This window comes from Giraffa tippelskirchi, chromosome 4 (assembly GCF_054371585.1).
Source record: "Giraffa tippelskirchi isolate mGirTip1 chromosome 4, T2T-mGirTip1v1.2.pri, whole genome shotgun sequence".
Classification (NCBI taxonomy): Eukaryota; Metazoa; Chordata; class Mammalia; order Artiodactyla; family Giraffidae; genus Giraffa; species Giraffa tippelskirchi.
The window spans coordinates 5,754,982-6,040,519 of NC_137278.1; the positions used below are offsets into that span (position 1 = coordinate 5,754,982).

Here is a 285,538-nt window from a genome sequence, read left to right on the forward strand (position 1 = left end):
AGGCTGCCGGCAAATCCACTCTGGATCCCAGTTTTGACTCAGCTGTTGGTGCCATTTGACATAGACTGGGTGTTGGATAATTGTAATCAGGTTGGGTGCTGGGTAGATAAAATAAAACAATAGCAGGAACCTCAGAGAGAGGGCCTGCAGCTGCCCAGCACCAGGCTCAGAGCTTGCCAGACCCATCTCCATGTATTCTCAGCACCCCTGGCAGGCAGCTGTGGTGGGTTGTTGTTTTTTTTTTAATATCCATTCCTTTCTTAGGGCAAACTTAATTCCCCTCCCCCTGAGTGTGGACTGACCATAGGTGCTCTCTTCTGATGAACAGAATGTGGAGGAAATGATGGAGTATGACTTCTAACTGTAGATCATAAAACGCACTGTAGCTTCCCTTGCTCTCTCTGACCCGCTCCTATGGGGGGCCATACTGTAAGGATGCTCATCTCCCTCCTGAGAGGGCCAAATGGCGAGGAGAAACTGAGGCCTCCCGCCAAGCAGCCACGTGCGCTCTTCATCTTGGAAGTGGATCCTCCAGCCCCAGTCAAACCTTCAGATGATGCAGCTCTGTCAGCATCTTCTCTGCTTCCTCCAGAGGGGGCCCTGAGCAAGAACCACACAGCCCAGCTGCTCCTGAAGTCCTGACCCCATACGCTGTGTGAGATGATAAATGTTCGTTGTTTCAAGCTGCTAGGTTTGGGGGTAATTTGTAATGGCACAATTGATAACCAATACAATAGGCATTTTTGTTTCCTGGTTTGTTCAGACCAGAAAAGTGAGCTCCAAGGTGTCCTGGCAGGGACCTGGCTTAAGCAAACGTGCCCTGGCTGGAGCACTTGTCTCAGAAAGAAAAGCACTTGTCAGGTGCATGGTGGAGATGGGACCAGGGGTGGCTCTGGGGCTCTGGTTGCAGAACTGAGGGGGTCCCTTCCTTCCTGTCCCCCAGTGGTGGGGAGCTGCCCTGTGGGCATAGCAGCTGGCCATGGGCTCCAGAATGGGGAAGCTGCTTCAAAAGGAGCTGCTAGGCAACCAGCAGTGGATCCAGGCAGGCCAGGCATCTTGTTTGTTTGTTCATTCATTCAGTGATAACCAAGCCCCTACTGTGTGCTAGGAGCAACCACAGTCCCTCCATTAAGACCCTCCCCTCTCCCATCCTTTCTAGGAAAAAGCTGACTCACTGAGAGCCTCTGCCCTCCTCAGCAGGGATACAAGACAGGACCCGGGATGTCAGGCTGGAGGTCAGGGGCAGATCTGGGCACGCGGGGGCCAGGTGGAAGGAGGCCAAGGCTGGACACTTCCTGATGATGCTTGGCTCAAGACAGTGTGGGAAAGAAGGCGAGAGATTCCAGAAGCAAGGCCGGAGCAGGGCAATGGGGATGAAGAGTCTTAAAGACAGTCCGGTCCTTTGACCCTGTAATTCTCTTCCTGGAAATCCACCCTAAGGAAGTAATTAGCAAGGCCGACAGCAGTGGGGGGTGGTGGGAGGCTGTTAGCTGCGCGTTGTTTACAACAACTGGAAAATAGAGATAAACGTCCAAAAATGAGGCAGGCTTGTAAACGCCACGTCCCCTTCCCACCCCAACTCTGGAGTCCAATGACTCGGATGTAAATCTCCAGTCTACAGTGGTGACCTCTCTGTGGCTCCGCTCCCTTTTCTGTCAATGCGGAGAACAACGGGACTGAGCTATGGGAACCTGTAAGGGTCTGATGAATCAGCACTCGGAGCAGGCTAAGCTCAGCTCCTGGCGCAGAGATCCCCTCCTGTACATATTAGCTAATAGCTTCGTGGCGGTGATGTTGCTTAGTCACTAAGTCCTGTCCGACTCTTTGTGACCCCCATGGACTGTAGCCTGTTAGGCTCCTCTGTCCGTGGGATTTCCCAGGCAAGAACACTGGAGTGGGTTGCCATTTCTTCTCCAGCGGATCTTCCTGACCCAGGGATGGGACCCGCGTCTCTTATGTCTTCTGCGTTGCCAGGTGGCACTGTGCCACCTGGGAAGTTCTGACACAAGCCTAACTCTAAAAGTGAGTTCTGGAATCATGAAGAACATGGGACAATTCTCACAAACAGTTTACGCGAAGCTATGTATCACAGGCCCTCCATCTGATAAAACACGATGTGTGCCAGAAATAACCTTCTCCACTGCCGCCTGGGGCCCTCCTCTGGGTCAAGGGTGAGACCTGGTCACCGGGGCACAGATGCTCGGCCACTTGCATTGGCGCATTGATCGTGGTCCCTGTCTGGTGCACAGTAGCAGTAAGCGGAGTGTAGTTAGGCTAGAATTTGCTGAATGACCGTGAGAAGGAACGGAGATACGCATGAAGCTTATACACAGCATACCTGGTTGACTTACGTGGGCTTTCCCAGAAGCAGAGACATAAATACAAGCGGTTTGTTTGGAGGTAATCCCGGGAAGCACTGCCAGGGGAGGAGGAGGGTGAGATGAGGGGGAGGCAGACAGCGCGGGGCGGGGGGTGTGTGTCAGATCGCACAGCAGCATCTGGGGCACCAGCCCCGGGGGACTCTGGGAAATGGGGCAGACCATGCGCTCAACAAACAGCGAGGGGGCTGGGCATTTACTCCTCACTCTCCTGACTCCACTCTGTCATTGGCCAAGGGCTGCCCTTGGGGGAGAAGGTACAGCACATTCTGGAACCAAGAGTACCCACATGGACAGAGATCCAGCAGTGCCCGCTGCACTGATATCTGGTAAATATTGAATAAATGCTACTGATATTTTCCCATCTCAGCCCCACCGGCCTGCCCAGAAAAGCAGTGCCAAGATCCTCTCCCGTCTGTGTTATGTATCGGTACATACAGATAGACTCCCAAGACTGCTGTTTCCATAGCCCATAATCTCCACAAAAGCTTAGGAAAAAGACTGGAAGGAAGAACCCCCAAATGGTAATCAGAGTTCTGCCTGGACATGGTAAACTAGGTGATTTTTACAACTGGAAAAACTGATGAGATTGAAGACAGAAACACAGATGGGACAGATGGCATTAACTGTGAATCTAACCCCGAAAGCTCCTGTCTGAGTTTTCCCATCCCTGGGCTCCTCACGGTCACCCCTGCCACAGTCTGTCCCATCTATGTTTCTCAGCCAATGCTCAGCGGGTCTGGTGTTGGGTGCGCAGGGCTTCCAGATGGGTCTCCAGAAGGGGACACGGATGGTACGGGAACCACGACTCTTGGATGGTACGGGAACCACGACTCTTGAGCCCTGGGCTCTGGCGGAGGGTGGGCCAATCCCTGCTGGGATTTTCTGACCCAGAGGAGCTCCCTGGAGCCTGTCTGCCTGCCGGGCTTTCTCTGTCTGGCCTCACCTGTCACTCAGGTGAGACTTGGAGCAGAGGCGACCTGGAACCTCCCACTCCAAGGCCTTGAGATCCAGGAAGGCAGGGAGTCAGAACCCAGCAGAAAGCCAGGGCCACACCCTCAGTGACGGAGCAGACTGAGGACATATCCACCCACGGTGAAGGAGCAGGAGTTTAACAAGGAAATATGTCCGCCAGGAGTGTATGGCCAGAGCCTTGTTCTCGTGGAGATTTGGGTTTTTGTTTTGTTTTGGCCATGCCATGCAGCATGTGGGATCTTATTTCCATGACCAGGGATCAAACCCGTGCCCCCCGCAGTAGAAACGTGGAGTCTTAAGAACTGAACCACCAGGAAGTCCAATCTGGGCTTTGAATTTTATTTTCCCCCTCATGTTGCTAATGGGAGTAGCAAATGCTACAACCACGTTATGAAGCAATTGGACCACTGTTTCAGGAGGCACGGCTTTCAGCCCTTGATGCTGCTGGGTGCCCAGCAGTGCGGCTAGAGAGAGCAGGGAGGGGCAGACTGGGAAATTGAATGATGATTGACAGGTGCTTCCACACGCTGACACGTTTCTGAGGTTTGAGCAAGACATCAACTTCAGAACACAGATGACAGCCAAGCTGCCCTCCCGACTACGGCCACAAGACAGACCCTCAGCTGGGTGTGATGGGAGAGGGCACCCTGATGGGCAGAGTGGCACCAGCAGGCAGGCCACCCCCCCATCCCAAGGCCCTAATGAATGGGACAAAGCAGGTGGGGCAGGCCTGCAGGGGAGGTGGTCAGGAAATGTCTGCAGAATGACTGAGGCAGCAAGTGATGGGGCTTCGAGCACCCACATGAGAGCCACCATCAGCCGTGTGGCACTCACAGGCACACTGGGAGGAAACCAGGTGAAAGTCACAGGGCACCTGCCCACCCCAGACACTGCTAGTGGGGTGTCAGGGTGTGCAGCCATGTTGGAAAGCAACTTGGCTGTTTTGTATAAAGTTAAACTTACTCCCACCCTATCACCCAACGATTCCAAGGACTGTGTACATGTGTGCACCAGCACGGGCGTACAAATGTTCACAGCAATGCTGGGCTTGACAGCCCCGCATGGAAACAGCCCAAACGTCCATCACCAGCAAAGTGGTTAAGCCAATTATGCAGAACCATAAATAAAATACTATTGCAGTAAAAAGGAACAAACGACTGAAATACACAACATGGACGCATCTCTTCTTCAGCCTAACACTGAGGGAAGGAAGTCAGATCCAAAGGAACACACACCATGTGGTTCCCCTGCATGAAATTTAAGAAAAGGCAGAAGGAAGCTGTGGTGATAGAAGTCAGAGCAGTGGATTCCTCTGTGATGGGGGAGGGGCAGGGCAGAACTTCCCAGGGTGACAGAAATGACAGGAGCGATGGCTGAAATTCACCAAACTTTACGCTGAAGATCTGGGCATTCTGGGACTTCCCTGGTGTCCAGCGGGTAAGACGTCTCTTTCCAATGCAGGAGGTATGGGTTCAATCCCTGGTGGGGGAGCTAGGATTCCTACCTGCCTTGTGGCCAAGAAACCAAAACATAAAACAGAAGCAATATTGTAACAAATTCCATAAAGACTTTAAAAATGGTTCACATCAAAAAAAATCTTAAAAAAAGATCTGTGCGTTTTATCATACATAAATTAGAATTTACTTTTTTTTTAGTTAAAAAAAGTGAATAAGCGTGAGAGAAGAAGGGACTGTTTTTATTAATATGGCAGACTAGACACCTACGTGGTGGCTCAGTCGGTAAAGAAACCAACCGCGATGCAGGAGTCCCAGGTTCAATCCTTGGGTCAGGAAGATCCCCGGGAGAAGGAAATGGCAACCTGCTCCAGTGTGCTTGTCTGGAGAATCCTACAGACACAGGAGCCTGGCGGGCTACAGTCCGTGGGGTCGCAGAGAGTCAGACACGACTTAGTGACTAAACCACCACCACAGACACCTACAACAACAACAACAACAACAAAAGCCTGCAAAAGTTGGATATGATATCACAAATATTCTTTTAAATGTGTAGTTAGACTGAAAAATAAAGTAGGAATCAACAGGGGCCAGAAAACAAAAAGAACCAGGGGCCAGGGAACCTGCGTAGAGACTGGCAGACTAGGACTAGGGAAGGACCAGGAAAAAGTTTCCACTTTGGCTTAACAAACACAGGTCTGTTTTCATGAGGATTTGGGGTCTGAATTCATTCTACATGCACGGTAAGAACTTAAAGTAGCTCTGAGTTTGAAGCACCTTCAGTTGTCTAGTGGAAACAAAAGCCATTCCTCCAGGCAAGGACAAATTCTAAGCTCAGAATATTGTGGATTCCCCAAGATAAAGTTCTGACCAAGTTGGAACTCGCAATCCAAAATTACAAAATGCACAGGGAAGCAGTCACCACGAGTGAGGGTCGGCAGACACAACGACCAACAGGATTAGCACTGCAGAGACTTGAGATGGTGAACCCAGTTTCTTACAGCACACAGAACAGGAAATAAGCAGAAAAGTAGGCATGCCATCTTTGAAGGTTTGGCCACTTGTAGGTTGGGATGTGGCCACTGGTTGCAAGATTTTTTGTTTTCTACACCTAGTTTCCTTCCTTCAACAACAAACATCGGGAACCTGAGGGTTAGCCACATAGGGGTCCCCAAGTTCTAAAGGGGTGGGTACTGGGACCAGAATGCGGAGGTCGAATTGAAGCTGTGATGTTTATCAGATGTATAGCCTTGAGCAAGGTACCTGAACTTCACATGCTTCAGCTGTTCCTTTAACTGTGAAGTAGCATAAGAAATGCTAGCAGTCTGCCTCTTAGGTTCTTGCCAGGGTTTCTGTGAGGAAATTCAAGTCACCGACATGGTGCATAGCGGGCATTCAATAAAACAGAACCTATCCTGATTCCTCCATAACGAAAGCTTAAGTCACCTGCCGGCTGGATTTCTTGCTTGGCCTGAATTCTGGACCACCACCGTAGCACCCCTCCTGTCCTCTGCCATAGCCCACCCTTCACTGTGCCTTGCGCTGACCTCGGTGGGAGCGGGGCCCACTCCCTTCATTTCTCCCAAGCCTTGCCAACACAGGTTATTGAGCAGAGCAGACTCTTAATCAAAGACTGGGGGATAACAGAGTGGCTTTCCTGTATCACAGGTCGGAAACCACAAACATCCCATTCGCACTCACATCAGCGCTGGGGTTCCCAGGCCCCCACGTGGCTGGGTGGGCTTCAGCCTCTCCCTCTCTGGTTCCCTCTGTCTCCCTTCCCCTCCTCCACATCCCCTCTCCTTCCAGCTGCTTCTGCCAAAACCACATTTCTCCCTGAGTTTCTTGCCTCCCCCATCCCCGCCCCCGCTCCGTCTCCAGGTCCTGCCCTCCCCTCCCGGATGAAGCTTGAGCCTCAGTTTTTCACATGCAAGTAGTCCATCGGGATGTTTTGCTGAATAAAAAGCCAGAATTCTGCCTCCAGCTTTAAAAATACCAGCGTTCCCTCTCTGCTCCGTATTTCCAGAGCACTGATCATGTCTCAGCGGACCTGGGGAAAGGGCTGGGGACACCGGGACCCACGGGGAGGTCCCATCTCGCCCGCCTGGCCTGAGTTATCCCCCTTCTGGGTTCCAGCCTCAGCCTCGGCCGGGGTTTCCCTGGTGCCCTCCGACAGACAGGCGGCAGAGGTGGCCACACACAGCATCCCAGGGGACTCGAGGCGCAGACCCACCCACTCATGCACAGCGCATCAATGTCAAAAGCTCACACGCTCACACACGCACCGTTCACTCCATGCTAATTCCTGCCTTTGATCGCGGCCTCTAGTCTGTCATCACCACTCAGTGTTGACAAAGCAAAAATAAAAAATAAAACGAAAGAAATCTGCCCTGTCATTTGGACTCCCCCACCCCACCCCTGCTGGGCTTGGCAGCCCCCACCCCCGCCCCCGCCTTTGTATTATGGGTTTATGTCAAGGTATGTTGGATTCTAAATTAAATGTCAGCCCACTGTACATTTCTGGCTCCAGCCGCAGAAAATGAAGAGCTAGCGCTGGAGACCATCCAGTTGTTCCGCTCCCCGTGCCTAACCGTGAGGGGTGACAGGCCCATTGTATCACCGCACGGTAGCTTTCCATGCCACGGGAAGCCAAGATAAATTTATTTTTAATGATAAATGTGACTGTCAGAGTGAAGTTGAGACAGCTTTACGGTGAGAGTCAAGCGCCCTCGGCAGCGTGGGGCAGAGGCTGGGTAGACAAAGGCCAGAGGTCCCAACCTCCCGGCCAGCCGGTCCCCGGGGCCCCATGAGACAAAGCATATTCAACATTCAGCCCATGTGCGCTGAGCTCCTGCCACAGGCCGGCTTCGTAGTGCTGGGCTCAGGCCCAGCGCTGGCCGAGGAAGAGGACAGAGGCGAGGAAGAAAGGGAGATGCACTCCAGCAGTGCAGAGACCTCGGTTCACACTCTGGCTCCGTCAGTTGCTGTGTGATCTTGGCTGAGTGACTTAACCTCTCTGAACTTCAGTCGGCTCTTCTATGAAATGGGCATATCAATAACATCCACGGGCTTTTGTGCAGAACCACATGAAATAAGATCTATTGCTAATGAACGGTACACAGCACATGAAAAATGCTTTCTGAATGGTAGCTATTATTTATATCATTTTTGCTAATAGCACTTTTACCCAAGTTATGTAACTTACCTTTGGGAGTCAATTTTGTCATCTGTGAAACAAGGATAACAATAGCTCTCACTTTTGAGGGTGGCTAGGAGGATGCTGTGTGCCCCGTGCAGGACTGAGCATAGAAATGAGAGGCAACGGATTCTAGCCAGTCGGACAGCAGTAACCCTGAACGTTGTCACCCGGCGTCTCTGGCCACGCTCGTCTCCTTGATGAGGAGGCTCTCTTCCTTTCCATCCCTCTCAGGCTGGCAGCCTCACAGCCTGCACTGTACCCCCTCCCTGCAAAGAAAGGGGGTACCATGCATCAGGACCCCACAGCCATCCCCTCCTTCACAGCATGGTGGGCACCTGGCCAAGGACATCTGATGACCTACAAGTGACATGTCCTGGCTCCAGAAGATGAGCAGGATGAATCAGAGCCCTTCTCTTGGGAATTTAAACTAAAAATCCCCCACAAGGAGTTTCTGTTGGTGCAGCCATCACGTCTAGGTGGCCAAAGGCAGGAAAGACAGGAACTCGGGGAATCAGTGAACCAGAGGGAGAAGGGTGAGGGGAAGTGTAGGCAGTGGGCGGGGTCCCGGAGCAGCCTGGGGGTCCTGGGTTCCAGCTTCCCTGAGGTCCTGGCTGGAGTGTCTTGTCTCAGGCCGGCTGCAAAGCCCTGGTCCAGCCCTGATTCCGCTGAGCACACCTGAGCTCCTCTCTGGGGCTCTGTGGACACCACCTGTGCCCAAAGGAAATTGGAGGGGCACTGTCCCCTCTGTGGGCTCAGCTGAGCTTTTGCTCACATAGATCTGGAGCTCACGAACAGAGGGCGGACCCTCCTCTCTCCCAGACAGGGCGGCTTGTAAGGCGCTGAGCAAACGCCGAGGGGCTCCTTCTTCTGGGCGGGCTCTTCTTCTCGGGGGGCTGAGCAGGGGCCAGCATCACAGTGAGGGTGATGGGTGAACACCACTCCCACACACGCACTCACCACACCCCCGCGGGCAGGAAAGTGAGGAATCTGAGGCCCAGCGTGTGAGACAGGCTGACAGCAAATGGTGCCAGGAGCAGCCGCTAGGTGGCCCCCGCTCACCTGTCCTAGCGCCCTTCTGCAGGCCTGGTTGGTACCTGCCTGTGCCGGGGCGACTGTTACTTTCCATCCTCTGCCTTCGCCTTGCGGCTTCGCTGTCTGGGATGCCTTGTCCCCAACATTCCAGGTGTCTCTACCTTCACAGCCAATCACCCCACCCCCTCCTCCAGGATGTCTTCCCTGCCCATCCAGAGCAGATACCCCCAAAACTGTGCTGGCCCTTAGCACCCTCTCCACTCAGAATCTCAGCTCAGGGTCCCCGAGAAGGGTGACCTTCTGTCTGTACATAGACATCTCTGGAGTTTACCTCCCCTCCCCAAACCAGACTCACAGGTTTACAGTCCCCGCCTCATGTCTACAAACCTCACAAGTCCCCATTTAGAAGGGGGAGATTTCTTGTTCAATGAGGAGACTGAGGTTTGGAGAAGACAGGGAATCTGCTCAAGGTCACAGTGGGAAAGTCTGAAGCCTCATCCCATCAGGTGTTTTAATGCAGAACTTCCCGAGAGCCCTCTGAAGAGGGTGCTGTCGGCCCTTTAGCAACCGTGGGGAAACCGAGGCTCAGAGGCACAGCTGCCTGCCCCAGGCCACTCGGCCACCACACCCCTCTCTGCAAGCCTGATGGCCCCCCCTGCCAATCCATTTAACCTGCAGGAAAGGCCTCAAGTGAGAGATGTCATCGAGAAAGAGCCCAGGGACCAGGACTCCAACCCAGGTCCCTGACTCCCAGTCGATGCTGGGGGACCCAAACTCCCAGGTGGCCCGGCTGCCTTCCTTGGGCCTGGAGGGTGGGCTGCAGGTGAGGCTGGCAGACGGGCCTAGGGGGTGGCCTGCAGGTGAGGCTGGCAGACAGCCCTGGCAGGTTGGGAACCCACCTTCTGTGGGTGAGTGACAGTCCACTCAGATGCCAGGGGCAGCGAGTGCCCCCCAACCCCAACTTTCCAGGGCCCTCACCCTCAGGCAGTCTGCTGCACCCGTGAGGGCCCAGGGAGAGGGACGAATACGGGGCGACAGACTGGGAGCCGGTGGGAGAGAGACGAAGACTGTGCCAGGGAACAGCCTGGCGGGCCAAGGCGCCCCGGGAGCCCGAACACAGCTCTGGGGAGAAGCGTGGGGAAGGGAACGCGAGAGCCTATTCTGAAGCTGGGGGAGCCGAAGATGGGGGGGCACTGCAGAGAGGGGCGGGGGAGGGGCAGTCGGTCAGGCTCTGACGGCGGCCCGGGGGAGGGGGCGGCCGGCCGGGAGCGCGGCGTCGGTCGTGTGGGCGCCTCCCGGTTAGGAGTCACAATAGCAGCTCGTTAACAGCTCAGATTAAGGACTTTTGTCAATTACCTCTGAAGGCTGCACCGGGCGTATTAAATGCTTTTTAAAGTGCTGCCGGTGGGAGGGGGCGACTAAGAAGCCCCCTCCCGGCACAAATCCTTCCTCTCCCGGGCAGAGGAGGAGGCGGGGGCCGAGGCAGCGCTGGGCGCGCCCGGGGAATGCGGGCGATCGGCCGCGAGCGCGGGCAGAGCGCGGAGCGGCTCGCACGCGACATCCCGGGCCGCCTAGGCTGGAAGGCGTGGGGCTGGCTCTCAGTCCGCGAGCACCAGACGCAGACCTACCGGCTCTGGCCGAGAAGCCCCCAGGGCAGGCCTCGCGGGTCGGGGTCGGGAGCGGGCGGTCCCTGGTGACCAGAGACTCCGGGCCTGGGCGCACTTGCCCCGGGACCCGGACCTAGATCTCGGACACCCGCAGGGGGCGCCCTTCGGCTGGCCCCCACCCCCGGGCCCCGCTGGGTCTCAGGGTGAGCCCCTGCGCCTTGAGGGGGCCGGGAGGAGCGCGGCGCCGCTCCCCGGAGACGCCCGAAGACCCCTCGGGGGCGCCCCCGGGGCTTGCCCGGCGCCGCGCTCCCCGCGCACGGTGAGTTGGCGCGGGTCCGGCCCGGGAGGAAGTTTGCGAGGAGGCGGCCCCCGGGGTTCTCAAGCCCCTCCGGGGCCGACGAGGGGAGGGCTGCCTGCCGCTCTTTGCTGTCCTCCCGGGCTGGCCCCGGGGGTCTAGGCCGGACCGCCTCTTCTCTATTAATTAGCCTTTGGGGAGGTGGAGTTTCACCATCGCCGTCCGCGGTGTGTATCAGAGGGAGAGCGGGGGAGCAATAAAAGGCAAAGAGAGTCCGAGACAAAAAAGACACGGAGATTGAGAAGGAGGGAGGGAGGAGGGAGGAGCGCGCAGGGGAGGCGCGGGAGCCGGGAGCGGGGACGGCGCGCAGCGCGAGCGGCGGGCGAGCGGCGGGCGGCCGGCGGCTCTCGCGCTCCCGCTCCCGCTGTCGCCCGCACACACCCGCGCACACGCTGGCACGCACACACACACACGCACACACACACACTCGCACACCCGCCCGCTGGCCCGGGCTGTTCCGGTGCGGGGCACCGAGGCGGGAAGCCGGCGAACAGAGCGAACCCGCGCCCACCTCGGCGCCTTTGCGCTCCGCAGCGGCGCGCCTCGCCCGGCGTCCCCGCCAGCAGTCCTGCCGGAAGATGGTCAATGACCGGTGGAAGACCATGGGCGGCGCTTCCCAACTTGAGGACCGGCCGCGCGACAAGCCGCAGGTACGCGCAGGCCCGGGGCGTGGGTATACGGGGGCCCCGCGCGGTGGGCGAGGCGGTGGTGGCTCTCGCCAGCGGGCTGGGCACCCGGGCTGGAGTTTGGGGCGTACCCTCCGTGAGGCTCGACAGGCCCGAGTTGGGGCGGGCACCCTCCTCGGCTCCAGAGGAGACGCTTGAACTTGGGGCTCGGGCTGCAGATGGGGGCGGCACCTCTGTAGGAGCCCCCTTGCTCCTCCAACGGACTCAGGTGCACGCCTGCGCAGAGAAAGTAAGGGACCCATAGAGTTTACAGTGTCACCAGCCCTTGAGTGCGAACCTCTGTTTCCTCATCCCTACAACGGGCATCTGAACCACTAAGTATTCCACCCTGGGCACCACCCCGTGCCAGGCGCCTGGTATGTGACCTCCTCCCCCTCATCTCCTCTGAATCCTCACACTTTAGCCAGCCTACCCCCACCCCATCCAGCAGATGATCAATAAATATTTGCCTCTTGTAAGAACACTGGATGTTGGGATTCTCCAGCTTTAAGACAAGGGAAGCAGGATTCAGAGAGAGTTGCTTCTGCCCCAGGCCTTGTGGCTCTGCTGGGATTTGAACGCCGGGTCCTTGGGCTCCAGGTCTGTTCATCCCACGCTTTGTGCCGCCTCTTCAGGGGGCCGTGGAGGATGCCCAGGGCTGTGCACTGGAATTGGGGATGAGGACAGAGCTCCAGGGCTGGCCGGAGAGGGGGCTGGGGATGGGAAGCCGAGTGGAGGGCAGCCCCGGGGCCGCCCCAGGCTGGGCTGCCAAGGGACTGGGGCAGGCAGGCGAGATGCCGAGGTCTGCTAGCCAAGGAGAGGAAATAATGGAGCTGCCCGTTTTAAATTTCAAATTTCTCCCAGACAGATGTCATTGGGGAAGGAACAGTTCTTGTTTGCAGAGGCAGGAGGAGGGTGGCAGGGGCGGGCCTTGGCGGGCCCCCTCACTCTCTCGGGAGCGGCAGCCTGAGCGTTGTCTGGAGCCGCATGCCTCCACACTTTGCAAAGCCCTTTCCCAACAGTCTGCACAACCTTGCTGTCGGCAGCAGCCTGGGTGGGGAGGCAGGGGTGCACGTGCCCTTGTCACAGGAGGATGGTGGCACAGAGAAGTCGAGGCATGCACACAAGTTACACAGCATGTTAGCGGGAGAGCAAAGTTTCAAAGCCAGGTCTGACTCCATGCCTCTCCCAATGCCTCCTGGCCCATTCTCTTTTCCTGTGAGCCCCCTTACAGGTTGCCAACAAGCAAATGACACCAGACTGCCCATTTCCAAATATTTGCTGCCTCTTCGTCCCCCAAACACACACACATGCACAGTTCACTCAGGGAAACCCTACATATACTTCAAAACCTACTCAGATGCCACCTCCTTCAGGAAGCCCTCCCTGATGCCTGATGCCCAGTGGGCTCTGCCTTGATTCCCAGCAGCATTTAGCCTGTGCCACTCAGCTGTCTTTGTCTCTCTGCCTTGTTCCCCAGCCTTGGTCCCTCCTCTAGCAGGAGCTCCCTTTGGACACATGCTTCTTTTGGGCCCCCATCCTGGGGTCTCCCCCTGGGTCCAGGCTCCTGTCTTTCCATGCAGTTCAGGCTGGGAGTTGAGGGATTTTTGCTGAATTGAACTGCCTGAAGCCCGGCCAGGAGGAGCTGGGAGAGCAGCGAGTGCTGATGTGTCTCAAGGGGAAGTGGCTTCTGGGAGATCTATTTGAAATGTGGCTTTAAGGCCTCCTGGGTCAGCCCTGGCCTCTCTGCTGCTTCGTGGGGTTTATATCCCAACTGCCACCAGGCCAGAGCCCAGCTGTCTGCCCCTTGGCATCAGAGGCTGCCGAGAGCTTGTGGTCCCAGCGGCCTAGGCCAATATCAAACACCACCTTCTCACTCCACCCCTTTGATGATCCAACATGTAGACAGGCTGTCCCATTGCCAGCTCCAGGCTTGTCTGAAGCTTCAGGTAAGAGGCAAGCCCTTTCCTGTGCCCACCATCAAAAGAGGAACTCAAGGGAACCCTGGTTCCCTTGGGCCTGGCCTTCTTGCCTCCATTGCTTCTAGTTTCATCTCAACCACTGACATGCTTTGTGACTGGGTAAGTTACGTCCCCTCTCTAAGTCTGGGTTTTACCATCTGTAAAATGGGAACAGCAATCACTGCTTCTTCCTCACTTCACAATGACTTAACAAGAGCTGAGTGAAATACTGGTGTGCTTTGCAAACTGTAAAGTGCTGTACCCCCTCGAGGAAGGTGGTTCTCAGAGTGGCCTGACCCCTTTGCCAGGCTGTCAATGTCCTGATCACCCCTTTGTCCACCAGGGAAAGCAATATGACCACCCAGTTCCCTCCAGAAGATTCTGACTGAGGTACTCTAACGGAGCACTTCCTCCAGAAAAGGTGCCAAAGCCATACTCTGAGTGCCAGCGGTGCTCATCTGCATATCTTCTCATTTCTTAGTCAAACCACTCTGGGAGTTTGGCAGCAGGAATGATCAACCCATTAAACAGATGAGGAAACTGAGGCTGAGAGTTGCAGCCAGGAATTGAACTTTGGTGGCCGATGAGCCTTGCTGGGAAGACTAAGGGAAGAGAGGCTGGCTGCCCTTGGCTCTGCCCGCTCCAGCACATTATGTAATTCCCGAGGAGAGGGCTTTGGTACCTGGTACGTGGTCCCCAGGGCACACACCGTACCCACTGCCATTGAAGGGCCTATATCCAAGTGTTGCTGTTTCTGCGGACAGCCTCGGGCTGGCTGTGTCCTGGGCCTTTCCAGCCTCAGCTCCTCATTTGCCAAGTGACCTTGGACAAGGTGTCGACTTCATTAGAGCTTCACTTCTCCCCCTGCAAAACCAAGGGGCTCTCACACCCTTAGGGCAGCAGGTGATGGTGGAATATTTGCCAGGAGTTTGGAGTTGCTCAGATAAAAGGACCCAGAAATAGCCACGATTCTCCTAATCTTCTAGTGTAGGGCAGAAAGTCACCCTGTATCTCCTCTTGTTGGAGGAGGGGGCTCATTTCTGAGCAGTCACAAGTCAAACCATCCCACAGGGAGGTCAACCTCTGAACCATCCCAGGCAGTGTCTCTTGATATTTTCAAAACTTTGAAAAATATTCCAGACAGGGAGTACAATTCTCATTGGGAAGTTCTTCTTGATGTCTAACCTAAACCCTGCTGCATTTAATTCACTCAGTGACTATTTATAGAGTCGCTCCCTCCTCTAGGAGAGACAGCTGTAAACCTGTGCCTCGGGAACTTAGAGTCTCTTGGGAGGAACACACTCGCATCATGGGATTAGGAGAAACCACGATGGGCACTATAAAGAAAACAATGCACACCTCTGTCCTCATTGCCTGGGCTTTGGGTGGAGGCCACTGTGTCTGGGTTGGAAGGAGGCTGAAGAGAACAGGGACTGCCAAGGACTTCCTTCTCCTTCTGTTTCCTGGGCCCCTCGCCATGGAGCTCAGCCCCTAGCCCAGCCGTGTGGCTGTGATGAGGAGGTCGGAGGCCAGGAGAGGCTGGGGTGGCAGGGCACAGACCACTTCCCCAGAGAGGTGGCATTTAAGCTGGACAACATCTGTCAGATCTGTGACACCAGTGTGTGTTGGGGGAAATGACTGAGGCCAGGCCGCTGGAGGGGGTGTCCCAGGTGATGCTAGTGGTAAAGAGCACATCTGCCAATGCAGGAGACTTAAGAGATGCAGGTTCGATCCCTGGATGGGGAAGATCCCCTGGAGGAGGGCATGGCAACCCACTGCAGCGTTCTTGCCTGGAGAATCCCATGGACAGAGGAGCCTGGCGGGATACGGTCCATAAGGTCGCAAAGAGTTGGACATGACTGAAGCGACTTGGCACACAGGCAGGCAGGCAGCTGGAGAGAACTGGGCAGGAGTGAGGGGGAGGGGGCAATAGCGGAAGCTGGGGGTGGGGTGGGACCTGCTCCTGAGGCCTCCGTAGCCCCACAGTGGTCTGAGCGGAGCGTCCTGAGCTTTTTGTCATCAGGAGGGTGCTAGGCCGCTGGGTGGGGTATTGGTTGGTGGGGCTGGGAGGAAGTGGGGAGGCTAACAGGGAGATGGTTGCGGTGATTTTAAAGCAGATGATAGGGTTTGGACCAGATCAGGGCTGGGGGCCATGGGGACAGAGGGGCCCTGGGGATTTGAGGAGGTAAGAGTGGACGCAGCCAGGTGCTGGCTGGGGGTGGGGGGGAGGGAGGGGAGCCCAGGGAGGTCCCCGGTTTTGGAGGGGGCTGGCGAGACTGATATCATCCCTGGGTGGAGATCTCAGGAGGGCTCAGGTTTGAGGCGGAACGAGCCTGGTTTATGGGTTAGTGGGCTAGAGGCCTGGAGATCTGGGGGGTGGGTAGGGTGAGCAAGACCCTCACAAGACACAGCAAGAGACCCTCCTCATCGGAAATGGACTCAGAGCTGAGTGCTCTCTAGGGGGGGTGACAGCGCTGGGGGCTCGGCTTCTCCGGGAGGGGTGGACGCAGGCAGTTCCCAGACCCTTCTCTTTGTCCCTAGGACACCTCTGGCCAGTCTCCTGGGGACTTCCTGGTGGCCTGAGGCTTCAGATGGCCTTCAGCGTGGGTCGTGTTCAGAGGCCCCCGGCAAGACAGGGAGCTCTTCCCCCCGGGGTCATAGAGTGAGCCAGCGAGCCCTCTTCCTAAATCTTTGGGACTGCCCCCCACAGAATTTTGAGCAGAACAACCACCTCTGCTTTTTTTTAAGGGGTCTCTGGGATCCTCCTTCTGCTGGGGCCAGAGCGTCAGAGCCCAGCCCAGGTCAGGTGCTGTGTGCCTGGCCGGAGGAGCAGATATGTGTTCCTGGGGAGAGAGGAGGAAGACGCCCCCAGTGACTTCAGGCTGGGCAGGGGCTGGGTTGCCCCGCTCACCACGATCCATGAGCCCAGGTGCAGCTCTGAGTCTGCCAGGCTCAGACCACACTGTCACACCTTGGTTTTCCCAACGCAGACCCACACAGTGTGTTTCTGGGGCTGGGGTGCTCCTAGGAGATGGGGGCCTGGGAGCAGCTTGCACCTGGATCTCACCTTGCCTGGCCTCCCCCTGGGGGAGATTTGCTTCTTCCCACTTTGGTATAAGGAGTGTAGTCTCAGCCTACTCATGGGACCACGACCCAGCTCCCTTAAAAAAACAGGGAAAGGGACTTCCCTGGTGGCCCGGTGGTGGCCCCCTGCACACCCCAGTGCAGGGGCACAGTTTCAATCCCTGGTTGGGGAACTAAGATCTCACATGCTGCACAGTATGGCCTTAAAAAAAAACAAAACAAGGAAGAAGTCGGGTGCGGTACAGGCGGAGCACTGTAGCTGTGAGCCCTTTCTTCCAGAGCCCTCTTAGTCTCAGCCAGAATCCTGTGGCCATCCCTGGAGGCTGGGGACTCGGAGGAGGCAGTCGGGCACATGCCGCCCCTCTAATGAGGCAGCTCCAGGGCTTTCTCCTCCCACCTCCCCTGGCATGAGCCCACCGTGTCCTCCCCTGGCTGGGGCTTCCTGGGCCGCCTTGGACCGGGGGCCAGCACCAGGGGTCATGCAGGGGACGAAGCCACATCCCTCCAGCCGGGAGCTCGCACAGGTGTTTAGGGCCAGCAGCAGGTCTCAGACCCTGGGGTTCGTCGGATGCCCCCCGCCCCCTGCCTGGGATGCCTTCCCGATCTACAGGCTCCTTGCCCCTGGGAGGTGGGGACCCCAGGCATGCACCACTCTGCCCCAGCCAAGGGCTGATGAGTAAACGCCAGCCCCCCGCACGCCCCACTGGGCTGCTCGCACCTGAAGCCCCCCTTATGGTCTCGGATAGATTTCTTTGCAAGGCACGTAAACTGCAGCCTATAAAAGCGAACAGCATTTCATGTTTAAGGTGATCTCTGAAGACTGATACTCCTCTGCTGAGTGGCCAGTTTCATCTCCAGGCTCCGGCGTCCCCCTGCCTCTCGGGGGACCCCCTGCAGCCTTCTCCAGCACCTCCCCTCCTCTGCGCCCTCAGCCTTCCCGCCAGGGACCAAGGGCCTGGGTGGAAGCAGATGCCCAAGAGGACTGTGGTCCTGGGGACGCAGACGGGGGACATGGCTGGCCGTTCTGCCTCCCCAGCTGGGGACCTTAACACTTTCCTGTGGAGGACATTGCGCAGAGCTGCTCGGGGCAAGGTGTCTCTCGATGGAGTCCGGGAGGGGACTGACAGGGACTCACTGGCTGACACAGGGCTTTGTCTCAAACCCTGGCCAGACTTCTCACAAGGCAGGACTGCGGTCAGATGGCTCAGCAACAGCCTCACAAACGGGCGATGGGTTTGAACCCAGTCACCCGGGCCTGGGTTCAAATGCTCCTGTGACCTTGGGCAAGGCTCTTCTCTCTTTGAGCCTCAGTTTTCCCATCTGCAAAGTGTAACCAACCACAGCAAGGGGATGTTTGGAGGTTTCAGTGGTGGGAACACAGAATAAACTCAAGTAATAGCAGTGACTGCGATGCCCACCCCCATGGATCCTGATGACTTGTGGCAGGGTTGGGCAGCCTGGAGGCAGCCTTCATTCTGTGCCAGGCCATCCTGGGTGGGCACAGGGTTCAGCGTGGAGGTCATGATCCTCTGCCCTGCCACGCACCATGGGTCCCAAGGCCTTCACCTCCTCCCACGCCAACAAGGTCATGGAGAAATGACCTAGCCCATCTGCCCTGCCCTCCATTCATCCAACAACGAGCCACTCTGTGCCTTTGGGGGGAGGATGGGGCTCACGGTTTAGAGCAGGTTTCCTAGACCTGGGCTCTGCCGGTCCCAGAATTCTAGCTTCCCTTGTATCCACAGCTTTCATCAAGTCTCCAAGGGGGTCCATGCCCCCAAAGAGGGTAAGGGTCATAGTCCATGGGGCATGAGGTCCCTACGGGCAGGGCTGGCATGACTGTCCACTGCTACCCCTCAGGGACTGGCTTGGACCCTGGCTCCAGGGGAGCACCAGGGAATACTGAATGGATGTTTGAGTGAATGAATGCAGTCAAAGGTGTATTGACTGTATTTGTTAGGGCCACCGTGGGGGGAGCAAGAGCTGTGGGAACAGTGAGGAGGAGCCTCACTCAAACTGGGAGGAGGGTTGAGGAAACAGTCTAGGAAGGCTTCCTGGAGGAAGTGACATCTAGCTGAGCCCTGAAGAAAGAGAATTTAGCTGTGGAAGAGAAGCAGGTGGGCTGATGCATCGGGCTGAGGGAGCAGCCTATGTAGAGCTGGCAGAGGGGAGCTGATGTGTTCAGGTCTGGCTAGAGTAAATCATGCCACTGTGTGGAGTCCCAGCATGTCTGGGCAGCTTTGGGGAGAGGTGGGGTAGAATGTTGAGTCCCATCACTGCAGTGACAGACTAAGGAACCCTCTTCCTCATCTCTCCAACAACACAGACCCCTGACCCCCTCCTCCTCTGGTGCCAAATAGGAGATTCAGGAGTTACTTGTAGAATTTGAATTTAGGGAAAAGTAGCTATTTGTTCTACCATATTTTCTCATAGAAAAACACAGTATATAAGAGGCTGTTTTGTTGTTTTTTTTTTAATTTGGCTGCACCCTGCTGCACATGAGATCTTAGTTCCCTGACCAGAGATAGAACCTGCGCCCCCAGCAGTGGAAGCATGGAGTCTTAACCACTGGACCACCAGGGACATCTCTAGAGGCTATTTTATGCATCACCAAGAAAGAAAGTTGTCAATTACAATTGTAAGATGCTCCCAAATGTCAGAGATGTTAAGATATGGAGACAAAAAAAAAAAAGCAGAGAAGGGACATTCTAGCATCAATGACACAGAAATAGCACTTTGGGTAGAAAATAAAAAACCCGACACCTCCAGATGCTCTGTACACATTGATCATGAGATAATAAAAGCCACTAATATTTATTGCGCAAACACAGCGTGCCAGGCATGGCTCCAAGTGCTTTAATATACTAACTCATTTAAAGATGCCTCTTGGATTCAGAAAGTTGAAAATGTGGGGAAAATTCAGTGGTTGGACATGCCTAGCCCCAGGAGGAGGCGGGAGGCGGGGGGTCCAGTCCGAGCCCAGCTTCTCATCTGCGGGATGACTGGGGGCAAGCCCCTGGCCCTCTCTGCACCTCAGTGACCCCGTGTGTCAAAGGCTGAGTGATCGCTCTGCAGGCTTCCCTTGGGCCGTGAGGGATGCGGGCCAGTGAGTCTGGATTTGTGCTCCATGCCTCCTTTAATTACAAGCTGCACTGGGTCCAGGGGGTAGAAGGCGTGCTTTGTGAAGAGGGGGAGGAAGGAAGGGGAGGCAGGAGAGGAAAGTGGGGAGGGGAGGTGCTCGGGAGGCCACCCCCGGCCTGGGGACTCGTGGCAGCCTCGTGGGCCTGCAGTGGCTTCAGGACGCAGGGTGAGGGTGCTCTGGGTTGAAAAGACCTTCAGTGACAGGAGCCCATGACCCCAAGGCATCCATTCCGCTGAGACAGCGTGACGATTTGTAGCATCGCTGTGTCACCATCGCAGCTCGCTCTTCCTGAGTCTGCATGGCATCGGGCGCCTGCCTATGGGGCGGCAGATGAGGACACCGAGGCTCAGGGAGCCGAAGATCCTCACTCAAGGTCACCCTGTAGGAAATGGCAGCTTGGGGACCTGAGCCTGGTCAGTCTGGCTGCAGAGTGGGAGTCCACCTCCCACCCGCCCTTACCAGACCTGGGAGGGCTCCACGTGGGGCGGTGTGCCCGCCCGGGGCAGAGGCAGCGAGGGAGAAGGGACTGTCCCTCCATCTCCCGGCTCTCTGCCCTGGTTCCTCTTGTCGCCGTCCCCATCTCTGTCTCCCCTCTGGGGCTCTGTTTCTCCATGACTCCCCTCCCTCGTCCCCGCGGTGGGGACCCTCTGAGCCTCGTCCAGGCTTCACAAAAGCCAGAGGGCCCTGTCCGAGGGCTTCCCGGGTGGAGCCGGAGGCCCGGGTCTGCCCCTGACGCTGTTCCTTCTCTCTCCTCGTCTGTCCCTCTGTCTGTCTCTGTGTCCGTGTGCCCCGGGCTGGCCCACAGCGGCCGAGCTGCGGCTACTTGTTGTGTACCGTGCTGCTGTCCCTCGCCGTGCTGCTGGCCGTGGCGGTCACTGGCGCAGTGCTCCTCCTGAACCATGCCCACGTGCCCGGCACGGCGCCTCCGCCCATCGTCAGCACCGGACCGGCCGGGGCCAACAGCGCCCTGGTCACCGTGGACAGGGCCGACAGCTCACGCCTCAGCATCCTCATTGACCCACGGTGCCCTGACCTCGCCGACGGCTTCGCCCGCCTGGAGGGCGCCCAGGCTTCCGTGCTGCAGGCGCTGAACCAGCGCCAGGCCGAGCCGCGGCTGCCGGGTGAACAGGAGCAGGAGCTGCTGGACACGCTGGCGGACCAGCTCCCTCGGCTGCTCGCCCGGGCCTCGGAGCTGCAGGCTGAGTGTGCCGGGCTGCGGAAGGGGCACGGCGCCCTGGGCCAGGGGCTCAGTGCCCTGCAAAGCGAGCAAGGCCGCCTCATCCAGGTAAGGGCGGGGGTCTGCACCTCCCTCGGGGTCTTGGCAGGGGTGGGTGGGGTGGCTGCCACTGCCTGCTGGCCCTGATGAGTGCCTGGAGCCCACGGTGCCACTCCGTCCCCGAGTGCTCCAGGGCCAGGGGCTGTTGTGATTCCCGTCTACGGACAAGCAGATGAGGTTCAGAGAGGTGAGAGTCTCACCCAAGGTCACACAGCTCGTGCGGCCGTCCTGGTGACCTGGGGGTTAGTGTAGCCTCCATGGCATGCAGTAGTCCGCTCATCAGTCAGATCCATCCATTGAGTCAAATCTAGGCCTGGAGGGGCTTCCCAGGCGCTCCCGTGCAGGTGGACACAGGAGAGGCAGGACGTGGCCTCCATCAGGCTAATAGAAGTTCAAGGTCACATGGTGCTCAGTGGCAAGCCCCACCCCAACCCCTGGCTGTGCCATGTGGCCAGAGAGAGCTGCACCCCCTCCGCCAGGTCCCCCCATTTGCTGCCATTTGATGCCCACAGCTTTCCAGGGAAGGGGGGAACCAACTGAAGAGCTCAACCAGACCCTTAGTCTGTCCCCAACACCTCCGCCCCATCCGGCCCCACCAGAGCCCAGCCAGGTAGGTCCCAGCAAGCATCTGGTGGATCTGGGTGAAGGGTTTCTAACACTGACCATGCCTGCAGCACCAGCAAGAATTTTCCTCCTCGTAGAATCAGGATTCAGGATCAGGTCACTGGCCCTCTCCCGTTTTCCGGAAGAGAAAACTAAGGCCCTGAGCGGGGCAGTGATTTGTCCGGGGTACAGTGGCCAGGTCTCCCCAGGTGGTGCTAGTGGTAAAGAACCCGCCTGCCAGTGCAGGAGATATAAGAGACACAGGTTTGATCTCTGGGTCAGGACGATTCCCTGGAGGAGGGCATGGCAACTCATGCCCGTATTCTTGCCTGGAGAATCCCCTGGGCAGAGGAGCCTGGCGGGCTACAGTCCATAGGGTCACAAAGAGTCAGACATGACTGAAGCAACTCAGCACATGCGCGTGCACAGTGGCCAGGTCGGGCCTGGCATCTGGCCTCTGGAGCACCACCCAGCCTCCAGCCCTGTACCCTGTCTGCTGCCCTCCCACGCCCATGACTTAGGTCCTTAGGGACTGGGAGTCGAGCCCCCCCACTGCCATGGGTCCAGCCCCTTCTGGACACGTGAAATAGCCAGGCATTTGGTCACTCACCAGCTCAAAAGTGACGGGCCTTTTCCCTCCCCCGAAGACTGCAGCTGGAGAAATTACAGTCCTCATCATCCTGTCTGGGTGACTGATGGGAAGGCGGCCTCCCCATCCTGGGGGGGTGTTCAGCTGCCCTCCTGCTGCCCCTCCATCTGCAGCATCCCCACCCCTCATCCTCAGGGCTCGGGGAGACCTCTAGACTTTCTGGGGCATCTGGGCACCTCAGCCCGCTCTCCCCGTGGCTCGGCCCTGGACAGCCTGGCCCACCTGCAAACGCTCACCTTCAGGGCAGGGGCGGAGGACTGGGTGGGAGCCCTGGGCCTCCCACCCGCTCACCTGCACGGAGGCCTAGAGCCGTCCCGGGAAAACTAATGGCTCTTCTGGGGCCCAGCACTGCCTCGGCTCACCTGATATATTCACTTCTCACAAGAATGTTTAATTTGACTCATTTCCCACAGACTCAAGGTGATTTCAGAGACCATGTGTCTTGCAGAGCCGTGTTACCATAGCTCCTAGTTCCCCTTCTACGAGCTTCCCAGACCCTCCGCTGTTAGCCTGGACCTGGGTTTCTCAGAGCAATGCCCACGGCACTCCCTGTCAGAGTGACCAGAGCTGCTCGTTAAAAGACATGTCCCTGGACCTCACCCCCAAACCCCCGGGTCCCAGCAGGTCAACGAACACCTGGGTGACTCCTGTGCACTGATGTACAGATGTCTAAGACTCACTGGCCCGGGAGCAGCAGAGCTGAGTGGTCCTGCCCTCACAGTTTGAGTCAGTAGAGTCAAGGCTTCACCGAGGACCAGCTGTGCGTCCATGAGCCCCTCCAGTGCCCTCCCTGGGTGGGGCACTGCCCTCCTCACCAGTAACATGGAGCTAGCACAGTCTATGCCCAGTAGGATGCTGGCACTCATAGCTGTACTGGGCTCAGCAGGCATGTGGCACGTGAGAGATGTTGTCTACACATCCCCACTTCTTTTATTATGATGGTAGAAACTTTGTAAACTGAAGTTTCAGCCCATGGGGAGCCACCACTGAAAATCTTTTTTTCGGTCCACACTATGTGTAATAAGCACTTTGCAGCACAATAGCCCCAGCAGGTGGTGAAGTGAGACTGAAAGTGAAAGTCGCTCAGTTGTGTCTGACTCTTTGCAACTCCATGGACTATATAGAGTCCGTGGAATTCTCCAGGCCAAAAGACTGAAGTGGGCAGCCTTTCCCTTCTTCAGAGGATCTTCCCAACCCAGGGATCGAACCCAGGTCTCCCGCATTGCAGGCAGATTCTTTACCAACTGAGCCACAAGGGAAGCCCAGGAAGTGGAGGGAATCATTACCCCCATTCTACGGAGCGGCAGACTGAGGTTCAGCATGGCAAAGTGCCTTGTTTAACAACTGAGAAGTGCTGGAAGCAGCAGCTCTGATTCCTCTGCCTCTGAAAGTCGCCAAGTCCTTTTGAATGCAGCTGTGCAGCTCAGCGAGCAGGGACTTTCCCCATTAATTCGGGGCATGTTTATATGTACATTTTCAACTTTAATCATTTGCTGGTTTAAACTGAAGTCTTCCTTGCCCGTTAGCAAGAGCCGGCCATGCCTGAGTTTCTCGAGTGTGTCTGCCTAGTCACAGAAGGATGGGCAGTATAGATTCGACTGAACCGAACCGGTGGGCTTGGTGATCTTTCCTGCTCACATCCCGCAGGGCCGCCCCCTGCCCCTGCTCCCTGGGGCTGCCTGCATCCTGCTGCAGGGCTCCTCCAATGGGGCTTGTCTCCAGGACACTGCAATAAAACCCTGGGAGAGAGCTGCCACCCCGCCTCAATGCTCTCTCCACCCGTCTGGGTGCCCCTTCCTCGGGCCTGAGCCCCCACTGAATCACCTGCTCAGCAGAGGGGAAACTGACAAGGAAACTAAAAGCTTTGTCGGGCCCCTGCTCCCGGACAAGCTGAGAATCATATTTTGTGAACTGCCGGCACTGTATATTTCCATTTCCCTTCCTCGAACGAGCTATTATCTGGCCAGTGACAGATTCGGTGTGTAAAGACCCAGCAAGCTGCATGCTCGCTGGCTGGCTGCGGTCTGCTCGTGACCCTGCCTCCCTCCTCCTGGAGCCCTGGGGTGTGGAGGTGACAGACCGCAGACCCCTCAGGCAGCAGGCACAACCAAGAGACCCCAGGTGGAATAGAGCTGCACTAACTGAGCCCCAAACCTCTGGACTGCGATCGTAGTGAGAACGGTACAGATCGAGAAAGCACACTGAATACGTGCTGTCGTGAACCTTCCCCCTCCCTAGAAAACAGGGCCCACCGGGGTGGTTCGCGGGGAGGAGAGTAATGTGAAAGGGGTTTGGTTACCCTTCCAGGGTTATTTGAAAGTGATTAGAGGAGGGGCCTGAGCCAAAACCCAGAATCAACACCAGAGCCTGGGTCCAAATCACGGCCCGGCCTGCCCCCACCTTAGGCTCCCTGCACGATGGTGCAGCCCTGGGTTCCTTTCCTGTCAGTCAGCCCACGGGTCATGGCCTGAGTGTGTCCTCCACAGGGACTTCCCCTTCTGGGCCTCAGTTTCCCCGTCTGTAACAAGGGGACGACACCTCAAGCCCTTCCACCTGGCAATGCTATAGGGTCAGGTGAAGGGGTGGACATCAGAGAGCCCTGGAAAGTCAAAGCTGGGTTCTCATGGGGATACGTGGGGGGGTGCAGGCCTCCAGGGTCCCACCTGTGGAGTGCAGACCCAGCACCCCTGCTTTGCAGCCTTGCTGGGCGATGAGAAGAGATGTTGGGTAAGAGTGTCTTGTAATCTGGAAGGTGCCTCATGAATTCCTGTACTGAGGCAGGCACCCAGGTGCTGAGTGCTGAGTCCCTGCTGGGGGCCCCATACTGTGCTGCTGTGACTGGTCCCCGAGGCACCTGGGCCAGGAAGGCTAGGTTAGCCCCGTCTCAAGGCTGGGTTAATCACTCACCTGCAGCCATGTAACTGGCAAGGGGTGAGTTGGGGTTTGAACAGCAGGGTCTCCTTGAGTCAGCTCAGCTGGGCTGAAGGCACGGAAATGGATGAAGGACAGGGCCTGCGGGCAGCAGCCGCACAGGGGTCTCCTCCCACCTGAGCCCCCGTCCTTTGCGCACCGGGGCTGAGACCGCTGTGGGTGGAGGCCAGAGTAAGTCAGGGGCTCGCACCAGGAGCGTGCCTCCACCTTGAGGACTAGTGTGTGTGCACCAGAACCTTTGCCACCCCGATGCTCCACTCTCCCGGGGCTTCAACCACCCGAAGCTCCACCCACACAGTGCCACACCCACCCGGAGCTCCTCCCACCCGGAGCTCCTCCCACCCGGAGCTCCACCCACCTAGTGCTCCACCCACCTAGCGCTCCACCCACTTAGTGCTCCACCCACCCGGAGCCCCACCCACCTCTGTGCCCCACAGCTTCTCTCTGAGAGCCAAGGCCACATGGCTCACCTGGTGAACTCGGTCAGCGATGTCCTGGACGCCCTGCAGAGGGACCGGGGGCTGGGCCGACCCCACATCAAGGCTGACCTTCAGAGGGCACCTGCCAGGGGATCGCGGCCCCGCAGCTGCGCCAACGGTGAGTGGGGTGGTGACTGCCTTCCTGGGATGACCTGGGTGCCCAGGTTCATTCCCACAATGTTCCCCACCTGCCCCACTGACAAGGCTACACCGCTTCTGTGTGCCGAGGACTTCCGGCTGCCGGGCAGCACTGAGCACCCTACCTATACCCTCCTGTTGACCCCTCTCCCAGCCCGATGAGGTGGAGCTCACTGCACCCATTTTTCCAGATGAGGAAAGTGAGGCTCAGAGAGGCTGCTCACTCACCACATCCACCCAGGGAGAGGCAGAGCCACAGTCTGCCCCCAAGGCCAGTGCTCTGGAGCCCACCTGACATTGCTGGACAGACCAGTCAGAGACCCAGGGACACAGGAGGGTGGGGAGCAACATGGGTGTGGGGCCCAAGGCCCTGAAGGCCTTCTCTGTCTCAGGCTCTCGGCCACGCGACTGTCTGGACGTCCTCCTGAGCGGACAGCAGGAGGACGGCATTTATTCCGTCTTCCCCACACACGACCCCGCCGGCTTCCAGGTCTACTGTGACATGCGCACAGACGGAGGTGGCTGGACGGTGAGTCTCCCCGGGGTGTGCAGCCGGCTGGGCCAGGCCCTGCCTCCTCTGGGCCCCGCAGATGGTCCAGGCAGACGCTGGGGTGACCCAAGAGGCCGTGCACGTGAGCCAGGGTGCTCTGCCTGGCCCTGCCCAGGGGCTCGCCAGCCCTCACAAACCTGCCAATAATCTCACCAAAGCCTGCACAGGGCAAGTGGGGGTGGTGCGCTGATATGTGGGGGCCACTTGGGAGCAGGTGTCAGATCCCGATGTCTCAGTGGAGTCGCCTTCCACTCCCTGAGCCTGGAGCCCCCAACCCCACCCTGGGCAGTGGTTCTGGAGGGGTGGGGGGTGCTGAGGTTGGGTCCTGGGACGATCGGCTGCTAATGTGAGTTCAAGGGCGGACGTTTTCAGTTATCCAGTAGATGGTGCGTGTGCAGGAGACACAAGGGGCAGCACAGCTGCTGTGAGCAGAGACCCCCAGGGTCTCCTGGCGAGGAGCCATCACCATCTCCTTGCACCTCCTGGTTCCTGCCCGAGTGGGAAGTGGGAGCAATGGAAAGGCAAGGGTGAGAGCTGCAGGTGGCCCGAGACCTCCCCGGGGCCAAGAGAAGGAGGAAGTGGCGTGGCGTGGCAGAGGCCCTGGCTTGAAGACCTGGAGGTCTCCTGATTGGCCAGCGGAGAAGCCCCTGCTACAGCAGGGTCGGCACACAGGTCTTCCCAGGTCTGCAACGCAAGTCCTCAACTCTGCCTTCACAGGGGGAATGTAGCCACAAAACTAAAATGCCTGGGAGGGTGGGTGCATGGTGGCATACAAGGGTGAGGGCAGCGGGGTCGGCCAAACGGAGCAGGAGGCGAGATGGGGAGGCCCAAGCGAGGCGGGCATGCAGAGCCCAAGCAGATGCTCTCAGAGGGCAGAGCTGCCATCAGGAGCTGGTGTGAGAGCCGCTGAGAGCCCCCCAAGGACCCTGAGACAGACATTCCTCTAAACGTCCCTACAAGCTCCGGAGAAGGGAGCGTTTAAATGCACTGGACTCACATCCGAGCCTAAAAGCACTTTTGTTTTCCTATCTCGGAGCATCTGAGTTATGGCCTCCGCCTCTGGGGCCCCCTTGGCGGGCAGAGTAGCTCTGATACACCAGCCAGAGCCCAGAAATCAGAGTTAAGGGTTAGGACAGGCTTAATGAAAGACCAGGATGCTGGCCCAGACCATGCATCTTCCACTCGGGTGGAGTGGAAGCCAATCTCCTGGGAAGTCAATCAGGGTTGGGGCCGGGAGGTGAGTAATTCCTCGGGCCTGGGCTTTGGGGGCGATTAGAGGGGAGTCGATGAGGTGCACCAGCCTGCCCAGCCCTCCCACCCAGACATCTGGATCAGCTGGCCTGGAAGAAAGGCCATTCTCAGCAAAGAAGTGCTAGCGAGGCCCACAGACGTTAATATCCATTTGGGCTTCCGTCAAAAGCAATCTTTTCCCGGATACCTCTGGGCGTCTGTCAGGATCACCTCCCTGCCACACGGAATCTCTCGGAAACTCAATTGCTTTTTGGGAGGGAGCCGGCTGCCGGTTTGCTGGACCCCAATACCATCCATCCTCATTTAGGCTCCATGTCCAAACTGCCGGGCCTCGAGTGCCAACATGGGGGACAAGGCACCTGGGGCCAGACATGCCAACTGGAGTCTGCTTCCCAGAGAGCCGAGACTGCAAGAGGATGGCACTCAGCGTCCCTGCCTGCCTAGGGGCACTTTACAGTTTATATACCGTGGCCCTGCTGGCACTGCTCCAGCCCTCCTTCAACCCCTGGAGACCCACAGGGCAGCCTCAGAGAGGGCAAGAGATTTGTTCAAGGTCATCCAGGTGGTGCTAGTGGTAAAGAATCTGCCTGCCAATGCAGGAGACATAAGAGATGCAGGTTTGTCAATCCCTGGGTCGGGAAGATCCCCTAGAGGAGGGCATGGCAACCCACTCTAGTATTCCTGCCTGGAGAATCCCATGGACAGAGGAGCCTGGCTGGCCACAGTCCATAGTGTCACAAAGAGTCAGACACGACTGAAGTGACTCAGCACGCACGCACCTGGCAAATAAGCAGCCCAGCCTCATGCAAGTTCGTGGACCCAACTACCACACGGTGTCACTTGTCAGTTTACGGCTCAACCATGGGGTGCCAACCACGGGCCAGAGGACTCCACAGCAAGGTGCCAGCCTGGCAGGGAGCTAGACAAGTCAGCCAACCTGTGTGGGGGCTGCAGGGCTAGGGGTCCAGGGGGACCCCAGAGGAGAGCCCCCTCACCCCGCCCGGGGCGGCCAGAGAGTCTCCTGGACTGGGAGCTTGGGGCGCTGGGGGATGAGGTGAGAACAGTGTTCCAGGCAAAGGGAACACGTGCGGGGGTGCCAGGGAGGGGGCAGGGCTTGTTCTGGGACCTTGGTGGCTCCATTCTGCTGGCGTATTGCTCAGGGGGCCGGGGACCGGTGGGGAGGCAGGCAGGGCCTGCGTAACATGGTTTTGCAGATGCTATAGGAGTTGGGCTTTCTCCTGGGGGCACGGTGGGCTCTTGGGAGGGAGTAACCCAGAGACATGGGGCCAAGGTGGAGAGTGTGCGAGCAGCTCAGGAGCGGAGGTTCCAGGGGCCTTGAACCCTTGCAGAGGGCGTGGGAGTCGCCATGTGGGAATGAGGTCAGGGGACAGAGGGACACAGGCCTCAAGGTGGCCTCTCTGCTGATGTGGCCACTGGCCCTGGTGGAGCCCCAGCCCCTCTCCACACTCACCATTGACCACAGTGACCCGGGCCACACGGGGTCAAGTTGATCAGCTAGGCCACTGCTGAACATCCACGTGCACCCCACCCACACCTGCCCTGCAAAAGGAGGAGGAAGGCAGGATGGAAAGTCTGCCCCCTGCTCACCTGTGACCCTGGGCAAGGGGCCCAGCTTGGTTGCCGGGTCATTTGGGAGTCCTTCCAGGGCTCCCCCTCGTGCTCCCTTTTTGCACCTGTCACAGGTGCGGCTGAGCAGTCACCACCTGTCCAGGTGTTGTCCGTCTGTGTCCCCACTAGGCTAGAGCTCTGCAGGGCGGCCGCTGGTCACCTGGTGGCCCCCATAGCTCAGGGGTCCACACGGTGCTTGCACACCATCTGTGCTCCTAAGTACTTGCTGGATGGGTAACCGTTGGCATCTTCTGGCGGCATAACTTCCCCTCTTGGAACCTCACTTTTCTCATCTGTTAAATGGGAATAAAGTAATGCTCTTCATGGCGGGGGGGGGGGCGCATCAGAATCCCCCACAGGCTGCTCCCTCGTGGGGCAGAGGCAGAGGAAGGGGGAGGGGCGCCAAGTGTCCTTGCCGAGCCTTAGGGATTCCCCTGAGAACAGAGGAATGGGCTCTACCCTGTAGGATCTTATGGTCAAACAGTGTTTTGGTTTTTTTTATTATTTTTTACTTTTTTGGCCGCACCCCACAGCACGTGGGATCTTAATTCTCCAACCAGGGATTGAACCCACGCCCCCTGCATTGGAAGGCAGAGTCGTCACCACGGTATCGCTGGGGGAATCCCAAGTGGTGTGTTTAAAGAGGAGGAAGATTTGTTAAAAAGAGAAACCAAATTTCCTCATTTGGAAGGGTGATGCGTGGGACGAAGCAGCCATTTCCAGCTCATCCCCGGGGCCCTGAGAGGCCCTCTGGGGGCATCCCCTTCCTTGTCTGGCCAGTGGGGTGGCCCTTGTGTGTTACGTGGCCATCTTTCAGGGCCTGGGGAACAGGGTGACCAGGCCCAGGGCCCGGTTCAGGTTTTGTGGTTGGAAGGAGGGTCCAGCCGGCATCCGTAGACTGGGTCCCCCACTGTCCTGCCCTTCAGCCCCGGGGGCACAGCCTTGCCCCCACCAGGGGTGCTTCAGCAGAGCTGCCAGCCGGCCTGATTGCCAAGCCCTCATTTTTGCATAATCACCAGTCGAGGTCACAGAAATCAGGTCCAGTTCAGCGTCTCCTACTGCGAGGACCTGCAATAGGACTGACTCTGCTCTGCGTCCGTCACTCAGATCCACGGTGCCTCCAGCTTTTCCCCGGCCCCACCAGCTGAGTGCCCGAGCCTGCATTCTCTGCCAGGCATTTTACTGCCATGCACGGTCAGCCGGCTCAGACGGGCCTCTAATTGGCTCCACTTCGAGAGCAAACCTCCCCTCCCACCGTGTCCATTCCCTCCCTACCTGCGCTCCCCAGGCTGAGGAAAATCCTTCTCTTACTGGGAAGACATCAAAGGAGCTGAACCCCTGAACAGAGCCCAGCCCAGCAGGGGATCAGGCTCAGGAGAGATGAAAGCTCCTAGCCTCAGCCAGGATGCAGGTGATGGGGGGGCTGTGGGACACACTGGGGGCGCCAAGTAGCAGGACTTGGGGGTCCACTAGGGTGCGGTCTCCTCCCTGTCTCCCAGGGGCTGTGGGGGCAAGAGGAGACCTGCCGTGACATCAGTGGCTGTCGCCTGGGTCCCCAGTGTTCTGGGGGAGTCCTCTGAGCATACGTTAATAACCACCACGTCCGCTGCTGACCGCACCCCTCTGGTCCATGAGTGATCCGCTGGGAGCGGTTTGGATTTTTCAAACTTTGAACATAGATAGGGCTGGAGGGGGGGCGGTGCACGTGGAGCTCAGCCCGGCGCCTCAGCATCTGATAAATGGCAGCCCCGAGCGCTGTTTGCCTGGAGCCGACAGCCTCCGCCTGCCAAGCCTGGGAAACATGGCGGGGCGCCAGACCCAGGGGTACCATTTGCAGTCACAGACAAGGAGTGGGCCCACTTCCTTCTGGGCTTTGGCGGCTGGTTCTGAAGGAGAGGGAGGTTAGACATACAGTGCCCCTCCCCCACCCCACCGGGCTCGCACCTACCTTTTCCTGCGTGGCATTGTCACTGTGACCCTCCAGGGCTGATGAAGGGGTTGCTGACAGGGCCTTCGAAAATATATATATTTAGTTATTTGTCTGCCCAGGTCTTAGTTGTGGCCTGTGGGATCTTGAGTCATGCCATGAGGGATCTAGTTCCCTGACACAGGGATCAAACCCGGGCCCCCTGCTTGGGGAGCTCGGAGTCTTAGCCACTGGGCCATTGGGGAAGTCCCTGATGGGGCCTTTTTTACAGAGAGGGGAACTAAGGCTCGGAAAGGGTCCTGTGACTTGTCTGAGGTCACACCACCCATGAGAGGCACGGCCAGGATTTGAACTCAGTTCGGCCTTATTCCAGCAATTGTGCTCTTGCTAGCAAGCCCAGGCGCTGGGGGCTGCTGCCCAGAGGTGTCCAGAAAGGACTGGAGGAGCAACTGCCTCCTGGGAAAGCCGGCAGAGCATCCCCAGGGGCCGGCTTTGAAGGGCTGCGTTTGTTCCACGTCTAAGTTCTTTGTTCTTTAGAGACAAGAATCCGCCTCTGCCATAGCCTGCCACCCCTCCTCCCGGAACCGCCTGCTCAGGAGGCCTGGGAAGGCTGGTGGAGCACAACCAACACAGTTCTGCCTGTAATTGGTTTCCGCAGCAGCTTCATCAGAGTTGAGGAAAAATCTCAGATGCTGCCTCATGGGGACCCTTCTATGGCGGCAGAGACCCCCCCGCCCACCATCACCACCTCATGGCATTTGAACACACCCTGTGCCTGTCTCTTGTACCTCAGCTCCTCTGACCACCTGCTAAGACCCTGCTCAATCTGCAGTTCACCTGAACATCTCCTCCTCCAGGAAGCCCTCTAGGACCCCACCCTCCCAACCATCCCAGCAGTTGGCTCATCCTCCTCTGAGCTCCGGACAAATATAACAACAAGTGTTACCCTTACGGAATGCTGTGTTATCAACCAGCTCATTTAACCATGTCACCATATGCTGGTGGGTTGGAGCTGTTATAATTCCCATTTTACAGATGAGAAAACTGAGGCACGAGGATCAGACAAACACCTCAGATTTGGAACTGCTCTGCCCTGAGGCTGCTGGCTTGTGCATCCATCTCTCCTGGGGCCGTGAGCTCTCTGAGGGTCAGAGTCCCCCACTAGTTCAGGCACACCACACGGGGTCTGCAGCAGCAACCCTGCCATTTTGCAGAAGAGAGACTCAGATAGTCGCACTGCCCTCGGCTGGAGCCTAGACAAAACTTGAATCTCCTGGGTGCCAGCCCAGTGCGTTTCCTGGGACCCGCTCAGCTCAGCTATGATAGGGGAGAGACAGGGGACTCACAGGCCTGGGGGGGCAGTGTCCACCCCCTTAGCCATGGGGCCCCACTGGGCCCCCCCGGGCCCCCCTCAGTCCCCCTCAGTTTTTGTGTACTGTCAGTCTCCCTACTTCAGGTTTCAGTGGGCCCCTGCCTTGAGGCACTCCTACTCTGCAGAGGTCACCCCACCTCTCCAAACCACAGTCTTCTCATCTGTCAAATGGGAGCATGAACCCCTCCCTCCTGGGTTGTAGTGGGGAGGACTGAGACCGTCCTCGAAGGCACTGGGGTGACCACAGAGTCAGGCCCCGACTCGCAGGAAATCTCTGCACTCTTGGCAGCGTGGCTAACGAGATCAGCCGGGGCCCATCGGAGAAGAGGCCCAGAGGACACTGAACCTGCGGAGCGCGAGACGGGCCCTAGGAGCCTGTCTGACAAACAGGGGACAGTCGGCCGCTCTGCTGCTCCCCCCACCCCCTCCCGCCGCCCAAATGCAGTGGCTCCTTCCTTTGAAACCTCCGGGCACCATCTGCAGGACCATGTGGGCCCAGCGCTCCCTTGGCAGAGCCTCCCCGAGCGGCACTTGGAAGACGCCGGGCGGCAGGCGGCTGGCTTCTGAGAATCCGCACCAAAAAAACACGCCCGTCTGTCTTCCCACTCGTGGCATCTGCCCAAGAGGCCGCGGAAGCGTTTCTCCATCAATCACTTTGCAGCCGGAACCCGAGGGAGAGGCCCCAAGAGCTGGGCCAGTGGATATTTTAGCTCTAAAACTAAGTTTGTTTCCCCACCTTTCCCCTACCTTTTTTGCCTAATTGGAGACTCCTGTTCCATGGGCGGGACGGAGGAGGGGGAGGTAGTTGCCTCAATCCTTTACTTGCCTCCCCCTTTTCTTCATTTGGCTGTGCCAGGTCTTACTTGAAGCACGTGGGACCTTTTAGTTGCAGCACGGGGGATCTAGTTCCCTGACCAGGAATTGAACCTGGGCCCGCTGCATTGGGAACACTGAGTCTTAGCCACTGGACCACCAGGGAAGTTCCAAGAGGTCATTTATTTTTCCTGCTACACTGAGCAGCCTGTGGGATCTTAGTTCCCTGACCAGGGATTGAACCCAGGCCTTTGGCAGTGAAAGCATGGAGTCTTAACCACTAGACCACCAGGGAAGTCCCTTGCTTCCTTCTTTGTATCTTCTTGTCTGGCTGATCCTTGCTCTGTAATTGAAGGCCTTCTGGTGGGTGACATCTGGCCCTCCAGGGTCCCCAAAGCCCAGCTGGTTTCCAGAAATCTGAAGCCACGACTGCAGTTCACCCGGAAACCCGAGTTAGAGATAACACTCCTGGCACCCTGGGAGGACCTGCGGATGACCCGTGGCCTGTGCCCACCTGGAACGCATGGCAAGTTGTGGTCAGCTCAAGGGCAAGACCAGGGCTTCTGAGGTCCCAGCCAGTGCGAGGTGTGGTCGGTCACCCAGTGTCGGAGCTACGGGATCAGGACAGCCCATGGCAAAGTCTGGCACCTTCAAACTGCGGGTCGTGATCCATTGGCTGGTGGAGAAACCAATTTAATGGGTTGTGAGCAACATGGTTTGTTTTTTTTTTAATGAAATGGGGTGGAATAGAACAGAAGAACAGGGTGGAAAATATTAACGCCCATCCATCTGAAGGACAAGTACCGTTTCGGGAAGCTTTTGTTTCAGATACAAAGAGCTGTGAGTATGTGTGTCAGGATGTCAACCACATTTCCCTGGGTCACGGTCCAAGAGTCTAAAAGCCACTTCTTCGGAACTGCGGCATGGCTATGTCTCGGCCCTGGAAGGGGTTGGTCACGGTTTGTTACCACTCGGAAGAGTGCCCGTGTGGCAAACGATGCTCTGACCTCTGAGCTGCGGCAGACTGGAGCCATCTTGTCAAGATGTCTGCTGCTCTCAGCGACGGCAGGTGCTTCCCAGGTGGAAGAGAGAGGCCAGGAGGCCCCAGTGGCCTTGAATGTGTGCTCACCACCTCTGATCATTTGCCCCAGAGCCCCATCCGGGGCCCTGCCTGCTACTGGCACCCAGCCTGGAAAGGTAGCAGGAAAAGAGGGACAAAGACGGGGGGATGCTGAGAGATCAGCTCTTGGCCTGAGAGGCCTGGCAAGGACACAAGGGGGCAGGTTTGGGACGCCCCTGGTGGGTGGCAAATGAGCACGTGGACATGGGTGGTGAGACACGGACTTCTGGGTGTCCAGCACGGCCTCAGGCTATGGAGTGAGGGGTGAGTCAGACTGTCCACTCATAGACGCCTGACTTCTGGCCAGTGTCCGAGCTTCTGTCTCCTGGAATGAGGGGGCAGGGTAGGTCAGGGGACCCAGAACCGGGCTCCCGGGGTAGGGGTAAGGATGTGTGTGCACCGGAGGAGGAGAACTTAGCCTGAGCGTCGGCTGTGGTCACCTCTCAACCCAAGCCGGTCTGTCTGTCCCAGTGGCTAGGGTTCATGTCCTGCCCGTGAATGCAAGCATGACACCCCCACTTTCCACTTCATAATAGCAGGAACAGGAAAAACAACAGCGATGGCAATAATAATACCAGCCACTCTGTAATTTATTCCTCGCTGAGGTCTGGGAGGTGGGCTGAGTGGTGGGTGAGGCAAGCGTGGCCCCGGGGGCAGGAATGATGTTCCTGGGCCACATGTTGGGACATGTGGGGGCCAGGATGGTCCCTTCCTCCAGGGTCACCTGGATCCCCTCCCAGAAGCCAGCCCCTCTGGCCATCCACTACTCCTCTGATCTGCCCTACTTCCCACCTGGGTAGAGAATCCCCTCAACCAGGCCTCACCCCCGTGTTCCCCTGCCCCAAGGGCCCTGACTTGGATTCCGCAGCTGGTTCCTGACACAGACGTGCCCAGTGGGACATTTCGGGGAATAGACTTGGGACAGCCCCCTGGAACAACTCTGGAGGGGCATGCCCAAGTCTGGGAGAATGTGGCCCGGGGCCGGGGCCGGGGCTGGGAGAGAAGGGAGGAGGGGAGGCCCTGGTCACCCATGTCCTGGGGCTGTGGGTCTCCTCGACTGGTATGGGCTGCCCACTGCCCATGTGCCAGGCCCTGAGCTGACTGTCTGTGGGTGAAAGTGAAAGTGTTAGTCCCTCAGTCCTGTGCGACTCTTTGCAACCCCTTGGTCTGTCCATGGAATTCTCCAGGCAAGAATACAGGAGTGGGTTGTCATTCCCTTCTCCAGGGGATCTTCCCTGCCCAGGGATTGAACCCAGGTCTCCTGCACTGCAGGCAGATTTTTTCGTTTACCATCTGAGCTATCTACAGCCAATGGGCGGGGGTGTTGATGTCAAGATCCCCACTTTACAGATGAGGAAACTGAAGCTCAGAGAGGTGACGTCAATGGCTGGCACTCTAAGTGGCAGAACCTGAGCTCTAGAGCCCAGATTCGGAACCACTGTCCTCTCCGGCCGGCCCCCTCCCCGGCCCCTGCAGCCCTCACCCCCTAACACCCAGCCCTGCTCTTCCTGCAGAAACAGGCTCCGCTGTCCAAGGCCTTCTCCGGGGAGTGTCTGAGCTTCTGCCAGGATTAGGCCTTTCAAAGGGCGCGTGCTCAGGGTCCCAATCCGCAGCCATCAATACCGCTCTCCGCTCTCCGCTGGCTCTCTGATCTCCGAGCCTGATCGAATTTCCTTCTGCTCGCATCCCTTCTGAGGGCTATCACGTGTCAGGGCCAGGCCGAGTTGAAGGTAGCGAAGCAAAGGAAAAAGGTGTCGCCTCCCTCCCCTCCCACCACCTGACGTCAGAGCTGCCCGAGCGGCCACAGTGATGGACGGTGCCCCGTGGACAGACCTGGAGCTGTGGGCAGACGCCGTGCAGGGCGGTTCCAGGCGGCTGAAGTCGGGCTGCTTAGTAATGAATCGGGCGGCTCTGCTGGTGCCACGGCCAAACCTCTAACACCTCAGACGTGGGTGCAGATGGAGGCGGTGGGGGCGAGTGCTGCCTCTGCAAATGAGCAAGAAAAAGGCTTGTTAGACAGAAAGGCTTGGGGGCGGAGGGGGAGCGGGGGGTGGCGAGCGGGGGAACAGGATTGTCAGCGGATCCTGTAAATACTCAAGGCAGCTCTGGCCTGGACCAGCGTGCTACTTATTTCAAAGCAATTTAACCGATGGGATTCTGGACTCCCAAATCAAGAATGTTATTAAAATGAAGAACAGAGGCGACCTGTCGGCTGGCTGCGGACTCCTGGGGCTCCCCTGGGAGGTGGCCCGGGCTCTGCTTTCCCAGGGCCCCCTGCCGATCCCCTACCAAAGACTTTTTAATAGGATTGGGGAGATGTATGTGAATGTAGCAGGGGTGTATTGAGAGATCCAGTCAAGCCAGGGTGTGTGTGTGTGTGTGTGTTAAGTGAAGTGTCAGTTGCTCAGTCGTGTCCAACTCTGCAACCCCATAGACGGTAGCCCATCAGGCTCCTCTGTCCATGGGATTCTCCAGCCATCAGGCTCCTCTGTCCATGGGATTCTCCAGGCAAGAATACTGGAGTGGGTTGCTGTGCCCTCCTCCAGGGAATCTTCCTGACCCAGGGATTGAACCCAGGTCTCCTGCATTGCAGGCAGATGCTTTGTCATCTGAGCCACCAGGGACACCCTGTGTGTGTGTGTGTGTGTGTGTGTGTGTGTGTGTGTGTGTGTGTGTGTTATTGGGCTTTAAAAACTCAAGAATGGGTTTTTGTTCCGTTTTGTTTTGACCCAGGAAAAGGTACAGGGACCCTTGCTTACCCCCTTATTATTTGACCAGTGGGGAAACTGAGGTCCCCAGAGGGATAGGAGCAGTCCAGGGTCAAACAGCGAGTCATCAGAGTGGGTCTGGAAGTTCGGCTTTCTCCACTGCACCCCAGTGCACCCCGGTTCCTCCTTGAGCGGGCATTTCAGGGCCTGGGGGCGTTCAGTTAGTCCCCCTGCCTTGGAATACCATGAGCCTCCCAGGTCCAGGTCCCAGTGAGAGCTGTTGGGGGATATGAGGCTCAGCCCTGTGCTCCCCAAGTGGGCAGGTGAGGGACAGTGGGGGGCCGGAGGATGCATGTGGGGTCCTGGGAAGTCTGGGGCCAGCTCTCCATTCTCATCCGCTCTCAGGTGTTTCAGCGACGGGAGGATGGCTCCGTGAACTTCTTCCGAGGCTGGGAAGCATACCGTGAAGGCTTTGGCAAGCTCACGGGAGAGCACTGGCTAGGTGAGACCCCCACCCAATGCCTGGCCCGCCCTCTCCCTGTGCAATGCACGCTGTCACGCACGAGCCCCCTCCTCACATGGATGCCAGCCAGGTCTCTGTGACCTCTCCACGCCCAGGTCAGCTCCCAGGTTCTGCGTGGAAAGGGGACCTGTGCATCCAGTGGGAATGTGCTCTAGGAGCAGGAAGCCCAGGGTGGTGTGCTTGCCATGGGTGCATCCCTCGAGGATGTGTGCTTGTCCTGTTGGGGGCGCCCTGGGACCTGGTTGCTGTCCTGGGTCAGGCAGCTGTGGCCGATGCAGGTGCTGGAAGACCAGGACGACCCTCATGCTCCCCTTGCCCTTGAGGGTCAGCACCCACCCCCCAGAGCAGCACTGGTGCCCATGCCACTCCTGACATCTTAACTGAAATCTGTCGGCAGCCACTGAGTGCAGGAAAAGCATCTAAGTGGAGCCTTGACCAGCTCCTGGCAGGTAGGGAGCCTGGATGAGAATGTCAATGGGAGCCCAGTCCTCAACTGCCCTGTGATGTGCCCTGCCTCTGCTTTTCCACACTCCCCTGCCACCTTTTCATTGTTTTGTCTTTTCCTATTGAGTTATGAGAGCTCTTTATATATTAAGGTTATTGATTCTTTGTCAGATACCCCTGATACATAGTTACTCCCGTCACTTATCTTTCAGCCTCTTTTTTTTTTGTTGGTAACATTATTGCTTATTTCCTAGAAGTTTTAACTTTTTTTTATGTAGTTGATTCTGCTAGTCTTTTCCTTCATATCTTCTGAGTTTTAGGCCCTGTTTTCTCTCCCAGGGTCACAAAACTGTCTATTTTTAAAATGCCTTTTCAGTGTTAGGTGGTAGGTTCAGCTCTTTAATCCACCTGGGAGTTCACTGGGGTGACGATGGGGGTCTGAGTATGTTTCCGCGTCTTCCTCCTCATGCTCTGTGATCTGAACTCTGATGGATGATGGGGACGGAACTCCAATCACGCCAGGGGCCCAGGGAAGTGGGGGTTGTGAGCATCCTGGCAGATTGACAGGGACTGGAGAAAACCAGAGAGTAAAGATGAGGGAGGTGGAGGCAGGGGCAAGGGGGCCTTGAGGGGAGGAAGGGTAAAGAGGAGGGAGACCCCGGTCCCTCCTTCAGGACACCTTCCCTGGGGCCCCCTGTAAGCACTGGGATGGCTCATTAAGGAGTGAAACTCTGCTTATCCTGGCAGAGTGGTGTCCTAATGGGGGTACATGGGGCCCCCCTGGGGGTGGGGAAAGGAATCTTCCATCATCCCCACGGGGCTGGGCTCCCTCTTGCCCTATACCTGGATCAGATCATCTGTCCTGGGAAAGAACTAAATGAGCGCAGAGTCTGGGCGAGTCTGCCTGGTTTCAGCTCTGCCACTTAGCAGCTGTGTGACCTGGGCCAGTGACTTCACCTCTTGGCTCCTCATTCTCTTCTCTTACGAAGCACGGATAATACTCACAGCCATCTCACTGGATCACGACACGACAGCAGCAGCAAACACCTGGATCATGTGTGCAGTGGGCCAGGCGCTGTACTAAGAGCTGTACAGGGACCCTTTAATTAAATTGGACTCACTCGAATCCCCTGGCTTCATTAATCCACGTGAAGCGCTCATAGCAGCGCCTGGCATTTGTAAGTGCTGTCTGGGTGGTGGGGGCTTCTGTTGGCAGTGCCTACGGTCTGCCCTTTACCGCTTGGGAAGCCCTCTGGCCCTCACTCCACGGGCGTGCAGCCTGGGGCCCAGAGAAGGCCAGCAGCTTGCTATGAGGTTCCAGCCCAGGGAGACGAGGCCCCTGGGCTCTGGCAGCCGGGTCCTCGGTGATGGATGCTGGTGGAGGCAGGGAGGTTCTGGCTGTCCAGATGGCTTTCGCTCTTGTCATGGCTCCTTTCCCTCTGCCCTGGACCTGGACCGGAGTCTTCCCTCTGGGCTGGTTGGGGAGGAGCCCGCACAGCTCTCCCGCCCTGGGGGCATGCACATGCTGACCCACGCAGGAAAGGAAGGCAGGAGGGACAGGCTGAGGAAATGTCACTTGGTGCCGATAACTTGTAAGGCATTTAATTAAAAGCCCTCTTAATCAAGAAGTAATCAAACTGGCAGGGAAGCACCTTGAGTATGAGTTGAGGAGGGAGGTGGAAGGGGAAGGGGAGGGCCTGGCATGAGACCCCAGAGTGGGCACAGGAGAGCGCAGGAGGGGAGGGACTGTGGGTGAGGGAGCGGGAAGGAAGTAGGACAGGGTGTGCTGAGGAGTGTCCAGAGCCAGGCATGGTCTTCTGCCTCTCATCCACTAGGCCAGCGTTTATTGAGCACCTATTATGTGCTGGCCCACCTCAGATGCTGGGGTTCCACATTGAGCGGGACAGTCATGTTGATCGCATGGAGCTTCCACACTGGTGGAGGGGGGAGCCTGACATGAAAATAGGCAGCTGGAACCAGAATGATTAACACCAACAGAGGGCACCTGGGTTGGCAGAGGTCCTCCACCTCGATAGGAGGTCAGGCAGTCTTTCTGAGGAAGTGAGATCTGAAAATGAACAGAAAGTAACCAGGTGAGGGGGCTTCCTTGGTGGCTCAGTGGTAAAGAATCTACCTGCCAATGCAGGAAATGTGGGTTCGATCCTTGGGTCAGGAAGATCCCCTGCAGAAGGAAATGGCAACCCGCTCCAATATTCTTGCCTGGGAAATCCCATGGACAGAGGAGCCTGGTGGGCTACAGTCCATGGGGTCACAAAGAGTTGGACACAACTGAGCAACTAAAGAACAACAACAAAGCAGGTGAGGAGAGTAGGGAAAAGTGTCTCAGGCAGAGGGAACAGCATGTGCAAAGGCTGTCAGGCCAGGGAGTGCATGTGAGGACATATCCCGTCACCCGGAGCCCAGAGTGTCAGAGAAGATAAAGGCACCATCATCCCCAACTCAGAAGATTCTCCAGACTCCTCTTGACTCCTTCAGCCTTTTACCAGCCTTCAGCTTAAAACATTTGGAAAGCACAGCCTGATTTAAAGCAAACACAAAAAACACGAAACATGAAAAACCGTCGGTCCTGTTTCCTGCCAAACATAGCTCTGCAGGAAGAAGGAAGTAGCCCAGGGCTGAAAGTACACCCTTGGTGATCGTTGTTCCTTTCTGTCACCAACCACATCAGCTTAGTTCTCATCTCCCCTTGGTTCTCTCCAGGGAGGTCACTTCCTCAGCCCCCAACTTCTCCCATCATTCTCTCCTGTATTTCAGGGCTCAAGAGGATCCACGCCCTGACCACTCAGGCGGCCTACGAGCTACACGTGGACCTAGAGGACTTTGACAATGGCACAGCCTATGCCCACTACGGGAGCTTTGGCGTGGGGCTTTTCTCTGTTGACCCTGAGGAAGACGGATACCCGCTCACCGTGGCCGACTACTCGGGCACGGCAGGTAGGGGTCCAGGCTGTACTGGGGGTGGGGAAGGACAGGGGCAGCCCAGCCGCCTCCCCACCTGGAAGGACAAAGGAAGTCTTTCCAGGCCAGGGGTCAGCATCAAGGCTTCTCATCACCACCACCACCAAGTCCCCAGCTGGTCCTCATCCCAGCCACATGAAGTTCGCAGGGCCTCTCCCACAGAACCACCCATTTTGCAGATGAGCAAAGAGAGCCCAGAGCCAAGAATCAGGACATCTGGAGTTTGAGCTCTGCTGAGCCTCTCCATCGCCTCTGGGCTGGGTTTCTCCTCTCAGGTCCAAGGCAAGAAAGCCCGGAAAAGGGTGTGTGACAAAGCTTGGAGGAGGGAGAGGCTGCGGGGACAGCCGCCGGGACCATCAGGGCGGCGCTGGGGCTGCCTGTGGACACCAAAGGTGTGGGAAGGGGCAGGTGTGCGCGCGCTCACGTGTGTGCATCGTGCACGGGAAGCTGCGTACACGCACCTGTGCCCCACTGAACACACACCTGTGTGCACCTGCGCAGGGGACTCCCTCCTGAAGCACAGCGGCATGAAGTTCACCACCAAGGACCGCGACAGTGACCACTCGGAGAACAACTGTGCTGCCTTCTACCGCGGCGCCTGGTGGTACCGCAACTGCCACACGTCCAACCTCAACGGGCAGTACCTGCGCGGCGCACACGCCTCCTATGCCGACGGCGTCGAGTGGTCCTCTTGGACTGGCTGGCAGTACTCACTCAAGTTCTCCGAGATGAAGATCCGGCCAGTCCGTGAGGACCGCTAGATCCGCGCGCTCCGGCCCCGCCCCATCCCTTGCTGCCCCGCCTATAGCCCCGCCCCACCGCCAACCCCGCCCCGCCCATCGCCCCACCCCGCCACCCCCCCACCCGTCGCCCCACCCCAGTCGCCCCGCCCCCGCCGTCACCAAGCCCCTAGCCCCCCGCCCTCCGCTGTCACCACGCCCACCCACACTCCGCTCCTGTCCAGATGCCCGCCTGCCTGTGCATGACTGACCTGCTCTCGCCATGGAGTGGACCAGGCCAACCCCGACCCGAACCACCCCCTGAACGAGTGAGGCCACACTGTCCCCACCCCCAATTTGCCCCTGCTGATGGGGGCGGGGCAAATTTGACCACCCCAAATTCTGTCTGCCCCAACTTTAGCTTCATGGGCCACGTGTCTGCCTCGGCCTTGGTCAGGAGTCGGCCACGTGCTCCTGGCAGCCCTTCCACTTTGCCAGCCCAAACATCTGGAGTCATGGGCGGCGGAGGAGGGGCAGATGGCACCCCTGGAGCCCTTTTAGCAGACAGAAGGAAGGATCAGATATTTCTAGTCAGGTCTGAGGCCAGCCTCCTCTGACCCTCTAGACCCCTCCTCAGTTTCTCTGGTGCCTGGAGGTGCCCCTCTCTCCCAGAGACTGGGGAGTGGTGGTACTCAGGGCTGCCTGTGCCCACAGGCTAGGTGGCCACATCCCTCCATGTCCTGAGGCCAGGCCGGGGTGCAGCTGCCTTCAGGAACTCAGGTGACTGAGATCCATTCCCTGGAGCCCTCCCCACCCACCCGCCCCCCCAGACTCCCAGTGTCTCTCCAGGCCTGGGAGGCCCCGGTCCCCTTGGCTGCTCTGCCCATCCTCCTGCCTTCCAGGGGCAGCTGAAGTCTGGCCCCACCTCATCCTCCTGCCTGTGGGATGCACGGGACCCATGCTGGGCCAGTGAAGACCTCTTGATTTTCGGGGCATTGGCGGGGCTGTGCCACCCCCACCACCAATTTCCAAGCAGGGACTCTGGGATCCTAGGTCCTCCAAGGAGCAGGCTGGACAGAGAAGGCTGGAGCCAGAGGGTATGGTGGCTGGTACCTGGTCAGCCTGGACACGGCTGTCTCAGTGGGGAGGCCGCCCCCTGCTGCTGACTGTGGGTGTTGCCACCTTGGGTCAGGGGAAAGGGAGGGCGTCGTCACTGGGCAAGTGGGGGAGACTGAGGCACCTCCCAGGCACTCTGAGACCTTTCTCATCAAATTCTCTCAATGCTCAGTGCATTGTTACTGCTCCTCCGTAACAAGAACCGCAGGTTCCCCAAGCCAGCGGCCAGGAGGGGCAGAGCTGGGACTTCAGCCCATGACCCCCTGCTCAACCAGCCTTGGGATCCTGGTGTCAGAACCAAGCCCAGGGCTGTTTTGCCGAGTTTCCGCCTGTAGGGACCTGAGAGGGCCAGGAGGTCAGCCTGGAAAGCAGCCCAGAGAGTGGGCATCCCAGTGACCCCTCCTCAGGCAGGGGCTGGGAGGGATTCCTAACCAGGACACCTGGTTGTGGGATCCAGCCCTCCCTTCCCCTCCCACCAAGGTCTATGCTTCAATAATAATAAACCAGAGTTGGCCACAGGCAGCAGGAAAGGCCCTGAGGGCCTCTGATATGCCAGGTGACCTGGCCGGTCCCCTCCAGCTCCACCTGGTTGTTGGGGCGTTTGGCAAGGTTTTCCAGACAAGACCCAGTCCCTGCTCTCCTGGCCCTCAGCTGGAATCAGAGACAGCCAAGGAATCGGCGATGACAGCCCAGAGTCGCGGTGACAGGAGGGCTGGGCACGGTGTGCTGGAGATGTGTGTAAGATGACCACATGGGCCCCCTGCGGGCCCCTCCCCATCCTCTAGAAACCAAGAGAGCCAGCTTCCCCTGCCCCGGCCGCTGGGACCCCCCCCCGCCAGCCAAGGAGCAGAGGCCATGTGGAACCCTGCGTCCTCATCCTGGGGACCCCCCTTCCCCCTCCAGCTCCAGACCAGAGCCAGCTTCTGCTGCCAGCTTCGCAGTGCCAGCCACTGTTTAGAAAGCGCCAACCGCTTTCTGATCTGTCATCAAACACGCTCCTGGTGAGCGTGATGTTAATGGATTCACAGATGTGAGTGTGCGTCAGAAGGCTCGGGGGCGCTCATGCCAGGGCTTGGCCCGGGAACAGACGAGCCACAGCATGGGCCTGGTCAAGGGCCGGGCGAGGGTGGCTTTTAGGAGTGTCGGACCGACATGGAGACACTGGTTTCTTCCTGCTGGAGATCCCTGGCCCCATTCTGCAACCCAGGGTCTGGCATTCCTAGGGACACGGCCGCACCAAAAGCTGGCTGAATGGGCACACAGCCCGTCGTGGTGAGGACAGCCAAGGCCAGGGCACCCCCCTTCCTAAAGGGCACCCGTTCCCAGGGCCGGGAGGCTGAGGTGCGCAAGGCAGGCCTGGACCCCAGTGTGGAGGAGCCCACTGTGTGATTCCAGTGCCCGTGGCTGTCACCAGAGGTGGGAGTGACCACGGAAGGAAGGGGGTGCTGGGAGAGCCGGAGGGGGAGCGACAGCACGGCAGAGGCGGAGAGATGACGGATGCATGTGAAGGTCACCTGGGACCCACGGTCACTGCGCCCGAACGCTGACCCACCATCACGATGATGGAGTCGATGGCTTGACAGTGGGTTACCTGTGACCCAGCTGTACCACTTTGGCTGATCAACCCCCTCCTGATTTCCTTCCTTCTCCGATGAGGAGAGAAGCAAGCAGGGGAGGGGGACTCTCTCTACTGGGACCCTCAGGCAGGACATTTACCCTCCCAGCTTCTGAAAGTTCCTTTCCAAAGGCACAGGTATGTTTTATGGGATCAGCCTCAATCCTTGCCGCTCAGACTCTGGATCCATCTCTGAGATGCCACCCAGCCGGCCACCCCAGTCCCCGAGTCCAGAGGGTGGACGGGCCCTGGGTTTCCAGCCTGAAGGCCTCAGCGCGGTCAGCAGGAGATGAGCACAGAGCTGGGGGCCATTCTCAGATGGCATGTTCCCCCTGTAGCCGCATGTGAATAGCTTTTGTCACGTTTGTCTTGGAGCAGAAGTGAAAGACACACACCCCAGCACCCACCACCTCCCGGTCCCCCACGGCCATGTACCCTCATCCACGCAGACCTCTGGCCCAGAAGCTGAGAGCCCCGTCACCCAGGGCTCAGAGGATTCGTGAGGTCCATCGACAGGAACCACCAGTCGCATGCACTTCAGCAGAAGGGGAAGGAGATGGGGACGCCGTGTGTGCCGACGTTAGGGGACCGGAGACAGGGCTCTGACGTGGAGTTTGAGGACTGACATGCTCACGGGAGTGTGCAGGGATGTGCAGACAAGGACACGAGGCTTCGGTCCGACGGTGGCGCCTCCCCAGGGCCTGTTTCTGCATCTCTGAGAAGGGAGAGGGCTGTCCCCAAACCTCGAGTGCCCATGCAGCTGGCAGGACTCAGCAGACCCGGGGGAGCTGACGTTGGACTTTGGTGGGAATGGGGTTGGGCTCTGACCTGAGGCTGGTCATGTCGGCCTGCTGCCGTGCCCACAGGCTGCCTGACTGTCCACACGAGCGACAAAGCCCAGCCTGGGACGGGTGCTCGTGGGGCCCGTGTGCACTTGGCGTCGTGTGTGGTCCTGTCTCCAATAAAGTCTTGTGGTGACCGACTCGGGCCTCCGCCTCCCGCCTGCTCGGTGCCCCACAGGGTGGGTCAGACACCCCAGGGTGCCAGGACCGCCTCGTGCACACTCCCCAGCGTGGCTGTTTTGGCACGGGCAACCAACCCCTGTTCCCCCAGGAACCGCACGAGACCCCGGGCAGAGCCAACCCCACGCCTGGCCAGCAGCCTGGGCGTCTGGGCGGGAGAGGGGAGGCCTTCCCCCATCAAGAGCACACCTCCCGGGGCTGAGCCTGGGCCCATGTTTCCCATCACGGTCTTCAGGGGCGCAGTCGGTCTCAGTGGGTCTGTGCTGTGGCCGGGCTGCAGTCCTAAGGAATTCAGACTCTTCATTCAAAAAATCAGTCCCTGTGCTTAGGTGCTCAGTTGTGTCCAACTCTTTGCAACCCCGTGGACTGTCAGGCTCCTCTGTCTATGGGATTCTCCAGGCAACAATACTGGAGTGGGTTGCCATTTTTTCCTCCTGGGGATCTTCCCGATCCAGGGGTCAAACCCACATCTCCTGTGTCTCCTGCATTGGCAAGTGGATTCTTTACCACTTCCCTGGTGGCTCAGCTGGTAAGGAATCCGCCCGCAATGCGGGAGACCTGGGTTTGATCCCTGGGTTGGGAAGATCCGCTGGAGAAGGGATAAGCTACCCACTCCAGTATTCTTAGGCTTCCCTTGTAGCTCAGCTGGTAAAGAATCTGCCTGCAATGCGAGAGACCTGGGTTCAATCCCTGGGTTGGGAAGATCCCCTGCAGAAGGGAGCGGCTACCCACTCCAGTATTCTGGCCTGGAGAATTCCACGGACTGTATGGTTCTATGAGGTCGCAAAGAGTCAGACACAACTGAGCGATTTTCACTTTCACTTTCCCTGGTGGCTCACCTGGTAAAGAATCCACCTGCAATGCAGGAGACCAAGTTTTGATCCCTGGGTCAAGAAGACCCCTGGAGAAGGAAACAGCAACCCACTCCAATATTCTTGCCTGGAGAATTCCATGGGCAGAAGAGTCTGATGGGCTACAGTTCATGGAGTCGCAAAGACGCGACTGAGCAACTAACATAACACTTCTTTACCACTGAGCCACCGGGGAAGCCCCATTCAGAAAATCAGTCCCTAATGACTGTTTATTCATAAAACAAATTTGAAGCTTAGGGATATGGCAGTCCCCTGAGTTGCTGTAATGAAATCCAGTATTTATCGAGTGCCTGCATTGGGGACCTGGTGGGGGGCCAGGGGAAGTGAATGTGCCCAGTGTCCTGCCTCGGGCCAGCCTGCAAGGGGACCCCCAGCTCAGGCGTCCTCACTGCTGGCCTGTGTAGATGGAAGTTGAGGCCCAAGGCTCCCTGGACCGTCCTTAGCATTGGTCCCCTCCACAAAGTGTCCTCGCTGACAGCTCAGTATCAAGCCCACAGGGACGCCAGGGGGCGAGGCCCCTGAGCCAGGCCGCGGGAAGTCACCAAGGTGATCATGGCCGCCTTCTTTCCCATGGGCCACACCCACCCCCCCAGGGGGACCCCTCTTCTCCACCACCCAACCAAACTCCTCTGGCCCGGCTCACAGCACCATTTCGAGGTCCAGGGACTCAGGCACACAGAGGTTCTCGGAGCTGACAAGTGGTGTTGGCATTTTAGTCACAGTGAGCTTCTCTGGTGGCTCAGTTGGTAAAGAATCTGTCTGCAATGCAGGAGACACAGGTTCGATCCCTGGGTCAGGAAGATCCCCTGGAGGAGGAAATGGCAACCCACTCCAGTATTCCTGCCTGGAGAATTCCATGGACAGAGGAGCCTGGTTGGGGTACAGTTCATGGGGTCTCCAAGAGTCAGACATGACTGAGTGACTTAACCTACCCAGTGCAGAATCCGCATGGTAAGAGAGTCCCCAGGGCAGGGAGGGTTCAGCTGGCATGCCCGGGAGCTCTGAGGGGGATCAGCTGACCTGGGAGGCCCAGGCTTGTGAAGAGGGCATTGTCCGGGCTCTCCTGAATGCCAGCAGCCTCCACCCCGGCCACACCTGCATTGTCCCCTGTGGTTCACCCTCCCCTCCCCACAGTGTGGGCGCTGCTTGGGGCCCCTGTCAGGAGGAGGAGTTAGGAGGTTCAGGCAGTGACGAGACTTGCTGGAGGCCACGGCTGGCTTGTGGCTGAGCAGCGGGGAGCCCAGCCCTAGGGGCTCACGTGAGGCTGAAGGGCGGCAGGGGGAGGCGTCTGAGATCCGAGTCAGAGGCCTAGGCTCATCACAGCCAGGCTGTGTCACCGCGCAGGTTCCTGGCAGGTTCCACCAGGGAAAAGGCAGCCGGTCAGCTTGGACATCCCGGGACACAGCCCCGCCACTCTGTGGGGGCGGCTTCCCAGGGAGCCTGGTGGCCCTGGGACCCCCTCCCCCACAGCCTCCCGCGTTTACCTGGGGGTGCCAGGGAAAGCCTTTGCTTCTGGAAGCTGACCGTGACGGATCCCACCCGCTCTCCTACAAAGTGTCACAGTCACCCCCCACCTGGTACAGTTGTTACTCCCTCTTGCTCAGGAGTGGGGCTCGTTCCCTGGAGGAAGTCCGGAGATTTTGAGGAGCCTGGGAAGGGACTTGAAACCAATCTTTTGGGCCAGGTATCCTGGGGAGCTGCTGGCAAGCCCCTGGGGTTGGGATGTTTGGCACCAAATCTGACATCAGACTTGGTTCCAGGTGCCCCTACTCCAGGGCTGGGGTGGAGGACTCCTGATCGCCTCCCAGACTTGCCCCCTACCCCACCCACGCCCAACACTTGGGACCTTCTGTGGCCCCTTCTCAGAGCCCTGGGCCCCCTCGTCCTGAGAAGGAACCATGCCAGGGGCTGTTTTCACAGCAGAATTGTCTTGGACCCAGTGTGTTAACAGCCAGGTGGAACTTTCCTCCTAGGGGGCGGGGGGTGGCCTTCAGGGCTCGCCCCCACCTCTGCCGTCCCCAAGGAATTCCGCAGGGCACAGCTAGGGAACCAAACAGTTTCTCCTTTGACACCCATGGGAACTGAGGCACAGAGAGGGCCCACCGTGAGTCAGTGACCCCGCTGCAGGCTGCGCTCCGTCGTCAACCAGCACCCAGCATCACAACCAGACAGCACTCGCCAGAGAGACGAAAGGACACCACACCTCCCAGCTCACATGCACACGTTCACACACGTGTGCACAGGTGCACGCGCATACACACACCTGGCTCTGCACCTGTTCCAGTCGGCACATGGCATGCCCTCTGCCTGCGCCTGCCTGCAAAGTCCTCACCCTCACCAAGGAGGCCAAGCACACCCCTCCGAGGGGCCCGGAGGTAGCCCGCGCTGTCTGCCAGTTCTTGACCTCGTTCCTGCCTCAGACGGGGCTGGAGACAGGAGCTCCAGGACACGGCTCTGATTTCAGTGCCTCTGTCCCCCACCTCGTCACCATGAGGGGAGTAAAGACTCTAGCCCCTTCCTCAGGGCGCTGGGGGTGGCAAAGGGTCTTCAAGGCTGTCTGTTCCCATGTAGGGTGATTCCCACCCCTCTCCTTAGCACCTCGGTGGCTCAGTGGTAGAGAATCCACCTGCAATGCAGGAGCCCAAGAGACGCAGGTTCAATCCCTGGGTTGGGAAGACTCCCCTGGAGGAGGGTGTGGCAACCCACTCCAGTATTCTTGCCTGGAGAATCCCATGGACCCAGGAGCCTAGGGGGGTATGGTCCGTGGGGTCGCAAAGAGTCAGACACGACTGAAGCGACTGAACACTCATGCGCAACAGCACCTCATAGGCAAAGGCGATACAGGTCAGCTGGGTGAGGGCCCTGGAGCCAGAATCCGCTGTGCTCAGTCCTCAGTCTGGCCTGAACAGCCACCCCCAGAGAACCGCCGGGCGGCCGAAGCCTCACCAAGTTCCTGCTCCCCTCACCGCCTGGCGCGCTTTGGAAAATCTAGGCCGGGCGAGACACAGAGGCTGGGGCTGTACTGGGCACCTCCTGCTGGTCTCCCCAGACACTGGCGGTGGACAGGGGGAGGGGAGGGACGGGGAGGGAAGTTCATGGGTCTGTGGGCTGCTGGACGGGCCAGCGGGGGGCCCCCAGGAGAGCGCTTCCCCGTGCTGGGTGCTGGCCATGCCCCTTTGGCTGGTGCCTTGGGGAACACGCTGCCCAAGGGGCCCCGCACCCTGGCTTAGCCCGCAGCCCACCCCCTCCCCACCCTGTGCCCAGAGCAGGCCCCGGGGTGCTCAGCAATCACACATGGGGCAGGCGGAGGGGCGCACTGGATTTTGCAGTCAATAGTCATGGGGTGAGGGCCCTGAGGTGTGAGCAAGATGCCGAGGGACCAGAGTGGATCCCACAGGGACCTGTGTGCCCACGGCGCACCCCCTCCAGCCCTGTACCCCGCTGTGGGGAAGCGGTGCAGGTGACCACACGTGAAGGTCCCCACCCGGGCCTCCGAGCTCACAGGGGAAACTACCAGGGAGCGAGCGGCTGGGGAGTGACGAATGCCGGTGTCCTCCATGACCGTGACCTTCACCCGGGCCTGGACGAGCCCCACACTGGGCTCAGCCTCATCTCCTCGGCCTGCAGCAGAGAGGCAGACGAGGTTTGAGCACCTTCACTGGTCCGTCCTAACCCTGACCCCACGGAGCCGGGCAGTGGGGCCTGGTGGGACTGAGTCTCCCTGCAAAAAGGCACACTCTCCAGTGCTTTAGGGGTTGTGGACTTAAGGGAGGGGCTGGTCTCGCCCTCCTCCAAGCCCTCTCCCACTGCCCGGCTCAGCCTCCTGGCACTGATGCCCCTCGTAAGGCTTCGGAGCAGGTGACCTGCAGCACTGAACACAGCTCCTCGCCTCGCCCGTGGGACAGGCCGGGGCAGGCTCCAAGCCGTCTGACCTCCAGAGTCCCCCGGGGGCGGAGGTGCTGGCCTGGCAAGCAGACCTGACAAAGGCAGGACCTTTAGGGTTTCTCCGGGCCGGGTGGTACCCCAGGGCCATGCCTGTGACTCAGAGCGAACGAGGCACCCCGGCTCCTCCAAGCAAGGCTGCCTTTGAGCAAAGGGCGGCCCCGTCTGGCCTCTCATCAGACCACATCCTGTTTGTGCTGGGTCTTTTATCAACGCGGTCCACGCTGTCCCATCCTTCACCACCAGGTCCCCAATGGAATCCCAGGGTCAGGAATGTGCAGCAATCAAGAGCGCACAGTGCACGGACCCCCGAGGGGGGGGCGCTTATAAAAAGCAGGGAGCGCCCGTGAGCCGCACCTCTTGGACGAGAACCCAGAGCAGCTCTGCCCAGCCTGGCCCAGGTCCAGCCGCCCAACTGGGAGCAGACCCTCAGCACCGTGAGTATGGCCACTCCATCCCCGGCAGGGATCCCACTCAGGCCTCCTGCAGGTCGGGAGCTGGGCACGGGCGGTAGGAACCCTGGGGACCCACAGTGCTGGGAAGGCCCCGAGGGGTGGAGACCCGCACCTCATCTTGCCGCCTAGAGCAGGCAGATTGGCCACAGGTACTCTCCAGGGCCTGGCCCCTGGGCCACCCTCTTCTCCTGCCAAGTCCTGGATGTTGGGGCCTGGGCCCCAACTTGTGCTGGGGCCCAGTTTTTGGTGTGGAGTGTCCCAAGCTCCCACTGGATTCCTGAAGGGGTCCACGGCCCCCCCAAAGGGAAGGAGAGAAGGCGTTCCCCCCCTCCTTTGAGACCCAGAGGCCATTCCCAGGTGGACTCCTCCAGAGGCTGGAGTACCCCCTGGTCTCACAGCTGTCTGCCTCGCTTTCTGCGGGGAGGAAACCCCTTGAGAAAATCCCCCATCCCACCCAGACACTGATGGAGAGGCTTCCCCGAGGCAGGTAAGAGGTTGCTCCAGCCTCAGGAGATGAGAGAGGCGTAGGAGGGCTGGGTTTGGGAAGAGGAGGGGGACATGCTTTAAGTTTTTTTTTTTTTTAAAGCTTTTGGGCTGAGTACACTTTGAAATGTCTTCAAGGGAGCCATTTCTGGAAAGAGCTCTGGGAGGCCTGGGCTGTCTTCTCCAGAACCCGCTCCCTCTATTCCAGCCTCAGCTCTCCTCAGAGGACCAGCCAGCTCCCACTCACCATGGTTGTTACCAAAGAGGCTTCCTCTGCGAAGGAATGAGCAATTACTGCCAAGGCAGGGGCACTGGGGGGAAGCTCTATTTCTGCTTCGCATCCCCCAAGGGCCGCCGTGCACGGGGTAGAAGAGCGATTCTTGCGTCCAGCCCAATTAGACCCGGGCTTGCATCCTAGCTTTGTCACTTACAGAACTGAGATCTTGGGCCCGTCACCTGTTTGGCAATCCTGCCTCCTCTGTAAAAGGGAATAAGGGAGGCCCTCAAGGACAGTACCAGGTGGGGATGGTTAAATTGGCCCACAGGCCAAGAAGCCCCAGTGCCATTAGAATCGGGAACCCTAGAGCCGCTGCTTTCTAGCTGTGGGGCCTGGGCACAATCTCTTAGCCTTTCTGACAGTTCTCTTGCCTGAAAAAAACAAATGGGAATAACAGGGCTTCAAGTTAGGTTTACTGTGAAGATAAAGTACAACCGTGCAGGCAAAGGTTTACCTCACAGCCAGGTTACACAGTTGGAGAAGGAAATGGCAACCCACTCCAGTATCCTTGCCTGGAGAAGTCCATGGACAGAGGAGCCTGGCAGGCGACACAGTCCATGGGGTTGCAGTCGGACACGACTGAGCAACTATCAGTGTCACTCAGGTACACAGTTGGTGCTCAGCAGAGACTGGCGAGTGCTCCTCTCTGGGAGGACGTCTGAGTTAGGCCGGGCTGTCAGATCTGGTTCCTGCTTTCGGGAGCGACTGGCTTCCATGTCGCAGAGACATGAGCAAGCATCCCTGCTAAACAGCTTAACCAGACCCATTTATTATCGAGTTGAAAACGAAGACGGGTAGGTGCTATTAACTCTACCCCATGGCTCTGAGATGATATGGCCCAGGAGTCAATAATTATAATAAGGGAAGAATGAGCCCAAATTTGCTCAGCTCTCCCGGGGCCTCCTGTAAGCCATCCCAGCGGTAGCGGTATTAGTGTGCTAAGCTGCCAAGGCCGTCAAAAGATTGCAGGAGAGGGAGAACCAGCCTAATTGGCGCGGCTGGCTCCTGAACCTGCTAAGAAAATAAAGGCCTGGTCCCCCAACGTGGTGACACTTCCTCATGCTGCTTGCAGGCTAGGTTCAACCGAGCCGCCAGCTCACCCCTTTGACGGCGGCCCGGGAACCCAAGAAGCACGTAGACAGCTGTGCGTGGCCCCGGGGTGCAGCCTGTAACCCCTTCTCTCTCTCCTCTGGACCAGATGCGGAGCCTTTACTCCCTGCCCTACCTCCTGTTCCTGCCCCTGGGTGCCTGCTTCCCGGTGCTGGACACAGAGGAGCCCGTGGATGCTGTGGGGCGCACCGGACGTGAAATGAGCTGGGCGGACCTGGCGGGGGGACGCCCCTTCCCGTGGGGCTCCCCTGGGTGGCTGAGAGCCCCGCACCCATACGCCCTGCTCGTCACAGCCAAGGAGCTGCGGGCATCGGGCAGGGTGCGTGCCGGCTTCAAGCTGCGTCTTGGGAGGCAGGACGACAGCAGGGAGGCCGAGAAGGCGGGGGGCCCGTTGGGGACTCTGGCTGAGGAGCTCAACGGCTACAGCAGAAAGAAAGGGGGCTTCAGCTTCCGCTTTGGCCGGGGGTGAAGGGGCCAGCGCGTCCTGGGAAGGGCCCCTCTCCACCCGACCCCATCCCTGACGTTTCCACACGCTTCTCCTCTGGCCTCAAAGACCAAGACACTGAGAAGGTGTGGGTATCCTTATAAAGAATGACAATAGGAACCATAATAGCAGTAGGATTGGTTAGGTGGGTGCTTACTTTTGATTTCCAACTTTGCTGAAGCAAAAAACCCTGGATGGTGTCAAAAAGCAGCTCAAAAGACCAGAAAAGCAAGGGAACAACAGACGCCACTTCTGGCACCGCCCCCTGGCAGACTGCTGGAGGCCTGGAGCTGAGGGTGCCCTTGGACCACGAATCTGAACAGGCAGAGCTGGTCGTGCTGGCTCTGGCTTGAAGGCAGGGGGACTGAGTGATTCCGTGGGGTAACCGAAGTTTTGACAGTCTCTGCCAGGACGTCAGGGGTTGATATCTGAAGAGTGACTGTGAGTGAGCACATTCCACTGGGTACAGAGTGTGGTTCTGAAAGTTAACAATGGAAAAAAAAAAAAAAAAATCTTGTTCTCCATCCCATTAAGACAACATCCCTCTGGCAAGAAAACCTTGCTGCGATGCCGCTTGGAACCCGCGGCCCAGCCCCTCTGACAACTGTCCTTATCAGTGGCACAGCGTTTGTCAAGCCAAGAAGTCTCGTGGGAGGTGAATGAGGGAGGAGTACATTTTTTTTCTTTTGCTGCAGCAAGGTTGAGTGTCCAACGTTCAGAATGTGAATGTGTTGTTGTCTTTTGAAATAAAAGTTGCAGCGACTGCAAACTGTGACTGGAAGCCCGCCTGACTCTTGCCTGCAGGTCCTCTGTGCCCTGGGAACTTCGCTTCCCGAGTTGTGAGTTGCCTTGACTTTGGGGAGATGGGAATCGTGTCACCTGTACCCCACACACCTCCCCCGGCATCCCCTTAATTGGCAGTTGGTGAAATACCCGTGGTCAGAGGTACAGGAAAAGACACCCAGGGTGGTGCATTTTCCTCGTGCGCTAGACAGTTCTTGCCCTGGTTTTCTCCAAGCGAGAATTCTGAAAGCAACTGCCCTGCCCCAAGGGAAGCCCGCGCTGGGCAGCCCTGGGGCGAGGCGGAGCATCTCCTTCAAACGCAGCTTTGGTGAGTCCTGCATCCTAACCCTAGTCAGCTCCGGCAGTCTGATGCTCCTCACTCCCTGGCTGGCTTCAACTGCCGGGACCAGAACCTGTATCGATGTTGCCATGGCAACACCTCCCCTCCTCCCTTGTGAGCTGCGGCTTGCCCCTGTTCACAATTGAATAATTCTCCATTGAGCTGTCACAATTAATTGGTAGATTCTTATTAGCCTTTTTAGAACCACACTGGGCTGGGCCCAGCTTGGCACCTCAGAGCGTTTCACAGTGTTTTTCCCGTTCTATTAGAGACTTAGGTTTCCCAGTAGCAGCTCTCAATCCTCGACAGCCCGAAAAGTCACTTCATTAAGGGGTGACAGATCTGAGCCACAAAAAGCGGTGGGCTGACTGGGGAGCAGAAATCGGATGGTGGGGTGGGACGGGGACATGGGAGTCGGAGCTTCACCTTATGCTGAAGCGAGCTGCTCGGAGCACGTGTCCTGGGCTCAGGGCCGTGTTGACAGGGGCCGGCAGTGACGCGGAGTCTGGGAGGCACGGCATACCTTTTGGCCTCTGCCACTGGCGAGGGAGGGAGGATCCGGGAGGCCTCCTGCTAATGTGACAGGTTAATGGTGGGGGGTCTTTGTGAGTGAAAGAGATGAACACTCGGCCGTGAAGCCACAGAGGGAAAGCTCACCAAACAAGTCAAGGACAGCCCCGGTGTGGAGGCCGTACAACACGGGGTGGCCAGAGGAGGCAGGCGGGGGCCTAGGCTGGGCTCTCACCCCGGCGCGTGCTCACTTCCCCTCTGATGCGGGGAAGGCGAGGCAGCATCCTGGAGTAAGTACTCCAGCCCATAGCTTATTTACACACACAAAGGAGCCAGAGGATGTGCTCTGACAAACCAGGGGAAACACGACAGACCAAGGGCAGAGGGACGCCCTGCAGCAAGGTCCCCTGGCCCGTGCGCTCGGGCGGACTTCTACTCCCAGGACTAAAGGAGCCACCCCCGCAGTCACTAACGGTGAGAACTGAGAACCTGGAGGTCACCGAGGGGGGGGAGTCGCTCCCGCACGTGTTTACGCACACTGTGGGTATGCACCGGCTGGCTTTTAATTTAGGACTAGGTTAACCTCGATGGAGAAATCCCAGATGAAGGGGGGAGGGGTGAGGGGAGGGCCTTCAAACAGCGGATAACCTGTCATTAGGCTTTCATCATTAAACAGAAACCAACAACAAAGCTGTCCTCTACAGTTGCTTGTACATTCGAGTTCAATAAACCTGAAAATCAGAACAATCAAACTGCTACGGGCGTTGATCTGTTAAATCCACTCCCACTGCGTTTGGCTAACCTTCCTCTTTAACCTCCCCATACCTCTCTACCCCCCGCCTCTGTCATGGTTTGGGGGTCTCTCGTGCCATCCCCACACAGCCCTCCCTCCTTGGTGGAGAAGATTACTCCCCAGATTAGTGAAGGTGAGGCTCTTCAGAAAACATCTGCTTCGGAAGCTGGGCGATCTTGCTCCCCCCTCTAGCGGCCTGGCCGGCTCCACCTGGCTTGGCCGTGCTGTCCTCCGGCCCAGGCACCTGGGAGCTGATGCATTCGCTCATGTTATGCATTCAAGACACACAAAAAACCGCTCCATCTTAGTGTGTAGATCTCCAGGTATTTAGCTCTTAAAATGGACGGGGAATATTTGTCGCTATTTTCTTGCATGTTTGAAATATTCATAAAAATGTCCAAGAAAAAAAGAGGTTGGGGGCGGGGGCGATAGGAGACCATCAGGCAGCAGCTGCAGTAAGTGAGGCGTCCACTCGTCCAAGCAGTGCCCTGGTGCCAAAGATGCTGCAAGACACACGCCAGGGGAGACCCGGACCCAGACAGGGGGCTTTCACCATCCAGGCAGGGAGCCGGGGCCCTGGTCCAAGATGGGGGGCGGCCACGGAGGAGGGGTGGCACTGAGAGGGGACAGTCTTGTCCCACCTAACGTCTTCTGTACGAAGACGACACGTCAACACGGGCCCCCCAGAGCGCTCAGCTGAGGAGTGCTGTCTATAAAACACCCCCGACGCTGACAGGGCTGGGCGAGCGGTAGTTCTCACCTCCCCTTCCATGACAGAGAGGGGAGGCGAGCCTGGCCCCGGAGCCCCGATCCCTGCGGACTGTGCTGTGGCTACCTGGACTGTCGACAGATGAGGCTGGCACAGTAGGCGTTCAGCGTGCTGTGTGCCCTCGGGCCAGCTGCCGCCCATCTCTGCACCCAGCTTTCTCACCCATGAAATGAAGACGGTCCCAGGACCTCGCTCGTTAATTCTGAAAAAGGTATGAGGGTTTCCCGTGGTGACGTGGAGCGCATCCATAGAGCAGCTGAAAGCACTCCCCTGTGAGCTGTAATTCTAAGACAATGTTCACTGCAACCTAACACACATAGGGAATGCACCCCAATTCTCAGTGTGGTTGGATGAGTTTCCAGCCAGTGACACACCCATTAACTGGCAGGCACCACCCAGGTTACACACCCCGCGTCGCCCGCCCTTCTGACGTCTTCCACCGGACCACGTGCCCGTTTCAACATCACTGCGCTGGGTCTGGTGGCTGCCCAGCACCATGTACTGTGGAGTGGGGCGAGTCTGTCCCCTCCCACTCCAGTGCCTCCACATTCCACGGTGTGAACACACCACCCCTACCTATTCTGTTCTCCTCCTGATGATTGATTTCAGTTTGAGGATCTGAAAGGTTTTAACATTTTTGAGGCTGGAGGCTTATACATTTCAAGGTAACCATGTCAACAGCAGCCGCCCGCCTTCCGGGGCCTGCTGTTGAGTGCCCACTCCTTGGTTCTGGACCTCAAAGGCAGGACTCGAACCTTTGACCACTGTTGTGTGTGCACACAATATGTCTTCTGGGGGCTGGATCCAGTCCTCACTAGGTTCTCAAGGGGTTCTGTGACCTACGAAGTTCAGGACCACTGACCTAGAATGGTGAGACCCAAGTAAGCTTCTTCAGCTCGTATGACACTCATGGAAGATGCTCACTTTGGAGAAGTGCCTTCTGAGACCCCTGCCTCACGCCGGTACGGCTGCCAGGGTAAGTGGCGTGTACACGAGGCCTCATCCTGATCTCACCACATGGGAGTTGTGACTGGACAAGCTCTCTGCTGGGCGCTGGGAAGACGGAACAGCCCACCCTGTCTGTGAGGCTGCTGTGAGGAGTCCGGGACCCACGCACGCCTGACCCATGGGAAGCAGCCGTCAGCGGGCACTGTCACTGCAATCCCACGTCCTCTTTCAGACTTGAGAGCTGCCACTCAAAGTTAGAGCCTGCTCCCCATGGAAAAGCCCCCGACTCGGGAGCTCTGGTGTCCAGCAACGGCTCCACCAATGACCCACCCTGTGGCCTGGGCCCGTTTCTGCCTCCGTGAGATGAGGAGACCTGTTCCCTGGTGCCACCTGTGGCCACACCACTCGAGCACACACTGCGGGTCTCGCCAACCTCGTCCCTGGGCTGGCATCTCCACCGCCCCCACTGCGGAACAGCATAGCTCACTGCCCAGGTCGCTGGGAGAGAGGCTCCGCTGGACCGTGTCTTCACTGGGCTCTGGTGGACGGGACGTGCGTCCTCTTGACAGGCCTGCTGGCTTAATAAGTATCATTAGCAGGGGTGGCTACTCACTTCCCTGATGTCCACTTTCTGAGCCGTCAGCTGGCAGCTGGTGTCAAATGGAGATTGAGGACACGTCAGCACTCCCTCGGGAGGTCCCCGTGGGAGAGGTTGCTCCGAGGCCCTGGCCGGCGGCTCCATCCCCCACAGGCTGGCACACCCTGCTCACCTTCGTTCACAGAGAAATAAGACACCCAGTGCGCTGAACACAAGTGAGCGGACGGCGATTTGGGGACTGAGGACAGTGGCCGAAAGTGAGTTCAAATGCAGAGAGAAAAAAAAAGCCCGTGAGGAGGGCTGAACGCTTTTGGGCCAGAGAGGAATCCAGGACGTGACTTCCTGCCCCCATTTCAGGGATGGGCGACACCGCTGACGGTGGTCTTCCTTTCCCACGCCAGACAGCCGCCATGTGGGAGCACCGCTGACAAGCCAGGCTGCTGGCGAGCAGGTGTCGAGGGCGCAGAGGGGCCCAATGTGAGGGCTGGCTGGTGACACGGCCGGTGCGGGGCTCTGCCTGTTCTCTCCTGTCGTGTGAGACCCGACATGGCGCAGCCTCCGGCCGCTTCGGGAAAGCCTGGCTCCCTCCCGGCCCACGCGCACCCTGGGTTCTGAGAATGACAGGGAAGAATTACGGACCACAGCAATTCGCCCAAGGTCTGGTGTTGTAAACATTTATTTAAAAAATACTACGGAGGAGAGATGTGGATTCAAAAAAACACAGAGTCATATACAGAAACAAAATGTACTGGACCAAAAAAAAAAAAAGACACCATAGGCATTCCAGAAGGGAGGACCGTGGAAATCTATTTACACGTCATTTATAAAAGAGCGAGTCTATAAAAGAGTGTAATACCAAAGTATAAATGCAAAATATAGTGGCACATCGTGTGAACGGGAAGAGACAAGTACCTCATAGAAACGGGCAGTGGAAGGGACCTGGTGGGCTGCGTTCCGCTTCGTCTGCAAGGCCACTGGCGGTGTTCGGGCACCCTCCCCCCTCAGTCTGCGCAGCACAGCAGCCCGGGGGGCAAAGGGGTGAGGCGCTGCAAAAACAGCATAAAACGACCCAGAGGAAACCATCTCTATCAGAGAAATAAAAGACAAATTCAGGTGCTTAGTGTAAAAACAGGGCCCATGTGAGGTCATGGGCACAGGGCGGCCTGGCGGGCGGGAGGCGGTCTCCTCCTGGTTTCTCCGCCAGTTCTCCTGAGCAAGGCCCAGGCAGGTGCCGGCCCACTCTTCAGTAGCTGCTCTAGGTCAAGGTCAAGGTCAAGGTCACACGGGCTCCTGCCCCTGAGCCTAGTTCTCAGCAGCCCGGGGAGATGACACTGAGGACTGCTCTCTGAGACACTTCCTGGGGTTTCCTTTGTCTGATTCTCTTCATCCCTGGTGACTCCCATAGGAACGTTAGGTTAAGTGTTGCTCGTTGTAATTAAATAAGCTATGTGCCCATCGGGGCACGGCCCACGCGGGGTGGCGCTTCGGTGCCCCAGGCCTTTCCCTCTTGCGTGCGTGCTGGGCACCCGATGGCGGCTCCTTCTCTGTGGGGAGGCAGCTGTGCTGAGGACACTTTTGAAATGCTTCAAGAACTCTGGAAAGCTGACGACTGGCTTGTCACCAGGGAAAGAGCCCTGCAAGAATCTACGTTGCCTTAGAGGAGCACGATGGAATGGAAAGAGAGCAACTGGAAGTGAAGACCGAGTGCCTCATCAGGGGACCTGGGAATTCGGAAGGAAGGTAACTGCACTCACTGCCGACCTGCCCAGGCCCTGCTCTGGGCCATCCTGGGCCCAGCTGCGCCCCCAAGCTTGCCACCCCCTCCTGCCTCTGGAGCCCCGGTGTGCTCCCCCGCGACCTTGCTACCCTCCAGACTCAAACTTCCTATCCAGGATTAGCAGCGCACACCACAGGAGAGCAGGCGACGGGGCCCTGAACCTGGAGAGAACGACAAGGACGCTCTCCCCCATCATGGGCTCCTCGGCATACCCCCTGGCCTGGGACCCAGAGGCTGGCTGGTGGCAGCGCCCTGGCCTGTCTCAGCCCCCTAGTCAAAAGCCGTCCTTCACATGGGGGGACGGTGTGGGTACCAGCTGTGGGGGCGGGGTGATCCCTGGGCAGCACTTGCCGGGACGTGGCTCTGGAGACGTGTCCTCAGCACAGGCGGCCCGAGTGAGGCGAGTATACACTCGCTGCCTGGGGTGAATGGAGGGGACAGTCCCCAAGCCCTGGTGACTCAGCTCCTGTTCAGGGTGCTCCTTCCTCGGGAGAAAGGGGGCGAAGGCAGAGCCAGTGGAGGTCCTCCAGGGAGGAAGATGGAAAGGAAGAGCTCATCAACCTTCCTGCCTGGCCCCGAGAGCTCAGTTTTGAAGCCCCACGTGCGGAGGAGGGGAGGCTGGCGTGCTCACTGCAGTCCACAGAGTGGGAACTCCACAGACAGAACTCGGATGAGGCTTCGGGGACCAGGCGGAGAGGAGAGGCAAGCGCAAGAGGCCTGCGGGCAGGACAAAGGTCGTGGCGCTGCGCTCCGCGGCGGCCTCCGCTCTGCCCAGCGCAGAGCTCCAGGCCAAGGTCCCCACGTGCAGGTCCTGCTGGCTGCCCGCCGTCCCGGGCACGCACGGGGAGCCCTCGTGCACCGCTGGCTCCTGCTACCTCTGCACGATGTCGCTGATCTCCTTCACGGAGCTGAGGAGTTTGCTGAAGTCCTGAGTGGCCGCCGGGCCACTCCCTGCTGTCGCTGGGCAGATCTGCAGCTCCCGGAGGTTGTTCTCCAGTTTGTTGATGGCCTCGCGGAAAGCGAATTTGTTCCTCATTTGCTGGATGGAGTCCACGTAGCTCACGCAGAACGTGTAGAGGTTTTTGCCGGCTTCAAGCACAGCGCTGTGGCTGGCCATCTGCTCAGAGTTCTTGGAGATGGCCAGGCACAGGGCCTCGGTGCCATCCAGCACCATGCCCTTGGTGATGGCGCCACTGGCGATCCGCTCTGGAGGCTGCCGGGTTTTCCGAAGAGACACGCGGGTTGATATGAGTGGAATGAAGGCGGTGGAGGACGGCTGGTCCCCTGCCAGGGCAGAGGGTGCTGACGGCAAGGTGGTGGGGGCAGGGGCAGGGCTGGTCGGGATCCCTGCTGGCTTGGTGGACGCTGGCGGCTTTGGCATGGACGGGAGCACGGGCTTCTTGGCGCCCTCTCCCAGCTGGCCGGGCTTGGTGGTGTCGCTGTTCACGGCATCCGCAGCCAGAGCCGCGGGTTTTGCCTTCCCCCCGGCGCCTGCCTCCCCAGCCGCTTCCTGGCTCGGGCTCTGTGAGGACTTCCCGGCTTTGCCAGCAGAGGTGGGTGGTGGGGGCGGCGGGGCGGGCTTGAGCTTGGATAGCTTCCCCTTGTCTCTCCCCGGGGACTCGGAGGCGGGCTTGTGCCTCCTCCCCCGGGGGTCCTCCGCAGCAGAGGCCTTGCTGGACCCTCCAGAGGCTCCTGGCCCAGCCCGGCTGGTGGGGGGTGCCGGCTCGGCGGGCGCCCCCGCGGCACTAGGCCTGCCAGCCTCCTCCTTGTGGGGAGGGCTGGAGGGAGGTGCAGCCGCACCCTGCCTCCGGAGGGGTTTCGGCGTCAGGGTGGGAGGGCTGGAGCCCGGGCTGGACTCGGCCGCGTCCTTAAAGACCTCGTCGGTAGCTTCCTCGGTCTTCTTCACCAGCCGGGGCGGCGGGGTGACCGTGCCTCTGGTCACCTGGTCAGACCTATTCTCACTTGCTCGCTTCCGAGGCAGGGCCGGCTTCTCGCTTTTGTGGCCTCCGAAGGTGGATGAGTCGAACTGCCTACCAGTGGACTGCAGGTCCCGAGGCAGGGTGACTGACCGCCACTCTGTGTCCTTGGCGCCGTGGGGCACGCAGGAGGCTGAGCAGGACCTCAGGAAGCGCTTGCTGGCGCCACCGCCGCTCTCCTCTTCACCGGCGGCCAGCCGGCTGCTGGTCAGCGTGCTGGACTTCTTCCACAGGTGGGGCGACCGGAAGCCCGTGCCCCCAGACTCTCGGAAGGCCCCATTGGGGACCCCGGCCCCGCCGCTGGGCTTCGGGGACTTGGCCGACTCTGCTGCGTCCGGGGGTGTTGGCGCCAGCGCCCCGTTGCTAATTTCCCGGCCTTCCTCCTCGCTGGCCACTTTCCGCTCGGGTGGGCCATCCATCTCCCGGAAGGAGCTGCTGCGTTTGGGAGGGGTCGGGGCGGTTTTCTTCTTCTTCTTGATCAAGGCGCTGAACAGGTTGGTCTTCTTGTCTTTGGGAAGCAGGCGCTCGTCCTCATTGAGGCCGCCATCCGGAGGACCCCGCTCTTTTCGAGGGAGCAGTGGCGATACAGCGGGCTCGTGGTCCAGAGGATCTGAAACACACAGGGAAGAGTGGAACGAGTCTAGGCCAGAAGCTACCGGTGGGGAGCCTTGCCTGAGCCGGCCTGCCTGTTCTCACAGAGAGGCCTCGTGTCTGGGCTCTGCCAGGCCTGCATGTGTGGTCAGGCTGCCCGCCCCTGGTGAGCGACTTCTCTCTGCTCACCCTTGGCTTCCTCATTGATAAAATGGAGGACAACAGAGCTACCCGGAGCGCTGTGGTGAGAATGGAACGGACATGGGGCATTTATCATAGCTGCTGCTGTTGCTGCTAAGTCGCTTCAGTCGTGTCCGACTCTGTGTGACCCCACACATGGCAGCCTACCAGGCTCCTCCATCCATGGGAGTTTCCAGGCAGGAGTACTGGGGTGGGCTGCCACTGCCTTCTCCCTTTTATTACAGCTCTTAGCACGAAATCCTCAGTAGCTGCTGTCACTGTATGTTGGTGGTGTTATTATCGGGCAGAGCTAAGGTCTCTCTCCTTGAAGACAGCAGAGCCAAAAGCTGAGGCACCTGAGCCCGCCGCCTCACCCGTTAAAGCAGCAGAGGCCCCTGCACACCACCATCTGGAGGGTACAAGCCAGACGAGGCCGAGCACAGGGTCGGGAGCTGGGCCTCTCCAATCAGGCGGCCACTCGCGGTTCCCACAAGGCCCGGGCAGGAGGGAGGGGGGCCGCGTACCACAGGGTGCAGTGACAACGGGCTATTATGCTTGGGGAACTAGAAGGGTGACCTTTTAAAACTTTTAAATGGGCATTCTTTAAATATGAATAACAGCGCCTAAGAAATCTTTCTGGCGTTGCCAAGCTCCCTGCGAGTGAGTGACAGAGCTCTCCTTCCGAGGGCAGCAGCAGCGCGGTGGCCGTCAGCACCTGGGACGCTGAGGGATGGGGCATGTCAGAACAGCAGGTGGTACGCAGGACTCCTGGATCCGGGGAAGTCGTGGCCCTCCCCAAACCTCAGCCCCATCGGAGGGAGGCGGAGAGAGTGAATTTCCAATGAATTATGCACAGCTCTGTTTCAGAGGCTGAACAGCTAATTGACACTCTTGGCGCGCCATGAGATTACATATCAGAATACCCCTCAGATGAATACTGATGGGGGTAAATGAACATGATGGCTTATCACTGGCCTTTTAATAAGCTGCAAGTTCTCAGAGCGGCCCCTCCTCCCCACTGCTGTTCCACTACCCGACGTCAGGACAACTAACAGAGGATGGAGTGGCCAGGTTCTAGATAGTTTACATGCTGTCAAAGCAGGGTAAGCAAGACGGTCCAGGGAATGTGCAAAGAAAGCAGGATAATTTATCTCTTATGTAAAGAGATATATTTAAGTGTATATTTTTGCTATATTTCATAGTAAATATATTCGTGCAGCAGTACATATACAATACCTATGTATAGGAGCTACACATTCAACTTTTAAAATATGGGTACATGATGAAAGAATAGCAAGGAGAGGTAAGAAAGACTTCCTAAGTGATCAATGCGAAGAAATAGAGGAAAAACAATAGAATGGGAAAGACTAGAGATCTCTTCAAGTAAATTAGAGATACCAAGGGAACATTTCATGCAAAGATGGGCTCAATAAAGGACAGAAATGGTAGGGACCTAAAAGAAGAAGAAATTAAGAAGAGGTGGCAAGAATACACAGAACTGTACAAAAAAGATCTTAATAATCCAGATGACCACGATGGTGTGATCACTCACCTTGAGCCAAACATACCAGAGTGAGAAGTTAAGTGGGCCTTAGGAGCATCACTATGAGCAAAGCTAGTGGAGGTGATGGAATTCCAGTTGAATTATTTCAAATCCTAAAAGATGATGCTGTCAAAGTGCTGCACTCAATATGCCAGCAAATTTGGAAAAGTCAGCAGTGGCCACAGGAATGGAAAAAGTCAGTTTTCATTCCAATCCAAAAGAAAGGCAATGTCAAAGGAATGTTCAAACAACTGCACAACTGCACTCATCTCACACGCTAGCAAAGTAATGCTCAAAATTCTCCAAGCTAGGCTTCAACAGTACATGAACCGAAAACTTCCAGATGTTCAAGCTGGATTTAGAAAAGGCAGAGGAATCAGAGATCAAATTGCCAACATCTGCTGGATCACAGAAAAAGCAAGAAAATGCGAGAAAAACATCTACTTCTGCTTCATTGACTACGCTAAAGCCTTTGACTGTGTGAATCACAACAAACTGTGGAAAATTCTTAAAGAGCTGGGATATACCAGACCACCTTACTTGCCTCCTGAGAAACCTGTATGCAAGTCAAGAAGCAACAGTTAGAACCAGACATGCAACAACGAACTGGGTCCAAATTGGGAAAGGAGTACATCAAGGCTGTATATTGCCACCATGCTTATTTAACTTATATGCAGATATGCAGAGTACATCATGCAAAATGCTGGGCTGGATAAAGCACAAGCTGGAATCAAGATTGCTGGGAGAAATATCAGTAACCTCAGATACAGCACCTTTATGGCAGAAAGCAAAGAGGAGCTAAAGAGCCTCTTGATGAAAGTGAAAGAGGAGAGTGAAAAAGCTGGCTTAAAATTCAACATTCAAAAAACGAAGATCATGGCATCTGGTCCCATCACATCGTGGCAAACAGAGGGGGAAACAATGAAAACAATGAGACTTTATTTTCTTGGGCTCCAAAATCACTGAAGATGGTGACTGCAGCCATGAACTTAAAAGATGCTTGCTCCTTCGAAGAAAAGCTATGACAAACCTAGTCAGTGTATTAAATAGCACAGATACCACTTTGCCAACAAAGGCCCATATAATCAAAGCTATGGTTTTTCCAGTCGTCATACATGGATGTGAGAGTTGGATCATAAAGAAGGCTGAATGTTGAAGAACTGACGCTTCTGAACTGTGTTGTTGGAGAAGACTCTTGAGAGTCCCTTGGACTGCAAGGAGATCAAACCAGTCCATCCTAAAGGAAACCAACCCTGAATATTCATTGGAAGGACTGATGCTGAAGCTGGAGCTCCAATACTTTGGCCACCTGATGCCAAGAACCGACTCATTAGAAAAGACTCTGATGCTGGGCAAAATTGAAGGCAGGAGGAGAAGGGGACGACAGAGGAGGAGATGGTTGGATGGTATCACTGATTCAATGGACATGAATTTGAGCAAGTTCCTGGAAATGGTGAAGGACATGGAAGCCTGGTGTGCTGCAGTCCACAGGGCCACAAAGAGTCGGACATGACTGAGTGACTGAACAACATCATGATGAAAAAAATTGGAATCATGGGGTCTTGTAGATTCTGGCTTTGTCCTGTCCCTTCCCATTCACCCAGAGTGTGTGGCCCATCAGAGCAACCCCCTAGAAGCAGCTAAAAACCCAGACACCTGGCCCACTGCAGACATCTCCACTCAGTTGGTCTGCCCTGGAACCCAGACTTATTTTTTTTTTTGGTTGGGGCAACTGCAAAACCAGAGCAGCCTTGCTCAGAGCAGAGCCTGGCACACAGGAAGCACTGGATCCATGTCTGCTCATGTTAACCCCTCCTAAAGTGCTCCCACTGCCCTCGCTAGTCAAGGGGACAGCACCAGTCTCTTCTCAGGGACCATGAGAGGACCCCAGCTCTGCCATGGGGGTCTTGTGGCTCCGTCAGCACCAGTGAGCTTTTCATATCAGTGCTCTGACAACGAGCTGTTCTTTGTTTGGTTGAGTGTTTATTATTGCTCTATCTGTCCACAATGCAGAACAACCACAAACAGTGTGAATGATACACGAAAAGGTGGGTTTGTTCCTGGCAGGTTTCATGAACACCTCTGCCTATCTGACTAGACTGACTGCTGAAGCAATGGCTCCTAACTGACGGGGGCGGGGGTAGGGTGGGTAGAGAGTGCAGAGAAAAGAACTTTCCTCTCTTTGCAGCTGGCCCACTCATGAGGGATGTGCCTGCCTTTTAGTGCAGGGTCGACTCCCCGGGGCCCTCGAGGCGGGTGGGGGGTGGGCACATACCGGTCTCTCCCGGGCCCTTGGAGTGGGGTGTCTCAGGCATGTCGGGGGTGTCTTTGTGCTCAGCAGCTCTCCTGGAGGTTCTCGTCTTGGTGGGCAGTTCCGGGGCCTGCAGCAGGGTACCCGCAACCCCTCGCATGCCTTTCTTCCCCAATTCCTTTTCCACTTCTAAGAAACACCAAAAAAATTAAGAACAAAATCAGCAGTCATCAGCAGTGGTATCATTGTGGTATGTTGGCTTTTTCTTTTTAAGGCAAGAGTAGTCATCTACACAGGGTTACAGAAGAGGGACACACACTCTGAAGAAACAGTACTTGAGCAGTTTTCAGAACCCTGGCTGCAAGGGACGGAAAGCCACCCTCAGCACCTTTGCTCCGTTTTCTGGTCTCAGGCGAGAGGCTGGCCCACGTGCTCTAGCAGGAAGTGGACTGAAGGATTGGGCTGGGCCCCACACAGCTGTCCCTCCCAGGTCGACCTCGCTCCCCACCATAGCCACCCCCAGGACGGGCACTTTACCGTCTGATATGCTGGATTCCTGGAACATCGTTTCAAAGGCTTGGTGGATCTCAGCGAAGGAGGGCCGGTCGGAGGGATTCCACTGCCAACCTGCGGATGAGACCCACGTCAGACTGCCCACGAAGCCTCGGTAACACGTGGGGACGAGACAGTCTCAATGGAAAGTCTGGAAATTAAGCATTCCAATCCTGCTTGAGCATCTTTTGCTGTGACAAGTTAAAGTGACGAATGTCACTGTGTCCTATTACAGACATCGAAAATTTGAGAAGATTTTAGATACTGGCAGGAACACGGAGTCTAAAATCCCAGAGACAGGCTGACAGCAACAACTACATTTACAAATAGGATTTTACCAGCCTGCCTCCAGCAAATGTAGACAGTTACTAAACCAAGTAGCTTGCTTCCTGCCTTACTGTTACTTCAGGCTTATCAAAGCCCAAATTCCTCATCAGGAAAGACGTACTAATTAAAATAAGATTAAAATGAGGATTAAGGGATGACTAAGCCCTGTTAGGTGAAGACGTAGAGTCCCTCTCGGAAACTTCTGTTGAGAGTATCAATTCATATAACCTTTTTGAGAAAAAGACGATAAAACCTATCAAAATTTAAAATGCACACAGCTCCCTGAACCAACAGTTCAACTTCTAGAAGTACTAGCAAAGTGCATAGAGGTCTACGTATGAGGGTGCTGGTTCCTGCCTTGTTTATAATGACAAAAACAACAACAACAAATGTGTAAAACAACCAAATGTTCATCAAAAGAGGATTGGATGAATGAATAAATCATGCAACAGATGCCAGACAGCTACATAAAGACATGAGACAGGAAAGCGGGGGGAAGAGAATGCACTTGCTCTGAATCACAGACTGGAAAGACAGGCCTGTTCCACTGCTAAGTACAAAAAAAAGTTGAGGTGATAAATTTTTATACATTTTATATATGCACATACACATATTACATACTTATACACACACACAACCTACAACACACACATAACATACATATACACACACTTGTAACACACATACACCACACATATTACACACACACACGTGTGTGGTGTGTGTGTGTGTGTGTGTGTGTGTGTGTGTGTGTAAATCACTGAAATTTCAGGGCCCATAATATATATGGGCTTCCCTGGTGGCTTAGCGGTAGAGAATCTACCTGCCGATGCAAGAGATGCAAACTGGATCCCTGGGTTGGAAAGATCCTGGAGAAGGAAATGGCAAACCACACCAGTATTCTTGCCTGGGCAATCCCATGGACAGAGGAACCTGGCGGGCTACAGTTCACAGGGTTGCGAAACCTGGGTTTCCTATTAATAAATGCAAATTTCTGGTATAGTAGGCAAATATTCTGAGTGACTTTTATCCACCCAGGTTTGGTATCCATTGGTCTCATTTTGTGTGAAAAACAAACAAAAAACCCTCACATGTAAGATACTATGTATGAATAAAGGTGCATAGAAACATGGAAAAAAGTTAAGGAAAAAAAAAAAGTACCAAACTGTTACAGTAGTTGCTTCTGCAGAAAGGGAAGGGAGAGAGGAAGTGGAGCACTTTTAACCCCTCACTTGACACATACGCCCCGCGCTGGGTTGCCCACAGAGCCCACATCAGAACCGCAGGGCAAGGCTCACATGCTCGCATGAGTTCGTAGACCTTCTCTGGGCAGCCTTCCGGGCGCTCCATGCGGTAGTCTTTCTCCAGCAGCTCATACACCTGCGACAGGTCAATTCCTGGGTAAGGTGACATGCCATAGGTAGCAATTTCCCAAAGCAACACTCCAAATGCTAAAAGAAAAAAGAAAGAGCAAGACTGTTCAACATGCGTTTAAGATTTGACGACACCACATTTAAAACTGGCTAACTGTGCAACAGACTTCAGAAGTTACACCCTCAGAAGCAGCCCAGACACTTTGACATTTTATGAGTCTCTTAATTACCAACAGCCCTGGACAGAACAGGACAGAATGAGGCTTTCTAGTCACTCACTCCCATGGACTAACACACACTGTAGGAGAGAAGGGGCCTGGCGTGACCAGCCCCTCTGGGGTCTTTAAGGGAGCATGGCTGTCTTGTTGGGAGATGTGGTGGAAAGCACATAGGACTGGAATTGAAGAGGCCATTTCTACTCGTGGCTCTGTGACCAACTAGCTGCGTGCCTCCAATAGGCACCTCTCCCTTCTGGGTGTGTGAAGTTATCTCTAAGGTCTCTTCCACCTCCAAAAATTCCATTAAAATCTTACGAAATCACTGATATTCCAGGTCCCACTAAGGAACCAGAATTCTTTGGAGAAGTGGGTGGTGGTTCAGCTCTGGGGCAGAGAATGAACCTGAAGTATTTTACTCATTTCAGATAGCACAGATGCTATAGAAGACTATAGGGTTTTGTCAGAAAGAACCAGGAATAATTTGAAGTCCCCACTGGCCAAAGATGAGATGATCTGAATATCAAATTTTAAAAAACAACTGCAGTGGATTAATCCATAATATACTCAAATATAATTAAATCCAAGTAGTAGTAGTAGTTTAATCACCAAGTCGTGTCCGACTCTTGCGACCCCATGGACTGTAGGCTGCCAGGCTCCTCTGTCCATGGGATTCTCCAGGCAAGAATACTGGAGTGGGTTGCCATTTCCTTCTCCAGGGGATCCTCCCAACCCAGGAATCGAACTCAGGTCTCCTGCATCGCAGGCAGATTCTTTACCAACTGAGCTAATTTGAAGTCCTCACTGGCCAAAGTTGAGACAATCTGAATATCAATTTTAAAAAACTGCAGTGGATTAATCAATAATATACTCAAATATAATTAAATCCAAGAGCTTGTAATACTACAAAAGAAAAACAAAACCTAATTGGACACCATTGGAGGGTATTAAGAAATCAATTTGTTATCACGGAAACTGGTAAATAATGGCAAGGAAGTTTATATTTATCCTGTCTTTCCTGTATGTACTGTACCCCCTACTGTAATCAGATGGCAGGAGAGAGGAAGTTTCTTCTTATAGAAGTATGGAGCTCATAAATGAATAAGGAATGACAGAACTAGAGAACTGTCATTTGGCAACCCCCTCATACATCAGTGGCTCTAGACAGAGAGGGAAAATCAAGAATTACGGGCCTACTGATCAAAGGTACCCTCCTTCCTATGAAGTACTCTTACCAAAACAAAACAAGTCAAACCCGGATGTGATCAAGGTGTCCGAGTCCAACTACCCATTTTCTGGGAATAGTGAAGACTGAGGATAAAGAGAAACAGTGAGCAGAATCCAGAATGTGGGAGACGTTAGCGGCAGGATCTCTTCCACAAATAACCAGCGAGAGACAGAGAGAGATAAGAAAGGAGTTTACAGATTAGAGGAGACCTAAAGGACATGGGAAATAGATGGGGAACAGTGGAAACAGTGTCAGACTTTATTTTTCTGGGCTCCAAAATCACTGCTGATGGAGACTGCAGCCATGAAATTAAAAGACGCTTACTCCTTGGAAGGAAGGTTATGACCAACCTAGACAGCATATTGAAAAGCAGAGACATTACTTTGCCAACTAAGGTCTGTCTAGTCAAGGCTATGGTTTTTCCAGTGGTCATGTATGGATGTGAGAGTTGGACGGTGAAGAAAGCTGAGCGCCGAAGAATTGATGCTTTTGAACTGTGGTGTTGGAGAAGACTCTTGAGAGTCCCTTGGACTGCAAGGAGATCCAACCAGTCCATCCTAAAGATCAGTCTTGGGTATTCATTGGAAGGACTGATGTTGAAGCTGAAACTCCAATACTTGGGCCACCTCATATGAAGAGTTGACTCATTGGAAAAGACCCTGATGCTGGGAAGGATTGGGGGCAAGAGGAGAAGGGGATGACAGAGGATGAGATGGCTGGATGGCATCACTGACTCGATGGACATGGGTTTGGGTAGACTCCGGAAGTTGGTGATGGACAGGGAGGCCTGGTGTGCTGTGATTCAAGGGGTCGCAAAGAGTCGGACATGACTAAGCGACTGAACTGAACTGAAAGGACATCGTCAACTAATCACACTGGGAGATTTGTATTTTCACCCCAATTCAAAAAGATTAAAAAAAAAAAAAGCATGACTTTTATGATTAACTGGAGATTTGAACATTGATATTTGCTAATATTTAGAAACCGGTTCCTTGATGGCTCAGTGGGTAAACAATCTGTCTGTAATTCAGGAGACATGGGTTTGATCCTTGGGTCGGGAAGATCCCCTGGAGAAGGAAATGGCAAGCCACTCCAGTATTCTGGCCTGAAACATCCCATGGACAGAGGAACCTGGTGGGCTACATTCCAAGGGGTCGCAAAGAGTCGGATACAACTGAGCGACTAAGCACGCAAAATTCAGAAACTAAACTCAACTTGCAGTTCTACAAATGCAAAAGCCGTCTTTAAGAGACATATGAAACATTCATGGACAAAATATTATGCTGTCTGGAATTTGCTTTGAAATAACAAGGGTCGGGGCTGGGCGGGGGTATAGGGTGAGAGGGTACCACGAGGTGAACACAGCAAAGCTGGGGGTGGCGAGTGCCTGCAGTCATCAGGTACCTCTGCCTCCCTGCCTGCCTGCTGACAATCTGCATAACAAGAAGTCTTTTAAAAACAGTAAAAATAAAAGACTGTCACACAAGGCTTCAGAGAGGAGCATTCTACTTGAATCCCAAACCAGACTCTGCAGCATTCTCTCTGCAGAGGCAGACCCTGGGTGCCTGCAGGGTGGGCTGGCTGCCCTGCACATCCAGGAAATCTACGAGTGAAGAAGACAAAGTTGTTAAGTGGGGGGAAAGAGTTCATCTGATTTTCGAAGAGGAAAAAAAAAACCTCACTTTCACCTCATTTTGGAGAGAAAACATGGGAGAAGAGATTTTTAAAATGGAAAAGAAGCAAAAGAAACAAAAAGAGAAGAAAGTCATGAGAAAGAAATGAAGGAGCAAGGAAAAAGGCACTGAAAAGGCAAGGAGAGAAAGCAAAATGGGCACACAGCCCCACCCTAGACGGGCAAGGATAAAACCGGAGTGGTGGCCCTTACCCCAGATGTCCGACTTGATGGAAAACTTGTTGTAGGCCAGGCTCTCAGGCGCCGTCCACTTGATGGGAAACTTGGCGCCGGCGTGGGCTGTGTAGGTGTCCCCGGTCATCAGCCTGCTCAGGCCGAAGTCGGCCACCTTCACCAAGTGGTTCTCCCCTACCAGGCAGTTCCGGGCGGCAAGGTCTCTGGGAAAGGTAATGGGTTATCTGTGAGCTCCCGGCTGGCTGTCAGCTTTGCAAATCCTCCACCACTGTTTACAAAGGTGCGACACCCACAATGGGAAAATGCAGATCCTAAATAAATACATTAATTTGTAAAGAGTAACCACCAAGCTCTACCCACAGAGGGTGGCGGGGGAACAGGCTCCCTGGCCCCACGACCTGGAGTGAGTCGATCACCCTAGGACTCGGTTCTCTCACCCATAAAATGATGATGGTAACAGTGCTTGCTTCTTAGGGTGGTTGTGAGTGGTCGTGAATTAAAAGCAAAGCACTGACTGATGCCTGGGGGATAGTGTCCTTAAGAGTCTGTTCAGCTACTACTGCCCTGTGCCAGGCACGGGGAGTGGACATCCAGGCCAGGCCTTGATCTCGAGAAACTTACATCAGAGTGAGTCTCTGCTTGTCCTGTCTAGACTCAACAGGATAAAATAAAGCCCACAACATTCTTTATCCAAATTGTATTTCCCACTCTCCTATTTCTTCCTGATGCATATCCAAATGTATCCTATGGATTCTCTCCTGTATAATCGGCTTCCCTTCGCCTCCTGATTCTCCCACGGAGGCAGGAGCCTGATCTCTGGTTCACGGACGTTAACTATGAAATCGCAAGGCAACTTGAAATGTGGGATGAGAAGAGGCACCCGCTGAAGGCGATGGCTGCGTGAGATAGCCTGATCACCAGCAATGAGAGGAAAAGGAAATTCAGGAGGGTTGTGCCTAACAGGATTTTGGTAAAGCATTTTAAGTTTGCATGAATGAAGAGAGAACGAACCAAGCCGTGCAAGGCAAACCAGGAGTCAAGAAATTTCAATTTGCAGCCTCAGAGGGTTCACTTTCCTGAGTGACAGGAACCTCTGAAGCAGACTCTCACGGAGCAGAGAAAAATCTGTCGTACAAGGCACCACCAGCAGTTCACACACGCTCCTGTTACTCCTCACTACGAAGTCCCTTGTACAGGTTCATACTTGAGTTAATTGGGAAGGAAAGGTCACCACGGTGGCTGGAGAACATCGTGTTTAGAAGACTCCGGCAAAGCCCATCAGGCCCTGTCCTGCACAGGCCGTCACTCTGCCAGGAAGCCATTTCCACCAGCAAAGAATGTGGAGACCAAGATAATTGTGGCATGCTTGAAGGTCAGAACACTCCAGGCTTTGAAGCAGCCAAGATGCTTAATTTAGAACTACACATACACAATCCTGACAATGGTGGAAACATCCCTGAACCAGATGACAGCAAGTTAAGTGGAGAATGAAATGATAATTAAGGGAAGGGAGGGGAAAACACATACACACGCAATACAGGAATAAAACACGCGCAGGGCCGTTTCTGAGCTTGTGGAAAAGAAATGCCGCAGCGGCTGCCAGGAGGAGGCCACGACACGACTGGTGAACCCCAGCCTTGGAGGAGGAACAGGTGCCCTATGTCACAGGGAGCCCTTCCAATGAAAAGGGGCGCCTTCTGATGAACTTCACTCAGTATTCCTCTTAGTCCAAAATGATTTTGCAGTGAAATGCTTCTCAGCCTGGGGATAACTGCTCTGTGGGTCCAAGGGCCAGGCCGGGGTGAGTGCAGTCCTGGACACACACCCACAGCTGGCAACATTAGGAACCTGATATTTGCCTTTGTTCCAAGGTCCAAGGAGCTGCTGGCACTGAAAAAGTCAGAGGCCGAGCCAGAAGACCTTGTAGGTTGGAGGTTTTTTTGTAAAAGGATGCCCGGGTCCCGTGGTTGCCCCGCGACTCCACTGGTGCGGGGAAGGCAGCCTGGCGGGGCTCCTACCTGTGGATGAAGTTTTTCTTCTCCAGGTACTCCATGGCAGACGAGATCTGAGTCGCCATGTACAGCAGCACCACGGCGTTCACCTCCTGCCGGTTACAGTCCCTCAGGTAGTCCAGCAGGTTCCCATAGGTCATGAACTCAGTGATTATGTAGAACGGGGGCTCCCGGGTGCAGACCCCTGCCAACGAGACAAGGCTTCAGCGTGCCGCTCCGCTCCCAACGGAACACACACCAGAAAAGATGAGCCCTGAAGAACGAGGGTTCTGAGACGGAGTCTCACTCTGCCTCTACATCCCGGGCCCACGTTCTGCGATGACTCCATGCACTCGTGGGTTGAGATTATGTCCCTGCAGGAAGGACGTGGCCTCTCTTTTTTCTTCTTCTCAAGCCCATGAGCTTCAACAGGAGAGAGGCTGCCGCTGAGTTCAAAAGCAGAGGCCGGGCCACATCAAACACGCTAAATCATCACTGTTAGGTTAGCACACACCCCTGACAGATATATGGATATTTCTATGTACAGAATCGCTTCAGGAAGTAACTTCTGAAATTCTTAGGTTTCAAGATGTTGATTTCAGATTTGTGCTTGACTGCTTTCGGGTATCAACTTAAAAGTTATAACATTCTCTTTCACTCATGTGGGCACATGGACACCCCCCCCCCCATCTCTCACTTGTGGAGGTACATGGACACACACACACCCATTTCTCATCTGTGTGGGCACATGGACACACACACACACACACACACACACCCATTCCACACAGGCCTCTTTGTACCAAGGGCTGATGCAGGTGGGGAACAGACGTACAGACCAGAAACCTTAAGGCGGTGAGCCATTCACCTCTGCTCCAACAGTGTCTGTATCACCCGGAGAGTTTAATTCAAAGGTCCTCACCTCAGAGCTCCTCACACTCACCGAGTAACTGTACTAAATTGGGGTGCTTGATCTCTTTCATTACTGCAGCCTCTTTCAAGAACTCCTCCACCTCCATGGTATCCTCCTGCAGGAAAGAAATGATGACATTATTTCAGCAAGGAAAGTGTTCAAGTGGGGAAGTACGAAAGCTGGAGCTTTGAGGAGCAATGATCCCGGTCCATCGGTTTCAACCACGACATCCTTCTGGACAGGTTCCAAGGTGGCTGGTCACCAGCCCGACGGCACAAAGAATTTTCCACTATGGCACGGAGCTTTTGAATTCTCACCCTGAGCACAATAGCAAAGTTGGCTGGGTATGTTGGTGACTTGCTCTGGTGGCTCTACGCAGGCTATTTGTTTCCATCACCTAGTGAAGTTTACAGGGATGGAGGGAGATGTGTGAAGGCAAACACCACAAGCATGGTACCACTTCCCTAAGGAACGGCTGGTTTCCAAGGACTCCCAAAACATTTAACATAAAAAAAAAAATCATTTGAAGAATGCAACAGGTACTTGATTCAAGAGAAGAGACCTTGATGACACAAAAAGATGTACAGCACCTCCAAAGAACAGTGCCTCAAGATGTGGCAGAAAGACGACAATGAGTTTCTCAAGAACGTGGTCTCATGCGGTCCTTAATGAAGCAGTCGCCACTACCTGTCAGGTCAATTTACTGAGATCCTAAAACAAGCCTCACTAGCAGCTCCCCTAGCAACGGGTTCATAAATGTGATCACCACTCCACACCACGTTTTAGCGAGTTCACAGTATTTAAATGCCAAGGGGAGACAAAGATATCTGCACATGCCCAGAGCAAATGCGACAATATTTCTACATTTCCTGACCTATCAGGGCAGAGTGCTGTGGTACTGGGTCCTGGGGTTGGCCCTGTTATCAAGATCATGGCTGTGGGCTTATGTCCGGGAGACCTCTTTTCTGATCACCAAAGGAAGAAGCCAGTGGGCGAGATGTGACGTCGTCTGTTGCTATAAAGGCCGACAAGGGAAGTGAGACCCTACGCTCCCAGGTTTCAGCATGGAGTCTGAGTCTGTCTGAAGAGCAACACTGCAGGGGACACGGGCAGAGCACGTCTTAAAAACTAGATTCCCCAAGAAGAAAGCTTTATCAACTGTACTTTAAAAGTGGAGCTTTCTTTACACTGTACCTGCTGCCCCTCTGGGAAACAAAGAGCTAAAGTGTCCTACCCACCGTAGCTGCCAGTTCCCACCCTGGCACCTGGGGATGACCTCCAGGGGACAGGTCTCCCTCTATTGAGCACTTTCCTGCTCTGGTCAGTCGTGTTTACCAGCGAAGCAGGACCAGTGAGGATGTGTGTCAGCCCCTGAATCATTCAGCTCAGGGCTTGGTGGGACTGAAACGCAGACACAATTTACTGCCCTTTAGAAATGCTGAGGGCTTCCCTGGTAGCTCGGTGGTAAAGAATCCACCTAGCAGCAGCTCAATATCAGAAAAACAAACAACCCGATCAAAAAACTGGCAGAACACCTAAACAAACATTTCTCTAAAGAAGACATATAGATGACTAATAAATACAAAAAGATGCTCAACATCGCTTATTATTAGAGAAATGCAAGCCAAAATACAATGAGGTATCACCTCATTGTATGAGATGACGGCCATCATCAAAAAATCGACTAACAACAAATGCTGGTGAGGGTGTGGGGAAAAGGGAACCTCCCTGCACTGCTGGTGGGAATGTAAATTAATAACAGTCACTATGGAGAAGAGTATGGAGATTCCTTAAAAAACTACCGTATGACCCGGCAATCCCACTACTGGGCACATACCCTGCGAAAACTATTTTAAAAGACATATGTACCCCAATGTTCACTGCAGCACTATTTACAATAGCCAGGACATGGAAGCAACCTAGATGTCCTTCGACAGATGAATGGATAAAGAAGTTGTGGCACGTATTTACGAGGGAATGATACACACCCATAAAAGGGAACCAATTTGAGTCAGTTCCAGTGAGGTGGATGAAACTAGAGTCTGTTACATAGAGTGAAGTAAGTCAGAAATAGAAAAACTAATATCAGGGATGTCCCTGATGGTCCAGTGGTTAAGAATCCACCTTCCAATTCAGGGGCTGTGGGTTCGATCCCTGGTCTGGGAACTAAGATCCCATATGCTGCAGAGCAGCTAGTGTGTCACGTCCACAACCAGACAGAAGCCAGAGTGCTGCAACTGGGACCCAACACAGCCATAAATAAACAAATATTAAAAAGAAAAACTAATATCATATATTAACTCATACATATGAAATCTAGAAAAACGGTATTGATGAACCTATTTGTAGGGCAGTAATAGAGACACATAGACAACAGATTCGTGGACACAGTGGGGAAAGGAGAGGATGGGACAAACTGAGATAGAAATATATACATTACCATACGTAAAAGAGTCAGTGGGAATTTGCTGTATGACACAGGGAGCTCAACTGGTGCTCTGTGATAACCTAGAGGGGTGGGATGTGCTGGGAGGTGGGAGGCAGGTTCAAGAGGGAGGAAGCATTCGTATACTTATGGCAGATTCATGTTGCTGTGTGGCAGAAACCAATACAACACTGTAAAGCAATTATCCTCCAATTAAAATTAGACAAATTAAAAAAAGAAAAGAATCTACCAAACAATGCGAGAGACCTGAGTTCCATCCCTGGTCTGGGAAGATTCCACATGCCCTGCAGAGAAACTAAGCCCACGGGTCACAACTAATTCCTAGTTGTTAAAGAAATCTCCATACTGTTCTCCATCCTGGCTGTATCAATTTACATTCCCACCAACAGAGCAAGAAGGTTCTCTTTGCTCCACACTCTCTCCAGTGTTTATTGTTTGCAGATTTTTTTAAGCAACTACTGAGCCCACCTGCTGCGACTACTGAAACCTGCGCCCTCTAGAGTCCGTGCTCTGCAAAAAGAAAAGCCGCTGCAATGAGAAGCCCACAGACCGCAATTAAGAGAGTGGCCCCCACTCACTACAGCTAGGGAAAAGCCTTGCAGCAACAAAGACCCAGCAAAGCCAAAAAGAGACAAATAAAATTGCTTAAAAAAAAAAAAAAGGTGAGATGTTCTAAGGTCAGTTAAACACCCTGGGTGGTCTCTGTGTCAAGCTGCAGGGGTGGGGGGTGGGGGGGGGGGAAGAACACACCCCTGCCACCGCCTCCCTGGCTGTTTAATTCTTCAAGTCCTCTCTGCTCCTGAGCACGCTGAGCAGACCACGCTGTCTCTGGCGTGGTGGGCTCTGATCTACCAGGGTGAAAGTAAAAGTCGCTCAGTTGTATCTGACTCTTTGCAACCCCATGGACTACACAGTCCGTGGAATTCTGCAGATCAGGATACTGGAGTGGGTGGCCTTTCCCTTCTCCAGGGGATCTTCCCAACCCAGGGATCGAACCCAGGTCTCCCGTATTGCAGGACCACACTGTCTCTGGCACAGTGGGCTCTGATCTACCAGGGTGACACGCTACTATTGATGGCTGGAGAGCAAGTGCCTGCCGGAACCACAGAATTCAATGCCACTCACGGGAAGGACCAGGGCCTGTAAGACTCTTGCTCAGCCAACAGTATGTTCAAAAAGCAGCCCTCAAATGAAGCCTTGTGGGCTTAAAGGCCCCCATAACGAACCACGCAGAGTGAGATCATTTCTGAAGTATAACACTGCTCTTACAGCTACTGACTCTTCTACAAGAACCATGTTCCAGGTCTTGAGGGGCGTGGATGTGCAAAGGAACACTGCGGCTTTCGAAGGCATCCTTCTCTCTCTCCATTCATTCACTCACTCACTCACACACATGGCATGTGGACAGTATAAATAACTCCTTGTTTTTTGTCTTTCAGGACAATCTTGTGTGAACTTGTCTCCCCCTGCTGGAAGCAGACCTGGTTCAATTTTTAACTTAAACTACTAATAGCATCCTACAATGGTAGCTGTGTTAAACTGGAAATATCCCTGATGCTATCCTGTTATAGCCCTTTCATTTAAAAAACCTCCATTATCTTTCTGAAGAGGATTCTTCCATTTACATAGTAAAATAAAAGGAATTCTGAATGATTAGGGCGAAGGCCAGACTGTGAGTAAAGGCTGTGTATTTCAGTCCTGTCTGTCAAGGAGAGAGGCCTGACTGGATGCAGATGAAAGCTGTGGCTGGCCCAGTGGTTAAGAGGATGCTCGTGAGTTATCCCTACCAAGCTCTGCTGCTGTGTCACCACGGTAAGTCACCTACATGACAGATAATAGCATCACTGGACTGTTCTCTTGCCTACCGAACAGAAAGAAGAGCGCTATCTGGTTCGTGCACAGAAAGTGCCAAGGGCAGTGCTCAGAACCCGTCATCACCACTCTGGGGGATTCACTCTCACTGCTATTAAGACAGCTGATCCCTATTCCTGAGCAGCAGGCTCAACATATTGCTTGTATGGAAGACAGGCTGGTTCTTTACTTAACACTGGTTTTTGGGTCTTTTTCACATTCTCTCAGACTCAACACATCACAGGTAGATTCATCCTTTTTGCTCGCTGGCCTCGTCCCCAAGAGTAGGAATCCCATGGCACAGGCAAGAACACCATGTTTAAGTCCAGCCCAGCTCTCAGTCCTCTCCAGACCTCCCTCTTGGCAGAGCTGGGCTCATGTCTAAGGTAGATCAGTTTCCACATTTCATGTTTACCCAACGTCAGAGGAGCGCGGTTACAAGCATACTGAAGTGCCACCCTGCACCATCAGCTCAACCAGGATCAACACGTATGGGAGACGGAGGAGGTTCTGAGCTCGAGTGAGGAAGGCAGCTGGTTCACAAATCAGGTTGGGGGCTTAAAGCGCAAGTGAAAAGTCCATAAGGGACGATCTCAGAGAGGAACCCCAGACTCTGGTGTCCAATACTGCAGCCGTGTTGAGCTCCACGGACAGAGAGAACCCACGCGACAGGGCAGCAGCCCCTCTCCACAGCACATGGCTCCACGAAGCCAGAGCAACCGCGTAGACTGGCCGGGGTTCCTGGTGTCCTGGGGCCTTCCCCTCTCTGCTCATGATTGGAGCTCTCCAGTAAGACCAACTTCCTGGGGGTAGGGTGGGTAGTAACAAATCTAAAACTCAAACCAAACACATACTGTGTTGGTGCAGGTGGGGAAACGGGCACTTCCTCCACACGGGTGCTGGCGTGCACACTGGTATGAGCACTTGGATCCAGCAGTTCCTGCTCTGAGGAGCTAACCAACCAGCTCAGTCTCCCACATGTGCAAACACGGCGAGTCCCTGTGCACTGCGTGTAATAGCAAAGTAGTGGAGAGAAGACGCATGTCTACAGAAGGCTGGTAAGATACTAAAATATCTACCAAAAACAAGGCCACCTTCCGAATACTGTCAAGGAGGAACTGCCAAGATATATTAACAGAAGGTACAGAGCAGTGTCTATAGCAGGCTACCATATGGTTAAAAAAGATAACACACGTGTGGACTATTTCTGGAAGGACATGAAAATCAAGGGTGGAGGAAACTATGTATATATATTACCTACTGGAAAAATAGGTAAAGAACTGAGTACGGTGCTGAGTTTCAACTTTTTTCAACAGTGTTATTTTCCGCTCTTTTAATAGTATATTTGTCGGCTAGCTTATGAGTTAGTTATTAACACAATTAGATCAATGGCAGACTTTTCCAAATTGTATTACTTACACAGCTGTTTTATACAAAGATGACTGATGTACAAACACACTTTTACTAGACAGCTCAAGACTGAAGACTGTCAAAATGCAAACTAAACGTTCCCCATCAGGAGGCCTTTGCCGTAATTCCAGTTTCCCACCATAGGGGTCAACCTAGTGTCCCTTCTCTCTTCCGGTCTTCCTTTGGCCCTGAAGGGAAGAGACCAGTGCTGCCTGGAGGATCAATACAGAGTGGTGGTTAAAAGCAGGGCCTTGCTCCCCTGCTGGGTAAGGAGGGTCTGGCTCTGTCTGCAGAAGGCCTTGCGATACCAAACAGTAAGGCTGTAAGAACGGGTTAACTGGACAAAAGCTTGGGCTAGAACACAAGGACTTCCCAAGGCATCTTCAAGAGAAAAGCAGATCACAGCCTGTGGGGAAGGTGAATGGGAGGCTGGGGAAAGGTAATTTTTAAGGTGCATAACTGTAGTTTGTGTGTATTCTTCATGGTGTACGAGGAATCAGATGCTGTGTAACAATTTTAAGAAAGACCTGGGCTTTGTAGCAGGATGTCTGGGTTCACGCCCTGCCTCTGTCACTGCCAGCCATGCAACTGATGCCAGGCCAGTTAATGAACCTCCCTCTGCTTCAAGTCTCTCAACTCTGAAATGGTAGTGGCAATCAGCAGCCTTCTCTTCAGGTTGGAGGGATTAAATGAGATGCTCTATGCAGAGCATGAAGCATTCAGACTCTGCTAGGCATGTCGGGAGAATCAGTGAATGACAGCCACCACTGCCACTTAGAGCCACACAAACTCTCCACATCTGTAGTGGAGATGGATGCCTCAACTGCTGACACCAGGCTTATTTGATAAGTGGGAAACATATTGCACACATGCTTTCTGAGCAGGGTGGGCTAGAAGGAGGGATAATTTATTTAGCTGTTGCTCAGTACCTTATTATTGGGTTAATCCACCTCTAGACAATAACACACTCCCCCTTCCCTAATTAGCTGCCACTTGGAATGACTTGACTATTCACAGAAATCTATGCAACTATATTCTGTAATTTTTTTTTCATGAACTGCGGGATCATAAGTTAATAAGGCTCTTAGGGAAAATCATTAAAAGTATAAAAAGCTTAATAACACATCATTAGAGAAGTACGTTCTGGAAAGCACCCACTTCCAGATAATTGTGATATACCAGTAGGATAAAAACCCCCCTGAGCTCCAGGGAGCCTCTCCTCTAGAAGCATCTTCTTCAGTCACTCAGAAAACAACGGCATGGCACAGCTAGTGGGCTACGGTTTCCCCAAGTGCAACCTCTACCTCCTTCTCAAGTTTTCAAACAGGCCTCTCCCAGACGGCCGTCTATTTGTGCTTTTCCTCTAGTTTGGCTTTGGCAAATCCCAGCGAGCGTGTGGGTAGCGCCTGGCCCTTGACCAGTTCTGCAAGCAGGCCGAGGCCCTGTCTCCCGGGGCCTGGTCTGTGGCTATGGCCACATGGGGACGTGGGAGCACACGTATCTCTGCCATCACCCAGCCTCCGTTGAGCTCATCGAAACCCGTCGACAGAGCTGTCCCAGGAGCGGTGAATCTGATCACCTTCTTCCTATGCATCAAACCCTTCAGGGTGCCCCACTGCCTCCGGGACAGCACCCCAGCTCCTCAGGCGGGCTTGAGGCCTCTGAGACGCGCCAAGTCCGCTCTGTCCCCTACCTCCCTCTCCCAGCTCCGTCCCCTCGCTCACCCTCTTCCTCCGCTGTGGCTGGCTCAGGGCGCTACAGCTCTGAGCTCCTGTCGCGATCGCAGCTTCCGCAGCAGCTTCCGTCACACCAATCGCAGCTTCCGTCACACACGCTGCAGTGACTGGCACACTGACCCATTTCTCCTAACTAGACACCTAGCAGGGCTTCCCTGGTGGCTCAACGGTAAAGAGTCTGCCTGCAGTGCAAGAGACCTGAGTTCGAGCCCTGGGTCGAGAAGATCCCTGGAGATGAGAATGGCTGCCAACTCAAGTATTCCTGCCTAGAGAATTGCATGGACAGAGAAGCCTGGTGGGCTATGGTCCATGGGGTCGCAAAGAGTGGACACAACTGTGACTAACAACTGCGGTTTTCAAACTACCTACTTCCAACTAGATAACTCTAACTACCTAGACTTAGCCTGAGGCAAAGAACTCTGTCCAATTACTTTTTCACAATCCCAGTGTTAAGCTCAGGGTCTGGCAAATGAGAGGATTTTTTAAATGTGATAAGCATTTAGCAAATTCTTCACTATCTGGAAAATATACAGGAGTCCTCAAAACATCCATGCCACCCCGGCCCCCAGGCAGATCAATCCTGCACCCGAGGACCAAGCTAAGGGGACGAGATCAGTATGAAGGCCAGGAAGCCACCTTTGGTCTCTGGGACTAAAGAATGTGATCTTTTCTCTGAAGTGTCATTTCGCATCAACCAGAAACCCCAACTTCTATTTTGTCGGGCCTTTGAGCGAGGGCTTCAGGGATTAATTGGGTCCCGAAAGGGCAGGTGTTCTGGCCGCAAGCACCCGAACGACCTTGGAGAAGCACGCACACTCGGGTTCGTTCTCCCCAAGGGCGGGTGTTTCAGTTTTGCTTCTCTGCCAACGGCTGCAAAACGGGGCGCTCTCTCTCCCATCTCTGGGCACAGCTCAATGGAATCGGGAGTTTATCTACAACAAGTGAAAACCACACAGATCAACACTAGGGGACACTCTCGCCACAGCTAAAACTGTGGGTCACATTTTTGAGGAGGTAGAGGCCTGCAAATTAAAACTTCCCTCCCTGGGCATCCTAAGAGCCACCTGGAAACTAAAAACACTAGGCATTGACGGAAAGGGAAAGTCACAGTTAAAGGTACAGAACAGATAGTATCTGAGTTAGTAAGAAGCCCCCATGTTTTCTTAATGCCTCCTGCTGGGGGCAGCCCCACACTCGTATTTCCAGGAGTCTGGACACATGATATAGAGAACTGGAACCTACTAGAAACACCTAGTGCATCTGCTCTCACATCTATCAAAAAAAATCCACAGATTTGGTTTTGTCTCCTACAAAACTCAAGAGATTCCCTGCCCACCCACCCCCGCCCCCTTACCTCAATAGGAAGTGATTCAAACGCCATACAAACTGAACGGAAACCCACAGCTTTAAAACACCCTTGCCATAGAATGAAAAAAACTCCTTCAAATGACTAATCATTTTACACCAAAAAAAAAAAAAAACCCCACAGCACTTCTCAGCTCTCAGCATATGTGGAAACACGTGGAGAATAAGAGAATGAGTCAACCTGCTCACAGAAACCCAGACGGCGTGTGCCGGAGAGTCAGGCCCTCGGGCTGGGTGTGCAGGCAGGCGACAGAGGGTGCGTGGCTGTGCTCCAGTGAGCAGGCCTCCGGGAAGTGAGGCCCGCGAGCGCCTGGTCTTGCTGGATGGCCCGCCAGGCGGGCCCCGGGCTTACCTTCAGGGTCTTCACGGCCACCGTCAGGCTGTACTTCTTCCACACGCCTTCGTACACCTCCCCGTACTGGCCGCCCCCCAGCTTGTGCTTCATGGTGATGTCTGTGCGCTCCATCTCCCACTTGTCGTAGTTGGGGGACACGCCATAGACGGTGGGCTTGTTGCGCTTGGGGGCCGGGTAGTGGAGAGTGGTGATGAGCCCGTCAGCCACAGTGGAGTGGTGATGGACCAGCTCGGCCAACGTGTTGAAGCGGCTCTCTGAGGAGACGTAGAGCTGAGGAGACAGGGACAGCCTTCAGCCAGTGAGCAGACAGACCCCGGCGCCTCAGCAGGCCAGCTCTGTCTGCTGAGCCTTAACGCAGCAGCCCCTCAGAGGAACCGCTCTCCACGCAGGACCCCAGGTGGAGAAAACCACTCACGCTGGGCTTCTCTGGGGAATCCTCCACCTGCCTGACTGCCACATGTCTGGTTCTCTGTAACCAGCCTGAGCATGCTGGCTACGTCCGTGAAGTATTCCCTGACTGGCCAACGCGAAGCCACGGCTCAGCACCATCAGCTCATCACCTGTCTTACTTCTCTGCACCGTGCTTACCTCAGGCTGATGAGTCCCTGTCTGCCTGCTTGGTTACTGTCCGTCTCCACCTACCAGAAGGCCAGTCTCATGAGAATAGAGCCCTTCGGCTGTCTGCTTTTATCCTGTGTCCCCAGCATCCAGAACAAGATACAAGCACGTAACTGGTCCTCAATAAATGTTGGTGATTAAATTAATAAAGAGGAGAACTTAGTATTTGCTGATTGGAAAAGAAAATAAATAATAATAATTATGTTTACTACCCAAAAACTTATAATTACATAAATATCTAGAACTAAACAGTGATCTGAAGTGGTTTGCCATGCCCTTCTCCAGTGGACCACAATCTGTCAGACCTCTCCATCATGACCCATCCGTCTGAAGCCAGGCTTCAGCAATACGTGAACCGTGAACTTCCAGATGTTCAAGCTGGTTTTAGAAAAGGCAGAGGAACCAGAGATCAAATTGCCAATATCCGCTGGATCATCGAAAAAGCAAGAGAGTTCCAGAGAAACATCTATTTCTGCTTTATTGACTATGCCAAAGCCTTTGACTGTGTGGATCACAATAAACTGTGGAAAATTCTGAAAGAGATGGGAATACCAGACCATCTGATCTGTCTCTTGAGAAACCTGTATGCAGGTCAGGAAGCAACAGTTAGAACTGGACATGGAACAACAGACTGGTTCCAAACAGGAAAAGGAGTACGTCAAGGCTGTATATTGTCACCCTGCTTATTTAACTTATATGCAGAGTACATCATGAGAAACGCTGGGCTGGAAGAAACACAAGCTGGAATCAAGATTGCCGGGAGAAATATCAATAACCTCAGATATGCGGATGATACCACCCTTATGGCAGAGAGTGAAGAAGAACTAAAGAGCCTCTTGATGAAGGTGAAGGAGGAGAGTGAAAAAGTTGGCTTAAAGCTCAACGTTCAGAAAACTAAGATCATGGCATCTGGTCCCATCACTCCATGGGAAATAGATGGGGAAACAGTGGAAACAGTGTCAGACTTTATTTTTTTGGGCTCCAGAATCACTGCTGATGGTGACTGCAGCCATGAAATTAAAAGACGCTTACTCCTTGGAAGGAAGGTTATGGCCAACCTAGATAGCATATTTAAATGCAGAGACATTACTTTGCCAACAAAAGTCCGTCTGGTCAAGGCTATGGTTTTTCCAGTGGTCATGTATGGATGTGAGAGTTGGACGGTGAAGAAAGCTGAGCGCCGCAGAATTGATGCTTTTGAACTATGATGTTGGAGAAGACTCGAGAGTCCCTTAGACTGCAAGGAGATCCAATCAATCCATCCTAAAAGAGATCAATCCCGGGTGTTCATTGGAAGGTCTGATGTTGAAGCTGAAACTCCAATACTTTGGCCACCTCATGCGAAGGGCTGACTCATTGGAGAAGACCCTAATGCTGGGTAGGATTGGGGGTGGGAGGAGAAGGGGACGACAGAGGATGAGATGGTTGGATGGCATCACCGACTCGATGAACATGGGTTTCGGTAGACTCCGGGAGTTGGTGATGGACAGAGAGGCCTGGCGTGCTACAATTCATGGGGTCGCAGAGAGTCGGACACGACTGAGCGACTGAACTGAACTGATGGCTCAGTGGTGAAGAATCCACCTGTCAATGAAGGAGATGTGGGTTTGATCCCTGGGTCAGGAAGATCCCCTGGAGAAGGAAATGGCAACCCACTCCAGTATTTCTTGCCTGGAGAATCCTATGGACAGAGGAGTCTGGCGGACTACAGCCCATGGGGTTGCAAAAGAGTTGGACATGACTTAACAACTGAACAGCACCAACAGTGATCAAAGGTGAAAATCACTAAATAAAACAAAAATCTCCTTCTCGTTCCTATTCCCTCGATTTGGGCTGAGTAGGAAGCATCAGAGGCCAAGGCTTGCAAATGCCCACGGCACGCCCATGTGGGATGCCCTGCCAGCTCTCTCTCAGAACAGAGCGGGGGCATGGAGGGCTGCAGAGGCCACACAGCCCCCTCCAGCACAGGGAAGTAAGGAGAAGGGATAGAGACACAAATACACGTCAGTCTCGAATTGAGACTGACAGCAGGTGAGTGCCCACGCAGGCAACCCCTCCATGTGGCATCTTTGCCTGAACATGCAAAAGGGAGGAAGGCAAAGGCAGAGGCTGGCAGAGAGCAGCATGAGGACAGGACAGCTATCTTTCTTCCTTCTTTTTGGTTCAATGATGAGGTGAGGGGTATTTCCTTACCAAAACCAATTCACATTAAAATTCACAGAGAACACTTGGGTTCTAGGCACACAAGTGACTCTGCTGGCTCACTAAGGGCAGCTGACAATCACTCAAAGTGGAATGGATCTTTAAAAATCACGACTAGGTGTTCGTAAGCCTTGCCCAAACTGCAAAGATGTGAGAAGGAGGAATACAGATTTGGGACAGTGGTGATGCCTGAGGCAAGAGGGACAGAAGGAACAGGATCAGTCAGCTGTAGCTGTATTAACTTCCTACTTTAAAAAAAAAAAAGACACAGGAAGAGAAAGCCCAGAACACCTATGGCAGGGCTGCGGCCTTGGCTGTTTGCAATAGTACACTGTTACTTTCTGCATGTCTGTAATTTTAGATAGTAAAAACAGTTTAAAGGAAGGAAATAACAACAAATGTACAAGTTGATCCCACCTATAGCTCTCAAGAGGTAAACAGGAATCCTTAATAAGAGATCTTTCTTTCTTTGCTTGGGAAGATGACAAATTTTTAAAAATCAGTCAAGCCAGTGGAAAATTTTGGCTTCAGTTCAGTTGCTCAGTCAAGTCCAACTCTTTGTGACCCCACGAACTGTAACACGCCAGATTTCCCCATCCATCACCAACTACTGGAGTTTACTCAAACTCATCTCCATTGAGTCGGTGATGCCATCCAACCATCTCATCCTCTGTCGTCCCCTTCTCCTCCCGCCTTCAATCTTTCCCAGCATCAGGGTCTTTTCAAATGAGTCAGTTCTGAGCATCAGGTGGCCAAAGTATTGGAATTTCAGCTTCAGCATCAGTCCTTCCAATGAATATTCAGGACTGATTCTGGCTTAGAGGTTTATAATTTGCAATCTTTTTGCAGCAATTCTACTAAAATAAAATTTTAACCCCAAGAACCGTGCAGAACGATCCTGCAGCCCCAGGGAGCTTGTCCCTCAGAGAGAGGACACCTCTGGGTGGGAAGACCAGTCAGGGTGAGGAGGCCCCACCTTCACACCTCAGAGCACTAAGGACTGAGCCGTGAATGAACCGCTCTAGGGAGAGGCCACGGGCCACCTGCAGGTCCTCTGAACGGGGCGGAGTGGGGGGGGGAGGGGCACAGGAGGGCACCGCTGAGCCTGCCCTTAGCTTAATGTCTGCACACTGACGACATGGCACCCCAGTGCACTTGCCGTTCACAAAGACGACGGAGTGGGGGGTGCGGAGAGAGCTCCTAACCCCTGTCCTTCTCTGGAAAAGTCTGACTGCCCCACTACAGGCTGCAGACCCCCCCCCCGAAGTCCTTTTCTCTCCGGCTGCTCAGCTGGTGGGCACTTTTCCTACCAAGGAGTGATGAGAGGAGGGAAAAGCCATTCCAAGGAGGCACCCCCCTGGGACCAGAGCGACCCTCCCAGCCTGGAAATCTGTGCACGCAGAAGAGCCTGTTCCGCCTGCTGGGCTCCCGGGGCAGGTCGCCCGGGAGCAAGGCCCGTTACCGATTTCTCCCTGTCAGCTTGAAAGCGGCGCTCCCCAACCCAACCCGAGGATCAAGTTCACTCAGTCGCACAGAATGCTAATGGCTCCCCTAAGCCCTAGTTTATGCAGAATTTGTTCTTGGTCTCAGCTGATTCCCTCTCAGGCTCCTTTGTTAAGAGATTTCAGAATGATGGGAGATTTCACTGACTGGGCAAACTTTATCCTTCTCAATAATTAAATTTACAGACCCTGAGACTCGGTTCATTTTTCAACATAAAATTTACATCCCGATACTTATTAAATATTGACACTGCTCTCCCTTCAACGTACGGCATAGCCATCTTCTAAGAGTCAAGTCTGGGGGCCTCCTTCTGATTAGGGCTGGTCTGTGAGCAGCATGTTGCTTAGTGAACTGGGGGAATCTTCGTCAGGAATTCATGGCATGTGCACAGGAGAAAGTGAAATGAGCATTATGAATGGCATGTCACCGTGCTATGCGCCCAGTTACGTAAACATTCTGGGTGCTCAGCCAGGGCTGCACGTTTTCCTAATCACACAGAGACCCGAGAGATGGGGCCTGTCAGAGATGCTCACCAGGAACAGCTCTCCTCCTGACAGCCACGCTCACAGGCTCGGCGGACTCGGGCAACCTTTGGCTGCCTCAGACCGTGGTGTCTCACCTTGGACGTGGTATTTAAGGACTGTGAGACTAGGAAGTGACACCTGCCCGGCAGCTCCCAAGCTCCTCAAACACCAGCAGGAAGGCAGTCCTTACTAATAATTCCCCCTGGTCTCCTGGACAAGGGAAGGTCAGCTCGATTCAGCAGGCTTTTCACCAGGTGCCTGCACCTGCTGAGCCAGTGTCAGGGCGGGCAGGTCTTAACAACACAAGAGGTTATACAGGTGGTGCCCCGTCACGCTGCCTCTGCTAAAGCTAAGCCCAGATTCTGCTCCTGTCAACCCCAAATCTGTGACTTCAGCAACCCATGAAAATAAACACCAACTGGGCAGCTCATCGAAGGAAGGAAGGAAAGACTCTTATCGAGGGCTGTGAGGAACTGTGGGGCTTGGCAGTGGCAACCCCACAAGTAAGAAAGATAGAGACACAAATAACCAAACAACGGGAGAATGACAGGGGTGGGTGGTGGAGGAGGAACAACAGCCTTTAATTCCGCTTTAATTCTGTTGGCAAGAGGGTTCCAAACTTTAAGAAAGCATCAAGAAGGAAAATCAAATCCCAGGGTATCTGGAGATTGTTAAGCCTCGCAGGACACCCAGGAAACAGCAATGGCTGTTTGGTATGGCCTTCCAAGAGGCTAGCCTGAAACTCCCGGAGTCCTGGGCTCTGGGCCCCAGGCTGACTGACCAGCCACAAGGGCTGCTGAAACCAGAGCCAAGAGGGTGGAGGCAGAAAGAAATCCTTTGGGGCCTGAGAGAAGAATCTTCTAAAAATTCAGTTGTTTTCTAAAGATTAGCTAATTTGAAAATAAGAATTAAACTTATTCAACCCCGGCCTATTCCTCCCACCAAACTTTAAATTTTCCCCTTCAAAATCCAAAAAGGATTGCATCAAAGCTCTGCTATGCAAGCAGCGTTTTTCAGTGCCGAGCCATGTTGTCCCACACATCGCTGTAATACCACCCCCCGCCCCACTTTGAGGCTGTTCCACTCATTCCAGGAATACGACCCCACCCAACAAAGTCCTCTCAAGTGTGACCTGATGACCCCGTGGGCTGAGACGTCTCCAGGTGCTGGGACAGCTGAACAGAGAGTCTTTGCTGGGGGTGGGGTGGAGGAGGGGGGGTCAAGAAGCCTAGGATACACTCATGAGCTGCCCAGCAGTGGACACTGCCTGGTCGGCTCCCCATGGACTACCTGGAATGAAAGGAACCCACCTGGTACACACCAGCTTCCAGACAGGGAGCTGGGCTTCCTCGTTAGATGACTCTCAAATGCTGCAGATCATGTATCCACGCAGGCCTTGCTCTCTCCCCCGCTTTAACAATATTTCAGACCAACCCCCAGCTAATGAGTTGTCAAACTAGATCATGCCTGCCCTGCATCTGTTCCAAGGATGCTGATTAAACAACTCCAGGGAAAAGAAACCATTATCCTGTTCAGTACAGACCTCGCCTGATTACTGCGGTGCAGCATGGCTCGCCCTGGGTAAATAGCACAGATGGGAAGCAAGCTGTCAGCTCCAGGAAATCACCCCCCTCATGGGTGGTGCACTCTGTTCTAATTCACTGAAAAGGCTCCCCTGCGGCCTGAAGGCAAGGTTTCAAAGGGCCCAGCACCCTGGAATGTATCCCACAGAATGGAAGGACCTAGCTCCACAGCTGGGCTGAGAACAATGACCTGCAAAGCATGCTGATGAGGCCGCACTCTGGTCACCCGTCAACGTCAACGGCAGACTATGCTGTTTGTTGTATAGACTCCGGTGCTGGCGTAAAGACGCGGGCAGTGACAGAAAAGATCAGAAAAATAACAGATGAGAACACTGAAAAAAGACACGCACTGTGCGTCTCTATGGTACAAACGAATGTGTGAGAATAGTCATGAAAAAGCTAGCAAGATTAAAAGGGGACTAGACACTTCCCTGGTTGGTCCAGTGGTTAAGACTCTGCTTTCCAATGCAGGGGGCATAGGTTTGATCCCTGGTCAGGGAACTAAGATCCCTGCTTGCTGCTGAGATGTGGCCAAAAAAAAAAGGACTAGCCCTATCAGATATTAAAATATCTTAAAGTCGTACAATTAAAAAGTCTGGTATTGGTATATGAAGAGACAGACCAATGAAAGAGTATACCTAAATACAAATGTAAATTTTGTATACTTCAAATGTATAAGAAAAGAAGAATTTAGGAAGCACAGGTATAGTAAACATAATGAGGTATCATCTTTACCAGTCAGTGATAGAGAGGTTTTTGCAAGTCTGAGAACATAATGCTGAGGAGGGGAAAGGCGACACGCTCTCACAACACTGCTGGTGAGAAAACACATCTGCACAATTCCTAAAGAAAGTAATTTGGCACCATCTATACAAGTTTTAGATATGCATAACCTTCAATCAGTTCTAGCAACGTATCTTGCATAACTTGGACTGTACGCAAAGAAGTATGTGCAGTGTAATTTCAAAATGCTGGTCATGACCCACTAGTGGGGTCTACGGAATAAATTTAGGGGATTATGCCCAGAATGTTTTAAAATGAAACAGAACAAAATGGTATACAAAGTATCAGAGTGCATTACATACAGTAAGAGTAATGAGTAGGGTTTCCTGAACCTTCTCTCGCTGCTGCTGCTGCTAAGTCGCTTCAGTCGTGTCCGACTCTGTGCGACGCTATAGACGGCAGCCCACCAGGCTCCGCCGTCCCTAGGATTCTCCAGGCAAGAATACTGGAGTGGGTTGCCATTTCCTTCTCCAGCGCATGAAAGGGAAAAGTTAAAGTGAAGTCGCTCAGTCGTGTCCGACTCTTAGCGATCCCATGGACTATAGCCTACCAGGCTCCTCCGTCCATGGGATTTTCCAGGCAGGAGTACTGGAGTGGGGTGCCATTGCCTTCTCCAAACCTTCTCTTACTAGTGTGTATATAGGATGGTGGTGTAACGCCTTTTTTTTTTTTTTTACAGTGGGATGAGATTTTTTTTTAAAGGCTTGAAATTCACCTCATAACGGCATTATAATAGCAAAAGACTGGAAACGGCCTAAAAATTGGCCAACGAGAGACTGCTTAAAAAAATGACGGTCCATCCGTACTACGTAGTCATTAAGAAGAATGAGGCAGCTCTGAATGTGCTGCCATAAAACAATCTCCGAAATATGTTATTAGACTGGAAAAGCAAGATGCAGAACAGTGTAGATTATGTATCACTTGTGTTTCTTCAAAAGTATAAACAAGGATACACAGGGGAACTATGTGAGAAACTGGTCACAGTGGTTGCCTCTGGGCAGGGGAACTGAATTAGGGGACAGAATTATGTTTCATGGCAATTGATTTTCTTTTTTTAAAAAACCATATGCATGCATTACATGTTATTAAAAAATACATACGCCATCTGGACCCATCCCGACAATCCACCTATCTACACCCTCGATGACAGCGTGAAGCAGACAGTGGAATCTGAACCTGGTTCCATCGATGACTCACTATGTGATCTTCAACAAAGAAATTTTATCCATCTAAACCTTCATTCAGAAAACTAAGATTATGGCATCTGGTCCCATCACTTCATGGGAAATAGATGGGGAAACAGTGCAAACAGTGTCAGACTTAATTTTGGGGGGGCTCCAAAATCACTGCTGATGGTGATTGCAGCCATGAAATTAAAAGACGCTTACTCCTTGGAAGAAAGGTTATGACCAACCTAGACAGCATATTGAAAAGCAGAGACATTACTCTGCCAACAAAGGTCCGTCTAGTCAAGGTTATGGTTTTTCCAGTAGTCATGTATGGATGTGAGAGTTGGATGGTGAAGAAAGCTGAGCACCGCCGCAGAATTGATGCTTTTGAACTGTGGTGTTGGAGAAGACTCTTGAGAGTCCCTTGGACTGCAAGGAGATCCAACCAGTCCATCCTAAAGGAGATCAGTCTTGGGTGTTCATTGGAAGGACTGATGTTGAAGCTGAAACTCCAATACTTTGGCCACCTCATGCGAAGAGTTGACTCAGTGGAAAAGACCCTAATGCTGGGAAGGATTAGGGGCAGGAGGAGAAGGGGACGACAGAGGATGAGATGGCTGGATGGCATCAGCGACTCGATGGACATGGGTTTGGGTAAACTCCGGGAGTTGGTGATGGACAGGGAGGCCTGGCATGCTTCGATTCACAGGGTGGCAAAGAGTCGGACACGACTGAGCGACTGAACTGAATTGAAACCTTCCCTGGGGGCTTCCCTGATAACTCAGTTGGTAAAGAATCTCCCTGTAATGCAGGAGACCCCGGTTCGATTCCTGGGTCAGGAAGATCCGCTGGCGAAGGGATAGGTTACCTACTCCAGTATTCTTGGGCTTCCCTTGTGGCTCAGCTGATACAGAATCTGCTGGCAATGTGGGAGACCTGCGTTCAATCCCTGGATTGGGAAGCTCCCCTGGAGAAGGGGAAGGCTACCCATGCCAGTATTCTGGCCTGGAGAATTCCAAGGACTGTCTAGTCCCTGGGGTTTCAAAGAGTCAGAAACAACTGAATGACTTTTACTTTCAAACCTTCATTTCCTTAATGCAAAAACGCAGATAAAAGCAGTATCTGTCCTGAGGACTAAGGTGAGGTTTAAAAGAATGAAAAATGCCTCCGTGAATAGTAGGAACTCAGTAAATGTTAATTTCTCCTTTCCCTTCATGGACTCTTAATGACTGTTTATAGGAAGATCAAGAAACCATATATATCAACTCCTTTACAAAACTATAGCTCAGGTTTGGAAATATATAGGTATAATGTGATCCCATTTTTATTTAAAAATATTACATACACACGTGATTTTATCTACAGGAAGAAGCCCACGTACCACACTTGTTTTGGAGAGGTACTATTAAGGTGATCTTTCACTTTAAAAATAACCATCTATTGTGTGAATTCTTCTCACTAAGGATAAATTACTCACAATAAGAGATTTTCTAAAAAGGGAGAGTCTTAATGTAAGATGTCCAAAACCCAACAGACAGTCCACCTGTCTTATGAAACTGCTGACCACACCACTCCAGTATGACAATAAGAGAACATGAGGCTGTGGACCTGTAACTTCACACAACTGCTCCTCCACAGAGGGTCTTTGACTAGGTTAGTGGGATGATGCCTGCTGTTTCAAACATCTTCTTGCTTTGTTACAAGAACTTAGCAACCCAGCAGCAGGTTCTCTGGCTCCCCACCCCAGCCCATCAGTACCCCTATCTGGGGCCGCTTACCTTGCCATCAGAAGCAGTGTTGATGCGGTAGTGGTACACCCTCCCCTCGTATCTCAGTGAGATGGACCTCTGCCCAGGACTGCTCTCGCTCTCCCGAACCAAGAAGCTGCCGTTGATCCCGCTGCTCAGAAGGTACTCGGCGGCGTTGCGGGACACAGGCCCGTGGTACCAGGAGTGCTTCTCCAGGCTGTTGACTGGCGTGATGTAGTTGCTTGGGACCCAGCCTTGGCCATTTTTGGTTTGGGCTTCACACCACTCCCCATTGTGATTGTAGCCTAAGACCCGGAGCTTTTCACCTTAGAAGAAAAGAACCCGAACCGGACACGTCAGTTTTAAAAGCGAACACACTCGTTCTCGTTTACTCTTCTGTGATTACTAAAAAAAAAAATCTCCAAATTCCTAAATACCTACTTCCTTTTAACAGGCCCACATAAATATATGCATTTAGAGCTGTATACGTATACAGCTTCCTGTTTACAGTGAATATGTAGATAAATACAGAGCCACAGTTTTTATAAATCTATTACTCAAGTGCCCTAGTTTCTAATATAAGGAAGCTTTTTGTAGAAAAACACTTTTTCTTAAAAAAAAAAAAGTGTTTTCAGTGTTTGGTCCAGATGTCTTTTTCAAAATATAAAATAGGGAAAGCTCTGCTTTTGCTAACAACTATACAAGACTTTTCTCCTGAAGGAAAAGTGACTCTCATAAAGATGCTCTTAGTTTTTCTGGCTCTCTCTGCATTCCAAACAGCTCTTTCAACAAGCAAAGGTGTTGCCAGTCAAGCCACATTTCCCCTGATCTCTGTCTCCTGCAACCACCAACAGCTGCCCACAGTTCCTTTACCTTTAGTTATGCTTAAAGTGTTATCCCCACTGGCCACAAAGTCATACAGTGCAACAAAAAGGTTGGGGTCATTTTCACTGGGACCAGCGAGAAGGTTTTCCTTCGAGTTCCAACGAGCTGCTTCACTCAGACCTTGGGGCTCGAAGTCAGATGCTACTGGCCTCTGAAGGGCTTCTGGAAGAGAGAGAGAAGAAATAAGGGAAAAAAGTTTCATTCTCATGAGCAAAGTCTGTCCAACATTATACGTTCCTGATTTACTTTTACTTCTTAACATCTGTACATACTACTTATTAATAAAAAAGGGGGTTAAAAAACAGGACTCTTCCATTCCCAAACCTTGTGAAAATCCTAAGCATTTACATTCCAGAGAGGTAACTACTTACTGTTGCCAAACGGTTTAAACTTTAAGTTCTTTAACTCAAAATGAATCCTATGAGAAAGAGACGGTCCATCCTCACACCTCTTTGCCATTGCTAATTTATGTTATAATACGGAGCAAAAGCTTCTTGCTTTAAAATGTTTTCAAATGTATGAATGTTAACATACATACATAATTTAAAAATCAAATAGCGCTGAAGGGCTTATAATGAAGGACAAACATTTTCCATCCCACTCTTCTGTTACCCAGAGGTAACACAGTTGCCTTTTATTGGTGACACCTCCACCTCTCTAAACACAAGCTATCCTATCATTACAACTGCCCCTCCCTCTCCCACACCAGGCTCTACTGCTTACCTTTCTATTTTCAGTAAGACTTACACTTTTAGTTCCTGTTCTCCCTGCTAGAGTCAGTATCTCTCAATGATCTACCTCACAAGATAAGGATATTAACATCCTACCCTTCCTCCTACCTACCCCACTCCACCCCCCGCACACACACTCCAAGTATGGCCTTCTTTTCATTTTCTTTTACTTTGTGTAAAAGAAGTTCTATTCTTCTATTTTGTCATAATAAAGTCTTCCATTTTTGTCTATAGGTATATTCTAAAAGTTGAAAACCAATCAACATCTTTTATGTTAGGAATGTGTGACTATTACTCACTAAGGGGTTAAACACTGCTCAGTATTTTTTCCTGAACTTTCTTCTTCTACTTTTTTTTTTGAACTATGTTCAAACTCTCCACAGGTTCTTTCAAGGCAGCAAATTTACTCCAAGTAGATCTTATCAGTTACAGAATATTATGGGGTGAAATCTGAATACTCATTTAAGGACACTACAGTAAGAAATCAAAATTTAAAAAGGAGGAAAGTGGGAAGTTCTCATTTTTATGCCAAACACAAAAGCAAGAAAACAAAATTCTTTCAGTTTCTCCCTTTTTTATGGATTTGGAGGACCCAAACATGTTTTCTTGGGGAATGACATTCATCTCAGAGGTGGACATGATTTTCCAGTATTCACTTCAAAAGACACACTAGAGGCACCTAAAGCATCTGAGAGGCTAGGCTAACCTTCCAGAAACACGACTGGAGAACTTTCAGAAACAAACACTCTTTAAACAATCTCTTTGAAATAAACCAATAGAACATAAATAAGAAGCCCTTTCTATCCTCGTTTTTGTACTACTGACTACAGTGAATCTTCAGGAATTGTTTTGCTAAAGAGTAAGTCTCAAATTACGTCACCACTGCGCTTGGTAATTTCATCCTGTGAATCATGAGGGCAAAGACAATTTCAAGGAAGAGGGTCTTGTGACACTACCATTTCCTAGAAGGTGCAAAATGCTTAATGAGATATGTTAGGCCCTGCTCTCTGAGTATTTACAATACAGATAGCTCTAAAAGCATATCTAGTGCCATTGTGATCAGAGACTGACAAATCAACCAAAAAAGCTGGTTGAAGCAGGGAATTCTTGAAAATTAAAACATGAGATCCCCTAGCCCCACCTGAAGGTACACTGATTTGCTAGTCTTGACGACAGGGCCGAGGACTGTCCTGAGTGTGGGTGTGTGATTACAGTTGGATGCTGTCTTACCATCCTACCTACGATGCCTCATCTCAGTTCCAGCTCTACATTCCTGCAGGTGGAGGAAGAGGGTGGGCCACTCACTATAAAATCCCAGTACAATCCCTTCCAACTAGTCACAGTTGTGTCACTCACATCTAGTCCTGAAACAATTTTTTTTAAAAGACACCTGCATTTACAGAGCCTCTCTAAAGCACTGACCTAAATTTTCATAGAGACAAACCTCTTCACATTTGGATTTCACTGGTTTCATATGAACTGAGGAATAAAACAAGTATATCTGAAAAAAGGGACGTGGGAAGACACAAGTGGCCCTGGGTGTGCTTGTGACTCAGGGGCGGGGGCAGAATGTGGCAGAGGAGCGGCTGCTCGCCTCTGTGGGCACCAGAGAGGCATGTGTATGAAGGGAGCCAGGCCGCTCCACGCTGCAGCGAGTCAGTTAAGTGAAAGCAAGTCAAAAGAGCTTCTACAGTCATTATATTAAGCAGACTTATTAGGCAAAGGATCCTTAACATAAAAGAATTCTTGCAAATAAAAAGGGAAAAGATAAAACCCTCCTCCATGGAAAAATGAAGCAGGAAAACGGCAACCCACGCCAGTATTCTTGCCTGGAGAATTACATGGACAGAGGAGCCTGGCGAGTTGCAGTCCATGGGGTCACAAAGAGTCGGAAATGACTGGGTGATTAACATACACACTCCCACTATGGAAAAACAGACCAAAACTATGAATAAGGAATGCACAAAAAATTAAAATTACTACTAAACAAGGAAAGTATGTTAACCTTTCTTGTAATCAAAGAAAGGTAAATTCTCTGTCAAGTTGGGCAGGGACATTTTCTTGAGGCTAACAGTGTAAAACTTCAATGAAATCGGCATTCTCATACAATGCTAGTAGCTGATGTAGACACTGCTGGAACATTTTAGGAGAAAATCTGGAAAAAATGAACTGAACTGAGTCTTTGAAGAATTCCATCACCTTCAATATACCTCGACGAATTTATCCCAGGAGACCCAAACAATGATTTGTATATGCTCAGTCACTCAGTTTGTTGACTCTTTGAGACCCCACCGACTGTAGGCTGCCAGGCTCCTCTGTTCATGGAATTTTCCAGGCAAAAATACTGGATTGGGTTGCCATTTCCTTCTCCAATGATTTGTATGTACTGATTTTTAAAATAACAGCACCAAAAAGATAAAGCACAAAATATTTATCCATTCAAGATAGGTTAGTTTGTGGTCCATCCATAAAGTAGAATATAGTCATAATGTCATTCAAAATATTTTTGGAAAAAATATCTAACAACTTGGAAATATACTATAACAATCCATAATTTTATAAAAATTGAAAAAAGTCCAGAAGGAACTACGCCAAAATGTGAACAGTAGTTAATGCATGGTAGTGTGTCCACAGTACCATTAACAGTAGTTTAACACAGGGTGGTGGGATTACAAACATTTTTTCTTTTTTATATCCTGGCATACTTCTCACCATGAATGTGAATTGTTTCTATAACCAGAGAACAATTACAAGAATAGAGAAACGGTCACATAGAAGCCAGCTGATGCTTATATAATTGATCATCTAACATGAAAAAGTACACAGGGGGAGGAGGGACTCTTCTCCGTCTGTCCTGAAAAAGTCCATGTGCATTTCCCTGCAGGATCCCAACCTCGTGGCTCTGAGCACACGACTCTGGCAGACCAGGGCTACACAGGAAATTAAACCAGAGTCATGAATACAGAAATGCTTTTCTTCTCAAAGGCCATCTGACCTCTTCTATCAAACATTCTGCAACATCTGGATTTGATCAAAGTTACATAATCGGGGCAAGTGGCCTGGAAAACACCTGGAATGGGCAGAACACAGACAGCGGCCCGGGGGTGACTATCGATTTAAAGTGTGGATTATTAAAGGGGGACTGTCCCTCACATGGAGACAGATGCTGAGAACTTCATGTGAGGGGATGAGGCCTCTCTGTCAGGAAGGAAAGGGCCTCCCACTGCTTTTTGATTCAACAGGACGTCAGGAAATCCAAGGCAGCCTCTCGATTTTCCTCTCCAGTTCTTGCTCCATTCCACAAATTAATGGCCAAAGCCCAAAGGGAAGTATTGCTCATGCATGCCTCTGGATTGAGACGCTGAAGTGCAGCCACAGTCCAACACCAAAACCTTCCAGTCAATTCCCAATCCAGGCTGATGTCAAAATTGACTCACGACGTATAAATGCCAAGTTCCTTGCTTCATTTCATAGTGAACGATGCTCGTCAACCTTAAAAATGATCACAGCTTACAAGACCCAAGTTGCAGAATGTACTTAAATCTTTCTTGCCTAATACATGAACTTCCTGCCAGTCCCTGGATGGACCCTTAAAGGAGCTCAAAGGATTCATTAAAAAAAACGATGCCCAAAATAGCTCCCCCTCTTCTGTTCTGACAACGGATAAAGAAATCCTTGCATCTACTCTTCTTAAAAATGTTAGTTTAACATTTTCTGCGGCATCCTGAGTCACAGCTTTAAAATATTTAAGATTTTTATCTTCAAGAATGCCTCTCACCTCATTGGAAATCCTTTTGTTATTACCACATCCTTCATGAAAAGGTTTCCACTTACCCACAAAACTCAGGAAAAGCCATTAATTAGCCAGTTGAATACCAAGAATGGTGCTATCTAAAAGTGCTCCAAAGTTACGGCTCCAACTGTGAGAACAACAAACTGAAAAGTCTGTAAGAACGATGCCACAGAATTCACTGGATCTGTGAGTGATTAACTTATTTGGACGGCATTCGAAGAAAAGTGCTTGGGTCTTCAAAGTACAATTTAAAGATCATTTTATACAAAAATAATCCTTTCTTAAAAGTTGTGAGTCACTGATCAAAAATGTTTACAAAAGATTCTCCCATATGGCATGTCTGGTCTAGACTGCTGCTGCTGAAGCTGCCACTGCCAAGGAGGAGGGGAACAGGCTACTTCAGTCCCAAAGTGGGAAGGGATGGGAGTTGGGGGGAGGAGGTGGGAGGGGAGGAGGTGGGAGGGGAGGAGGTGGGAGGGGAGAAGGGGAAAGGATACGAGTGAGGAGGGGGTGGAAGGGGAGGGAAAGGGAGGCTTCACCTCCAGGAAAAACATCCCTGGGAAGCTTCCCACCTTCCTGTTGGTGATCAGGAAGGTCACAGTTCCTGCTGGAGTCATAACGGTGGGCTATGTGGCAGTCATTACTGTCCACCTCGTGGCTCGGGGGTGGGGGGGGTGGAGAAGGGGTGAGAGGACGGGGCATGTCACACGTGATAAACACCACCTTTACTTTTGCTCACATTCCATTATTTAAACCCTGGTCGCTTTAGTCTTTTTTCCTTTGTGGGCCCTTCATTATGATCCTCCCGTTCAAGGAATCTCTGTAATTTAAAAATCTATAAAACAGATCCTTCAAAAAAGAGGGACGACTTCGTGTTTTATTTCACACTCGGTTCCAACCGATGAGATCATGCTCAGACTATTCTCAAGTCAGTTTATAACAGTCTGATACAACTTTTTATAATATGCGCTTAGAGGAAAAGGATGATTTCCCACAATCTGAACTCAACGAAAGTCATTTTATCTACATTGTACATGGTCCTTTATTTTGTAATTTACACCCTCACCCAGAGCAGTTAAACCTAAAAAACAAGTTTAGCTGAATACAGCCTTGGCATTAACTTCACACTCTGAACACAATGTTCATAGCGCCCCCAAAACACTGTGTCAGCTGCTGGGGAGCAAGGGTAGGGAACGAGGTAAGGATGCAAGGAACACAGCCTCTGCTCCTTGGGGGAGAAACACCCGGTCATGAGTATGTACACACCCTCAAAGCAAAGGTCTAACAGAAGACAAGCGCTGTCCTGTGGATTAATTTTTAAGGATACAGACATGGACTACCAGGAGTTGTGAAGGGGGCAGAATTCAGCAGGGTTAGGAAGGAAGTAGACTCTGAATGAGACCATGCCCAGCAAGAGAAGCCCAATTAACACAGGGACCCAAGGCCAGCCTGACACATCAAGCCTACTCAGGGAGGGGGCTTCACCTGTGCTGTGCTGTGGGCCCTCTGGTGATGCCTAGGAACTCCTCAGAATAAAGTCTGCAAACACATCAATAAACATGGAGCACTGCAGGGGAGAACAACTGTACTGAAAATAGTCCTCAAAGTATCTTTTGAAAGTAATCTGTAATACAGTGTTTCTTTACTATGCATTAAATATATGCTCCTTTATTACCACATTAAATTGCAAGCTCCAGTAGTAGCTACTGTTGTTTCAAAGTAGTGATGAGTTTAGGTAATAATCACAGTTGTTATATGAAAATGTCTGAGTTCTACTGCTGGCAAAGTCACAAGCACTGCTAATATTACTGTGGTTTGTTATATACATTTGTTAAAAAAAAATAAAATAAAATACTAATTTTCAGTTAGCACTTAGTGAAATAAAGTCTTAAATATTTTTCCATTCAAGGACATGGAGCCTCTGAATGTCATCCCAGACCCCAAGGGCCTTGCAGGTTCATAATGTCTACATTACTGACATAGTTCAGCAGAACCCCAGCAACCTGACAGAGAGACAGGCCCAGAAAGGGGGCTGCTGTAAGTTTGTATGAAGTCCAGATTATGCAAGTTTCTTTCTTTTTAAGTAAAAAGAACTAATAATTTTCTTTCCATTACTTCCCATTTAGGGGTGTTATAGGCAATAAATTAGATGGGCTTCCAGAGAAATTCCCTTTAAAAAATTAAAAAAGTTTTTTTTAAAGTTATTTAAATTGGCCCAAGGTGTAACTACTGCTGAGAACCTTTTTATATTGTGATATTCCTAGGCAGTCAGTTTTAGAAAACAGAATTCTCCATCCTAACCTCTGTCCCGATAGGCACTCTTCTGAAGATACACAGTCCCGTCCCCCTTCGCTCAACCAGAAAGCGAAAACAAAACAAAAGGAATTTCGCGTCACTTTCTAAGAATCTACTGTCAATGAAGTCTACGATGACTAAAAATGGAGTACAAGGACTGACATAAAGGAAGACGCTACTATCTTCACACCGATCTGAACCCAACATTCACACCCCTCTTCCTCTCAGCCCAGTCAGCGCGCACCCACCGCCTGGCCACTTTCGCTCCCAAATCTCTCAGCAAGCCCGTATCTTCCACATCCCACCACACCCTCGACTGGTTCCCAGCTTTGATCTGGCCCCTCGCTCCACCTCCGCACGGCCACTGGGGCAGTCTTCCCCCCAAAATGCAGATCTGACCCAAGTGGCTCTTCTGTTAAAATCCACCAAGATGGCCGCCGGTGGTGAAGCAGAAGGCTTGGGAGGCAGCCCTACCTGTGGGCCTTGGTCACGTCCCCTGGCGCGGTCAGCTGAGGCGGTGTGAGGAACAGGGCTATCCCGTGTCTTGCGGGGAAGCTGGCAGGGGCTGACGATGTAGGAGACACTGTTCCCTCAGACACTGGTGGCGGCTGTTGCTGCCGCCACCTCTTAGGGAGAAGTCCGAGCTCCAGAAGGACCATCCTCCCCCAGGGCGCCTGATCTTCATTCAGCCTCCTCCCCAGATGCCCCCGCGGGCTCTCCCTTGCTGCCTCAGCGGTGAGCACCTTGCCCAGGGCCAGTCACTCCCCCTGGAATGCCGAGTCCCTCCTCTCCCTCCCGCCGCGCACCATCTCTAGAAAAACTCTGACTGGTCCTTCCGCCTCCCCACCCCTCGCCTCTGGTTGATTACTTCCGGTTCGCCTCACACTCGGGGAGGACCTGATGTCCGTTAAGGGCGCCGTGAGGAATCTGCCCCCATGTCCCTTGTGGGACACTAAGCCCGGGCTCCAGGGTGGACAAGCCTTGTTCAAATCTCAGCCCGCCATGTCTTTAACATATTAATTTCTGAGCCTCAGTTTCTCAACTGCACAATGGCTTCAAAACCGAGTTGGGCCGTCAGGAGGGGTCAAGCTGTACTTGCGTGTAGAGATGTTCTCTGCACAGATACGGGCGTGACGCCTGGCACCAGGGCACCGCAACAAAGGGTAATCATCCCTTCTCTTATTATTGTTTCCACAATAATGTAAATTACTTTGGGGCAGAGACAGAGCTGTCTTCTCACAGTCTTCAGCACCTGCCTGATACAATAGAGGACTCAGCCCTGCTCAGGGTTTCTTAGAATGAACTCAGTTGTAAGAACATCCTGAACTTGTTTGTCTTTGGCAGCAAGGTAAAAAAATTAGGTCATGACTGAAGAGTGCACCTTAATGACCTGTCAACCTGAAGTAAGAACAGCAGAAGTGACAGATGGGAAAGATGAGAAGCAAATGCAACCCAACCAGGAAAACGTATCAAGATTTAGGAAATATAGTAACTTTTTAAATGGAATGTAAACCACAGCCAAGAACCTAAAACAAGGTGTAGCTTAAAAGTACCTTTCTCTGTGCTTTCAAAAGAAACAGGATTCATTAGTGTCTCCTAACAGGCTGGTCCCATCACTTCATGGGAAATAGATGGGGAAACAGTGGAAACAGTGTCAGACTTTATTTTTTTGGGCTCCAAAATCACTGCTGATGGTGACTGCAGCCATGAAATTAAAAGACGCTTACTCCTTGGAAGGAAGGTTATGGCCAACCTAGATAGCATACTGAAAAGCAGAGACATTACTTTGCCAACAAAAGTCCGTCTAGTCAAGGCTATGGTTTTTCCAGTGGTCACGTATGGATGTGAGAGTTGGATGGTGAAGAAAGCTGAGCGCCGCAGAATTGATGCTTTTGAACTGTGGTGTTGGAGAAGACTCTTGAGAGTCCCTTGGACTGCAAGGAGATCCAATCAATCCATCCTAAAAGAGATCAATCCTGGGTGTTCATTGGAAGGACTGATGTTGAAGCTGAAACTCCAATACTTTGGCCACCTCATGCAAAGAGTTGACTCATTGGAAAAGACCCTAATGCTGGGTAGGATTGGGGGCAGGAGGAGAAGGGGACGACAGAGGATGAGATGGTTGGATGGCATCACCAACTCGATGGACATGGGTTTCGGTAGACTCCAAGAGTTGGTGATGGACAGGGAGGCCTGGCATGCTGCGATTCATGGGGTGGCAAAGAGTCGGACACGACTGAGCGACTGAACTGAACTGAACTGAACTGAACAGGCTGAGATGCCTCCACAGACGTCTTGTTTGTGAGGGAAGAAAGGTTCCCGAGTCCCCGGACTGGCCCAGAGTCAAAGTGTCTACAGTGAGCCCACTAATCATAAAAGCCTTTTTATTCTGTCACAGGTCATTTGCAACAGACTGAAAGCCTCCCCCTCTGCCTGCCAGGCTTGGGAGGGTGTGTAAGTCCTCATTTTGCATTTCCTGTTTTCTGTTACAGCATCAAGGCTCCTGGGTCACTTAGACCCAAGTGACTGAAGTGAAGAGGCTGCCCAATGGAAGGCAATTTCCTTAGAACGTCTCATCGGCCATTACTATTGGAATAACTTTAATCGGAGTCAATCCTAAAGGAAATCAACCCTGAATATTCACTGGAAGGACTGATACTGAAGCTCCAATACTTTGGCCACCTGATGCAAAGAGCCGACTCATTAGAAAAGACCTGATGCTCGGAAAGATTGAAGGCAAAAGGAGAAGAGGGTGACAGAGGATGACGTGGCTGGATGGCATCACTGACTCAATGAATCTGAGCTAACTCCGGGAGACAGTGAAGAACAGGGAAAGCCTGGCATGCTGCAGTCTGTGGGGTTGCAAAGAGTGGGACTCACTTAGGGACTGAACAGCAAACAACAAAGATTAGAATAACTGAATGTAACTCCAATAAAGGTATTTTGGCTCCAAAACACAACAGTCAACTCTATTTATTCACGGCCCATCTTTAAGTTAAATTTTAAGGTTAAGGTATTCAATGTATAGCGCTGTTGGCTAAATTTGAGGACTGATAAGACTGATAGGGATTAGGTAGAATTTAAGAGTAATAAGGCTGAAGTTTATGCAACTGAATGTGAGGGAACAACAGCTAGTACTTATTGATCCCTGGTGAGTGCCAGCACTGTGCCAAGCACTTTATCTGCACGAAATCCCCACAGCCCATTGAGTAGCCTCTATTATGAGTGTACTCGAGAGGGCAGGAAATGGAAGCCGATGTGAAGCGCCTCACAAGCTCTCTCTCCAGGAATCCATCCGTCAGCTACCAGTCTGTCAGTCTCACCCAGTCTCCAGCACCGCTCCCTCATGGTCTGGCTCCTCCTTTTCCTTCTCCACTTTGGCATCTCTTGTTCCCCTCCCCCCAGCCTCCCTCTGCCCCTGTCCTAGCCCCTAACCCCCTCCTTCTCTCTCATCTTTGTTCACCCCTCTCCTGTCTCAACTTGTCTTCTTGTCTTTGTCTCCCAGTCTGTACCTCCTCCTCCTTCTGTCTGTCTTCTCTATCACCACCACCTAACACAGACAGTATAACAAAGCATCGAAGGTGTGGATTAAGACAGAAGGACTCGAAAACCAATTTCAGACAATAACAACTGTCAGCATCTGAGGACAAAGTTAAGTCTCTCAAAAGTCAGCAACTAGCAAGCTATTCTTCCAAACGGCTTTGGAACCTCACTAGGCAAGAAACAAAACTGACCATAAGTGATAACTATTAAGATGGACAAGGAGTACAAGGGACTTCACTATGCTGTCTGCTTTTGTTACAGGTTTAAAATTTTTCCACTAAAAAAAAAGTAAAAAACACGAAAATTCCCTGGCAGTCCAGTGGTTAGGATTCTGCATTCTCAATGCCAGATCACCATTACAGAGGAAAAGTTAAATTCTTTCAATGTCTCATCTGATCTTTGGTTCTTGGTTACATTTACTTCTGGTTTTATTTTTTCCAGTTTTACTGAGATGGAATTGACATACCTCATTGTCTAAATTTAAGGTCTACAACATAGTGACTTGATATACGGACATATTATGAAATGATTACCACAGGGAGTCTAGTTAACATCCATTACAATACACAGTTACAAACGACTTTCCTTGTGAGGAGAACTTTTAAGATCTACTCTCTAAGTCACTTCCAAATATACAATATAGCATTATTAACTATAGTCACCATGCTGTACAATGTTATGCATTTTTAAAACCTATCCATCAATAATTTTTCCTGTTTCTATTTCAGATCAGTGATTACACTGATAAAATTGTGGCCTGATTTTACAGTAAGGTAATAAGTAGTATGAAATTTTCAGTTTTCATATGTTTGGAGCTGTGGAAACACATCTCTAGAGATGAGAAATAAGATGCCAACTACGGCATCTAATCCTGCCAACAGGATTTTTTTTTTCCACAATTAAACTATTCACCATGGGAGTAAGAAAGGGTCAGAGGAAGAGAAGATACTCTTCCTTAAAACCAAGGACAGGAAGTATTAATTACAGGCATCAAAGCAAACTTGGAAGCAAATTGTATTTTTAACAAGAAAAACTATGGGTGGGTCTAGTTCAAATTCTCTCATCACACTTCAGCCATTAGAGCAATTGGCAATGCCAAAATTTGAGACTGTGAAATATTTAATTTAGCAACAGCTAACATTTGCTAACATCTTGCTCTGTGCTAAACAGTTTAAATGAAATGTCTCATGTGAATCTCCCAACTCAAGAAGGCAGGGAGTATGACGAGCCTTATTAGAAACGAGAACACCAAGGCTCAGAGAGCAACATGCCCACAGTCACTTCACTGGCAGGATGGCTGACATCTGGGCCAGGCAGGCTGGCTTGGGAGCTGTGTGCTGCCCAGGAGAACAGGACCTCGGCAACATTCTAGCCATAACACTCCCTGGATTTAAGGACATCCCAAAGGAGCCTCACATCGGTATAAATACGTACACTTAGCACTTCATTGGTCTCAAAACTTTCCTGTGACTCATCTCCTGGATCCTCAAAAACAATCCTCGAAGGTGGGCTGGCCAGAGAACGTTTGTTCTCTCAGTCTTAGAGGTACGAAGGCAGAAAAGTTGAGACATGAAGAAAACTGGGTTCTCCTGACTCCAAATTCAAACATTTTTCCTACCCAACTGAACTGGGGCCCTTCTTCCTCCTCCTCTCTAGAAACCTCACAGCGTTAGTACGAGAATGAAGTGAGGATGTCTATGAAGTGCTTGGTGCCAAAGAACTGTCACCTCATTGATGCTCAGCAATTTCAATGTAACCCCCAAATGAAAAGGACTGACTGGCTTTCTATTTGGTTACAGAAAGAACTTCAGATTTTTCTTTGTTACTAAACAAGGGAAGTATTTGATGACCTCAGAAGAGAGTATTTAGAAAGAGAGCATGAGCTTCTGTGAGGCAAAAGTTCTGAAAGTGTATCTGTGTGGCTGGCACCACACAGAGCCTCCACCAGGAAGTTAGCTGCTGAACAGAAGCGCTTCAAAGTGGGCCCTTAGAATAAATGCTGACAGTTCACAAAGAGTTCACTTCACAGAACTAACACGTCCACATATAAGATTCATGCACAGTGTACGCAAACACAAACACACGAACAAATCAAAGTAAACTGTGGGGGGAAAAAGAATTCAATTGGCGACTGTTCATGTCTTCTTTCACACCTCTAGGACAGAGAAGAAATTAATCGGAAAATTCAGTGCTTGAAGTAGACCTAAGATTGTAAAGCTCAATGTGGCCATAAAGGAGAGATACACCTATTTTTGCAAAGCTGGAACATGGAAGTTAAATGCTATAAATGCCAATGTGTGCATAAAATGTTTCTAGAAGGATACACAAGAAACTCAAGTGAGGTTTCTGGATGAAGAACAGAATTTCTTTTCACTAACCTTTAAGAATTTTTTAATGATGTACGGCTATTTTAATAAACATTTAAACATTTAACATTTCACTGCTAAAGGTAGTCATTTTTATCAGTATTAGAAAGAAAAAAAATCCCTGTTCCAGGCTCTAGAGTGTTTCTCAAGATACCATTTTAACACCCAGAGGGCTCCCAAGGAGATGAACAGTCATAGCTGGCGAAGCATATAGTGGCTAAAACTGGGCTCTTGGGAGCCAGGCAGCAAGGGTTCAAGTCCTAGCACCACCACTTGCGGGCTCTGTGATCTTAGACGAGTTTCCTAACTTTCAGATGTGTCAAGTTTTCTTCATCTATAAAATGGAAGTAACCAAAGGGCTATCATGAGAAATAAGCAAATAAAATCATATAGAATGCTCAAACAGTGCTTGGAATATAGTAAGCATTTAGTAATTGTTGCTTTGGCAGCTAGGCCTAAATAGTAATAGAGGCATGATCAAGTTGCATTTATGGCTGGACTTACTCTCAATGGAAAACTTGATCATATTCGATTTTCTCGGGCACTCGGGACACCTGGGCCCCCAGTGTGTGTCAATAAACACTGACTGACTGATTTAGGATGTTGGTAAAAACAAAAAGGCTGGATTACTTATCCAGATGTTAGAAATATTTTTCCCAAGCAGCTAATAGCACATCCAGTCTTTAAGAAACGATCACTAAGGTCTGTTAAATTCCCTCAACTACAAAACAATGATTTCATTTACTTTCTCCAATTAAACATAACAACGAAAGAAGGAAAACTCAGTAACAGAAAAGAATTCCTAGAGTGATACCTTCCTAGATGGAGACTTAATGCCAGGTAGTCTGCTGTAATCAGAATTTTTTTTAAACTCGAGAGTCAACGTTATTTCAAGACACATTAGATTTTGTAAACCCTCACCTCCAAAAAAAAAGTCAAAACAAAAAAACCCCATAATTAAACCATCCAGGTAAGAATTAAATCTACTGTTTATCCCCAGGGAAAACATAACAATATCACAATAGTGCTGTGACCTACACCTTCCTCCATCTCTGCAGCTACAAAAGTCCCTTCATCTACTCTGTCTGAAGCATCATCTGCAAAATGGATGGTGATGCCTAACACTAACTCGTTACAGATGTAAATGAGAATATGCTCAGAATTCTGAGCAACTTGGAAAACAAGCAACATATTAACTGAAGATGATTTTGGCTGCTCACATGCCAACTTCTAGGGACAAATAAACCATCTTCTCCCTCTAAACGCTAGATCTTGAGAGCCCACTCCATCTGGATGCGCCTTCTCAGAGGTGGCCAATATACACGTCTCATGGCAAGAAGGGCCAACCGATTTTGCCTGTACCACTGCTGTTTATGGTTTGAGCTGTGCCTGTGACTTCATGCAGACCCTCAGGTCAAAAAGTTGGAGAGAAAAGAAAAATAGGTGAGACAATGAACAAGGCCTCCTGTTCATTTCTCCTTCATTTTAAAGAGAAAAATGTTACAACTCCGATGGCACTCCAGCAGCAGGAATTCTACTACTTGTTCTAAAAGAGCTTTACATTTCTACTCCTGTTTTGAGTCCTAAATAAAAAGGACAGACAAATGCAAGCAGATTTACATCCCTAAAGTATAATTAACTTTTCTGCTGAAAGCCAATAGTCTGGGGCGACAAGTCCCCAAGTCAGACAAATTTCAGATTCATCCTGAAGCTACAAAATGAAGGCCACTTATCATAGTCAATCGGTTTTTTGTTTTTGTTTTTATCCAGTTGACACCTTACTAGGACAGAAAACAAAGACACACAGGAAAGGGAAAAAGAGGGGGGGAGGGAGGGGGGATTAGAGAAGAAAAGGGGAGTAGAACGGGAAGAGGGCAAAAGTGAACCGCCCGGGTTCTGAGGCTTTATGGAAGGAACTTAGCACGAGGTGACCCTCCTCCAAGTGCCCTGGACTCATTCAGAATCTTCCTAAAGTGCGGTGGAACTTCTCTTTTCTCCCCGCAGAAGTCTTAAGAATTCTTACGTCTTCTTCGTGGTCCGCAGATAAGATGGAGTGTGTGTGTATGTGTGCTGGGGGGTGGGGGTGGGGGGAATGGTGTAGAAAGATCACTTCAACTTCTGCATCCATAAATGGTAGAGCCGTGTTCCCTTTTGTCCACGAGACTTTAATGAAAATCGTCTGTTTCGCAAACACGGGGCGACCTTTTGGACGCGTAATTCCCAATTAGCGGTGGAAATTCCACGACGTGGGCTCACGAGGCCCTTCGGGCCTGTACGCTTCGCTTTCTCAAACTTTCTGGGGGAGACCCTGCAGGCCTGGGGGCCCCGCGACTTCGTCCTCCCGGCGTGGGCTCCCCCCGCACCCCTGGGGTTAGTGCGCGCGGGGGTGGGGTGGGGTGGAGGGGGCCCGGCGCCCCGCACCCTCCGGGCTAGCGGCGGCGCCCACGGGCGGGCGAGGGAAGCAGAGAGCGGGAGAGGGCGAGGGAGGAAGGCAGAGGGGAGAGGGGGAGAGGGCGGGCGCCGAGGGAGCGCGCGCGCGCGCGGCCGGGCGAGGCCTAGGAAGGCAAGCAGGCCGGCCGGCCGGGCGGGCAGCGGATACGCGGTCGCCCTCGGTCCGCTCCCCCGAGCTCACCTTCCAGGTAGCAGCTGGAGGAGGACGAGAGCCCCTTCTTGGATTTGCAGCCCACCAACTTCAGGCAGATCTCCAACATCTTGGCGCGCCGGCGGCGTCGGGGAGCCCGCGCCCCGGGCTGCCCTCCGCGGCGGGCTCAGGCCCGGCTCGCCCGGCTGGCCCCGCGCGCCGCTCCGGGCCCCCGCGGCCCCGCCATGCCGCCTGCCCCGCCGCCCCGCGCCCGCGGCCGCTCCCGGTCTCGGCTCCGGACGCGCCTGTTAACAAAGGGCCCCCGAGCCCGGCCCCGCGAGGCCCGCCCCCGCCGCCTTAACCCTCTGCGCGCCGCGCCCGCACCCAAGGGCTGCCCCGTGTTCCGCCCGGCCAGGGCCGACATCCAAAACCGACGCCTCGCCGGTTTCGACGTTAAGGAAAGCGGGGGGGTGGCGATTTTAAGCGCGGCATGTCTTGGTTCTTAGACTTGCGAAGTACTGTCCTGACGCCCCAAGAAAAGACACCGACAACTTTGGCAGGCAAGCCGGTGGAGGGCAGGCCTGCTCAGCATCACTTTTAGGAACCTCCTGCATCTCTGGGAGGAGATCCCCACCCCACCCCCCAACTGCACCGCTGAAGGCCAAGCGAGTTGCACCGGGCGCGGTGCCCTGGCGAACCCCGTGTCCCCTGCCTGTTGGGTGAATAAGGCAGATTCCTCTGCAGTTATCACTACTAGTCTCATTTCTATTCGATGAGCTTACTGTGATTAAAGCCAACTCAGTGGGTGTTTGAGGAGTGAATAATCAGAGAGCTGCAACCCACAGTACAGCTACACAAGTTTGCAACACATTTGTCAAGTCATACATCCAGACTAGGAGACAAAGGAGACGTGTGAGTTCAAACACAATTGTCTGATTATTAATAAAGGGAGTTTAGTCTCCTCCATGAGAACTCATCAGGGGCATGGCCTGCATCCGTCCCTTCTTTAAGAAGCCTCATTTTTCTTCCAGAGAAAACTCTTCTCTTGTTTGGTGTGTGCCATGGGGGGAGGGGAAAATACATTATGTAAAACCCATTTCACCCCTGGAGAAGGGATAAGGCTACCCACTCCAGTATTCTGTCCTGGAGAATCCCATGGACTATACAGTCCATGAGTTGCAGAGAGTCAGACACGACTGAGCGACTTTCATTCACTGCTGTGCTTGGCTCCGAGAGACAATATCATCACATACAACAACATAAAAAATAACAATAACGTGTGACTTGGCACCAAACTGGAAATATACATCAGTGGAATATGAATCCAGTCATACCAAATAATTTAACAAAATCGGATACGTTTCAGCAAGCATAGGAAGGAGAAGTTGTCTAAACAGTGTTAGATAACTAAATTGCAATAGGGAGAAAAATCAAGTCAGTACACATCATAGCATCCAGGAATACTAAGAGCTGAGGGGTACTGAGATTCTACTACGAGTCAGACTCCTGGGAGAAGCACCCTCCAATCATTACCACATTGCATGTGCACACCTGTTCTGTATGGAAAACAGAATTATCATCCTGATTCTTCAGGTGAAAATCTGGAATTCAGAGGAGTCGAGCACCCCGCCCAAAGTCCGAGCTGGACTACCTCTAGGTCTGCCTGGCTCCAAGGACCAGGCTCCTAACCAGTGGATTATGCAGCCTCTTCTCATCAAAAATAAATCCCAAGTAAATTAAAGCTTTGGATATCTTTATCTTTGACTAAATAAGGTTACCATATGTTTCAGAAGAAACCTTGGTCAAGAGACCCTGGCTATGGTCATCAGTCCCAGAGGCTAAGCTGGACTCATGTGTGGTCCATCCTATCCTGTAGTGACAAAAACCTGGGTATCTTCACTATACTAGGAATGGCTAAGTAACAAGACCTTCACTCAGGTCTGCCAAAACCTGACAATTCAAGGTTGGACTAGATGTGACTAGTGTGTATCACAGTGTTTCTCAGCCACAGCATCATTTTTTCAGAGATGTCCTGTCAAATTCTGATTCATACCCAAATTGTGTTTTTACTGCAACTAAGTGACCTGTGGTTTGTGTTGTGGTACCAGGTCAGACCTCATGAGCAGCTAAGAAGACACAGCACTTCCCATTGCCTGGAGACACGGGGCTATAGGGCTACGAGGTGACAAGTGACTGTGGATGCCATCTATTGACAGATGCTGCGAGACATTATCATTCTGTCAAACAGCCCGTGTGTAATGACAGCCAACTGTTACTTGAACCTTTCAACCTCCAAGTATAATGCCAAAAATCCCAAAGGGTGCCACCAATAAAATAAGCTGAAAACTACTGTGTTGGTACCTTCTAGAAAGTTCAAGGGCTTTGGATCAGACTCTAATAAAGTCTGTCATTATATAGCATTTCAGATGTAATGTAATGGGCTATATTCAAATAGGCACCGTAATGCCAAGAACAGTGGGCATTTTTGCAATTTTAACCATATCCTTGAATTCTGTCAATTAATACAGGCCCAGATATTTGCCCACATGTGCTACACTTTATATTAAGGCATAAGTTTATTTTAAAAAGTTAATGACTATTACTAATATTCTGCTCTTGAGTCTAAAATGATCTTATCCCTTTAAAACATCTTAAAATGATTAATGCTTATAAACCGTGTTCAGATCTTTTAAAATAGTTATAAAACCATACATCAACAGGTCTGGGAAAACACTCTGAATTAGCAGCAATGAACACTGAAAATATCGCCAAGCTGCCCACTACCAAATTAAACTAGGACTATTCTTTCCAGATCTAGCTTTTGAAACTCACTCACAAGTACAAAAAACATTCTGCTACAAGCAGATAGGAGAGCTCCAATCTCCTGACTAGAACAAACAGAAGCCTGAGAAGGATTCCTTTTAAGTAATCTTAAGCCTAAAGGCCGTTAACTTTAAAAAAAAAAAAAAAAAAAGGAAAAGAAATTTAAAAGATTGTGAAGTAACTTGTTTGCTATGTTGTAGTCAGTTTGGGAAAGGAATAACCTTTTAATAAGTGCCAGGCACAAACCTTCCAACAATGCTATCTGTAGTTGAACTCCATTTCACAGGTAAGGAAACTGAGGGGGTAAGCAGGTATGCGGACTGGTTAGCAGTCTGTCCAGGTTCACACAGCTAGGAAGTAGTAAGGTGTAAAGCCCTTGAACTTTCCAAAATGGACATAATTTGTAATTTAGGTGAAAGGTGGATAATTGTAGCAAAGCCAGAGTATGAAATAAAAATCATTAACTACTGAAAAATGTCTTGAAACAGCTGATGGAATTAGAACTATTTAAGAATATTTTAAAATATATTAAGAATAATGAGAAAGAATAAAGGTCCCTACTTACATTAAAATATGTGATCTGCGCTGTGTTTCTAAAAGCACGGTCTATGGACAACCTATTTTGAGTTGCCTCGGGTGCTTGTTTAAAATGCAGACTCTTGCTCTCCAGTCTAGACCTACACAATCAGAATATATAGAATGGTGGTATCTTAACATGATCTGAAGATGATCTGCGTGCATATGTAAGTCTGACAACCATCGTTTTGGAGAAGGAAGAGTTCCTCCTTGTTTTCCCTGGGAATAGGACAAATAGGGATGGATATTTCTCATTTATTCATCTGAAAGCAGTTTCTGCATTTAAGAAATTGTATAACTCTAAAGCAAGTTACCAAAAGAGGACTTTTCTCTGAAAATTTTGGATAAAGAACGAACTTTTTTAAAGTCTGGAGTTCAGTCCTATTTTTTTTTTTTAAAGTGGAGTTGGGAGGAGTCGTGGATAGGCAAGAGCCCACCACAGAAGTTCGTGGGAAGAAAGCAGGATATGGATGCAGGAGGCAGGATGTGGAAGCTCTACCTGGGAGCAGCAGGATGGGGGTGGGGGTTTAAGGGAGACAGATGAAATCTGACATGGTACCTGCTTTGGGACCCCCAGGACCAAATGATCCCAGATCTGACTGACCCCTTCCCTGTTTCCAGCCCAGTTAATAACTTTAGGAGGAAAGAGCAAAGATCTTGAGGTATGTACATGCTTGCTAGTTCACTATTTCACATGCCAACAGAGACTACATCCTCTGATTTGCAGATACTGTCCAGTGAGAGCCTGCCAGGCTCCCAAGTGATGGGTCCAATCCACAGGAAAATATGGCTTAGAAGAACATATCAACCATACCTACTTTTGCCCCTGTAAAGGGCATGCATGCATCTCTTTAAGTATCATAGATTTTCAGTGAGATAACACTGTTTATTAGTCAAGTGTCATAAAGGTCCAGGTACTCTGGTGTGGGGGAACTAGGTCAGACGGGAGGCCATGCAGTGAGGCTGAATGAGCTATGACATCACATGACCTTATTCTCAATCTCAGATTTTCCACTCACTGTGGTGGCATAGGCAAGTGACTCAGTTTTCTAGTCTGTAAAACTGTGGGGTGATCTTAAGAGTAGCCACCTTGCTGGGTGATGAGAATTAGAAATAGTGTATGAAAAGTGCCCCATGCAGAGAAGGTGCTCAGTGAACAGTATTTTTATTTCCAAAAGAGGACTCTTATCGTGTCAGGTAATGCTCTGTGTTCCTGCCTAAGTCTTACTGGGACCAAGTCAAGAGCTAAAATTAACAAATGTGATACATGAAAATGATTCCAGAAAACACAGACTGAGGGAGTGAAAGCAGTCTGGAGGTTTTCCAAGGGACAAGGAAATCAACTTATTTTATTAAGGGAAAGAAACACTAGTTATGGGGTAAGAATAGCAACCAAGGTTCAAATGTCACAGAGAGTCCTATCTTTAACTTCTAAAGACAAAGTTTTACAACCACAGCTTGGTGGCAAAACACAAACTCCACACCCCACATCTTTAGTGAAAGCCTATTTCAGGCCCAGAACTTGAGAACTTGATGTGCAGTCTACACATAGGACTGTCTTTTGCAAAACACTGATTGTTTTGTTACTCCCTTTGGTAGTTCCAGACCTACAATTCTTAACGGGGGTTGGGTGGAGAGGCACATCTGAACTGCTTTAGGGAAATTACATCCACTTTCTAGAAAATCTCATTCTAGTAAGATTTTACTGTATTTTTATAATTGACAAGTCAAACATTACTATTAAGTGATTTTTCTCCCAGAGGAAACTAATATTGTTGGTATGCCCTAAATAGTCTTATTTTGATTTTTAATCAAAGTAATAAAAGTACATGGTTAAAAACCAAATAGTACTAAAAGTCATATAATAAAATCAGAAGTCCCTTCACTCCATCCCCTTGTCTGTTTCTCCAAAGGCAGCCTTCTGCAGATTCTTAATATCCTCATATTGTTGTTTCTGGATTCATCAACTTCCCACATGCTATATTAACTGGTTATAGTAGTACCATGCTATCACCATCTCCAATCTCCCATAACAATACAATCACAATTTTTGGTTAAATCAACACGGTCAGTGTTGATCATTATTACGATGACATAAATATTGTTCATTGCTCCACCAATAATATACTGTGAACGTTTCCTTTATTATACAATTTTGTTTATCCTGGAGATATTATTAGGTTGCAAAACTAATTGCAGTTTTGCAATGTTAACTTTGCCATTTGATATTGGAATACATTCTTAAATAAATGTGGTTACTTTGTACATCATTGTAATGTGCATTTCTCACTTTTTTTTTTGCTAATGACTTATTACTTGCTGCGAATTTTATATTTATTTTAGACTATGGAAATGATTTAGACAAAAAGCAAACTTGGGTGATTTTTCTTATTCGAGCTCAAAGTGGGTCATAAAGCAGCAGAGACAATTCGTAACATCAACAATGCATTTGGCCCAAGAACTGCTAAAGAATGGACAGTGCAGTGGTGATTCAAGAAGTTTTGCAAAGGAGACGAAAGCCTTGAAGATGAGGAGCATACTGGCCAGCCATCGGAAGTGGACAACGACCAATTGAGAGCCATCACCGAAGCTGATCCTCTTACAACTCCATGAGACGTTGCCAAAGAACTCAACATTGACCATTCTACCTATGGTTATTCGGCATTTGAAGCAAACTAGAAAGGTGAAATGGAGAAGGCAATGGCACCCCGCTCCAGTACTCTTGCCTGGAAAATCCCACGGACGGAGGAGCCTGGTAGGCTGCAGTCCATGGGGTCACTGAGAGTTGGACACGACTGAGCGACTTCACTTTCACTTTTCACTTTCATGTACTGGAGAAGGAAATGGCAACCCACTCCAGTATTCTTGCCTGGAGAATCCCAGGGACGGGGGAGCCTAGTGGGCTGCCGTCTACGGGGTCCCACAGAGCCGGACACAACTGAAGCGACTTAGCAGCAGTAGCAGCAGCAGCAGAAAGGTGAAAAAGCTCGGTAAGTGGGTGTCTCATGAGCTGACCACAGATCAAAAAAAAATCATTGTTTTGAAGTGTTGTCTTCTCTTATTCTACACAACAATGGTGAACCATTTCTCAAATGGATTGTGACGTGCGATGAAAAGTGGATTTTATATGACAACCAGCAATGGCCAGCTCAGTGGCTGGACCGAGAAGCTCCAAAGCACTTCCCAAAGCAAACTTACACCTGAAAAAAGGTCATGGTCACTGTTTGGTGGTCTGCTGCCCATCTGATCCACTACTGCTTTCTGAATCCCAGCAAAACTATTACATCTGAGAAGCATGCTCAACAAATTGATGAGATGCACCAAAAATTGCATTGCCTGCAGCTGGCATTGGTCAACAGAAAGAACCCATTTTTTCTCCATGACAATGTCCAACCGCACGTGGCACAACCAACGCTTCAAAAGTTGAAAGAGTTGGGCTATGAAGTTTTGCCATGTTCACCTGACCTCTCGCCAAGTGAATACCACTTCTTCAAGCATCTTGACAACTTTTTGCAGGGAAAATGCTGCCACAACCAGCAGGAGGCAGAAAATGCTTTCCAAGAGTTCGTCAAATGCTGAAGCACAGATTTTTGTGCTGAAAGAATAAACAAATTTATTTGCCATTGGAAAAAATGTGTTGATTGTAACAGTTCCTCTTTTGATTAATAAAGATGTATATTTATAGTGATTTAAAATTCACAGTCCAAAACCACAGTTACATTTGCACCAACCTAATAATTGCCTTGATTTTTTTCATTTGATTAATCTTCTGTATACCTATTACTGTTTTTTCCCAAAACATTTCAAATATCTGTCAAACATCTAGTAGTATTTTTTCCAAATATTAAGAAACATTTAAAATATCCTCAGTTCTATTTATTGACTCACACCCTCATGTGGCTGGAATTCACCAACCAGTAGCTTCCTGAGGGTGGGGAGAGGTGCATGTTTGAAAAAAATGCCTTTCCATTCCAGTGAGTTTGGCTGGGTATAGAATTTTAGGTCGAAAATCATTTTCCCTACTTAATTTTGAAGGCATCTCTCTGGTATCTTCTAGTTCTCAGCTCTGTTGTTTACAAATATAAATCCACTCTGACTCCTGATCTTTTATATATCACCTGCTTTTGTCTTTGGAAGCTTTTAAGATCTTCTAATATTCTCAGTGTTTTGAGATTTTACAATGAGATGGCTTGGAGTGAGTCTTTTTTCATATATTATGCTGTGTACTCAGGGAGCCAATCCAATTCAAAGATTTAAGTCATTTAACTCCAGAAAATACTCACTTCATTAAGTTCCGAAATTTTTCTGATATTTACTGTTTCCTAAATTCTCCATTTATTCTCAGTTCTCTCTTTCTGGAAGCCCTGCCAGATGGATACTAAAGCCCTGGGACTGAGCTTCTAACCTTCTTATCTGTTCTTTTTTGTTGCCTAAGTCTTTGCCTTATGTTTTGCTTTCTGAGAGAGACTCTTTCCAAGTCTCCCGTGCAGTTCTTCTGAACTCTTCTGTCTCCTACACTGTCTTTATTTCTGCCATGTTCCCTTTCTCTGTGGATTTCTTTTACCCTTTATCTATCATGTAGAGACTTTAAATTTGTCTGTCCATTCATTATACATGAGAGAGGAACTAAAAAGTATGCACAGAAAGGGCACAACATGTGGACTTAAATAAGGGAGGTGGTGAGCTTACTCTTCCATCAAGAAAATGCCAAAATGGGCTTTTCTCTGAGACCATTCAATTTTGTTTTTGTTTTTTTTTTCTAGAAGAGATTCTTTCCATCTCTTCTCTGTTAGGAAGAGGGCTGAGAATCTCATTCATCAGTATGCAGACTCAAAAAAGAATCTGCTCTTGCCCACCCCACTGTTTTTAGCCCAATGGTGTACCCACACCTCTGCTGGGGGTAATACCCCGGAGTCTGGAGCCTGTACAGGGCAATTTCTCAATAATACTTCTAGTTTCATGCAAGTGGGAAGGAGAAGTGGTCATCTGGCTGTACAGGGAGGGGGAGGGTATGAAGAATCTAAAAACTCCTTTATAGGCTTTCAACTGATCCCCTTGATTTCAGTTAAGGGCCTCACCACCCCCTGCTTTTTGTAGTACTAAAGACTCCAATTTATGATTTTTTTCCTCTCAGGTTCTTATAACTGGCTTACTTCTAATCAGTGTCTCTCTCAGAAGGGGTCAGGCTTTAGCTTCTTTGATTCTGCTAGGTCTATTACAACTTTTTAAAAAATGTATATGAATTTATTTTTTATTCATGAGTTTATTCATTTATTTTTGGCTGCGCTAGGTCTCCATTGTGGTACTTCTCATTGCGGTGACTTCTCTTGTTGCGGAACACCAGCTCTGGGCTCGAAAGCTTCCGTAGTTGGAGCATGCGGGCTCAGTGGTTGTGGCTTGTGGGCTTAGCTGCTTTGTGGCACGTGGAATCTTCCCCAACCAGGGATTGAACCTGTGTCCCCTGCGCTGGCAGGTGGATTCTTATCCATTGTACCACCAGGGAAGTCCTATTACCATGCTCTTGACTGCCTTCCATTTCCAAGAAACATTTGTGCCTTTCTTACCTGCTTTTCTTATTGGGTTCTTTTTGTCCTTATACATTTTCACTTGAAAAAAAAAATCATTTTACTGCTGTTCCAGTAGGGCTTGGGGGAGGTAGCAGAAATGAAAACAGGTCTGCAAACTTTAACCATTTTCAATCAGAGTCTCATTTGACCGTTTTACAGATGAGACAACTGAGGCACAGGCAGGTTAAGTAACTTGACAAGGTCTCATAGCCAGTAAGTGGCAGAGCCAGGGAAAGAGCCCGGATCTCTGAATTACCTGGCTAGACTTTTTCCAGTATATGACACCCACGAGGCACCCATAAACAAGAGCTGACAGACCAATTTTAGGATATGAGGCTGAAAAAGTATTTAAAATTTGTTGCAAGCTACAGGTCTCAAATCTTAATATTGCTGGCAGTGAAGAAACAACCAAACCCTGAATTCTTAAATCCAGTCACATGACTTTAAATTATAAACAGATATGTTATTAAACAGAAATAGTGTGGGATAGTCTTATTAAACTCTAAGTGCTTGAGTTCAATTTAAAGAGGTTTTGCATGATTTCATGAATTGTCTTTGTCCCTTTCATTTTGGTTAACTTTTAAAGTAAATGCCACAGAATTTTATTTTAAATCGTGGAAAGTCTTGTTTGTTTTTAATCAGAATATTGAATAAAGATTGAGAAATCTACAAGACAAATAAAAAAGAGCAATGTTGCCGAAATCTAAAGGCTTCAAACTATTTTCTTTATAATAAAGTAAATTTAAGCTCACTTAAGTAGAACTGGTTGAAAAAAGAAAAGCCCAAGTGCTGGTCATTTATAAACAGTAATCCTTTCATTTTCAAACACCAGCGCTGCTTTTGGCTTTTATAGTTTTGTTCAGTCTGAACTGGAAAATCAATGGTTAATTTTTTTTTCCTCTCTTTCTCTAAGACTAAAAGAATCTGCGAAAGCAGCAGACCAGGCCTAGGGGATCACGTTACTTTGGGGGTGGGGGAAGGAGGCAGCTGGAGGGGAGTGTAGAGAGAAGGGCCAGAAGGGAAAGAAAACAAGTTTTCTGAACCTCCCCACGTAAGACCCAGCAGGGATTAGGAGGTACGTGCAGGAGCCCGTGTTTATCCAAGTTATCTCTGGGGCAGCTGAAATGGGCTGTGAAACTATGGGCTCCCTCGATATTAAAACCTTCTCAGCAGCAGAGCTGCACCCGGGAAAGCAGATTTCTTGGTAATTGTTACCAAGGCCTGAAAACCTAGAAATGAAACGCTCAGGGAGCGTTACTGTTTGTTTCTTCCAAACATTCAGTACCAATTTGTTTTGTTGTCAAGGTTTTAAACATACAAAGGGCAAACGGATTCAGAAGATTTCTTCCCTACACTTGTTAGAAATTACTGCTGTCCTTAGAGAAGCAATGACATCTCTAAACGAAACACTGCTGCTCTTTGTCCTCCTAAAGAGACAGATCTGGCATATTAATACAGAACTACACACTAACCAGAGAAGAACAGCTACAGTTAGCACTGGAGAAACTGTTCATTAAACGGCATTGTCGGGGGAAAGAGCCACTTGAAAAGCTACAAAACAAAGTTGACCTGGCAGAGGCTGTCCGCTTGTCTGCCACCTTCCTACCACTGGTATATACAATCTATATTCAGAAAAGCAACTCCAGAACTGTATTTGATCACTAGGGTACCTTCACATTCCTAAGTAATAATAATTCATATTTAATATTTATGGCTACTTCACCATTAAGAACAATTCTAAAACAATAGTAAAATGAACTCCTCCAAAAGGTTTAGGCCAATAACAGCATATCAACTAGACTTTCTTTGATGAAAAAGTCATGGGACTCCCACACAGACTAGTTATAGGAACCGCCAAGCCCAACAACGGCCCCTAACATCTGTTCTCCTCTCTCACCCTTAACCTCTAAGTTTTAGATGGACATAGGGCCCCTAGTACCTCTTGTACCTAGTCACTACCACATAACTAAGTTTTAGCTGGAATCAAGATTGCCGGGAGAAACATCAATAACCTCAGTTATGCAGATGACACCACCCTTGTGACAGAAAGCAAAGAACTAAAGAGCCTCTTGATAAAAGTGAAAGAGGAGAGTGAAAAAGTTGGCTTAAAACTCAACATTCAGAAAACTAAGATCATGGCATCCAGTCCCATCACTTCATGGCAAATAGATGCGAAAACAATGGAAACAGTGAGAGACTTTATTTTTGGGAGCTCCAAAATCACTGCAGATGGTGACTGCAGCCATGAAATTAAAAGACGCTTACTCCTTGGAAGAAAAGCTATGACAAACCTAGACAGCATATTAAAAGCAGAGATATTACTTTGTCAACAAAGGTCCGTCTAGTCAAAGTTAAGGTTTTTCCAGTAGTCATGTATGGATGTGAGAGCTGGACTCTAAAGAAAGCTGAGTGCTGAAGAATTGATGTTTTTGAACTGTGGTGTTGGAGATGACTCTTAAGAGTCCCTTGGACTGCAAGGAGATCCAACCAGTCAATTCTAAAGGAAATCAACCCTGAATATTCATTGGAAGGACTGATGCTGAAGCTGAAACTCCAATACTGTGGCCACCTGATGCGAAGAACTGACTCATTGGGAAAGACCTTGATGCTGGGAAAGATTGAAAGCGGGAGGAGAAGGGGGTGACAGAGGATGAGATGGTTGGATGGCATCACCAACTCAATGGAGATGAGTGATGGACAGGGAGGCCTGGCGTGCTGCAGTCCATGGGGTCACAAAGAGTCAAACACGACTGAGAGACTGAACTGAAGTTTTAACCAATGATATGGGGAGCAGAGGGATTCCCAGGTGGCGCTAGTGGTAAAGAACCCGCCTACCAATGCAGATGTAAGAGACTGTAGGTTTGATCCTTGGGTCAGGAAGATTTCCTGGAGAAGGAAATGGCACCCTACTCTAGTATTCTTGCCAGGAGAATCCCACAGACAGAGGAGCCTGGCAGGCTACTGTTCATGGGGTCACAAAGAGTCGGACACGAACGAGCCTCTGAGCAACATGGTGAGCAGAAATGATGCATGTAACTTCTGGGCTAGGTTCTTAAAAGGAATGAGAACCGCTTCCCTCGCTCTTCTACTTCCCACTGCCTGAAAGGGGACAGGCTAGCTGGAGTGGCCGTTTGGATCATGAAGTAGAATCTACACCTTAAAAGTAACAAGATAGAAGGTGTCTGAGTCTGTCGAGTCCTCATACACATGCAGGACTGCTAATGCCAGACTGTTACACAGAAGCCAGAAATAAACATGCAGTTGTTTAAACCACTGGTATTCTGTGTCTGTACAACAGTCATTTAGTCTTTACCGTAATACTAAAAGACCAGTTCTAACTTCTATAAATCTAAGAATTTCCCAAATCAACTGTTTCTTTTTTCTAGTAAAAAGTGTTAATCAGACAGCAAGCATTTGAAATTGCCCTATAACCTTTAGAAAATGAGAAAGTGTTTTAAATAATCGCTGTGAAAAACACAGTCCAATATCCAGCTCATAGCAAAGACTCAAATATTACACATTAACTGTTATTACTAGTATTTAACTGTCCCTTTCACTTTCCACAGTCTCTGGTACTGGTGTGAGGAAGATTAAAAGATTCTGTGTTCTGTGATATATCTGAGAAAGAATTTGTATCCAGAATACAGAGAGCTCAACGCTCAATAAGACAGTAAGCAAACCAAATAAAAAACGGATACAAGATTTAAATTGGAGTGTCACCAAAAAAGAAATATGAATGGCTAATAAGCACATGAAAAGAGGCTCAGCATCATTAGTTATTCTAGAAATGGAAGCTAAGAACACAATGAGGTACTTCTTCACAGCCACCCAAATAACTGTGATCAAAAAGACAGGCAAAACCAAGTGCTGGTGAGAATGTGGAGAAACTAAGAGCCCGGCGTGCTGTAGTCCGTGGGGCTGCAAAGAGTCAGACACGACTGAGCGACTGAACAACTGCTACAGCACCGCTAGTGGGAACATAACAGGGCACAGCCCTACTACAGAAAATACTTTGGCAGTTTCTTAAAAAGTTAAACATAAATTTACTATAAGACCCAAAAATCTCTACTATTAGGAATCTACCCTACAGGAATGAAACCATATCCACACATCAATGTCCACAGTAGCATTGTTTGTAACGGTCAAAAACTGGAAACAATCCAAATATCCATTGACTGATGAATTAAACAAAATGTATATTCAAAGAATGGAGTAATATTCAGTAACAAAAGGGAATGAAGTGTTACAATAGAAATGGCAACCCACTCCAGTATTTTTGCCTGGGAAGTCCCATGGACAGAGGAGCCTGGTGGGCTACAGTCCATGAGGTCACAAAAGAGTCGGGCACTGCGGAGTCACTAACAACAACAAAGAATAGATAAACCTCAAAAACACATTGTGCTGTGAAAGAAGCCAGTTACAAAGACCATATATTGTATGATTCCATTTATATGAAATGTGCAGAAAAGGCAAATCTACAGAGACAGAAAGCAGATCTATTGGTTGCCTGGGGATAGGGGTGGGACTGACTGTAAGGGGCCCAGGGGTCTCTCTGGGATGATGGAAATGTTCTAAAGCTGGACTGTGGCAATGGCTGCACACTCTATGAATCTCCTAGAAATCACTGAACGGTACACTAAAATGGTAAATTTTATAGCATGTAAATCTTACCTCAAAAAAACGTTAATAGAAAAGGAAGAAAGCAATGTGTTCTACGATTCTGACTCCATTTCCTAATTGGATAGCATACAGAGGGTGAGAAAGACTTCCCTGGTGGCTCAGATGGTAAAGCGTCCGTCTACAATGAGGGAGACCAGGGTTCGGTCCCTGGGTAGGGACGATCTCCTGGAGAAGGAAATGGCAACCCACTCCAGTATTCTTGCCTGGAAAACCCCATGGACAGAGGAGCCTGGTAGGCTACAGTTCATGGGGTCGCAAAGAGTCGGACACGACTGAGTGACTTCACTCACAGAGGGTGAGAAAGCCTGGCTGCTCACTTCCATGCTGTGAACCTAAAAAGACCACACTGTGTGTTGTGGGTATGTAGCATCTCATTTCGAGATGCTTCTAATGAGAGCCCCATTCCCAGAGAGTAAACGTGAAACAATTCCGCCCAGCCCTGATACCTATACTGTCTCCTGGCATATTCCTGGCTAAGGAGTGTATGTGAGGGGGAGGACTGGATATACAACTAAGATGATTAAGACCTGGGTGGGAGTGGGGGGTACAGCTCAGGTTGATTAAAAACAACCTGGCGCATCAAAGACTGAAATTGAAATGCACAGAAACACATCTCCCGTTCATAAGAAGCACTTGGACATGCTCACGAGTCCCTGCAGCTTTCCGGCCTTCACCCTCACAGAGGCCTGCAGGGGTGCGACTTTTGGGTTCCCAAATATGCACCTTGGCACCACTCACCTTCTGGACACACAGTGCAAACTGTTAAACTTCTCACAGAAACCGAGAATCATGGTAAATTAGTTGAGATCAGAATGTTAAGAAGAATATTTAAGGTCTATTGTAGGAAAATGTCTAGGTGATAAATATTACGCTTTCAAAGTCCAAGGAGAAGGAGAAGCAACCAGTTAAATCCTGGAATTAATTAGCAAGGAATATTTCATGAGTCTGAAGTTTCTGACAAACAAAGGAACTGCAAAAGTTAATCAGTCAATAATTCTCAATACTGTCCAGACTTCTCCTTTACTTTTTCTCGTCTGATCTCCAAAACGACTCAAGGGAGAGAATACCCTGGCAGTCCAGTGGTTAGGATTCTGAGCTTCCACTGCAGGGGTCATGGGTTCCACTCCTGGTCAGGGAACTAAGATCCCACAGGCCTTGCAGTGCGGCCAAAAACCAAAACAAACAAAAACAAAACTCAAGGGAAGTATGGAAGAAAGACTGTATTCCCAATGAAGCCACAGTGACTGAAGCCCAGCATGAAGGAATCCCACAAGAAGAGGGACTCAAGAAGCTGGCATGCTCTGAAGCCAAGATTCCACCAATAACCCAAATGTACCTAGTATAATGGATCCACCCCATGCATGCCTGGCAAAACAGAGGTCACATCGAACTAGAATAAGAGACAGTTCCTGCTTTAAAGAGAACTGGGTATTTATCTTCACTTCTTGGTCCTTGTCTGACTCTTGACTTAACTCTCATAAAACTCTTATTACTTGTCAATTAAAGATGTGACTTGTCATCAGAGATTTGAGAATGGGCTGCTCATTCAACAAACATTATAGAGCCAGTGGTGATGAAGATGATAAAAAAGAAAAAGATACACTTCCAGGCTTCTCCAGTTGCTTGGTGTTGAGAGGGACATGGGAAAGAGAAGAGCAGACACTGCAACAAGGAATTAAAAGGTTGTGGTTGTGCTGGACACTAAGTCATGTCCAACTCGTGCGATGCCATGGACTGTAGCCTGCCAGGTTCCTCTGTCTGTGGGACTGTCCAGGCAAGAATACTGGAGTGGGTAGGCATTTCCTTCTCCAGGGGCTTTTCGTGACCCAGGGATCGAACCCAGATCTCCAGTGCAGGCGGTCTCCTGTACTGTATGTGGATTCTTTACCAACTGAGCCATCTTTCAGTTTAGAACATTTCAATAGTAACTATAGGCATAATAGCTACAGGAGCCCAGAAGAAGTGGCTAATTCTGTCTAGAAGTGAAGTGAAAGTCGCTCAGTCATGTCTGACTTTTTGCAACCCCAGGGACTATACAGTCCACAGAATTCTCTAGGCAAGAATACTGGAGTGGGAAGTCTTTCCCTTCTCCAGGGGGGCTTCCCAATCCAGGGATTGAACCCAGGTTTCCTGCATTGCAGGCAGATTCTTTACCAGCTGAGCCACCAGGGAAGTCCAAGAATACTGAAGTGGGTAGCCTAGCCCTTCTCTAGCAGATCTTCCCAACCAAGGAAGATCCTAGACATTCTGCCTAGAGATGTCAGGAAAGGTTTTCCAGTGGAGAAACCAGTAGTACAGGACCATTTCCTTTCAGAATATAGAAATCAAGTAAAAGCATACAAGTGGCCCACACATATGTGTTGGATTGATTCTCCACAGAGGTAGTACAAAGGCAGTTCAGTGGGGATAGGATGGTCTTTTGAACAAATGGAGCTGGAACACTGTGCCATCCATATGCAAAATGATGACACTTGGTCAATATGCACCATAAATGCTACATGAAAACTTGTAAAACTTCTAGAAGAATATCTTTGTGACCTTGGCGTAGGCAAAAATTTTTTAGATTTGATACCAAAAGTATAAATCTTAAGAGAAATAACTGATAAATTGGACTTTATCAAAATTAAAAATTTCTGCTCTTCTAAAGACACTCCTCAGAGAATGAAAAGGACAAGACTGGGAGAATATGCCAAGCGCTGGTAAAAATGTGAAGCAACTGGTGTGAACTGCTGATGGGGAATGCAAAATAACACATTCACGTCGTAAAACAGTTTGGCAGTTTCTCAAAAGTTAAGCATACCCTTAACATATGGCCTACTGATTCCATTCCTAACTATTTAATCAAGAGAAATGAAAACTAATGTTCACACAAAAACCGGTATGTGAATTTACATACACTATAGTGTCCTTTATTCATAACCATCAAAAACTGGAAACTCAAATGTCCTTCAACAGCTGAATGGATAAACACACTGCCACACCATCACACAACAGAACACTACTCAGCAATAAAAAGGAATGAACCATGTTGATTATAGGCCACAACCCAGATGAATCTCAAATGATTTCTGACTCATAATTCTATTTATGATATCCTATAACAGGCAAAATCCTCAGGAAAGAAAACTGAAAAGTGGTTGCTGGGGCTGCGAGGATATGTTGACAACCAAAGGAATCAGGACTGGAGGCATGGGTGACGGGACCCAGCATACATAGTCACAAAACTGCCACCACCCATTCATTTGGAAGGACTGATGCTGAAGCTGAAACTCCAATCCTTTGGCCACCTCATGCGAAGAGCTGACTCATTTGGAAAGACCCTGATGCTGGGAAAGATTGAGGGCAGGAGGAGAAGGGGACGACAGAGGATGAGATGGCTGGATGGCATCACCGACTCAATGGACATGGGTTTGGGTGGACTCTGGGAGTTGGTGATGGACAGGGAGGCCTGGCGTGCTTCGATTCATGGGGTCACAAAGAGTCGGACACAACTGAGGGACTGAACTGAACTGAACGTGTATTGAGACCCTTTAAATGGCCCAGAAAATGACTTATCTTGGTAACAGTTTCACGTGTACTTGAAAAGAATGTGTATTCTACTATTTGGAGGTGGGTGGGGCAGCGTGTTCTATAAACATAAATTAAACCAAGATAGTTGTTTTTATTGTTCAAACCTCCCATATCTTTATTGATCTTCTGTCTATGTGTTCCATCAACAGAGTGAGAAGTGTTAAAATCTCCAAATATACTTGTGGATTTCTCCTTGAAGTTCTATCAGTTTTTGAGTCATGTATTTTGAATCTCTGATATATATATGAACACTTAGGATTATACATTTTTATTAGACTGACCTCTTTATTATTGTGAAATGACTCTCTTTACCCTTAATAATATGTTTTGCTTTGAAATCTACTTTGTCTGATATAGCCATTCAAGTTATCTTTTGATTGATGTTGATATGGTACATTATTCCCTACCCTTTTGATTTTAATCTATCTGTATCAAAAGAGGTGGACATAACTTTGCGATAAACAACAAATCTTTATATTGAAAGTAGGTTCACTGTAGGCAGCAAATAAATGGTTCTTACTTTTTTATCCAATCTGACAATCTCTGTTTTTGATTGGGACATTTACAACTTTTACATTTAACATAATATCAATGATAGAGTTTAATCTATCACCTTGCTATTTTATATTTATCCAATCTATTCTTTTTCAAAAAGTAAGCTTCAGATGTACTGCTATGGTTAGACAGCATCAATGACTTAATGGACATGAATGTGAGCAAACTCCAGAAGATGGTGGAGGACAGAGGAGCCTGGTGTGCCACAGTCCATGGGGTTGCGAAGAGTCGGGCACGACTTAACAACTGAACAAGACAAGTACTGAAGTGTAACTGGCTCTATGTTCATTTTTCCAAGTTTTTCTGCCTGTCCTTTTTTGTGTTAAGGAACTTCATGATTACAATTTAATGTGGCTTATTAGCTATAACTCTGCTGCTTTAGAGTTTATCATATACATCTTTAACTTATTACAATCTATCTGCAAATGATATATTAACTTCACATATGGTATAATAATCTTGAGACTTCCCGGGTGGTCCAGTGGTTAAGAATCTGTCTTGCAGTGCAGGGGACATGGCTTTGATTGCTGGTGTGGGAACTAAGATCCCACTTACTGCAGAGCAGCTAAGCCTGCGAGCCATAACTGGAGAGTTTGTGCACCACAGTGAAAGATTCCACATGCCACAATTCAAACCCCACACAGCCGAATTAATAAATAAATATTAGAAAAAGAATCTTACAATAGTATGCTTCCATTTCCCCACTCCCATTTGTGCTTTGCTTCTACATAACATAAATGCCACAGTGTGTTATTTCTGCTTTTGTTTAAAAGATATCTTTTAAAGAGAGGTTTAAATAAAGAGAAGAAATATTACATATTTGTAATAATAGTTATCCTTTTTCCAGTGTATTACTTTCTTTCTGTTGCTCTGGTTTCCACCAGGTATCATTTTTCTTCTGCCTCAAGAACATTCTTTGAAACACATTTTTAGTGGTAGCCCACCAGTAATGAATTCTTTTAGCTTTTAATATGTCTGAAAAAGATTTCATATTGCCTTTGTTTTTTAAAGATATTTTTACCAAGAAAAGAATTCTAGGTTGACAATTTTTTCTTTCTTTTGTTACTTTGAAGATGTTCTTCCACTGCTGCCTGGCTTATACTGTTTTCCAAGAGGAATCTGCTGTCATCCTGAACTTCATTCTTATATACGCAATGTATCTTTTTCTCTACTTTTCACATTCTTCTCTATCATTAGTTTTAAATAATTTGAGTATGATGTGCATTGACGCCATTTTTCTTCAGTTTTTTAATGCTGGGAGTTTCTTGAGATTTCTGGTTCTATGGGTTTATTACCTTCATTACATTTGGAGATTTTTTTTTTTCAGTTATTCTTCCCTTCTGTTATTTTTTCTGTCCCTCCCGCTCCCTCGTCAGTTCAGTTCAGTTTAGTCGCTCAGTCGTGTTCGACTCTTAGTGACCCCATGAATCGAAGCACACCAGGCCTCCCTGTCCATCACCAACTCCCTGAGTCCACCCAAACCCATGTCCATCGAGTCAGTGATGCCATCCAGCCATCTCATCCTCTGTCGTCCCCTTCTTCTCCTGCCCTCAATCTTTCCCAGCATCAGGGTCTTTTACAATGAGTCAGCTCTTCGCATCAGGTGGCCAAAGTATTGGAGTTTCAGCTTCAACATCAGTCCTTCCAATGAACACCCAGGACTGATCTCCTTTAGGATGGACTGGTTGGATCTCCTTGAAGTCCCAGGGACTCTCAAGAGTCTTCTCCAACACCACAGTTCAAAAGCATCAATTCTTCGGTGCTCAGCTTTCTTCATAGTCCAACTCTCACATTCATACATGACTACTGGATAAACCATAGCCTTGACTAGACGGACCTTTGTTGGCAAAGTAATGTCTCTGCTTTTAAATATGCTATCTAGGTTGGTCATAACTTTCCTTCCAAGGAGTAAGTGTCTTTTAATTTCATGGCAGCAGTCATCATCTGCAGTGATTTTGGAGCCCAGAAAAATAAAGTCAGCTACTGTTTCTACTGTTTCCCCATCTATCTGCCATGAAGTGATGGGACTGGATGCCATGATCTTAGTTTTCTGAATGTTAAGCTTTAAGCCAACTTTTCACTCTCCACTTTCACTTTCATCAAGAGGCTCTTTAGTTCTTCTTCACTTTCTGCTATAAGGGTGGTGTCACCTGCATATTTGAGGTTATTGATATTTCTCCCGGCAATCTTGATTCCAGCTTGTGCTTCTTCCAGCCCAGCATTTCTCATGATGTACTCTGCATATAAGTTAAATAAGCAGGGTGACAATATACAGCCTTGATGTACTCCTTTTCCTATTTGGAACCAGTCTGTTGTTCCATGTCCAGTTCTAACTGTTGCTTCCTGACCTGCATACAGGTTTCTCAAGAGGCAGGTCAGGTGGTCTGGTATTCCCATCTCTTTCAGGATTTTCCACAGTTATTGTGATCCACACAGTCAAAGGCTTTGGCATAGTCAATAAAGCAGAAATAGATGTTTTTCTGGAACTCTCTTGCTTTTTTGATGATCCATCGCATGTTGGCAATTTGATCTCTGGTTCCTCTGCCTTTTCTAAAACCAGCTTGAACATCTGGAAGCTCACGGTTCACATATTGCTGAAGTCTGGCTTGGAGAATTTAAAGCATTACTTTACTAGTGTGTGAGATGAGTCCAATTGTGCGGTAGTTTGAGCATTCTTTGGCATTGCCTTTCTTTGGGACTGGAATGAAAACTGACATTTTCCAGTCCTGTGGCCACTGCTGAGTTTTCCAGATTTGCTGGCATATTGAGTGCAGCACTTTCACAGCATCATCTTTCAGGATTTGAAATAGCTCAACTGGAATTCCATCACCTCCACTAGCTTTGTTTGCAGTGATGCTTCCTAAGGCCCAGTTGACCTCACATTCCAGGACGTCTGGCTCTAGGTGAGTGATCACACCATCATGATTGTCTGGGTCGTGAAGAACTTTTTTGTACAATTCTTCTGTGTATTCTTGCCACCTCTTCTTAATATCTTCTGCTTCTGTTAGGTCCCTACCATTTCTGTCCTTTATTGAGCCCATCTTTGCATGAAATATTCCCTTGGTATCTCTAATTTTCAGATCACTAGTCTTTCCCATTCTATTGTTTTCCTCTATTTCTTTGCACTGAACGCTGAGGAAGGCTTTCTTATCTCTCCTTGCTATTCTTTGGAACTCTGCATTAAAATGGGTATATCTTTCCTTTTCTCCTTTGCTTTTCGCTTCCTGTCTTTTCAAAGCTATTTGTAAGGCCTCCTCAGACAGCCATTTTGCTTTTTTGCATTTCTTTTTCTTGGGGATAGTCTTGATTCCTGTCTCCTGTACAATGTCACGAACCTCCATCCATAGTTCATCAGGCACTCTGTCTATCAGATCTAGTCCCTTAAATCTATTTCTCACTTCCACTGTATAGTCATAAGGGATTTGATTTAGGTCATACCTGAATGGTCTAGTGGTTTTCTCCACTTTCTTCAATTTCAGTCTGAATTTGGCAATAAGGAGTTCATGATCTGATCCACAGTCAGCTCCCGGTCTTGTTTTTGCTGACTGTATAGAGCTTCTCCATCTTTGGCTGCAAACAATATAATCAATCTGATTTCGGTGTTCACCATCTGGTGATGTCCATGTGTAGAGTCTTTAATCTTGTGTTGTTGGAAGAGGGTGTTTGCTATGACCCGTGCATTCTCTTGGCAAAACTCTATTAGCCTTTGCCCTGCTTCATTCTGTACTCCAAGGCCAAATTTGCCCATTATTCCAGGTGTTTCTTGACTTCCTACTTTTGTATTCCAGTCCCCTATAATGAAAAGGACATCTTTTTTGGGTGTTAGTTCTAGAAGGTCTTGTAGGTCTGCATAGAACTGTTCAGCTTCTTCGGCATTACTGGTTGGGGCATAGACTTGAATTACCGTGATATTGAATGGTTTGCCTTGAAAACGAACAGAGATCAGTCTGTCGTTTTTGAGACTGCATCCAAGTACTGCATTTCAGACTCTTTTGTTGACTATGATGGCTACTCCATTTCTTCTAAGGGATTCCTGCCCACAGTAGTAGATATAATGGTCATCTGAGTTAAATTCACCCATTCCAGTCCATCTTAGTTCACTGATTCCTAGAATGTCGATGTTCACTCTTGTCATCTCCTGTTTGACCACTTCCAATTTGCCCTGATTCATGGACCTAACATTCCAGGTTCCTACGCAATATTGCTCTTTACAGCATCGAATCTTGCTTCTATCACCAGTCCCATTCACAACTGGGTGTTGTTTTTGCTTTGGCTCCATCCCTTCATTCTTTCTGTAGTTATTTCTCCACTGATCTCCAGTAGCATATTGGGCACCTACTGACCTGGGGAGTTCATCTTTCAGTGTCCTATCTTTTTGCCTTTTCATACTTGTCATATGATACAAGTTTCATACTTGTCAGTCACTCCAATTACATATATACTTGGCGCGACACTTCAGTGATGCTCTGTTCATTAATTTTTTTCAGATTCTTTTCTTCCTGTGTTTCATTTTGGACAGCTTACATTGATTGTCTTCAAAATCAGTAAACTTTATTTCTACACTGTTTATTCTGACATCAATTTCATTCAGTATATTCTTCATCTAGGATCTCTAGAAGTTTATCTTCCATGTCTCTAACACAATCTTTCCTCTAGCTTCTTAAAATATGGAATACAATTATAATACTTATTTTAATGTCCACATTTACTAACTGTACCATTTGTGTTGTTGTATTTCTTACTTCCTTACATACCTAGTAATTTTTGATTGGATGCAGACATTGTGAATTTTACCATATTATGTCCTAGGTATTTTTCCATTGCTAAAATTATTCTTTAACTCTGTTCTGAGATACAGTTTGGAAACAGTTTGATCCTTTGGGGTTTTGATCTTAAATGTTGTTAGGCAAGACCAGAGTAGCATTTATTCTACCATTAACTGGGGCAAGACCCTTGTGATGGTTAATTTTATGTGTCAGCTTAACTGGGTCACAGAGTACCCAGATATTTGGTCAAAATGTTATTCTGGTTCTTTCCACGTGGGTGTTTTTGGATGAGATTGCCCTCCTTAATGTGAGTGGATTTCATCCAATCAGTTGAAGGCCTGACTAGAAAAAAGGCTAATCCTCTCCCAAGTAAGACAGAATTCCTACTGCCTGACCACCTTTGAAATGGTATTCTAGCTTTGTGTAAGAATGGGATTTAAAAGTATACAAATTCATTTTTGCTTACGTTTGCACAAAGAAGTGATCTAACAAAACTGACTATAATGTTTATTCATGCAAGAAATGAGAATGGAATAACCAAGTAGTTTCACACAAGGGTCAGAGTAAGACTTCTCAATCTACTTTTTTATACATTAATTTTAAACTAGCAAATTCATTATTTTACTTTTAAAAAGTCATCACAGGAAACAGGGCTGACCTGGCTTACTAACATATGAACAGGAATCTTAGTATTCTGCAGGAATCCAGTAGGGCGTTCTCTGGAATTTAAGTCTTACTGGTATAACTATTTCATAGTAATTAAATCATCTTGGATTAATTCCAAGGCAGATTTATCCTACCATTAAGGCAACAACTTAAGCAATATTTTGCTCAAAATAAGAGCTAGACTGTGAACTCCCCAGGCAGCTGAAACTATGTCTTATGTCCAATTCACCTTTGTACACACTTAGAGCCAAGTCCTATATTCATTATTGATTGGCTGGATTGGTTGAATTAAGAATCTAATTCCACTGTTAAGCAAACAGTGTTAAGATGAATTTCCATAAGCCCTGTTTTCTAAGGATAGTGATAGATATCTATTGTTGAAGGGTTCACTGGGACTCCACTTGTTGGTTTCCTGGCTTTTGACCAGATTCTAGAGTTATGAGGCTTACATAAGCACCAGTTCTTTCTTCTTTTTTTTTAAATTGAGGTCAGTTCAGTTCAGTTCAGTCCCTCAGTCCTGTCCGACTCTCTGCGACCCCATGAATCGCAGCACGCCAGGCCTCCCTGTCCATCACCAACTCCCTGAGTCCACCCAAACCCATGTCCATTGAGTCGGTGATGCCATCCAACCATCTCATCCTCTGTCGTCCCCTTCTCCTCCTGCCCTCAATCTTTCCCAGCATCAGGGTCTTTTCCAATGAGTCAGCTCTTCGCATCAGGTGGCCAAAGTATTGGAGTTTCAGCTTCAACATCAGTCCCTCCAATGAACACCCAGGACTGATCTCCTTTAGGATGGACTGGTTGGATCTCCCTGCAGTCCAAGGGACTCTCAAGAGTCTTCTCCAACACCACAGTTCAAAAGCATCAATTCTTTGGCGCTCAGCTTTCTTTATAGTCCAACTCTCACAGAGAGGTATACACCAATAAACTTAAATTCCAAAGAACCCTCTACTGGACTCCAGCATGCTGCAGAATATTAAGATTCCTGTTCATATGTTAGTAAGCCAAGCCAGCCTTATTTTCTGTGATAATGTTTTTGATAAAATAATACATTCGCTAGTTTAAAAATTAATATGTAAAAAAGATTCTCTCACTAAAAATTTTTTGATAAAGTAATACAAATTTATTTTTAAAAAGTCCGAGTAGAGAATACTAGTGTCTTATTTTTTATTTCTATTCAGTCTTTTTAAAAATTTATTTTTAGTATTATAGTATCATACCTAAAATAGAAATTTAAACCAACACTTTACTGAAAAGCAATTATCCTCTAACTAAAAATAAATAAATAAATTTTTAAAAATCAGAAATTTAAATCCCACTTGAAAATATACTGATTGCTTAATCAGCCCAGCCATGGCTTTTTATTAAGAATTTTTCAAGTTTATAAAGTGAAAAATACCTATTCTGTAATTTATGTCTTCAGCCAGCTGCAATTTTTAGACATCAGAGTCCCTTACACAGAAATGTACCTAAACAAAAAATATCTGGACAGTTATGCAAAAGTAAGATACTAAATTAAATCTTTAAGCCATGAAATCAATAATCAACATATCATATCTGGACACAACTCTATTCATAAGTGCAGAAAGTTTAAAAACATTTTTGAATCTGTCATGCTCATGTACTTATGATATTGTTGGGAAAACAGTTTTAAAAATAAGAGCAAAGAAACAGCTACAAGGAACAGACTATTCTGAAACCATTTCCAGGAATAGGGTTTGTTTAAACAAAATGTATTAAGTGAAACCAGCTGCATTAAGGGTCAATGCCATCTGAAGTGGAATTCTAAAACCACCCACTTCATAATATCTGGGTAATTATTCCTTCCTGTTGCTATAAGGAGACGCGCAATGGCCAACTGGCTATAAGACAGCATGGCAAGGAGCAGCGCACCAAGGAACAAAAGGCCCAGCTGTAGCACCAGTGGATGCCCCCCAAAACCCTGAGTCTCACTAGCTAGTTCAACTAGCTTTACATGCCTCCATATCACGCATCAGACAAAGCGCTGAAGAAATGTGAAGGGAGTTGCTCTTTTGAGGGTACCAGGAGAGAGGGGCCTACAGTCTCAGGAATAACAACATTCTGCCAGTGGGTCAACTGATGATGCTTTCACACAAACTGGTTAAAAAACAAAACAAAACACTCCTTGAATTAAAATATGCTCTAGGGAATTCTAAAATGCATACTTATTTTCCAATCTGAAAACTAAAACAGATCTCAAGAAAAAGGGGAGTCTGAATCATAAACAAGGTTTCATTATTTAAAATCATTTTCCTTAACTTATAACAAAAGCATAAAAAAGAGCTTGCTTCTTTGAAGACTTCCTAGTGGCAATATATCAGGGGAACCCTTCATGAAGCCATGTGACCCAGTAAGGAATATCACCCGTTTTGAAAGTGTTTCCCAATGTATCATCAGTACCGGTGGCAGGACTGTAATCAAAACAATGCAGTTGAGAAACGCAGCCATTAATCATTTTATTTTGGAAACCAATTAGGGGATGATGAAGGAAGAAAAAACAGTGATTCATTTGTTTTGATGAAATCTGGCCTTCAAAAGACAGAACAGGCCAGGAAACACACATATTTTTATGGTCTAAGGTATCTTAAACTAGACCTTTAAAAAAAGATTCTTCCCAAGCTCACTAAATGAACAAAATAAATCAGTTAGTTTATGAACCTGACTATGATGTATTCTGCTAAATTTACGGATGTAAGCTTGCAGGTAAAAAATAATATATATGACCTAAAGGCAGACACAAACTTTGCACTTTGAAGCACCAAACTCAACAAGATAGCGATGTACCACCACCCAATATCACCAGCAAGATAATGGTGGCTCAGGTTTGAAACTGCACCCATTAGCTGGGTTTACCTCACTCTTTAAAAAGCAGGCAAAGCTCAGTATTAAAATTCAAGTCAAAATGTGCAGTTCGCAATGCAGCTTATATGGACCAGAGCTGTTTCTCAGAAGAAATAGTCTGAAACTTCTAAAATCCACTGAGAAGGTAATATCAACAATGTCCTGAAAGGTTTTAAGAACATTCCAATTATAGGGATTCCTGATTAGTATGACTACCACCCGTTAAAAACTCATGATAACTTGGGCCCAGGTTAGACTCCACAATACTTATTGAGAACAAAGCGGGTAGAGGCTGAGTACTTGGAGGAACCGGGGGAATGCGGAGCAAAGTCAATCTATGGAAGAAACTTTTGAAGAAATTCATCAATACTGACAGGAATACTAAAGATAAGCAAATTTCATACGATTCTTGGTGGCTGATTAAAAAGTGTTGTTCCTTAGCAACATCTATGAGCCATTACTATACAGAAGCAAGATGGTATTGGTGGAGAGCATCTGATTAGAAACCAAGGAGAAGACACGAGCTTGAGTCCTGGGACCCTGTCCCTTCATGACCGCAGGCAAGTCAATTAACCTCTCTAAGCCCAGCAGCCTTTACCCATACAGCTGAGATAACATCAGTTCAGTTCAGTCGCTCAGTTGTGTCCGACTCTTTGCAACCCCATGAATTGCAGCACGCCAGGCTTCCCTGTCCATCACCAACTCCTGGAGTTTACCCAAACCCATGTCAGTGATGCCATCCAACCATCTCATCCTCTGTCGTCCCCTTCTCCTCCTGCCCCCAATCCTACCCAGCATTAGGGTCTTTTCCAATGAGTCAACTTTTCGCATGAGGTGGCCAAAGTATTGGAGTTTCAGCTTCAACATCAGTCCTTCCAATGAACACCCAGGATTGATCTCCTTTAGGATGGATTGATTGGATCTCCTTGCAGTCCAAGGGACTCTCAAGAGTCTTCTCCAACACCACAGTTCAGCCATCTCATATGACACCAAATGAGATGATGTCACACGACCAATGTTGCCTGCACAACCATGTAAACAGAAGGTACAGTATTATTTGAAATAGCTCTTCAGACAGTAAAGCGTCTGCCTGCAAAGTGGGAGACCCAGGTTCTATCCCTGGGTCAGGAGGATCCCCTGGAGACGGAAATGGCAACCCACTCCAGTACTCTTGCCTGGAAAATTCCATGGACCTAGCAGCCTGGTGGGCTACGGTCCATGCGGTCACCAAGAGTCGGACACGACTGAGCGACTTCACTTTCACTTAAAAATCTTTTTTTTCTTAACGTGATTCTAGTTGATTTTTCTCTTAAAATATGCTATTCAACATGTTTCACACACCTTAACCCATCTTACACCCACCCTATTCGCTATTTCCACTCTTTGTGCTGCCCAGGACCCCACGTCAGAAATCTTATTTGACGCGCCTACTGGTCTGTGGAAGGCGGGGAGAAGGATGAAGCACTTGAAGGGTGGTCAGTGCAAGAAGCAGCGGACGGAAAGTGGAAAGGGAAAAGAAGAAGATCAGGAGCCAAGCAGCGAAATGAAAGCGGTCTCGTCCCCGGCAGCACAGAAGAGGCTTTCGGTTACTTGGGGCCTTGGGCTACATGTGGCCTCTTGAAGGGCAGAAAATAAAGAAAGGAAAGTTCTCAGTTTGAGCAGCCACTTCAGTGTCCAGAGAAAGGGAAAATGACACATTAGCCATGAGAAGCTCAGAGCAAATTCCCAGAGACTGTCAAGACTCGACCTAAGTGATGGTGGGTCCTGGCACACATGCAGGGCTTACCTCACAAGTGAACCCCAAGGCACCCTAGCTCTACTTCCCAGACAGAAATGCTATTCTGTTTTCAACTTTCTTACTCTCCTTCTGTCTGGATGGAAGAAAGATGATCTGGAGGTTTAAGTCCTGGCTAGGCTCTAAACCACCTGGGATCTTCAGGCAAGTTAATCCACCTTTCTGGGTCTATTCAGCTTCTTAAATTCTACCTTTTTTTCTTGGAGTCATTTCCCTTTTGAAATATATCCTTGAGAATGTCTTTTAGTGCTGAGTTCTCAGTGGTAAATTCTTTTTATTTACCTGAAAATGTCTTTGTTTCATTCTCATTCTTGAAAGACAGTTTCATGGCTATGCAATCCTAGGTTAACAATTATTTTCTTTGCCTACATTGACAATATCATTCTACCATTTCAGGGCTTCTCTAGCTGTAGAAAAGCCAGCCATCACTCTAATCTTTTGTGGGTAACATGCCTTTTCTCTCTAGCTGTTTGAAGTCTTTTCTGTCTTGGATGTTCTGTAGGTTTCACTATATATTCAGACATTTGTTTCTTTCCTTCTTTCCCTTTTCTCTTCGACGGCTTTGGACTTTAATAAGCTTCCTGAACCTGAGAATTTTTATCTCTCCACCACCCTTAGAACTTAGGACAAGAGAGGCCCCTGTCTTCAATTCCACGATTTAACAGACTCCAGCTCTCTCCACAACGCAAGTGATCTGAAGGTTCAGGGGATATGTCCACCCAGAGCCTGAGTAGCATATTTCAGGTGCCCAGGACCCTGGAATCCCTACCTAAACAGCTCCAAGCCCACAGGCAGGGTTTGCCTAGATCTCTTCCCCACGTCTACTCTGAAAGTAGAAGGCACCAGCGGTGTGGACGCATGCCAGAGGGTGTCCTCAGGTGGCATGTCTGTGAGAAGTGTGGACTGAGATTATACATGTAGGCTGAAACACCTATGCACGTGTGCTCGAGGCCCCTCACAGTGCAGAAAAAAGCCAGCGAAGAAAGAGAAGAGGGTCGGGCCATAGGCCAGGGTTTGGCTCAGCGTCTGCTGCTACATCCCAGTGCAAAACTCTGTAAAGTTTGGACACTCTGAATTTCTAGGGTACTGTGGTATATTTACCAAGAAAAGAATATAGAACATATTTTATTTAATAGTTTGTTACATTTGTAACTTCTAAATATTTAGACATATGGTTTGTAGGTTTCTATTTATACTGATGCACACTAGCTCTCACAAATGATAAGGGATGGCCTGATGTTTATCAATTATAAAAATTCTCACCCATTATCGCTTTCAGTATTTCCTCTATGCCATTCCCCATAGCAGCTTTTTCTTGGAACTCCAATTAAACATAAGCTGGATCTTCTCACTATGTATTCTCTCTTAACCAATCATATTGTCTACCTCTTTATCTCTCCAAACTGTAAGCTCTGTTACTTCTTCACACTTATCTTTCAGTTCACTAATTCTCTCTTCAGCTAGATCTATTTTGATATTCAATCCTTTCTTGAATTTTTTATTCCAAAGATTACATTTTTCACTTCTTCACATTATATTTGGTTTTTAAAATAAACTTGCCTGGTTCTTCTTGATGATATCTTTTTATTTACTCATACTTTCAACTCCTCTTTTTGCTTCCAAAAATTACTAAGTGAATTTATTTTATATTCAATATCCAATATTTCAAATATCTGAAATCATTAGATGTCAGAGTTTACTATGATTTCTAGTGACGCTTGCTCGTGATATTTTATTTCTGTGTGTCTGCCTGTCGGCTTTTTGATGTGTTCACATTGGTTGGAATGACCCATGGAAACTCTTTTGAGTCCAGAGAAGACTTCAATTTGCTTCTGTCAAGTACCCAAGGCCACAAAAAACCTAGGTCCACTTTAAGTCAAGATTTCCAACTTGTGGTTATCGGAGGGGGGTGGATATCACACAAATAGTATAAAATCAGTTTCCAAATCCATGTTACTCTTTTTTTTTTTTTTAATTTTGTCTTCAACCAGAAGCCAAAAGTGAAACAGAATATTGTCTTGCTGCTTGATGTTATGTAAAGTACTTCTATCCTAGTCCACCTTTCCTCTGAAAGTGTAACCTCTCTCAAGTCTTGGCTTCACAAGAAATGGTCCAACTCCCTTCTCTATCCTCAGAGAGCCCCAGGCTTGTCACAGGCACACTACTCTCCTCCTTCCCCCCACCAAAGTTCCAGGTTATCTGAATCTATGCACCAGGGTATCATCAGTGCATGCTTATTCTGGGGGTAAAGTTTTGTAAGGAGCAGATTATTTACATTGTCACAGAATGTCTTCCCCACAGATTGCTTTTTAGTTGCAGGAGCAAAACCAGCAACTAATTATCTAAACCACACACTTCACTAGATAATCAAAATCAATGTCACTAATGTCAGGCAGAAAGACACTGTGGGTACCTGGATGTGATAATGTGAGAAAGACATGACTTTACTTCTGTAGCATTCTAACCAGGGGTGCATAACCTGAATCTAACAGTAAGGAAACAGACCAGAACTGAAAAACATTCTATAAAATAACTGGCCTATATTCTTTAAAAAATATCAGTGCTATGCAAGATAGAAATACTAAGGAACTGTTCGAGATTACAGGAGATTAAAGAATATGACGGCTTAATGCAATCCATGATCCTGGGCTGGATCCTACATTTAGGGGTGGGGGTGGGGCATTACTGGGAAAGCTGAGAAAACTGGAAACATGGATTATAGATTCAACAAAAATATTGTTATCAGAGTTGAAAATTTCCTAAAATTGGTAATCACACTGTAGTTAAAAAAGAGAATATCCTTGTTGTAAGAAAATATATTTGAAACATTTAGGGACAAATGTTACAACCTCAACTGACTCAGAAAAATGAATTTTATATCCACATATACATATAGGGGGCAGGCGAGCAGTGCAGAGAAAGAAGGATAAAGCAAATGTAAACTGATAAAAACCCTAAAAATTGAGGAATCTAAGTAAAGAGCATGTGGGAATCTCTACACTATGCTAGTAAATATCTTGTAAATTTTGAAATAATTTCAAAATACAAAGTAAAAAAAGTGGGTGATCAAACTTGAGCCAATGGATGTGGAAAACGGAATAAACAAACATACAGTGCTTGCATCAGCAGACTATACTGATCTGTGAGGAACCTAACCTCCATTTCACCAAAGACTCCCGCTGAGGGATGGGTGAAGACATAATATAGAGCTCGGCTCCCCGGAAAGACACAGAAAGTTTGAGGGAACATCTCTCTCAACCTAACAAGAAAACGTTGAGTACCTATAAAATCGTAACATTTCTTGAGCTAATCAAAGAGAGCTGAGGTCACGAGGTAACCAAGTGAACTGAATTCTAAAGAGTGACAAGTCCCTCCAAGGAGAGACAAGACATACAAACTGTGTGACCTTTCACAGAGCACAAGCGAAAAAGCTGGATGCCATAAAATCAGGTAAGAGAGAAACAGCTTAAATTTTAATGAACTCTTATAAAGCCAGTTGTGGCTTAGTATAACATATCAGACTCTGGGAGGTCCAAACATCACTGCTGTCTGAACCGACTTGCGAGCTCCTTCCCATGAGGATTCTACCAGATGCTCACGAGAAAGACTGGGAGCAGAGCGGGAGACTGGAGAGCACTCCACCCCCGCAATACTGACTCGGGTAAAGTCGTGCCCACTTCCTGGACCATTCTCCCAAACAGTGCGTTTTAATCCACCAGGGGGAAGGGCAAGAAACTCTCCCTGCACCCCAGGATCCAGGCAAAGATCTACCATTTCTGGGGGCGGAGCAGTAGCAAAGACATCGTTGGCTGAATTGGGCATTGAATATACAGTACAGAGGTCTGCTTTTGCTGGAGAGGAGCGGCCCGTGAGAAATCATATTCCACTCCTGCCACAGAAGGTAGAATTTATGCGCCACAGAGGGTGAAAGTGCTGGAATGCTAAGAAAGCCCCACCACAGGACTAAGGGGACCAAGAAATTCCCTATCCCAAGCAACCACACACCTGGCTCCAAGTAGAAAACTACAGCAGTTTACCACTTGGGTAATAATAAAGGTAGGTTAAAAAGAAAAGAATAGGGAAAAAAACTACACAAGCATTATCAAAAGGAAGCTGAAGTGTCTATCAGAACAAAAAGTATTACCAGGGATTAGGAGGGATGTTACATAATGATAAAGAGGCCCATTCAACAAAAAGTCTAAACAGTCCTAACTGTGTCTACACCTAATAACAGAGCTTTAAAATATAAAAAGAAATAATCTAAATAAAAGTAATTTAGTCTTTTGTTTCATTCCAGCTAGCCATTTCTTTGTCCTTCCTCCATCCTTACTAGTCCAACTTTTATTACTCATTACTATATGGTAACCAGTTTTGAAAGCTAATGACTAATTTCAATATGTGCCATATTTTCATCGCAGTGCTGTTTGTGTTAGCAAAACAACTTAAATGTCCTATAACAGGTTGGCAGAGATGTTTATTGCATTAGGGAAGAGGGAGGAGATGACACAAGAGGAGTTAAGTCCCACCAGAAAGACATAGAAGGTCTAAACCTCCCATCGTATCAAAGTGTGAAGGGAAGAAGAGAGGAAGAAGCAAATAGTCAGACAGACATGTCATCACCTCCCCTTCCTGCAACATTCTGAGGGCAGGGATGACGTATCAGTCAGGGACAGACATATCTATCAGTCAAGAGACAGAAACCACAGCAGTAATTTGTACAGGGAAATTTTAATATAAAGAATTAACTAACAAAAAGTTGTTAATTAGTAAGAGGGTTTTCTAACTGTGTGTTCTTAAGAGTCTCTACATGTCTATTTGGCATCCATTAACTACAGGGCCAACGTACCCAGCCAAGCTGCTTACATTTGCACTGTGATCCAGAGCCTTTACTCCAAACCATGTCTTTATCCAGCTCTCACACACCCAGCTGGTACTACCCCTGCCCTAAGTCATCCAGGGCCAAGCACCAGACAACCAGGGCCAAGGGAAAGCACATGAGGAAGGAACTAAGAACTTAGAAGAGCTGCCCCACCACTCCAAAGATGAGGCTCAGACCCTGCAGAGAGAGGTCCTTCTCCACTGCCAGCTAGTGGCAAGGACGCCTGCCAGTGGGAGCAAAACATAGAGGTCTATGGAAGTGGGCCACCGTGGGGTGGGGAAACCTGTTGGAGAGTGTGTGAATGGGTTGGAGCCAGTCCACAGTATGGCCTCTTGGGTGGTCTGGGAGGCATGCTGAGTGCCGCTGGGTGTTGTCCACGAAAAGCCACGCCCAACTGAAAATCAGCACACCGGAAATAGGGAAGGAAACCCCTTCTCCCTCGATGGCCTTGCAGGGTCCCTTCAACTCTGTCCCTCTACTGACAAAGCCTAACATTAAGCCAGCTGGCAAAGGAGAAATGCTTACGGAGTCCAGATCCCATGTCACAGAGCAGGGCAAAGAAAAACAGATCTGGAGATAAAAGGCAATAAACGGGGACCTGGCACGGAGAGGGGAGGGAAGGGCAGACTAGTAGACAGAGGAGGGAAAAACGGGGCTTGTGCCCCACTTGAAACTCCGAGAGGAGGCCACCTTGCAGGATGCAACCTCCTGTCCATACACAGGGATGGCCACAGAATAAACGCGGGAGGGGCATGGCAGGGTGAGACACAGGAAAAGTCAGTCGTAGCGCTCCGAGCCTCCCTTAGTTTCTGTGTGGGAAGAAAGGGACTCGGAAGTTCTTTTCTGCTTCGTGGAAAAAAAAAACCAAGTCAAGAGCCATGACATCTGCCACAGGGTGAATGCATTGAAAAGGCAGACAAGGCTAGTCAGCTGGACCTGAAGCAAACAAAAGAATAAACAAAAACACAAGGTTACCAAACACACCTCTGGGGACATCTGCACAAAGGGCCCAGGGACCAGACGGGACTAGGTCAGCAAAGGCAGGGAACAGAGACCCGCCCTCATAACAAGACCTTATTATCCTCAAGCCACTCAGATGTCATTCTTTCATGGGGAAGGGCAGGAGGAAGGGGGGAAATGTGGAAGACTCAGAGCTTACCCAGAAGGTAATGTTCAAACTGAAAGGAAATGAGACCTTGTTAACTGGCTAATTAAAACACTTCTCCCCACTACAAGATGGCAATTTATGAGGAAGACAGATTGGTGATTTAAAGAAAAAAAAAGATTCTCATATCTCTGCACAGTAGGTGGTAGTATATAAATCTATGACTCGTCTACATTATTATATGTCTTTAAAAGAGAGAAAAAACCGCAAAGAACACACAAATTTGTATATGCATACAATATTAAACTTCATTAAGTCTAAGACGCCACTGTGAGATACAGTTTTACTTTATGTATCATTAAACCATGGCATTCTAATAGAATTATTATAAGATCCATCTGATATTAGAGTTTTTCTTCTTAATTTTTAATTTTTTAACCATTTTTTAAAACTGGCATACAATTTATATATAAGTTACAGGTGTACAATATTCACAATTTCTAAAGGCTATATTCCATTTATAGTTATTACAAAATATCTGTTATAGAGCTTTTTAAGTGTGAAATAATGGACATTGCACAATTAAAGTAGCTCTGAAAAAACGCAGGAGAAACTAGCAAGGTAGACCTTACTTTCTACCAAATGCCTTTCTTTGTTGCTTTCATTTTCTTACTGTGTGTATTTAAAAAAACACACATGCACAAACTTTCCTGCTATTCATCTTAAATTCTCTCCTTAAAAGACATCCTGGTCACTCTCAATTTGAGGGAAGAACTTAAATTTCTACCTAGACACATTCTAATTCCAACAAAATATGTGTTTCCAATTCACAGCTGTCTAAATTCACATGTAACCTACTGCTCCTCCTCTCTGTGTTTTGGCAGGTACCTTTCTGGTGCTTCACTTTATTATCAGAGCACATATGTGTGAACTGGCCAAGAAAAGGATGCGCTCTCTGCTGCAGGTGTGATGGCTGTCCCCACACAGAGGAGACAACCACAGGCTCCATCGCATCTCACCAGCTCTCTGCGGTTCACATAAACGGAGGCCAACAACTGATTTAATATTCCACATGTGAGTTACCCTTTAGGTGGTTATTTTCATCTTCACAGGAGTCTTCAGCTCCGTGAGGACCTTCCTAGGCCATCTGGTTCATCCTTAACTCTTTTGAATGGTTCATGTTTAAAACATTCCTGTGAGTTGGGAAATTTTGCATATGGACTGCATGTTGAACAATGTTACTGGATCCATGCTGATTTTCTTATGTGCACCAATGGTGCTGTGTTGGTGGAAGAAAGGGTCCTTATTCTTGGCTACCAGGCATCTACAGCCAATTTCCAGGTGGCTGGATGCAAAGGCAGTGTTTGTATGTAAAGAGAGATGGAGAAGGGTGTGGCAGTTGTTAATAGCTGATGAATCAAGGGGAGGGATAGACTGGTTGTTTTCTGCACTTATTATTTCAAGTTTTTACCAGTTTGAAAATTTTCATAATAAAAAATTAAGAAAAGAAAATAAATGCTCTTGATAAGTACAATCTATCCTTAACATCTTCAGGAAAGGAAATTCCATGACTTCCCATGAAGCCAATACAGCTGCAGCATCTTTGTAAGGGCAAGACTTGACCACCACTGAAGCAGCCATTAATACAATTACTGAGGGGTTCTCTGCAGACACTGTACTAAAAGCTTTAGCTCATAGCCTCTCCTCATCCTCTCAATAATCCTTTGAGGTGGGTGTGTGTTATCACTGTTCCTATCTCACGAGAGTCAGAGCCAAAGCTTTCAAGGGGTAACCCAGTAACTATGAGATCCTACTCCAGTTACGGTAGAGTCAGGATTTCTGGGCAGAGAAACTCTGGGGCCCATACTCTTTATACCATCTCTTCAAACTTGGATCAGGACTCATTTCTGGTCATGAAATCCACTAGTAAGTCATAGCCGAGCATTTTTCAACTATGAAATAAAATAGAAAATCACTGTGCAGGATAAAGAGGGTATGTATTAATTCACAGATTTTCTTCAGATACACAGAGCGAATTATACTAGAGTATATATTCCCCACACAGGTCACAATGTTTGAAAACCATTGCGTTATTCTATATTGCTTCTTCTTTCATTTCCTGCCCAGAAGCCTCACTGTTTAGGAGACTAGAGGAAAAAAAGCAATGCAGATTTAGAGAGTTAAGGGGAAAATTCTATTGGGAATTCTCTAATCTCAATATAAGCCAAAATAATATACTTTTAGTACATACTAATAGATAACAATGCAGCTGGCAAATTTGCTAATATAAAAGACATTTTCAAGTAGGAATTTGGATAATCCCCTTGATGTACAGTAAGATGTTATCTGCCATTCTATTAAAAGATACCAATTTAAAATTCTGGCTGAAATAGTACATATCAATACAGTCAGTCATTAAAGTTAAATGAAAATTCTTCTCTGGTGATTCTTCTCCACTGAAAATCCCACTGCATGTCAACACGGCTGAGGTCAAGAATGATGAGTGAAAACTACCCTGAGAAGTCCAAGGCGGGGCGTGCACGTGTCTGTGCCTGTGTTGCTGGCAGTGCTGGACTGGGCAAATGAGTGGTAGAGAATTATATCAATAGCGTCTCCCCAAACCAAGTACCCCACCTTTTTTTAAAAGGTTAAATGAGAAAAGTGAAGGGAAAAAAAAAATTCCAAATGTGTTGAAGGACTACCATTTAAAGAGGGTTATCTATGAATTAGTCTTACCATCACCAAATGAAGTCATAGGAAGAAAGTACTATGTCTTTAAATCCACAGCTATTTTTCATTCCAAGTTTCTGTTTAAGGCCATTACTGCTCCCCTGGGACCGTCTTGACTCACTGCATCTTCAGAATGACGCAAGTGAGCTTCTCTGTGCAACTTCAAAACAGACTGTGAATATATCCAGGCAAAGGCTGTCTGGGGAGCCAACAGATCCATCAGGCACCCATTCGCACAACAACCGCTAGGACCAGGCCGGTGACGAGGATGCTCTGCTTCTCATCTTCAGCTTCATCACAGTCCGAAAACTTTCTTCAACTGGTGAAAGACCCTGACCACTTTCTCTACGTCTTTTCTTAACTTGCCTATCCCCTTTGGGACCTCATATCCACCTCCTCTGCCCATTTGGGGTCCAGTCTACTTTCTTGGACTTACTTGGTTATGTGGTAAGAGAAGAATAAAAACAAGAAATCCAGTTCAAATTTCTCCAGTGCTGGGTCTCTTATACATCTCCAGTTCCCTCCTCTAATCTTTTTTTATCTAAAAATAAAAAAAAGAGAAAACTCACCGTGGAGAGTGGGAGGGCAACTTCAATTATGCATGCTCTCCTGCCCCATTATTAGAACCTGAGAGCTGGCTATAACTCAATATTCCTTCCAGTGCTAACAGCGACAACGCCGAATGGTTCCCCTCATCTCCTACATCAGTCCCTGTCTGCACCCACCAACCACGGGCAGAGTGGAAAACCGGGAGGACTGGCAGTGGCGGACCTCCACGCGGCCATTCAAAATGAAGAGCACCAGCCCATGGCGTGTGCCAGGCTCCATGCAGGCACTGGAGATAGAGCAGACAGGCCAAGACAGTCACAGTCCTTCCCTGCACAGAGCTGACAGTCTAGGGAAGGAGGGAGGCTTTGAATAACTGTCACACTAATAGGGTTCATTGTAAGTGTGGAGAAGCGCTAACAAGGACTAACACAGCCGCTGGAGAATCTGGCTCAGAGTGGACAGGTCTCTTTGAAAGTGACAGGTAAGATGAGACCCAGAGGAAGAGGTGATGTTTGCCAAGGAGAGGAGACGGTGGGATACGAGAAGTGGGGGGAACAGTTCACCTAGAAATAGCAGGGACAAAGGCCTGAGGCAAGGAAGGACTCACTGCAAGAATCAACATGAGGTGAACAGAATCCAAGCCTGAAGCTTCGAGGGGTTCCACCCAGAGACCAGTCACACAGACAGTCCAAGTCACCACCCATGTGACAAAGACAAATAGGGCTACAGCTGCCTGGCCTGAAAACCAGGTGACTTTAGGGTTACCTGGTTCAGCACATTTCCTAAAAGCCCTACAGCTTCCTTCCCAAACACATGACCAAAAGGCAGAGACTGAACCAACACACAATGTGTGCGCTTTTTTTTTTTTTTTTTAAAGTAGTTTACCTTTGGGGCTGATCATTTTCACACAGTGTTCTTTCTGAGAACACTCAAATTATAAAAGGTACCCGTGGTGCCAGAAAGCAGAGTGGGGTCTATTAATACAACAGCTGAGCAGCTGTAAATATTAAAACCTCGAGTAATCAAGCCAAGTGCCAGGCTTTGCCTGCAGTATCTCTCAAAATCAAACACAACTTCATCATATTTCTATTTTATCCCTACAACATGTGCAGCGATAGTGGTAAAGAATCTACCTGCCAATGCAGGACACACAAGAGACAAGGGTTCGATCCCTGGGTCAGGAAGATCCCCTGGAGTAGGAAGTGGCAACCACTCCAGTATTCTTGCCCGGAAAATTCTATCGACAGAGGAGCCTTATGGGCACATCAGCCACCTAAAGTTTCAGAAGTATGACAGTGTTTTAAGCCGAAAGCAGCTCCTCACGTACCAGATTACTCATATGCTCTATAGTGTTGGGTGCTTAGTTGAGGCATTTCACTATCAAATGCACCACTTTGAACTCATTTCTCTATATAAATGTATAAGCTCCCCCTCCCCAAGCATAAAGGGATAAACAGTACAAGGCCCTTTTGGGATTTACTACTGGGGACTAAAGTCTTTACTGTATCTCAAGACTTTATAGGACTTTGTATCAGAGGTAAACTGTGCCCCATTATGCCGTAAGTCAGCAAGCTCTAACATAAAGTAAAAAATGGCGGAGGGCAGCAAAGAGGCAACGGAGGATGGAATTTTTATAGTAAACAGCTTTGCCATTGTGAATAATGACTGTTACTAAAATGTGCTGCTGCTTTCCCAGTATCTCCCTCTTTCTCCCTCTGTTGATCTCTGTTGCCATAGCTACCATTTGAATCATCTTAACAACTGCATACACGTCTCCAGTGCTGTTACTGCCACTCTGTCACTCCAGCTCGGCTTTCGTTCACCTAGCAGCTGCTTAGACCAGAGGCTGCTAACACAGCGCACGAGGGGCTGTTTTGTGAACAAGCAGTTAGGAATTAATTCTTAGATTTTTTTTTTTTAAGTCCTAGTTCTCAATATATGGTAATATTTAAATCTCAATCATAATTTTCAATCAACTAGAAAGTTTTTTCTTCCCTAACTGCCACAAACTTTTTAATTTTCAAGGAGAAAATGACAAATTTTCAAAATATAAGAAACTTCTAAAAAATTCTAAGCTCTGTATTTGGCTTCACAGCCTATGCTTTCCTCTATCTGCTGCTGCTAAGTCACTTCAGTCGTGGCCGACTCGTGCGACCCCATAGACGGAAGCCCACCAGTCTCCGCCATCCCTGGGATTCTCCAAGCAAGAACACTGGAGTGGGTTGCCATTTCCTTCTCCAATGCAGGCAAGTGAAAAGTGAAAGTGAAGTCGCTCAGTCGTGTCCGACCCTTAGTGACCCCATGGACTGCAGCCCACCAGGCTCCTCCGTCCACGGGATTTTCCAAGCAAGAGTACTGGAGTGGGGTGCTATTGCCTTCTCCGCCTCTATCTGCAGTCATCCATAATCATCAAAGGTGGTAAAATAACGACTAGGTTTCTGGGGAAAGATGATGGACTGAGCACGTGTGCTCAACTCCTCTCCTGGCGGCCCCTTGAAATTACAATAAAGGAATTTCAAAGGAAGTCTAAACCCAAGACAAGGAAGAGAAAAGAAAAGGGGTTGTCATTAAACTAGAAGTTCTAACAAATTTTTTTGGAATCTGAAAGTGGATGGTACACATTGCCTGGTGAAGCGGAGCAGAGGAAACCACCATTGAGCAGTTTTGAAAGAGGAGAGTGGTAAGAGGGAGCCTGTGCGCCAGGAAGAACTCCAAGCACGGAGATGGCAAGTAGAACGTAGGGTGGAAGTGAGACAGGGGAGTGAAAACTGAGGGATGCAAGCCTGAGCACAAAACAATCAATAGCCAAAACCCACACCTGACCCACCTCTGCACCCCCGGACACTCACCCCGCCAGCGAGGGGAAGTCTGCTCCAAAGGAGTTAGAGGCCAGTCTGGAGAGCACAGATGCAGCCCACTGACGCCCTGATGTCATATAAGCCACCAGAGAAGGTTTCTTAACTCCCCTACTCACCCACATACACAGAACACACTCAACCTTCCCATTCCCACTTTTCTATGGACAACAAGGATCATCAGACTCTTGAGGAAAGCCTAGAGCACCACAGAAAGAGATCAAGACAAACAGATTAACCCTGAAAGGAACAGATAATTTGCTACATGCTAAGTCACTTCAGTCGTGTCCGACTCTGTGCGACCCCGTAGACGGCAGCCCACCAGGCTCTCCGCCATCCCTGGGATTCTCCAGGCAAGAATACTGGAGTGGGTTGCCATTTCCTTCTCCAGTGGATGAAAGGGAAAAGTGAAAGTGAAGTCGCTCAGTCGTGTCCGACTCTTTGCGACCCCATGGACTGCAGCCTACCAGGCTCCTCCGTCCATGGGATTTTCCAGGCAAGAGTACTGGAGTGGGGTGCCATTGCCTTCTCCGACAGATAATTTAGGGGAAAAAAAAAAAATTAAATAAAAACAAGAAAAAAAAAAAATTAAAGCACCAAAACACAAAACCCTACAACTCCTCTAACTCATACCCTCAGGGATTCTCGTAAGGATTACATGTTGAGAAATCAAGAATGTCATGCTAGGAAAAAGATTTCAAGAATTAAAAAAGAAACCCTCTGGTAGTTAAAAACATGACTGCCAAAATTAAAAAAAAAAAAAAATTTAGTTAAAAAATAAATAAATAAACGAAGGCTTCCCTGGTGGCTCAGTGGTAAAGAATCTGCCTGCAAAATGTAGAGACACAGGTTCAATCCCTGATCCGGGAAGACCCCACATGCTCAGGAGGAGCAGCTAAGCCTGTGCTCTAGAGTCCGGGAGCCGCAGCTACTGAGCCGCCGCACCCTAGAACAACGAGAGAAGCCACTGCAATGAGAGACCTGTGCACTGCAAGAAGAGAGCAGCCCTCGGTCACTACACCTAGAGAAAGCCCGGGCACTCAGCACAAAGACTGACTAACTACACAAATAAAAATTCTTAAAAAAAAAAATGAATAAAAAGTAGGGACTTCCCTGGGGGTCCAGTGGCCACACTCCCAATGGAGGTTTGATCTCTGGTGGGAGAGCCAGATCCCACATGCCACAGCTAAGACCTGGGGCAGCCTCATTAATTATTGATTTTTTTTTTTTTTTTAAAGCATGAGAGGTAGTCAAGGAAATTTCCCAAAACCCTAGAAAAAAGGCCAAGGTCCAGGAGGGTAAATATGAAATTAATACAGAGAGCCCCTGTAATAAACACGACCCAGTTTCATGGCTGCTGTGGCGGCGTGCACTCACTCTCCCTACAACTCTGCCCAGCCCCTCCAGCACTTTCTCCTGTGTGATACCAGGCCACCAGGGTCCCTGGAAATCAGCTACCACAACTTGTCAAGTGAGGTTCACGTAGAGCTCACCTGATTCAAATTTCACAGAGGCCTCCTAGAGCAGACTGACAGTAGCAACAAGCCCCTCAGATTCAACTCCTGTGTCTCAGAGTGGCTATACCCCTCAAGCGCACACACAGTCTCTCTTGCGTTGCAGACATCTGTTCTACCTTTTGGGGTCCTGTTCCCTTTTTCCTTAAAGTATAAAAGTTTCTTTGGGAGAGTCTGTAGAAGGTAACAGCTCAGTTTTCATTTATCTGAAAACGTTATTCCCTGATTATTAAAAATTATATTTTAGCTGAGTTTAAAATTCTAGGTTTGGCAATCATATTCTCTCAGCCCTTTTAAAACACTATTCCACTGTCTTCTGGTTTCCATTGCTGCTGCAGAGAAGTCTCCCTGGGAGGCAATCAGTTTTCTTTTTGACTGCTTTAAGATCATCTTTGTGCCTTTGGTGGTTATTATACTAATCTGTCTGGATAATGCTGTTTCTAATTTTAATTCTACTTGGGATTTACCCTGATTCTTAAATCTAAATATTTCTGGTTTTCCATATTTTTGGAAATTTTTAGCATCATTTTCTCAAATACTGCCTTTTCCCCACTATCTCTTTTATCTTCTTCTGCCTTGCTATTTATGTTAAATTATCTCATCCTGTTTCTTTAGATCTAATTTTCACAGTTTTCGTCTTTGTCTCTATACTGCATTCTATGGAGTTTCTTCAGCTTTATTCCCAGTTTACAAAAATTCTCTTCAGCTATGTCTAACGCATTGTTTGACCTGTCCACTAAGGTTTAATTTCACTGATTATGTATCTCAGCTTTCAATTCTTCCAGATCTTTCTTCATAGGATTTTAGCTCTTACTTATGTTCTATTTCATGTTACTTATTTAAATGTTTTTAAGCTTTAATTTTATATTATAGTTCTAATATCTAAAGCTCCACACTAGTTCTTCTTTTTCTCTCCCTTGCACTCATAGTTGCTTATTTCCTCATGTTTTTAAATTGAGGATTATGCTCATGTTTGAAGAGGCTTTATCTGTGGGAATCCTGGGCTAAGGCTAGAATAAAGGCAGCTATATCCAAAGAGGATATGTACTGACTACTGCCAGTATCTGGAAAGTCGATCAACCCAGGATCTCTTTAAGATAATTTCTCTTTTTGGAATTCCCTAGACTACATAGGTCAGGTAAATTCAAACAAAGTTCATGAGAAGGCAGGCCTAGGGTAAAAACTACCCAAGGAGAATCCCACCACCACCACCCATCCCCTCAGCAATTCAAAGTACAGGCCAAATCAGACAAGTTTGTTTTTTTTTTTAAATCTGCCAATGGGCTTATTTTTTTCATTCTACCATTTTGATAGAGATATAGGTAGCACTTCAACAGTCCTAACCTTATATGGTAGTCTCAGTTCCACCTGCCTGTTTAACACAAGCTCAAGACTGTCTCCTGTCCCAAACAGCCTTTAAAATCCAGGTCTCACAGACACTCACCATATGACTGAACCACTCCACTTGTAGCTATATACCAAAGGGAAATCAAAGCATATGTCCACACAGACTTGTTCACAAATGTTCTGGCAGCCTTATTTGTAATAGCCCCAAAATGGAAACAACCCAAATGTCTAATAACAGGTGAACAGATAAACAAAGTATGTTATGTCCAGACAATGAAATCATATTTAGCAATAAAAAGGGACAAACTATTGATACACACAACACAGATGAATCTCAAAATAGATAAGAGTATACAGGATATGACTGTATTTTCTAGAATTTTATATAGATGAAAACTAACACATGGGAATAGAAAACAGGTAAGTGGCTGACAGGAAGCAGAGCAGTGTAGAAGGGGAAAGACTGCAGAAGGTCATAAGAAAACCTAATGATTGATATTTTCACTATTTTAATTATGGTGATGATTTCATGGGTATATACATATGTCATAATTTATTAGATTGTACACTTTGAATATTTGTAGTTTACTATAGTCAATTATACCTCAATAAAACTATCTAGGGGGGGAAAGGCCTCTTGGTTACTGAACACAGCAAATGACGCCAAGACAGCTGTGGTTTCAGCTTGCGCCTCTAATTTTCAGTTTGTCCGTTATTTTTTAGGCCTTGAGGAGTTCCCCCTTTTCTTGCAAGTTCAGCTAGTTACTAAAAGATGTCATCTATTTAAGCATCGTGTCTAAGCATTTTGATCAGGTGGATTTTCAGAACAGTTAACCTGTCATGTCACCAGTGAAAGTCTCCCTCGTATCTGTGCTTGCAGGCGATGCTAAATCTCCCTCATGTCCCATCACATCTTGCAGTCCCAGCCCAGATCCTTCAACAATAAAACCCCGAGGGCGAGCAGAGTTGGATCACAACCTAATCCATACGGGCCTGGTATTTTCCTTTCCTCGGGCTTTTGACATGCACTCTGCCCAGAAGCTGTGTCTTCGTCCTGTACCCTTAACTCCTTTCAACAGTCGTATCTGGGCTGTAGTGAAATCCCACCTCTTTACTCCTGGCCTCCTCATATGCCCCAAAGCTCTCTCTCCTCACCTCCCCCCACCAAACAATACCACTCCAAAATTTCTCCCTGACCTATGACCCTAGTGAGTGGCAGGCTCTCCTCCCTCTCAACCACTGTAATTCTTCTTACCTACACTCTTAATGTGAACTAAATCATGCCTAGCATTTGAATTAAATGCTTGGGTGCTTCATCTTCTCAGCTTGGTTCCTGAAAATCAGGACCATCTTTCAATCTCCCACAGTTCTAGCACAAAGCCTTGTGCTCCTGTAAACAAACAATAAACACCTGGCAAATGAATCACTGAACATACTCAGGAATGAAAATCCTTAAGGGCAAATTAGTACAATGGAAGATATCTCCCAAAGGTGCAGAAGGGCCTGTGTCCGACTCTTTGCAACCCCATGGACTGCAGCCCGCCAGGCTCCTCTGTCCATGGAATTCTCCAGGAAAGAAATACCAGAGTGGGTTGCCATTTCCTCCTCCAGGAGATCCCCCTGATTCAGGGATCGAACCCGAGTCTCCTGCATCTCCTGCATTGGCAGGAAGATTCTTTATCACTGTGCCGCCTAGGAAGCCCAACCAGCCTGACATTCTGATACAAATCACTTAAATCTGGACAGTCACACCAAGAACTGTTTGAAAGTATCTGTTTCAAATCTATAAGGTATGTACACTTTGCTTCAAGAGAATCGCAACTAAAATGTTAAAACTGCACTCCCTAGAGTAATTATCAGGCAGCATTTTTAATACCAATTTTTGAAGGGGAAATATCGATGATATTTTCTTTACAGTTGTATTTTTTTTCCTCATAAGCATACATGCTTCTGAGTGAAAATATCTGCAGCATTTCAAAAGTCTAGCACTGGTTAATGTACCATGAATATGTCACAGTGCTTAAGAAAGAACAAATGTTCCTATATTCTGACATCCGCATAATTTGTTGAGTCAATAGAATGAAAGGGCTCTAGGTCCCGATTTGTCCCCCCAAGCTCAAAGCACAAATGTGTAGAACATAAACTGGCATTCCAGCTGCATGTATTCAACTCCACGCCCAAACCTGTAGTTTTTCCAATTTCCCTTTTTAAGGGAGTGCCACCACGTGGTGACTGACTTTAGTACACTTTTAACAGATGCCACTAAGACGGCTTACGTACTCGAGAACAGGAGGGGAAGGAATAAATTATCCAGGCCACATTTTATAGGATATTTTATAACAGATTACTTTCACAATGATCAAACCTTAATATAAGCCTAATAACATATTCTCTGTTCCTTTCAGGAGGGTTCATGTTAGTGAGCCCCAGAGTCAATAATCCCCACAGCAACTGTAACTGGGCCGGGGCTGAGAGGTGGGGCAGGAGTATTGCTGGGCCCTGCAATCCCGGTCTCCTGCCTCGCTGTACCAACCCCACAGCTCTTCTTCTGTATAAGATGCAAGTTATCTGGCAACTTCCAATTTCATTTATTTATTCAACAAATACGTATATGACACTCACTATGTGCCTGTGACTGTTCTCAGCACTTTATAAATATTTGTAAAGCAATATTTAGAGCAGTGCCTGGCACACAGTAAACACTACATGTGTCAAATAAACAAAATATTAAAATCTCCAAATAATTTGTATTTAATGCAGCTCTTCTCATCTGAGGAGTCCGAAGTAACAGCCTATATTATAAAATATCAGCAATCTTCTAGGGTTTTTTTTTTTTTTAAAAAAAAGGATGTAAAATTCATAGAAACAAAGCTAAGAGCAAAAGACAGAAGTCTGTGCTATAAAAGGCTGGAGCACTGTCCTCCAACTGGTGACTGGATACAAGAGCAGTAACACATCCCCACAAAGGGATACCACTCAGAGACATCAAGGGAGGGACTTGCATAACAGGCAACACTGAGTGACTCACGACGCATGATGCCAAGTGAAAGAAGCCAGACTCCAAAGGCCGTATACTCTATGACTCTGCTATACCATGTCCTGTACATATAAGGACAGAACGCTGGCTGTGGTTGCCAGGAGCTGAGGAGGGAGCGGGGCGGGGATGACTACAAAGGAGCCGCGCTTGGGGCTGTGGGGGATGAGGGCAGGGCTCTGTGTCTTGAATGAGGTGGTAATTTCACAACTGCACACGTTCGCCACAGTCCACAGAACTGTACCCTAAAGAGTAAGTTTTATACTATATGGAAATTCTACCTCAACAAACCTGACCAGGTCCGTAGTTTAGCTTTCCAAATTAAAGACTGGTTATATTTTCAGAAGCTGAAGAAGTTGCATTCTAGAAAAGTTTAGCAAACACTGGTCAGATTTTTTTTCTCTGTAACTGACCTCCATCCTTGATTGCCTTTATAACGACTCTTCATCATAGTTACAGTTTGCTGAGCTCACCGTGTAACAAGTACTATTCTGTTTCTTCTGGTTTACTGCTTCCTTTTCGATGTCAACTTCAGATGCATAAGAAATAACCAGGGAAAAATGCCCCTTCACTTCTCCATGGCATGCTCCCGCACCCATTCCACTCCCAGGACATAACCACCATCAACAGACTGTTTTCTACACGCGTTCAGACCCATAGTTCTCCCCATGGTATAAATGGGATTGTATTCCAATTACACTTGCTTGTCTACTGAACGCTTTGAACGTCTCCCCATGTCTACGTAAAGCTGCCTCCTCAATCTCTTTAACAGCTGCAGAATGGTACACAGAACCATGGCCATAATTTATTTAGCCATTCCCTAAAAATGTGTTAGCCATTCCCTAAAAACGTGTACCTAAGTCCTTCCAAATGCTCTAAGGTAGGTTCCTCGTAGAGGGTTTAACTCTCCCAATGACCCAACAACGAGAGGGCCTATTAAAGATAAGTACCCCAGGGCTTTGGAAAGACGCACTAAGTCCTTCCTTTAACAAATCCCGCTCTGTGCCAGGAACACAGCAGTGCACAGGTCAGACACTCCCGGCCACCACGTAAGTCACTACCTTTCTACTTCACTGGCTGTAACCAGTAACAACCCTCTCAGCCCCCCAACCGGTACAAGTCAGGGCTGATGTGAGAGGGACTCTCGGCCTGGACTGGGTGCAGAGTGACCGCCGGGGGGGCCTTCCTGTTCCTGATACCTGGTGCGGCCTTTCCTCCATCCCCATCAGACAGAGGCCCCACAGAGAAAGTCCTCACGGACTCTGCTCTCAAAACGGAAGTTGTCCACGTGCTGCTGCTACATGCCAGCTCACACCAAGCCTCCCTGGAAGTGGTATACTCGGCAAATCATAAAGTAGTTCACAGGTTCACAAAAGAGGCCGCCGAGTAAATCTTTCTATCAACAAGGAAACAGAGAAAGAGGAGGCTGTAGGCTCTGACAGTTGTACACATGGATGAAGGGTACAGGGAAAGAGCCCCATTTTAAGACATGCAACTAAAGAGAAAAGCAGTGATTCAGCTCCAGCAGATAGCTACAAGCAAAAATGCAGAGTTTGGGGGGTAAAATCGCACAGTTAAAAAAAAAAAAGACATTATGGGAGTTTTAAAAATGTATCTCAAAGCAGAAGAGCATCAGAACCTCTGTGCACGTCACATACCCCATGTCCCCACACCCTACTCTTCCTGGCTCCAACAAGTACTGACGCATAGCTGATCATCTTTCACTTAGACCCTCACCCACTCCTCTGGCCCAAATAATTTTGAAGCATATATCTGATACTATATAATTTCATTCATAAATATTTTAATACACGCTTCTAGAAGATAAAGTCTAATTTATAAACATAATGATCCTTTTGGTTATAAGACCTAAAAATTAACAGTAAATCTTAAATATCATCCAATATTCAGTTAAAGTTCAAATTTCCCCAATCAGCTCATGAATGCATTCCCACCTCTCCAGTGTTTACAGTTTGCTTGAATCATATCTTAATAAGCTCCATGTATTGTGGTTACTTCTCCTTTAATCTATAGGTTCCACTTAATCTTTTCCTTCTAATTCACTTTCTAAATAAACCAAGACCTTTGCTCCAGTGTTGCCCTCTGTCTAAATTTTGATGACTGAATTTAACACGTTAGAGGGCTGAATTTTAATTGTTTCTTTTCCTGCGAAAACCTCTGCTCATTTGCAGATGACGACTCCTGTTTAAAAGAGGTGCCTTTTTCTGCATATAGAGGGAGGGCGGGGATGGATGTATGTGCACACTTTATTTTGGAGGGCTGTTCGGTGGCTGGTTGGAAGAATCAAATGTGTTTTTCAGACAAATTGCAGCTCTTTCACAAGTAAAACTTGGTATTGCCTCATGAGGTCAGAGTCTCCAGGGCATCCTGAGGCCAAGCAAGCCTTTAGAAGTACAGGACTATGGAGAACTTCCCTGGTTAACACTCTGTGCTCTCACTGTAGGGTGCATGGGTTCGACCCCTGGTTGGGGAACTAAGATCCCACATGCCGTGCAGCGTGGCCAAATAAAAACGGTAGGATTATGAAGGGGTCCTCTGCATTATAAGAGTACAGACAGCTGGGAGACCCAGGTGGCACCAGTGGTAAAGAGACCGCCTGCCAGTGCAGGAGACATAAGAGGCATGGGTTTGATCCCTGGATCAGGAAGATCCTCTGGAGAAGGGCATGGCAACCCACTCCAGTATTCTTGCCTGGAGAATCCCATGGACAGGGGAGCCTGGCAGGTTACAGTCCATGGGGTCGAAAAGAGTCTGACACAACTGAAGCAACTTAGCACACACAGACAACTATTTCCATAAATAAATGAGGTTGAGTTCGGATGGCATGAGTTGGCAAGAAATTAAAGGGGGAGAAAGAGCTGGTACTGGTGTGGGCACTCTGCCGGGATGGGTACTCTGGACTAGGTCGCTGGGGAAGGTCTTTCCGAAAGGTGCCATATGAGTTGGGCCTGCGTGATCTGAAAGGCCAGTAACCAGAGCCGGTGTACCAGTACCCAGCAGAGGGCAGAGCCGGGCTGGGCGGCAGGCACTGACAGGGCAGAGGGAGGGATGGGAGGGGGGGTCTGAGAGGGAGACCAGGCCCAGCCCACACAGGGCCCACAGGCCATCGAAGGAGACTGGGGATTCTCTTCTGAGGTGGGCACCCAGCGGAGGGCAAAAACTGGGAGGTGGCAAGGTCTGACACGGATGTCTGCAGGAGAGCAGACACCGAGGGGAAAAAGACCGGGCCAGAAGGCCGAGAAAGTTTTCCCGACACAGATGGTGGTGGTGGTGAGGGGCCAGGGTGGTGTTTACCTGCTCTTAGCCTTTATTCTAGGATGCTAGGATTCTTCTAAGATTTATTCTACAAGTTCTTCTTCTTGGAGCTTTTGCTGCCACCTCAGATGTGGGAGTGGGGATGAGGGAGGGGTCCAGGTCGACACCTACAGGAGGGCGGGCCGGGGACTTGGGCAGAGGATGCTATGGTCACAGGCTGTCACCTCTTCCCCAGGCCTGAAGTCATCAAAAAAAAAAGGGACAGGACCACAACGTGAAGACCAGGTTTGGGAAGAACCCATTAACGCAAAAAAAAAAACAAAAACCAAAACAAAACCCCGAGAGCGCCTGCACTTCCTCTTCACAATAACAGGGTTCACTCTCATCTGCACCCTGAGGAGCTGCTGCCGACACAGCCGCCCGGGGGAGCCCACCTTTGCGGCCCTCCCGCGTCTCGGGCGCCCATTCACCCAGGTTTCCCCTTCTTTCCTCCAGGTCCTTCTCGGGAGTCTGTCTGGAACCACCCTTCTCTCCCCGAGCCGACGGTCCTCGCCGGCCAGACCCACCTTCCGCGCTGGCTGTTCGGCCTGATGATGGGGAGCGGGCGGTGGCGGCGTCGGGGGGAGGGCAAGTGTGCTCGGCACGCGCGTGTGGAATGCCCCGGCCACGGCCGCATTCCTCGGCGCGCACCCACGCACCGGAAGCCCCTGCTGGGCAGCCCGTTTCTCCGCAACCCTGGGAAACTTGTCGTGGGCGATGACCCGCACCCACTTGATCTCAGTGCTGCCAGACACGCTCTGATGAATTCGCCCAGTTCTCTGCTTCGTCTTTGCTCTCCTCGGGGAAGCACTCATCAGGCGACCAGCACCCGGTCCCTGTGAAGTCTCCGTACCTAACTCTGCTGATAAGCGGTTTTCTCTTCCACCAAGCGTCTGCATACGACTGATTTTTTTTTGGCCCGTGCCAGGATTTGGTAAAATGTGCCAGACTATGATGCCCTACTAGATTTATAACGCTTTCAAAAATCAACATTTGTTAAAGCATTAAGCTATGGTATAAAAAGAAAAAAAAAAAAAAAGCAAAAGGGGCTCTTGGGGGCCTAAGAGACAGATCAGAAACACAGGGGCTGTTCGGTGGAATTACAGCTCCACACCACAAAGTGATGTGAATTTCCTCCTTCATAAAGAGAAATAAACACTGCTCTGTTATTGTCGGTGCACAGGTAAACTGTTCTATTGGACACACCTTCCAGGCAGCAGTTCCAAGGACATCTCCAAAGCCTTTAAAAGTGCTTATTCTTTGGAGGCAAAATCCCACTTCTAGAAAACTTATCCTGAGGAAATAATAACATACAAAAATGGATCATGAAGACGATCCTGGGGAGAAAAACTGCAAACAGCGTTAACTGCTCGTGAATGGCGATTGGGAGAATAGACCACGGCGTGGCCACATCTACCAGGCGGATGAGATTTCCATCCTGCCACACGCGTATGCAGTGCTCCCTCCTCCTGTGAGAACTCGGCAGAGAAGCGGGTGAGCAGTACCCAGGTGGCCTGCTGGCTCCAGCACCACCATAACTGCAGCAAAGCCTCTCCATGCATCTCTAACAACTGCCCTGAGACACCAATAAAGGCCATCTCACACACACACAGACACACACACCACGTGAATATACAAATGTCTGTATATAATTTCAAAAAGGCCCACAAAGTCCAAAGAGAAGTATATCATTTATATTTAAGAATAAACAAACAAAAGAATAAACAATCATCTTGGCAAGGTAACAAATTCTGAATATGGGCAACTCCGACCACAAAGAACAGGGTAGGGGAAATTCAGTCTTTGGAGGCAGGCACCAAGCACACCACAAACCCTACCTGGATCTTCTTTTTTTTTTAATTATTTATTTTATTTGGAGGCTAATTACTTTACAAAATTGTGATGGTTTTTTGCCATACTGTTATCTTCTGAAACAATTACATCAATCCACACAAGGTGTCAGGAACACAAAACACAAAATACCTGGCCCTATACATACAAGCACAAGGAATGGGAAATCTGTAGAGATTTCCAGGGTTTTTGCAGACATTCACTGGAACAGGAGTCTGATCCTGCTAAGTAAACCAAATACATGGTTGAGACAAAAAGCCCAGTCCCTCTAATGAGAGAGGGAACCTTTGACGCGTAGAAAGGTCAGTGACAGAGTTTAGTCCAAACCAGAAAACCTGGACATACATTCCCCCAGGGGTAACGAAAGAAAACAAAGAGCTCTGGGGAGATGCATGGGGCACAAAAACTCCCTTTGCAGGATAAACTCAATCCAGAAAGCTCAGCTCTTACTTTCTCTGCTATCTTCTAGATAAACGCAGCTGTTCTCCTAGAGAAGAAACTCCCTAAAGAGCACGGTGATGGCTGCATCCTGGCCTCTGTTGCTGGGCGCGACCTGTTCTCTGCCCCCTCATGGCCACTCTCCCTTCCCCGTTCAGCAGCCTGCCCACTCAGGACTTTCGCAAGTACTGCCCCTTGGCCTGGAATGTTCTTACTGCTCCGAAGCCTGCCCCTTGGTCCAGTCTCGGCTTAAATGTCTCCTCTTCCTGCCCTCCCCCCAGACCCATTATGTTAGGACCATTTGTCACGTGGGCGGGCAGAGGAGATAGTGGTGGTGGTTAATGACAAGGCACAGTCACAACTGAGATGCCTGCAGTGCCCGCTGTGTCCTGGGGACTTTTCCTCATTCACTTTACCCGTATTATCTCGTTTAATCCTCACTATAACCCAAGGATGCGAGTACCGTTAGGATGGTCACTGCAGGGCCAGTACAGCAGTCAGCATCCAACATGGTCCCCAGTGATTCCCATCGTACCTTCAGTTCAGTTCAGTCGCTCAGTCATGTCCGACTCTTTGTGATCCCATGGCCTGTAGCACGCCAGGCCTCTCTGTCCATCACCAACTCCCGGAGTTTACTCAAACTCATGTTCATTGAATCAGTGATACTATCCAACCATCTCATCCTCTGTCGTCCCCTTCTCCTCTCACCTTCAATCTTTCCCAGCATCAGGGTCTTTTCAAATGAGTCAGCTCTTTGCATCAGGTGGCCAAAGTATTGTAGCTTCCGCTTCAGCATCAGTCCTTCCAATGAATATTCAGGACTGATTTCCTCTAGGATAGACTGGTTGGATCTCCTTGCTGTCCAAGGGACTCTCAAGAGTCTTCTCCAACACCACAGTTCAAAAGCATCAATTCTTCAGCGCTCAGCTTTTTTATAGTCTAACTCTCACATCCATACATGACCACTGGAAAAACCATAGCTTTGACTAGACGGACCTTTGTTGGCAAACTTTAGTCCCCTCCCTTACTGAATAATGCTGGCTGGTATAACCAATAGGATACTGCAGAAATGACAAGGTGACTTCTGTGGCCAGGTCATAAAACACACAGTGGTTTTGGCCTTGTGGTCTCTTGCACTGCCTGCTCTGCAGCCACTCAGGCAGCCTGTGGGGAGGACCATGTGGCAAGAAGCTGAAGCCTAGCACCAACACGCAGCATCGCCCCGCCAGCCCTGGGAGGGAGCCTCCTTGGAAGCGACGCCCCCCAGCCCCAGTCAAGCTGTCAGATGGCTGCAGCCCCGCTGACGTCCAGCCTGCAGTCTCATTGAAGACCACAAGCCAGACTCAGCCAGCGAACCCACTTCTAAACTCCTGGCCCACAGACACTGATGTGATACTTGTTGTTTTAAACCACTACATTGTGAGGAGATGTGTCATGCAGAAATAGATAATACCGATGGGAAAACTGGGATTCAGAATGAAACACAGTTACACAACTTACAAGTGGTGGGACTAAAATTTTTGAATCCCACTAGTCTTCCCTGATAGATTCAGTTGGTAAAGAATCTGCCTGCAATTCAGGAGACCCCTAGTTCGATTCCTGGGTTGGGAAGATCTGCTGGAGAAGGGCTAGGCTACCCACTCCAGTATTCTTGGGCTTCCCTTGTGGCTCAGCTGGTAAAGAATCTGCCTGCAATGTGGGAAACCTGGGTTCTATCCCTGGGTTAGGAAGATCCCCTGGAGAAGGGAAAGGCTACCCTCTCCAGTATTCTGGTCTGGAGAATTCCATGGACTGTATAGTCCCTGGGGTTGCAAAGAGTCAGACATGATTGAACCACTTTCACTTTCAGTCTGACTCCAGAACTTGAGTTCTGAACCATTACACCAGGCAGCCTTCTCCACAGCAGGATTAATGCCCCCAAAGGACTCCACAAAGGCAAGACTCATGACTGTATTTTTTTTTAATGCTATAACCCCACCAAATACCAGTACAACAGAGCTGGCATACAGCAGATATTTTGTCAAAAGAAAAATAAATGGAATAAATGAAATGAAAAGAATCACCAAAATGTGGAGTCAGTGGTGGATTCATAAGGTGACATGCTCTAGCCTACATTTTGCTAGATTTTTAATTTTACTTATTTATTGTATTTATTTTTGGCCGTACTGGCTCTCTGTTGCTGTGCAGGCATCTCACTGTTGTGGCCTCCCTTGCTGGGGAGCATAAGCTCCAGGAGCAAGGGCTTCAGTAGTTGCAGCTCCCGGGCTCCAGAGCACAGGCTCGACAGTTGTGGCACACGTGTACCACAGAGCCTTAGGTGCTCTGAGGCAGGTGGGATCTTCCCGGATCAGGGATTGAACCTGTGTCTCCTGCACTGGCAGGCAGAATTCTTTACCACTGAGTCACCAGGGAAGCCCCTTGGCTAGGTTTTTTAAGTTTTCCTACCAAGTACATGTATTCTGGGGTTCACTTCACTTGAATTCAATTTGCACTGGGATCTGAAAGGAAGGAAAGCCCATCACCCAGTGTCCCAGGGCAGAGGAACTAGAAAGCAGTGCAAAGACCCTATGGTTGAAACAGATCTGTCCTGTTTAATGAATAGCAAGAAGGGGCCAACGTGGCTGTGAGGGGAGGCCGGGGACACGGATGGGCCAGATCTCGGTTAGGCGTTTGGCTTTTAGCTGAAGTGAAATGAGACGCTACTGGAGGGTTTTTAGCAGAGGAGCAATATGATCTCATTTGCATTCCTGAAAGATTATTCAGGTTTCTGTATGAAAAATACGTTGTAAAGCATAAAGTCTGAAAGCAAGAGGAGGCCAGTGTGCATGGCCAGATGAAGTGAGGATCTGATGCAGTGATTCCTGTATGAGCACGGGGCACACCACCCGGCAGACTTTATGCACCCAACTGTTCTTTTTCTCTTTGGGAAGGCTCAATCTGAAAATCACTATGAACATATGGAATCATTATAAAGTCCACACCCATGCACCCAACACAAAATAAAAAGCTACCATATTCTACATTCAGTGGCCTGGAAAAATATTTACAGTATATTGTGAAAGGTTTTTTTTAAACCAAATGAACGGTTTCTATACGTGAGGGGCATGGCTCTGAGCAGAGAAATAAATCTGAAAGGTTTCCACAGAACAAAGAGTGGGTTATCTCTAAACAGGATCGGAGAGCTCAGTGAAATTGTGGATGGTTTTTACTTTCTTTGTGATCCCTTTCTATACACTTGAATTCTCTTAGTTATTTAACAGTATTTATTAAAAATTCATATATGCACACCCTATGGCTAGCAGTTCAAGAATTCTTACCTATATTTACCAAAAGATATGTATAAATACACACTATTCATCATAGTCCACAGGGTCTCAAAGAGTCGGACACAACTGAAGTGACTTAACACACACGACACACATGATAGAAAAACATGCATTCTCTTTTTTAAGAATGAGCACTTATTTAATGGAGAGAAACATAAAATTGTTTTCATTGGTAGGGAAATATTTAACTTTTCAAATTTTTTTTTTTTAATTTGAAGAAATGGCTGGATAGTCCACTAAATGAAGATTTATATTATTTCAAAGCAGAATAATTTAACTGGGAGAATCTTCTTATCACATGGTAGCTGCAAAATGCAACGTTCGTGACAGAGCATGGAAGAAATCTGTTAATGTCTAACAATGATTTTTCAAAAAATTAAAAGGGGAGTTGGTTAAAACAAGGTATTTGAGCATTTCTTGATTTTTGTTCTCCTGGTCCTAAAATGCTTCCAAAAAAGACCTTTCCTTCACAGAGGAAAGAGAAAAGCCTGGGAGAAGCTTCAAGGTGGGGAAGGACTGACAGGTTAGAGATGTGACTTGCTACCCAAAAGTCAATTACCAGATTTCAGTGATATGCCAAAGCCCATGAATAGTCACAAAGATGGGGGGAAAAATACATTTAGCCACCAAGAAAATACATAAGAGAAATTTTCTTCCTTAAAAAGTAGAGAAGCAGTATGTTAAGGATGTGTTATCCTAATGTTTTAGCAGAAACGCTGTCGCCTAATATTTTTGGGTCTTCTTACAAGGATCAATTGTGCAGTCACTTGGGAAAAAAATGGAGTATTTCCTGCTTTCAAGAACCCCTGACATTTGTAAGAGTGAATGTTAAGAGAATGGAAAGAAATCCAGGAACAACAGGTCTCCTGTTATAGGATGGCGCTGTCTATTACAAACCGAGAATAACAGGAATCCACTTGATAGCAGCCACTTGGAAGTCCCCACACCGAAGGACTGCCTTTAAGGAGGGGGTAAGAGACCAAACACAGCAACTGCTTCTCCTTGGCACAGCAAAATGACACCCTGACAGCCCCAGGATCTGCAGGCAAGGCAGTGACAATACTAAGGAGACCACATTTTAACCAGGCTGAAGTGTGAAAACTAAAGAGCTGCAAGGTGGCCAAGGGTGAGCCTTCCCAGTCAGCGACAGGAGGCCTGGGCTCTCGTCCAGGCCCACTGCTGAGAAGATGGGAAGTGTGGCTACTTAGTGACACTGGCCCTGCAGTGTGATTGGGAGGATTAAGCCAGAGACTAGGAGAATTCCAGACACACGGCATGCTCAACAGTTATTATAATAAATGGCAGACACCCTGGGAAACGCTCACCCCTTGCTCTACGTGAGCCGGCAAGCGCTGCGGGTGCCCCCAGGCCTCCCCAGCCCTGGAGAACTGCTGTCAGGCACTTACCAGGCCTCCCTCTGCTCTGATGAGTGAGAGAATGCCCTCCCAAACCTAAGGAAACAGGTAAGATTTTAGCTGAAACAACCAGCCAGATCTGAAGCTAGTAAAGACAGAATCAGAACTCCATCCCAGGTCTGACTGACTCCTGGGCCCAAACTCTTAGCCACTCTGCAAAGCAAAATGGGGATGAGACGTCAAGCACGCAGCAGCACATCGCCCACTCAAGAGTAAGCCCTCAATCTAAGTCAGGGAATCGCCGAGATGATGTCAACAATATCCCCTTCAAGGAAGGGAACTGGAGTAACGCTCCTGGGGGAGAAAAGACAGTGCGTGGGGGACACTCTGGAGAGACCATGGCTTCTCAGCTTTCTCAGAATCTTGTCCAAACTCTCCAGTTTCTTGTACGCCATTAGATTCACAACAGGATCTGGCATTCTCCTCCAGGAGGCGAGCAGACTTCCCCAGCGGGCTGAACTCAGAGCCTGTCTTATAACAACTTGTTCTGAGCTCTTGAGAAAGAATGCTGGAGCCAATCTCAGTTTCTTCCCTTACACGGCAAGTTTTGAGGGCCCCAGACTGCCTTCCCACAAGGTCAGGAGGAAATTCTGAAGTATAAAATGGCCTGAGACCCCTCTTTCCCTCCAGCATTCAGGATTCTCCCCCTATTCCTGAGGTCAACTGTGTAGCGAATCCAGCAGACAACACCAAGAGAAGCCCTGCTCTGCCGAGGCTGAGGTTCTAGAGGATTCCAAATGCCCTGATCCCACAGCCATGAGGACGGGGCAAGAAAGAGTTTGGTTTTCATTTCCTTTTAAAATGCCGCAGACACACACACCTCAAAACTTCCTTACAGTCAAGGCAAAGTGGACACAGATCAGTTATCACATAATAGAATGTAGCCAGCCAACGCTAATTCTGCAGAGGCCAGTGGCCGGCTGGCACCATGGGCACAAAAGTTCCCTTGCTGCTGCTGCTGCTAAGTCGCTTCAGTCGTGTCCAACTCTGTGCGACCCCATAGACGACAGCCCATCAGGCTCCCCCGTCCCTGGGATTCTCCAGGCAAGAACACTGGAGTGGGTTGCCATTTCCTTCTTCAATGCATGAAAGTGAAAAGTGAAAGTGAAGACGCTCAGTCGTGTCCGACTCTTAGCGACCCCATGGACTGCAGCCTATCAGGCTCCTCCATCCATGGGATTTTCCAGGCAAGAGTACTGGAGTGGGGTGCCATTGCCTTCTCTGATCTGAAGATAAGTTGGCAAATAGCAGCAATAAAACAACATCTTCCCCTCAACTCCCACAGCCTTAACAATTTCTCTTTTTCGGCAAAACACTATTGGGTTGCCTTAGACACTGTCAAGGTAAGTCTAAAGGTGAAGAGAAAATGTTAGAGTGAAATGGATTTCAATGGTTTAGAAGAGAAAAACATCCATTTATAGCAGTGCTGAAAAATAGCTGAAAAGGGCACCAACTTTGTTGTGCATGAATTCGTCAAAATGTTTTAAAAGTTGTAAAGAATTAAGTGACCCACTGAGTTAGCTAACTGGAAATCTAAAGTCTATTGCAATTTCATATGGAAGATCTGAGGTAAATGTCTTTCCTTTGACCACATAATTAATTAAACTCCCCGTCCAGATGCGGAAAGCCCAAGAAGCAGCTCTCTGCAGGAGGAGACCTGGGGCGGGGTGGGGGTGGGGAGTGGCTCTGTGTGAACCCGGTGTGACCAAAGTCAAGGAGAAACGGAAGTGAGAAAACACAAAGCCTCCCAGATTCAGCTGCTTTCCTAAAGCGGTATAAACTTGGAAGCAGGCTACTACAGCAGGGAACCAGCTTCTATTTGTTGATCTTTGCATTTCGAAACCCATTCGTCTTTGTAAGAAAAGTGGTTGCCTCTTCTCTCACAGAGAAATACTAAATGGCGTACATAATGAAACAACCACAAAGTTTGCAGATCACTTTTTAATAAAGGAGAAGTGTGGTTGACACTTGGGTGTTCTGACGGAAACTTATCCTGACACTAAAGGGTGTTCTTTCTGCACAATTAAAGTCGTGAAAGGCACAGGTCCTGGAACGAATCCCAGCCTCCTTGGTCACCTGGGGCAGACATCCACAGATGGCAGGTCACAGACACCATCTCTGGCGACCAGGCAGAGCAGCAACTAAGCAGAGGCCCCTGGTGCCCGGTTTGCACAGACAGCCTTCATTCCACAACACCACAGGCCCAGCGGGAGGAGCTTCAGGGTGCCAAAAACTCAAGAAAATCAAGTTTTGTTTAGCTTTTCCAAGATAGAAAAAAGGAGAATTGCTCAAAAGGGTCTCCTAATTTACACACTATTGTAGCTAACACATCAAACACACCTTACGAGTGAAGAGGAAAACCATGTGAAGGGATGTGTCTTACTGAATCCACAGGAAATAAGTCTTACCAGGCACTTATTCTCATCATTACAGTTGATTCTCTCTAGAGACCTAGACTTCCCAAGTCATGTGAGAACCATGAACACTATGGAAATAAGTGATAAGCGAGTGACAGGTGTGTACAAAACACAGTGGGAAGAGTGGATGGAGACAGTCAACCCCACATCATTGCTAAAGCATGTCCAGAACAGAAGCCTCACCTTCTTCTGCTTACAAAAGAACTACCCTATTTCTGTGATTTCACTGCTGTTTCTGGTTACCAGACTGAAGTTCAAGAGAATCACTTTTCCCTCTTGCCCATCTCTGCCCACTTGACCAGTCCAGTCAAGCCCATACCCAAGATGGCTCTTGGCATCACTGCCCTTTGATCAGGATCTCCTTACCTCCTTCTCAAATTACACACTGATTATGCTAAATCATGGCTCTGATCTTTTGACAAACTTCTTCAACAAACATTTATTGAGCATGTACTATGTGTCAACTACTGTTCTAAGTATTGAGGATACTCTCATGATGCTAACAGATACTGGGAATCCTCTGTAACTTTCACTGGCTGCCAAATATCCCCAGAATCTTTGGCTTGGCATTTGAGGTCATCGCTTAAGCAAGCCCAACGTGCCTTTCTGCCTTAATTCATGTACCACACTGAATACTGCAACCAAGCCATTCCTAACAAACCTTTTCCTTTGCCACTTGAAGACATCTCCTCTCCCTTATTAAAGAATAATCTCCCTGAGACTGTTCCCTAGGGCACTCAATGAAGATACTCAGAGAAGGAAGAGTCCTGAGAGGTCCCACTGAATTCAAATCCCTCTTTATCATCATATCTTGCCTCCTTCTGAATAACCCCAGTGATAATACGATCCTGGTTTCCCAAGGCACTCATGCTATTGCTCAGCTGCTCTCCTGTCTGAAAACTCTTTCCACACTGAGCCCAAACACGTTTTACTTTGTGACTGCCATCCACTTCTCCTAATTCTGCCTTCCAAAGCAGTGTAGGGTGAGACCAGCTTCCTCTTCCATGACCATCCTTTAAATATTTTCAGACAGCTAACACACCTTCCCTTAGTCTCTTCTTCTCCAAGCTCAAAACATCACCCAGGTTTAACTATTGATTACGCACTCAGTCACTGAATACTTACTGAACATCCTATGTGATAGGCACTAAACACAATCTCTGCTCTAAAGACATTTAAGAGGAAACGATAGAGAGGCAATTATAAAACAGAGAGATAAATACCTCAGTGATAAGCAAAGAATGCAGCTGGAGCAGGGGAAGTGATACCTCTTTGGAGGGGGTGGATTCTGGCAGGTAGCAAGGAAATGACATGGAATCCCATTTTCTGAGCCATGACCATTTTTAGGTTAAATAATGGGCTCTTCAATCTTCAGAGATTGAAACTTGGTGCTATTTATTTATATTAAACTCCAAATGTCATATTAAAAGGAACACAATTAGAGTAACATAATAATATAAAGATACGTCATTTATTTTGTATCAGTTCATTTATTCTACTCTGCCATGCCTTTCTGAACTGAGGTTTTTAATGCCCAGATAATGGTTACCAGCATTCATTTAATTGCCCCTCATAATTCAATAAGAACTCACATATCAGAAGCTAGTGTGTTGGACTTAATCAAGGACCAAAACACAACTTAGCACAATTTATTACGATAAATTACCACTGCTTCAGGAGAAGATAAACGGTTGTACTTCAAATCTAGTCTAAATGGTGATTAAATGTCCCTAAAAGTGATCTATAGCAACATTAAACCAGTGTGAACTGCAGCCTGACAGCAGGAAAAAGATAAACTCATATCATGCTTGGGGTCATGGTGGAGACAGGGTTTGGTAGAGATTTTTCATTTAAAAACATAATTAGGTAAAGAATCAACATGTTTTAGATTTTTAAAATTATTCATTAGAAAGCTACGTAACATTCACCTCTTAAAATAGAATCAAGAATATCATCAACCCACATAAAACTTTATAAAGAAATCTGAGAGAAGATACATTAAATGGAATAAAAGAGATTTGTAGTGTGGTATTATACTGTGGTTGTTGTTCAGTCACTAAGTCATGTCTGACTCTCTGCGACCCCATGGACTGCAGCACACCAGGCTTCCCTGTCCTTCACTATCCCCAGAGTTTGTTCAAATTCATGCCCATTGAGTAGGTGATGCTATTTAACCATCACGTCCTCTGCCACTCCCTTCTCCTTTTGCCTTCAATCCTTCCCAGCATCGGGTCTTTTCCAGTGAGTTGGCTCCTCTTTGCATCAGGTGGCCAAAGTATTGGAGCTTCAGCATCAGTCCTTCTATTGAATATTCAGGGTTGTTTTCCTTTAAGACTGACTGGTTTGATCTCCTTGCAGTTCAAGGGACTCCCATTCTCCAGCACCACAATTCAAAAGCATCAATTCTTTGGTGCTCAGCCTTCTTTATGGTCCAACTCTCACATCAGTACATGACTACTAGAAAAACCATAGCTTTGACTATAGAAACCTTTGTCAGCAAAGTGGTCTCTGCTTCTTAATACACCATCTAGCTTTTATTCCCGGCGAAGGCAATGGCACCCCAACTCCAGTGTTCTTGCCTGGAGAATCCCAGGGACGGGGGAGCCTGGTGGGCTGCCGTCTATGGGGTCGCACAGAGTCGGACATGACTGAAGCAACTTAGCAGCAGCAGCAGCAGCAGCTTTTATTCCAAGGAGGAAGCGTCTTTTAATTTCATGGCTGCAGTCACCATCTACAATGATTTTGGAGCCCCCCCCAAAAAAATCTGTCACTGCTTCCACTTTTTCTCTTTCTATTTGCCATGAAATAATGGGAATGGATGTCATGATCTTAGTTTTTTGAATGCTGAATTTGGAGTCAGCTTTTTCACTCTCTTCTTTCACCTTCATCAAGAGACTCTTTAATTCCTTTTTGCTTTCTGCCATGAGAGGGGTATCATCTGTGTACCTGAGGTTGCTGATATCTTTCCCAGCAATCTTGATTCCAGCTTGTGACTTATCCATCTTGGCATTCTGCATCATATGCTCTGCATATAAGTTAAATAAGCAGGGTGACAATATACAACCTTATCATATTCCTTTCTTGAGTTTGAAACAGTCTGTTGTTCCATGTCTGGTTCTATGCCTGTTGCTTCTTGACCTGCATACAGGTTTCTTAGGAGACAGGTAAGGTGGTCTGGTATTCCTACCTCTTAAAGAATTTTCCACAGTTTGTTGTGATCCACACAGTCAAAGGCTTTAGTGTAGTCAATGAAGCAGAAGTAGATGTTTTTCTGGAATTCTCTTGCTTTCTCTATGATCCAACAAATGTTGGTTATTTAATCTCTGGTTCCTCTGCCTTTTCTAAATCCAGCTTGTGCATCTGGAAGTTCTTGGTTCATGTACTGCTGAAGCCTAACTGGAAGGACTTTGAGATTAACCTTACTAGCATGTGAAACTATACTGTATAAAAATGCTGTTAGGTAAGATTCTGCTCCAAGACTATAATGTTCTTTATTTAGCTATGATTCAGTTCACCCCTTTCTTCCTCATACTTATAAAGGCAATAAAAAGAGCAAAATTAAAGTGTATAAAGTTTTCACATGAAAAGATTCTCAACATCATCAGCCAGCAGGGAAATGCAAATTAAAACCAGAAAGAAATATTCAACAAGAATAGCGAAAAAAAAAAAAAGATAATACCAAGTGTTGGTAAGGAAGCCAGGAATTTTGGCACAGCAAGGTACTGGTAGGGATGTCAAATGATAGTCCCTCTGCAAAAGAGTTTGGAAGTTTCCTATAAAACTAAATAAACTTATCAGGTGACCTAGCAATACCCACACTGAGAAATAAACCCACACACTTATGGTTAACCTACAACAAAGGCGGCAAGAATATACAATAGAAAAAGACAGTCTCTTCAATAACTGGTATACTCAGAAAACTACATGTAAAAGAATATAAGTAGAACATTTTCTCACATAATATACAAAAATAAATTCAAAATGGTCTAAAGACCTAAATGTAAGATCAGAAACTATAAAACTCCTTGAAAACATAGGCACAACATTCTTTAACATAAATTGTAGGTAGTTTTTGGATCTGTTTCCTAAGGCAAAAGAAACAAAAGCAAACATAAAAAATGGGACCTAATTAAACTTAAAAGCTTTCGCACAACAAAAGAAACCAGTGACAACAGGAGAGGACAACCTACAGAACCAGAGAAAATACTTGCAAATGATATGACTGATAAGGGGTTAATATCCAAAATATATAAACAGCTAATAAAACTCATTATAAAAAAAACCATTAAAAAATGGAATGAGAAAGCGAATAGACATTTTTTTCTAAAGAAAACATATAGACACGTGAAAAGATGTTCAACATCACTAATCAACAGGGAAATGCAAATCAAAACCACAATGAGATACCACCTCACACCTGTCAGAATGGCTAGCACCAAAAAGACCACAAGTAACAAATGTTGGCAAGGATGTGGAGAAAAGGGAACCCTTGTACACTGTTGATGGGAATGTAACTGGCCACTACAGAAAACAACACAGAGGTTCCTCAAAAAACTGAAAACAGAATTAGCAGACGATCTAGTAATTCCACTCTCGTGTCCATATCCAAAGAAAACAAAAACACTAACTCAAGAAGATGCATGCACCCCCGTGTTCACAGCGGCATTATGTGCAACAGCCAAGACGTGGAAGCAGCCCAAGTGTCCATCAACAGAAGAACGGACAAAGACGGTGTGAGATACACACACACACACACACACACACATATGTGTACATACACACACATACACACAGTGGAACATGACTAAGCCATAAAAAAGTATGAAATTTTGCCATTTTCAACGACATGGATGGACCTGGAGGGTATCATGCTTAATGAAATGTCAGACAAAGACAAATACTGTATGTTATCACTTATACGTGGCATCTAAATAATATAACAAGCAAATGAATATAACAGAAAAAGAAGGGGGAGGCTGAGGGAAACACGACTACAAAACAGGAGAAGAAGATGGAAGTGAGAGGTTGGAGGGATTCGAGGAAGGAGTCACAAGCCAAGGAGTGCTGGTGGCCTCTAGGAGCTGGAAGAGGCAAGGAAGAGGTTCTTCCCTAGAACCTCGGAAGGGACGAGGCCCTGCCGACACGATGACTTCAGCCCAGCAGTACTAATCTCAGCCTTCTAATTTCCAAACAGTAGGGAAAGAAATTTCTCTTGCTTGTGGTAATTTGTTATAGCATCCACAGGAAACTAACATGCTATGTGAATTGAAAGCTTGTATTTCCATAAAAACTGTACACAGAGGATTATAACAATTCTATTCATATGCATCAGTAGCTGGAAATGACTGATGAATGAATAAACACACTGTGGTACATTGGTACAACAGAATACTACTCAGTAATGAAAAGGAACAAACTATTGCTATCTGCAACACTTGGATGTATCTCAAAGGTATTATCCTCAGTGAAAGAAGTCAGTCTTCAAAGGTTATACACTGCATGGTTCTATTAACATGACATTCTCAAAAAGACCAAATACGGAGCCAACAACAGATCAGTGGTTGCCAGGGGCTAAGGATGAAGGGAAGGAGTGACTGCAAAGGAATCGAATGAGGACGGTTACCGGGGCTGTGAAAGCATCTTGTGTCCTGTTGTCATGGGGGGTAGTTGTTTATAGTTTATTCTATATATTCCCTCTATATCTGCTCTAATTAAATCAGCACTAACACAGTAATAAAGGAGAATGAAATAACTTTTGAGCCAGAAGCATTCTCCAAAGAATTTGGGTCAGCCCACATTCACTGTGTAACTAAACATAAGCCTAAGGACCATAAGGTCAAAAAACGATTCTGTATTGGAAGAGCCTCAAAGAAATTCACCTGTTCCCTTCATCCTATGACAGGTAAAGATGCTGGTGAAAAATAGCGTGGCTAAATAGCATAAGAATGGAGGAGACTGAAAGCAAGGGCCTGGAAAACCAATTGCCAAATAACCAGCAGAGTGTAAGCTTTACTTTAAATTCCTACAGACTTCTTTAAATTGACAAATACCCAGAAAGTCATGAGGAGAATCAGCCATCACAACAACATAAAGAAAAAATGCAAATTCTCTGGTGTGTGCGTGCTAAGTTGCTTCACTCATGTCGAACTCTGTGACCCTATGGACTGTAGCCCACCAGGCTCTGGCAGACCACCAAATTCCTTAGGCTTTTACCCATGCAAGAAATCTTTCTGACCAAGGAAAACTGAAGGCTTGCAGGGCTGCTTATAAACCTCAGAACTTAACCTCTAGCAAACTAACCACAATATACAAATATAAATATTTTTTAAATTCTTCTTCTTATTTTTATTTTATCTATTTATTTTGGCCGTGCTGCATGGCTTGCAGGATCTCAGTTCCCCAACCAGGGATCAAACTCACGCCCCTCTACACTGGAAGTGCAGTCTCAACCGCTGGACCGCCAGGGAAGTCCCTATCCACAATATGTTATACCAAACTGTGCCTCACGAATTCACAAAGGTTCACAAATAAAAACCTACGCAGACTCTGACAAAAGGGCTGGGAAAAAAAAAAAAAAATGTGTGGGAAACGACTAGCAGTAGATTTAAGGATTAGATAACTGTACTGAAGAAATAAGAGACTACAAGAGGGAAAGAAAAGTGGGCATCTGGTCAGAGGACGCTGTCACTACAGCAAGAATGGCCCGAAGGCCCAAAGGACAAGGCAATCCTCAGGGCAGGTGATTAGAAGCACACATTTCAAGTAGCAGGAATGGAAAGATCTCTACAGCTCACATCCTCCAATCACCCTGAAGGAAGTACTTTTTAAAAAAAAAAAGTATTTACAGTTTAAGCAGGGGATTTCTTGAGAATTTTCTTGAGGCATTGCATTCCAGTGTCATCATGTGTTCAGTTACAACCCATGGATTTTACAGATAATCCATAATTACCAACACTGTACAACCTTGTCTCTGGCAAACTACTCATCACAACATTATCACTACTAGAGTTTATTTCTTAATTTTCCTCTAGTTTAGTCCTTTTTGGCCTGCTCCTTATTACTGACAGATACATTATTCTAGAATTATAAATAATAAGAGCAGCAATAATTGACATTTGTTAGAGGCTAAGTAGTCATTGTTTTTCCACTAGTCATGTATGGATGTGAGAGTTGGACTATAAAGAAAGCTGAGCGCCGAAGAATTGATGCTTTTGCACTGTGGTGTTGGAGAAGACTCTTGAGAGTCCCTTCGACTGCAAGGAGATCAAACCAGTCCATCCTAAAGGAAATCAGTCCTGAGTGTTCATTGGAAGGACTGATGCTGAAGCTGAAACTCCAATACTTTGGCCACCTGATGCGAAGAACTGAGTCATTTGAAGGCAGGAGGAGAAGGGGATGACAGAGGATAAGATGGTTGGATGGCATCACCAACTCAATGGACGGGAGTTTGAGTAAACTCTGGGTGTTGGTGATGGACAGGGAGGCCTGGTGTGCTGCAGTCCATGGGGTCGAAGAGTCAGACACGACTGAGCGACTGAACTGAGACGCTAAGTGCCAGGCATCGTCAGACTTTTTTTATTATCTCATTTAATTCTCCCATCAACAGTACAATCAAGGTGAGTACTATGATTCCTATTTTGCAAATCAGGAACCAGAGACTCTGAGAAGTTAAAAAGACTTGCTGGGTCTCCCTGGCGGCTCAGTGGTAAAGAATCCACTGCCAACGCAGGAGACGTGGGTTCGATCCCTGGTCCAGGAAGGTCCCACATGCCTCGGAGCAACAAAGCCTGTGCACCACAACTGTTGAGCCTGTGCTCTAGAACTCAGGAGCCACAACTACTGAGCCCAGTGCCACAGTCACGGAAGCCCTCGCACTCTAGAACTTGTGCTCCGCAACAAGAGAGGCTACCACGATTAGAAACCCGTGAACCACAACTAAATTAGCTTCTGCTCTCCACAACTAAAGAAAAGCCCAAGCAGCAGTGAAGGCCCAGCACAGCCAAAAATAAATAAATCAAATTGTATCTATATATATATATATTTTTAAAAAACCAAAACACTTGCTGTATTGCTCAGTTCAGTTCAGTCACTCAGTCGTGTCTGACTCTTTGCAACCCCATGGACGGCAGCATGCCAGGCTTCCCTGTCCATCACCAACTCCCAGAGCCTACTAAAACTCACGGCCATTGAGTTGGTGATGCCATCCAACCATCTTATCCTCTGTCATCCCCTTCTCCTCCTGCCTTCAATCTTTCCCAGCATCAGGGTCTTTTCCAATGAGTAGGTTCTTTGTATAAGGTGGGCAAAGTATTGGAGTTTCAGCTTTAGCATCAGTCCTTCCAATGAACATTCAGGACTGATCTCCTTTAGGATGGACTGGTTGAATCTCCTTGCAGTCCAAGGGACTCTCAAGAGTCTTCTCCAACACCACAGTTCAAAAGCATCGATTCTTCGGTGCTCAGCTTTCTTTATAGTCCAACTCTCACATCCATACATGACCACTGGAAAAACCATAGCTTTGACTAGAGAGACCTTTGTTGGTAAAGTAATGTCTCTGCTTTTTAATATGCTGTCTAGGTTGGTCATAGCTTTTCTTCCAAGGAGCAAGTGTCTTTTCATTTCATGGCTGCAGTCACCATCTGCAGTGATTTTGGAGCCCCAAAACATGAAGTCTCTCACTGTTTCCATTGTTTCCCCATCTATTTGCCATGAAGTGATGGGACCGGATGCCATGATCTTAGTTTCCTGAATGCTGAGTTTTAAGCCAACTTTTTCACTCTCCTCTTTCACTTTCATCAAGAGGCTCTGTAGTTCTTTGCTAGTACCGAGCAAAATGTGTAGCACAGAGGATGTCCTCAGCTAGTATCCACTACACCAATGCTGGTGTCTGCCGTCACACTGCTCGTAAATGGTAAACAGGGACCTGAATTCAGAAAAAAATCATGATTTCAGTATCACCTTTGTCTCCCTGTTGGGACAAGGAGGTAGACACAGAAGCAGGAAACTGTCAGGGGACAAAAGAACCCCTGTATATTCTACAGTCTGTACTTTCATTTCTGGGAAGGCTTGGTTTAACATACGCTTTCATTCTCTGAAGCCTTACTTTTCCAGGTTCACTTTAATTTATTAACTTAATCTTCAATTTCTCTTTCAAAAACAGAACTAGCCACAATCAAACAAGAAGGAGTTCAATAATTAGACAATTTGGAGAGTTTTATGAGATCAAAGATGCCACAAATTTCAGGTTTCCCTGGTGACCTAGTGGTTAAGACTCCACACTCCCAATGCATAGGGTACAGGTTTGATTCCTGGAAGGGGAACTAAGATCCCCATGTGGCAGAGTGTGGGCAAAACAAAAGGAAAGGAAAAAAGGGCCAATTTCAACACTGATAAACATTTTTCCATATGCATTTCAAAGAACGAGAGCTAAAGTCTGTTATCAAAAGAGTTCAGGCTGAAATCTGAGGGAAAGAACTTCAGAATGATCAACATAAATGTGAAAGTCATTTCCCCCTCACTTCGGGAGTTTCCATTTCCTATCGTGAGCCAGAATTGGCAGGCAGAAGGGAGGAAGGGAGAAACAAGGAGGTATCAAGGGCCATGCTGTTGTTTTTTTTTTTTTTTCTTTCTACAGAAAAATGCAAATCAAAACTGCAGGGTGGTCTATTAGGCAGGCTAGTCTAAGACACCTACACACCAGACAATTAAAAGGTCCCAAGGAAGGGACAGTACCCTCTCACCTCCCTACCTTTATCCTTGTCCGCTTCTGTCTCTGTAAAAGCAAACAAGTGAAAACAATTCAACTCTAACACAACTTCAGCAAAAGAAAAACTATATATGTGTGAATATATGTATATATAGGTATAATATGTCTATACATATATATGGTTTACCTGCTCAAACAATTTTTAGATAAGAGCACATAATTTTTCACAAAAATAGAGACTGCTTCACTATATAATGGGAACCACCAGAAGTTTCTGAGCTACAAAACGCCAGATTGCACCTTAGCACAAGGGCTCTGGTGTTATTTGGTAACTATAATTTGCTTACTCAAAAAATTTTGAGACAAAGGTATGTGATATTTTACAAAAATAGAGACTGCTGCTCTACTTAATGGGAACCACCAGAAGGTTTTAAGCTACAACACCCCACACTTAGATTGTTCTTTAGCATAAGGGCTCTGGCATTATTTGGTAACTTTAAAAAATAATATACCAGGTGGGAGGGGGGGTTCAGGCTGTGTGAGGGGGGACACATGTATACCTGTCGTTGACTGACATTGATATATGGCAAAACCCATCACAATATTGTAATTATTCTCCAATTAAAATAAATTAATTGAAAAAAATACACTTTGACATAAAGTGTATTTATCGTAAAAAAAAAAAAATTAAAAAAAGTAAAACCCCAAGGGCTCTGCCTAGTGCTTCACACAGAGAGAGCGCTCCAGGGGCGGGTGCAACAGGCGAGGAATGTATGACACCACCTGGTGTCCAAGGTGGATTATTCATATGCAGTCCACTGTCTGTGAACTAGGGCTGGCCTCCACGTCACCTAGTGCACTTCAGAGGAGATGGAAGTGCTTTTGCTGAAACAGGGCTCAGCCTCCAGCCAGGGGAGAAAAGGTTTTACATATAGTCATCAGGCTTTCTCAGAAGTCTAAGTGCACTGTATTGGTTAATGACTGAAAAGCCCAGTGTGCGTCCTGTCTGACTCACTGCCGAGTGCACAGCCTCAAAATGACTGACATCCATGCAGCTGGAGACATCCCACATAACGTGGGAAAGCCAACTGCTATTCCTCACCAATGGCCCTCCTTTGAGTTCAGCCAAAACCAAAGACAACCAGGGAGTACACATGACCCTGTAACCTTAGTGGGCCTAGGAATGAGCATCGCACCACAACAGAGGACCCAGATAATGGGGCTGATGACTGCTCTTTTAACGGCATGGAAGGTCTGAGTCCGACTTACCGCAGCCCCCAGAGTCCCAGTGCTAGGCAGTGGCCAAGTAGCTGGGCGTCGCCAATCCCAACAAACCTACTTTATCCCTTTTCTTAGGCTCTCATCCAATTTCCTTTTCACTACATTTTCCTTACCCTGTTCTTGTTTTTCTCTGTACTGGATTGTGAATGGCTGAGGACAGGTGTGGTCTTGCCCTCGTCTGTGTAACCCACAGTTCTTGGCCAAAACAGCCACTCTGGTGGGCTAACTGGTATCCCTGCTCACAGGTCTCCCAGTGGCATGTGGGGTTCAGGAAGCCCTATGACTAGCAACCACACAGAGCAGCCGCCCACTTAGCTTAGGAACTTTGTATCTACGCACAGAAAAGGAGCCAATTTCCAGTTCTTTCCAGCCCTGCAATTCAAGGACATCCCAGGTGCAAGGACATGGCTCTCTGGGTTGTGTTATCTGTGCCATTCATTATGGGATTCATTATGAATTTACCGGTAAGTCCTCCCACAAGCCAATTTAAGCAAAAACTTTATTTCAATTAAAGAATCATATGTTACTGACTCCTCTGACTCACTATCTACGTCATGATTACACATTCTTACAAAGCAATAATGTGAACTTAGAAAGTCATTCCAGAGTTTGATCAACTTACAGAATCCATCCCATAACCATGACTTCATAATTTGGAAACACTGTTACCCAAATGCACCCTGAAAAGTTCTGTAGGACACCTACATTTTTCTTACTCTGATCACATATTACTTGTCCCAGGAGAGTATTAATTTTTCATTTGAACAATGCTGACTGAACTTTAAATTACTTTCTGAATCAACTCTTCTTTGAATAATTTACAGAAATATACGGTGTTTTTGTAAGAAAAAGAAGTAGCTATTTTTAAAGTAATAATCTTATATCTCCTGAAGGCTTCTTTCTGTCATGTTATTGTTGTTTAGTAGCTAGGTCGTGTCCAACTCTTTGCAACCCCATGGACTGCAGCACACCAGGCTTCCCTGTCCTTCAATGTCTCCTGGAGTTTGCTCACATTCATGTCCATTGAGCTGGCGATGCCACCCAACCACGTCATCCTCTGTCACCCCCTTCTCATCCTGCCTTCGATCTTTCCCAGCATCAGGGTCATTTCCAATGAGTTAGCTCCTCTTCGTTATCAGGTGGCCAAAGTATTGGAGCTTCAGCATCATTCCTTCCAATGAATACTCAGGGTTGATTTCTTTTAAGATGGACTGGTGTGGTCTCCTTGCAGTCCAAGGGACTCTCACGAGTCTTCCCCAGCACCACAACTTCAGCTCTTTCTCTGTTATGCCCACATCTTAATGAAACTTTTTTAAAAAAATAAGAGCCCTAAAAAAGATTTAGGAAACGCTATGCATTTAATTTAACTGACAATGACATGATGGCATGATTGTGAATTAGACAACGCCAAGGCGGGTGCTACTAATAAAACATCGCATATCATGGCTCAGCCAAAGTAAGACAAGGCTATACAGGCAGCTTCCTGCTAACACATAACAGAAGTAATGCACTTTTCTGTATTTCAAGAGCTCCATTTTCCCTGCTAGGCTGAAAAGGCTTATGTATCACCAATGAAACACACATTTTTCTAAGGATAAAAACTTTTCCTTACCTTGTAGCCACTAAACAATATATTTTGTTTTGAACAATGGGGGGTTGAGAGTAATAACTGTCACTATTACTTCTAACAGCATGATTTAACATTTTTATGTTATCATTCACCCACGCAGACCACCTGATCCCAGCAACTACCTCAAATGTGCTTCTCAAACAAAACAAACCTTCCACTTGTGCTAATAATGATCACTTCTTAGTTTCCATTTTTTCCTTGCTGTTAAAAGTATCTGAAACTGTAGTTGTATTAAATAACTTAATGTATCACAAGTGACTGGACTAGTACCTGAATGCACTTATCAAATGTCGCCAGTTATTACTATGGAAGGAAGGGCAATTGAAAGATAAAAACTATTGTGACATTTCTTTCCCCTTGGGCAATGTTCTGACTATATCTTACACTATGAGGTTCTTTGCCTTATGACTGTATCTGGTTTTCCAACTGTCATCTCTCAAGAACAGATAGTGTTGTGAGGCAGAAGCAGCTTTAATACTTAGATAACAGTGGCCACCAGCAGGCCTCCAGGAAGACACTGAGGCTGAGCTGAGTCCTTGACCAGCCTTTACCCTGGGCACTCAGCATGCTTTACGGTCCGGAACAAACACAATAGCTCCTTAAGCCAGAGGTCCTGTGTTCTTTAAACTGACCCGGAGCTCAGCACGTTACCTGGGGTGCTGACCACAGGAACAGCCAAGCACAGGAGGGCTAGGCACTGCACCAGGGCTAGCACTGGCTGGCCCAGCCAGTCTCCAAGAAGTGGCAGCAGCCAGGCCGCACTACCAACCCAGGACCGGGTTTAAAGGCAATAAAAATAACCTATTATCTTTAACAAAGTGGTGCTATAACAAGGCAGTCCAGCAATATACCTCAGGGATATAATTAGTACAGTGTGGTAGGGAGAGTGAAAGTTGCTTAGTCACCTCCGATTCTTTGCGACCCCATGGACTGTCATGGACTTGTCTAGGCCAGAATATTGGAGAGGGTAGCCTTTCCCTTCTCCAGGGGATCTTCCCAACTCAGGGATCAAACCCAGGTCTTCTGCATTGCAGGCAAATTCTTTACCAGCTGAGCCACAAGGAAAGCCCAAGAATACTGAAGTGGGTAGCCTATCCCTTCTCCAGCGGATCTTCCCGACCCAGGAATCGAACCAGGGTCTCCTGCATGGCAGGTGGATTCTTTACCAACTGAGCTATCAGGGAAGCCCAAATATGTCAAAGTCTCTCAGTCGTGTCTGACTCTTTGCAACCCCATGGACTATACAGTCCATGGACTTCTCTAAGCCAGAATAATGGAGTGGGTCGCCTTTCCCTTCTCCAGGGCATCTTCCCAACCTAGGGATTGAACCCAGGTCTCCTGCATTGCAGGTGGATTCTTTTTTTTTTTTTTTTTTGCAGGTGGATTCTTTACCAGCTGAATCACAAGGGAAGTTCGTGGTAGGGAGAAGCATCCTTTTAAGACAGAATTTTGCCAGTTTCACAAAACATAAAAACAAGTGTGAAAGTAGAATGTAAATGCAGAAGTGAAGCCGCTCAGTCGTGTCCGGACTCTTTGTGACCCCATGGACTGTAGCCTGCCAAGTTCCTCCGTCCATGGGATTTTCCAGGCAAGTGTACTGGGGTGCGTTGCCATTTCCTTGTTTAGGGAATCTTCCTGATCCAGGGATCAAACCCAGGTCTCCCGAATTGCAGGCAGACTCTTTATTGTCTGAGCCACCAGGGAATCCCTTAGACAAACGCAGAGCCTAACAAATATAATTATCATTTGTCAATGGAATCTGCCATATTTCTTTCAAAAAATGGAAAGGTGAAATAACTGATCAACTTAAATGTATTACCTTTTCAGTGAGAACACTGAGGGTGTAAGTTATAGTATAAGTGCGTGAGCGCTCAGTTGTGTCCAACTCTCTGCGACCCCATGGACTGACACCCACCAGGATCCTCTGTCCGTGGGATTTCCCAGACAAGAGTACTGGAGTGGGTTGCCATTTCTTTCTCCACGGGATCTTCCCAACCCAGGGATCAAACCCTCCTATCTCCTGTGTCTCCTGCACTGTCAGGAGAATTCTTTACCACTGTGCTACCTGGGAAGCCCAAAAGTAATAGTAAATCCAACACAAAGTTGGCTTAAACAATAAGGAAACAGTATGATATCACATAATTCAAAGTCCAAAGGTCAGCTGGCAGTAGCAGCTCTACACTGCCCCCCTCCCTCCCCCCACTCCACCCCAATGCCAACCCTCTCAAGGCTTCCGGGCTCCAGCCTGAAGGTGGCTGCCCTCATGGTTTACACTGACTACCAGAAGCAAAGACTGTCCTCCCACAACTTCAGGGAAGGAAAGGCCTTGCTTTCCATCAGACGGTCAATTCAGAATGCTATGACGGTCTGAGAGCAGGGGTGCTCAATCCTGGCTGCTTGTTAGAATCACCTGGAGAGTTAAAAAGAAAAATGAGGAGACACTTTGTAGACCTTATGGTCACAGTGTTCTCTCTAGTGCAACAGTCCCTTTCCCTCCCTCGCAGTAACCCTTTGGTACAAAATATCTCTGTTAAAAAACAAATAAAAAAACTGATGCTCCCCAGGGTATCTCCCCAGGTCAGTTAGATCCTCCCGAGTGGTGGAACCTAGATGGAAGTCTTCTCAAGCCCCTAAGGAGAAGGAAATGGCAACCTACTCGAGTATTCTTGCCTGGAGAATTCCAAGGACAGAGGAGCCTGGTGGGCTACAGTCCATGGGGTCACAAAGAGTAGGATGTGACTGAGTGACTAACACACATAAGGAGATTCTAATGTACAGCGAGGGCTAAACACTGCCTGGTGAGAGCCCCTCTGGAGGCTGGGGTGGGGCTGCTCCTTGTGAGATGCAGGGCAGTGAAGGAGCCTAGGGCAGTGGGTGCTGTGCAGGCAAGCAACCTGGCCCTGCAGTTACCTATTTATGATCTGCCACACAGTGAGCCTGGGGAGATGGTTCACAGCCACATAAATACCTATGTCCCTTAAGCATGTTAAAAATGCTCAACCTCACTCAGAGGAGAGCTACTAATTAAATACACAGTAAATCCAAGATACTATTTCCTACTGAAAAGTCCCCAAACTTGATAACACACTCTCAGCTAGGGTCTGGGGATACAATTACCCTTGTGCATTAGGAGTGAAGCTATCAACATAGTATCCACCTTAATATCTACTATCTACTACTATCTATTGATACTAAGTAATATCTTGGTATACAAATTAATTAAACTGATTCTAAAATGTATCTAGAAATGTATCTAAACGGTACCTAGAACAAGAATGCTGCTGCTGCTGCTGCTAAGTCGCTTCCCTTCGTCGTGACTATCTACTACTATCTATTGATACTAAGTAATATCTTGGTATACAAATTAATTAAACTGATTCTAAAATGTATCTAGAAATGTATCTAAACGGTACCTAGAACAACAATGCTGCTGCTGCTGCTAAGTCGCTTCGCTTCGGTCGTGTCCGACTCTGTGCGACCCCATAGACGGCAGCCCACCAGGCTCCCCCGTCCCTGGGATTCTCCAGGCAAGAACACTGGAGTGGGTTGCCATTTCCTTCTCCAATGCATGAAAGTGAAAAGTGAAAGTGAAGTCGCTCAGTCGCGTCCGACTCTTAGCAACCCCATGGACTGCAGCCTACCAGGCTCCTCCATCCATGGGATTTTCCAGGCAAGAGTACTGGAGTGGGGTGCCATTGCCTTCTCTGAGAACAAGAATAGCCAAGGCAATCCTGAAGAACAAAACAAGTCTTACTCTGTGCTAAGTTGCTTCAGTCCTGTCCTACTCTTGGCAACCCCATGGACTGTAGTCCCCCAGGTTCCTCTGTCCATGAGATTCTCCAGGCAAGAATACTGGAGTGGGTTGCCATTTCCTTCTCCAATGCATGCATGCATGCTAAGTCTCTTCAGTTGTGTCTGACTCTGTGTGGCCCTATGCACAGCAGTCCACCAGGCTCCTCTGCCCACAGGATTCTCTAGGCAAGAATACTGGAGTGGGTTGCCATTTCCTTCTCCGTCTTAGTATCATGAGTTACAAAAAAGTTCAAATTAAAACCACAATGAGACACTACTGCAGAGTCCCATGAAAAGTGAACATTTAAAACACTGACAGTATCAAGGTTTGACAAGAATGTAAAGAAATTGCTAGTCTCCTTTACTGCTGATGGTAACTACACTGATGCAATGACTGGAAAGTTCTTTGATGGGGAACATGCCTATACCATGTAAACAAGCAATTCCCCTTCTAGGTATATAATAAGAACGTTCGTAGAAGCATTATTTGTAAGTAGCTAAAACTGAAAATAATCTGCATGGCCATCAATAATAGCATGTGTAAATAAATTCTTGAATATTTATAGGTCAGAATACTAATTAACAATGAAAATGAACAAACTACTAATACCTGCAACAACATGGATGCATCTTACAAAAATAATGTGGAGTGACAGAAGCTATCAAAGCACAGAAATATACATAGATATATACTGCTCGGATTGAAAAATATACAGACCTGAACTTCTGCTTTATGCTGTATCAGATATGCTTTTGCCCTAAGCAAATGTAAAACTGAACAAAATAAATGAGACAACTGTTTTCAGGCATAAGACAGCAGGCAAGGCAGGGCTCTGACCCTTAGAGAAGAGGAAAACAGCAGGGAAGCCCCAACTTCCTGCACAGGGCACTTTCCCAACCATGGTGCAGGGAGATGGTACCCAAGCTGACAGCAGCAGTCCTTGTGAACTGCGGAAGACAAGACTGGAACTCCAGACTGCTGAGGCAACTAGAACTGCAGGGCAGGACATCTGAGAGGTGGAGGCTTTGGGAAGTGGAAAGCATAGGACAACAACAGGTGATTGACTAACATGCTAGGTGAGATTCCATAAGGCTCAACAGACAGCATCGGCTGCGAGGGTGAGAAGCCAACAGAGATATAAAGATTTCACGGTGCAGCCAGTCCAGAGTGGAGAGACCTTGCTAAACACCTCTTTCATTTAGCTGAGATTCCAGAAAAATCAAGCATTAGTATCAAGAATGTCCTCTACAGTAAGGGCCATGCCTCTGGACTAAGGACAAACCCAAAAACAGACTCACTCTAACAAAATACCAACAACCTACGGGGTCAAAACATGTCAGTGACTTAACCGCCTGTCAAGAGCAAAATGAAAACCTCTCTAAAGTAAGACAAGACTGAAAATCCCTACAGTGTAACATCTACATGTCTGACATATAATCAAAAATAATTAAACATGCAAAGAAGCAGGAAAATGTGACTCCTAAGTCATGGCTCAACTGGTAAGGAATCCTCCTGCAATGCGGGAGACCTGGGTTTGATCCCTGGGTTGGGAAGATCCGCTGAAGAAGGGAAAGGCTACCCACTCCAGTATTCTGGTCTAGAGAATTCCATGGACTGTATAGTCCATGGGGTCACAAAGAGTTGGACACACCTGAGAGACTTGGCTTTTGCTTTCAAGGCAGGGAAAAAGCAATCAATCAAAATAGACCCCAAGATGACCCAGACTGGGCTTCCCCTGTGGCTCAGCTGGTAAAGAATTGGCCTCCAGTGCAGGAGACCTGGGCTCAATCCCTGGGTGGGGAAGATCCCCTGGAGAAGGGAAAGGCTACCCCACTCCAGTATTCTGGCCTGAGGAGTTTCATGGACTGTATAGTCCCTGGGGTCGCAAAGAGTCGGACATGACTAAGCAACTTTCATTTTTCACTTTCACTTGACCCAGATATTTGAATTAACAGACAGGTCTCTACCTTCAAGGATTTGGAGGAAAAGGTGGACCTAATGAGTGAAAAGATGGTGAATCTCAATAGGAAAATGCAAACTATAAAAAAGAACCAAATGGAAATTTCAGAATTTAAACTGATTATATCTGACATGAAAATTTTAAAGAAACTGAAGATTAGAAACTGCAGAGAGTTAGTGAACTTGAAGATAGATCAACAGAAAGTACCTCAACTGAAAAATAGGAAAAAAAGTCTGATGACTTAACAGAGTTTCAAACTATATAACATGAAAACTAGCAGAATATCTATAGTTATATTTTCATTCTAAATATTGCTCATGTAAGCTTTTTCTTTTTCTTCATCAATCTCACTAGATATTTGCCTATTTTACAAATTTCTTTCCAAGTCAGCTTTTGGTATATTTTAAATTTTTTACCTATTTATTTACTTATTTGGCTGTGCTGGGTCTTTGCTGTTGCAAGTGGGCTTTCACTAGTTGTGGTGAGCAGGGACTACTCTTCACGGGGGTGCAGGGACTCTAGGCGAGGTGGCTCAGGAGTTGTGATGCATGGGCTTCGTTGCTCCACGGCATCTTCCTGGACCAGGGATCAAACCTGAGCCCCCTACGTTGGCAGGCAGATTCTCAACCCCTGGACCACTGGGGGAGTCCGGGCTTGTGGTGTTTTGATCACTCCCATCTCAGGGTGTGTTCTCATTCTTGCAGCTCTTCTTCTGTGTGCTGGGGGATCACTCTGCTTTCCTGGCTTCTTTAATTAACTGTTAGTTACCCCCTCCTCCCCCACCATCTTCGTTTTCTAATAAAAACTTTTAAAGCTAAAAAAAAATTTAAAGATAGAATTAAAAGCAAAAATCCCCCCAAATCTATCACCATGGCTGTGATTTTTAATATCTGAGGCTGGGCAACAAAACAGACCAAAAAATAAACTGAGCAAAAGTACAGACAAAATTACTATAAAAAAATAAGTAAGGCTGTAGACGATTCTACACAACACTGTCAGCCAACTTGATCTAATTCACATTTACAGAAAACTACAACCAACAACTGCAGAACACATAATCTTTCCAAGTACAAATGGGACATTCAGTAAGACAGGTCAAAGGCTGGGCCATAAAATTAATCTCAGTAAATGTCAAAAGACTGAAATTTTACGGAGGATGTTCTCTGACTACATGGAATTAAGTTTGAAATCAGTAAGATATCCAGACTCTCCCAAATATCTGGGAATTAAACACTTTAAAAACAACACATCAAAATCTGCCTTTAAGGAGGAGGGGAGAGTCAAGCAGAGTTCTGCAAGGCAGATGGGTTTTGGACACACAGAATAGTGATGTCAGGGGCACAACCACCACACAGGAGGCCCTAAGGGAGTGCTTCCTCTTACTGCGGTTCATCTTCTGAGTAGCAGTCTTAATCTTTTTTAGCCCATAGACTCAGATAATATGCCTGACGTACTCCTGTGGGTATAATTCCCAACTCAATCATGTTAACTCATCCTCTTCCCTCCCACTCATTAAATGCAGCTCTTTGCAACACACTTCACAACACACCAGTGGTTATCATATGGAGATCTGTAGCACAGGCAAAGTCCCTAACCAATACAAAGTGATTTCTTCTTTCCTCCAATTTCTATTATTTTCTTTGCTAGGTTGCTTCATTTAAATAAGGTAAAAACTCTTTCGGTTAAATCATCTTTGATCATCCTCCGTTACTAATCCCATTTTTCTGTTTTCTGAATTTTCTGTTTTCTTCTATATTATTAGCATATTTCTTAAAAAGGGGAACAAAGGACTTCCCTGGTGGCTCAGTGGTAAAGAATCCACCTGCCAATGCAGGGCACATGGGCTTGATCCCTGTTCCGGGAAGATCCCACATGCCGCAGAGCAACTAAACCCATGTGCCACAACTACTGAGCCTGAGCTCTAGAGCCCTGGAGCTGCAACTGCTAAAACCCAAGTGTCTAGAGCTCCACAAACCACTGCAATGGGAAGTTCGTGGACTGCAACTAGAGAGTAGCCCTACCTGCTGCAACTAAAGCCAGGTGAGGCTTTAATGAGAAAGGCAGCATGCAGCAACAAGGACCCAGTGCAGCCAAAAATAATTCAGCCAAAATAAATAATAAGTAAATAAAATTTTTAAAAAATGTGTAATGCCAAAAATAAGTTTTTTTAAAAAAAAATGGGGAATAAGATTTTATGAAAAACAAGAAAGCCATACAAAATGTATTAGACTATGAAAAATAACAGGATGCCTTAAAAAATGTACAAACATAAATTTTGCATTTTCTTAGTTGATGTATCACAACCCCAATCCCTAACATAAAGTACATGGATATAATCTTTCCAAACAACCTCTTTATTTAAAGACCTGATTGAACTTCAATACCTATAAGACTCAACAGTTGTACTTTTTCCCACCTCCCAACCTGTATGGTTGCACAGTATAATTTAATAATAGTAAGAATTATATTGTTGCTCTATCAAGTTCCTATTTGATTACCTTGAATAAAGTTTTATTTGAAAACAGTTGAACGGTTTTAAACTGAGAGTAAATAATTTCTTACAATCATTTTTCAGTTAATCTCATAGTAAAACATCTGATATGTACAAATTAAATAAGCAATACTCTGAAAGACGGAATGTACTAACTTAAAACTAGAAAATCTAGAAATACTTTATAGAGAGAGGAAAAAAAAAACCCTTCAATTTTTAAAAGTACAAACCAGAAAAGCATTACAAAGCTTTACAAACTGAAATGATTTTATATTAAAAACATTTATTACCAAGAAAAATAGGAAAACTTGTGTGCAAATTTTTTTTTTAAACCGCAACTTTCTGATTTAGGGAGGAAAAACCTAGAGAAATGGGATTTAAAACTTAAACATGAGTTAAAATCATTCTCTTGTAAAATTTTGAATATCACCACCCTGACCCCCCACAAAACAAAACAAAAAAGATTCAAACTAATCCTACAATAAAGGCATCAAGTCTTAACTTCATAAACTACCAAACGGCACCTTGCTTATGTGAAAGACAAACACGGAGGTTCTCCCTTGCGGATGTCATCCACTCTCACAGCTCTAAACACCATCCAGAACCTGGTGACCCTCAGGTTCTCTCTCCAGCCTGGACTGCTTCCCTGAATTCAAGCTTGGCGAGTCCGTGACATGTGTGCCTATCTGACATACCCACGTATAGGCACCTCAAATGCAGCAAGTGAAAGAAGCAGCTCCAAGCGGTCACCACTGCCTCACACTCCCATCCTCTGGTTCACGTTTCAGTAAAAGGCAACGCCATTTTTCCAGTCACTCAGTCCCCGGACCTTGACTTCTCTCCCATCGCACATCTAAGAACCAATCTAGTCAGGAGCGCCTTCAGCTAGTCACAGAACCTGACCCCTTGACTGCAGCCGCCGCCCTGGGCCGGCCAGCTCCACTCTCAGCCAGACTAGTGCCATCAGCGGCCCAGTGGACTCCCTCTTGTCTCCTCGGCTCCCCTTCAGGACGCAGCAGCCAGAGAAACTTCATCACAGCATAAATCAGGTCGTGGTACTACTCCTCTCTCAAAATCCTCCCAAGACCACACGAGGAGAAGTCAAAATCCTTGAAATGGACAAGGCCACTTTCTTCTCCAGCCAACCTCCCCTGCTCCCTCATTTCATCTCCTGCAACCCTCCTTCGCTCTCTCTGCTCCAGGTACCCTGGGCTTCTCGAACCTGCTAAGAAAGCTCTACCTAGGGGCCCTGTGCGCCTCGATTCCCCTCCTGCCTGAAAGCCATTATTTCCATGGCTTGCTCCCTCACCTTCCTCCTCAGGTCTTTATTCAAACCCCACCTTCTCAAAGAGCCTCTCTGGCCACCCAAACTAAAGTCACCCCCTAACATTCCCTGTCCCCTTTTCTATGTTATTCTTCTCCTCAGCAACTCTCTGTTGTTGTTGTTGTTGAGCTCCTTATTGCAGAATTCAGGCTTAAATTGAAGAAAGTAGGGAAAACCACTAGACCATTCAGGTCTATGACCTGAATTTGACCTATGTCAAATCCCTTATGAGTATACAGTGGAGATGACGAATAGATTCAAGGGATTAGATGTGGTAGACACAGTGCCTGAAGAAATATGGACAGAGGTTCACAACACTGTACAGGAGGCGGTGACCAAAACCACCCCAAAGAAAAAGAAATGCAAGAAGGCAAAATGGCTGTCTGAGGAGACCTTACAAATAGCTAAGGAGAGAAGTAAAAGGTAAAGGAGAAAGGGAAAGATACACTCAACTGCATGCAGAGTTCCAGAGAAGAGCAAGGAGAGACAAGAAAGCCTTCTTAAGTGAACAACACAAAGAAATAGAGGAAAACAATAGAATGGAAAAGACTAGAGATCTCTTCAAGAAAACTGAAGATACAAGGGAACTTTTCACACAAAGATGGGCACAATAAAGGACAGAAACGCCAAGGAACTAACAGAAGCAGAAGAGATTAAGAGGTGGAAAGAATACACAGCACTATACAAAAAAAGTCTTAAGGATCCAGATAACCACAATGGTGTGATCACTTACCTAGAGCCAGACATCCTGGACTGTGAATTTAAGTGGACCTTAGGAAGCATTACTACGAACAAAGCTAGTGGAGGTGATAGAATTCCAGCTGAGCTATTTCAAATCCTAAAAGAAGATGCTGTTAAAGTGCTGCACTCAATATGCCAGCAAATTTGGAAAACTCAGCAATGGCCACAGAACTGGAAAAGGTCAGTTTTCATTCCAATCCCAAAGAAAGGCAATGCCAAAGAATGTTCAAACTATCATACAATTGTGCTCATCTCACACGCTAGCACGGTAATGCCCAAAATCCTTCAAGCTAGGCTTCAGCAGTATGTGAACCAAGAACTTACAGATGTACAAGCTGAATTTAGAAAAGGCAGAGGAACCAGAGATCAAATTGCCAACATCCACTGGATCATAAAGAAAGCAAGAGAATTCCAGAAAAACAAAATTCTTAGAGATGGGAATACCGGACGATGTGGGCTGCCTTCTGAGAAACTTGTATGCAGGTCAGTAAGCAACAGTTAGAACCGGACATGGAACAATAGACTGGTTCAAAATTGGGAAAGGATTTTGCTGTATATTGTCACCCTGCTTACTTAACTTATATGCAGAGTACATCATGCAAAATGCTGGGCTGGATGAATCACAAGCTGGAATCGAGATTGCCAAGAGAAGTATCAACAACCTCAGATATGCAGATGAAATCACTCTAATGACAGAAAGTGATGAGGAACTTAAGAGCCTCTTGATGAGGGTGAAAAAGGAGAGTGAAAAAGCTGGCTTCAAACTCAACATTAAAAAATCAAAGATCATGGCATCTGGTCCCATCACTTCATGACAAATAGATAGGGAAAAGTGGAAACAGTGGCAGGTTTTATTTTCTTGGTCTCCAAAATCACTGTGGACGATGACTGAAGCCATGAAATGAAAAGACACTTGCTCCTTGGAAGAAAAGCTATGACAAACCTAGACAGTATATTAAAAAGCAAAGATATCACTTGGTCAACAAGGGTCCGTAAAGTCAAAACTATGGTTTTTCCAGAAGTCATGTATGGATGTGACAGTTGGACCAGAAAGAAGGCTGAATGCCAAAGAATTGATGTTTTTGAATTGTGGTGCTGGAGAAGACTCTTGAGAGTCCCTTGGACAGCAAGGAGATCAAATTAGTCAATCCTAAAGGAAATCAACCCTAAATATTCATTGGAAGGACTGATGCTAAAGCTGAAGCTCCAATACTTTGGCCACCTGATGTGAAGAGCTGACTCACTGGAAAAGACTCTGATGCTGGGAAAAAGTGAAGGCAGGAGGAGAAGGAGCTGACAGGGGATGAGATGGCCGGATGGCATCACCAACTCAATGGACATGAGTTTGAGCAAATTCTGGGAGATGGTAAAAGGCAGTGAAGCCTGCTATGCTATAGTCCATGGGGTCACAAAGAGTCAAACACCATTTAGCGACTGAACAATGAACAACAACTCCACCAACTAGAATGTAAGTTTAAGGAGGGCAGGGAGGTGCTTTTACCCACTAATGTATCACCAATGACTAAAATACTTCCTGGTACATAGTGTGAGCTCAATAAATATTTGCTGAAGAAAGAAGGGCACACTAAGGTAAATAAGTTTACGAGGGAATGCTTTCAATCCTGTTTTACCAACTTTCACAAAAGTGAATTTTCTTAGTCAAGACACTGAAATTTGGAAGGAACAGGAGGTGCATGAAATAATACCGTGGTTTCCTTCCCCCCATTGCCTGTACATATGACTAGCCCTTTGACCCTGAATGACCCTAGCAAAAAGTTGCCATCTGCCCACTCCATTCACATTCATCACCACCACCATACCACTCAACATTATTTCTGGCTTCTAGATTCATGTCTGGTCCAACACTGTATGTTATGGCTGCAAGTTTTTTAATCCAAACTATATGGATGTTAACCAACTCTAAAAAGATCAGCCTGTGAAAAATCAAGAACCATTTGCTCCCCTAGGAAAAGTATACCCAAAGTCCAAAGAAATTCACTTGTCTCCAGTTAAAACGTGATCTAGGCAATTTCTTTCATTAAACAATATTTATTACAAAGAAGTGACTATTTGGTTGGGATGCCATCAACTCATTTTTTAAACTCTCCTAATTTGAGTATTACAAAATAGAACAAATTTGTTGTAAAAAGTCTGAAACATCACAAATGTAAAGTAAAAAGTGAAAGTTTTCTCCTATTCCACCTAAATCCCAATTCCCTAGAGATTAACAATTATGTCAGTCTAAACGCCTTTATACTTTTTTCTGTACATGTACAAATAAATAGTTAATTTTTGTTTTACAAAAATGGGGCCACACCATGCAGACTGATCCCCAAATTGCTTTTTTCCACTTACCATTACACGGACAGCTTTCCGTCTTGGCACTTACAGTATGTTGACAATAAACATCCTTATATGATTTCCTATTTCTTTTTATTTGCTCACTCCCTTATATGACTTCTTGATAGACTTTCTATAGCAGTAGTTTAAAAACTTTTATCTCACGACCTCTTTACACTCTTGAAAATTATATAGAACCCCAGAGTGCTTTTATTTATATAGATTATCTCATCAATATTTACTATAGTATAAATTTAAACTGAAAATTTTAAATTATTCATTTGTTCACCTAAAAATAAACATTTTTATTTTCACTGGGAAATAACTTGTTTTCCCCCGTTTGTAGATAACTGTAGATACTGTTCTTTGAAGCTATACCAAACTCGGTAAGTGGTAGTTTCCTAAAGGCTAGTTTTGATATAGAATCTAAAACTCTTATCAATTAATATTTGTATTGTTACATTAAAATTCAATAATCCATCTTGCCCCTTGAATGAATCTCTTTTACCTGTGCTTGATTTTATAACATCATGTGTTGTCATTTACAAAATACCAGTTCACTGAATCATGTAGGTCTTCCAAATAATGTACTCCATTATAAGATATCAAAATAATGTGTTTATAAATATTACCACCAATCTCTACTTCACAGGAGCAGATACAAGTTTTCCAAAACCCTAATTTTTGCTGGAAAGCAAAGAGGTTTTCACTGACAACAGACACTACCAGCTGTTTTCCTTGAAACACTTTTTAATGCATTTTTTTAAATCTGAATAACCACAGTTTGTCAGTAAAAATGGTAGTGTATGAAAAAAGCAGCAAGTTCAGCTCGAACTAACCACTGCCCAAAGCTCTTCCTAGAGACAAACAGCACACAGAAAGAAGTACTTTCTAGTTTCTTCACAGAAGATTACAAAGATGTATACATAACTGTTGAGAGCTGATAAAATTAATAATTTTTGCTGTTTCATTAGGAACATTCTTAAGTGAAAACCAAAAAATATATGTATTTATTTATTTATTTTTACTATTTTACTATGAGTGCATGGCATGAAGAACACAATGGCTATTATGGTTAGTTGCCATAACCTTGAGTCATGCTTAGAAGCCTGCATTACTTTTGCACCATTACTGCAAAGATTGCAAATAACATCTTGTGTGAGTGCATGTTAAGGTCACTTCAGTCATACCCAACTTTTTGTGACCCTATGGACTGTAGTCCTCCAGGCTCCTCTGTCCATGGGATTCTCTAGGCAAGAATACTTGAATTAGTTGCCGTTTCTTCTCCAGGGGACCTTCACGACCCAGGGATGGAACCCTTGATTCCTGCATTGCAGGTGGATTCTTTATTGCTGAGCCACTGGGAAAGCCCAACATCTTAGTATTGTGTTAATATGAAGAGTTTTCACCTCTGGACCCTCTGAAGGGGTGAAAGGCACACCAAGGGCACTACACTGTTCCATGCTAGGACAGCTTCCTAGAAGTGAGATTACTGGGTCACTGCTATGTACATTTTAAATTCAGATATGTTTGGCCAAAGCTCTCCAAAAAGTCTGTACCAATTTACACTGAGGGTGGCAGAGGATGAGATGGTTGGATGGCATCACTGGCTCAATGGACATGAATCTGAACAAACTCCGGGAGGTAGTGAAGCACAGGGAAGCCTTGCAAGCTGCAGTCTATGGAGTCACAGAAAGTTGGACGTGACTCAGAGACTGAACAATTTTCACTACCAAAGGTTGCATATCATCACTAGTTGAAATGCAAATAATTCACTTACAAATCTTGATTGTGGGAAGTGCCATAATACATTACTCTATTTACCTGTCTAAAACCAATGCTAAAATACAACTCTTGTTTCAAGGCAAAAGTAAAATACAATGGATTTCAAGGCAAAAGTAAAATCCAAGTACTCAAATTATTTAGAAAATCAAACCTCAATTGTCAAATACAAGTTCACTGAATAGAGAACTTTGTTTATTGTAGTCACAGATTGTTAACGGTATTTGTGATTGAATTTCAAAGTATATGCTACTTGCACACGTCTTCCATTTGCTTACAGGGGGTGGGTGGGCTTGACTGATATTTTACTAAGTACAAGGTCTGAAAAATGTCAGGCTGTGACAGTACAAACAGGATGCTAATTAATTGATGCGTGGCTGGCCCCTGGCACAGACATCAGTTTAAGCTGACCCTTAGCTCTAAAACTTCACGCAGAATTACTGGACGTGACCAGTATAATAGGTACTGTAAGCACTCAAATGCCAGTGGTGTTCATAAAAATGTCAAAGACAACCTTTTTTGCCCCAAGTGTCATGTGAAACAAAGAGGGGAGGAAAATCTCCATTCTGAAGAAAGAACTACTCCCTGTCTCAGGTGAAACCACTGGAAGCTGGGGATCCTCAGTTCACAAGGAATGTGGTCTCCCCTCAACTGTTTCCACATAGCTCCAAAGTGAGGATTTTCAAGTTCTACTTATGACTGAAAAGATCAAGATTATTAGTGTCAACTAGGGCCTGTGGTTTTCAGCTCTGGGGGGTGCACAAACCCCTTTGAGGATAAGATTGAAAGCTCCCCACTGAGGTACAGTGAAGGATCCATGCACCTCAGAGGAAGGAAGAGCCCAGGCTGTAGGTCAGAGCAGTCATGGACTATGGATCCTGAGAAATCACTTGAGGCCAAACTCCTCAGGAAGCTGGAATAGTAAAATGGCTTGTCCAAGGTCAACGGTGAGTTAGAAAGGGAATCAGGCAAGAAATAAGCAGTAAGACTTTGAATAAAGCCATCCAGTGTCATCAAGTAACGTTTTCTTATACAAAGTTCCACCTGAGACTAAAAGGTAAGTATAGGAACTGAAGTTTTAAATAGAACTGGAAGGAACCAACACAAGCCTTGTGGTTCAAAAGTTCCTTATGCATGGCAAAGCGGAAAATAGGACCAGAAATCTTGAAGAGCACTCACCGTGTTCCACAAACACATTGCAGTGTGGACCCCCGTGCCTCGAGGATTCCTTCTTGCCTGCTCCTTTGATAAAGTGCAAGGCAGGCAGACTTGGCCTCCTTTGGTCCCCAAGAACTTTTCCAGGCTGCTGCCCCATAAAGTAAGGATAGGCACCCCTTTCCAGAAGAGGGTTCAAGATCTTTCAGAATGATCAGTGAGCTGAGAAGGAAACGGTCTTCACGTGGGATTTCACATTCACCGCATCTCCACCAGTCAGAAACTGAGGTCAATCAGAAGACATCTTCCACAACAAAAGGAAGCGACGATTTTAGGTTGACGTGTGCAAACAGGAGTTCCGATTATATTCGCAGTTTATCAATTCGAAGTAATGTAACTGCAGTGTGACCCCAAAGTTCCTGGATTTCAAGTGTCTTCTACTGGTTAAGTTTCCTCCCTTTCAAGGAGAAAAACCTAAAGAGAAATATTCACAGGGGATGCTGTACAACGGTCAGTGAGGCTAAAGTCGTGTCGATTTCCACACATCGAGGAAACGTGGATCGGTCTTTGAATGCTCCTCCAGAACTTTTCCTGGGGAAGTCACCCACCCCCTATCTTGGTATCTCCATCTTCCAACACATTTCCTGCCACACTAGCTGCCGCTCCTGCTTTTTCTCTACCCTGCTCTCCGGAAAAGGACACGGGTCACCCCGACTTCAGCGAGAGCTGGCCCTCTGACGAGAAGGAATGCATGGCCAGCAACTTTTTAAGTCCGCTTTTTAAAAGGCCTGTGAAACCAGTCCAGGCTTTTCCTCTGCATTAAAGTTTCTGGCTGGGCTGAGGCTGAGGGGGCCGTAGGTGACATTGGAAGAAGTCAGGGCATTACAGGCTCACGGGAGCAACGTTCGAGGGGGGAGGGGGGCCACTTGACAGCAGGGAGGGGATTTGAGTGAGGGGGGCACTCCGAGGCCAAACTTGAGGCCGGGAATCGGAGTTAAGGGACGGCTCGGGGGCAAAGAGGGAGGCTGCCGGGGCGGGGGGGCACGGGCGGCTTACTCCGGGGGCGACGCTCCTCCAAGCCTCAGGAAACGGGGTGTCCCCAGGTCTGGGGAGAGACCACAACCCCAGGGTCCCAGAGCCGGGATGGAGCAGATAAGGGACGATGGGCTCTCGCGGCCCCGAAGGCGGGTGGCGGACAGAACGGGGAGGAGGCCCGGCCGCCTCAGCTGCCCCGAGCCTGGGGGGGTCTCTGTCCGAGACACCCCCCTCCCCCGGGCCCGGACGTGGCTACGGCCGCCGCCGCCAGGCAGTCACATCCCCCGGGCTCCGTCGCAAGACCCGGCCTCCCCGCGTAGGTAGGGGCCGTGGACAACGCAAGGCGGCTCCTCAGCTGCAGGACCCAGGAACCGGTTCCGGCTCCGGCGCTGCTCAGGGACGGTCACCGACCCCCGCGGCCGCCATGATGGATTACTAGCCGCTCCACAACGAGGCCAGGCCCCGCCCCCGGGCCCGCCCCCCGATGACGTCCGGTGCGCCCCTCGCGTGGGGACCGGGACCCTCCCGACACCGCTTTCGGAAACGCTGCAGCGTCTTTCGGCTCTGGTCCCCCTGCCCTCCAGGGCCCGGCCCCGCACGACCTGTTAAATGTGGTCTTCCCGAGGGGCAAGGTGAGTGGTAAGGAAGCGCCCGCCTCCCCTGCACTCCCATTGGTCCCCGAGAATCCGGGTCAGCTCCCTCTCCTGCATCCCACTGGCCGACGGGTACAGTAGGGGCTAGAGCTCCCAGCCAACCACTTTTGGAGTAGCCCGCGAGGCAGGCCGGGAGTTGTGGTCCTGCGGCGCCCCCGCCCCTGGCCGCGCTCGCCCGAGCCTTGCCCTCTGCTCCCGGCTTCTGAGCGTCGGTCCCGCCCTCCTGGGAGCCGGTGGACTCTAGCCGGCCTCGCTCAAGACTGGCCAATGTCTCCCCTGAGCGGGTCGGTAAGGCCAGCGAGGAACCAAAGCAAGGAGAAAACTGCGGGTTGGATTTCCCCAGAACCGGAGTTGGATCGCTTCCTTAGGAGAATTTAGCTCGCTCCTGGAAACCGAAGTATTTGGTGGCTTCACCGCCGCCCCTCACCCCCAACTTCCACCTTCACTCCAAGAAGCATAAATATTAGAACGAGCGAAAAATAAACTGGAGAGCGTCGACATATTGCTAACGAATTGTTTCCTTGGAGTATCAGGAAGCCCATTCATTAACAGCATTTTAAGAACCTTTCAGGGACGTCCCTGGTGGTCCAGTGGCTAAGACTCTGTTCCGAATGCTGGGGGGCAGGGTTCGATTCCTGGTCAGGGAACTAAATCCCACATCCTGAAACTAGAACTGACTCAGCCAAATAAATAAATATTAAAAAAAAAGAGAGAGAACCTTTTGGAGGCAAAGCACAATCATAGGTGTTTGAGTGAGAAGGGATCTTTAAGATTAAACTTGTCCAGTGATGTATGTCAACTTTTTATCAATAAAACTGGGGGGGGGGGAGACAGTAAAAAAAAGATTACACAATCTAATCTCAGGGATGAACACATATTCACATGAAAACATATTAGCCGAAACTGTTGAATTTAGGTCTACAGAGCTAGCCAATCACCCATACAACAAGATCCACACATGCCATAACCCATTTTTATGCAACCAAAAGTACCCTGGTACCCTTCTTCACTCTCCACATCTCCCCAGAGCAATGCACCTGCCGGGATATACCCATCTCTAAGGGGATCCACTCATCACACCTAATCTACACTATGGTCTGTTCCACTTTTCATAAGCCATATTCTCATTTAATCCTTACTCTAGCCCAGTAATACAAGTAATGTTATCCCCCGTATACAGATGAAAAAACCAAGTAAGATGTGAGTTACTCAAGGTCACTGGCCTAGTCATGTGACAATTTGAGCCCAGACTGATACTACTCCAAAGCCTTGATTTTTCTCTTGTACCATTCAGTATCAAGTAACTGTTGATCTAATGTTAGTTGATATTTTAGAAGCTTCTACTGATAGTAAGGGAAAACCAGTCGCACTATAGGTGTTGTATGTTCAGTTGTTGTGTATTTTACAAATACTTCTGCTGGATTGGGAAATGGTGCTGATTTTATAGATATTGGCTTGTAAAAATAGTTACCTGGAGGTACTGAATGTGAAGCAAATTCAGAAGCAGAATTTATATTTAGATGTTAATCGGATTAGCTTTGCTCAATCACTAAGTAGTCTGGCTGATGAACTTCATCCTGGCTTATAGATCACTCTTCAAGCATCAACAACCTGTTCCCTTTGTTTACCCATCACCTTATCCTTACTATCACTCTCACTTTTCTCTATGAAGATTTCACTTTTTACTCCTCTTCACGCTTTCATCATTTCCTACCCATCTTCATTCTTCACTCTCTAGCTTAAAATTGACCCAATCAAATCGGAACTCTAACCCACACTTCCTGACTAAATCATTGTCAAGCATTATTGAACCCCTGTGTGCCAAGCATTCGCTTAGGTGCTGGGGTACAAATGAGGCACGGGGGTGGAGGGACTCACCCTTGTCTCCCAGAACGGACACGGGAGGGGCGGGAAGTATACAAAATGAGCAACAATCCGAAGTGTAGGTCTCAATGCTGGAAATAAAGCTTCCGGACCCCATATCCTTTCACTGTCGGTCCAACCCCTTCTCTCAAGGGTTGCTTTATGATCCGTCCCTAGAGCTTAAGCCTACCAATCCATAGTTGCTAACCGGTTTTAATGAAGTCACTTTAATTATCTGAATGGCTTTCATTTATAATCAGGGGTCATATCAAACTTTACAAGGTTATCAAGAGAATCAAATGGGACCTTATTACCCATAAATATTGAGACTAACTATGCTTTCTGAAAGTCAAGGATAGAGGCCTTGATTTAAAGCACTTGATTTAAAGGTTTATACCTTCTCACCATTTACTTTCTGCCATTTTCTAGTTTTAGGTGAACCCCCAAGCCCAGATTGTAACATTTTTTTCCAGAGATGCACTGTATAACACTATAGAATGATACTATTAAGGACTTAAAACTAGAATCCAGAGCCCAGCAAATGCCTGACAGTCAGAAGTAAATAAACATTGCCAAATTTGAATAAATCCCTTTAAGCTCACATATTCCACTAAGAGTGATGCCGTTCAGCCTAATTTTGTGCTCACGCTTATAAAGCAAAGCAACCTAAACATTGCTAGAGGAATTCAGAACTGGTGTAAAAACTTCAGCTTTATTTTTAAAAAAAATACCTACTGAAATTACGCTTAACAAGGGCACCCTCTAGTGGGCCACAAAAAAAAGTAGATAATCACCAAAAAGGTGTTTTGAGACTTTTATATATTGGTATTTCCACTTAGTAGGTAATCACTATTCAGGATGTACTGAGTGAACAGCATGGGCTGGCAGCTTGGGAGACCAAGTGAGAAGGGCAAACCTTCAATGAACCCACTTATGGCCCTGATCAAAACCAACCCAGAGCAGGGATGCAGGCTCCCATCCTTCCCCCCTTCTCTTCTGGGACATACAACCTGGAACATGTTCTCAGAAACAAGGGAGCAAACCTAAAGCTGCAACATAGCCTGCACAATACTCAGTTGTTTGCAAACTCCTCAAAACAGGTGATAGACTGAATAAGGTTATAAAGACATACAATTTTACAAAAAAGAGCTGAGCTATGTTTCAAAACTGTCATATGCTCCACGTTACTACTGTAACTATCCTAGGTTTAAATTTTACTAGGTGTTCTAGGTTTAAATTTAAGGGCCTCTGTCAGAAGAATTTTTATCTCCCAAGTCATCCTTCACCTGTACTTAGCTCCCAAGTATTACACAGAATACAAGAACAGAAACAGTGATGCCACATATATAAATTAAAAAAAAAAACAGCTCACCAAATAGCACTCTCATATACTGACTTTAAAAGAACTGTTTAGCCCAAACCCAAATCAGGGCACCATGTTTAGAAAGTCATCTGAAAAAGAATGCATAGGAATTCTAGCCATTCTCGGTGAGACAGAACTTCAGTGTCTTGTTTTCACCTTTCAACCCTGAATTATTCAAAAGTAAACGCATTGCTGCTTCAGTTATAGGAGGAAACCCTTTTCTTTTTCCATCTCCACTTTTCTTACTTTGTTTTCACGTTTATCAGAGCACCCAAAACACTCATTCTCTCTCTCCTCGATTATTCAGCTTCTTACAGATCATCCTCAAAGGCAGAACACATTAAGACAGCCTGGCAGGGGTGTAGTTGCATCTGTCACTAGGAGGAACATGCAACAGGAAATGAGATTCCAACCAAGCAAAAGGCTGCCTGGTTGCTGTGTTCTTCCACTGACTCTTGGGTTCATTTTACCAGCTACACTCTGCAGTGTCCTTCTCGCGCTGTGGAGGTGGGAATGGAGGCCAAAACAGACAACTGGGGGGATCAGGGAGGCTGTTTTATAGGGGCAATTTCATGGGGCACTGTGCCTGGTGAGTTGACGGTGACTACAAGACAAAAGATTCCCCGTATGATTCCAGGATGGGAGTCTATTCGGCTGGCACTCTGAATGCTTTTAAGGGCCTGAAACTACCCGTAGCACCGGAAGTCTGTGGGCAACTCAAGGGGTCGGCAGCAGTAATCACCTTCCCCCTCACTTTGCCTTAAAACAGGAGAAAGTAGGTCTTCAGGGTAGAGGCAGCCAGATGTAGTCAAATGATGAATTTCCCAGTTCTTCACTGAGCTGCACGCAGGGACCGCCAATCAGATTCTCCACTTTCAAGGACTGCTCTGCTCGGGTCCACACAGTCCCGGCCTTCAGATGCTTCTTCTTACCCTTCCTGTTCCAAAAGCCTCTGGCGTGTTTCCATCACAATTTCCTCCATTATTTCTGGCTTTAAGATGTCTTTGATCTGAAAAAGAAAGGACAAAAGGTAATTTGTTCAATTAGTAAGCACATCATCAAGCTGTCCCAAATGTAGAAACCAAGCCTGGCTAACATGAGCCTTCTGTTTTCCTTTCGTTTATCAGAGGCCAAGTATTCCAAGAAAGGATCTGCTAGAACTGCTTAATAAATCAGCAAGGTTCTCTGGGATATAGCTGACAAGAACAACAAAGCTATTACTCCAGCATTCACTAGAAAGGCAGCTAAAACTGGGATGGCCAAGATGAAGTCCAGGGGGTTGCTGTCATAAACCAGCCCACCTGGCACCTCCAACTGCCCACAAACCCTTACATGGACATCAGACATTGAGAATATTCTTAGCATCTCGGGGAAAGCTCTACCAGTCAACAAGGGTGTCCACCAGGTGAGTTCATACTGACGGACACGGTAAAGGCATGTGGGGGGGACGTGCTTGCTGACTGAGGAAACGTGGAGCGGATGACATGCCACACCTGTTCACAGATCAGCGAGGAGAAGGGGAGCCCTGGTGGCTTACCTGATGTGGAAGGGATGCTTCGTAGCAGTACAGGATGCTGGTATCATACAGCATCATCCTCTGAGTTGCCAGCGAGACGATGCAGTTCCGGAGCCGGGAGATCACCTCTCGATCGGCAAGGGAGACCGGCTACCAGGGGAGGCCAAGGGGAAGGGCAGGGAAACAGAATCAAAACCAGAATGAGTGAACGGTTACAGCAGATCACAGGAATCATTTATAACTGAGGCGGGATCACTCTGGGACTCCAAACCAAGCAAACTGCTGACTCCAAGGAAGATGAAAAAGGATAGCTCCCTCAGTGGCTTTTTGGCTGTTACCCTGCAACTTTGCCATCTGGGCCAACAGAGATCAAAGTCGCTGATTTCATCTCTCCAGAACAAGAGAGGGCAGCACGATGTTTTGAGCAGACTTCAATGGAAACGTGAACCAACTCAAGCTACAGCCACGCAGCAGTGAGAAACGGAGAGCGCCCCCACCTGCCGCAGAAGCACAGTGCCCATTAAGTGCCTCTCAACAGGGGCAACGGCGGCGTGTACTCACCTCCAGGTTTGCGATGAAGCCCCCTGCATCATCTTCTCTGTGCTCGGGGGTTGGGTAGACCCAGATGAAGCCGTTGTTGCCCAGGATCACTGAGGCACCACACGGCAGGTCATGGAAGTGGGTCTTCTGCCGTTTCACCAGGGAGGGGGAGACCTGAACCAAAACACCCTGACCCAGCTAAAAAAAATACATCGTACATTAAGTCACTGTAGGATCACCAGTGAGGTGACTAGAAAGCAGAGTACAGACTGTGTCCTAGGGAGGCTGGAATCAGCAATCAATTCCTTGCTGGTGATAACTGCCATGACACGCACACGCAAAATACAGACAGACACTTTCCAGAGGCATGTGTCATTCACACATCCCAACAGAAAGTGACTTTCACTCTCTACCATTTATTGTCCTTTGAGAGCATCATCATGTTCTGATCCAGGGCTGGTGTGATGGCTGAGAGAAGGTGGAGCCAGTGAGGATGTGAGCTTGAGCCTCTTGAGGGCCAAGGAGCACTGCCCTGTTCCACCTTGAGCCCAACCGCCTGTCCTGCCCACGAAATATGCCGCTGGAGAAGGGGACTGGCCTAGGGCTGGGCACAAGTACACCCCCAGTCCTAGCAGGTGAGCTCAAGGCCCACATCCCTCAGAAGGGGCGTCTGCTACAGGCCCCGGGCCCACAAAGGTCAGCACAGGCAGTGCACCTGTCTCCTCTCCTGATTCAAGGGTGCGGGCATGGATGGCTGCAGCCACTCCACTGACCAGCGAGGTTTCTTTTCCACTCAGAAAATGAGAAAGTTCACCCAGACAAAGCCGAGACTGATGAGTCATCATTTGTTTGGGAAAACATGCTGTCATTAAAAAAATAAATAGCCTCAATAATGTCTGTCACCTTATAGCAAGAAAAGCAACAAAATTTCCTTTAGAGGCTCAAGTGACAAACCCATCTTTCCTAAGAATAATAGCCATTTTCTTGACCAGACATTTGCCCAAGGGCCGGGGCCATCCTGTTCCATCAGTCCATGGGCTCCCTTGGTTCCCAGGGCTGCAACTCAGCCCTGAAGCCATGCAAATCCACCTCTGCCCTGGGAAGAGCAGAGACAGCTGCGGGGCCAGGGCCCAGGGTCATAGGGGCTCTTCTGCCAGAACAATCTCCTCCGCAGAAAGGTGAGAGTTGTCGTCCTTTCTGATGCTACCAGCCCACAACTGGGTGAGTTGGCGTGTGCAATGCCAGCCTGTTAAAGCTTAACTTCCAGGTGCTTTAGGCCAGAATTCCAGAGACAGCTGGAGACCAGGAAATGGATTTGAAGTCTCACTCGTAAAATGAGAACCCCAGAGCCCAACTTACTTTTCCATATTTGAGACTCCTCGTGTGCAGAGAGACGGCTCCATCAGAGAACACTGCCTGGACCTCAGCCTGGCCGGTGATGAAGGAACAAACTTGCTCATCACCTGTATCCCTGGTTCCCCCTCCATCCTCGTGTCTGTGTCCACCAGGCCTGCCTGCAGCTACAGATGGACTCGGAGGTCACACTGCTGTGACCTAACCTCTCCCCCTTGGCTGTCATGACTATCCCGACATGAACACCACCTCTTCTCCTGCCTGGGATGAAAGTTAACATCACTAGGAAACTTTGAGCTGGCTTCAAGCATGAGCCACCGTAAGTTACAAGATCCAAAAACACGACTGAGCAGCAGCAGGTCTGAACAAGAGCTGGAGGGTCAGCCTGGGCTGAGGAGATGGGGCGGGGAAGGATAAATTAGGAATCATGGAGTAACATATACACACTGCTATGTATAAACAGATAAATAAAATACTGTCTAGCACAGTAACTCTACTCAATATTTTGTAATAACCTATATGGGAAAAGAATGTGAAAAAGAACATACAAATACTCACATATGTGTGTATGTGTGTGTAACTGATTCACTCCGCTATACACGTAAAACTAATTGCAAGCATGCATGCTCAGTTGCTTCAGTCGTGTCTGACTCTTTGCAACCCCCTGGGCTGTAGCCCACCAGGCTCCTCTGTCCATGAGATTCTCCAGGCAAGAATACTGGAGTGGGTAGCCACTGCCTTCTCCAGGGGATCTTCCCAACCCAAGGACTGAATCCCCGTCTCTTACGTCTCCTACATTAGCAGGTAAGTTCTTTACCACTAGCACCACCTGAGAAGCCCCCAAAACTAACTATACTTCAATTTTTTAAAAAAAATATTTTTTTTAATGTAAAAAAAGAGAGAGAAAGGCTGCAGCAGAGGTCTTACCTCTTGGTCAAGGCTAGGATTACAAGCTTCTCCTGTGAGAGACCTACAATTTAAGCCCCATTTCCCAGCTCCACAGCAAACATAAAGATGCTGGAATGCAAGGTGAAGGATACACTGATAAGGTCCCCTTCCTGCAAGAAACCTCTCATCGCCAGCTCGTCTTCTGCAGATCTTCGCCTCTGAAACACACAAGGAGATGGCCGCATTAGGGAGTCCGACCCTAAACCAAGGTCTCACTCCATCTCTTCTTTCTCTTTCACTTTCTCCCAAGACCTCTGAAGGCAGCCACCGTGTGCACACAGCAGGGTAGGTAACCCGTGCCACTCAAAGAAGACAAAGCCATGACCACTACTTTCTGTCTTACAGACCTTCCCCTGGCTCCTCTTCTTTGAATAATATTCAGACTCCTTATGTGATTTGCCAAACCCCAATCGAGCCTACCTACTTGCCGTGGTGGCCCACCATGCTGCAGTTGGACCGGCTACCTCCAGCTTTACTGTACCTTTACTCACACGTTTCCATTTATCTCAGATTCCTGAACTCACTGTTAAAATTCTAGCCATCCTCCAAAGATAGGATCAACTTCAACATTCATTTTTCCTATAAGCTTCTCGCGGGGAACTTAATCACGCCTTTTGTACAATCACACACTTGTTTACTCTTGGATGGCCGGGTATTTAGACCAGTTATCTCATAGTCCCTGCTAGTCTAAGCTCTTTCAGGAACTGAATCGTGCCTCCTGAATCTTGGTGTCCTCCAGAGAGCCAAGTACCACGAGCCTCTCTGTAAATAGATGCTGGCCGGAAGATAAGGCTGAATCACGGTATTTTACAAAAGGAAGCAGCTTAGGTACTGTGGTTGTTTGGAATAACCAAATGTCATTCGATTCATGTAAAGCTGATTTGTAAACACGGTTTTTCAAGCAAGACCTTCACTGAGCAAAACTGATACACCCAGAAAAGGAAAATTATTAGCACCAAGCATCTGAGAGAGCTTCTCTCAACTCTCCTTTGGGATCTCCCCACAGACATCCCAGATTCTACCACATACCAATTGCTGCCTGAGTTGGGAGGCCTGGGCCAAGTGAAAAGCCTACGTGTATATCCAGACAGCAAAATTCACAGCAGACAAACAGGAGTACAAGTGGCAACCTCAGTATAAAGCAAAGGTCTCTGGTGGAGCAAGGGATCCCAGTCCTCTCACCAGCAAGCTATACACAGTCTAGCTGGAGATCCTTACCAGCTCTCCTCCGGGAAGGTTCATGGATGAGAGAAGCAAGACTGAATCCAGCCTGGAGTTGGTCTCCACCTTCCACCTCTTCTGTTGAACCTACAAAACAAAGGAACCCCACACCTGGACACATACTCCAGAGGCCAGAGCTCACACTGTAAATGACCAATAACCCTCAATGGGACAAATCACTTAAATCGAACTGTTTACAAACAAACCATTTACATCAAACTTTACAAACAAACTGTTTACATCAAAGGTCACATAAGAGCCAAACACAATGAATCCTTCTTTCGTGTAATTGCATGTAATAGGAGGACTATCTCATTCATTAGATCACCAGCTCACTTTTACTTTGTAAAAACCAATCTGATAAGACTTTACCTCTGTGATTCTCCCCACTACAATGTCTCCCACTTCACCATTATATCTGAAAGAAAAAGCAGAAGGTCCTCCATCAGTGAAAAGTCCCCATGACAAGACTGAGTACCATTTGAGATTTCAGTTAAACAGCACGCAGGCCTGGATCAGGCACATATGCTAAATTCACATAACCATGCTGTTCGAACTTAAGTTTCAGGAACTGACAACTTCCAACATTCCTATGCATATAAAGTCTCCATCAACTATTCTTACACCATTCACTGCAAGGAGTTCATTAAGTCTGAAACCCCTTATTTTGTTAATTGCATGAAAAATGGATAAGCATGGGAAATTTTCTGGTGGGCTCTGGACACAGATGAGTTCTGCATCAGCCAAAGGAGGAGAAAGGAAACTGAGACAGGATACCACCCAAACCAGGCTACTCACGTCTCCCCCACCCACTGGCTGCATGTCTCAGACCCCTTTGCTAATTCCTCCTCTCAACTCTAATGATGAATTAGAGCCTCCATGCTGAAGGCTAAGTCCTTGGGCCTCTTCTCTTTCCAGCCCACACTCACTTGGTGAGCTTATCCAGCTTGATGGCTTTAAATAGTACCGATATTTAAACCACTCCCCTGAATTCAGGCTCTAGCTCTAGTCAACTGCTGGCTACCCAACACCTCCACTTATGTGACTAATAGGAATCTGCATAAGTTACAAATCTCAAACGAAGCTTTCTAGCAGCCCCTTCAATTCCACTATAGCAAATGGATCCTCTCCCAGTCTCACCAGCCCAGGAAATAGCAACTCCACCCCTCCAGTTGCTCAAGCGACAATCCTTGGCGTCTCTGGAGGAACCCTGTGCATCTCCCCCCTCGCCTCTCCTGCTCCAGGACAGGCCCAGCAGCAGATTCTACTACCTCTACCTTACCAGTATACGCAGAGAATAAAAAGCTCCCAAAGGAAGAAGTAAAACTATCTCTTCTCACAGACATAGTCCTACATGTAGAAAATCCCACATACAAAATCCTACAGCTTTTCACGGTAAATACACTCAGGACACAAAATACACGCAGAATTGATCACCATTTCCCACTTCTATGGCTATCACCTTAGTCCAAGCCACCATCGATTGAGATGACGAAAACAGAGCTGGACTCTGTCTCCCTAACCCTGCCCCACCCCCGCCCCCAACAGCAGCCAGAGTGATTTCATGAAAACAGAAGCCAGATCATGTCCTTCTTCTGCTCCACCTGCTCCAGGGCCTTCCTAGACTGCACAAAGTGGAAGTCAGAAATGTTTATCGTGGCTGCAGGGCATGCAGACTGCCTACCTCAGCTCTCTGCATCCACTCCTACTACTCGCCTGCTCACTCTGTTCCAACCCCACTGGCTTATGTTCTGGGGCTAACCTTTCTTTATTGAGCTCTTCGAGGCAGGAGGCTCTCTCTGTAACGTACTTTGTACACACTATTTCAGTGAATTTCAATGAAAATCCTACCCAGGAGGTCATGCTGGGTCTCATTTTGCAGAAGAGGGAACCAAAGTTTGAAGAGGTTAGATATTGTAGGGAAACCTCTGAAGCCTGCCCCTACCTACAGTCATCTATACCCTTCCTACAGTCATGTCCCCGAAATCCCAGACCTACAGAACAATAGGGCAGGCAGGGCTGGGGGTAGGGGGTATGTCATGGCCGAAAAGACCTGGCTATGCAACTCAGATGCCACAAAATACACACTTTTTGTTCTCACCTGGTTTTCAAAGCTTTTACACAGATCAACTTGTTTACTCTCTCCACAGAGCCAGCCACAGATGCAATGAGCTTCTCTTCCCCCATATAGGTTCCATGGCCCCTGTTGCAACAGGAAGATACAAAGGATACCAGGGTAATACTTGAAGTGACCTCTCGCAGCCAGAACAATGTGTTCCTCAAACCTGATTCCTCCTGCCTTAAAGCCAGGCTTTTGTGCTGGTTGCCACCTCTGCCTAAACACTGCTTCTTTAAAGTCCTATGTGGCCATCTCCTTCATTGTACCCAAGTTGACTCAAATGGCACTTTTTCCACCAGGCTTTCCTCAACTCCCATTTATAATAGTCACCTGCCCTGCGGCTGCCACCCCCACCATATTTCCAACTTATGGTCCACTTACCCTGCTTACTTCTTAATTGTTTTCTACTGCATTTACAAGCAAACATTCTGAATAACTTGTTGTTGTGCTTATTTCTCATCTGTCTCTCTCAGAACATAAAGTCCACCAGGACAGAGATTTCCTCTTTGTTCAATTTATACCCCAACCACAAATAATACATATTGACTGCATGAATAAAGGAGTGAATCTTAAGATTTCCTGGGAACCAATAATGCCAAACTAAGAGGTTAAAGGGCAGTGGAATAAATGCTGTACCTCTCTCATATGCATATGGGGGGGGGGGGGCTGGCTGAGATACCAGTAGTGTTGATCCCTGTGATGGTGATAGAACGGTGAGTTTTGCTTTTTTTCATAATCATTACCCCTCATGTAATCCTCGGGCTTCCCTGGTGGCTCAGACAGTAAAGAACCTGTCTGCAATGCAAGAAACCTGGGTTGGATCCCTGGGTGGTGAAGATCCCCTGGAAAAGGGAACGCAACCCACTCCAGTATTCTTGCCTGGAGAATTCCATGGACAGAGGAACCTAGCAGGCTACAGTCCACGGGGTCGCCAAGGGTCGGACATGACTGAGAGACTAACTCTTCCACATTTTCACTTTCGTGGAATCCTCACCAGTCTACGGAAGTTATTATCATTATTTTACAGACGAGGAAACTGACCTCGGAGAGGTGATACAGCTAATATTGTGGTGGCAGCAGGACTGGAACCCCAGCTGCCCTTAAGCTGGAGCCTGCCCTCAGACTCATCTGGTGCACCTAACATAATATACTGGCATGTCCCCTAAGCCCAAACAATGACTCGTTCCAAAACCGTGCCCCTGGCTAGGAGATGGAATGCTGAAGGCTAAGTGAACAAAGTCAAAAACGCCCACCATCCCTTCCGCCGAAACTTGTGAAGAGGCCCCAGCTCCAGGTTCAACGAGGAAGGCTCAGAATCGGGACCTGAGACACAGGACCCACGAGTCAAGGCTACCAGTGATCTGGACAGGAAGGTTTCGGGGGAGCTGAGGCAGCTGCAGACAGGGACATACAAGATGCAGGGAGCAGGAAGTCCGAAGCCTCGAAAACGAGGCAACTGAGATGCTCAGCAGACGCGCCCCGGGTACCGCGGACACTTAGATGGACAACACAGGCCCAGGTTTCACGTGGAGAGAGAGCAATGCAGCCGCCCCTTGCTGCCCAGAGTCCCCCACCACCCCCACGTACCGCATGAAGCCTGTGTCCGTGGTGATCGTGTCCCCTGGCACCACTAGGTGCTTTTTACTCTCGCGGCCCAGGCTCTCGCTAAGAGGCTTCCGAGCGACGGGAAGCCTCATCTCCAACGCCATCTTGGCGCCAATAATTCGCGCAGGCGCAGCCCCACTCGGAGGCACGCTTTTCGTCTCCGCAATTCCCAGTCGTCGCTCGTAGGGGCGGGGCCTCAGAGCAGCCGCCAATGGGAACTCACGGTCTGGCCTCCATGTTGACTATTGGCAACCGTTAGGTTAACATGAAGGGAGGGAAGGAGTCAAGTTGCCATTTTTACTATTGGCAAAGCAGCTCTGGTCAAATAAAATCTCAGGTTGCATAGCGTTTGACTTTTCAGCAAAACTCTTGTGCTCATCCCACTGTTTTCCAGGGTTAGAAATAATTGTGAAATGGGCCTCTGAATTTCCTTCCAATTCAAAGCTGCTGAAATCTCATTCTTTTGGTATGCGATTGCCCAGGAGGATCAAGAGGAGAAAACACTATTTGGACAGAGGAAAGAGCCTCTTTTCGTTCTGTTACTAGTAGCCTCTGTATTCTACGTTACTGCCACCTTGTGGGTGCTAGTTCAGCACCAACCATCACCTACACCCCCAAACAGTGCTGCAGGTGCTGTTTCCATTATTTCTTAAGCGAGCTGATTTCCCTAGTATTTCTTTTGGAAAAAGCAAGAAACCGTCTAAGAACACATTTAAATCTTGCCAAGCGGGTGTGTTTTGACAGGCACGACAAACGGACACAATACAAAGATCCTCGCGTATCTTTACTCACAGAGCGAAATGAGCCAGGAGCTGTCCTAAGGGTTCAGTGATGAACAGATGGATGGATGCGTGGTTTTATCTAGGCGTCAGGAGTATTTCGCTTGTCCCTCTCCCCTACCCTCTCCCTCACCCTTGCCCTGCATGCTTTATAGCATTCACAACAGACTGAGTTTCAACCTCAGGGAATTGGAGGTGATAATTCTTCATGCAGGCTTCCCAGGTGGCACTAGTGGTCAAGAACCTGCCTGCCAGTGCAGGAGACATAAGAGACACGAGTTCAATCCCTGGGTTGGGAAGATCCCCTGGAGGAGGGCATGGCAACCCACTTCAGTATTCTTGCCTGGAGAATCCCATGGACAGAGGAGCCTGGTGGGCTGCAGTCTGTGGAGTCGCAAAGAGTTGGGCAAGACTGAGGTGACTTAGCACAGCACAGTTCCTCATGCGCAGGGATTCTAAAGAGGATGAAATGAAATAACTTGCATCAGCACCACTCATTGAGACTGGTAAATCAAGTCTGCTTTCTCCTGAAGATCCATCAGACCAATAGCCTGGTAAATCTTCAAAAGGATAGCATTTCTTTCACCTAAGCATGGCTCACAGCTACATTTGTCTAGAAAGCCAACCCTGTAAGGTAGTCAGTGATATAGATTCTAATTCCTCACAAGTCATCAGTAAGTGGACAGCCAGACACTTGCCCTCCTCCTTGCCTGGAGAAGGGGCTCAGTTCAGTTCAGTTCAGTCGCTCAGTCATGTCCGACTCTTTGCGACCCCATGGACTGCAGCATGCCAGGCCTCCCTGTCCAGCACCAACTCCCGGAGTTTACTCAAACTCATGTCCATTGAGTTGGTGATGCCATCCAACCATCTCACGAGACAGAGGACAGAGGAGAAGGGGCTAGTACCAAGCAAAGTATGAGAAAGGGTGCATCTGTTGAGTCTGCTCTAGACCAGAAGAGGGCGGTGGTGTCCTTTGAACCAGCATAGCTCAGTCGGGCTGCCAGGCCTGGGAATGCCCCTAGACCAAGTTATAGTCTTGGGTTATAGTTATATGCTGGATTATAGACTTGACACTATCCATTTTCAAGGAAGGATGGACATAACCATAACCCCTCCCATTCTCACGGCACTTATGTTTATGGAGCTTTTCACAATATTGGAATTGTGGATCTGTCTTAGTATAGAGGCGGATTCAGTGTCTGGTTCAGATAGCTGTCCTCTCCCTGTGACCCCCGCATGGTGAAAGGGGCCAGGGAGCTCTCTGGGGTCTCTTTTATAAGGCACCAATCCCATTCATGAAGGCTCCACCTTCATGACCTAATCATCTCCCAAAGGCCCCACCCACCTCCTACTACCATCACCTTGGGGTTAAGATTTCAATATATGAATTTGGGGTGAACATAAACATTCAGTCCACTTGAAGGTACCTTTTTAAAGAGGAGGAAACTGAGGCCCCCAAAATGACTAGAATTCACACAGCAGTTGGCGGTAGGGCCATGTTCCTTCTGACTGCACCTGCTTCACCCTAGAGCCTGCACATTCTGAGTGTCTGGTGCTTTGCATTAAGCAAACAACTGAGTGACTAACTTTCACTTTCACTTTTTAAAAAATAAACCATAATGGAAAAGGGTAAAAGTAAGTAATTAAGTCTTTTAGGATATTCAAAAATAAAATAAGAAATAAAAACAGATCAAATTAAATCACTTCCTTGCTTAGAACACTTCTGGCAGCTTCCCTGTTCCCAAGAATAAAATCCAGACTCATCTTTGCTTGACTCTGCCCATCTGCGACTGAACCTGCTCCCTTACCCAGTACACACGCTGCAGCCAGAGGTGCTGGCACCAAGGATGTGTGTGCTTTTGGCGCTGCCTGCGTGGAACGCTCTTCCCTCCAGGTCTTCGTGTAGCTCCTCCTCACTTAGATCTCAGCTCATATATCACCTCCTCAGAGAAGCCTTCCTGACCACCTTACCTAGACTAATCCTGTTTTTATCACTTGATCTTGTTTTATTTCTTGTCACTGAATTTTCCCCTGGTTAGGGAGCTAGATCTCACATGCCATGCAGAGCCGTCACAAGATGAAAAAAAAGAAAAACAAACCCGGGTACTCTTAGAACAGCATTCAGCAAGTATATGTGGAATGAATGAACTTATTCCACAAGCATTTCTGAAGCGTTTCTACCCCAGGCATCAGGGCGTTTGGTCAGGAGCTCAGGGATCGGAGGTGGGGGGTTAAGAGGAGGACAGAAAAGACCTCCTGACAGCAATGGTGTTCGAATGAGCCTTGAAGGCAAGGAACTGTTGACGCTCGGGAGTTTGGTTGAGGGGGACAGAGAACTCTGAGTGAAAGTAACCAAAAAGGAAATCTGGAAAAGTGTGAAAACAGAGGCAGCAGGGACCCGCTTAGCCCTGAGCTCTTTGGGAGCATGGAGTCCTAACCACTGGACCACCAGGGAACTCTAATTTTTTTTCCCCCAGAAGTTTTGCAATCAGTGATGTGTAAAAAGATTTCCACCCAAGGACCTCATGTTTTGAGGACTGCCTCTCCTCAAAACATTAGAAGAAGCTTTGATGCCTATGCAGCTTTTAAGCAAGTCCACGAATTTTAAGAACGGCAGTCTGTGCCTCCTTGTCTTACATCTGGGCAGGCTTGTGACTAAGGCAGCTGTCCATCACCTTGATAGCGCATGTCAAAAGTGCCTCTACAGGACTCCAAGGGTGGATCAGAACAGACTAGGCAGCCTGGTTCTCCTACAACACCCGCCCTTGAAGCCCTGAGCCAACGTGCACAAAGTTTGACTATCCCAAGGCAGCCATGTCATGGGAAGCAGTCAGGATGGGTGCTAACAAGTCATTGTCCTTAATCTGTCCCACCCCGTCATGGCCACACAGCCCAGCAGACCAGCCCCAAGGTGGGAAGGAAGCTGAAAGCTTAGGATATCTGTTCCTCCATTTCAAGAGCTCCGAGGATAATGGCTAATGGAAAGGGCAGGAGATGAGGTGGTGGACAGCTGCTTTAGATGCCCCTGCAGGATGCCCAATGAAGTGGGTGGTAGAAGCAGCCACAACCCTTCGCTCCATCAAAGGCATCCTTGGTGGAAACAATGGTTTCCATTTACTGAGCACTTACTATGTGCCAGATACCAAGCCATGTACTTCACTTACATCCATTATCCCACTTAGTCTTCACAATATCCTTAGGAGGTAAGTATCACCCTATTTTCCATTTGAGGAACTTGAGACACATAGACATTAATTCACTTGTCCAAGGTCACACAGCTAGTGAATGGCCAAGTAGGGTTTCAAACACAGACCGGTGGCCTGTATCTAGAACTCTCTATACACAGAAGTCCTGAACCATGCAATAAAAAAAAAAAAGACATGAAAGTCATTTTGATTGGAAAAGAAGAAATAAAACTGCCTTATTCACAGACAACATGATCGTGTACATAGAAGTCCTAAGGAATCTAAATCCCCAAAGCTACAAGAATGAATAAGTGAGTTTTCCAAGATTAAGGCTACAAGGTCAATTTACAGTGCTGGTCTATACTGCATGCCTATAGGATACGGAGCAAGCCCTTCGGATTGAATCTGCAAACTGACTGCGAGGTGGCGGGGCCTACTGGTCATAAGCCTGGCTTCTAGGGTTAGTTGCCACGGTGAAACCTGCTCTGCCACTCATTGGCTAAGTGACATGGGCAAATGACTTCCTCTATGCCTCAGATTTCTCATAATTCAGATGGACATTAACAGAGCATCGGAAGGGGGACCATGAAGAAAAAAGAGCATCAAGTTCACGGGTTTATGGGGAGGATTCCTGAAATGCACTCGTATAAATCCCTAAACTCAAAAATTACTCTAGCTGTATTTGTGTGCCTTTGTTGGGAGGAGGGGGACGTGCACTGTTGGGAAAGGAGCCTGAGGCCCCTGCTGGAAAAGTCAACAAAGTAAGAGATTAGGCTTTGAGTATCAAGCCTCCCATTGAGTGAGTGAAAGTCGCTCAGTTGTGTCCGACTCTTTGGGACAAGACTCTTTGGGTTGGGACATGACTCTCGGGTTTGGACACGACTCTTTGGGTTGGGACATGACTCTTTGGGACTGTATAGCCCATGGAATTCTCCAGGCCAGAATACTGGAGTGGGTAGCCTTTTCCTTCTCCAGGGGATCTTCCCAACCCAGGGATCGAACCCAGGCCTCCCACATTGCAGGTGGATTCTTTACCAGCTGAGCTGCAAGGGAAACCCCCACCGGTATGGAGTCCTTCGGGTGACCAGTGCCTCTCTGCTCATCCTATTATCTCCAGTGCCAGCAACACTATAGGTGGAACACAGGCACTTTAGTCTGCAATTACAGCCTGCTGCCACCAAGTGGGTTCTGGAGCAGGGGCTGTTGCCCTTCAGATCTGCTGGTTGGAACTTCATAGAATTACCTACAGAAAGCAATTTAGATTTTTGATCAAGGGCTGGCCCACTGACTTTTATGAAGTCTGACACTGCGTTGCAGTGAGAGGAGGGTAAGGCCAGGGGCCACCGGAGGCATCGGAAAACGTTTCGTGAGGAATCAAAGGAGAAGCAAGAGTTGTAACGGGATGAAGAGGAGTACCAAGAGTGATGTCCCCCACTGGCCCCCAAGACCTGCAAGTGAACAACTTGCAGGACCTTCAAGTGTTCGCCTCTGCCTGTGCCTCCACATGCCAGGGGGCAAGACCAGTCCCCCGAAGCACAGGGTCTTTGGGGATACCTGAAGCTCGAGATGGGAATGGCCTGTATGTACAACTGTGAATTCCAGCATCTTCAGGGGTGTGTGTGTGTGTGTACGCACAGCTAGAATGCACAGAGAGGTGGGCCTGATGGATGCCAGCGGGTTGGGAGGGTGACAGCCTCATGGCTGTGATGGGCCAGAGCACAGGCGCGAACTCACACTTCCCAGTTTGTGCACTTCCTCCTGGCCAGGAGGTCCTGGAGAGGAGAGCCGGGGCCTGGCCCTATGCTGATGGCCTCCCTGCTCTTTGTTCTTCCTGAAGAAGAGTCTGGAAATGAGCACCAGAGCATTTGGAAATTCTAGGTGTTGGGAGGGTATTTCTTGGTCCACCTGCCTGGGCTGCATGGATTCCTTCAAGCTGTCCATGAAAATTTTTTAAAAAGCAGCAGCAAAGATTTGGGGGCAGTAACAAAGCAAGACACTGATATTTGACTCAGCCGGAAACCAGGAGGAATCTGCCCAGCGCCTTGTGAGCTTTGACTGCTTTATACTGTGGCCTTCTCTTTGGGGAGCTGACGCCCCAGCTGCGACAAGGATGGTTATTTTCAAAACCAGTAGGTGAAACAACTCTTCCTGCCCATTCTCCAACTTCTAGACATTTTCCACGTTTCCCTTTCATGCAGACAAAAGCGTCGACTCATTCAGATGCTAAATGGTAAATGTTCCAAGTAATTTTTATTTTAGAATACAAGAGAGGTACAAATGTATTTACAGTTGTACATGTACAATCAAATAATATATATCGCAGGTTCGTAAATATCATTTAAGATAAATATTTACAAAGTTAAAGTGACCGTTTTCTGGAAGTAGAACACAGGTTCTTGAAAACTCTATACATTTTATACTTTTCATCAATATTATTATAGTTTATTTTACAAAACGCCCTATGCGGGATTCTAGTAAATGACTGCAAGGTGGGAAAGGCGACACTAGAGGGCGCACACGGCCCAGAGCTTGGGGAAACCCGACGGAGCCAAGGGCGGAACCTCCTGGCATCCCGCACAGCTCGGAGATGCTTTCCGGGCCCAAAAGCCAGTCTTGGCCTCCTGGTGCCGAAGGATGGCGAGAAGGGTGGCGCATTCCCTTTCCAAGCTTGACGTTAGAGCTGAAGGCGAGGCGGCGTTGGTCCAATTCTCTCATTTTACAGATGGGTATATGGGAAGCGTAGGCCTAAAGAGAGGCAGGCCTTATCCCAGGGAGTGGATTTCTATTTTGCCTTGGTGCGTGCTTAAGTCGCTTCAGTCGTGTCCGACTCTTTGCAATCCTGTGGGCGGTAGCCCACCAAGCTCCTCTGTCCATGGGATTCTCCAGGCAAGAATACTGGGGTGGGTTGCCATGCCCTCTTCCAGGGGATCTTCCCCACCTAGGGATAGAACCTGATCTCCTGCATGGCAGGCAGATTCTTTACCGCTGAGCCATCGCGGTTTTGCCTTCTTTCTCAGCCTGTTTGGCACATTTGTGCCTTGTGTGTCCGCAGGGAGCCCATTTTGGGGGGGCAGGTGGCCCAAAGGAGAGAAGCCCCCCCCCCGACCCCGTCCTGGCAGGTAGGGCAGGTCTCTCCGGCCTCCTCTGGCTGCCCCTGAGCCCGCCAGCCCCCAGCTCTCAAGCGGGCAGACACTGCAGGATACCAGTCCCTGAGGAGGGAGGAGGAGAGAGATGGCGCGTGCCAGCCCCGGGGCCCGCTGTGCCCACCCTGGGACGGGGAGGTCGCTCTCCATTCCCAACACGCGGCTCTCTGTGAGGGTGGGGGGATCTCCCTTCCCCCGCCCTCGCTGAGGACTCTCAGCGAGGCTTTCAGTCACCTCTCCCGCCACCCAAGAGGGAGCTATATCATCCCGGTCAGCCGACTCAAGAGGCGCGCGACTCGGGGACCATCTGAAGAGGAGGTCTGGGAGAGGGAAGGTCGGGGAGAGGGGAGGTCGGGGAGAGGGGAGGCCTGGGAGAAGGACTTCGCCGCTCAGGGTCCTCATGTGAGAAAATGGGGCGAAGAGGGTAAGCCTGGGCGTCATTTCTGGGGCGCGCCTACAGCGCCGGGTCCGGCGGCCGCGTGCGGCCGGGAGGTCGCGTCAGGAGCGATGACAGCCGTGTGTCGCGCGGCGGCCGGGGGTCTGGGTGGCGGGGGCGCGCGCGGGGGGAGCGGGGGCGCGCACGCAGGCGCAGGCGCTCACAGCACCCTGGCCGGCAGGTGTCGCGCGGCGGCCCGGGGTCTGGGCGGCGGGGGCGTGCGGGGGGGGGCAAAGAGGGTGCGCGCGGGGAGCGGGGGCGCGCACGCAGGCGCAGGCGCTCACAGCACCCTGGCCGGCAGGTGTCGCGCGGCGGCCCGGGGTCTGGGCGGCGGGGGCGCGCGGGGGGGGGCAAAGAGGGTGCGCGCGGGGAGCGGGGGCGCGCACTCAGGCGCAGGCGCTCACAGCACCATGGCCGGAAGGTGGTGCGCGGCGGCGGCGGCGGCGGCGGCGGCAAGCGCGGGCGCGTGCGCGTGCGGCGCGGGCAGAGCGGGCGAGTGGGCCTGCAGCGCGGCGCTGGGCGGCCGGTGGCGCGCGCTCTTCTGGTGGGCGCGCAGGCCGGCCAGCTGCGAGTAGGCGCTCTGGCACACCTGGCACTTGTAGGGGCGCTCGCCCGTGTGCAGGCGCACGTGGTTGCGCAGCGTGGACGACTGGCTGAAGCGGCGGTTGCAGAAGCGGCACACGAAGGGCTTGTCCAGCGTGTGGATGCGCATGTGCGAGCGCAGGTTGCTGCGCGAGTTGAAGCCGCGGTGGCAGATGACGCAGCGCATGCGGCCGGCGGTGCCCGCTGCCGAGTCCACCGGGTGGAAGTCCTCTGGCCGCGCGGGCGGGGTCCGGGTGCGGGGCGGGCAGGCGGGGAGGAGGAGAGAGAGAGCAGCCTCGTTAGCCTCCTCGAGACCCGCGGCTCGATACCCCCCTCCCCGTACGCCTCTCCGAGGGGCGCCCCTCCCGGGGCTCAGCCGCCTCGGATCATCGATCCGTCGGGGTGACCGTTCCGCAGACTGATCGGGGGCGCCGCACAGGGGTGGGAGGGGGCAGCGAGCGCCCTGACCTGGCATCCGTTAGGATTTGGACTCCAGACCCATGCTGCGAGATCTCGGGGACTTAGTGACTTAGCCTCTCCGGCAAGCCTCAAGTCTCTCATCCAGTACAATGAGAACCTACTTGAAGGCAGGTCACCCAAAGCCAAGTGCTTTGTGACAAGCTGGAGGGATAAGGTGAGGAGGGAGGTGGGTTCAGGATAGAGGGGACCTGTGGCCCATTCATGCTGATGTAAGGCAAAAACCATCACAGTATTGTTAAGTAATTATCCTCCGATTAAAATAAATAAATAAATTTTGAAAAATATTTTTTTAAAAAATGGGAACCTACTACGACCTCACGGGATTATGCACAGCTACACCTGAGTGCGGGTGTGTGCTCAGTCCTCAGTCGTGTCAGATTCTTTGTGACCCCATGGACTGTAACCCGCCAGGCTCCTCTGTCTATGGTATTTTCCAGGCAAGAATACTGGAGTGGGATCTTGCTGAGATGATCATGAAAAAAGCTGATGTCTTCAAAGGTTACTCTATATAAAGCACTTTACCTGCCTAAGCCCAGAGTTGGGAAGTACCAGGCTTATAGTAACAGTCCATAAATGGTAGTAACTGTTATAACTACTCCTCTCCCCGCAAAACCTTTCATTTATTTATCCCACAAATATTTACTGAGTGCCATGTATGTACCAGGGCTTCCCTGGTGGCCTTGATGGTAAAGAATCTGCCTTCAATGCAGAAGACCTGGGTTCGATCCCTGGGTTGGGAAGATCCCTTGGAGAAGGTAAAAGCAACCCACTCCAGTATTCTTGCCTGAAAAATTCCATGGACAAAGGAGCCTGGTGGGCTACAGTCCATGGGGTTGCAAAGAGTTGGGTGTAACTGGGCAACTTTCACTTTTTCAACTATGTACCGGTGAACTGTACTACCTCACTTTTCTCATCCTCAAAATGAAAGTAATGATAACATCACCCCCAAAAGGTTGCTATAAGGATCAGAAAAAATGGTTTGTGAAACATTACAGCAAAGGCTGGATAGACAGTAGTTCCTGAGCCTCAGATTCATCCTTTAAAAATAAAAATGACCAAATATCACAAAGGTTTTATGAGAACCCAAGTGGGATGATACCTATAAAAGGTTTAGCCCAATACTTGGCAGGAAATAGGTCTTGAGCAAATGGTCTCTATCATCATGATCAGTGCCCCCCTCCCAACCAAGAAACACACACGTGCGCACACACACTCTGCTCAGTCTTCATTCAACAGATGCACACTGAGTACCTACTCTGTGCCAGGTCCAGCACCATGGACAGGGCTGGGAGGGTACTTAGACATCATCTTGCCCAACAAACATCCTTCATTTAGAGGTAGGGAAACCAAGCACAGAGCCATTTCCCAAGATTGCACAGCAGAACTGGAATTCAATCCAGTGACCTTACTGCCTGGCCCCTTGCTCCTCTGCCACACCCTGCTTCTCCCTCTACCCAATCTGCCTCCAGACAGTCTATTTTGTCCAGAATCAGAACTGTCTTCCATCCATGCCTGGACCATGGCAGCGGCTCCAGGGGCATCAGCCTCCTTAAACCAGGAAGTGCCATGTGCTTGATGCTGCTGGAGGCAGAACCAAGGTCCCCAGAGGCCAGGAGTTTCCCTGCCAAACACATACACACACCCTCACTCTCTCACTCTCTGAGTTCTGTGGTCCGTTGTCATTGTGGACTCATGGGGACTACCTACCATGCTTGTTCTTTTTCTGCTCCTCCTCCAGTCCGGGCACACCGGGGATCCCCAGGAAGGTGTTGTGTGAATTTCCATACCACACCAGCAGCTCCTGGTCAGGAGGGATCATCTGCAGGGAAGGAGGCAAGTGGAAGTCAGGGAGGCAGAAGCCCCCTGCTCTCCCCTGCCAAGGGGGATGTCCCCTCACAGCCAAGAGGAGCTGTCCTAGCTCCCACCATGGACACGTGGATACAGTTGCAGCCCCAAGAGAGCCACACTGGGGTCCCTTTCTACCAGGCTACCTCCAACAAGCTTCACAGACACAGGAGGCCCTGGGATGCTCTCCCCCTCGGCTTCACTCTGCCCAGGCTTCTCACTGTCTCATCCCAGCTCTGCTGCTAGGACCAGAGCTGTCTCCTGGCCACTCTCCCAAACTGACAACAGTGAGATGGAAACCATGCTGTAAGCAGAAGTAACTGAAGAAGGAAAGCTAGAAAACTTGTCATTTCTCTCCGAGAGGAACCAGAGCCAGAGCCAGCCAGCCCTCGGGTCTGCAGGGCTAAGCCAAATGTCCCCAAGGAGCATGGGCTGCAGGGTGCCCTGTGGTTCTCAGTTACACCCTGTCTGATGGTGTTCTGGAAACATCTCTCAACCAGCACACCCAGGAGGCAGCACCACATCACATACACTTCTCTCCCCATCACAGGGCTCTGTATGACTCCCTGCATATGGCTAAAAAAGAAGCATTCAGATCAATGAATGCTTCTGCCTCCAGAAATACCAGGACACCCAGCCTTAAAAGAGATCTATCTCGCCATGTCATAGATCTATGGTACAGCTTCCCAGGTGGCTCAGAGGTAAAGAATCTGCCTGCAATACAGGAGACGAGGGTTCAATCCCTGGGTCAGGAAGATCCCCTGGAAAAGGAAATGGCAACTCACTCCAGTATTCTTGCCTGGAAAATTCCATGGACAGAGGAGCCTCACAGGCTATAGTCCATGGTTTGCAAACATGTCAGATATGACTTGGGAACTAAACAACGACAAGTCTATGGCAGAGAACTCCACAGTGACAGGGCTCTGCTGCTCCCAGGGGAGGACCTGCCTCAGGGACCTGCCATGGGAGGGCTCTGCAGTGACAATCCAGTGAGGCTGTGGAAGGCTCCCTCCTGAGGTGGTGCTGACCCCGTCCTCTGGGACATCCCAGGGGCCCGCCACCCCTTTGGTGGCAGCCAGTTACTCAAGGTGAAGAACCCTCAGGTCCCAGCCAGGTAGAGCAAAGGAGAGAGGGCAAGGCCCATCACCTCCTGAGGCCTGCACCCCAGAGGAGTGACTCTGGCACCCACCCTGGGGATCACTCTCTGATCGGCCCAGAGAAAGCTGGACACCCGCAGGCGACAGCTGGGTTGTTTTCCTAGTGGGTCCTTTTTGGTTTTTTGGCTGCATCATGTGGCATGTGGGATCTTAGTTCCTGGACCAGGAATTGAACCCATGCCCCCTGTGGTGGGAACCCAAAGTCTTAACCACTGAGGGAAGTCCCTGGGTGAGTCCTCTTTTAGTTGAAGTGAATACAAAAAAATCACAGAGGACTCCATGTAGGCTGTCTGAAATCACTCTAGAACAGACCCTTCTCCTTGGCCCCCAGGGTCACAGAAAAGGCCCCCACCCCTTCCCTTTGGTTCTGGCCTGCAGAACCCTGCCAATCAGAACTATTCTGCTCACCACACTGTGTTCCTCTGGTCTGAGCCAGGAACAACCTCAGACCATCAGAGCCAGCTCTGCCCAACCCTGCAGGGGAGGGAAGCAGGGAGAGGAGGGGATGGGAGAACTGAAGTTCCAGGGGGCCTAGGCAATGTCCATCCTCCGATGATCAGCCTGAGATCCCTGTGCCCCTTTCCAACAGACCCCATGGCCCTTGGGGTGTCATGGCAAGCCACATGGTCAGTGAGTGACAAGGAGCCTGGCAGAGGGTGCCACACCCACTCAGATTGATGGGGTTTAAATATGGAAAGACTAAATGCAGTCTCAGAAGCCAAGGGAAATTAGGCCGTGCCTAAAAGCAGGTAGATGAGAATCTGGCACTGCAGCAAGAGTCCTCGTGGCCTCTGATAGGCATGGCCACTATCAAGGAGGCCAGTAGGTCAGAGCTGGAGGCCCTGCTGGAAAAGCTGAGAGAGGTTCAGTGAACCCCTTAGAAAAGAGGGTGATGGAGCTAAAGTATGCAGGATAAATTCACTGTGAAAGAAGCTGCTGAGAGATGGTGCCGGTGGGCCTTCAGTCCCTGGGTCCCTGGGTGACCTTAGGTGAGCACTCAGCCTTCCTAAGCTGTCTCCTCAAATGAGGGGGGTGGGGAGCATGATCTCTGAGGTCCCCCCAACTCTAAGATGGGTTGTTTTCAGTCACCTCTGACATTGTCCCAGCCCCTGGATTCAATGTTCAGATGACACCAGATCTTTGTACATCAGGAGATGGTACTGCTGAGGGTTCCGGCTCAGGCCCGGGGGTCACACAGATCAGGGTCCACCTGGGTACCCCACCTGCTGAGCATCCCCCTTGGGCAAGTGACCTTCTGTCATCAGTCCTCAGTTTCCTCAACCATAACACAGTGATCACACCTCTGCTGGGCATCCATCTCTGCGGTATTGGGTCCCCCAGTTGTCCCCACAGAGCCTGCAGTGTGGCGAGGGGGGGCCCAGGATGACCGTGGCTTTGCCTTCAGTGACCATCAAAAGCACAGACTGGAGAATTTCCCAGTGGTCCACTGGTTAGGACTTGGCACTTTCACCGCTGAGGGCCAGGTTCAATCTTTGGCTGAAGAATTAAGATCCCGCGTGCCACAAGGCAGAAAAAATGCCAATACCACGTTGGCGCCACTGTGTCCTGGCCCCATCTGCCCTGAGCGGCAGGGAAAAGCCCAGAGGTAGGGTGAGGGGGTGAGCAAGCCCCCACAATGTCTGAAAACTGCATCACCATCTCCAGACTTGTAGTCCAGGAGTCAAATACCTGAGTCAACACCGGCCTTTTCATTTGAACTGACAGTGACAACCCTTATGAAACAGAAAACAAATATAACAGTGACAGCAATCATGGTGATGAATGAGGAGCCAAGAACATCTGGAAATGCATGAATTCTGAAGATTATTATTCAAAATGGTGGTTGGGGATAATATTTTTAAAATAAGCGCTTTAATATTGACTATTTCGACATAAGGCTTAGTCATTTATTTATGGACACGTTTTTCAAATGTGTTAAAATTAATGTTACGCCTGGATTTTAAAAATTAGAACAGTGACACAGACATAAAGGAGCATATTGGGAAAAGTAATTCTCCCACCCAAGATGCCCAGCCATGTTTTCTGGTTTTCTTCAAATCTTTCCTCAGATGGGTTTGCCATTTTGAGACCATGCTTTTTTTAATGCTGATTAAAATTGGCTTATGTCTTCCACATGCTGCATCTGATGTTTTAATAATTAATGAGCACATATTACTTTTATACAAAAAGAATATAGCTGTGTCGGGTCTTAGTTGCAACAGGAGGGACCTTTATTTTTTTCAGTTGCAGCATGTGGGATCTAGTTCCCTAACCAGGGATCAAACCTGGGCACCCTGCACTGGGAGCGTGGAGTCTTAGCCACTGGACCACCAGGGAAGTCCCACAAAAAGAATCGTTTTTAAAGAAAGAAAATCTGTTGAAAAGAACCTGCTAGAATTGACAATGACACACATCCCCAGACAGCAAGAAGTTTCCAGTTTGGGGGAGAATGGATACATGTGTCTGTATGGCTGAGTCCCTTCGCTGTTCACCTGGAACTATCACAACATTGTTAATCGGCTGTACTGCGGTACAAAATTAAAAAGGTTTAAAAATAAAGTAATCAGAACTGATGACATGAGAGTATTTGAGGTTATCCTGGTCAAGAAAAAAAAAGGAAGTGTCCAGCTCTCAAAGCAGCCCTGGCGAAGGCGGCCTCACCTCTCAGAGGCCGGGCACTAAAGGTTCTCTCTACCCATCAGAGCTCCGGGAAACCAGCGGCAGCTCCTGGCCTGGATCTCTGGCCTCTGCCTGCTCCCAGTGACCCCAGAGATGGAGACCAGGAGAACCGAAGAACCGGCAGCCTGTTCCCTGAGATCCTAGTACCGTTGGCCGGAGGTTCCCGGATGGTAATAATAGCCTAAAAGCAAAGAACAGCCATGGTCCTCTGCAGGGACCTCCAGTGCCCTCAGGAGCCCTATTTCTCCTTTTTTTGGGGGGGGTCCACCGCACGGCATGTAGGATCTTAGTCTCCCCACCAGGAATCGAACCCACCCCCCACAGTGGAAGTGTGACGTCTTAACCCTTGGACCGCCTGGGAAGACCCTAGCCGCATTTCTTTCCAGTCAACACTCTGGCCTGGCCCAGCCGGGGCTCTCCACTGGGGCTCGGAGAATGAGAATCAGCTGCTTGTTCACTTTTCTGGAGAGTAGAGACTAACTCAGGACACACAATAAACAAAGCAATTCCCAAAGAGACGAATTCCTCACCGTAAAGTTTGCATCATCAAGACTCTGGGTGAATTTCAGAGCCTGACTCTTTAGTTGATAGATTACATAATCTCCCAACGCATGCTTCTTCACTTTCCCTATCAGCCCAGAAGTTTTGTCCTGACCCATTTCTGAATTTTTATTATCAGTTGAAAACATGTACGGGGTTGGGTTTGTTTCCCTAATATAAATTCATGTCACACCATTGAACATGCTCCCAGGAGGCTCTGATGCCCCCTGCCACTCCCCTGCCCGTGGCGGTACAGAAACCCTCGTCCAGAAGGACCTCGGTGTCATCTGGACGAATATCAATTTCCATTGTACCACAGATGTCCTGACACACCAATTAATAGAGTTGCAACAAATAGCTATTGGCCAGGGAGGTCCCATGGCGCAGTGACCGAGGGCTCCGCCCGGGGGTCAGACAAATTCAAACCACAGCTCAACAGTCTCCCAAGATCCCCCTGAACCTCAGTTTCATCGTCATTAAAATGGGGATAGGGAAAGCCCCAGGCTGAGGGGATGAAAATTGCGAAAATCCTTAGCGTGGTGCTGGCACACAGTAATCATTAATGATGCTTGTTATTAATAATCAAAGTCCCTTAACTGCACCCACCAGTGAGCAAGACTGAAAGGAAAATAGGGCCTGTCCTCATAGAAAAAGAAAGATGGAGAGATGGAGCTGTTGGGCTCTAGGGGAAGAAGTTCAGTAGCCTGGAATGAGAAGAAAAGTCGCAAGAAAGGAAAGAGCCCACGTTTCAGGGCACAGTCCCATGCCAAAACATCAGGAGAGGAAAGCCTGAGAAGTTTCTTCCCAGTTCCCAAATCCAAAATTTGCATAAATTATTCCTAAATACTTTACTTGTGTTGAATTTGGGGGTCAAATTTCTTGCTTCACAGGGCAGCCGGTTTTATTTATCAGTTTTGTTTTTCTGGGAGAAACAGGTCTGTGTGTCTACTTTCGAACCAGCTCCCGTCACCCGGAGAAAGACTTATTCATTAACATGTAGTGCCCATGTGCCATGTGCTGGGCAGTTTCTAGAAATGTCATTTTAAGCACCTGAGGTTACAGTAGATTCTTCTGTGGTAGAAGACAGCAAAGGGAGGAGGGTCCTAGTATAACATGCCGGCAAATCCAGCCAGATGCCAAATCCACCTGGACTGGCTGGCCCCAGAAACCCATCACCCTCGTCTCCATTTGGACGGCCTTCCTTTTGTCTTTATAGAAGATTTCAGAGCCACATTCGTATATTCTGCTTATTTTATGAAGATGCTTCTTTCCATTTTTTTTTTCTTTTTTGCAAGAAACGGGTTACTGTTATGAAATAAACATAGCAGTTCTAGATGACAGGAAGATTGAGAAAACAGGTCATGGCACAGACCCTTCTTGGCTCCCTCACACAAACACAGAACAAACAGCCCCCGTACTCCAGCGGCATCCAGGGGAGTGGCCTGGGGCAGCAGGAATTTCTTCCAGCCGAGCCCTGCTGCATGGCAGTCAGTCACACACACCCAGACGCACAGCTGGTCCGGTAATTGGCATCTGACATTTTGGCGCATCACTTTAAGAAAACTACCACCACACACACAAAAAAAATGTGCCCAACATCACTTGTTTAAAGTAAAATGGGTGATATTTTGTGTTTTCTTATCCCTCACTCCAGCACTCAGCTTGCTAATTCTGTGAAAGCATGGATAGCCAAACTGGTTATATCCACTAACCTAGATCATATACAGGAGGATATATTTTCCTAATCTACTTTCTTCAACGTTTAAAACGTATTTTATTCTGCTTTGTTTTTTTGGCCACTCCGAGTGGTGGCTTTGGGGATCTTAGTTCCCCGACCAGGGACTGAACCCAGGCCCTCAGCAGTGAGAGGGCTGAGGCCTAACTACTGGACCACTAGGAAATTCCCTTCTTTTCTTCAATTTTAATTCCCTATCAAATGTAGATGACTTTTAAAAATCTGATAATCTTAGATTCCTCCGTGGAGATACATCTTAGCCACCTTGCCCTCTGACTCTGAATTTCTGTACAAATGTCTGTTAGTATTTCCTGACTGCTCAGTGCTCAGCCAGTGACCTGAACAGTGAGATGAGACTCCTGTCTCCATAACTGATGCAGTCGGGAGTCCTTTGCTAAAATCACATCGGCATCCTTACCCCGTTTCCTGTATGTGTGAGTGTGTGTGTATATGAGCGTGCACGTGTCTCCGTGGGAGGGATGGAATGAGTGTGTGTCCCCCATCTCATCTGTTTCAGGGTAGCCAGGAAGCAGTGTACAAAGGTTAAGGATGCATGTGAGGTGAGAGGGGGTGCTCTCTGCCAGAAGTGGGGTTCAGCCACACATGAGGCCAATCCTAGGGTTGGCCTTTTTCCAGTAGGGCGGCAGCCCAGCCAACAGTCACAAGAAACACCACCACCCTCAGCCTGGGTCCGGGTCAGTCCTGTCCTCACGCTATCCCATCTCATGCGAACTTCAGTCCAAGAACTGCTCACCTTCCTTTTTTTTTGCACAGCAGGGCTTGTAGGATCTCAGTACTGAGACAGGGATCAAACCTGGGTCTGGCATTGAAAAAGCCGAGCCCTAACCCATGGACCTCTAGGGCATTCCTAACCTCTCTTTACCCCTTCCTGGTCCTCCTCGGGTCCAGCCCTCATTGGGACACACCTCCTGGCCACATCAGGGCCCAAGCAAAGGCCATTCTGTTGCCACCCCTGGGAGATTCCCTGGGGTTTGGTTATTGAGCAACAACTGTCCAGTGGCCCCTCGGAGCCTTAGAAAGATGTGAGGCTCTGAGTTGCAGAAAGAAAATGGACTAAAGGGAGGGGGAATCATTCAGAACACCCCCAAACTCAGCCAAGCCCAGCCCCACCCCAAGAAGCACCGTGCCTCTTCCCACAAGCGTGGGGTCCAGAGGATTGTGGGGGCACAATCCCCCCACTCCCCCCCCACCCCGGGCACAGCACTTGTTGCCAACCTGCCACAGGGAGGCAGGACTGCTCACCCCGTCCTGGGCCAGACACTGGGCAAATTTCCTGCCAAAGGACAAGGTCTTAAGGGGCCCAACAGCCTGGCTGCCTCAGCTACCACCACTTGTGCCATCATCCCATCCCCAAATAGCGTGAGCCTGTCTGCCTCTGCCCAAGCATTTCCCTGCTGGGGACACCTCCTTTCCATCCCCCTTGAACCTCCTGCCCTGGGCCTGGCCAGCTCCTTGCCCCACCCCCACTCCCATCATGGGAAGTGATATATATCTGCCTGCTATCTCTCTCTTTCTGTCTTGTTTGAGAAGCTTCCCTCGCTCAGATATCAATGCTAACATCGCCCTACCCCCACCCCACTCCAATGCCCATAAAAGCTCCTGAGTCTGCCAGTCTACCAAGTGAGACCCAGTAAACTGTAGATGATCACAGAAGCCTTCCTTGCAGATTAAATACATGAGGATTAAATGCGATCATGCTCGTACCGCGTCTAGGAAGAGCCTGACGCCTCAAGTGATGAGGACGTGATAGCTGAGGCTAGAGTTGCGATCCACACCATCCACACGTCACTGGTGGCCCATGCACGCAGGACGACGGGCAATGCACAGCTGAAACACTGCTGACGCAATACCCTCTCTCCCCACCAGATGCTTTCCCTGGATTGCTTTCTCGTGACTTGTTCTCTGCATCTCTGTGGCTTCTCAATCCCAGGACACCCTCATCAGGTATCCCAGGACCTCACTGTTGAGGTGCCCATGACATTCACAATGGCGTACAGTCAAAGGTTCTGTCCTTTCTGATCTGCACCAGGAAGCTTGCCCTGGAGGTCATGCTCCTGGAGACCATGATGCTCGGGCTTCAGTCCTCCAGCCTGGGCAGAGCCAGCTGGGCCAGCATCTTCCCCAACACTCCCCTCTTGCTTCCACCTCAGTCCCTGGACACAACTGCTCTGCACCCCAGCCTGGCTGCACCTCCACTGCCCCCTAAGCAATGATATACGCACTCACCTCAATGGCTTTGTAGAAGATGCTGGTGCCGATCTGGACCACCTCCAGGTTCTGCTCCTGCTCGTTACGGGCGCACTTGATGTAGGTCATCCAGCTTCGGTGGTCCTCCTGGCTGGCGTCAATGAAGTAGCGCACCGTGCCATCCTCATTGAACACCTGGGCGCAGGTAAATCGGGGGTCGGGTGAGGCAGGGCTGTGTGGTGTGTGCTGCCTGGGGCAAGGGCTAGGCCCCACCCCAGGCGCATCCACACATTGTCTCTCTCCAGCCTCCCAACACTCCCAGGAAGTGGACACCACTATCGTCTTGGTTTTCCAGCGGAGGAAAGGGGGGCTCAGAGCAGTCCGGCGACTTGCCTGAGGCCGGCTGGCTAGAAGTGGCCAACAGGGAGTCAGTCTCCAGGGCCCCACAGGCTCCTGCTGCCACGGCCTCCCCACCTCCGGATGAAAAAGGGTCTCCAGGAGATCACTGACCAAAACGGCATCCCCTCCAGCCAGCTCTCCGGGGAAGCAGCGGAGAGCTCTGGCCAGGACCTCAGAGGGGGACACAGAGGAGCCTAGAAAGGGAAGCCTGGCCCACTTGGGGACCTTGGCCTGGCCTCTCTTTGTGGGAGCCACCAAAAGTACTCCAAGATCTACTGGAGCCCAACTTCCTAACCCAGCAACCAGTGGAGAAAGGAACTGCTGGCCCAGGCCTCCAGAGGTGTGGGAGGAGGTGAGGTTAGGAGAGGCCTCGGGGCATCCCTCTGGCCTGTTTCCTCTGCTCCTGTGACTACGTGTAGGATTTGTCCCACTTGGCTCCTTGAGCGTGTGCTGGGAGGGGGCCCGTGGTGGAGAGCCCTGGGGAAGGGAGGGGAAATGACATTAGTGGGTGGGTGCATCAGCCTGCCCTTCTCAAAGGGAGAGCCCCAGGAGGCGGAAGTGCTCTGGGAGTGGCTTTATCCCGTGGTGGTGGTGGGGGAGGGCTTTGTTGGCATCTGGCACTGTTGTAGGGAGGAGAGACAGAAGACCTTGGATGGAAGGTCACTTTCCTTCTGTAAAATGGGTGTAACAACTCATTGGGCTGCTGAGACAATCTGGTGGAATGCAGGCCCAGCACTCAGAAAGCGGACTCCATGCTCAGAAAACGGACTCCGTGCCAGTTTACCAGCATTCCTGTCCGCTGTCATTGCTCCACCTGGTTTGCGAAGCTGATTTCCAGGGAGCACCCTCTCCCTTCATCCTTCCTTCCAGCCATGATCACCCCAAGGCCAGGGTTGGCTCTGAGGGGCTCCCTTTTGCTGCTGCTGGAGTGAGGGGAAATAATGCAGGTGGTGGTGGGGTGGGTCCCAGAGATGGCTCTCCAGGTCTCCAGTGGGACCCTGGGCAAGGCACATGACCTCTCTGGGTCTCCCTGGTGAAGTGCTCCCAAAGGTTCGCAGGAGGAGAGAGCCCTCCCCTTACGATTTGGGGAGGAACCTCCAGACATCAGGCAGGTGTAGGAATCCACCTCAGGGACCAGTCATGGCCCAGCACAAAGTGCCTACAGCTTCCAGCAAGGGAGCAACCAGCCGTGCAGGTCAGGCAGGCCGCCAGGGCCCCATCCACATCCCATACCCCACAGTCCACGCTGCTCTCCACCCCCTGCCCCCCGCTCGCCCCCCCCCGCCCCAGGACCCAGCGACCCTGCCTACCTCCCACATGAGGTTGTTGTTCTTGCAGATGTCCACGTGCTCCGGAGCGATGACGCGGCCAGTGAAGGGGCCCATCTCAGTGCCGGCCTTGATCCACGTCTTGGAGAAGATGCCGAGGCCCTCGCCGGGGATGGAGCTCTGCGCGATGATCACCTCCGCCGGCAGTACCAGGCTGGACAGCTTCTGAACCTCTGTGGCCGCCAAGCAGAGGGACTGGGTCAGAGCAGCAGGCAGGGAAGCCAGCTCTTCCCCCGAGGGGTGGAGGCTCAGCAACCCGGAGAGCCTCCGAAAGCAAGAAGTGCCTTTGGGATTCATTTCTAGGAGGATTTTCTTGTGTTTGTTTTTGTTTTGGGTCTCTCCACGAATTCTCAGAACATCCACAACCGCCCCTCCCCTCCACTTCGGCCAAGTTTAAGAACTGCTGGGCCGACGGCAGTGCAGGCCTTAACCAATGAGTAAACTGAGGCCCGCTCCCACGAGGAGGTGACGGCCCAGCCAAGATTCTTTCGCCTGGCTCGGGTTCTGGGCGGTTCTCCCTTGGCTCCGCGCGCGTTGTGCTCTGCGGCACCGAGCGCAGGGCACGGTCGGAGGACCCGGGGCTCGGCCACGGGCTCTGACTCCGCTCCGGGTGCGCCGACCGCGCTGAGAAAGGAACTCGGGCTTTTGAGGCGGAGGAGACTCAAAAGAAACAGGGGCGGCGGCGGGCCGTGTTTCACGTTTTTGGGGTGACCCTGGGCGCGCCCGGGTTCCTCGCTGCCCGGCGAGATACGGGGGTGCCAGGGAGGGCAGTACCCGGACCTAGGCGAGCAGCGAAGTCGCCTCTCCGGGTGGGCAAGAGCCGGGGCGGCCCGCAACCCCCCCGGGGGGGTGGTACTCCTGCCTTGGCCGGGCAGCCGGGGTGGGAGCGGCGAGGCGCACAGGGGCGGCCTTCATGTCTTACAAGGTTCCCCTCTAAGCTACCTGGGAAAATACCCGGCGAGCGGGCCGGCTGAAAGGGGGGGGTTAAACGGTGTCCGTTGCAGCGCGGCCGGCAATTTGTCACGCTGTTAAAGTGATCGCATTCATTCGGCTCCATTCGAAAGAAATTGCTAATTCTAAATTCATTAGCCCTGGAAGAATGCTGTAGCAGTAAATTGTAGCTCAATGCGGAGGGGACTTGTTTAAAAGGGGCCGAGGAATTCCCCTTACAAAAAGCGGGGATTAGACGGTTGACATAGCGTGAATGGAAGTGGAATTAGTCTGCACGGTAAATTAAGAGAGGAACAGAAATCGTAAAGGGGGAAAAGGGGGCGACGCTCAGAGATGCCAGCGCCGAGGAAAGATATTGTTTGCGCGTTGATGAATGAGGAGTAAGAACTTGAGACATCTTAAAGAAAAGAAACTTTTCTCCCTCTCTCTTTCTCTCCCTCGCTCTCTCTCCGCCGCTTTCTCTCCCGTCCGCCCTCCCTCCGCCCCCTCCCCAGCCCCCGCTGCCTTTTAAAGTTCTTGGTTTAAGTGGGAACTCTCGCGGGTCAAGCCCAAGTTAACTAAATGAATTTAAAACCCCTTCTTTTTGAGTCAACTGCTATTACACGCCTAGTAAGGCTTTAAATGCCGGGAACCCGCCGGCTCAAAGGGGTGAGGGGCGGCTGGGGAAGCGCGGGGGCGGCGGCCCCGGCAGCCGGAGCGCCCAGATCTCCGACTCCGAGCCGCGCGCTGTGGAGGCGCCCCCCACCATCCCAGCCCGCCCGTCCGCCCGGGCTTGGCTGCTTGCGCCCTGGCTCGGCTTACGGGAAACTGAGTCACGGGCCGCGTCTGGAACGCCAGGATGGGCACGAGCGGCTGCCACCGCCCTCTGGTCCCCGCCGAGGCCCGCGCGTGTGGGCCCAGGAACCAGGCGGCTGCGGGGAGAGAGGGATGCGATCGGCCCCGACGGCGCGACTCACCGCCCGAGAAGGACTGCGCCAGGACCTCGGCGGTGAAGGCGGTCTTGGGGCTGGCGTGGTGGCTCTTGTCTTCGAAGAGCTGCTCGCCCAGCACGTTGCGCCAGCGGCCGTACAGGAAGCTATGCAGGATGTCGGAGGTGATGACCTCGGCCAGCGCCAGCCCCGGCGCCTTCAGCCCGGTCTTGAGCACCAGGGCCTCCGCCGGGAGCACGGAGCCCATCATGGGCGGCCCGGGGCTCGCCGGCGCCGAGGACGGAAGGACGGACGGACGGACGGCCGAGGCGGGGGATGTGGTGGGCGAGCCGGGGGGAGCCCAGGAGCGGGAGAAGAGGGCTGTGATGGGGAAGGAAGAGGGGCAGGAGGAACTGGGAGGGAAGTGAACGAGGGGGAGCGAGGCAGAAAGGCAGAGGGAGACGAGAAATGTGCAGCGATGGCAGAGGCGGCGCGGAGGGCTGGAGAGCCAGGGGTGGAGGCGGAGGCGGGGGCGGGAAGGCGGGGGCGGGCGGTGCGGGGTGGGTGGGAGGCGGGTGGCTGCAAGGAAACGGGCGGCGAGGGGCTCTCCGCCGCGCGCTCGCCTCTCACACACCCGGCCCGGACGGTCTTCCCCTTGGCAAAAAATCTCAGCGCCTTTATAGGAGCCGCAGTGACCCTCCTAATTGGTTATTAATGACCCCCTGACGTCGGAGGACAGACTTGTTGTACCCGGCCCAGACTCGAGGAGCCTTCGCCGCCAGAGCTCAAGGGGGCGGGGGCGCTCGGCCACTCGGATCGGTCCCCCCCTGCGCTCCTCCTGCCCCTCCCCGGCCCTTCCACCCCCACCCCCGCCCCACTCCCGCCCCCCGCTTCTTTCTCCTCCTCTCCCCGTGGGAAGCGCCGGGCCGGGAAGGAGGCTCGGCCCGCGGCGAAGAGAGGAGGGGGGCGGATCAGGGCAGGGGGCGCAGCGAGGCTCGCTCGGACTCCAGGGACCAAGACTAGGCAGGAGGAGACGCCTGCCCTCCGGCCCCGCGCTCACCCACGATCCCAGGCCGGATCTGCGCTCGGCATCCCGGCCGCGCCAGCCCGCCACTCACCTCCCCTGCGCTCCCTGCCGGGTGCCGCGCTCTCCCCTCGATCCACGCCCCAGACTGTGGTAGTCGCCTCGGAGCCAGCCGGCCCGGCGCAGGCCCGCGCTGAACTCCTGCGCAGACGGCGCTGCGGAGGCCGGCGCTTCGCTTCAAACGGGCCTCTGCAACCGCCGGGCCGGCTGCCGGTAGCCGGTTGCGAAACTCCTCTCTGAGCGGAGAGGGCTGCGGGGCGGAGCTGCGGCCGCCGTCGGGGCTGAGGCTGGCCCGAGACGGCTTCGCGGGAGACATCTGCCGGTCCTAGGGGGGCTAGATCGGGGTTGGGAAGGGCAGACCTGCAGACCGAAATTTGCGGGTCGCTTGGCAAAGGCTTTTTCCTGACGGATGCAGGGAGATCGAAAGAGGTCCCCGGAGCATCGCCAGTGCGAGCGGCGGTGCCCAGGAGCGAACGCTCTCGGCATCTGCAGGGAGCTCCCTGGGGCCGGGCCGCGCTGGCTGCGCCCTTGGCTAGAGGCTGGAGATCCTTGGCTCCTTCAGTTTAGCTGCGACCTAGGGAAGCCCGCCAGCGTCGTGCACCCCTTCCTGCCTCCTCTCTCTCTCTCTTCTGGCCTCCCACTTCACTCCCCCACTCCCTACTTGCTTCCCCACCCCACTTCAACCTCACCCGGCCAGCAGACTTTCTTCACGAAGGTTCCAAGGCTTCCTGGAGGGCCAGCACAGTGTCTCTCGGGAGACGGGGAGCCGGGAACCAGAGCGGGAAGGCCACCGCTAACCTGCGGGCTTTGCTGCCGCCCGGGGGTTAGTCTCAAGTCCCACCCCGCCCCCCAGCCCCAGACGAGGGATGGGGAGCACCGAGGGCACCCCCATCTGCTGAACTCTGCACCTTCCCCACCAATGTCAGATTCCAATAACCGGTTTTCTGGACCTTCAAGCCAGTGCCTTGGGCTCACTGGTGAGCTGGAGGGATGGGGCACTCCCCCGCCCCCACACACACCCAGGCCTTGTCCTCAGAGAGGGGACTTAGGCAGAGGAGCAGGGGGGCCTGGTTTCCTACAAGGAGTACTGTCTTCGTGCCCCTTGGCAAAGAGCTCCCTTCACAGCGGGGTTCCGTCTTTGCTAAGCCAGCCCCGCACCTGGCGGCCAGGGACAGACTAAGACACACCCGGTTCGGGCCAGTGGTCTCCTGTCATCCCGGGCTCCGCATCGGGGCAGAGAGTCATGAAGGCGGGAACCATCATTCTTCAGAGCCAGGGCCTAAGGTCACTTCGAGTCTGATGCCCCAGGGGAAGCCGCACTGGGCAGCAGGGGCGACCTTCGGGCGTGGCGCCAGCAGAGGGCAGCGCGGCGGAGGAGCTAGCTGCAGCCCTCCGGTTAGGGTCCCGGGAACCTCGACTTTCTTCCAGACGTCGCCAGACAGCCACACTGGCTCTGGCTTGAGCCGAGAGGTGGACTCCGGAGTCCGGGCGTGGGAGCCTCCCCCGTGCCTGGGTCTCTGTTTCTAGGAAGACTCGGTGGAGAGCAAGATGCGCCCAGGATGGAGGCGACTACGCCGTCGGGGAGAGCCCCCAGGAGCCGCAGCCAAGCTCAGCGAGCGCCTCCGGGAGACAGCGGCGGATCGAGGCCTGCTGTGCGCCCTTGGGACGGCCCTTCTTCTCTCTGAGCCTCGGTGTCCCTGTGTGTGCAATGGTTTGGGTTGGACTTTGTGAACTGAGGCTTCGTGCCTTGTGTCTCTCTGGGTCAGGTCACTTTCCAATGAATACCCTGTGAAATTTCGCCGATTCCAGGGGCCACACTCCACCGAGACAAGTCTGTGCGGTCCCTCTGTCCTAGGTTGCAGCATTTAGGTCCTGGACCTTCTTGGCTCGGGGTCAGAAGATGAAGTGATGGAAGGTTCGGACTTCAGCCAGGGAGCCCTATTCCCTTCGCCTGCACCCGCGAACCCAGAGAGCAGTGCTGTGGGTGGGGCGGAGGCGGAGCGGCCCGGGAGGATCTCCACCGCGAGCTCACATTTCGTGCCTCGGGTCTAGCCGCCCACCCATCCGACCGCGCCCCAGTCTCAGGGCCCCTGGAACTGGGGAGCAAGGCCCCCGCGCTTGCATCTCCCCTCGCTGAGATTGAGAGGGAAAGCCCTGCGTTTCCCGAGGTTTCTCCGCGGATGAACCGAGTCCTTTTCCGGGGGTCCCAGGCGCGGAGTATGCCCGCGCCAAGCCCCCTCCCCTAGCCCCGGCCCTGCCTGAACTCGCAGGCCCGGGCCCCACCCACCCCCACCTCCACCACCTCCGCCCTCGCGCCCACGGGCCGCCGCTCCGAGATCTCTTTAATATTCATGGGCGTTAATAGAGAGGCCCCCAGTATATCGGTCCATTGTGGGAGGCTCGTAGGGCTTGAATAGGCCCCGGCCCCCTTTCTTCGGCGCAGCTTCCCGAGGGGCCGGGCCAGGAGTGAATGGCCCTGCTTCCCGCCCCGCGCCCCCTCCCCCTTGCGGGGACAACATCTTTATCCCCGTCGTCGCCGCCGCCGCCGCCGCTGCCGCCCAGGCCCCCATTCACGCGGCCCGGGCTCCGGGCGGAACGAATCAATCGGCCGCGGTTCTTCGGAGGTCATCCTCATAGCCCGGGGTCCCCCCTTCTCCGGGCGCCCACGGGAGTGGAAAGAGGGAGGCGGCGGCGGGCAGGCCGACCCCACGGACTGAGGGGCACTGGGCGGGCGGGCGGGTGGGGCAGTGGCCATCGGGGCAGGTGAAGCGGGATTTGGCGCCCCGCGGCCGCTGGAGGCCGGCTGGTGATTTCTACTTGTTGACCCGCGCTGGACGGATCGCAGGGAGAACCGGGGCCACGGCCCGATTCCAGAGACCCGTCCTACCTCCCCTCGAGGCACCCGCAGGAGACCCTTCGGGTGCGGTGGCCGCATCTGCGAGGCCCAGGGCACGGGGTGGGAGGGGGGCCGCCTAGGGCTCCCCAGGCCCCGCGTCTCCGCCCGGAAGCCACTTTCGTTCTCACCGGTGCGCTCAGATCTGGTCTGCGCTCTTCCCGGGGCGTTCGGAGGAGAAGCCTGTCTCCCGGCTTCCGCGCCCTCTTTCGGCGGCCCGGGTCCGGAGTGGAGGGGGCGCTCGTATGTCAGGCGGGGCCGCGGCGCACGGGTTCCCGCCCCTCCCGCCCCGCCGGCCTTAGGCACAGAAAGGAGCCCATTGTCCGCCGGGAAATACATTTTTTGGGGGCCGAGTGAAAGCCCGTCTTTCTTTTGAACTTTTGAAGAGGGTCTTCTGCCTCGCCCCTCGGAGGGAGAGATTTGTCCCCACCTCCCGGGGGCCCCGCGCGCCTCCTCCTCCCGAAACATCTGCCAGGGGAAAATCCACCCTGGAGGGCAGCTCGCCTCGCTCTAAGCCCCGCGAACTCATTAAAAAGATATTAGCGGCGGGGGCAGGGCCCGCGCAGGTATCGATCGGCCAGAATGAGCCGGAGGAAGAGAAGACGAAGAATGCGGACCCGCGGCGCCCAGGCCGCTTACCCCGGTCCCCCGGCCCCCTGCGCTGCAGCCCCGAGGCGGGAGTGGGGCCCCTGCGCGGTCCGCGCGTCCGGCGGTCAGCGTGTCCGGCTGCCTCTGGCGGCTCCTCGCCCCCTCCCCGCCCCTCCTCGCCCCCTCCCCGTCCCTCTTCGTCCCCTCCCCCGCCCCTCCTCGCTCGCACGTGGGTTCCCGTCTCCTCCCGCCACGTCCCTGCTCCGCCAGGTCTCCGCAGCCGTCGCGCGCCCCCATCCACGTCTCGCCTTCTCTCCCGCTCCGTCCCTGGAGCTCTCTCCTTTTTCTCCTGCGCTCCGGCCACCCCTCCGGCTTCCTCACACCCTTTGGGCTTCCTCCTCCCACTTCTCTCTCCTGCTGAATCTCAGTTTCTCTGGTCCCCAAGCCCGCGGGGCCTAAGGAAATCCCTTCCTCGCCTGGGGCCCGTGCGCCCTCTCCCCGGTTCCCGCAGGCCGATTCGGGGTTCCGGAAGGCGTCCCCGCTCGCGCGCGCAAAGGAGCGACGCTGCGGAGGTGGGGTGGGGGGCGCGGGCAGCAGAAACGGTTTCAATAGACGTGACTCAGGCTGGCTAGCGCGGGGCTGTCGGGCAGAGTGGCGGCCTCAGCGCTGCAGTGAATAGGGACAGCTCCCCCCACCTCCAATCTAATTAGCCTCCGTGGCTGCGGGGAGACAAAGGCGCGCCCCGGGGGCTCCCACGTCGAGCGCCGTCATCTGTGCCCAGGCCGGCAGGTGACTGGCACGCGAGTCTCTCTGGGCGCGGAGGCCCGGGTGCCCCCTCCTCTACGCCTCCTGGAACCTTCCCCCCGCATCGCCCACGCCCGGAGCCTCCAGGCCCGCGGTTGGCAGCGCGGAAGTCCTGGCAGATCGATGCGGCGGGGCTGAGGGGTGAGGCAAGTGGGCAAACTGGAACTCCAGGAGGGGCGCGGCAAGGCACAGGCTTTGGGAGATACAGTCGGGCAGAGATGGAGAGAGACCGAGGCAAAGAAAGGCCGAGAAGTATCCAGATAAAATTTAGTCTGAAACTTTGGAAATCCAAGGACGCAGAGAAAGGAAGGAAGGGGAGGCAGGGATTCCAAAAGAGCCTGGGGCTTGGGGAGATTTCTCAGAGTCAGAGAAATGGTGGAGAGGCAGGAATGGGGGTGCCTGGAACACAGAGACTGGGGTACAGGGAGAGGGGTTGAGGAAGGCAGACAGGAAGGATGAAGGGAGCAGGCTGGGGGGCGGGGTAAGTGGGAGGTAAGTGGTACCCTTCTTTTCTCCAGGCCCTCCAGCCTGGCCCCTCACCAGCTTTCAGCCCCTCCTGTGCACCTAGGACCAGCCAGAAAGAAGGGTCCCTGACTCACTCACACCCCCTTCTTTCTCCAGAGGCACTTCCTCCACCATCTCTGCGCCCTTGCACCTGCTCACCTCTGGGTTCACAGCCAGGTGATCAGACTGGGAGCTCCTGGAAGGCAGAGACCTTGTCTGGATCTTCCTTGGTCTCTGGGGTCAGCTCTGGGGCTTAACACACAGCAGATGCTCAGCCAGGGAAAGAATGACGAATGACGGGGGTGGATGGAGGCAAGATGGTGTTCAGTTCAGTTCAGTCGCTCAGTCGAGTCTGACTCTTGGCGATCCCATGGACTGCAGCACGCCAGGCCTCCCTGTTCATCACCAACTCCCGGAGTTTACTCAAACTCATGTCCATTGAGTCAGTGATGCCATCCAACCATCTCATCCTCTGTCGTCCCCTTCTCCTCCCACCTTCGATCTTTCCCAGCATCAGGGTCTTTTCAAATGAGTCAGCTCTTCGCATCAGGTGGCTCAAGTATTGGAGTTTCAGCTTCACCATCAGTCCTTCCAATGAATATTCAGGACCGATCTCCTCTAGGATGGACTGGTTGGATCTCCTTGCAGTCCAAGGGACTCTCAAGAGTCTTCTCCAACACCACAGTTCAAAAGCATCAATTCTTCAGCGCTCAGCTTTCTTGGTATGTACAAATTCAAAGGACCACAAGGCCTCTGAACTTTCTCACCTTCTCTGGGGGCATGAGGAAGCCTCTGTGTCCCAGCAAAGTGGCATCTAGGGACCTCCAGGTGCTATTGAGCCAGCATAGCCAACAGGATAGGGCATCCCAGATCCTTGGAACCCTGGGCCCCAGTTAGGATGTTAGGGAGGAAACATCAAGGCCCAGTCTTGGATGCTCCCACCTGGGTAGACACGAGGCAGTGGGATGTGTGTCCTCAGACCCAAGAGGCTGAGCCAGAGGGACCCACTACTGGAGGCCAGGCCTGCTCCCGCTCATCCTAGCTGGAGCCTCAGACTCCCTGGTCCTCCCTGCCTCCAGTCCTGTATCTCATCCACAGAGAGATGCCCCTCCCGTAGCATCCGATCATCATTGCTGTCCTAGCTCCAAAACTGTCCACAGCATGGAGTATAAAGTGGTGAGGGCTGCTGCCCTCTGAGAGCTTCTTTTGCGCCTCTGCGGCCCTGGGTCAGGCAGGCACAGAGGAGACTGTGAAGAGGTCATGTGGCAACTCTGCAAGGGAGGTTTCCACAGTCACCCCATCCTACAGCAGAGGAAATGGAGGCTGTGCAGGAGTAGTGGATACTCTCCAAGCCTGGACCCTTCCCTTCTATGCCTTCCTTGCTCTCTGCAGCCAGCGAAGAAAGCCCTCAGGGTGGTATCATCATATCCGTGTATAAGCCCGCATATGAGCCAGGGAAGAAAGCCCTCCATGTGCCCCCATGCTCAGGACTCTAGATGCATCAGAAAATGGATGTTCAACTGGACTGAATAGGTTTTTTTTTTTTTTAAGTCTTTTTATTTTGTATGGGGTATAGCCAGTTGACAATGTTGTGATAAAAAAAAAAATAAAAAAATAAAACAAAAAAAATCCCATAAAATAAAAGAATAAAGAAAAAAAGAAAACAAAAACATACACACACAAAGAAAACAATGTTGTGATAGTTTCAGGTGAACAGCGAAGGGGATCAGCCATACACATACATGTATCCATTCCTCCTAAACTCCCCTCCCATCCAGGCTGCACATAACATGGAGCAGAGTTCCCTGTGCTATACAGTAGGTCCTTGTTGGTTGTCCGTTTTAAATTGGATGGAGATTTTTCTTAATGTTAGGCTCATGTATATCCTCCCACCCCTCCTCCTCTTTTCTGATGGCAGACTTTGGGCAATCAGGAAAAACAAACTCGCCTGAAGACCAGTTAAACAATGTGTCTGCTGTGTGCTCAGTCATGTCCAACTCTTTGTGATCCCATGGACCATAGCCCACCAGGCTCCCCTGTCCATGGAATTCTCCAGGCCAGAATACTGGAGTGGGTTGCCATTTCCTCTTCCAAAGAAGGTACAGTTACAATGAAAGGAAATGTGCTGCTCCAGGTATCCAGGGCTTCCCTGCTGGCTCTGCTGGTAAAGAATCCACCCAAAATGTAGGAGACCTGGGTTCGATCCCTGGGTTGGGAAGATCCCCTGGAGGAGGGCATGGCAACCCACTCCAGTATTCTGGCCTGGAGAATTCTGGGGACTGTATAGTCCACGGGGTCGCAAAGAGTTGGACATGACTGAGCGACTTTCACTTTCAGATATCCAGTAAGTCAAAAATTGGATTTTTTTCTGGAAGTTTCTGGACACCCCAGTCTCTCAGACCATCATGTATTTTTTTTTTATTTATTTATTTTCAAGTTTTTTTGGTTTTTTTTTGGTTGTGGACTGTTTTTACAGTCTTCACTGAATTTGTTACAATACTGCTTCTGTTTTCTATTTCGGTGCTTTGACTCCGAGGCATGTGGGATTTTAGTTTCCGGACCAGGGATTGAACCCCCACCCCCTGCACTGGAAGACAAAGCCTTAACCACTGGACAGCCAGGACAGTCCCTCATGTATCATTTAAATTAAAATGTTTAATGCATGCCCACAGGGTGCCAGGCTGGACCTGGAGACCGAGTGAGGGTTGTCATGTCCTGCAGGGTCAGCCTGGCCCTGGTGGCTTCTGGTTCCAGAGACTTTGGTTCAAGGTTATTTAGTTCAACCAGCATCTAAGGAGCACCTGCGCTGCCCCAGCCCTGTCCAAGCACTGAGAGGCTGAAGAGGACCCAGCTGGTTTCTACCCTGAGTATGTTGATGCTTCCTGAGCAAGCCAGGGACATCCACGTGCCCATGCCTCGCCGTGAGATGTTAGCCAGAGATGGAGAATCCTTCTCCATGCAATTTCAAGGAGAAAAGTTTCACCTCCTTGTTCTCCCGCTGGTCAAAATGTCCTCTTCCTCCCTACAGCTCTCCTGAAGGGAGTGCTGGGAGCCACCAGCCCACCGGGCCCGTTTCTTCTCACCATGAAGTAAGAAGCTGTACTTTCTTTTCTTTTTTTTTTTTTTTATATTTATGTTTGTGTGTATTTGGCTGTGCCTGGTCTTAGTTGCGGCACATGGGCTATTCAGTCTTCACTGGGGCATGTGGGATCTTTAGTTGCAGCATGTGGACTCTTAGTTCTGGCATGTGGGGTCTAGTTCTCCCATCAGGGATCGAACCCGGGCCCCCTGCATTGGGAGCACAGAGTCTTAGCCACTTGACCACCATGGAAGTCCCAGAAGCTACATGCTTACCCCCCAGATGGGGGGCTTTGAATGCTGGGTGAGCAGTGAAATACTTTCTTTGGGTGAGATCTTGGGAAGCAATCTGATTAAAACACAGTTAGAGGGCTTTCAGGTACAGCTCCGCCATGTAGAAAACTTGGAAATCATCACCTTCACCTTTTTTTGTTGTTCATTCGCCAGGTCGTGTCCAGCTCTCTGTGACCCCATGAACTGCAGTGCACTCGGCCTCCCTGTCCTTCATTATCTCCCTGAGTTTGCATCGCCTTCCCAAACGGAAAATCAGCAGTTTTTCTTGGACCCATCAGAGAACTGAGGTTGCAAGGCGAGCTGTCACGCTGCCATCTGGAGAGATGGGAATCTGGAGGATCACAGCTGAGATCTGTTCAGCTGAAATAGAATCCCTGGGGCCACAGGCTAGTAGGACCACTGAGTGGTAATTTTGATGAATTGCTGGAAGGCTGTGTATGGACTGGCTGAGAAACTGGGGTTTCTCACATGCCCCGGGGTCTCCTCTCTTGGGCAGGGGGAAGGTTCATACTTTCATGGGTTTTATCTCCAGGAACCCCACCAGGTTCTCCAGGAGAAGATCTGTGAAGACCCTCTAGAGTCCTTGGTGGGAGGACAGGAGAAAAATCCTGGTGAAGTTCCAGGAGAAGATCTGTGAAGACCCTCTAGAGTCCTTGGTGGGAGGACAGGAGAAAAATCCTGGTGAAGTTCACCCAGAGGCTTATCCCGTGTGTGTGTGTGTGTGTGTGTGTGTGTTAGTTGCTCAGTCATGTCTGACTCTTTGGGACCCCATGGACTGTAGCCCACCAGGCTCCTCTGTCCATAGGATTTTTCAGGCAGGAATACTAGAGTGGGTTGACGTTTCTTTCTCCCGGGGATCTTCCAGACCCAGAGATAGAACCCAGGTCTTCTGCTGCAGGCAGATTTTTTACCATCTGAGCTACCAGGGAAGCCCAATCCCACGTGGGGAATGCAAATTCTGCCTCCAGCCACCTCCAGACTTCCTGTATCACCTCAGGGAAAAACAAACAGGGGATAGGAATTTGCTTGGAATTGCTGCAACCAGAGAAGGTGGGGAGACAGAGGGTGAAGTTCTACCACTGGAAGAAATAACCCTGAGACACAGGTGCACTAAAAGACTGACATTTAGGAGACTTCCCTGGTGGTCCAGGGGTTCAGAGTCTGCCTTCCAATGCCGGGGTTAGCAGCAACTACCGAGCCCGTGTGCTCTAGAGCCCAGGCACCACAGTACGAAAAACCCGAGCTGCAACTTGAGAAGCCTGTGCACTGCAGTGAGGAGCCTGCGGGCCACAATGAAGACCCAGAGCAACCAAAGGATAAAAATAAAGAAAAGTCTGACATTTAATTGGGAGATACTAGGGTACTCCCCATCCCCCACCCCTCTCCAGGGCCCCAGTAGGGCCCTAGGATGCCAACTGCAGATGGTGACTGCAGCCATGAAATTAAAAGATGCTTGCTCCTTGGAAGAAAAGCTGTGACCAACCTAGACAGCATATTTAAAAAGCAGAGACATTCCTTTGCCAACAAAGGTCCATCTAGAAAAGGATATGGTTTTTCCAGTAGTCATGTATGGATATGAGAGTTGGACTATAAAGAAAGCTGAGCGCCGAAGAATTGATGCTTTTGAACGTGGTGTTGGAGAAGACTCTTGAGAGTCCCTTGAACTGCAAGAAGATCCAACCAGTCCATCCTAAAGGAGATCAGTCCTGGGTGTTCATTGAAAGGACTGATGCTGAAGCTGAAACTCCAAAACTTCAGCCACCTGATGTGAAGAGCTGACTCATTGGAAAAGGCCCTGATGCTGGGAAAGACTGAAGGCAGGAGGAGAAGGGGACAACAGAGGATGAGATGGTTGGATGGCATCACTGACTTGATGGACATGAGTTTGAGTAAACTCTGGGAGTTGGTGATGGACAGGGAGGCCTGGTGTGCTGCAGTCCATGGGATCGCAAAGAGTCAGACACGACTGAGCGACTGAACTGAACTGAACTAAGGCTAACTGGTGCATTGACACTGAAAGAGCTGTAGGTCTCAGATTCTATCTGAGGAGGAGCATGTAGGGAAGCCTGAGGTCATGGGAGGAATCAGAAAGAGACAGTCGAGAATTTGAAGCTCCTGGTACCTACAGCTATGGAGAGCATTATGTACAGCCTCACTCCTAGGCAGATTAGCATGCATCCTCATTCTAATAACCCATCCGTTCCTGTCATCTCATACAACATATGCAGCTTTCAGCAACATATTGCAAAGCATGCCAAAAGGTAAGGAAAAAAAAAATACAATTTGAAGAGACAAAGCAATGATCAGAACCAGACTCAGATAAGATACCAAGCCTGAAACTATCAAACAGGGAATTTATCGAGTGATTGATTGATTTTTGGCTGCATTGTCTTCGTTTTGTCTGGGTCTTGGCTATGTTGTAGCATGCAAGCTTTCTCGCCCTGTGGCATGTGGGATCTTAATTTCTCAACCAGGGATTGAACCCATGTCCCCTGCATTGGAAGGTGAATTCTTAACCACTGAACCACCAGGGAAGTCCCTCTAACAAGGAAGTTGAAATAACTAATTAATATGTTAAGGGTTCTAATAGAAAAAGTGAGCACCATGCAGAAGCAGATGGGTAATTTAGGCAGAGACATGGAACCTCTAAGGAAGAATCAAAAGGAAATACTAGAGATGGAAAACAATGACAGAAATAAAGGATGCCTCTGGCGGGCTCATCAGTGGACTGGACACGGCCGAGGAAAGAATCAGTGAATCTGAATAGATGTCAAGAGAAACTTCCCAAAGTGAAGAGCAAAGAGAAGAAGGAATACAAGAAGCAACAGGAAAGATAGCCAAGAGCTGTGAGGCCGTCTCCAAAGCTGTAACATCTGTGAAGCTGGGATCCCATGAGGAGCAGATAGAGCAGCATATCTGAAGTAATGATGGCTGAGAATTTTCAAGTTACTGACAGGCACCTAGTTTATCCCTCCTAACTCAGGAACGTAGGATTAATATCTACACACTACTCTGTATAAATTAGATAAATAACAAGGTCGTAGCTTATAGCACAGGAAACTACGTTCAATGTATCTTTTAATAACCTATGGGGCTTCCCAAGTGGTGCGGTGGTAAAGAATCCACCTGCCAATGAAGGAGAAGCAGGAGACCCAGGTTTGATCTCTGAATCAGAAGGATTATGTGGAGGAGGAAATGGCAACTCGCTCCAGTATTCTTGCCTGGAGAATCCCACGGACAGAGGAACCTGGCGGGCTACGGTCCATGGCGTCGCAAAGAGTTGAATACAACTGATCACACACAAACAACACAACAGCTTGTAAGGAAAAAGAATCTGGAAAACAACATATGTACATACATGTGTGTATCAGTTCAGTTCAGTTGTTCAGTCGTGTCCGACCCTTGGGACCCCATGAATTGCAGCACGCCAGGCCTCTCTGTCCATCACCAACTCCTGGAGTCTACCCAAACTCATGTCCATCGAGCCGGTGATGCCACCCAGCCATCTCATCCTCTGTCATCCCCTTCTCCTTCTGCCCCCAATCCTTCCCAGCATCAAAGTCTTTCCAAATGAGTCAACTCTTCGCATGAGATGGACAAAGTATTGGAGTTTCAGCTTCACCATCAGTCCTTCCAAGGAACACCCAGGACTGATCTCCTTTAGGATGGACTGGTTGGATCTCCTTGCAGTCCAAGGGACTCTCAAGAGTCTTCTCCAACACCACAGTTCAAAAGCATCAATTCTTCAGCGCTCAGCCTTCTTCACAGTCCAACTCTCACATCCATACATGACTACTGGGAAAATCATAGCCTTGACTAAATGGATCTTTGTTGGCAAAATAATGTCTCTGTTTTTAAATATGCTATCTAGGTTGGTCATAACTTTCCTTCCAAGGAGTAAGCGTCTTTTAATTTCATGGCTGCAATCACCATCTGCAGTGATTTTGGAGCCCCAAAAAATAAAGTCTGACACTGTTTCCACTATTTCCCCATCTATTTCCCATGAAGTGCTGGGACCAGATGCCATGACCTTAGTTTTCTGAATGTTGAGCTTTAAGCCAACTTTTTCACTCTCTTCTTTCACGTCCATCAAGAGGCTTTTTAGTTCCTCTTCACTTTCTGCCATAAAGGTGGTGTCATCTGCATATCTGAGGTTATTAATATTTCTCCCAGCAATCTTGATTCCAGCTTGTGTTTCTTCCAGCCCAGCGCTTCTCATGATGTACTCTGCATATAAGTTAAATAAGCAGGGTGACAATATACAGCTTTGACATACTCCTTTTCCTATTTGAAATCAGTCTGTTGTTCCATGTCCAGTTCTAACTGTTGCTTCCTGACCTGCATACAGGTTTCTAAAGAGGCAGGTCAGGTGGTCTGGTATTCCCATCTCTTTCAGAATTTTCCACAGTTTATTGTGATCCACACAGTCAAAGGCTTTGGCATAGTCAATAAAGCAGAAATAGGTGTTTTTCTGGAACTCTCTTTGTTTTTTTGGTGATCCATCAAATATTGGCAATTTGATCTCTGGTTCCTCTGCCCTTTCTAAAACCAGCTTGAACATCTGGATATATATATACATATATATGTGTGTGAATCACTTTGCTATACACCTGAAACTATCACAACATTGTAAATCAACTCTACTTTAATTAAAAAAAATTGACAGGCAGTCAACCATAGATCTAGGAAACTCAGAGAACATCAAACTGAATAATAATAATTAAAAAAAACCCAAACAAAAAGAAAAAAAAAAAACAAAAACAAATGCACAAAAAGCACCACATCTCAGCATGATGCAGTCAAACTGCAGAAAACCAAAGAAAACAAATACAGTGGCATTTAAATAGCAAGAGATGCCCACTCCAATATCCTTGCCTGGAAAATCTCATGGACAGAGGAGCCTGGTGGGCTACATCATGGGGTCGCAAAGATTCGGGCACGATTGAGCAGCTAACACTTACTAGGAGGGCGGGTTTCCCTAAGACACACATTCAAAGAACTCTGTCCCATGTTCTCTTGAATCAGGTACCCACATCTTTGCTCAATATGTTATTTGGTAATATTAATACTTAGTCTGGATAGCCTCTTCATTGATGTCCTGCCATCAATTCAAGTGAAATACAATAAAAACAAATTTTAAAATAAATAAATAAATAGCAAGAGATGGCTAAATTCATATTTACATATTTACTGGTCAGACCTGATACAAAGAGTCGACCCATTGGAAAAGACCCTGAACCTGGGAAAGACTGAGGGCAGGAGATGAAGGGGAAGGCAGAGGATGAGATGGTTGGACGGCATCACTGACTCAACGGACATGAGTTGTGAGCAAACTTTGGAAGATAGTGAAGGACGGGGAAGCCTGGAGTGCTGCCCTCCACGGGGTTGCAAAGAGTCAGAGATGACTGAGCGATTAAACAGCAAAAACAACAGTCCGTGGCGAGTGATAAAATCTAAACTAGGAGTTTGGGGATGAGTTTCACGGAAGCCGCAGCATTCACATTATTTCTGCATCGGTTGCACAGTGTGGGTGTGACCGTGACTCAGACAAATATGCAGTTGTTAATGACAATGGTATTTGAACTGCTTACCTTGTTATCTTAGATAACTCTTTAATAAAACCGACGAAGAAGATTCAAAAAGAACATGTGGGAAGAACTTTTTGTTTCAAAGTTGAGTTGCTAAGTAACCACTGCCAGTGGTAAAAGGGCCCCTCTCCTGCATGGCAAGCTTTTAAGGGGGAGTAGCTCTGTAGGAAGAGAAGGTCTGTAGGGGGAGAAATAGGAGAACTTGACCACCAGGGTCAAGCTCAGTGCCTTGAGTATATATGTGGTGCTCCAGCGGTATTAGTTGTGGATATTAACTGCACACTGACCACTGGCCAGGCTGAGATGATCTGCTTGCTGGAGTCTTGTGTGCTTGGTGGCTCAGTCGTGTCCAACTCCTTTGTGACCCCGTGGACTGTAGCCCACCAGGCTCCTCTGTCCATGGGATTTTCCAGGCAAGAAGACTGGAGTGGATTGTCATTTCCTTCTTGCCTGGCTTCTAACCGAGCATGGAACTCAGTAATAAACTGAGTGATGAACTTTTGGGTACGATTTTGCTGGAGTAGCTAGCTGCAGTCTGAATTCCAAGACCAAGTCCAGAGTGAGAACTTTCCTCATCAGGAATGTGAATGGTGGGTGTATAACCCAAATGGGAGTGAGTTAAGCTAGGAGCATGGGTGGGCATGTTTCAGGTCTTCAATGGGTTAAGTTATGGTATAGATTATAGATTGTTCTCATGAATATGCACACAATAATCCTAAACAAAAATATTGGCAAATCGATCCAATGATATACAAGGATAGGTAATACATTACCACCAAGTGAAGTTTATTCTAGAAATGCAAGGCTAGTTTAACATTTGAAAATCCGTGCTCGCTTAGGCAGCGCATATACTACAATTGAAATGATATAGAGAAGATTAGCACAGCCCTTGCACAAGGATGACAAATTCATGAAACATTATATATATATAGGCAACCCTGGTGGTAAAGAATCTGCCTGCAAGGCAGGAGACCCAGGTCCCATCCCTGGGTCAGGAAGATCCTCTGGAGTAGGAAATGCAACCCACTCCGGTACTCTTGCCTGGGAAATCCCATGGACAGAGGAGCCTTGCAGGCTACAGTCTATGGGTTGAAATAAGTCGGACATGACTGAGCAACTAACACTTTTACTTTTCTTTCAACTGACTCATTGGAAAAGACCCTGATGCTGGGAAACGTTGAAGGCAGGAGGTGAAGGGGAAGACAGAGGATGAGATGACTGGCTGACATCACCGACTCAATGGACATGAATTTGAGCAACCTCCGGGAATTGGAGATGGACAGGGAAGCCTGGCGTGCTGCAGTCCATGGGGTCACAAAGAGTCGGACACAACTGAGTGACTGAACTGAACCGATAGCTGATTTACTTTGCTGTACAGCAAAAACTAACATAACATTGCAAAGCAGCTATACTCCAGTAAAAAATTAAAAATTGAATATTCATCAATGTGATTCATTTCATTAAAATTAAAAGGCAGATAACTCATGTGAGGATGTCTATGAAAAAACATGTGAAAAAGATGCAGAAAAAGCATGTGAAAAATTCCACACCCATTCATGGTAAAACTTCTGGCAATGTAGAATCAGAAGGGAACTTTTTTACCTGATAAAATGTATATACGACAATTGTACAACACGCATAATTAATGGTGAGTTATTGAAAGTGTGCCCTAAGACTGCAGACAAGACCACTCTCCCTCCGTTCAGCTGACAGTGTACTGGCAGCAGTACTTGGCCAGTAATAGGAAGCAATAAAAAGAAACAAATGGCATAAAGATTGGAAAGCAAAAAAGAGACACCATCATTATTTATAAACGGCATGATTCTGAATATAGAAATGCTACATGAATCTACAAGTTATTAGAATTAATGAGGAATTCAAGTCAAGTCACTGGAATCAAAGTCAATGTGTAAGCATAAATTATATTTCTATCACCAGCCAAAAAAAGTGAAATGGAAAAAAAATAGATAACAGCTAAATATCAAAAACCCAGGAATCAATGGAAAGATGTGCAAGACTTTTATACTGAAAACCATGAAAATTATAGAGCAAAATCAAAGAACTAAACAAGAGACAGGGATATACCATATTCATAGACTGGAAGACAATGTTGTTAGGTTGTCAATTCTTCCTATAGATTCAGTGCAATCCCAATCAAAATCCTAGCAGCTTTGAAGTCATTTTTGTGATCTGCCTGCAATGCAGGAGATACAGGAGTCCTGGATTCCATCTTTGGGTCGGGAAGATCCCCTGAAGGAGGGCATGGCAACCCACTCCAATATTTTTGCTTGGAGAATCCCATGGACAGAGGAGCCTGGCAGCCTACAGTCCGTGGGGTTGCAAAGTGTCAGACACGACTGAGCGTGCACGCATCTCCTATAGCTGCCCAGACTTCAGGGGACCAATGAGCTGGGGCTCGGATCATGTGTCCTGGGGAGACCCAGAGATCCCAGGGGAAGCCTAGAGGGTCCATGCTGAGGCTGACATTTGTTTCAGATCTCAGCCTGTCCCGGCTCTCAGAGAGGAGCAGAAAATACCATCAAAGCAGTCAGAAGCTGTGGACTCAGTGACTGCTCTAAGCTGCTACTTCCTGAGAGCTCAGGATAAACCAGGGCTTTACATACAGTCACGGACCCCCTCACCCCCAACTCAGCCCCAAGATCTGGGAGGGAGTTGTTATCCCCACACTGTGGATGAGGAAACTGTTGAGCAGTGGAGATGGAAGCTTGAGTCTGTATCTTTAAACCTGCCACTCTGTTCCCCAGGTGAGCTGAACCTGTTAGATCTCTCTAGAAGCAACTTAGGGGGCCCTCGCACATGTCTGTGTCTGTCCTTGGCGGGGCATAATGCACAGGTTTTACAGTCGGACTGAGGTCTGAGCCCTGCTCTGTGGTCCCCATATCTGAGGTGTGACTTTGGCAAGAACCTACTCAAACCTGTTTCCTCATTTCCTGTGTGGGTACCTAGAGCCATGGGGCCTTCGCAGGAAAGTAAGATACAGTCTGTTTCTGTTATTTGCAGTGTGATGTTTTATAAAGTTGCAGAGACACTGAACCTGTGAATACTGAACCCTTAGTCCTTGGGGAAATACAGGCTCACTGTATTTTTTTCATCAACTGACCAGCACATAACTTTCCTTCATTTGTGTTTCTCTTTAAAGACATCTTATATGTATATATATACAGTTGTTGTTCAGTCGCTAAGTTGTATCCAACTCTTTGCAGCAACCCCACGGTCTGCAGCACACCAAGGTCCTCTGCTCCACAATTTCCCCAAGCTTGCTCAGACTCATGTCCATTGAGTTGGTGATGCCATCTAACCATCTCATCCTCTGTGCCCTCTTGTCTTTTTGCCCTCAATCTTTCCCAGCATCAGGGTCTTTTCCAATGAGTTGGCTCTTTAAATCAGGTGGCCAAAGTATTATTGTTGATTCATTAATATTGAACTCACAGCCAACAGCACCTCATGCTTGAACAAAGCTTACCTTGCACCTGTATTTTCTCTGTAAAGCACATCATTAGACAGTACTACCTCAGGGGTCATTGTAAATGCAAAATCACCCTGAGAAAGCACAAAAATGCAAAATACATGGCACTAAAGAGAGTGCTGGGAGGAAGGACCCTTGCTTATGGGGTGAGCTGGAACTGGAAGACAGACTGTTGGCCTGGTTCATCTCAGCTGGGAATACGGGAACCAGGCAACTCAGTTTAGTTGTTGTTGTTGTTAGGAATGACCACAAAAGTGTGGTGAGTGTTGATCTTAAGGTTGTAAATACACTTTAGTGACAGATGAATTTGCAAACACAGAATCAGTGAAGAGACCGACTGCAGTGCACCAACAGGGCCTCGCCCGCCGTTGTCATGTGGCACTAACTTTTAGGACTGTTTCCTCCTCCTACCAAGCATCTCACTTGGTGGCGACAGCAGGGTCCCCGCTCCTTGACCATGAGCTCCTGGTGGGCAATTGTGTTTCTCTCCATTGAAGTCTTAGGTGAAGCAGAGCATAGAACCTGGCATAGAAATGGCCCGCGTACTTGGGTGGATAAAGGCAGTTGATTCGCCTCCGACTCTGAGCCCTCATCTGTGAAAGGGGAAGCATGGACCTGCCTGATTCCCCAGGTGTGGAGACTCCTAGCAGAGGAAATGCCTGGAAAGGGCCAGAACCTTCTTGGGAGATGCTACTCACAGGCCCTCAAGACAAAGGTCAGCAAAGATTCCCATTGTTTCAGGGCTGTCTTCACTTGTCCTTCCGCCCATCCAAGATGTGGACCCAGACCAGCACCCTCTGCGGAATTGAGTGTCAGTCCACTTTCTGGCCATTAATCTCGAAGAGTCTATCAGGACCATTTGCATTAGCCCATCTTAAAAACCCCAGCTGGGCCCCAGCGGGCCAGATGTGGGCTCAGGAAACAGTGCTGCTGTAGCCAGCTAGAAGCAGAGGCTCCGTGGCCTCCAGACTCCATCTTGGACCAAGCCCTGCACCATGCTGTCTGTACACCAGCCAACCTGACTGCATGAGGATGTCATAGATGATCAGCCCTGGAGAGGGATGCCTCCTACTTGAGACCAAGAGTATTGATGGAGGCCCCCTGGCTGGAGGACTCACCACCCCGGGCCCAAACTCTTGAGTGGGTGGGGAACAGCCTGGGTGGGTCCTTGGAACCCGAGCTTAGGCGGCTGGCAGAGACCAGGCGTGCTCGTGTGATGGAGAATGGGAGGAGAGGCGAGAGTTCTGCAGACAGCCTGGGCACCCGCCCTGCCTCTGCCGCCTCCCCCAATGCACAGATTGTCCTTTCTGTGATGACCATGCAGCTTTCTTAATGGAACACAATCGCTGAACTTGGTACATTTCAAGCACTTTAGCCTTCCAGGACACCAGACTGCTGATGAAAACCATCTTCCGTGGGCGCCATGTTAATGAGAGGCCAAATTTCATATGCTTGCAAACTTTCCCCCCTCCTCCCGCTGTACTACACCCCACCCCCCCTCAATAAAAGGTTGCATCAGAGAGAGAGAGAGAGAGAGAGAGAGAGAGATTTCCATAATTTATAGTATGGGTATTTCACTAGGGACAAGTGCTAATCTGTACTTACCGATACATTTAAGAAAATGCATCCTCCCGCAAGCCTGCACCATTTATGACTCTTGGCACAAACCGCAATGCTCAGTCTTCAATTAAGGGACACCTTAGGGTTCATTATCACACAATCGCTCCCTGTGAACCATGCCAAATGCTGTTTTGGCACGGAGCTTGGAAGATGAATTAGAAGGAAGTCTTCTCTGTAATGCTGTCTCCCTTAAATCCCATTCCCACCATCAGCGTTTATGCCCTTCTCTGGCGCAACCCCCTCCTTCTTTCCAAGTGGCTTTTACTATTCAATTTCTCAACGTCAAAGTCGATTCTCTAGAGGTGTAGTCAGAGATGCCACGTCTCCTTTTTGTCTTCCGGCTCTCAACAGGCCTCAGAATGGCTACAGATGGGCGGCTCTCCACATCCCTTGTTGGCCTAAAGGAGCCACAGATGCTTTTTTTCCCCCCTCCTCTTAAGAGCCTGGGGTAGAGAGAAGAAAAGGGACCAGAACGGGAGTCACACGCCATGAGAATGAGCCATAAGGTGGGTTCTAAACAGGGTCCTCCTCGCAGCCCTGTGTCTAAAGGAAGAGGTGCCTCACGCGTACGGCTCACAGCAGAGGCAGGCAAGTTCAGAGTCAAGGGGAGAGCTCTGTTCAAAGCCAGTCGCTTCCACCAACGGGAAAGGAGGCAGGAAAAAGAGAGTTCAAAGGCCCATCTCCCTACCTCTCAAAAACCCTCCAGTCCAGAGCCCAGACTGTGCCCATGTGTCCTGAATCCACAGGACCCTCCCTGGTTTCAACCTGTGGGTAAGGGCACCCCTTTTTGTCTCCTTCATAAGAACACTGAAATGGAATAAGCATGTTTGCTGGCACTTTCCAGCTCTCCCAGCCGCCCAGGTCCCACCACTGGTGTGGGCTGAGAGAAAACAGCACCCATCCAGGGAAGGAACCGGCTGATGCATCAGGCCACGTCCAGGCTGCCCCGTTTAGGTTCTGATTTCCCAGGGGTGTGTGGGGAGGTGGCGGAAGGGAGCTGACTCAGGCGCGGGAATGTGTGTGGACTGCCGCCCTCCACCCCCCAGATCATGACTCCCCTCAATGAATCTTCCGGCTCCACTTACGACGACAGCACCCCCATGCAAGGAGACCCATCATTGACTTCTTGGTGTCACACCCACATCAAGAAATGCATAGACGTGACAGGTAAGAGGGGCTGATGGTAACCCCGGCTCTAAAGTCAAAACTGTCAGATGATGCATAGCCATTAAGATAAAATTAGCTTAACGAAGGAGTTGCAAATGCAGGCTGTGCTCCGATCAGCTTGGGGGCTTGAGGCCGTGCAGCACAAGGTGATGGGCTGAGAAGCCTTGTCTTTCTTTGGCGGGGTGGGCTGGGGTGGGCAGCGGGCAGGGGCCAAGGGAGGAACAAGAAGGCGGGAAGCAAAGAGACTGAAAAATACTTTGCCCACAAGATGTCTTGTGGAAATTTTATTATGTAGAGTGTAAAATGAATTGTCAGTCAAATAAAAAGAACACGTCTTTTTTTTTTTAAAAAAACAACATGCATAACATTTTCCAATTGCCTTTTTTAATAGTTAGACATTTCAAGCATTATAAGGAAAAAAAGGAGAAAACCCCCCAGACACTGTAACTTCAGTACATCTCAAACGGAATGTCCCCCAGGTCAACTGAAAAATGAAAGAAAAAAAATAGCTTCAATTCCGTTTTTCTTTCCTTTAAAAATACGTGTTACCTGTACAAGATACACTACAGTAAACATTGGAAATCATATTATCCCTTTTATTAAATCAAAATTATTTAATTCATATTGCGGTTAATGCTAGATTTATTCATTCATCTAGTTAATTTGACAAATATTAAGAAAATATTTAAAAGAAAAAAGCAAGAAACACCTTGGAATTAAAAAATAGTTACTACATTTTTATGCGGTTTAATGTTCCACAGTGTTTGTTAAAAGTTATATTGAATTTATTTTTAATATTAAAAATAACAGTATTTATATTTCTGAGAGAATAGAGAAAGGTTTTTTGTTTTGTTTTTAAAACAAGCTTGGAGGTCTTAGATACACAATTGCAACCGGTAGATAATGGAGACATGAAAAAAACGTCTGCTAAACACACAAAAACATTTTTATATTATTAACCCCTTTAGAACTCTAGAAATTATACAAACCCTATAAAATGCCCCCTCCCGAGCCCTGTTGGACAGCAATACAATTATCTGTCTCAATTCAGAATTCACATAATTAATTACAATACATAATAGTTCAGTTTTTTAAAAAATGCAATAAAACCAGACAGCCAAGATACAAGAAATTAGAAGTAAAACACTTAATGAATTTACACATTTAAGAATATTTAAATACTGTTTAAAAATTTTTTTAAAGAATTTGTTACAAACCACCTAAGACTTCCAAGCCACTTTTTCTGTTGCAACAGAAAAAACTGTAAATAAAAAGACACACGAACAAAACAAAACAAAGACAGAACACGCCGTGTTGAAATGTCTCCGCTCCGAGGCCCATCCTGGCGCCAGAATCCGCAGGCATTGCTCCAAAAAGACTCCCAGAGCTTACACATTTGAAGTAACAAACAAAAATAATGAAACAAAAATTATCAGCGATTTTTAGTAACTAATTCTCCCGATTTTTAGAAAAATTCTGTTAATCTAAATATAGTGTTTCACAGAACAAAACAAAGGTTCTTCATCAAAGGGTTTGCAAATCTAAAAACCTCTGTTACAAACAGGTTTTTGCTCACAATGATTTTGAGGGGAGGGGAGCCGCGGGTCACGGTCCTACTGTTCCTGTGGAAGGAAGGGGGAGACGGGTTAGTCCGAAGGCAAAGTCTCAGGTGCTGGTCTGCTGTCTGGGGCTCTGTCTGCAGAGAGGTAACAGGCGCTGGCACACGTGTGCTTGGGCATGCACACACAAACACGAGTGAGCGCCAATGTCTCAGCGCCTTCCGGGCCTCGCACCCTGGGATCTGGCCCAGATAGGCTCTCACACACGAGGCCTCGGCGCCTCCTTCCCCAGGGGATCCCGGCGGGGAGGGGGGTGAGCGAGTGACACTGCTCCTCGGTCACCTACCGCCCCCCCCCCGATTCCTGTCCCCACAGGGCCCAGTTTCCCAGGGAGATGACAGGCTGGTCTGGGGGTTCAGGGCCTGTGGTCTGACTGGCATCAGGTCACCTGAAATGTTGCTTGCAGGAGTACTTGGAAGAAAACTGTTTTTGGACAGAGCCCTTCCGGTTTCCGGCCTCTGAAGGGGTGGACTCGCCCTCCGCCCGCTGCCCCTCACTGCTGACTGGGGACAAGTGTGACAGCCTGGCCACCCCACCCTCTTCAAGAACAGCACTGGGCAGTGGCCACCACAGTCCCCAGGGGCAGTGCCACGCTTGCCCAGGGCTGGCTCAGCCTGGCACGCTCACTTACAACTGGGGGCCTGGGTCCAGAGGAAGACACCGAGGCCGCTCAGGCCGGCAGTCTGGATTTGAGGGAAGAGCAGGCTGGCCTGGGGGGCTGCCTAACCTATTCCTTCCCTACGTGGCTCCAATTGGCTCCAGCAGGGGCGAGGAGAGGGCCAGGGTGGCTGCTCTGTACCGCTTGGGCCCCAGGGTCAGGCACACACACAAGGCTTGCGGGTGTGGGGAGTGGTGGCCTGGGAAATTCCGGCATCGCTGGCGATCGGCTACAGACCTGGCTGTGGGCCTGAGCTTGCCCTAACGTCTGCCCATAGAAAGCGACCTGCTGTCTGTAGTACTCCGCCCAGGCCATTGTGTAGTCCGGCGGGGTGCTGGCCTGAGGCGCGGCGCTGGCAGCGTGACCTGATGGACAAAGCAAAGAGTCGGTTACTGGGAGGCAAAGGGCACGGTCAGCCTGGAGGGACCCCTTCCCAGAGCCTCGGGAGCGCCTGGACCAAGTGCCCGATGCCCACGCCTCCGGCCAGACGTGGTCTGCCCAAGCACGGCTGCAGACAGCACGGTTATCAGCGCTTCCTCACCTGGGCCCCGCTCCATACCTACAGCCTGCTTCTCTCATCAGTCACGTTCTCTGCTGTCCAGCCAGCTCCCTGCCAGTGCCCGGGGCCACAGTGGGAGGAGGGAGGGCAAGGAAGCAGGTGCCCCGGCGGGGGTGTGTGTGTGCGCGCCTATGCAGGGCATCCCAGCCCATGTGGGTCCCAGAATCTGGACCGTGGGGGCTCGGGGGGTCTGGGAAGACTGGGCACGTGCACCTTCACTGGGTTCTCCCGGTGACGGTGACCTCGCTGACCCCTGCCCCGGGCCCTAGAAGGGCTATCAGCCTGGTAATGAGCGCAAACACAGGATGACTGCTTCTCTGACAGTCTCTGACCTGCGCTCTTCCTTCAGATTCAAGACACGAGACACCTCTTCTGACCACACCCGAACGCGCTGGCTCAGCAGTTGTGGGATGCACAGAGGGCTCAGTACTCATTTTAAATGATTCACTTGAGGTGGTTTTTTTTTTGGTTTCCGTTATGAAGTGTTCTCTCTTTTTAAAAAAACTGGGTTAGTGGAGAAAACTGGCACAGCAAAGAGCTTACTGGGGAAGCAAACACCTCAGTCCCCACCCCAGCCTCAAAAGCCCTGCTCAGAGTCTCTCTTCCTCCCCGTCTCACCTGCCCCGCGATGGCCAGGGAGAGCCGGGTAGTGGCCGGGCGGCAAGATGGCCAACAGATCCCAGCCGGTCTGGGCCCCTAACCAAGGGTCCTCACGTGGACGGCCTGGGCCAGGGCTCGCCCCGTGTGGAGATCGGAGTGAGTCAAGTCGCTAAGTCGTGTCCGACTCTTTGCGACCTCGTGGACTGTAGCCTACCAGGCTCCTCCGTCCATGGGATTTTCCAGGCAAGAATACTGGAGTGGGCTGCCATTTCCTTCTCCAGATCTTCCTGACCCAGGAATCGAACCCCGGTCTCCGGCATAGTAGACAGACGCTTTAATGTCTGAGCCACCAGGGAAGTCTCTAAGGGAAGATCAAGTAGGGGAGGGTGGCAAAGGGCGCCCGCACATCTCGCTGACAGGGTTGGGGGCGGGTGGAGGAGACAAAGGCAAACGCCCAGATGGACGCACGCAGGGCAAGCGGTAAAGCTGACAGGGAGCCACGTGCTCCGGAGCCCGCAGGTGTGGGGGCCCCGGGACTGGGGGCCTGCCTGAGAAGAAGGCCGAAGCACTCACTCTGTTTTTTGTAATAGTCCTCCCAGGCCTTGCTGTAGTCGGGCTGGCTGCTCTGCGGCTGGCTCTGCTGGCCTGTGCGGAGAACACAAAAGCGGTCAGGCCTTCGGGCTCCCCGGCCCACAGGCTCCGGGCCCTGCTCTCTGCGCTAGCTCACTGGCCGGGAGGAAGGAGGCAGCAGGCCAGCTGGGGGAGGAGACAGGCCCACCCTGGGAGGGCCCCCACCCGGGCCGGCGGGGGAGGATGCCCCTGAGCCTGTGAGGCTGGGGCGGCCTGGGGCGGTCGGCAGGAGCGGCCTCGACTCCCTCCAGTCAGAGACCTGTGCTTCCGGGGGCAGAGCCCGCGGCCCCGAGTGCTGTCTGCCACTCCCTGGATCGCGCCTCAGAGGGACAGAGCCCAAATGGCACTGACCACTCCCTTCGCCTGCCCTTCCTGTTCCAAGACAGATGGCTGCCTCTGGACAAGGAGAAAATTATAGAAGACACATGGAAAGTTCCAGAAACTGTGCTCAAGATGACAAGACGAAGTACACACAGCGAGGGACTGACACCAAAACATACACCTGACCCCCACCCAGCCTCGCGCTGCCCAGGGCGGAGCTGGCGGGTAGAGGACGTGTGTGGGGTGGCCCCCGCCCTCCTGTCTGAATTACTGGGTGCAGAAAGGCTGGGGTGAGGCGCAGAGCAGCAGCAGTCTGCCTGGGGCATGGGGGGAGTGTTACTAGACTTGAGCACAGACAAGGCGCGACCTTTCTTCTGCTGAGGGCTGGCCTGCGCGTCCCCCTGTGAAGACCCCACCAATGTCCTTCCTTCGGTTAGAATCACTGCCTGCAGCAGGCGGGAAGCTCAGGTCAGTCGCTCAGGCGTGTCTGACTCTGCGACCCCATGGGCGGCAGCACGCCAGGCTTCCCTGTCCATCACCAACACCTGGAGCTTGTTCAAACTCATGTCCATTGAGTCAGTGATGCCACCCAACCATCTCATCCTCAAGCAGGAAGGACGTACTCAAAATCACGTTTCATGGCCAAATGCTTTCCCTAAGAGTTAATTTACTGAAGACTGAGGAGGGGCATGGGATTGGGGAAAGACCCCTCCCTACACTGGGGCAGGACCACCGTGGCAGGACAGGACTCAGACCTGGACGCTGATGACAGGAGGCCCTCGATTGGAGAAGGTAAGGCAAGAGGAACAGGGCAGTGGGAGCATCCTGCTCAGACATGGAGGGTGTGGGCAACGGGATTTTTCTTCTCAACAAGATTTCAGAGACCAAAACAAATTCTCAATTCCCCTGAGTAAACCAAGCAACACCACAGATGAAGGCTGGTGAAAAAGCAGGACGAGCTGTGTTCCTCCTACTTGGTCCATGTGCCTCTGCCGACTCCTTACCCACTCGGGCCTGGGGCGGCAGCGGGGTGGGCTCTGCAGGATCCCCCACCCCCTCGGAGATGGATGTGAACCCTGTAGCTTCACAGGAGAGCCTCCCCACAGTCAGGGGCTCCTCCCTGGTTCTCTGTCCTGGGTGATGGGCACAGGACAGCCCTGACCCAGGCCGCTCCCCACACTGGGGGTGCCTTTCGATGGAACAGGAGGAATGGAAACGTACCGGTTTGCGGGGTGAGCGAGCACAGCGCAACGGGGAGGGGGGACCTGGTGGTGTGGAGGAGTTCGTGGTGGAGCTCTTAAGGATATTCCGCATGCTTAAAATGTGTTAAGAAAATAGCGGGAAGAGAAGGTGAAAAACACAGCCATGCAGTGTCGGAGCTCACGGGGACTTTAGAAATCAAATCCAAACACTTCATTTCACTGGCAACAGAACTGGAGCCCCAGAGAAGGGGCAGGTGGGGGACACGCCTAAGGCCACCCAGCCAGTCTCTGGACTCCTGGGTGCTTCTCCAGCTATGGACTGGACAGGGGCCTGGGGCAGGGTTCACAGCCAGTGCTCCGCTTGGCGGGAAGGGGTGGAACCCGGGGCCCAGCCCCTGAGAGCAAAGCTGCAGCGTGTCCAGCAGCCTGGCGCTGAGGGAAGCCTGCCGACGCGCTGAGGAACGCTTTCCAAACACTGCCTGGCTGGTCCTTCAGATGTCCAAAAAAAAAGAACCTAAGGTAAGCAATTTCGTGGGGCTTTTGGGTTTTTTGGGGGGAAGCCTATGAAAAATAAGCTCTACCAGCAATAGAACACAAGAATGAGCTCCTGAAGCTGATGTGGGGCTAGAGAGAGAGCGTGGGTATGACTCCAACAACCTCTTTCTCTTTCACAATCAGTTTTCTTAAGAGAGCAAGTTCTCTAGTCGTGTGTTTTCTGAAAGTTCAGGAGATAGAAAGAGTCCCTTCCTAAGATGGTGCCAGAAGAGCCGACAGGGAGGAGGCCACCTGGAGACCAGAGGTGGGGAGTGGGTGGGCACCCAGTGTAGGGGGAGGCGGGGTGCGGGGCAGGAGGGGCTCAGGTCAAACCACACTCTCAGGGCCCCTTGGCGGGGGACAGGGCTGAAGACTGCAGCCCTGAGGAGGACGGAAGGGTCTAAGGAGGAGTCAGGCCCTCTGTCCCCGCCCAGCTGGAGATGTGCCCGAGGCCCCAGGAGGCCTGTCTGGGGTGGGGGGGAGTCCCGCCTCCTTCCGAATCACTTACTTGGAACCTGCTGTGTGGGCTGCTGCCACGCCTGGTAGGTGCTGCCCCAGCCCTGGGTCAGAAACGCAGGAGGACCGCTGTGGAGAACAAGGGCCACTCATTCCAGGCCAGGCCACACCCCCTCCACAGGAGTCCCCGCCCCCCCACCCCCCGGGCAAGCACCAAGGTCTGCCCCAAGGGGCAGAGTAAAGGCAGGCCACCCACCTCACAGGGGCGCTATGGGGGTTTCCGTTTACTTTAGCAGCAATGTTTGGGAAGCACCCTGAGCTCCTTGGAGGAAAGGTGCTGAAAGAAAGTGGGAAACATAAAGACAAGGGCTGAGGACCCAACACAGGAAGCGCTTTCACAGAAAACTCCCTTCCCCTACCCAGCCCAGGGCGGGAAGCCCTCCTTGGGGAGGCTGGCCGGCCAGGGGACCCTCTGCCCTCTGGGCAGGCTCAGCCCAGCACTGGTCAGTGAGCCACGGACAGGCCAGAGGGACAACAGGGACGGGTGAGAGCGACAGGGAGGAGTCCTGCCCACACGCCGGGCTTCCGGCTGGCATCCTCAGAAGCAGCAGGAAAGGAGGGTCTCCTGGGTGGGCAGGGAATTCTCACAGTCCAGACGGATGCAGAAGACTCACTTTTGATGAGGTGCGGCAGGCGGCTGGCTGAAGGGGCTCTGTCCAAAGGGTCCAGGAGCTCCAAGACTGGTCCCCTGTCAGGGCACAGAGGGAACTCTCACTGCCCGCCAGCCGTACCTGCGCCCTCTGCCCAGGCCCGCCCCAGGACAAACCACAGCCTCCGGGAAGACAGAGACTCGTGGGGTAAAGACACCCTGCGGCACTCACTAGCCTTCCTTCCCTGTGGGAAGGACCTGACTGCGGGAGCGGCTTCTGCCCCTCCGGTGGCCGATGCACCACGCCGCCAGTCCTGCACCACCACGCCTGCCCTGGCGTGCCGCCCTGGGGGAGGGACCAACCTGCTGGACTCTCCCGTCAACTTAGGCCGGCCCACGGCTCTTTCTGCCACTCTACGGCCCCTCTGAGGTGAGCAGTGGCCCATCTGTCCTCCATCAACACTCCCTTTCTTTATCTGCTTTGAGGCGCCTGAAACTAAAGCCAGAGTCAATGAACGCTGCCTGCGGGGCTGGCCGCCAGGGCAAGGCCCATGGGGGTCCAGGGGCAGAGCTGGGGGAGGCTGCCGCCCGGCTGCTCCTCTAGCCTGCGGGGCCGTGGCTCGGGGCCCGAGCGGCGGTGCCCGGGGGAGGGGGGAGCCCTGCGCGTCTGGGCCTGGCCAGTGTCCCTGCGCCGTGACCTTGCCCCTTGGCAACGTGGGAGGGGGCCACGGCCCTCGCGTCACCGGAGGACCCAGAGGCCGGGGAAGTGTGAGGTTCTGGGGGAAGCAGGTACCTCGCACAGACAAAAGAAACCCCCGTGACTCCGGAGCCGGGTGGGAGGGCCCGCGTACGTACGCCAACTTTCTCATCTATGAGGTGTCTGGCCACCTCGATCTGCGGAGGGAGCCCCCGGATGGTGAATATCCGCAGGTTGGGGTCGGTGTTGGGAGGGGGGTTCCGCTGAAGCTCCACGTGCGCTCCCGACTGCTGGTTTATGCTCTTGATGTTCTCGCCCCCTGCGGGCAGGAGGACAGACACCAGGATAAGCGGCGACTGCGCCAAACCCCGAGCTTGGAGCTCACCCAGTACTCCGCTCCAGAGGAGGGTTCTAGTCAAGACTAGGGCTGTCTCACGTGTGAAACCAGACTTCTGAGGTAAAGCTGGTCTTGCTCTGTGGGCCAGGCTGAGGCAAAGGCCCCACGGAGCGGTCACTGGCCCCTGTCTCTGTGTCCTGGGCTGAGACGCCCCGACTGACCGCAGATTTACACATGGTGAGCTCAGCTGGGGAAGGCGCTCCCTCTTTCTCAGCCCCAGAACGGCGACCCGATGGCCCCTCCCCGGCACAATGGGGGCCTTCGGCCCCGGTGGGGGGATGGGAGGGGGTCACCGCACGGCTGGTCCCCTCCCTCCACAGGCCCAGCGACACCCAGAGCCCATCCGGCCTTTGATACCCCCAACCTGTCGCTTCTCAAGTCTCTGTCTTCCCCGTGGGTGGGGGCGGGTCTAGACGGAGAGGCAGGCTGAGGATGGGGTCACAGAGGCCTGGGTGGAGCAGGGATAATGAAAATGTAGTTGGACTCTTTGAAAACCTGGGAGAGTCCCAGTCTCTTAATGAAATTTGCGTAACAAAAGCTCCACTGGCGTAACAATGGTTTGATTCTTCTTTTCAAATTTCACAGAACTTACAGATCTGCTCTGCTCTTTGGGGTGGGGTAAAGCCAGAATCCAAGGAGAATCTGGAGCACAGGATTTTATAAAACTGGAGGAGGACAGTCGGTATAAAATCTGGAGCAGGGTACCAGCGAGCCCCAAAGGGTCAAAGCGAAGGCTAAAGGCCAGTCTCTGTGTCACCCCTCCCCACCCAGAGTCAAAACTAACCTCCAACTGTCATTTCATTGTAACGCGTCCACAGTCCTTCACTCCCCAGCCTGCCCTGCACCCGCACAGCTAGAAAGCCACGTGTACACAAAGCATCAAGGTGAAGGTAAGTAAGGGGCCCCACCCACAAGCACGGCCTGCACCTCGTCTCATCTCATCCTGAAAGCACAAGGGGATTCTACAAGGGCCCGCGAGCAAAGACGGGGCCTGGGTCTGGCCGTTCTCCTTGAAGGCAGCGTGAGTGGCCCTTGGCATCCCACGAAGGCAACCAGGGGGCTGTGGGCATTCAGGAAACCCTGGTACAGCATCAGTTTGGGCAGGATGCTAGTTGGGTTTAGGGTGGTGCTCAATTTAAAAGCAAATTCATAAAAAGAGAAGCCCAGCTGACCCAAAGGCTGAATGCATGATTTTCTTCAAGATCCGCTACAGTGTAAGGACAGCGTTCCTGCATTTTCTGCCTCGAGCAAATACACGGTCCTGGAGGCAGCGCAAGCCAAGGCGAAAAAGTCCTTGTCTTCAGCAGCTTCACTCTGCTTCCAGGTCCGCACAAGCCCCGCCTGGCCCCCAAACTACTGACCTTTACTCACCGATTGTGAATTTTATCTTTTCTGCATCATGAGAAGTAAGCAGCTTCGCTCCTAGGCAAGAGCGTTTGGGGGGAGTGATGAGCTAAGATTAGGTGGGAGACCCTTCCACTGCACACCCCACTTCTGCCCAGACCGCTTGGTCCCAGAGGCAAGAGCACGGAAGGGCGTGTGTGTCTGGGACAGAGAACCCGCAGGCCCAGCCGCCCCTCCTTTGGGTTGGGCACTCGGGCCTGCAGCCCCAGACTCTTCCCCGAGGCGCTGGGTGCATGCTAATACAGTGAGGAGGCATCGAACACTGCGAGGGGCCGGAAGGAGTTAATTTAAGTTCATCTTCCTGCAAAATGAGGTCACCAGCTTGGCACATGGTGGCTGTCTCCAGGCACATTCAGCAGCCTGCTCCATTCTTCCACCTGATGGGGGGCAGAAGCGACCCACCAGTAGCCCCCCAGCTGGACGTGAAATCGTAAAGCAATTAATCAAACCTGCTAAAAGGCCTGGCTGACAAGAGCAGGGCTGGCCACACTATCTGTCACCATTGCTGTATTTATCATGGAAATCCAGCAGGGGCCCAGGGAGGCACAGCGTCTGTCCAAGGGCTGTAGTGGGGGGTGGGTGGGAGGTGGGGGGTGGGAGCAGGCCTGCCTGCGTGTGGCACCGCTCACCCCGGTGCCTTTCCCAAGAAAAAAGGAAGACCTCAGACCCAGCCCTTGCGGGGAGGGAGTTACAGAAAGACCCCAGCTATTGCCCCAGCGAAATATATCCCGGCTTCCTGAGGCTGCTCCTAGAGTGGTAGAACGCAGCATGCGTGACTGCTGCATTCTGCTGCCTCTTTCCTCTGGGGATCACTCAGGAGGACCTGATAGAGGACAGAGAGGCTGTCCTGTGAGCACCAAGGCTTCATTGACTATGAGCAACTGTCACAGTGATGACAGCAAGGCTCCGCCAGCTCTGGAGAAGACACTTCCCGTGAAACCCTCATTGACATGACGGTTCTCGAAAAGCGCAGAGAAACCTAGATCTGACTCTCGAACTCCAGGGCGTCAGCTGGATTTAACGTCATGGCAGCAGGCCAGCTGACGGTCTGGGTCGCATGTCTGAATGATCGCAGCATTTGGGCAGCTAACAATGTCCACTGAACACCTCCCAACATGAATACACCCTGCCAGAAAATCAGAACAAACTCACGTCATTCCTCCCACCTCTGAGAGCTTAATAACCAAGAGACAGCACAGATACAGGAGATAAAATGTTTTAAAAGAGCATAAAACACATAGTGTCTGAGAGCGGGGCCCAGGACAGATTCTGGGAGACGACTGAAGGCTAGCTCGGGGGCGCTAGCCACGGCAGCCTTGGCTTTCTGGGGGTGAAGATGTCCCCAGGCCATGTTCCGTGGGATGCCAGCACCCCTCCAACAGCTAGGAGATGCCCGGTGATCAGAGAAATTGGGGAAACTCTAGGGAGAAAACGGTATTTATGTCTTCCGTATGTTGTCAAATACATACAAAAGGAATGAACTGAGAAGCAGACAGAAAACCCGATGCTGAACAAGAGTTTCCTGCCAGCTCAGGGGCTCTGCTTAGAGGGCAGAGAAGCCAGGCCTATTGCTTCAGAGCCCAGACCTGCTCTCAGCAGCCCTTCTTGCCGGGCCAGCTCAGACAGCCCAGAAACCGGTCTGCTCTCTCCTTTGCTCTTCACTGAAGGAAGGAGCCACATTAGCCAGTAACAAGGGTTTCTTACCTGATGTTCTCTAAATGCCTACAGACAACTAACAAATCAATTTTTATTTCCCCCCACAGGGTGTCTGTTACTCATGGTAAACATGTTGAAAAGATAAAAGCCGTTTTCATGTGTTATGTCAATACAGACCAAACACCCGAATCCAGTAAGGCAGAAAGTGACGCACTTGTAAGAAAGCCATCTTCGCTTCAGGAAATGGTCTGAACGGTTCCTCTAAGTTCCTTGGCAGTGAGTTAATCACCAATCAGCCCACTGACAAACGTTCAGGGGCCCCTCACCTGCGCCCTTCCAACAACCTAGGCTGCTTCAACAGGTCTCCCTTGTATAACATCTGTTTCCAGGCGGTGATGAAGGACCCGCTCTGCCCTGTGTTTGAGAAGGCCCAGGCGAGGAGGGTGTCTGGGAAGGCAGCGGAAGCCTTGCCCCTGGCCCCTTCGGTCAAGTGTAGAAAACGGCGTGAACCTCGTGCTTCGGAGGTACTGGACGTGCGGCCTGTCTGCCTTCAGGCCAAGCAGCCGGAGGGGGCGCGCCGCCCCCCACAGCACCGCTTACCTTTGCCGATGACAAGGCCGCACTTGTCGGCCGGCACAGTGTAGGTCACCTCCTGGACGCCGCCCGGGGTCCCCACGCTCCAGTCGCCGCGGCCGCGGCCTCTGCCTCTGGCCACCGCCAGGCCTCCGAAACCATCTCTTTCCTGGGAAGGAAGCGAAGCTCAAGTGACATTTCTGCCGCTGCCTCCAGCACTAGCTTTCCTCTCTGGGGAGGAGGCTAAGTGACAGGATGTAATCAAAGCCACACATTAGGGCCTGAGCATCTCTCCCACATTTCAGATTCCGAAGTGCTCCTTTAAAACCAGAATTAACACAAACCACAGGAACATTCAAGGAGACCTGCGCAGACAAATCATGTGGTTACATAAATAGCACAAACACACTCAACTAAAACAGGCAGTCAGGTATAAATTCTGAAGTCTGAAGCCCAATGCCCTGATTTCGGGAGTTTTAATCACTGGGCCCTAATCTACAGGCATCAGGAGCCGGTTTACTTCTCAGTGCTGAGCCTACCAGAAGCCCGATATTAGACGCTGAAGAGCTACATATGGCCTTCTGAAAGTGACATGTGAGTGGCAAGGGTGACTTCAGGCCCTCCCCCGACAAGGTTGCTATAAAGAACAACTCAGACACTGCTCTAAGAGTCAGAATACCTTTCAATCCCAGGTGGCACTAGTGGTAAAGAACCTGCCTGCCAATGCAGGAGAACTAAGAGATGCTGGTTCGATCCCTGGGTTGGGAAGGTCCCCTGGAGGAGGAAATGGCAACCCACTTCAGTATTCTTGCCTGGAAAGCCCCATGGACAGAGAAGCCTGGCGGGCTATAGTCCATGGAGGTCACAAAGAGTCGGCTAAAGCACAGCACCTTGAAATCCAACCAGCAAAAAGAATAAAAGGATTAAAAACAAAAGCAAACCAACCCAAACTGGTTATCTCATTCCTCAAAAGAGGGAGGGGAAGCCAGGCACACCTGCCCATGGTCTGGGGCTGGAGGGGCCTCCGCCATGTTCTCACCGTTCGCCCAGCAGAGACAAGGCCCACATCCGGCTCTCAGGAGAGGAAGACCCCCTTCTCTCCAGGGCGAAGCAGCCGTTCCAGCCTCTATCCTGTGAGGCGCTCAGGAGTGGCAGCACTGATACTCTTTTCAGTGTTCAGGGCAAACCCGGTCAAGCTGAGAGCTTCTTCAGGGAAGGGGCAGCTCGGCAGACATGTGACACAGCGCAGAGTAGGAGTGAACTGGCTGCCGTCGACCAAGCGTGAACTGAATGTCTACCCAGAATCTAGACCAGCAGGAAGCCGAGCTGACGGGACTGCCTCCTGTGGCACTCTGCTTTTATGAGCGACAGACGACCAGCAAACAAGGGGATTTAGGGATCTACGTGAGAACACACACACAGCCAACCGTCTAAAAGGGGATGCCTCGGGCTCTGGGAGACAAGGCTGTCTCCTCCTCATCTCACAGCTTCGCAGTTCCGGGATCACCGGTTCTTACCACGAAGAAGGATGTCAGAGAGCAATCTGTGACTCTTCTCTGAACCTGCCTCATCCTAACAACTGCCTGGGGACTGTGGGCGAAACCCAAGCCACTCCTGGATATTCTGACTCAGGGATCTGGGGCCAGGGGGTCCATAAATCTGTAACCTCAGCAGGTACCCCCAGATGACTCAGGGGATCATGTGGGGTGTACCTCCAGGTACAAACAAACCCCTTGGCTTGCTGCTGAGAAAACTATGCCCAGAGGGGCTCAATGGCTAGCTTGCCAAAGGTCACATGAAAGATGGCAGAGCTGGGATGATGGCTTCTAACCTCTTGCTTCTTTCTTCAGCTCCTACTGCTCTCAGACTTTTCCTGCAAACCTGGGGGACAGGACATGACACGACAACCAACCACCAGCTACAGCAGCTCCCTAGAGCAACGTGTAACACAGTGCGGGGAGCTGTCATTCAAGCCTGCTCACAGTCCAGAGAAATATGAATGTGAGCATGGATCTGGTGCCTCAAGACAGCTTTAAAATTCTGGCAGATCACGAAGTCCTTTCTAAAGCTAAGAGTAGACTTGACTTGTTTTATAATGTGCCCAACTGTTCGAAACCTGGCCAGCTGCACTGTGAATCCCCCAAGCAGCTTAAATAGTTAGGAACTTACTTTTGTGAAGACAATCTAGATTCTGCAATAATAAAAAGGCAGAAGAATAATAAACTAGCAGGGAAAAAATAAAAGGAAGGCAGTTTTAAAAGACAGACAGAGAGAAGCCACTGGCTGTAATCTTGGAGGGAGGTAACTGACGAGAATATTGGTTTTCAGAAATGGGACTTGAGAGGGGGTGACTGCTCCAGGGTGCTTCTCCAGGGTGAGACATGAGAACTCTGGAGAGCCAGACCCACCTGGGCTGTGAGAATAAGCTCGCTGATGACATGTGCTGCGTGCTGGCATCGATCCGGGGGTCCCATCACCTGTGCAGCTCTCTCCGGACTAATACCGTCATCTGTGGAACAAGGGGAGAGATGGGATTAGGAAAAGCCCTGCTTCAGAAGGAAACAAACATCAATCTGATTTGCAGTTGGTATTTCTACCACCACCGAAGTGGTAGTAAGAACACATCTCTAGATTCAGGACACATTTTAGGCGGGGAAACATGTATGGCTACATCTTTCTGCATGGTCTCTGTCAAACCTCATTACGCGACTATAGCCATTTAAAAGAGGTATCATGGAACTTCCTTGGTGGTCCAGTGGAAGGAGGTCCCAATGGGGAGGGCCCAGTTGGATCCCTGGTCAGGGAATTAGATCTCACAGGCCACAACTAAGACACAGCGCAGCCAGATAAATAAATGTTAAAAAAAAAAAATTACAGAAACTAAACTTGAAAATAGACTTGAGCTATGGCAATATTTTCCAAATAGTAGTCTATCATGTTTTCCCATCTTCAGAGATAAGGAAAATAAAGACACTATGGATAATTTTGCTCATAAAAGGAAATTTGTAACACTTAAAAGAACTGTCCTTAAGATATTTTTTTTTTTTGGCCATGCCTCGGGGCTTTGTGTGATGTTAGTTCCCTGACCAGGGATAGAACCTGGGACCCCCTGCAGTGGAAGCACAGAGCCTTAACCACTGGGCCACTCGGGAAGTCTAAGATTTTTTTTTAATGGTTTTAAGTTACCTTTAATTTTATGAAATAAAAAATAAGGTGTTTGCTTTTAAATCTTTAATTGGCAATTAAAAGCTGGAAATGCTAATGTTGAACCCCACTCCCTTAACTTTCACTGGCCTGAAGAAAGAAAAAGAAAAAGGCCTGGACACTCCCGGGCTAGTGTGCTCTGGTACATGAAGGGTGACCCTGACAGCAAAGCCACAGAAAGCAACGAGGGCTGGAGGAGAAGCTGGATCGGAAATCTGGTAACAGAATGTTGCTAAAGAGAGAAAGGGTGAGAGAGAGCCAAGAACACACAGTGGCTAACGAAACAAAGTCCTTGTTTGGTGAGGTGTTCTTTACTTCTTCATAATGCTGAGGATTTCGAGAATCATCAAAACCAACCTGGTTTGAACTGAATTCTCACACCGGCATCATTCTGGATCTTTTTGATCATTTCCCCGTTTCTTCCTATTACAATCCCGACAGCAAACCTAGGCACAGACACCTGAGCACAGAGAAACAAAACCTCATCAGCATTTTCCTGCAAATCTGTCTTTTCTGCAAATCTGGTGTAAGTGTGTATACATACAACGATTTTTATTACAACATATTCCTGGAAATGATATAATAAAGCGTATTTTTCTCCTCTTAGGAAAAGTATTGAGGTTGATGACTGTATTCCTGTCCATTAAATGTATCTAGCAGGTCTGAGACTTGATCAAAAATAGTTATAAAAATGAAGTAAAGAAAGACTAAACCTGATAAAGATTTTAAAAAATATTTAGGATTAAAAATTTATCTTCCAAATTCTATGAAATAAGCATAAATGTACCATACATGTTTATACACGGTCCTTCACTCTTTTGTGGTAAAATACATGTAGCACAGTACTTATCACTTTAACCACTGTAAAAGTGCATTTCAACGGCATTAAACACCATCACAGTGCTGTGTAAACCATTGCTGATGCCTACACCCCAAACATTCTCATCACCCCAATAAGCAGTCGGTATCTGTGAACCCCAAACCTTCTCATCACCCCAATAAGCAGGCAGTATCTGTGAACCCCAAACCTTCTCATCACCCCAATAAGCAGTTGGTATCTGTGAACCCCAAACCTTCTCATCACCCCAATAAGCAGGCAGTATCTGTGAACCCCAAACCTTCTCATCACCCCAATAAGCAGGCAGTATCTGTGAAACCACGGCCCCTGGTAACCTCTATTCTGTTTTCTGTCTCTCTGCCTAGTCTAACGCTTCACGTAGGTGGAACCATATGACGTCTGACCTTCTGCATTTGTGCTGCGTTTATCAAGCATCATGTTTGCAAGATCCACTCATGCTGCAACAACATCAAGGATACATGACAATCCCATTCCACCTCATCAGTAAAACAGGCTTAGGGGTTAGATACAATCTCACAACACAGGTCACCACGAAAACCTGGACTTTGGTCTTCATCTGGGCAGTGGGGTAAGCTTTGAAGTACAACCCCAAGGCAGGGGCAAAGACCTCAGTCCCTGAAATGCACGCAGCTGGCATCCTTCACTACAGCTGACACTTGTTCCACACACCCCCAGGGAAGCAAGTGTACTTGTAGGGTTTTGTAAATCAGACAGGCATTACATAACTTGCTCAAGGTTGAAGGCTAACAGAATGTGACCTTCAACCTTAAGCTTGCCTACTAACCTGTAACTCAAGCATACCTCTATACTGCCTCCTCCCATTCGAGAGCTGAAATCACCGCGCACACCTCGAAAGTCTGCTTGGTCTTTCTCTCGGATGATTTCTAAGACCATTTCTCTTGCTTGCTGCATAAACACAAATAAAAGGCATTAAGGAAAACAATCCTGAAAAAACACATGACACCAGGTGAAAGATTAAACCCTCTCCCACTGGGCTCAAAGCCTCAGAAGGTGCTCAGCTGGGGAGAACTCACTATGTTGTACGGTTATTAGTTACCTGGGACAGGGGCGGGCTGCTGGTGGGCAGCATAGCATGTGTATCAAACCTTAAGTGTCCACACAGATAAGGGTGGGCTGTCAGGTAAAGCTGCGGGTGGGTCAGCACACTTGGGCTGGGTCAGAACTTGATTATGGTCGTCCCACCATACTTTCAGTGTGCCATCTCTTTCCAGTGGGGAGTGGGGGTATCTGAGAGCGCTGACTGTGGGGTAGCTTTCTCAGGAAAGAAGACATTAACAATGCATCCCCTGGCAGAGAAGCTCCAGGAGGTCAAGGGAAGAGGACAGCCTGGGGGCCTGCAAATACCTTCTGGCTCTTGAGTGTCTCCTCTCGACTGGCAAGCCCACGCCCCACACCTGACCATCTCTAAGGCACACCCAGGGTCCTCTCCCCCTGGAGGGCCCTGAGTCAGTCCATTCCACCTGGGCCACCAGCCCCAGAGGAGCCGGGGCGAAGAAGCAACCGCATGTAACAAGTCAAGGTCTTAGGGGAATCCAGAAAGGGTCCGAGTTCTGGAAAAATCAAATCAAACAAGAAAAACCAAAACAGCAATGTCCTAGGACATTTGGAGAAACTGAAATATGGACTGACTGTAAGATGATGTCATGGTATTACTATTATTTTCTTATGCCCCTTTATAATAAAGAAGGGAGCTTTATTCTTAGGAGATACACACTGCAGGATTTAGAGGTAAAATGTCATGTGTGTGTGCTCAGCTGCGTCTGACTCTTGGCAGCCCCACGTAGCCTGCCAGGCTCCTCTCTCCATGGAATTTTTTAGGCAAGAATATTGGAACTGGGGTGCCATCTTTCTTCTCCAGAGGATCTTCCCAACCCAGGGATTGAACCCTCGTCTCGTGCGTTGGTGGGTGGGTTCTTTACCACTGAGCCACCTGGGAAGCCCAGAAAAGTCACATGGTACCTGCCATTTACTCACAAACGGTAAAGCAAAAAAATAAAAAATATATATACACACACATACAAAAATGGTATAAGCAGGTTGAGAGTATTCAGATGTTCACTACACTATCTTTTCAACTTTTATATTTGCAGTTTTTCATAATAAAAAATTTGGAAGATTAAAAAAAAAACCCAAAGAACAATTTACCCTAAATTGTAAAATAAAAAATACAAAAAAAATAGTTTTTTTCAAATAAAAAACACAAAAAATACAGTTTTAACATTAAAAAATAAATACTAAAAACTTTCCTTTGTAATAATTTTCCTGCAAATTCATGAAACATCAATGAAATAAGCTCTCTGCCCAGGTATTTTTTCTACGAAAGACAAAAGCCAAATGTTCCACTAGCGAAGCAAAGAGTGGAGGTTTTCTGGGAGGTGGCTTTTCTGCTGTCCAGCCAGTTCTTCCCTCCATCCAAAGAGCTCTATGACGCACAGCAGTGGAGTCCACAGGCTGGACTGGATGAGCCAAGTGTGGAAGGGTTAGGTACAGTCTTTTTACATTTAAAAAGGCTGGAAACTCTGGGGGACCTGACGGGGCTGAGTGAAGGGAGGGAGTGAAGGGCTGCATTGTTGACTGGAACCTAAGCAAAGCAGCCACCGTAATCACCTACCCTCAATCCTGTTTTAAAACCATTGTTTTATATGAAGACCTTGACCAAAAAAAAGTGTTATCAGATGATATCTACCAGTGACTATCATCTGAGCTCAGCTGAACGACATTGTTAAGAACTAAGGGACCCTTTTGCCAGAGACGGGTAGCCTCAGCCGGCTGGAAGCCCCAGGACCCCTCCGAGGACAGCTGTCACTGCTGGGCTGGCTCTCCGAGGTGGGTCACTCCAGAGGGATTCAAACTGCAGCAAGGCCGGCGGAAAAACGAGGACAGCCACACTCCCACACCCACTCCTGCTAACAGCCCCAGGGCTGCAGGGCGGAGCCTCTGCCTGCTGTCAGCGCTGGGGGCAGGCCTTGGAGGCACACGGGGCGCCTGCGATGAGGGCACACGTGCACCTTCCGTGGTCTGGGCACCTTTTTAGTCGCCTCCCACCGCAGCCAGCTGTCTTGTCAAAATGGGTCGAGAGAACAAACTAATGCCGCAGGGAGCCTGCATCTGAGCTGAGCATAGGTCAGCATCAGAAACTGCATCAGATCAGAGTTGCATCAGCCAACAAGACTGTCTGTGCTGTGGACAACCTGTGCGTCAGCTGCCCCTGCCGTAGCCTCTGTGGACAGCTGGCTCTGAGCACTCGAAACATGGCCTGTGTAAATAAGGGACTCACTTTTTATTTAACGTGAATGATTCCAACAGCCACATGTGGCCAGCAGCCCTGGTACCGGGCAGCATGACCCAGTTCTTTTCACCCTCAAACTTGGTGTGAGAAGACAGCCTGCCTTAAATCAAGGACCACCCCAGCTTATGATTTCCCGAATGACATAAAAACACAACAAATATACTACCAAGTGATGCCACCACACCTGGGACCTGCCTGACCCATGGTTTCTCTCCTACCTGAACTTTAAACGGGTCTCCGGTGATGCGAAGGGGCTTGTCTGCTCCCGTGGGCAATGGGCCATCCTGGATCATGACCATCTTCACGCCGGTCCGCTCCTGTGGGGGCACATGGGTCCTCAGAAGAAAGCCTTCTTCCTCCGAGGACTGGGCTCTGCAAGAGCACACAGGCCACAACCCTGACCTGCAACTTCAAAGGCCCTGAGCCCTGAAATAAGAGCTAGTCCCTAACAAAATCTGGCAGCAAAACCAACCCAAACTCACGGAAGCGCACTTCCAGTCCTCCTCTCAGTGACTGTGACTATTACTATGTTCAGTTCAGTTCAGTCGCTCAGTTGTGTCCGACTCTTTGCGACCCTGTGAATCGAAGCATGCCAGGCCTCCCTGTCCATCACCAATTCCCTGAGTCCACCCAAACCCACGTCCATCGAGTCGGTGATGCCATCCAGCCATCTCATCCTCTGTCGTCCCCTTCTCCTCCCGCCCCCAATCCTTCCCAGCATTAGGATCTTTTCCAATGAGTCAACTCTTCCCATGAGGTGGCCAAAGTATTGGAGTTTCAGCTTCAACATCAGTCCTTCCAATGAACACCCAGGACTGATCTCCTTTAGGATGGACTGGTTGGATCTCCTTGCAGTCCAAGGGACTCTCAACAGTCTTCTCCAACACCACAGTTCAAAAGCATCAGTTCTGCGGCGCTCAGCTTTCTTCACCGTCCAACTCTCACATCCATACATGACCACTGGAAAAACCATAGTCTTGACTAGATGGACCTTTGTTGGCAAAGTAATGTCTCTGCTTTTTAATATGCTATCTAGGTTGGTCACAACTTTCCTTCCAAGGAGTAAGTGTCTTTTAATCTCATGGCTGCAAGCACCATCTGCAGTGATTTTGGAGCCCCCAAAAATAAAGTCTGACACTGTTTCCATTGTTTGCCCATCTATTTCCCATGAAGCGATGGGACCAGATGCCATGATCTTAGTTTTCTGAACGTTGAGCTTTAAGCCAACTTTTTCACTCTCCTCTTTCACTTTCATCAAGAGGATCTTTAGTTCTTCTTTGCTTTCTGCCATAAGGGTGGTGTTATCTGCATACCTGAGGTTATTGATATTTCTCCCGGCAATCTTGATTCCAGCTTGTGTTTCTTCCAGCCCAGCGTTTCTCATGATGTACTCTGCATATAAGTTGAATAAGCAGGGTAACAATATACAGCCTTGACGTACTCCTTTTCCTATTTGGAACCAGTCTGTTGTTCCATGTCCAGTTCTAACTGTTGCTTCCTGACCTGCATACAGGTTTCTAAAGAGGCAGGTCAAGTGGTCTGGTATGCCCATCTCTTTCAGAATTTTCCACAGTTTATTGTGATCCACACAGTCAAAGGCTTTGGCATAGTCAATAAAGCAAAAATAGATGTTTTTCTGGAACTCTCTTGCTTTTTCGATGGTCCATTGGATGTTGGCAATTTGATCTCTGGTTCCTCTGCCTTTTCTAAATCCAGCTTGAACATCTGGAAGTTCACGGTTCATGTATTGCTGAAGCCTGGCTTGGAGAATTTTGAGCATTACTTTACTAGCGTGTGAGATGAGTGTAATTGTGCTGTAGTTCGAGCATTCTTTGGCATTGCCTTTCTTTGGGACTGGAATGAAAACTGACCTTTTCCAGTCCTGTGGCCACTGCTGAGTTTTCCAGATTTGCTGGCATATTGAATGCAGCATTTTTACAGTGTCATCTTTCAGGATTTGAAATAGCTCAACTGGAATTCCATCACCTCCACTAGCTTTGTTCGTAGGGATGCTTTCTAAGGCCCACTGGACTTCTCATTCCAGGATGTCTGGCTCTAGGTGAGTGATCACAGCATCATGATTATCTGGGTCATGAAGATCTTTTTTGTATAGTTCTTCTGTGTATTCTTGCCACCTCTTCTTAATATCTTCTGCTTCTGTTAGGTCCCTACCATTTCTGTCCCTTATTGAGCCCATCTTTGCATGAGATGTTCCCTTGGTATCTCTAATTTTCTTGAAGAAGTCTCTAGTCTTTCCCATTCTGTTGTTTTCCTCTATTTCTTTGCAGTGATCGCTGAGGAAGGCTTTCTTATCTCTCCTTGCTATTCTCTGGAACTCTGCATTCAAATGGGAATATCTTTCCTTTTCTCCCTTGCTTTTTACTTCTCTTCTTTTCCCAGCTATTTGTAAGGCCTCCTCAGACAGCCACTTTGCTTTTTTGCATTTCTTTTCCATGGGGATGGTCTTAATCCCTGTCTCCTGTACAATGTCACAAACCTCCGTCCATAGTTCATCAGGCACTCTGTCTATCAGATCTAGTCCCTTAAATCTATTTGTCACCTCCACGGTATAATCATAAGGTATTTGATTTAGGTCATACCTGTTCATTCATGTCATTACTATGTTCAGCCATGGAAATCTCCATTTGATTACGGGGTGCAGCCCCGGAACTTGCTGGGGGTGTTAAATCCTAAAGCACACCTGGCCCCATGTGTCTCCGATGAGGGAATCTGGAGCTCAGAGCAGTTTATGAAGCATTTACTCAGTAGTGGGCACCTCTCTCAGGGTCTCATGTAAATAAAAATAACGCGTATTACTTTAGCTCATGACAACAGTGAGGCCAGCGCCTCCCTGCTCTTACAGACAAGGACCCTGAGCCTTAGAAAAAGTACGCGGCTGCATCCATGACCTGACAACTAAGAGCAGGAGTGCTGCTAGCTCTAGACACAGGATTTTCATCTGAGAGTCTCAACAGGGCTTCACTGCCACAGTGGATGCTGCCTGCTCAGGGGACTCCAGGCCTTGGTGTCACAGCTGGCATTAAGCCTGGCCACAGTAAGTGTTCAGAACTGTGGAAGCCCCTGGGCAGAGGTTCTGGGGGGAGCTCTGTACCGTGGTGCACGGCCAGCCCAGCTCAGGCAAGCCAGAGCCACGACAAAGCCTCCCGAGCTGGGAAGATGGAGGAAGTGAAGGCCTGCTGAAGTGAGGCTCAGCAGGGGGTCACATACCTGCAACTGCTTTATCGTCTCCCCGCCTTTGCCGATGACCAGACCCACTTTCGATGCTGGGATGAGAATCTCCTGGACCGTGCTGTTGCCGTCAATGTCATTGTGAAAGCCGGGTCCATTCCGACAGCGGTCCACGATCTGCCCCAGGAGCCGTTTGGCTTGTCTTTGGGAGGGAGAAGAACCACAAGAGAACCAGTGGTTAAGTGAATGCTCTGGGCGCCCAGGAAGGGACAAACAGCACCGGGGAAACGTAAGAAGGGGTCAAGGCTGCCCTCCAGCCAGCTCCAGCTCTTGCCCCCACAACCCGGGAGGTCTCTGCCATCCGCCACGCTACCGGGCTGGAAGTTAAAAGCAACACACACCACAGGAGCAACGTTCCGCCACAGCCCCTCCACATCTGCCCTCCGCTTGCCCTTGTGTCTCATGTGCATGCCACACACATGCCTGTCTCCTATTTGAACGTCAGTGGCCCTGGCGGCAGAGCCTACCTCTGATCCCCCTGCATCTCTCTGAGCCCCGGGCCAGCATAACCCTTCTCACAGAGCACACGCTCAACGGACGGTGGTTAAATAAGGGCAGAAGAGAAAGCAAGGAGAAAGACGGGGTGAAAGAAAGAAAGCAAGGGTTAGTAGTCATCATCTGAATCCTCAAACTCCAAATTTCTTCTCCATAACCAACCAGACTGCTTGGGTGACTTTCAGCTAGGGCTCGGAGTCACCGGCTCAGTTTCAAGGGTGGGGGAGAAACGGAGGCAGGGCCCCGGTGCAGCTGTATGGCCATATACACCTGCTTTGTGCTTTTCAGTTTGTCAAGAGCCTGCATTTCCCCTGGAATTTTATGCTGATGTACCTGGAGATGGGGGAGGGGAACTGCAATGGTGAAATAGTACAACCCAGCCTACCGAGGTCCTATGTTGGGCCAATTTCCTTTTCTGCACCAGAATCTCCCCTGGCTGTCATTTGCAGTGTTTATTCTTTGAATTGCCATGTACGATATATTTTGTGGTTCCTTTAATAGCTACTAAACAGGCTGGCTGTACTGCACACTGAAGGAAAAAAACGGTTTTCTACTCAAGTTATAAGCCTGCTGCCTCGACTGCTTGGGCAGAACAGGAAGCAGGAATGTTTAGAAGAGGAGGAAGACGGCGAATGGCAGGAAATGGATGTTGCCTGTTGTAGTCCTGAGCCTTTGTGTAGCGTCAGCCATGTGCATCTTCTCAGTTACAGCAGCTTTTTAATATTTTGCCTGTGTACTAGATTAACCTGCGTTGGAAGAAAAATGCCTTGACTCCAGCAAAAGCATCCTGCTTGCCCTCTAATGCACACCTGCCAGTGGTGTTTATTCTGGTTCACTGCTTGCAATGTTACAGCAGAACAAGAGAATTTAAACTCATCTAGACTCCCTGAGAAAGGGAAACAATAAAACAGCCCTACCTACTGAGCCAGACATAATCTCGGCACCCCTGTCCCCAGACGCGACGCTGCTCGGTAGATGGAAAGAGGAGACGCAGCAGACTCAGGGTGAGTACCTCCCCCTTCCCCAGGAGATTCTGGGACTCAGGAGGCCCACATCTGGTACAGGCCTCTGGGCATGCGTGTACCAGGAGAGCGAGGCTTGTCCCAAGGCTGCTCTAAGGGCCCCAAGAGACAAAACACCCTCTGGCTGGTCCACAGGGCCCTCTGCATGGGGCAATGGCCACCAAGAGTAGACTCACTGGGTTCACAGATATCAGAAGGGCGATGGGAGCAGCCCCAGGCAAGAGACCTGATGCCAGGATTCTCAATGCTCCCCAAAGTGAGAGGCTTAACTGATCCAAACCTGCTCAGGTAAAGGAGGTTATTAACAGGGAAGAAGTGAGTTAATGAGAGCGTTCAGGCAGGGTGAATGGACACTCTGGAGGACCTGCTTTATGAAGTAGGTGTTATGACAGCTGTGAGAAATTCTGTAGGGTTTGGGAAAAAAAGGTGATACCTTATGTGTTTAAGGTAACAGAACAACTCCCCTGGCGTGGCAACCTCCCAGATCCTTCTCTAAGGAAGCATCTGCATTTCGCGGCCAAACTGCGGCACAGATCGACAGTGTTCAGTAACAATTCTGCCCTTCCATTTCTCCCCGGCTGGGGAAGGAGGAAGAAGAGTGAAAAAGAGAAAGTAAATAAAATAAACTTACTCAATACTTTCTGGGGTTCCGGTAAGTACACAGGGCCTCTCTGGAATCCCAGAACTCTCTACAAGAAGAATCAAGAAGACGAGGTGTGTTGGTGGGCATCAGGCAACTGTGCGCCTTTGCCTCTGTGTACAGACTATCTCTCGGGCTGGTTCCTACACCAGCCCCACAGAAGCCTCGGCTCCCAGAAAAACAGTCTGCTCCCACTTGCGGAGAGACTATGAAGCTGGGAGCTCCAGCCTGGATTCTCCAAATAAAAACAAGTCCTGCAGGGGGCAGCGGGAAGGACGCAGCCGTGGGCTCTGCGTTGGTCCTAATTACCAGCCTCAGCTTCGTACCTGACCCACGAGTGTGCTAGTAAGTGCCAGAGTCACTTAACCTGCTGCTCCTGTTTGTCTGCCTGCAGTGAAGTTTAATGGGTAACTGCCGGCAGCTCTGAGGCACACTCGTGTGGAGTTTAATGGTATACAAGTCAGAGTTATTACTAGTAACTGCACAAATATTCCAAGGGAACAGTGACATCCATGTGGAATTGGTTCTGGGCCATTTGACAAGAGAGGGTAAAAAACCTTACTTTCCAACACCACACAGGACCTTATTCTGTTCCTAAAAAAAACTGCCTCGGGAGAGAGGTTCAAGGGGGAGGGGACATATGTATACCTATGGCTGATTCATGGTGATGTATGGCAGAAACCAATACAAGGTTGTAAAGCAGTTATCCTCCAATTAGAAATAAACAAACAACAACAACAAAAACTGCTTCTGAAAATTCATAGTCAAAAAAAATGAGACAAATGGCTAACAGCAGTAACCGCCTTCGAGACACTGTAGAAGTATCTTTTAAAATGACAAACATTTCTGTCGTCAAATGCCTCTAAATCCTGTCCTCTGCTGTGGAAAGTGGTCAAACTCAGATGATGAAATTATAAATGAAAGTAACAACTCTTCTTCCTCAGTTTGTGTCTCTCCATCTCACGCGGTCAAAACGACCCCACTGGGGAAGGTCCTGAGCTGAGCTTCATACGTGCTCACGGAGCCAGAACCTCCAGCCGGCCCCTTTCCACAAAGGGCAGGGACCATCGACTCCAGGGGAGCAGTGAGCAGACCCCAGCAATGAGCCCAGAGCCACAGCACTCCTCCAGGCCCCACGCTGCCTGACATCACATTCTGGTGCAGAAAACAGAGGTCCGAGACCAGCAGGTGGGGACCACACTGGGCCCAGAGCTGCAGAAGGTCTGTCTCCCCAGAGGCCAGACGGGCAGCTTCGCCGGGACCTGCTTCTGCTCTGGTTTTTCTGGTTCTCACCTGGGAGGTCATCTCCACTGCAGGAAAAACAGCCATCGCATATACTTACCAAGCCCCTAGACTCCTAAGCAACAGGCAGAGGTACTACGTCTGAAAATCTTTAAAGATTGGCTTCTACCACACCAAGATCTATGAAAAAAGCAGCCCTTACCTGAGGCAATCTGAATTTTGCAGCCAGATTCTGCTTGAATCCGCGAGATCTGCTCACCTCCCCGGCCGATAACTGAAACAAATGAAACAGGGTCAGAATATGCCCCTTATTCCACATTTAACCATGCACGGATGACTCCATTAACTCAACAAACATTTATACTTGGCTCACGGCACAACAAACCTTGTGCGTGAGACACAGCAGACAAGAAAGGGTACCCCAGCTGAACTTGTGCGAGCCCACAGAACTTGTGCGTGAGACACAGCAGACAAGAAAGGGTACCCCAGCTGAAGTGGGGGGGAGCCCATGGCCCAACATTCCCATCCCCCCTCAGCGTGGAGTCCTGGTTTGGGGCAGCGCTTTGGGGCTCTGAAGAACGCAGTGTGCAAAGCATTCTACTACAGGTGACAGACATGCTAAGGGATTACAATGAACATGAGGGACAGGAATCAGGGAAAAAGTGGATAACACGGATACTTACTAAATCCAACCATTTTATCAGGCACTTTGAATTCTTCTGTTATTACTGCCCTAAAAACAAAGAACATTTTGGAAAAATACACAGAATAAAGAATTCTGCAATCATTTTCAGCTCCCCAAACTTCCCATATTGGCAATCTTAGAGGACAGAGGCTTCAAATAAATCATGCCAACATGGCCAACAAGTCTACAACCATCTGCAAAGGCGGTCCCCTAGAGACCTCTTTGATCAATTACTCCTTGCAAAGACCCAAGCCTCCCCTTTCCCTATGTCAGAGCAAGAAACCTCTTTCATGAAACCATCATCAGCTCCACTAACAACTGACTTTTCTTTCTGCAGTTACCCTCAGAAATGCTGAACACCTGAAGGTCCTCTGAGGCGTGGGGTGTGCTTAGCCTTCTATTCTGGTCTCCCAGATGAAGAGAGACAGCTACTTGTCAACAGTCCTCGTCTCCCAATCTTTTTACTGCTTTCTGGGCACCCTCTAATTTATCTGCCTCTTAGGATGAGACGTCCCAAATGGAACCAGCGTCCTGCTGAGGCCTAATTGGTGCTGACCAGTACAGAATGATTACCTTGCTTATTCCGCAAGGGACTTCTGTTAAATGCTACCCCATCCATTATGTGCCTTTAAAAAAAGAAACAAAAAAACAAAAACCAACTGCTGCACTGGTTCTTCAAACAACTCTTCAAATTTTGCCATATAGTGTGTTGTGGACAATATCCAATTTGCCCAACACCCCAGAAAGCAATTAAATCTAAACATTTACCTTAGGAGGAAAACTAAATGCAAGTAGTTAAAAAAAAAAAAAAGCAAGCACTTTCAAACCTCCCTCACACAGCTGGATCTTTACCCATCACGTAAAGCACTGAATCCAGCGCATGCTCTCCGGGAAAGCACAGCACTTAGAAGAGACGCGGCAGCATAAACAGCGCCACCGCTGCAGCCCACAGGCTTCTCGTGCTTTCATCCTCACGCTACACACGCACGAGGCTTCTCTACACCTCTGGGGCCACGTGAATTCACACCCAAGCCAGTGGGATCCCTGGCTTCCTTAGCAGTTAAGACTGTAAACGTTAATGCCAAGACTCGGTCGGCCTGAACGGTCCATTGGACGAGAGACCAAGGGCCCTGGTGGGACGTCTCCTGGTGGTGGTGAGAGGTCACCATGCTCCTGGACGCGGAGCCACCAGGCTGCTGCCTGCATGCGCAGCACAAAGCTGTCTACTCTCAGGAGACAGTCCTGGGGAATTTACTAGAAGGCGTTCAGCACCAGCCCCACTCAAAAACTCAGGCAGCTCCTCGGCTCGCAGGAACAATTTTAGCAGACTCCCTCTGAGGGAAAAATGTTGTTCAGATGAGCTGCCCTGGGGTTCCGGGAAGACAAGGTCTTATTATAAACCCAAGGCTGAAACTGCTCTAAGGCACAAAGTATGAACGTTTTGGAAAGTAAAATCCTAAGGAACTATGGCTTTATAGGAAAGTTACATGTGATGCTAACACAACCTCAATTAAATGACTGTATTTCAATTCATTAAAAAAAGAAACAAATGAAGCAAAGAAACAACAAAAAAGTCACCAGGATAGTGCCTGGTGACTTCTAGAAACTCCCAAACATGCGGAGAATACAATATAACTGTATCACCAGTTAAGGATAATAGGTTGCAGTAACAAATATGCAGCATACAATTTCACCCCTTAGAGAAGAGAAGCCCTCCCCTGTGGTTTTCCTGCATATTTTGTTCTTTTAGAAGGGTAACATTGTGACCACAAATATCCTGTCTTACAGACTGGCCTTTTTCAAGCCCAGAGGTCTCTGTATCTCTCTAAATCCTTAATGTTTATGGGAAAGTGGGGGGGGGGGGACTGAGGAAGGGAAATCAACACAGCACCCATCCAAGGTTCTGGGGTGAGGCTTCTAACTAGGGTGGGGGCACCCAGACTTCCATCCTGGGCCCTGACTCCTGGAGCAACGTGAGCTCTATCTTGGGAAAGCCCAGTTAAGTCACACTTCTTTAGAAGGGCTTTTCTCAAGCAAAGAGGTGAATGATTCCAGAATATGGGGAAAACCATCAAACCAGGAGAACAATTTTCACATTCTCTACTGTTAAACTCAACATATGTGGGCAGAAAGAGCAGCTCCAATATCCCAGAAGTCTTTTAAGTTTAGTTTTACAATAATGGTTGATTTTTAATACCAAGTATCAGTTTATCCCTTCAGCTTACACTGTCTTGGAAAGGGCTACAAAAAAAAGTTGAGTCTTAAAAAGAAATCTAGCCCATGGTTTTTCACACTCTCAACCTCTGACTTTCTAACACTCTAGTACAGATGGTGGATCAATAAACAATTAGAAATGATCAATAAATAATAAAACATAACCCACTGCTTACCTTTGATGTACCAAGGCCCCTAACTGGTTACCTACTGTGGCAAAGAGAAAGAGAAAAGAAAAATCAAAGCATTAGCACGCATAAACTAACTTTATCCTTACACGACTTCTTACCATTTCAGGGGGAAAAAAAAAGAAAGGCAGAAAGAAAGCAAACAGTAATTTAGGCTCAGTGGCTGAAATGAATGCGTTACGTGATATGAAACAGGAGGGGATGTCGTGATCAACAGTCTCTAGCCCAGTGTCCAGCTGAACGCAGGATAAGAAATTGATCTGTGTGTCCACATGCTGAGCAGCCTGGGAGAAAATCCTGCTCGCTAAATCCCTCTCACTTCCTACCTCCCTCCTGCTCGGGATCCAAACTCAATGTAAAGATGGCCAGGGTCCCGTCTTTCTCTTTTTAAAACAAATGAGAAGATTTAACCTCCTAGTTTGGAAGCATTGTTAAGGACTGCTCTGTGGCAGCTGCAGTCACTAGGAACGTGCACATATGTTCCTGCTGGCCACTCCAAGGGGCATCCCCCCTACTCTCCCTATCCTCCCAAGAGCATAAGCATCTCAAGGAGAGGAATGAGGAGCTGGCCTCCTCCCTTCTTGGGCCTCTTGGCTGACCCACCCTCGCAGTCTGGACGCCGCGGATGCTAGGAGTGAGCAACTGTCTTTCAAGCCCATTTCACAGAGACGACGGTGCCCAACAGGCTCTAATTATGAAAACCAAGTCTGCAGTTACACTCCCGCAATGCCACTTCAGCTACGCTTTTTGTTCATTTCTCCTCTTTCAGCTATTGATGAGTGTCTCCACCAGCCATCAGCAAAAAAATGAGTCTGTGGTATTTCTCTTTGGAAAATGCAGCCCAGGAAACACAGTCAGCAGACAACGAATAAGTATAAACCCCAACTGCATCACAAGGAACTGAATGAATCTTACAAAATGCTACCAAGAGCATTCAAATATATGTCTCCCGGCAAAGTTATAAGAAGGACAGATATGCGCTAAGTGGAGAAGAATCAATTACATCAGCCTCAGAACAAAGAGGGACATGTCTGACATCTGAAATCTAGGGCTCCAACAGCTCTTCTTTCTGCTTGAACTTAACCCTGTCATTCTCGGACCGCAGAGGAGCTGGTTGTAAAACAACCAAGGAAAAGAAACCAGATTGTGATGTTTTAAAAGGAGAAGAGAAAGCCTGGAGAAACACACAGCAAAAAAGTACACAAAGGTACTGAGTCAATACCGTATTTCTCCTTGATCAATGGCACAATAATGGTCTACAGCCAAAACACTGACCTTATATACTATTACCCTGCTTATCTCAGAGATAACAGCATTGTTTTTTATCGACTCTTAAAAATTTTCTTTCTGTGCTTCCAGTCTGAATATAACAAATGCCCTTGCTCCGCACAGGCTGTATCCACGATTCCCATTCCGTGTGAAAAGCGGACAAGCACCAGCTCGAGAAGAGACTCCTCGTCACCCACTCAGGCCCTGGATGTTGTGAGGATCGCCCACAGCAAAGACAGCGGGCGTGAAAACAATACATGGAAGGAGAAGGTTCACGACAGAGTGCCGCTGAGTCTAGTCACCTGTTCCTATTTAAGGGTCCTGCTCAGCTTCCCTGCT

General features: G+C 49.4%; 7 protein-coding genes and 1 non-coding gene across 18 annotated transcripts in view; 3 read left to right on the forward strand and 5 right to left on the reverse strand.

The window, feature by feature from the left end:
• Window positions 1-11,578: 11,578 nt before the first annotated feature.
• On the forward strand, window positions 11,579-42,005 carry FIBCD1 (fibrinogen C domain containing 1). The gene is made up of 7 exons (XM_081483517.1): window positions 11,579-11,650; window positions 20,658-21,137; window positions 25,749-25,908; window positions 26,321-26,457; window positions 37,704-37,800; window positions 41,041-41,220; window positions 41,746-42,005. The coding sequence occupies exons 1-7, from the start codon at window positions 11,579-11,581 to the stop codon at window positions 42,003-42,005; spliced, it is 1,386 nt and encodes a 461-aa protein (XP_081339643.1).
• A 9,554-nt stretch (window positions 42,006-51,559) lies between these two features.
• Window positions 51,560-53,324, forward strand: QRFP (pyroglutamylated RFamide peptide). Its single transcript, XM_081594804.1, has one exon. The coding sequence runs from the start codon at window positions 52,944-52,946 to the stop codon at window positions 53,322-53,324; it is 381 nt and encodes a 126-aa protein (XP_081450930.1). The 5' UTR covers window positions 51,560-52,943.
• Window positions 53,325-58,738: 5,414 nt separating this feature from the next.
• Window positions 58,739-198,675, reverse strand: ABL1 (ABL proto-oncogene 1, non-receptor tyrosine kinase). Of its 6 annotated transcripts, none has more exons than XM_081594773.1 (11): window positions 197,214-198,675; window positions 95,031-95,201; window positions 94,188-94,483; window positions 84,025-84,297; window positions 74,895-74,979; window positions 73,979-74,156; window positions 71,979-72,163; window positions 68,576-68,728; window positions 66,936-67,025; window positions 66,423-66,587; window positions 58,739-62,443 (listed from the first exon to the last, which is right to left on the reverse strand). In XM_081594773.1, the coding sequence occupies exons 1-11, from the start codon at window positions 197,347-197,349 to the stop codon at window positions 60,729-60,731; spliced, it is 3,447 nt and encodes a 1,148-aa protein (XP_081450899.1). In that variant the 5' UTR covers window positions 197,350-198,675; the 3' UTR covers window positions 58,739-60,728. The 6 variants fall into 6 exon arrangements, with proteins under 6 accessions (XP_081450899.1, XP_081450898.1, XP_081450900.1 ...); XM_081594772.1 differs by having other exon boundaries at window positions 95,031-95,204; XM_081594774.1 differs by lacking the exon at window positions 197,214-198,675 and adding an exon at window positions 110,403-110,642 and having other exon boundaries at window positions 95,031-95,204.
• On the reverse strand, window positions 197,956-198,054 carry LOC145546809 (uncharacterized). Its single transcript, XM_081594805.1, has one exon. The coding sequence runs from the start codon at window positions 198,052-198,054 to the stop codon at window positions 197,956-197,958; it is 99 nt and encodes a 32-aa protein (XP_081450931.1).
• Window positions 198,676-199,666: 991 nt separating the features above from the next.
• On the reverse strand, window positions 199,667-211,518 carry EXOSC2 (exosome component 2). Of its 3 annotated transcripts, XM_081594801.1 has the most exons (9): window positions 211,388-211,518; window positions 209,783-209,884; window positions 208,054-208,099; window positions 207,679-207,768; window positions 206,553-206,618; window positions 205,519-205,587; window positions 204,181-204,357; window positions 203,641-203,769; window positions 199,667-203,112 (listed from the first exon to the last, which is right to left on the reverse strand). In XM_081594801.1, the coding sequence occupies exons 1-9, from the start codon at window positions 211,507-211,509 to the stop codon at window positions 203,032-203,034; spliced, it is 882 nt and encodes a 293-aa protein (XP_081450927.1). In that variant the 5' UTR covers window positions 211,510-211,518; the 3' UTR covers window positions 199,667-203,031. The 3 variants fall into 3 exon arrangements, with proteins under 3 accessions (XP_081450927.1, XP_081450929.1, XP_081450928.1); XM_081594803.1 differs by lacking the exon at window positions 207,679-207,768; XM_081594802.1 differs by lacking the exon at window positions 205,519-205,587 and having other exon boundaries at window positions 204,181-204,348.
• A 7,830-nt stretch (window positions 211,519-219,348) lies between these two features.
• Window positions 219,349-234,031, reverse strand: PRDM12 (PR/SET domain 12). The gene is made up of 5 exons (XM_081594800.1): window positions 233,809-234,031; window positions 231,884-232,074; window positions 230,214-230,369; window positions 221,718-221,829; window positions 219,349-219,761 (listed from the first exon to the last, which is right to left on the reverse strand). The coding sequence occupies exons 1-5, from the start codon at window positions 234,029-234,031 to the stop codon at window positions 219,349-219,351; spliced, it is 1,095 nt and encodes a 364-aa protein (XP_081450926.1).
• Window positions 234,032-249,420: 15,389 nt separating this feature from the next.
• Window positions 249,421-249,523, forward strand: LOC145504033 (U6 spliceosomal RNA). The gene has a single exon (XR_014052025.1). It is a non-coding gene; the product is annotated as a U6 spliceosomal RNA (small nuclear RNA).
• A 5,599-nt stretch (window positions 249,524-255,122) lies between these two features.
• The window catches only part of FUBP3 (far upstream element binding protein 3), a 50,359-nt gene continuing 19,943 nt past the window's right edge, over window positions 255,123-285,538 (reverse strand). Inside the window, exons 3-20 of one of the 4 annotated variants that reach the window (XM_081587300.1) lie at window positions 283,919-283,952; window positions 281,527-281,576; window positions 281,046-281,117; window positions 279,593-279,650; window positions 277,424-277,586; window positions 274,414-274,512; window positions 271,687-271,791; window positions 270,384-270,486; window positions 269,231-269,331; window positions 266,850-266,991; window positions 262,951-263,111; window positions 262,121-262,194; window positions 261,703-261,783; window positions 261,499-261,575; window positions 258,877-258,948; window positions 257,382-257,509; window positions 256,444-256,489; window positions 255,123-255,351 (exon numbers count right to left, since the gene is read on the reverse strand). In XM_081587300.1, coding sequence (XP_081443426.1) covers window positions 256,481-256,489; window positions 257,382-257,509; window positions 258,877-258,948; window positions 261,499-261,575; window positions 261,703-261,783; window positions 262,121-262,194; window positions 262,951-263,111; window positions 266,850-266,991; window positions 269,231-269,331; window positions 270,384-270,486; window positions 271,687-271,791; window positions 274,414-274,512; window positions 277,424-277,586; window positions 279,593-279,650; window positions 281,046-281,117; window positions 281,527-281,576; window positions 283,919-283,952 — 1,529 coding nt within the window. In that variant the 3' untranslated portion in view covers window positions 255,123-255,351; window positions 256,444-256,480. Of the gene's footprint in view, window positions 256,490-257,381; window positions 257,510-258,876; window positions 258,949-261,498; window positions 261,576-261,702; window positions 261,784-262,120; window positions 262,195-262,950; window positions 263,112-266,849; window positions 266,992-269,230; window positions 269,332-270,383; window positions 270,487-271,686; window positions 271,792-274,413; window positions 274,513-277,423; window positions 277,587-279,592; window positions 279,651-281,045; window positions 281,118-281,526; window positions 281,577-283,918; window positions 283,953-285,538 lie in introns of all 4 variants that reach the window. The other 3 variants (XM_081587301.1, XM_081587299.1, XM_081587302.1) reach the window with 3 other exon arrangements.

Bases quoted from the DNA above. Each gene is read 5' to 3' on its own strand.
- LOC145546809 (XM_081594805.1), bottom strand. From the start codon at position 198,054: ATGTCACCTACGGCCCCCTCAGCCTCAGCCCAGCCAGAAACTTTAATG.
- QRFP (XM_081594804.1), top strand. From the start codon at position 52,944: ATGCGGAGCCTTTACTCCCTGCCCTACCTCCTGTTCCTGCCCCTGGGT.
- FIBCD1 (XM_081483517.1), top strand. From the start codon at position 11,579: ATGGTCAATGACCGGTGGAAGACCATGGGCGGCGCTTCCCAACTTGAG. The intron at 11,651-20,657 runs GTACGCGCAGGC...GCTGGCCCACAG, and splicing joins GGCCGCGCGACAAGCCGCAG to CGGCCGAGCTGCGGCTACTT. The intron at 37,801-41,040 runs GTGAGACCCCCA...CCTGTATTTCAG, and splicing joins CACGGGAGAGCACTGGCTAG to GGCTCAAGAGGATCCACGCC.
- PRDM12 (XM_081594800.1), bottom strand. From the start codon at position 234,031: ATGATGGGCTCCGTGCTCCCGGCGGAGGCCCTGGTGCTCAAGACCGGG. The intron at 230,370-231,883 runs GTAGGCAGGGTC...ACCTGCGCCCAG, and splicing joins ACAACAACCTCATGTGGGAG to GTGTTCAATGAGGATGGCAC. The intron at 219,762-221,717 runs GTAGGTAGTCCC...CCGCGCGGCCAG, and splicing joins GCAGAAAAAGAACAAGCATG to AGGACTTCCACCCGGTGGAC.
- EXOSC2 (XM_081594801.1), bottom strand. From the start codon at position 211,509: ATGGCGTTGGAGATGAGGCTTCCCGTCGCTCGGAAGCCTCTTAGCGAG. The intron at 207,769-208,053 runs GTAAAGTCTTAT...TTTGTTTTGTAG, and splicing joins TAGTGGGGAGAATCACAGAG to GTTCAACAGAAGAGGTGGAA. The intron at 204,358-205,518 runs GTAAGTTGGGCT...TATTTTTTTTAG, and splicing joins GGAGTCTCAAATATGGAAAA to CTGGGTCAGGGTGTTTTGGT.
- ABL1 (XM_081594772.1), bottom strand. From the start codon at position 197,349: ATGGGGCAGCAGCCTGGAAAAGTTCTTGGGGACCAAAGGAGGCCAAGT. The intron at 84,298-94,187 runs GTAAGCGGCCCC...CTGTCTCCTCAG, and splicing joins ACACTGCTTCTGATGGCAAG to CTCTACGTCTCCTCAGAGAG. The intron at 66,588-66,935 runs GTAAAGTGCCCG...GGTGTTTCTTAG, and splicing joins GGAATCCAGCATATCAGACG to AAGTGGAAAAGGAATTGGGG.